The sequence below is a fragment of the Ochotona princeps genome, chromosome 4, assembly GCF_030435755.1.
Source record: "Ochotona princeps isolate mOchPri1 chromosome 4, mOchPri1.hap1, whole genome shotgun sequence".
Taxonomy (NCBI): domain Eukaryota; kingdom Metazoa; phylum Chordata; class Mammalia; order Lagomorpha; family Ochotonidae; genus Ochotona; species Ochotona princeps.
In genome coordinates this window covers 94,450,839-94,739,196 of record NC_080835.1, presented here as the reverse complement: position 1 = coordinate 94,739,196, position 288,358 = coordinate 94,450,839, and the positions used below count along the sequence as shown (strand labels likewise).

The following is a 288,358-nucleotide window of genomic DNA, read 5'->3' as shown; positions in this document are numbered from 1 at the left end:
TCCCTATAATGTACTTGCACTGGTAGTGTTTCATTATTGGTTTTGGTGCCTTGAAACAACTCCATGTGTTGAAAGCTTGGCACCCCTGAACTGTGCTATGGGAGGTGGTAGAACCTTTAGGAGATGGGACCTAGCAGGAGCTCTTTAGGTAACTGGGGTTGTGCCTTTAATCTGGTTCCCATGCAAAAATAAAATAAAAGAACCAAACACATTTCATTGGCAAGAATAATAGCTAATTCTAATAGGTAATACCTAACAATAGGTAGTTCTTGTGTGATCCCCGGATTTGTATTGAAGACCGAGTTTGGGCTCACCCACGCTGTCTGCTCCCTGGCTCCCTATAGGATCCTTCTGCACCTGCTCCACCATTGCTACCTGCTACCCAACCTGAGGCCAAACCAGTGAGGCCACAGGATTTTGGACATAAACCTACAAAGCCATGAGCCAAATACACTTCTCTCTTTTGAAAGTTGCAGCAATATATGTCACTGTAGTAGCACGCTGACCAATATATGTGTAGTTATTTCATTCCTGGGAAAACATGTGCCATGATGTGACATGCACTTTAGCTTATTTGCTGCAGTGTTGCTAGACTCTGGAACAGCACCTGGCACAGAGAAAACATTCAAGAAATATTTGTTGAATGACAGAAATGGAAAGTAGTTATGAAAATGTGTCGATTGATTGATGATTGGGGAACTGATTAAGTAGAGCAGAGACTCAACAACTGAGAAGTACAGGATCTCCTTTCTGAAGAGCAGACAGTACTCTGCATCCTCGACATTGGTCCAGATTCATGGAAGGAAAAAGACAAAGTGCAGGAAGAGGCAGGCTGTCAGCAGAGACACTCTCAGGGCTCTAGGAGGAGTGAGATGGTGTCGGGGGCACTGACTCATCGTGGGAAATCACCAGGAACACTTCCATGTTCCCTGTAGACAGCAGCCCCGGATGAAGCTTTGAGACACTTTTGGATCCTCTCTTTGATGAGAGAGCTTGTTTGGCAGAAAGGCTTGTTCAGCCTCCCAGGTGCAGTGGGTAGTTAGTCTTCAGGATACATGGAAGCGTGTCCTGCTGGATTAGTCACCTGCAAATTCACCTTTCCTCTAAACTCAGGAAACAAGTGGAGGCAAGAAAAAGAGAGGAAGGCGGGGGAAAGGATTTGATGAATATCACCGACACCAAATGTCCTCACTGAAGTCATCTTCCCCCAACCCCCAAGTCTTAATCCCCCTATTCGGTGTAGTCCAAGACACATTCAGACCTTCTTAGTCCCAAATGTTCTTTTATTTTTCCTTCATTCTCATTTTCTATATCCAAGTAGCTACCTAGTCCTGTCCACTTTCCTCTGTAAATGCTTCTCCAATCTGACATGTCTTTTCCGGTTCTGCCCCTCCGTTTAACAAGTTCTTATCAGCTGTCACCTATGTTTTTGCAAGAGCTTCCTGTTTGATCTGCCTCCACTGTCTCATTTGCTCTGGAGCATTCACACTGCCACCAATAAATCACAAAAGATGATGACGTTATTATTCCCCTATTTGAAATATTCAGTGGTTGTCTATTGAATAAAGTCTCAAAGTCTTGATCTAGCAATCAGTCATATCAAACCATGACTCACTCTTCCTTTGCCCATTCGTAAAGTGTATCTATTTTTTCCCTACTGCTGAACTTTCTCCATATTAAGATTCCCCCAGACAAAAATCTTATCTTTCAAAAACTAACTCAGACTTCACTTTTCTTTAGAAACATTCTGTTTTAATGAGTAAAAAACTTTGAGAATTCACTGGTTGAAGAGTAGCAAGTAGAATTTAAGTACATCTTAGAGGCAAAGGTAGATTTGAAAAGTAAAAGCCAACCTCAGTTACTGTATGGTCATGGTTGATTGTTAAAAGGCAGATCTAGGGATACAAAGAAAGTCCAAAGGATAAGCCAATTTCATTCTCAGCTGGCAGATCTAACAGACAGGCTCTAACTTTTGTTGGCGGCCAACAAGACGGGAGTGCTAGAGCTTAAACTCAGGCAGATCCACTACCTTGACTAATCTTTCCAACAACCCTATGAAGTAGGGAATATCGTCTTTTATTAGATGAACAAATTCAGGTTCAGAGTTCCTGTGGGTTCAATGCCACTTAACTGCTGATCCATAGATTCCCCCAATGACCACAGAACCCACAACCAAGAGCAAATCTCAGAGCCAGAATGCCAGATCAGTCCAGGCCAAGGTCAAAAACCAGTTGAAGAAAAATGAGACAACATAGTACAGGGGTTCTCCTCTGTGACAACAGGGCTTACTTCCAGCAGAGCCTGCTCAGACACAATTCCTGGGATGAGACTGTCTTCAGAACACCCTTTGGAACTTGACTTGGTTGCTGATTCCTGCCTATGCCCGCTCACCTTTGACCCACATTACAATCCTGCTTTCCTCTGACCTTCCTAGTTCCCGGATTTTGACCCAAATATGCTTACATACAAGGCATAGTATAAGAAGCATCACAAATCAAAAGCTTACAACCATTTTTTGAACTTATGATTCAGCAGTTTGAGCAGCAAGAGGGAGAGCTTGTTTCTATTCCTTGTGGTGTTGGCTGGGGCAGCTTTACCAATACCAGAGAACAGGAACTAGTTGCATGAGCATGTGGCACCCTAGCAGGGGAAGCTGTGATGGTAAGAGCTGGCTCACTCTCAAGTGGGGTTACTGCACTTGTTGCTTTGGTGGCTGGCTCCTAGGAGAGGAAAACCAGAAGCGTCAAGACTCCTCAAATCTTAGTCCTAGAAGTCACACATCAGCACTACCACAGTGTGTTGGTCTGAGCAAGTCCCAGTGCCAGTCTAACAGGCAGCGAAAGGAAAGAGGCTCCACCTGCTGATGGAATGTCACAGTCATACTTGAAAGGGCATGTAGGATGTCATCATTGCAAGCAATCTATAAAAATCTATGATGATTTTTATATCCATCTGGTTTATTCCCTGAAGTCAAATCCCGTTTTGCATTTATTTTGTATTCCTTATAGCACCTAACACAATAGCCAAGGCATAGAAAACATACAGGTGATAGTGTGAAAATCCGTATTTGGTATTTATCACTGTTTGCTGCCATGGAGCTCCTAAAATCCTTGGCATCTTGAAGAAATGGCATCTTTCATGTGCTAATGAATTGAGTGAGGGCTGGCCAGTGGTAGGGAGCTGTGGGATGTGGGGAAGGCAGGGTTAGAGGCTCGGGGATTTCTGACCCATCCCACAATCTCCAGGGAGAGTAGAGACATGAAAGGTTAAGTCAGTCACTAAACATCAGTGATTTTATCAGTCGTGCCTACGTGATGGAACATCCATAAAACTCAGCTTTTGGACAGGCCTTAGGTAGCTTCTGGACAGTTAAACCTATGGAGATTCCTGGAAAATGGAGCACACCAACAAGGCATGGAGCCCCGCCCCTTCTCCTACACCTCTACCTGTGTGTCTCTCCATCAGTATCCTAATTAGATTCGTTTGAGTAAGCAGTAAATGTGTTTCCCTGAGTTCCATGAATTACTGGAGCAAATGAATCACAGCTGAGGAATGAGTCTTGGGTTCCAGTCAGCTGATCAGAAGCAGGAGTGAAACAACTAAGGGCTTGTGACGGGCCTCTAGATGAGGAGAGGCAGGGCAATCTTGGAGGTATTAATTTGTGGGCTCTGATCCTGTCCCCAGGAAGGCTGTGTCAGAAGTAAATTGGATTCCAGGACACCCGGCTGGTGTCTGCTACAGAGCTGAGTGCTTACTTTCCGGGAAGGAGTCATCCCCACACCAGGGACTCACAGACATCGTCCGAACTATGGGTGTATAGTGGGAGAAACCAAGTATGTTTTTTTCCTCTGTAAGTCAAGACACTGAAACCAATGGATCCAAAACCTACTAATCCACAGAGGAAACAGGTGCTTGCACCTACTCCACTTACACTTCTCTTACTCCTTTTCCTTTTTGTACTCGATGGTCAGGGCACAGGATTTGGAATCAGGCATGCCTAGGCTTGCAGCCTGTGCTGCCAGCATAGAAACTTGGCAAACTTTAGCCAGAAACTTCATTTTTCTATAAATGTTTCTACATTGCAAACTGTTTCTTCACTGTTGTGTGAAAACCACAATTTATATCTCAGGGTTGGGAAGATTAAAGCAAATAATGTATATAAAAAGATTAGTACGATGCCAGGAATATGGTAAGTGTTCCAAATATGATAATTACGTAATCTGCCTGCTCTGTTTCTCCCACCCTCTGACAGTCTGCGCCTGCCCAAGTGCCACGCTGTCTTCGAGACCATCCAAGGAAGGGAGCCTTTTCTGGTCATCCAGCCAGAAATGGACTTTGCATTCCTTGAACAAGGATTTTCCTTGGGTTTTTGTCTCTTGCATTCTGAAAACTCCAGGTCATGAAGTGACAGAGCTGGTAGGAAATTAAGTGATGATTTAATTCCCTACTGCTCATTTACAGATGTGGAGAAACAGTCAACAGGTGAGTGGAGCATTGAGACCAAGCACTCATAGCTGGAGTTGGACCCTCTCCTTGCAATGATACAACAGGTGGTGCCTGGCCCAGCCTACTGCGTGTGTGATAAGCTTGAATTCCAGGGTGCAGAAAGGATGATGGAGGTGAATAAAGTAGAAAGCCTATGGTGTTGCTCTCAGAAGAATAAACTTCCATCAGAGTGCACTAATTGACAGAGAGTGGACAAGCTGGAGCTCACAGGGTGAACGCGGCCAGCATACGTGTTTTGCTTGGTTCCCAAAGTGTTTTCAAGAAACAGTTGAAGAAGCTGCCATCATTTTTTTTTCAATCACACCAACTTCTCTCAAAGAAAACTGTCTGACCACACTGGGCTCCCGTTTGAGCCGCATCCTGAACTCCTGGTGCCATGCAGCTGCTGGTCTCCTGAATAACACTGTGGGCTCCAGGCTGCTTAGTGTGAGGAAAGCTCAATCCCATTTCTGCCTTTGCATGAGCCTAGCCAACATAGGCTAGTGCATCTGCTACTCCTGCCTTGTGTGAAGGCACTGGAAAGCTACACAAACTTGTTCTGGATGGCAACTGCTTGCCTGTCAGTCTTATCTCTATGCAAATTGGAACGTATAAGGGGCAGTTACAAAGTTTTAGAAAATGTGGCTCATTAAGCTAATCCTTCATCCCCAAGCACCAGCATCCCATATGGGCATTGGTTCATATTCTGGTTGTTCCACTTCCCATCCAGCTCACTGCTTGTGGCCTGGGAAAAGTAACAGAGGATGGCCCAAAGCCTTGGGACCACATGGGAGACCTGAAGAAGCTCTGGCTCCTGGCTTTGGATTGGCTCAACTTCGGCCACTGGTAAGTGAATCAATGGGTGGGATATCTTCGTCTCTTCTCTCTCTAAACTTGCCTTTAAAATAAAAATGGATATATTTTTTTTTTTAAAAAAAGAAGAAATGCTTGCTTAGCATTTTATGCCTGCCAAATCAGGTCCCTGTGCATGGTCACATTTATTGTTCAATAATTTAGTGTAGATATCACTGCATTTTCTCACTTCAGTTTAGGTTTTTCAACCATGTGTGACAACTGAATTCGTACAGGGTGGAATTTGCCAAAAGTTAGCCAGCCACTAATTGAGCTGGGTGTGGAAGGCATTTGCCATTTCGTTTTCCTTTCTCCTGGATACCAGAACTTTCCTTTAGGGAATCAGCCCCTTTTACCTCAGTCTGTGTAACTTAGGTAAGGCTGATCTCATAGAAATGAGACTCATTCTGTCAAATGGGTGTTCTAATTGTACCAACCTTAGAAACGGATGTAGGCATGGGCAACTGACCCAAGCTGGGCCAATTAGAGTTTCCCAGTACCTCTCCTGGGAGTTGTGTTGAGGCACTCACTTCTCGGGTTGAGTTGGCCTAGGCTAAGCCTGGAGTTCTTGGGTAAGCCTAGTGTCCCCTACAGGTTTTCATGGGCAAAGTCCAGGACCGCTCCAGCTCTACAAAAAGACCATTGCATCCTTGGCTTCCAGAACACTCCTGACAAGCTTTAAAAGGGGCCAAAACCCTGTTTTCTCCTAGAAAGACTTTCCAGCCTCTTTCCCTTCCAACACACACTGACCCACCATGTGCCTGGAGGCCACCAACACTTACCTCATCGTATCTATTACTCTGTTTGCATCAATATCCCAGACAGGACAGGGAGCCCAAGTCACTCCTCCTTGCTCCTGCATGTAGTCCCCTACTGTTCTGTAGGAGAGGAGGGAAGTGCTTTCCCAGATGACCCATCTCCACACTCCCTGCCCCATTTCCTGTGTCTTTATTCCCCATTGAACTTGCATTCAGAACATACACAGCTTTATCCCTGTGTTTGCCCCAGTAGAATATAAACCCTTTGAGGGAAGAAATCCTTCTGTTGAACTCACTGCCACTTCTCCTGGGTGTTGGAACCATGTCTGGGAAAGGGGAATGGCTCTGAGATTCCTGCGTGAATGAATGAATGAATGAATGATTCCTACACATCTTCTCTTGACAGGGTAAGCCCTGAAGGCAACAAACCACATAGAACAAAAAAAGAAGGGAGGAAAATATTCCTGTTACATTTTTAAAAATCTGGAGCCTAAAATATACCTTCAACTTTTCAGTGACATGAAACAACTCATACTTCCGTTTCCATTTATTCTTCCCCGGACACTAGACTGATTTTGATTTCTGCTACAGTGTGAATGTTTGTGTCCCCTTTCCCAAATCTGTATATTAAACTTGTAGTCATCAATGTGATGGTCTCAGGAGGCAGGGACTTTGGGAGACAGATTGGTCCATTTTCTGTTACTATAGCAAAACCCCTGACACTGGCCAATGTGTAAAGAAAAGAGTTTTGTTTTACTCACCTCTCTAGAGGATCAGGGCATGACTGTGGCATTGCGCATGCCTCTTGTGAGGAAGATAGCCTCAGGCCTGCGAGTGAGAAAGATCACATGACAAGACAGTAAGCCAGAGTGTGTGGAGGAGCCACGCTTGCTCTCTTTATGTAGGCCTCTCACAAGAACATTCTCAGTACCCTGTGAGGGCTGCCTTAATCTCTTCTAAGAACAGTGCCTTCAGTTAGACCCAGTGACTTCCCACTAAGCCCGCTACTAAAGGCCTCACCTCCCCCGGAGACCAAGCTTCCAAGTATTAACCCTTGGAGAGCACTCTGCAACCCTACCCTATCCTTGAATAGGATTAGCACCCTTACATAAATGGCCCCCCCAGAGCTTCTTTGCACCTTGTACAATGTGAGATTCAATAAGAAAATGCCATCTATGAACCAGAAACTGAATGAGCTTAGAATTCCTAGCCTTCAGTAATGTGAGAAATAGATTTCTGTTGCTTATGAGCCACGATGTTTATTATAGCAGCCTGAATGGAATACAAGAGTTGTTGAAGTTGGATTAAAAAGAAACCCAACTACTCAACAGCAGAGCAATGTGATCTGAATGGAGGGAAAGGGGCTTGAATAGATGTTTCTTCAAAGAAGATATATAATTGACCAACAAGCATATGAAAAGATTTTCAACATCGTTAGTTATTAGAAAAAATGTGAATCAGGACCATATTATGCCTGACAGGAAACTTATTAGCAAAAACCGCAACAGACACAGCTATAAACATAACTTGTGCACTTGCACACTGCTGGTAGGAATGTAAGATGCTCAGTCACTGTAGAAAATTTCATGGTGAGTCCTCAAAAACTCAAGCATTGCCTTACCAGAGGGGCCAGCAATTTCTCCTCTGGCTATATATCCCCATAAATTAAAACAGAAACTCAAAGAGATATTTGAGCATCCATGTTGGCACAGATGCAACCCAAGTATCTTTTGACAAATGAACGGATAAATGAAAGGTGTTATATACAAGCAGTGGAATATTACACAGCCTTTAAAAAGAAGTCTGACACATGCTACCACAGGAAGGACATGTGACGACACTGTGTTCAATGAAATAAGTCAGACACAGAAGGAGAAATACTGTGTGACTCCTCTGGTGAGGTTCCAAGTCTGATCCACAGCACCAGAGTAGAGTGGCAGCGGTCAGAGCAATTAGTCTCTATGGACACAGTTTCAGTTGAGCAAAGTGATGGTGATTGTTGCGCAATAATGTGGATGTGCTGAGGGCCAGAGAATTGGGAACTTTTAAAAGGTTAAAATAATAAATTTTATGGTATGGATATTAGGTATGTATATTATAGATATTTTGCTATCATAATAAAAGAAAGAACAAACTGCAACTAACATGTTGAACTTTAAACACAAATCTGTAGGTTCCAGATACCTTTTTAACCCTATCCCTAGTGCCTGCTTTCACCACTGATGCTCATTTAAACATCCTACATGTCCATTATGTATATTAAAAGTCATGTGAAAAGTGAATAAATATATCAACAAATTAATGCACTAAAATTTATTTTTGATTAGAATGAGGGCTTCACATCTCCTGAAAAAACAAAACATTGATTGGTGCTCCTCAATCATCAGGAAAATATATAAGTTCAACCCAATCACTGGTTTTGAGGGGCCTAGAGATCTGTCTCCTCCCATTCAGTTCCCAGTCACAGGCTGTCTGCACTCAGCACGGGGGAGCTGGCTTGTCTTGTACATGCTATCCTGAGTGTACCCTTTCAGTAGAAATACCTGGAAGGCAGCCATTCTGTTGGAATCTCCAGAGTGGCTGGTTCAGAGATTCCCTGTGCCTAGCCGTGCTAAAGACAAGTCCTGGGGAAATGCCATCGCTTTCTGCCTTTGGCATGGCTTTAACCTTCTTCACCTTCATTGCTACCACCCTGATTCAAGCCATAGCCACGAGGCATCTGATTTGTAGTCACCTGCCAACTGGCCTCCTTTCTTCCTTGACCATCCTCCATACCCTCCCCCACCATCTCCCACCCCAGCCAGACTAATTTTCTGGACAATCAGACTGATGCCCTTGTTCTCTGGCTCAAAGCGTTCAATGACTCCCCATTGTGAAGGACAAAGACAAAACCTCTGAATTTGGCCCACTTGGCCCTCGGATGGTCTGGTTCCTGCCTAAACACCCAAGCCTCAGCTGAAAGCTCCTCCCGTGTGTGTTCTGAACTCCAGCCAGGGGCTGTGGGTCCTGGGTTTCTGGAGTGCGTGAGTTTGCGCAACACAGGTTGAGTGCATGGTGCTACCCTTCCCACCCCACCACCTCTGCCTGTTTAATTTGTATTACTTCTTTAGCTCTCAATGCTATTAAATTAAACTAAATTTGGCCTGAAGATGCCACTGTACTTTGAGTCCTCAAGTACTACAATGCAACTTATTTTGATACCTAAACTAAAGCCTTAACTTAGTCCCTAAACTAACTAAAGGTCCAATTCAGGGATATATCTTGTAATAAACAGCTGAACCTCAACCAATCATCTCATCAGATCATGATCAAACGACATTAGCACCCAACTTGGACATTTCTCTGTTTTCCATCTATAGATGCTGCCTGCATTGTTGTGAAGCTCTGAACCTCTGCTGGTCCTGAGGGCTGCCCTGTCAATGAATCACTCTGGAATTCTGTTAAATTTCATTTATCCGAAGTTTTAATTTCAGCAGTGCAATTGTCATTTCCTCAGTGAAGTCCTCCTGGAATTTTCTCTCCACCCCACCCAGGCCTGGTCAGTTCCCTCCAAAAGAAGGCCTCCCCTCAGTTGGTAAGTACCTGGCCCATCACGTGACTCTTGGGTTGGGCACAATTTCCTGCACTGGGAAGACTGCAAGCTCCAAGAGAGGCTATTTTTACTTTTGCCGACATTAAATCACCAATGCCAAGCCAAACACTTGGCACTCACAGGAGCTGGAACTGGCAGGAGGCTAGGCTGGCCCAGACTATAGCACCCACTGGTACATGCAGAGGCTGGGACTGGAGGTAGATCATGCCAAGCAGGACCACAGCACCCACTGGCTCCCATGAGATCTGGGGCTGGGAGCAGGCCTGCTGGGATAACTTGGGGAACTCCCTTGTTAAGACACAGCTCCTGCTGGGGAGCACAAGAACCAGGGCTGGGAGCAGACCAAGCCAAGCCTAGTCAAGCTGCTGCACCAGTCAGCATGCGTGCGAGTTGGGCTTGGGGGCAGGCCAGGCTGGGCCAAGTCACAGCATCTTCTGGCACATGTGAGAACCAGAATGGGGTATAGGCCATACCAGGCTAGGTTTTAACATCTGTCAGTGAAAGCTGGTAGTGCAGATGGGCAGGGCAGAGCCAGGCTGTAGCATTCTCTGGCAAATGCTGAAACTCAGAGTAGACCATCCCAGGCTGAGTCAAAGCACTCTCTAGCATATGCAAGATTCGATGGGGGTAATCTGGGGACTCTCCTGCTAGGCTGCAGCTCCCACTGGTGAACACAAGAGTTAGGGCTGGGTCAGACCAAGCTGACATGGCTGCAACATCTATCAGCATGCTTGTGGGCTAGATCTGGAGATAGGCCAAACTGTGCTAGATGGCAGAAGCCGCCAGTGCTCAAAAAAGGCAGATTGGGTGAGGGATGGACTAGGCTATGCTGCGGCACGCAGTTTACATGACAGCTGGGTCTGGGGTGAGCCAGACTGAGTTAGGCTGTATCACTCGATGGTGAGAGCCAGAAGGGTGTGAGCCAATCAGGCTAGGCTATAGTAACCACTGATGAATGTGAGGACTGGGGACATGACGTGTCAGCCTGGGTTGTAGCACGAGCTATTGCGTGTGAGATCCAGGGCTGGGAATAGGCCTTGTAGGGGCACTTGGGGACCTCCTCTGCTAGGCTGCAGCTCACAATGGTGAGTAAAAGGTCTGGGACTGGGGACAGGCCAGGCTAGTCCAGGCTGACTGCGAAGGCACCAACGGTGTGCAAGAAGGCCAGGTCTGTGGTGAGCTGGGCTGGGCCAGGCTGTAGCACTCCTGGTTCACATGAGAAATGAGACTGGAGGAAGAACTGACCAGGCAGTTGCATCCGCCTGTATGTGCATCAGCTGGTGCAAGTGACAGACTGAACCTGATCCTGTACTGCCTGGTGCACACAAGAGTCAAGTCTGAGGTCACCCCAGGCAACGTTTCTTGGGAGATTCTACTAATGAACTCAAACCCTAATCACAGGGAAAATCACAAGACATATGGTCCAACTTGGACAGCATGCAGTGGGACTGGACTTCCTCAGTTGCGAATGCCCTTCCACTGGATACCAGAATCACATAGGGGACATGAAAGGCAGCTCAACTAGGTCAGCACAGGACATCGAGCATCTTGTCAGAGGCTAGAAGACAGAACAGTAGGTTGAGTTACTGTCCTGGCCAAGCTGTGCAGCAAGTGTCTGGGTCTGTGGACACATTCAGGTGGACTTTGTCAACCAACAGACCTTGGAAAGATTTTTTCAGCCTCGGAGTAATGAAAGCAGCAACTTGTCAGAACTACCAACATCACTCAGTTAACACCCTCAAACACTCTTCCCCACACCAGGGTCTCTAAGATGTTATCAAAGGACCATTTCCCATTCCTGGCGACTGACAGAGTTTGATAGCAAGGAGTGGCTCCCTTTCTTCCTCCTCTGCAGGCAAAGAAGAAAAATAGAACTGAAACATTTATTCCACCTACCTTCCTCAACCCTCCCCATCATAATCAGAGGCTACATGGGCATACATCCCTCTCAACTATGTAAATAATATTAAAATTAAATGTAAAAAATAGGACATCAAGCAGGAGCCCTATTCAGAACACAAGAGAACCACAATTTCATAAGGCCATATATTAGAATAGAGGCAAAAAGCGCAGGCAGAGAAAGCGTGGTTGACTTCAACTTGGGGAAGAGATTTGTGGTCCCTTTGGAACCAGGCAATGAAAGATGGAGAAGACATCATGGATAGCAAAGAGTGACAATGACATGGATCACTTTCAAGAAAGATGGTGACGGGTGACTAGCTGATGGGCAGGAAGCCCTCTGTGAGAGGCTCTTTGAGTGTTAAATAATGTCCCTTGACAGCAGATAAATCTAACATGTTCAAGTGCATAGCAACCATGCTTTTCTAGCCAGAGATACCCCTGTTTAAGAGCTGAATGTATCAACCATTTTCCCTTTACTACCCCAGAAGATTTTAATTTGCTAGTTTAATTATCAGTTTATGGAAGAAATTATGGTCAGTTCATGGTCGCTCTGTCCATGGCAAAGCAAACTATGAATGAAGGGTCAGTTTTGAACTTTGCACTAATGACTTGCTGTATGTTGAGTCACTTAATCCTTACCACATCTGACGAACTCTGCCATCCATTCCCATTTTATAGAGGGGAGATTGGAGGCGTGGAAGGGCTAAGCCCAAAGTCACACAGTGATAGGTTGTAAACTCAGGCAGGCCTGTTTCCTGGTCCATAGTGCTGGTCAATACGCTGTGTGCTCATCTGTATAGGATATGTAGAGTCAGTCAATATGGGCTCCAATCAGAGCTTCTTCATGTTCAGCTGTGTGATTGGAGCCCACTGAACTTCTTCAGGGCTGTCTTGCTAGTAGCAAGACACGAAAAGTGGACCGGACAAAGCCTGTTTTTTGGCCACCTCTGGCTGCACTACAGATTTCATTTCCTTTGTGCTCAGCTCCATCCCTCTTGGCTTGACCAATTCTAGTAGGGATGCACTGAGGTAGGCACAGCTGGATGAATCTGGAAAGGCCAAGTCCTTGCATACTTGTGCCCTAATTCAGTTGTACAACCACCAGCACTGTCTAGTTCCAGAACAATTTCATCTCTTTCTTTCTTTCTTTCTTTTTCTTTCTTTCTTTCTTTCTTTCTTTCTTTCTTTCTTTCTTTCTTTCTTTCTTTCTTTCTTTCTTTCTTTCTTTCTTTCTTTTCTTCCTTCCTTTATTTCTTTCCTTCCATTTTTTTCTTAAGATTTATTTATTTTTAGTAGAAAGTCAATTTTGCAGAGAGGAGAGACAGAGAGTAAGATCTTCCATCCACTGGTTTACTCCCCAGGCAGCCGTAATGGCTGGGGCTGAGCTGATCTGAAGTCAAGAGCCAGAAGATTCTTCTGGGTCTCTCACTACAGTGCAGGGTCCCAAGGCTTTGGTCCATCCTCCACTGCTTTCCCAGGCCACAACAGGGAGCTGGAAGGGAAGTGGAGTAGCTGGGATATGAACTGGTATCCATGTGGAATCCTGGCACATGCAAGGCAAGGACTTCAGTCACTAGGTTACCATGCCGGGCCCAGGCATTTTCTTTTTAAAAAAATGTGTGTTTATTTTCTTGGAAGGCAGAGCATCATAGACAGAAGGTGGGGGAGAAAAAGAGGGAGAAACGTTGAATCTATTGGTTCACTCCCAAATGGGCACAACAGCTGGATCAGGCCAAAGTCAGAAACTCCATTTGGATTTCCTGCCCGGGTGGCAGGAACCCAAGTTCTGGGACTTTCCTGTACACCTTTGCAGGAAGCTGGGTTAGAACCTAGCACTCTGATGTGGGATGCTGGTATCACACATGGTGACTGAACCTACTGGGTCACAATACAGAGCCTGAGTATTTTCTTGAACTTAGTAATTTCTTGAACAAAGTAGTTAAAAGCATTTGACTTTGTGACCAAGTCCTGAGGGTGGATCAACTCTGTCATGCAGGATAATAAGACAACTATTTATCAAGAATAAAATTTTTAAATCTTTCTAGATTCCAATGTTCTCTTTTGCTCAATGAATATAACAATAAAATTAATGATCTACTTAATTGAGATAACACTCATCAACCCCTAGGACAATGTTTTAAAGCTCTGCCTGGACCAACAACAGCTCCCTTTATTGCTGTCTTGCTTTGTCTACATGTTTGAATCACTGGTCCAGCAATCATTGCATCAATCACTTGTTCTGATGCAGCAGACGCGGACACAGAGCCTGCCATACACCTGCCTCTGTTTTAAGGACAAGGAATACAGCACCAGACAAGAAAGAAAAGTATCCTTAGGTAATTGAACATTCTACTGGTGCAAGAACCATGATAAGTACGTAAAGTAAGAAATAAATATAATTTTAGGTACTGGGAATGCCTTGATAGAAATAGGGCAATGTGGTAGTGAGGAGGCTACAGGATACCAGGTCACTGTGGGCCTCTTGCAAGAGCAACATGGGATGGGACAGGGGGAAGCAGGCATGCAGAGTAACAGGGAGGAGATTCCACACTGCAGTAAACTCATGCTGTGAACTGCTGGCACCGGAACAGCTTGAAAGGAGGAAGGGGCGGGAGGCGGAGAGCAGAGTGATAAGAGATTAGGGAAAAGGGACTGCGGGAGCCAAAAGGCTGCTCAGGCACAGTGTTAGGGACAGTGACAAGGAAATAAACTGACAGCATGGTCCCTGGAGAAGGAAGGCTGTGAAACTGGGCCAACTCCTGAGTGTGATACTTGGCAGAGCTGTTGGTACTAAATGTTCTCCATCATTGGCAGGGGTGGGAGGAAGCCTGGTCCGAGAGCTTCAGTGCCTCCCTGAACACCACTGTCGCGGGCTTGTGGGAAGTCCTGTCTGCAGGGGACCGTGCAGTAGGTGTAGATGGCACGAAGGTGTGAAGAGAACAGCTCCCCTGCTTGGCAGGGCCCAGGGGAGCTTCCAGCTGTCTGGCAGGGCCCGGCGGATTTCTCTCTGACCACCTTTGATGCAGTCTCACCACCCTTTTGCATGGACACTCAAGCACCCTGCTAAGAATCCTGTAATCTATTGAGGCATTGTTTGCCCCTGTGAGATGGCTTTGGCAAGTAATATGAGCTTGAGAGTTAATGTTACTGATAATGTCTTGGTGAGTGGGCCTTTAACTGCGCACAGGAGTACAATTAAACCCATGGCATTTCTGGACACCTTGTTGTGTGCCTACCCATTGTCCTGAAATCTGGCCCAGACATACAGCATGCCTTCTGGGAAATGGCTTAATAAGAATTTTACAAACTAACAGAATTGATGGGAGTATGAGTGGAAACTGCTATGGCAAAAAATATAGTTACTGTGACCTTAAAGGTTAGCCTGTCCTTGCAACTTTTAGAGCATAGAAAATGCAGCTGTTTTAGCCGTTTTTATAATTTTTTAACCAGAGGAAATATAGGGCAATTCTACTAACATCACAGAGATATACTTTTGATTATTGTTTAATTGTTTATGGGGTTGTAGGGTTTGCAGTTGTAGGGGGATTTAATGTTTGAAACTTTTTGCCTTAGATCCTTATGTTCTTTTCTTTTGATGTATCTTTCCCATTATGTGATAGATAAGTTGTGAAAATAAAATGTAGTAGGTAGGAATGTTTTACTGATTAGTAGGTAACCATCTGTGCCTCGGCCTTGGAGTTCTGGCTGTCACCTAATGGCTACTTCTGAAGAATGAATAATGGTTTGCTTTAAAGAAACTGATTATAGTAACTTACAGAATTATCTTTAAGAGCACCTGGTTGACCATGAAGTAAAAATTAATTGAACATCTGTGTATGCTGTCTTAGTTCTAAAGTTAAAGATAAAAAATCAAACGTTTGTGCAGAGGCTAGTGATGTGTCTAAGTAAATAAAAAGGACAGCTTCTTTTGGAGAATAAAGCATATAGCAAGAGGCCATCAAGGGTCAGTGTCTGTGTCTTTCTTTATCGCCGACTCCACGCACCCTTCCCGAGCTCCGAACTCTCGGCTGGAGCTGGGCTCCGGCACCTGTCCTCTTTTGCCTTTCTTTATTTCTGAGATTGATCACCTGATCGCACAGCAGCTGCTGGCGTTGGAACCCTGGGATGGATGTGCTTGTTGCCACAGGTGCTTATGTTTCAAGTAGGAGGGAGCAGGGAGCGTGGGCTAACTTCTCAGGAAATTGGCTGCGGCTGATGGGCTTGACATCTGTGAGAATGCCCAAACCCAGTGACCGAGGCGTCATCGCATGCACCTGACTCACGGTCCACCACCTGCTCTTCGAGCTGCTTCCGGTTCCTCTGGGACAGCCTCAGTGGCTCTGGGAAGACTAAGCAGAGGCAGATTCCTATAGCTGTTCAGGACAAGAATTTTCTACTGAGCACTCGTGGACTTCTGCCTGGGCTCTGGCTCTAGTTACCAGCAAGTCTCTTTAACGCTCTGAGCTTTCATTTCCCGTTTTTGAGCTGGAGGTGATATTCCATCATAGGGGCAGAGAGAACAGTGCCTGTGACGGGCTGCATGCGGGCCCTGACTCCCAGTAGCTATGCCGAGCAGTGCTACTGGCCCTAATCTTAGCAACCACCCAGGGAGAATCCTGATGACTCCAACAAACGGTTTAGAGCCTAAGGGAGTCCCAAGGGGGAAAGTGGCCACAGAATGTTACTAGACAGATCAAGAGTTGCAAGAGAGAAAGGAAAATCAATATTTTCTTTTTGTAACCCATCATATCGGAGTCTACATTTATCATCGGATTTAATTTCCATGATAACATTCCAGAATAGTTATCATCACCCCCATTTCACACATAAGAAAACTGAGGCCGAGAAACCAAAATCAAACAGGATGATGACTCTGATGATCTTTCTTCTATAACCTAAATCTATAAAATCCCAACAAAACTCATCTTTTTAAAAAAAAGATTTATTTTTATTGGAAAGGCAGATATATATAGAGAGAAGGAGAGACATAAAGATCTTCCATCCATCAGTTGACTCCCCAAGCGGCCGCAACGGCTGGAGCTGAACTGATTAGAAACCAGGAGCCAGGAGCTTCGTCCAGGTCTCCCATGCAGGTGCTGGGTCCCAAAGTTTTGGGCCATCCTTGACTGCTTTCTTAAGCCATAAGCAGAGAGTTGGAAGGGAAGTGGATGTGAATCAGCGTCCATATGAGAGCCTAGTGGTACAAGGCACTAGGCTGCTACACTGGACCCCAAAACTCATCTTTTTATTACAAGAAATGATCAGTCTCCACGGTCCAAGTGGATCACCCCAGTGTCACAGCTGTTAATAGCTGTTGTCACAGAGCAACTAGTCCTCCAGGGGCGTGGACTGTGGGTGTCCTTTATGACAGAGTTCAGGGGAGGGGTGGGGGATTCCTTCTGCTGGGCTGGAGAGTCATCGGGGAAGAATGGGAGAAAGCGTAGGGCCTTTCACAGGAGAGTAGGCTGCCAGATCAGGATGCCTGGAACCATCTGGGGAAAGATAAAGGAAGGGTGTTTGCTGGGGCAAGGAATTTCAAAGCATGGAGGTGGAGATGCACGGAGCTTGTTCAGGAAGCTCACAGAGGACAAAGGCACGAAGCAGGGTGCAGCAGGAAGCAGGGTGCAGCAGACTGTAAAAGCAGGCGGACACAGAAAGGCAAGATGCCTTGCGTGGCAAGGGTGTGGGCATTGCACACAGAGGTTCAGTTCAAAATGCATCATTGTGACTGTACTGAGAAGTGAAGAGAATTTCAAGAGGTGATCAGGATGCAGGGGCAAAATGGTTCCAATATCTTCATATCCTAATACATAATGGCACCTGCATTGCAGGCATCCCATATGGGTGCCGCTTTGAGTCCAGCTGCTTCCCTTCCAATCCAGCTTTCTGCTTACGGACTGAGAAAGCAGCAGAGGATGGCTTAAGGCCTTGGGGCCCTGCATGCATGTGAGAGACCTGGAAGAAGTTTCTGACTCTTGGCTTTGGGGCAGCTCAGCTGTAGCTGCAAGTAATTGTTACTGTTTGGGTGTCGCGGCTAGCTGAGCCGGCGTAGTAGGCATGGCGAATGTCCGAGCGAAAAGCACCGACACACGGAGACCATGATGGTGTTACCAGTGCTGGGAGCCATCTCTCCTGAGCCGTCCTCCACAAGCCTCTTTATTACCATATTACCTCCTCTTTCCCCCAAGCCCATCAACAGGACAATAGGACACCAATGAGTCTGCAAAGGCTAGGTGCTACTGCCTTAGGCCCGATTCCTGAGTGCTCAGCTTAAGGAATGTAAATCAGCTCCACAGCCCACAACATATTCCCCCTTCTGTATTAAAGCAGACTTGAATGCGCCTGTCTTAGGTTGTGGACTCTCAGGTTATCAGCCTTACCCGTCATCGGGAACCTCCGTAGCATGACGGAGACCCTGTCCTAGGTTGGTCAGTTCCCGGTCCATCTTACCCGTCACTGGCTGCCATTCAACGCCTTGTCTGCTGCAGCTGCTCAACCATACTTGGGGAGGCTGGTAACCCTGTTCCAAGGCTGGGAGTGAATATCAGCTCAGTAGCAAAGAGCAAACAGCAGTTTTCGGGCTTGGGAAAACAAAGCACTTCACAGGTGAAACATACATAAAAGGCACAATGGGAGACAAGAGGCCATGATCTTAGGAGTAACTTAGCTCGTAACAATGAGCAGACAGCAGTTCCCAGGCTTGGGAAAACAATTAGCACTTGCACAGATGATAAAACAGAAATGCATACAATACAACAGAAAGGCATACGATGGGGTACAGGAGGCCTAGACCAAATCTAACAGCATTTGCTATTTCTTTTCCAACAAATCAACCCATAGTCCAGCATAGTCATGCCCACCCGCTCATGTTCATCAGTAAAGTCCTGTTGTTCCATAACTCTGGCAGTCTGTTCTGCAACCTTGTTCACTGTCACCACGGTAGCTGGTGGTGGCGGCTGTTGATGTACTGGCTATGATGGTCGCCGTTATGCCAAAGTCTCTTTTATTCTTATCAGGCCAACATAGGCCTCTCCGTCAGTCCCAACAGGCACAGGCGGGATTCAGGGCAGCTGCAGGATAACAGCAGAATCGCAATAGCCATTCCAGCATGCTGTCAGGGTGCACTGGAACTTGGTGTCATTCCTTTCAGAGGCATCTCCTGTGCTTAAGAGAGAAGCATAGGGATAACACAAGCAAACACAAGCTTCAAATTCAAAGAGCTAAGGTTCACTCACAAGAGCGAGTCCTCAGGTTCAGAGGAAAGAAGGAACTAATCCTCTGCCATAGTGGCGGGAGGAGAAACAAGAGAGAGAAACCCGTAAAGTTTCCTCTCAAAGATGTTTCTCCAAAAACAAAGAAAATTCCTGGTATCCAAGGTACCTGGCCCTGGGACAAAAGGCCAGAAAGGTGTCACTGGCCAACTTCCTTGGTCCCTTTCAAATGATAAAGAGGCCAGTCTGAAACCCTCCTCCTTGCCAATGCCTGGAGAAGTGGGCTGAGGCTTCAGGTGGGGAATAGAAATGCAAATGTCACCCTTGTCTGTTGGGGAAGTAAGTACCTGTTAAGATAAGCATTTGTCCTGGGAGAGACATGCTCTGGTGACTCCAAGACAAGGTGGGGAAAATATAAACCTAACAAAAGGAGTTTCAAATCAAAGCACGGATGGGTAATAGCAAGGCTCAATACTTCCTCCCCCATCCCACATAGCTCTCAGAGAACAAAGTCCAAAGCCACTGATAAACTTCGGCTTTGCCAACAGTCAGGGAACACGCTGCAGAACAGCGACAAAATACTGATATACTTATGTTAAATATAAAGGCCTAATATACTTGCTTGTCCTGTTGATCTTCCGACTCAAATGCCATCATCTTGTCCAGTATCCGAGCTCTCATAAGACTCTGCAGCAGAAGCTTGCTGGACAAGCCTCTCAGGAATCCACCTCGGACCATTTTCATTTTCTGGGAAAACACAAACTGATCCTCGCCCCCAAATGAGGACGGGATCTGGGCCTAGCCACTTACCAGTCAAGGGGTCCTTCCACATAACATAACCTTTCTGCTTCTGAGACGGATTCCAATGACGATCTGCAGCAGACCGTCCTTCAGCATCCAATGTTAGAAAATTTAAAATAAATAATACAAGATTCAAATGATCTCGGGGAGTGCTATATTCCCCCTTTTTGGTTTTAATAAGGTAATCCTTAATAGTACGGTTGGCACGTTCCACAATACCTTGTCCTTGAGGATTATAAGGAATACCTGTAATTAATTGTATATGGTGGGAGGCAGCAAAATCACGAAACTTGCTGCTAGTATAGCAAGGACCATTATCAGTTTTGATAACTTTAGGAGTTCCCAAGATGGAAAAACATGCATAGCAATGGGCTAGAGTATGTCTGACTTGTTCTCCTGTCTGAGGAGTAGCTAAAATAAATCCAGAACAAGTATCGATAGTGACATGCACATACTTTAGTGTCCCAAACTCTGGGATGTGTGTCACGTCCATTTGCCAGACATGATTGGGCAACAGTCCTCTGGGATTTACACCATAACGAGGAACAGGTAAAAATTGAGGGCACACTGAGCATTGCTTCACGATGGTTCTGGCTTGTTCCTTAGTCAGACTAAAGCGCAAACGAAGCCTGTTAGAATTCAAGTGAAATCTAGCATGTGCCTTTTGAGCTTCTTCAAGAGCTGAGGCTACCAATTTGGTGGCTGAATCTGCAGCCGCATTTCCTGATGTCAAGGGCCCAGGTAAACCTGTATGGGCTCGAATATGAGTCACAAAGAATTTATCTTTGCGGGCCCAAATACAGGCCTGAATTTTAGCAAATAGAGATGCTGCTGTAGAGTGGGAAGAAATCTGGCCCGCAGTCTCCAGCACAGGAAGGGAATGGGCAACATATCCACTATCAGAATACAAATTAAAGGGCTGCATGGAAAATGTTTGAAAGACGGCAAGAACGGCCACCAATTCTACAACCTGTGCAGAGACAAAAGATGTGGGGATGGTGGTAACCTGGCCATCTACTACAAAAGCTGCCTGACCGTTTGACGACCCATCAGTGAAAACAGTTAAAGCTTCTGGCAATGGTTGAAGAGAGGTTACAAGTGGAAAAACAACAGGATGCAAAATAAAAAACTGTACAATGGGGTCCTTGGGATAGTGGTTGTCAAAATTAACATTTAAAGTACTCAAAAGTATTGACCAGGTCTCTTCCATATTCTGCAACCACAAAAGCTGCTTCTGAGTGTATGGAACAATAATGGTATCTGGGACCTTCCCAAAATGTCTTAGGCTGCTTTTAGTGGCCTTTTGTATCAACTCTGCTATGGCCAAATAGTAAGGCACAATTGTCTTAGCAGGAGAGACATGCAAATGTTCCCACAAAATAGGTCCCTGCTGATAAAATACCCCTGTAGGTGTATATGAGGATGCTATAACAATAAATAAAAGTGGAGTACTGTAATCAATCCTGGTCAAATGGGATTGTTCAATTGCTATCTCAACTTTGCGTAGGGCGTGAGGTCCCTCCATAGTCATTACCCTAGGGGATGTTGGAGAGGAGTCACCTTTTAAGATGTCAAACAAAGGTTTCAAATCTGCATTAGTAAGTTTCAAACTGGGCCTCATCCAATTTATATCCCCTAACAATTTCTGAAAATCATTAAGAGTTCGCAGCTTTTCTGTGGCTATGGAAATTTTTTGGGGTTAAACACAATTCTGAAAAAGTTGAAATCCCAAATAATTAAATGGAGAAACAAGTTGTATTTTATCTGGGGCTATAGCTAATCCTGCCTTTTCTAACTCTTGCTGTAACTTACACAAACAGGATTGCAACACCTGAGTAGATAGAGCTGCCAGCAAAATATCATCCATATAATGAACGATCATAACAGAGGGAAAGCTGGCGCGCACCAGTTTTAAGGCGGCAGCCACATAAATCTGACACATAGTAGGACTATTAGCCATTCCTTGGGGTAAAAATTTCCATTGGTAACGTTCAAATGGTTCTTGCAAATTAACAGAAGGCACACTGAAAGCAAAATGAGGTGAATCTTCTGGATGAAGAGGAATGGAAAAAAAACAATCCTTTAAATCAATCACAACAATATTAAAATCTTTTGGAATGGCAGAAGGCAGCGGTAATCCTGGCTGCTGTGATCCCATTATCTCCATGGTAGCATTCACTGCTCTGAGATCCTGTAAAAGTCTCCACTTCCCTGATTTCTTTTTAATCACAAAAATAGGTGTATTCCAAGGTGAAGTGGAAGGGACAATATGTCCAGCAGCTAGCTGTTCTTGAACTATTTCCTTAACGGCGGCTATTTTTTCTGTAGAAAGGGGCCATTGGTCAATCCAAACGGGTTGAGAACTTTTCCATGTAATCTTCAGTGGAGTAACCTTAGCCACCATCACAATGGCCCCTAGGGAAAATGCCCTAGCCCTTTCTTTATCCTTCTTATGTTCCACGGAGATTGGTTGAGTAATTCCTTGCAGCTTTCTTCCTATACCTTTTCCAGGAATGTAGCCGTACCTCTCCATCTGCTGCATAGCTAATTCCTGACCAGATACTAATACTGCTCCCATTTGTTGCAAAACATCTCTCCCCCACAAATTAACTGGCAGACCTGGTACTACATAGGGGGTAACATGGCCACCATTTCCTTCCTTATCCCTCCAGGCTAGAGGCCTGGAGCTAGCTAGGGGGCTTTGGGTAATCCCCAAACCTTGTAAAGTGGTCATGGTGGGCGTAACAGGCCAACCTGGGGGCCAATATTTCTGTGAAATAAGAGTGGTGTCGGCACCAGTGTCTAGAAGCCCAGTAAATTTCTTTCCTTCTATACTCAACTCCAAAGTAGGGCGGCTTGCCATATCAGCGACCCAATAAACAGAGGCTTCACCACTGGAACCAAACCCTGCTTTCTTCTGTCCAAGCCTGCAAGCATTATCTGACTTCACTGTGGGGAGCAGCACTAACTGTGCTATTCGTGCCCCTTGGGGCAACACTGCAACCCCAGCATGAACACTGGCTAAAACTTTAATTTCCCCTGTATAGTCTGCATCAATCACTCCTGGGGTAATATGAACTCCTTTCAAGGCTGTGCTGCTACATCCCAGCAGAAGCCCTACAGTGTCAGGGGGTAGTGGTCCATAAATTCCTGTAGGAATAGCCTGTACCCCCATTTGGGGTGTCAATACTATGTAGGAGGTGGTATGGAGGTCCCATCCTCCACTGCCTGGGCTCCCTCGGGCAAGGTCATGAATGACCTTTGTCCCTGAGGAACAAACTGAATCGCTGCCCCGTACATTGGTGCTTGCGGGGCCCGGAGCTGGCCCCTGCTCCCGTTTCCCGGCACAGATGGCTGCCTGGAGATGACTGTCTTGGGCCTGCATTCATTTGCCCAATGTTTTCCACGTTGGCATCGAGGGCAAACTCCTGGGGACTGCCTGTTCATATTAGCAGCCTGTGCACAACCTTGGAGTGGGCAGTTCCGGCGGATATGCCCTAGCCGGCCACATTTAAAACATCCTTGTTTTGGGCGAGCTCCCGAGCCCACGGTTGTGCCACCACGCAATGCCTCTGCAATGGCTGCACCCATTATCTGTCCTTCCCCAATGTCTTTACAAAGTTTAAGATACGTGTTAAGGGGCTCATGCTTCCAAGGTCTAATTGCTTCCTGGCACCACTTGTTGGCATTTTCATATGCTAATTGCTTTACAAAAGGCATGGCTTGATCTGCATCACCAAATACCCTATCTGCAGTTACCAGTAGGCGATCTACAAATGCCTGGTAAGGCTCGTCCGGGCCTTGGACAATTTTAGAGAGATGTACATGTAGCGAGCCCTTAGGTGATAAAGACTTCCAGGCCCTCACTGCAGCAGCAGCGGTCTGTGCATAAACTCCTGGGTCATAATTAATCTGATCCTGTACATTAGCAAAATTCCCCTCTCCTGTCAACATATCATGATTTCTCTCAGGAAAGCCTGCCTGGGTATTCTGCCGTGCTGTGTCAAGGCAAAGCTCAAAGAACTCAGATTTCCACATTAGAAAATCGCCCCCATCCAGAGTAGCCTTACAGAGCTGTTTCCAATCGGCCGGAGTCAAATTGTTAGGTGCTAAGGCTTCAATCATGGAAACAGTAAAGGGGGCCGATGGACCATATGTGGCAACAGCGTCCCTCAGACTCTTTATGTCCTTAAAGGACAGTGCCAGGTGCTGTCTAATTCTTTGCCCCTGCTGATTCTCTGCCTCAACTACTGGGAAGGTAAAGCGCCTAGCAAGGGTAGCTGCCTCAGAATCTCCCTGCTCCTGTGCTTGCTTTACCGCACATTCCACAGCTGAAAGAGAAGTTGAAAGCGGGGGTCCAGCACAAGCCCCAACAGTGCATCCACTCTGCTCCTGCCTCAACTGAAGGGAGAGGCGCTGAAGTTGCTCCTGTAAACCTTTTACAACTGTGCTCAGACATGATGGCGCCAATGGCTCAGGCGGCGCAGAGAGCTCTGTGCCTGTCCAAGAGGGACTTTTGTTTGGCACACGCTCTACAGGTGGAGGATCCTCAGCAAACTCACTTCCATCCTTTTCCTTCTCATCCTCCTCAGAAGAGGACCACAAATCTCCTTCACGCACTTTCTCCAGACTTTGTCTTGTCTGGGGTTCCTTCTCCTTATTTACCCTGGTTTGTAGCTGTCTCCTACTTTTAACAGACAATTTCTTACGGCGGGCTTCCACCACTGCTTGACGGGATGACCAAGCAATATTTAGCAAGCGCCAGAGAAAAAAGATGACTACAATGAAAGCAAACCATGGGAATACGTCGCAGACAGTTTCAAGAAAACTCTGCGAGGCCTTAAGCTTAGTGTCGGTGCCTAGTGACTGGAGCAGATCTCGGATTCCCTTAATTACCTGCATTTTAGAGAGTTCTTGCCCCATGACAAATTTTACTTATGCCCCTGCAAAAATTATAAAACCTGCCTCTAGATTTCCGGGGTCCCTCAGATTGTCCCTCGTGCCCCAAGACGGGGAGAAGGTCTGGGGATGAAATTAATTATGCCCCTCTAGAGTTAAATCCTAAACTTGCCTCCGGATTTCCGGGGTCCCTCAGATTGTCCCTCGTGCCCCTGAACGGGGAGAAGGTCTGGGGATGAGATTAATTTGCCCCTCCAGAGTTCCAGGGGTCCCTCAGATTGTCCCTCGTGCCCTAGCACAGGGAGAGGGTCTGGGGATTAAATCAGTTATGCCCCTGCAGAATTCCCAAATTCCGAATTCTTAATTCAAAATTCCTTAATTTCTAATTCCTTACCTTCATAGTTCCAGGGGTCCCTCGGACGTCCTTTGCGCTGTGCCATGCCCCACGTTGGGCGCCATTTGTCGCGGCTAGCTGAGCCGGCGTAGTAGGCACGGCGAATGTCCGAGCGAAAAGCACCGACACACGGAGACCATGATGGTGTTACCAGTGCTGGGAGCCATCTCTCCTGAGCCGTCCTCCACAAGCCTCTTTATTACCATATTACCTCCTCTTTCCCCCAAGCCCATCAACAGGACAATAGGACACCAATGAGTCTGCAAAGGCTAGGTGCTACTGCCTTAGGCCCGATTCCTGAGTGCTCAGCTTAAGGAATGTAAATCAGCTCCACAGCCCACAACATTTGGGGAATGGAACAGCAGATGGAAGATCTCTCTTTGTCTCTCTTCTCTCTGTAGCTCTACCTTTCAAATAAAAAGTAAGTAAATCTTTAAAGAGATCAACAACCAACTCCTTTCATTTTATGTAAAAATGTATATATAACGAGGTGATTGGATCACCAAAAATGATTCATGTCAATCTCTCAGGACCATGAGAAGGCAGGCTCTGTGCTGTGTGTTTTACACACTGCCACACCCTTTTCCATCTCTCATTCCTTTCTTTCCATCTCCCACCATGGTGTGGCACAGTTTGAGGTCCTCATCTGAGTTTGAACTTCCAGCCTCCAAAACTCTGTGCCAAATAAACTGTTATAAATGACCAGCCTTGGGTACTCTGAGATAGCATCAGCAAATGGACTAAGACCACAAGCTGTGGGTCTCAGCCTCATCGTACTGAGGCATTCACCTGATGACTCTGTAGTGGGAGCAGCTGAGAGGAAACCTACTTAAACAGCAAGGTTCTCCTAGCTCACTGTGCAGGATGCTTGCCTCTGGGCTGTTCATTCCAAGCCTCAACATTCCTCAACGGGGATAGGCTTGTGGCACATTGGTTGAGACACTGCAGCATGGTAAGCTGCTGCTTGCTAGGCCAGCATTTCATAACAGAGTGCCTGTTCAAGTCCTGGTTACTCGGCTTCTTATATAGCTTCCTGCTAATGTGCCTGGAAAAACAGCACTTCATGGCCCATGTGCTTGGATCTCTGTCACCCATGTGGGAGACTTAGATGGAATTCCTAACTCCTGATTTTTAGCAGGGCCCAACTCAGCTGTTGTTGACATTTGGGAAATGAAACAGAGATTGAATTCTCTCTCCCTCTTTTGAAAAACTAGGTAAATACATCTTTTAACAAAAAGAGAGAACAACACTGCTTGGTATGCCTGCAGCCTATCTCAGAACATCTGGATTTGTGTCCTTGCTCTACTTCTGATTTCCTCTTTCTGCTAACATGCACCTGGGAGGCAGCAGGTGATGGCTCAAGCGTTGACTTCCTGCTGGTGGGAAGGCTCTGATGGCGTTCTGGGCTCCTGGCTTCTGCCTGGCCCTGCTGCATCTGAAAAGTGAACCATGGATAGGAGATCTGTCTGTGTGTCTCTGAGCTCTCTGCCTTCCAAATGAAATAATAAAAGTTATAGACAGAAGCTGTCTTCCGTGGCTCCTTGGTAATGAGCAGGCTACATGTCACCGACATGGTACTGTGCTGCTTTTGAGCGGGGATCCTGCTCATCTGCCCAGAGTCAGCTCCTGCATCTGCCCCTTGAGAGCCTTGGGCTCTGGTTCTACGCAACTACCTAAAGCTGTTAGGACATGTCACTCTCCTAGCTTCACAGGCTTCCAAATCTCATACCTTCCTTCCCACCTGTCGTCTGTGTTGTTACCATGTTCCACACCCACCCCTGGCAGAGCCCATTCCACAGCCCAGGCAAATGCTTATCCCTCTGTGAGGCCAACCTCACTGCCCTGGAAACTTAGACAATCTTTGTCTACCAGGGAGGCTGCTCCATTCTATGGTAAATGTATGTGACTCTGCCCACTTGACAAAGAATTCTATTTAGGAAAAAAATGCCCGCAGTGCTCCTCTCCAGTGTCTATGACATCACCTAGCACACAGTAGGTGGAAATTGCTGCATGAATGATTGAGTTAGTAGATGTACCTTTAGGCAAAGAATGTCTCGTCCTCTGAGGCATGGTGTAATAATTGGGCTCCAAGTTCCAAAAGAAGTTCTGCTATGAGCTGTTGGGAAAACAATAGACTAAGTCTGATTCTCTCCTGGCCTCCCATCTCCTGAACTAGTGCAGTAGTTCTGAAACGATGAAGGTTTAATAAATAGGAAATGAAAATACAATCTGCCCTCAAAGAGTGTGCAGTAGACTAAGCAATATCTCTGCCCTCAGGCTGTTCTGTGCCCCTATTTCTTCTCTACAAAATCCCAGAACTTCACCCACTTGTTGGTTTCTTTGTTTCTCCAGCAAAGCTGTCGTCCATGGGGTTCTGAGTTCATTTGCTAACTGCCAGTTTCCGGAGCGCTCAAACTGTAGGTGGTTGGGCAGAGCATCCTACACAACTGGACCATCTCCCTCAAAGCATTTGATGCCCAAGACCTTGAGGGTCCAGAAAGTTCTCCTGCCACTGCCTGGCAGAGTAGCCTGGCTCATTACACTTTCTTCTCACCCTAGAGTCCTGTTGTACTTGACTTGGAACCAGTTTGACATTAATTGCCCTCTAATTGTTTCAAGCGTGCTATTTTTGTCTCTGCAGTGCTTTCTCCCTGCAAAGGGACCTGACTTTTTAGTTCATGTTGCCACTGTGCCCCCAGGGTGCAGTAAATGCTTGCGATTGATCTTTCTAGGAGCTGTAATTATTTCCAAGGCTGCCCGGGACAAGGTTGTGCCCTGGAACTCTGTGGGTGCTTCTACCTCTGGGTCCCCTCGCCCTATCTCTCGGTCCCACCCCAGGACCATCCATTCCTCTTCTTTCTGTAAACACACCTCATTTCACCTAGCATAAACACCACTGAGAGCTTCTCTTGTGTTTCATAGTCCTCCTTTTATAAAAGGGCTCTTGTGGTGAGAAATGTCATTTTTATCCACAACTTCAGGCTCTATTTTTATGTTTCCTTGCAACTTATTCTAAACACATCAGGGACCTGCCGGCGTGAATGAAGACTTTGCTTTCGATTTCCATGTTTTGGGCTTTATTACGTCAAGATGCAGTCAAGGAATGGGATCTTGAGGGAAAGATGGTGTAGAGGGGAGGTCAAGGTGAAAAGGCTTCTTTCTGAAGGGGTGGGCAAAGGAAGAGGATTCAGGAGGGCTGCTGCGGCCCCAGGCTCCCTGCCCTTTGTCCTCGGACTTGGGGAGACAGGGGGATGGTGGTGATCAGTAATCCTAGGGCTGATTCAGCCCTGGGTTGCCTCGAGTGCAGATAGTGCGTCACCACCACCGAGAGCCTTGGCTTTGCTTCAGTTTGACTCAGGTTTAAATCAGCTGCAGCATTTCCCCCAGACACTTCCTCAAACTCTAGGAATCTTTTTTGGCCATATATAAAGAGGTGTGTCCATCCAGGTCTGCGCCTAGGAAGTAAGACGTCAGATAGGATTCCTGTAACGCCCCCAGAAGTACCTGGGTTCAACTCCTGTTGCAGGCCCTGGGAGGCAGCTGTGATAGCTGCTGGATCTGTGCCACCGCTGTGTGAGACCTGAATGGGGAGTTCCAGCCACCAGCTTCAGCAGGGCGCAGACCTGGTCCTCACAGACACTTAGACATCAAAGCAGCAAATGAGAGCTCTCAGTTTCTCCCTTTTGCTTTTGTTCTCACAAGTTAGTTTTTTTTTTTGTTTGTTTTTGTTTTTTTAAGTTCAAGGTGGACCCAGTATAGCAGCCTAGTGACTAAAGTCCTCGCCTTGCATGTGCTGGGATCCCATATGGGCACTGGTTTGTGTCCCGGATGCTCCGCTTCCCATCTGGTTCCCTGCTTGTCGCCTGGGAAGGCAGTACAGGATGACCCAAAGCCTTGGGATCCTGCACTCACACAGGAGACTTGGAAGAGGCTTCTGGCTCTTGGCTTTGGATCAGCTCAGCTCCGACTGTTGCGGCCACTTGGGGAGTGAACCAGCAGGTCAAAGATTCTCTGTCTCTCTTTCTCTCTATAATTCTGACTTTCAAATTAAAATAAATAAATCTTTTTTTAAAATTCAAGGAAAATTAGTATTATTTTTAAAAACTGCATGAAAGAAAAAAAAAAAAAGAACTTCATGAATTTAAGGTGAACATTACACACCTGTTTGTTTTCTCACGGACCTCTTGAAGCATCCCGTGAAGCTTAGGAACTGGGCACCCCTTGTTTCTAAGATCAACGTTGCTCCTTCCCAAAACTCAGCCAGCTTTTCTGAGGACCCTGGACAAAGTCATCCAATGAGTAAATGTCTTATGGTTTTCCCTAATGACCAGTCATCTGGGGGTTGAGGAAGGAGGACACATAGGACCCTATTCCTCACAGAGCTATCTTGGTGCAGTAGGAACTAACCTGGTGTTTTCTGCAGATGTGGTCTAACCCTACCTGGCAAAATACCCACGCCATAAAATATTTCCTCCTTTTTGCCATCCAACATAGTGACCTGGCTTGGTGACAAAAATACAGTTATACAGAGATTTTTTCATCTGATGATTCACTCCCCAGATGGCTGCAACATCCCTAGTTATGCCAGGTTGCAGCCAGGAGCCAGGAGCTTCTTCCAGGTCTCCCATGTCTGTCCAGAGGTCCAAATACTTGGGCCAGGCTTTGTTGCTCTCCTAGGCACCTCAGCAAGGAGCAGGATCTGAAGTGGAGCAGCCGGGATACCCACAGGGAATGCCAATACAGCAGGTGGCATCTTCACCATCTGCACCACAGTTCTTGCCCTTAAAGATTGAATAATCACAAAAGCCCTGTAAGAAACCGTTTGATTATGCAAGTTTGCAGATGAGGAACCCAAGCTCTCTGAGCAGTTGAACAGGCTGAGATACACAGTAAGCACCAGTAGATATTGAGGCTTCATGGGGGATCCTGGAATTTCCAACTTGGAGAGTATTCAGCATGGTGCCTGGCACATGGTACTTGTTCAATAAATGGGGGGTATTAGTTGTGGCTACAGGTGGTGATATTTAGTAAGGATGTTCTATTGCTGGGATGTCTTTTGCTTTGACAGCACCTGATGCTCTCTTCTTAATGAGCTCATCCTTCAGGGCTCAGTTTATACCCAGATTGAAATCCAAATGAATGTGCACACAGCTTCATCCGAGTGTTTTAGGTTACGGGGTCTCCATCAGACCATCAGGGCCCGGAGGCCCTCAACCACACGGGCACAGTTTGGCTGCCTTGGCACAGCAGGAAAACAGCAGCATCAAAGGTTTATTTTCTCCAGTTCCTTTTGAGATGCACAGCAGACACCACATACCCAGACAAGTTCCTAATTAGCAGGCCCGTCATTGTCTTTCAGATGAGCATGTGTTGTTCTCTGCCCAACTAATGAGCTGCACTAAACGTGCTGGGCTGAAGGTGGGGCGTGGACTTTCAGAAGAGCCTCTCTTCACCAACCAGGTTCAGGGATTCTGGCTCAGTGCTGTTGAAGAACATAGATGTTTTCTGCCTTTGTGATTCTGCCTTAATTGCTTGGCTGGGGGCTGTGTGAACTCCAGGCCTGACAGTCTACGTGACACCCCGCAGGACACCTGGCAGGTCACTCCTCAGGAAGGAGGTCCCTGATGTTAGATAAGATTCACTGCTCTATAGCTCCTTGTAGCTTCTGAAAGTTGCTTGCTTCAAACCTACCAATAGAAGCCTGCCGGCTTGTCTTTTTGAAAGTTAACAGTTAAAACTGACCAATCATGACTGTATAATTATAATTTTATGGAATTGTGGCTGGAGACCTAGGTTAACCTGAATAAACCGCCTTTATGCGTTAGCACTGACTTTAGACTCAATGATTTTCTGGGGATTTCAAAATCCGGCATAACATTGTGAGTCAGCTTTTCCTCAGTAACATTGAAATACTTGAGAGAAACTACTTCCAAAGAAGATTGGGCCCAAAGTTCACAGGTCAAAGCCAGGCAGGCCTATTGGGCTGTTTGTCTGATGAGGGTGGCAGGACAGGAGGCCGGGCACAGGGCAGCACTCTCATCCCTGGGTTCCTCCTTCTGAAGCCGTCATGACACAACCATGAGGATGTACCCTAGAAACTGAACCCAATCGCCTCACCCTCCCTGATGCCAGAGTGGGCTTGGGTGCTGCCTTGTGAGCACCATCAGTTGACAACTCTGGCATTCAGCATCTGCATGAGTTGGGGACGCCAATCCTACGCAGACTGCCGTACCGGATTACTACAGTACTGAGCAGAGTCTGGAGACGGCCACCCCGAAAGGTGCTACACGCGGACAGTCACCATTTGCAATGATTGCACGTGCTGACCAAGATGATTTGGCCTTCGGTGGGACGCTGTTTCCCTCTGTGGCTGTGAGAGTGCTCAAACACGGGCAAAACTGGTTCGTGTGCTCCTTCAGGTACGCACCTGGCACCCAGCAGCTCTCGTCCTCACGCCCACCTGCTCCCAAGGGGTCTTGCCGATGATCATCGATCATCGATCATCGAGGCTTAAATTCACATTGATCTGATGTTTACAATTCAGACTCGTTCCCCTCCCTTCCTCATGCAAAGTGAGTCCTTTCTCTTTTGCATTCTCCTCTTCTCCTTCCCTGTTCCTCTCCCCCACCTTCTGCTGGATCCCCTAAATTACAATCTTCCTCCGCGCCCTCTCAGGATGCGGCTTCTGCTCCTACACTGTTGTACCCAAATTTTGAGATCCCCAGAAATCATCAGGAGTCTGAAGTCGATGCAAACGCGTAAGCGTGGTTTATTCAGATTAGCCTGGGCTCCCAGCCGTCACCCCAGCCCAGTGGGACACTGTGGCTACGGCCGCCACAGCTGCAGCAACAGGGGCGAGGTTGGACAGCACAAGGTTTTTACACATTATAGGCCAATTCCACACAACTCCGCAGTCATGATTGGTCAGTTTAACTGTTAACTTTTAAAAAGAGCAAGTTGGCAGGCTCCTACTGGTGGCTTTGAAGCAAGCGACTTTCATATAGTTCAAACTGATGGGCTCTATGGTAGTGAGCAAGTCTTATCTGACACCAGGGACCTCCTTCCTGAGGAGTGGTCTGCCTACGTGACCTGCCAGGTGTCACGTGAACTGTCAGGTCTGGAGCTCACACAGCACCCCAGCCAAGCAAGTAAGGCAGAAACCACAAAAGCAGAAAACAGAGGTTCCTCAATACCAGCAACATCCATCTGATAAACCTGATGGGATGATCCTGGCCAGTTTGCTGCTGGAAAAACTGCCACTCCCCTCTCCTCCCACCCCTGCCCCAGGTCCTGTAGTGATCTTATTAGGAACTTTTGGGAAAGAACGTGCTGCTCTCCAATCACACTGGCGCTCACCTGCTTGCTCCACCTCCATGCGGAGTTGCCCGGAGCAACTGAGCTAAGGGAGGCTTAAGTGCTGGCTTGAGCAAGGGCAGATCCAGGGCATTTGGGTGGAAAAGCCTAAGAAGGTGAGGAATGCTGCAAGGAGCTGTGGGCAGATACGGTACTGCAGGCAGGGCCCCGGAACAGGCCTCCCTCGGGGTCAACTGAGGGACCGGGCAAGATGATCTGGCACTTCCTCTTGGGAAGCTGGCGTCCTGCCCTTGGCCTTGCTCTCCGGCAGTCTTGCTGACCACACAAGCAGCTGCAAGTGGTTCTGGGTTGCAGGTGGCTGTGAGCAGTCGTTTTTTTTTTTTTTTTTTAATTTTAATACATTTTATTATTATTGTTATTATTTTATAATACAGTTGCATATTCCCTTATCCCCTCCCCAGTTCCCTCCCCCCCCCAGTTCCTCTATATCATTACTAACGTATAGTTCTTCATACACAGTCATATGTCCATCATTGCGGGCATGGACAATGGCAGAGAGTCCAGCATCCTATTGTCAAGATACAGTGAACAGTTTCATTGTAAGTCCATCTTTGTCTGGAAGTAGAAATGCATACCACACTACATCCTCACATCTGATTGTTAGTCTCCATTTCGCAGCTACTGTACATCTCCTTCTGATTAAATCATTCAATGACTCGTAATCATGCAGTGGCATCATTTTCTTCAAGAAGGTTCTTGATTTTCATTTCTTCAGCTACACGTTAGTCATTTAATAGCATGTTACTTAACTTCTTGATGTTGTTAACTTCTTTTTTCTTCCAGATGTTGATTTTGTTTTGTGGCTCTTCATTTAAGGGGATGTATAGTAGCCATGTAATGGAGACTGTCATATCTAGTAACATGTGATTTAACTTCAGGCATTGTAAATTTCTATTTTTCTTTTTGTTGTTGATTTTGTATCATGACTTTTCATTTAAGGGGATGTATAGTAGCTGTGTAGTGGAGACTGTCATATCTAGTAACATGGCATTTAACTCCATGGCATTGTAAATTTCTACTTTGCTTTCTATTGTTGATTTTGAATCATGACTTTTCATTTAAGGAGATGTACAGGAGCAGTCGTTTTAAATTCACCACTGGATTGCTGGCAGGCGAGGAGCAGCTAGGAGCTGGCGAGGCAGTCAATTGCAAAAGGATGAAGAGTCCACATTTGTAACGCTCTGGGGGCATCTTCTGAGACTGTGAGAAATATCATGTTTGGGGAGTTCAGCATAGAAGAGAGCTCAGCATCTGAGCCACATCTCACTTTGCATTCATTCTCTCTCTAACACACACTACTTGACTACAGAAATTTAGCACAGGTGGATCATGGGTCATTACAGCCGAGTACCCATGAGACAGCCGAGGTCAGTAACACACACGATGTTACACTTTACAGACTTGAACACGCCCCGGGTGTCTCCACTCGCTATCCACCAGCCATGGTTCCCGCTCCAAGCCCTCCTGCCGCCTTTGCCTGTCACACCTGAGGTCTGCACACAGGGCTGCAGGGCCCCTCAGAGAGAGGACTGTCCCCCAACACTCCCCGTGTCAGGAGGCATTTATCCTGGAGTGGGAATGTTCCAGGACTGTGGTCTGGATGCTCTAGTCCTCCCATTCGGTGGAGATGTCATTGCCTATCACATTTCATTAAAATCTGGTCAAATCTCTCCTTTCCCTCTGTGGCAGAAAAGCCTGCATGCTGGCAATGTCCTGCCTCTCGGGCCCCTGGCGTCGTGCCCGTGCTGCGTGTTCAGCCCCCGCTGGCTCCCTTCGCTGCCGTCACCTCTCCTGAACAAATCCCACCCCCCCAAGGGATGCTTCCAGAGCTGCTCATCCCTTCCCTGCCTCATCTTTAATTGCTGCCACCTCCAGGCTCTGTGTGGAGCACCAGCGTCTGAAGGGGGATGGAAGGAAGCGAGGCTGCTGTGCGCAGCTCAGGAAACGACTGCAACCTGTCCCAGCTTTCCCAGTTCAACATCCCCTGAGCTGTTTCCGCAATGAGCGGGTTTCTGCCAAGTCATCAACCCTTGCCACATCTCTTCGACCCTGCCCCTTCACTCCCTCTCCTTTGCTTCCCTGGCAAATGACACAGCCCCCGCTAAAATGCCTCCACATTTTTAGACAGAAAATTTCATCCTACTTTCTCCCAGCCACGCTCTGAGGCCCAGGGGACCTGAAAACCAAGCCAGCAAGACCTGTGCTGATACTTAAATCTGATTTAAATGAGGCAAAATTGGAGACTCAATTCTGCTGGACAATTTTTGGTTTCTATATTCAAGAGACAGAGAGGCCGACAGAGGGAGAACGGTTGCCCGTAGATCATGGCCCCAGAAGCCAGCAAAGCTGGGCTGAGCCAAAGCTGAGAGCTGGCAACCCAACTGGGGTCGCCTCTGTGAGCAACAAGGACCATTCAATAACTTGGGTCCTCATTGCTGCCTCCCCAGGTCGGGGTTAGCCGAGAGCTGGAGGCTCGTGTTGAAGTACTCTGTTGAACTGTTCCCTTAATTCACCTAGCCCTAAAACTCTTTAGTCTTGCTGGTGCTTTGCAAATGCTCCTCTGCCTTCTAGGACTAGTGGCTGCCATACTGGATGAACAATGGAACCTGCAACTGGGCAGCCCTGTAGCTGAGCTGAGTTCTCCTGAGATGGCGTCCCTGGCCCCCGGGCCCTCCGGTTCCCTGCCTATACCTCTTTGGGGTTCATGCAATGCCTGTGTGCCTCAGGAACGGGTTGTGTTTCCCTTCCTGCCCACAGCAGGAGCCCACAGATCAGCAGTCAGTGCACCTGGCACACACTGGCAACACCAGCCAGCTCCAAGAGGCAGGAATGCACGTTTTCATTCCGTTTTAGTAGAATTCTCTCTCTCTTTTTAAATTCACTTAATGTGTTGAAGGGCAGAGAGAGGAGAGACAGCCCACACCCGTCAGCTGGCCTTCAACAGCTAGGGCTGAACCAGCTGAACCAGGTCTCCCATGTGGGTGGCAGGGACCTTGAGCCCCCCAGGGTGTGTCTCAGCTGGAGCTGGGACTCGAATCCAAGCTTCAGAAATTGGGTGTGGAGATGGCAGGCCGTTCCTTCATCACTGTGTCAAACACTGGCTCCAGAAAGGATTTTCTAGCTTCTAAGTGTTCAGTCTGCAAACGGGACCAGTGGAAAAGCAGCTCAAAGACTATTTTGCAAGCTGACAGAATTCATATTTGGCTGTGACGGAGGCCATTGCTTCTGGTAGCTGGCACAGCAAAAATGTGTGGCAGGAGGGAGAGGGGGTGGGGAGGGAAAGAGAGATGTTTAGGCAACCAGAGGCAAAATGGGACTGAGTGGTGAAAGACTCCCAATTCCTCCCTGGCACCATCTGTTCCCACGTTCCTTCGCTCTGCATTCAACTGAGCAGCCGGCGAGACCACCACCTCCGCCTCCCGCGGGGGACAACCTGCGTGTTTGTAGGTGGAGCTTGGCACTAACCCGTTTCCTGCTGCTCCCAGGGGAGCCCTGAGTTCGGTGGTGGCGCCATCTGCTGGCCTTCTCTCTGCATGCAGCCAGGGACTGGGCTCCTCGCTCCCCGGATAGGGCAGCAACACCTGGAGACTTTGGTTAGATGCAGATTTGCAGGTCCCACCCTAGACTTACTGAACTCAGGCCTCCTTGGAGTGGGTGCTGGCAGCCCTCCTTGGAGTGGGTGCTGGCAGCCTGTGCTTTCCCGAGTCTTTTGAGTGATCCCGATGCACACACATTATTAATTTATTAAGTGAACCATTATCAAAGGGCATCTTAAGGAAACTAAAGCTGAAAAGGAGAGTGAAGCAGGCTTGCTCCCTGCACTGCCACGCACACATGCAGATTAAGTGCAGAATTGTGTTTTTCTCGGTTGGCTTGCAGTTTGTTTCCACAGTAGAGACGGGGAAAGGGGAGACACTTGCCCCAAACCAAGACAGTCCTCTCCTCTCATAGGCAGTTGAATGATCCTGATGATGACACCACCATAACATCCTGCTAGTGGTCCCCCTCCATCCCTCTCGCTGGGGGTACAGGGCATAATCCTGCAGGCTGTGATGGGGGAGGGGAGCCAGGGAAGGGATAGACCGTGCATGGGTGGTGCCCAGGGGGGCTCGGCTCTATAGGATCTTGCGGGGAAGGGTTTGAACTGTCTGCTTAAGAGAATGACAGGGAAAGACAACGGGTTGGCACTTCAGCTGGAAAACACGAAGGAAAGCAGGGATAAGAACAGGATGAACCGGTGCAGTGGCTCTTTGGCTGCTCAGCTGCAGGGCAGCGTGCCCGCAGGTGCAGGGCCTTGTGTAGTCAGACCCCTATTCAGTGAGTGTGGAGATGAGGACTTCCTGTTTTTTTCTCTTTTATTTATTTTTATTGGGAGGTCAGACATAAGGAGAGGAGGAGAAACAGACAGAAGGTCTTTCATCCATTGATTCACTCCCCAAGCGGCCACACGGCTGCAGCTGCGCTGATCATGCGGAGGGGAGCTCTCTTTCCTCTCTGTCTCAAGCAAATACATTTAAAAAAATTAGAGAAGAGATAGATTAGACTGCTTTTTTGTAATAATAATAATGGTTGTAAACAGTGGACAGTGTTCCTGGTGATGTCTCTAGGATGACTAAGAAAGTTACTGCTACTTTGGAAAGTCCCAGTCCTCGTCCTGCTCCGTGCAGACCTAGCGCTGTGTCTGACCCGCTCCTCTGAGTTCGTGTAACTCCTGCCTATCGGATTCACAAGGAAACAGATGAACCTCAATGACAATGTGTCCATTTACAATCAAACTTATCATTGCTGTATGGCTGCCGATCAATTCAGTAGTCAGTACATCCTCTCTGCTTAGGAAAATCTATAGGAGACACCGCCTTCACTCGCTGGGTGGGAGGGAATCGGGGCAACCGGGGACAGATACTGGAGCAGGGTAAATGGTGATAGAACTGGAAGCACTTTCATTTTCTTCTTCTTTTTAAAATGCCATTTCTCTAAAAAGATTTATTTATTTTTATTGCAAAGGCAGATTCACAGACAGAAGGAGAGACAGAGAAAAAAAATCTTCCATCCCCTGGTGGCTGCAACTTCAGAGCCCATCTAAAGCCAGGAGCCAGGAGGTCTCCCACGCAGATGCAGGGTCCCAAAGCTTTGGGCCATCCTTGGCTGCTTTCCCTGACCCTAGGCAGGGAGCTGGATGGAAGTGGAGCTGACAGCATACAAACTGGCACCCATATGGGATCCCAGGCATGCAAGGTGAGGGTTTTAGCCACTAGGCTACCGTGCCGGGCCCAACTCTTTCATTTTCAGCACAAGAAGTGAGATGGACCAGAATGCTGGCTGGATGGCTCACCTGCAAGGCTTGAGCCTCTACTTGGGTCAAGGTCACAGACACCAGCACAGATGCCCGTGTGTCTCCTGCCTCCTTGCAGGATTACAGTCCGTCTGCAATGCAGATAGATGATCTGGTTTTAGCTTTGGTCTGAGTTCCTAGATCCTTTTGATAAGAGTTATCTTGCTCCATTCCCTGAAATTGTGTTTAAAACATGCAAAAACAGTTCAGTGTCAGCTCCCTGCACTGACTTTTTAACCTGCTTTGTCAGAGCCCCGCACCATGGCTCAGTGACTCAATTCTTGCTTTGCATGTTCCGGGATCCTATATGGGTGCAAGTTGGCATTCCAGGTGTTCCATTTCCCATCCAGCTGCCTGCCTCCTGAAGCTCTTGACTACTGGCTTTGGATCAGTGCAGCTCCAACTGCTGCTGCCATTTGGGGAGGAACCCAGCAGATGGAAGATCTTTCTGTTTCTTCTTCTCTCTGTGAATCTGACTTTCCAATAAAAATAAATAACTCTTAAAAGATAGAGGGTTCTTTTAAGCTGCTCTGTTAGGAAGTGGACTCTCGCTAACCACATCCCTCAGTGCACTCCCTCCCAGACACCTGCTCTCAACCTCTCATCTCCACCAGCCGTGTTCTCCTCCAGCCTTACTCTTACCTGACACAGAAACAGGGAGAACAGTGGCAGAAGCCTCACAGGATGAGACATTAAACCATTTGGTTACTTCTCTGCCTCTTCCAAGACTTTCTCGCTCATCTTTGTGCCCCCAGAAGACTTCCTAATGAACACAGTGGATTAATAAATAAACACGTGGGTGAATGGGAAGAGTTCTGATCCTCTGATCAATACATACGAAGCAGAAGATGGTTCCTACATCATCACTAACTTAATTTGATATCCTTGACTTATCATGTGATTGTCGGTTACAAAGTGTAATGTGCACACAAATAGAAACATCATAAATAGATACAGTGATTATTTGTCCATGAACAACAAAATAAAACAGACAATCTAAGGCTGCAGAATCATCCCTCCTCCTTTCCTGCCTCAAAAGAACATTATGAGGAAGGTGAACTTGTTGACCACCAGGGATTGTCAATTGATCAAGCCGGGGACATGTTGCTGTTTCTCCATCCTAGGCAATAGAATAACGCACAGATCCTTCTAGGCATTCGACCGTCTTTTGTTTCAGCATGTCAAACTTTTGATGTTTCAGAATACAAGAATGTGTATCTTACCCCACCAAACTCTTGGAAATGAAGAGATAATGTCTAAAGTACTTAAGGACTCCTAAAATCGGTGCTGATCGCGTTGTGCCGTTACTTGGGTTAGTGGCTGCCGGCAGCATGCATACTCTTCATACCAGAAAAGGCATTAAAAATATAGGAATTATACCTGAAAAACAGTTTTATGAGATGGTTGTTTTCTAGATCCAGTGATTCATACAGTGGTGGTACTCAGTCAGACTGTAGCTTCTCCAAGGAAAGCTAAGTCAACCCCAGCCTATAGGCAATCGCCTAGGCTGCCTTGTACGTAGGCAAGTATTACACTGCTGAGAGAAAAGTAGCCAATAGCTGGCAAGCACTCTGGACCTGGTTAATGTCCATTCTATGATAGCCATGTCAGTGTGTAGCATAGTTGCCAACTCTTTTTTTATAAGATCCGTGGGGGAGGTGACATTGGGCCACCCTGGCCCCTAGGCATGCTGCCCTGCCATGGTGGGGGGCTGCAGATTTCCCAGGAAAGGAAGTCTGGGGATGTGTTGGAGTGGGAGCTGCTGAGTGCGTGTCTGATTGGTGAGGAGTGACTCTGGGGGCTCCCACAGACAGGGATATATGCTTGTAGGTAGGCAAGGGAGCTGAGACTGGGTGGTTTAGAGGGAGGAGACCAAAGGGCATGTCTGGGTCAGACATTTGCCCATGTAGGAAAGCAGGGTGGACTGAGTAGCATCATCCGCTGCCCGTTGGGTGCTGGCATGCCTGTCTGGTCTAGGCTGCAGCACCCACCTGTGAGTGGGCCACATCAGGCTGGACTGCAGCGTCCATCAGAATTCAAGAAAACCAAACCTGGGGACAATTCTGTAGGATATCTTCTGGAGGACTGCAGCACCCTCCAGTTTGCGTGAAAGCTGGCAGTGACTCACCAACACTCACAGGAGCCAGGGCTGGGAGGAATCGGGCCTAGGTTGGGATACAGCATCTACTGGCACATGCAAGGGCCAGGACTGAGAGCAGACCTGCCAAACAAGGCCACAGCATTTACTGGCACTGAGAGCAGGCTTGGTAGGGAAACTTGGGGAATGTCCCTGTTGGACTACAACTCCCACGGGGAAGTGTGAAAGCCGGGGCTGGTGGTAGACTGGGCTGGGCAAAGTTGTAGCACCTGCTGGCATGTGCCAGAGCCAGGATGGGTGGGAGCTGTGCCTGGATAGGCTAGTCTGCAACACCTGCTGACAAGAGCTGAGGCTGGGGGCAGGCCATGCCAGGCTGGACCAAACCTTCCGCCCTCCAGCAAGCATGAGATGCAGCTAGCAAGCGCCAGGATTGGATGTGAGTCGTGTTGGGCAGGACCACAGTACTCCTGGCAAGTACAAAATCTAGGTCTGGGAGCAGGCCTGGTAGGGGAACTCTGGGCACTTCTGTATTAGGTGGCAGCTCCTGCTGGTGAGCACAAGAGCCAGGACTAGGGGCAGGTCAGACTGGGCAAGGGGGCAACCTCTGCCAGCATACATGTGGGCAGGGTCTGGGGATGAGTTGGGCTGTGCTAAGAAACCCATAGGTGTCCATGAGAGCTGGATAAGATGCAGGACGGGCCAGGCTAGTTTGCAGCACATGCTGGCATGCACAAAAATTGGACTGGAGGCAGGCCTGTTAGGGGTTAACGCGGGAGGCCTGGACTACACCAGAGCACCTGCTGGTGTGCTTTGTCCATTCGCATATGAAAAGAAAATCTCCTTTTGATGGCAACTCAATTAATCTATAGTAAGTTAAAACTGTAAAGTTTTCATTAAGGTTCTTACGTCTGATTATGTTGTGCCCCAAGTTTTCTGATGGATTGATCTAAATACGTTACTTCCGGACTAAAAGGTGACCAATGAAGTCGTTGCATTCTCTCCTCTTGGTATACCTGATTTCCCAATAAAAAGAAATAAATCTTAAAAAAAAAAAAAAAAAAAAAAAAAGGATTGTCCTCCATTCCCTGGTGCTAACACAGTCTGACAGCAAGGAGTAGCTCCCTCCTCTCATTCAGACACAGAAGAGGAAAAAGAAAAGAACCGAGACATTTGTTCCACCTGCCTTCCTCCACACCTCAACCCTTCGCACTCCAATCTCAGGTCCACATGGCATGCATCCCTCTCAACTATGTGAACAATATTAAAAATAAATTAAAAGTTAAAAGAAAGGAAAGCCAAGTCAAAACTTAAGATACCAAGCCACGGAAGACACAGATGAAGGGTAGGGGGTCCCAGGACCCCGGCTTTCTGGCCCAGGGGACAGGTCATCTCCAGGGCACTGCTGCAGGGGAGGCTGACTCCGGGGAGCACCAGGTTGGGTTTTGCAGGTGATGATCTGAGCTCCTCTTAATTAAGGCTCCCTTTGATCTCTGCCCTCCAGCCAGCCACACACACGCTGTTCTTGTCTCATACTAGGGATCTGGGATCCTAAGAACTAACAGCATCATCGGCTCTCCACATTTTCAAAGGACAGGCATAACAGGTGAAAATCCATTTTGAAGCCTGGGGCCCAAGTGAATAGCAGTAATAAAATGAGGACAGTTTATGATCACTAATCCTCTGCTCAAAATATTTTTTTTTTATATCTCTCTATATAATCTCCCTTTCTACCTCTCTCTGGCCTTCATTTCTTCTGTTCTTTCTTGACCAAAATACACCATTGAAATGGGTTTCTGTGTTAAGGACTTTTTTCAATAAAATGGTACTATCCATTTCTTTTCAAAGCAGGAGAATTGAGAATGTTGTATTGCCACCTCAATGGAAAAAAAAAAGTTGTTTTCTACAGTCATTTGAGTGTCGGGAAGGGAGAAGGGTGGATAGGAAACGATCGCCTCTCCTTGATGCTAGTCTAAACTTGCCTCTCTGCCTTGTAAACTTTTTCCTAATTTGGTGCCGCTTTGTAAGCAGCTATACTCACACTGTCTTGCTGCACGGCCGCTGCTGTCTCGCCAGGCAGTCTTCCTGCAGTCCTGGCCTTCGGGCCTCGTGGCCTCCTGAAGAACAGACGTGCGTTCTCACACCCGCTGGACCACTGGCTGGCGGTTGCAAGGTTCCTGATCATCCGTGTTTGTCATCTACAGCTTCTTGCCTGGGCGGCCTACCTCAGTGTCAGCCAGAAGACACAGCTGCCACGCAGTCGCGCTTGGCGTGCAGGTGCTTGGGACCAAGTAAAGATGTGCCCGAATGGCCTCGCTCTATTTCCTGACCTCCAGTGTGAATGTCACCATTTTCCCAGTCAACACTCTCTCTTTCATCTTCCCATGATTACGCTCAAATCCTACTTTTTTTCTTTTCTTTTTGTTTAAGAAAACACATTTAAGAGGTGGGAAAACTAGTATAACTAGTATAAAGCTAGTATAACTCCATAGTAAACTTCCAGGCAGCCATCATCCAAATTCAGTGATTATTGATGCAGGAATGAGCTGGTTCTTGGACGCTTTCATCTGTTCCCTGGTGATTTTGAGGAAAATCTGACAAAAAATAAAAAACCGGAACTCTGGGGGAAAAAAAGCCACAATACTAACTAAACTATGTCTTAAAAACTAAATAGTTCCTTAATATCAAGTAGGTGCTCACAGAATCACCACTGATCACACATATACATATACTCATTCATGTATATTGGTATATATGCACACGGATTCCTGTTTACACTGAAATTGATTTGTTTGAATCAGGACTGAAACAAGTTTCACCCATTGATTTTGGGCTGACATGTATTGCAAATCCCTTCAGTGCAAGTTTTCTGTACTCCTATTATTCTCCTGGCAACTCCTTTTGCCAAGGAGCCTGGTTGGATTGTACGTGTAACCTTTAGATGGGGTTGATTGCACGCCTGCGCCGTGGGTGAATACTCCCGTTTCTCATGCTTCCTCTAAGATAAACTGGCAGTTGCAGCCTGAGGCTAGACCAGACTCACACTTGATTTCCTGGTAAGGCTCTTTAGTGCTATGTACTTTCTCTTGCGTCACAGCTGGGGGCACGAGAGCCCACCCTCTTTGTCTTCGCCATATAAACCTTCAGCAACGGGCTCAGGATGCACCTGAGGGATCTGTGGTACAGCCGCGCTCCCGAGCTGTCCCTTGCTTACTGGATGGTCGTGGCAAACGCCGGTGATCACAGTGGTTTTGTGGTGTGTCAAAATGACTAGGCCAGGCTGTGTTTCGCAGAAATCCCACCTCCTGTGTGTAGGATGGGCCACAGGGGAGATTTTGGGAGATTCAGGCACTGGAGTGAAGTGATGTGCTGGCAGCTGTGCATGTGGCATTTACCTGCTGGCTCACCTCTGGGCCGGGGCACTGCCAGCTGCAACTGCCTCTTCAGCTGTGTGGGCTGGCAAGCGTGCTTAGCCCCATGACAAAAGACACCCATGTCACCAACATCAGAGCTGCCCTGGCCTTTGCGTGGATTCACTGGTGCTTGGTGTCCAGCTCACATCTGGCTTTTCTTTTTCTTTTTTTTTTTTTTTTTTTTTAAGATTTATTATTATTGGAAAGCCGGATATACAGAGAGGAGGAGAGACAGAGAGGAAGATCTTCCGTCCGATGTTTCACTCCCCAAGTGAGCCGCAATGGGCCGGTACGCGCCAATCCGATGCCGGGAACCAGGAACCTCTTCCGGGTCTCCCACGCGGGTACAGGGTCCCAATGCATTGGGCCGTCCTCGACTGCTTTCCCAGGCCACAAGCAGGGAGCTGGATGGGAAGTGGAGCTGCCGGGATTAGAACCGGCGCCCATATGGGATCCCGGGGCGTTCAAGGCGAGGACTTTAGCCGCTAGGCCACGCCGCCGGGCCCACATCTGGCTTTTCTAACTGCCTGCTCTGTGCACTCGCAGCTCTAGCTTCCAGTGGGGTCTGGTTTTCATTAGGGATTACAAAATGGTGACACTCTAGCCACCGCTTTCCTCTTGCCTTAATTAGCTGAAATTCTTGTGTTGCAGTCTAAACAGAGCAAGCAGAATGAGTGCTTTTTCTCTTTTCCAGACCAGTTATCACAATAATGAGTGGATTCCTCGCTCTCTCCCAAGGGTGCTCATTTAGGTAGAAGTGTTGGCTTTTTTTAAAATATCCTTATGGAGTCATATGTTTTAATGTATTTGTTTTTGCTAATAGCATTATTGCTACTCTCATGTTTACACTGTTTCCTCTCTGGCCAGTGGGAAGCTATTCAGCTAGTTTTCTGGATCTCTTTGACACAGTCCTTGAGGCCTGTGATAGCTGACTTGCTTTCCAGTACATCAGAAAGTTCCAGGCTCTGCTTCAATGTTTCCTGCCTCAGCCTTAGAAATCAGCATTTCTCCAAGGAAGCCTGGCTCCTTTTAGTTGGGAATGCTATTTAGAGCGCACAGCCTGGGTGTGGGAACGTTTCTGCCTTGAGGGTAAGCAGAGCCTTTTTCGGTAAATATAGCCAACAGAAATGCTCATTAAGCATTTTTTAGTATTAATTTTTAAAATTAATTTTAAATGGGCTGGCACAGTAGCTCAACTGGCTAATCCTATACCCTGGCTTACTGCTTCCCAGGGTGTGCATTAGCAGGAGGTGGGATTAGAAGCAGAGGGAGGATCCCAACTCAGGCAGTCTGATGTGGAATTCAGGCTCCCACGTAGCATCTTAACTACTGTGCCAAACTCACCTCCGCCTGTTTAAAGTAACTCAGCGTACACCTGTCAGCATGGTTACTACTGAGAATCAAGAAGATACCAAACCTTGACAAGGAAAGAAGTTGGAAGTCTTGCAGACTGCTGGTGCGTGTGAAACGGTATAATCAAGTGGAAATTACTTCGGCTGTTTCTCAAAAAGAAAAAGAAGAAGAAGAAGAACTACCATATGATCCAGCAATCCCACTTTTGGGTATTTATCCAAGAGTTGAAATCGGGATTATGAAGAGAGATATTAACACTCTCATGATCTTTGCTGCACCATGCACAACAGCCAAACTGTGGAAACCATGGGAATGTCCATCAACACATGAATGAATAGGAAAATAGGATATGCCTTGCTCTCCAGGCGGTGGAATACTCTTTAGCCTTTAAATAAGGCAACTCTGCCAAACACAGACAACATGAGTAAACCTGAAAACACTGTGCTAAGTTTGGTGTCGGTCACTGTTATCAGATCTCTAAAACTGTCAAATTCATAGGTCAGATCATGGCATGGTAGTCCCAAGGCTGTGGGGAGAGCAGGTGGGGGAGTGGCCAATCAGTATGTGCAGCAAACTTGTGAACGATGAATGTGCTCAGGAGATCTGCTGCACCTGTAGTCACAGCACTGTGCTACGCCGCCAAACTGCACGCAGAGCATAGAGCCCATGCTAAGTGCTCTTACCAAAATAATATGAGATAAAAAATGAAACAGTTAAATAAGTGCTTTCAGTTGCCAAACTGTCAATCTGATCCATGCATACATTTTTCTCCTTTTGTTTTTCATGGTTAACGATTTCCTTTTCTTTTTAATTTAATTTTTATAATTACATTAACCCTTACTGTGGTCCAAAATGTGAATTTGCAAAATTAGATTCTGTAGGGGTTAAAGTGTGTCCACAAATTCTTTAATACACTTTTAATTTTTTAAGACATATTATTTATTTATTTTTAAAAATGATTTATTTATTTCTATTGCAAAGGCAGATTTACAAACAGGAGAGACAGAAAGATCTTCCATCTGATGGTTCACTCCCCAAGTAGCTGCAAGAGCCAGAGAACCAGGAGATTCTTCAGGTTCTCCCATGCAGGTGCAGAGTCCCAAGGCTTTGCTATCCTCAGCTGCTTTTCTAGGCCACAATCAGGGTGCTGGATGGGAAGTGCAGCAGCCAGGATATGAACTGGCACCCATATGAGATCCTGGCATATGAGAGCCAAGGACTTTAGCCACTAGGCTACCATACCAGGCCCAGATCTATTTTATTTTTATTTGAAAAGTAGAGTTACAGAGAGAAAGAGTGACAGAGAGGTCTTTGATTGTCTGGTTCATTTCCCCAAATGGCTACAACGGAGCTGAGCTGATCTGAAGTGAGGATTCAGGAATTTTCTCAAGGTCTCCAGGAGCCCAAGGGCTTGGGCCATCCTCTACTGCTTTTCCAGGTCATAGCAGGGAGGTGGATCAGAAGCTGAGCAGGTGGGACATGAACTGACAGCCATATGTGATGCTGAGGCAGTAAGCTGATATTTACTCCACCATGCTATGGCACTGACCCATTCCGCTACCAGAAAAAGCTCAGTGGGTCCTTTCCTTAGCTTAGTATAGAAACAAAAAGCTGGGAATCCATTGCCGAAAGAGAAGCTTTATTTGCGAAGTGACCAGGTGGACTTTGAGAGGGAAGGGGAAAGCACCTTCCAGGAGACAGTCAGGAGGTGGGGTGCCCCTCAAGAGGAGAGAGGAAGAGACGCCAAAGGTTTTCAGAAGCGTCTTGGGATGTTAAGCAGCCGCTGACTCCTGCTTATCTGGATGGGAACCTGTGGGGAAAATGTTCCCATTGGTGATCTCTCAACTAGCTTGGAAATGGTTGGGCAAAACTTCTGCCATTTGCTTGAAGATGTGGCCAAGATTTTAGCAGGCTTGGATGGTCTCAGCTACAATACACGTTTTGGAAAAATAGAGCCTAGTTCCTCTCCCATAAAGTCTGAGCCAGACCTGGTATCTCACTGACAACAAATAAAACAAGACGGGACAACATGTGGGTTTTAAGAGCAGGCCGTGGAAGCTGCTGTGATTCCACGGCTCGAGAGGACTCCAGCTGCCACGCCGTGAGGATGCTCACGCAGCCCTTGGAGAGACAGGGCCACACAGGGAGAAGCAGAGGCTCCTGCCAGAGCCACGGTAAACCCTGCGCTTCACCAGCCCCACTCAAACCTGATGACCGAAACTCAGACCAGCATCTTAACCCAATCTCAAGGAGCAGCCCAACCAAGACCACGTAGCTCAGCCCAGTTCTGACCCTCAGAATATGTGTGAGATGATAGTACTGGTTTTTTTTTAAGATTTATTTATTTTTATTGGAAAGTCAGATTTACAGAGAGAAAGAAAGATCTTCCATCTACTAGTTCACTTCCCCAAGTGACTGCAACAGCCAGTTCTGAGCCAATCTGAAGCCAGGAGCCAGGAGCCAGGAGCCAGGAGCCTCTCCTGGGTCCCACACAGGTACAGGGTCCCAAGGCTTTGAGCCATCCTTGACTGCTTTCACAGGACCACAAGCAGGGAGCTGAATGGGAAGTAGAGCTGCTGGGACATGAACCAGTGCTCATATGGGCTCCTGGCAGATAGATGCAAGGCAAGGGCTTTAGCCACTAGGCTATGACACTAGACCCCAGTATTACTATTTTTTTAAGCCACAGTTTTGGGATAATCAACAATAGATAATGCAGAAAAATCTAGCTGATTGCTACCTCCTCCACTCCTCTAAAGTCAACCAATTTTTTCATTGCTAGTATTTCTATTGCTTTTTTATTTTAAATATCAGTAAATATGGGGCTATTTCATTATTTTCCCTTTCTCAGTAAAAGTGTACACATGTTTACTCTTCTAAACAGTGTCTTTTTAAATTAGCACTTTTCCCTGGAAATTTTCCAAAGTTAAATACAGAGGTAGCCTCTTTCTTTCTAACAGCTCCTCGCTATTCCTTTCCGCTGAACTCACGCAGGTTGTCTAACCAATCCCCTATGGCTGCCACACTGCAGTCTCTTTTCACAGTTTTGCCAGCATGTCTTTGGAATTAGTTCCCAAGCCCACTACTTTTTAAAATGTTTTCCTGTTACTTTAGCTAGCACAAACTTCTCTAATTTCCTCTCTGCTGCTGCAGAGTTTCGGCTGGAACGTTTAGCATTTATTTGCTTTCCTTGTGAGTTTCCTGTGCTGTGGTTAATTTCGTCCTATCGTCTTGATTAGATCAAGGACTATGTAAAAGCCTGGAAGGCATTTATGGTGGGGAGAGTTCACACAGGATCGGTACTGGTCTCTGAGAACTGGGACGTGGTGGATTCCTAAATTGAAAGTCGGTTGCTAGCTTTTGGGTTCCAGGATTTAATCAAATGACCCCCTTGCTGGCACTCGGGATTTTGACCTTATATCTGATTCACTCCCTTGATTCTACAGCCTTCACACTTCCCCTGAGCCACAACTCCAGCATTCCATGATCTCCAACCTGCAGACAAGCCACGAAGGATTTTTCAATGACCATAGCAGAACAAACTAAATAATAATTTCCCCTTCACGTTACCTGTGTTTCTGTTGCTTTTGTGTCTCTGTAGAACATGTGTGTCTCCGTTCTGTGCTCGGTGCCATCACAGACACGTAGAACAACCATTGTGCTGACCTGCTACAGTCAAGATCATGGATTGAGTGTACAGTTCACGGGGACTAGAGACTCCTAACTTAGGAAGAGAGGGCTCGGAAGCAGTAAGGATAAGAATGCATCAACCTGGGAAGTCGTTTTCAGTGGATGTTCCAAACCTGAAGTGACTCTTGTTGCAAAAAAGAGAAAAAAATCTAATTGTACCCCACCCCTCTTATGACAGTGAGGTAAGATAATGGGGATGTAAGCCAAGATAGAAGATAGAAACCAGAGCATTGGAGGGCTTGAGAGAATCCATTTCAGGTTAGCCAGTAGAGTAGGTAGCAGGTGCTCTCCCAAGGACAGGGACTGGCAGAAAGCCCTTGGACGTTTTGCTGCTACGAGGCCCTTATGGACGACACTGTAGCAGAAGGATCCTGACAAAAGAGATAGCAGCAGATCCTCATCAGACCTCTGGTCATTGATCAAATGCTACTTCCAAACTCTCATCACGATTATACTGTTTTTGACGCCACACTCCCTGAACCCCCATCTGCATGTGTCAGTGTATGTGGAACTTAATTCAGGCACTAGGGGCCAGCACTGTGGCATAGGAGGCTAAGCCTCCATCTGTGGCACTGGCATCCATATGGCACTAGTTTGGTTCCCAGCTGCTCCACATCCCATCTGGCTCCCTGCTTATGACCTGGGAAAGCAGCAGAGGATGGCTCATGTTTTTGGGCCTCTGCACTCCTGTGGGAGACCTGGAAAAGGCTTCTGGCTCCTGACTTCAGATCAGCTCAGCTCCAACCATGTGACCATTTGGGAAATGAACCACTTGATGGAATATTTCCCTTTCTCTGTCTCTCCTTTTCTCTGTAGCTACCTTTCAAATAAAAATAAACGAAAATAATATATCTTTAAAAATATTTACGCTGGCCCAGCGCTGTAGCCTAGCAGCTAAAGTCCTCATCTTGCGTCCACTGGGATCCCATAAGGGGTCAAGTCTGTATCCCTGTGGCCCCACTTCCCATCCAGCTCCCTGCTTGTTGTGGTTTGGGAAAGCAGTGCAGGATGGCCCAAAGCCTTGGGACCCTGCACCCATGTGGGAGATCTAGAAGAAGCTCCTGGCTCCTGGCTTCAGATCGGCTTAGCTCTGGCCTTTGTGGCCATTTGGGGAGTGAACCAGTGGATGGGAGTCTTTCTCTCTGTAAATCTACCTTTCCAATAAATAAATAAATAAATCTTAAAACAAAATTTAGGCACTAGATGAGATCCTTTCAAATTTTGCTTATGAATATCGTCAGCAACATATTTAATTTTCATGCGCAAGTCACTGAAGATGCAGATGCACGTAGACAGAATTTCCACATTTTAAAACGGACTCTTAGCGGAAATCCGGTTCGCCTCGGGTGCCACCTGCCGGAAGCACCACTCAGAGGGTGAAAGAGCTAACTGAACGTTGAAGGATGTGATGACAGATAATTGGAGCACAGAAACGACGGGAGCTGGCAGGAGAAATGGTGTGAGCTAAATTGAGAAGCTGGTAACGTGCCATGTTGATAATATTAGCTGTGGTGAGGAGGGAGGCCGCGTACCCTGTGTGAACAGAGGAGGAGTGCGGGGCAGGGAGGAGGAGTCGGCAGCAATGTGTAGGATGGTTACATGGAGGGGGGTTGGGCAAGCGAGCTGATTCAACAACTGTAAATAGAATCAGATTTTTCACACTTAAGGCATCCAACGATAACCAATCATTCCAGAGATGTTTCATCTTCATTTCTAATTAAACTTTAATGCCATGTCAGCCTCAGCGTCCGTCAGCATAAATGCTGACAGACACTAGGCCCTTCCGTCCTTGGTAATCCATCAGGAAAGTGCAAAAATGCCTAAAAGAGAGCTCACGACTGGCTAATTGGTCTTTAGCAAATTGCAATCTTGCATACGGACACTGCTCAAAGCGGGGCCTGCCTGTACTTGATCTCCGTGTGTTCGCACCAGAGCCTGTCCTAATGAGCTACCAGCTACTGTTTTATTTAAGCTGCCTTTGTGGTCCCAGACACTGGAGGAGACGCGTGGCTGCAGTGCATTGTTTTGGAACCAGCAAGCGATGGCAAAGTCAAGGAAGAAACATTTCCCCCTATTCTTTCGTATTTAGAACTTAAAGCTTGCAAAATTAAACAAAAAAAACACAGATTAATGGGAAAAAAGGTGCATGATATTTATTAATATTTATTGCATGGGAATTCGTGGGAAAGAAATGAAACTCAGATGAATGGCAGGATTCAGGGGCTTATAAATCACGTTTCCTTTCACAAGGGAAAGGCACATTAAGTTGTGAAGAAGTGACTATGGATCTATGGGAACCAGCGGGAGGCAAGGGTTGTTTCAGTAAGGTTTTCAGGCAGTCTCATCTCAGCCCACATTCTCTATTCTCTAATTGTTAGACTCACTCTCTTCCTGCTAAAGGGGGAAGGGGAGTTGATGGCTGTTTCTGGATGAAGAAGAGATAGGTAGAAAGCTCTTCCTTTCTACCTGGTACCTTGGCTCAGTGGCTCTATCCTTACCTTGCAAATATCGGTTCATGTCCCGGCAGCTCCACTTCCCATCCAGCTCCCTGCTTGTTGTGGCCTGGAAAAGCAGTTGAGGACGGCCCAAAGCCTTGGGACCCTGCACCCGCGTGGGAGACCTGGAAGAAGCTCCTGGCTCCTGGCTTCAGGCTGGCTCAGAACCAGCTGTTGCTGTCACTTGGGAAGTGAATCATCGGATGGAAGATCTTGCTCTCTGTCTCTGCTCCTCCCTGTATATATCTTACTCTCCACTAAAAATAAATAAGTCTTTTTTAAAAATCATGAAAGAGGGCCTGGTGCGTGGCCTAGCGGCTAAAGTCCTCGCCTTGAACGCCCCGGGATCCCATGGGCTCCAGTTCTAATCCCGGCAGCTCCACTTCCCATCCAGCTCCCTGTTTGTGGCCTGGGAAAGCAGTTGAGGACGGCCCAAAGCCTTGGGACCCTGCACCCACGTGGGAGATCCGGAGAAGGTTCCAGATTCCCGGCTTCGGATCGGCGCAGCACCAGCCATTGCGGCTCACTTGGGGAGTGTATCATTGGACGGAGGATCTTCCTCTCTGTCTCTCCTCCTCTCTGTATATCTGACTTTGTAATAAAATAAATAAATCTTTAAAAAAAAAAAACATGAAAGAAAGGAAGAAAGGAAAAAAAAGAGAAAACTCTTCCTTCAACTGGTAGTACTCAACTACACTTAGCTGAAAACGATTCTGACAGAGTGGCATATTCCTGTCCCTGTCACAGGCAGCCACGCACTGGACGAGCTTTTGAGCCAGGTTCTTCACCTGCACCCTCTCACTTGATTATCATTGCAATCATTTGGGTTGTATTAGTCCCAATTTACAGATGAGTAAACTGAGACCTACAGAAGTAAAAGGGCTTGCAAATGATTATAGAGTAATAATGAGAATGCACACATCCTGATTCTGAAGGTGAGTCCTTGCCTCCATCCCACATTGTGGGGAGTGGCTGACCCCACGTGTATGTTAGGTGGTCACAAGATGGCGGCTGGCCGAGGGCCAGGAGGCAGGACACAGCCGCCAGGATTTGTCTCGCCAGCAGGTGGACAGGATAGGCTAGTTCCCCTGCTGCGATTGATGGCCTATCAGATAGCCCCGTGGACCACGGGCAGAAGTGATTGGTGGGAAAATGATATAAAAGTAGCCGGTAAAGGCTGGACTTGGACAGACGAAGACGGGGGACAGGGCACGACTGGAACACATGGACAATAGGAGACTGGGGGGCGACGAGGAGACTGGAGGGCGACGAGGAGATTGGGGAATGAAGCAGAGAGTACGGGAAGAAATGTGGGAAGAAGGGTGGCAGAAGAAGCGGGTAGGAAAGTTTAGACAAACAGGGACAGGAGCAGTGGAGAAAGGTTTTTTAAACGCAGCTGTTTTTGCCAGTTTTTCCCTGGACCTCCAAGAGTATGACTCGGCGTTTTTAGTGTCGCTGCTGCTGAGCGGGGCGGTGACACCACATTATCATGCTACCCTTGAAAGGAAACTTATGGTAGATTCGGAGAAAGGACAGCAGATGTTTGAGAGCAGAGCAAATGGTAAATAAGTGATTGCTGCAGACTGTTAAGGAGAATTACGAGTCAGAGCTGCCATGGCTCAGCTCCTCCCTGCTCCTTAGTTCCTGAGAGAGGGGGCTTTTTCCTGCATGGAGTTATTAACTCTGCTAGGGAGAATTTTTGAATTCCCATCATCTAAACTGCCCATGCTGTGAAGCTTCTCTGCTAGGATTGCCTTCTTGCCCCTAAGTCGTGCGATGACAACTCCGTTCTCGTCTCTTGCATGAATCGTCTCTCAATGCCTCTCATCAGGTGTAACTCCTCAGCCTGTCTGTAACATTGGGAAAGCACCGGATGCTATTTGTCCTTAAAAACAAAACATAACAAAACAATAGAACAAAAAAAGTCAGGGCGAGTGTGTGGCCTAGCAGGGCCCCTGATGGAGCAGGTGTTTGAGGTAGCCGTTAGGACGCTGTCACACATGTTAGGATACAACTCACCTGTGTGTCAGAGTGCCTGGCCTGAGTCTCAGCTCCATTCCGCAGTCCAGGTTCTTGCTGATATGGACCATTGGAGCCAGGAGGTGACAGCTCAAGTAGCTGAGTCCCAGGTACCCATGTGGGAGAAGCAGATTGAGATCCAGGCTCCTGGCTTTTGCCTGTCTGTTATACAGGCCCTTCGGGAGCAAGTGAACCAGTAGATGGAAGATTGTTGTCTTTTTGACTTTCAAATAAATTGAATGAATAAATACTTTAAAATATATATGTTTCAGTTCCATATGGACTACCTGGGCTTAATATCTGGCTCTGGTTTCTGGTTCTAGCTTCATGCTAATGTAGACTCCGGAAGCAGGTGTCAGCTCCAGTGGGGGTTCCTGCCACTGATGTGGGGAGACCGACACTGAGATGCCTGGCTTGGGTCTCAGCTCAGAGTTTATCTTTCTCTCTATTTCTCTCTCTCTTCCTAAGAATGCAAGACCTCTGCCCCAAGACCCACCTCCAAGTACTAACACGTTGGGGATTAGATTTCAGAACACAAATTTTAAGAGGGACACAAACATTGAGTTTATGGCCATAAAATAAGATCATGTAAGGTACATATCACACAGTAAATATGAAATCATATGTATTTCATGAATTATACAGTCACAGAAAGAATGACTAGAAGCTAGATTTTCTCATACGGACATTTCCACAGAAATGCTATAATTGCATTTTTATTTGTGCTGATCTGCAAAATAATTAAGCATGATGTTAGATATGTCACTTAACTGTTCCTGAGCCTAATTTTACCTCATTTATTATGAATCTAATATCATGTATATTAAAATCCCTAGTTAAGACAAAGAAGTCTGAGTAGGCAGCCTCTAAGCAGACTCTCAGCAATCTCTACCTTTGGGCCATCCTTGACTGCATTCCCAGGCCACTGGGTGGGAAGTAGGGCTGCTGGGATTAGAACCAGTGCCCATATGGGATCCCAGTGCATTCAAGGCAAGTACTTTAACCACTACACTATCGTGCCACACCGCTAAAAGACACAGTTTACAGAGGGAGAAGGAGAGACAAAGAGATCTTCCGTCCACTGACTCACTACCCAAATGGCCCCAATGGCCAGAGCTGGGCAGATTGGAAGTTGGAAGCCAGGAATTTCCTTCCAGTCTCCCATGTGAGTTCAGGGACCTGAGGACTTGGGGTATCCTCTGCTACTCTTCTAATGCGTAAGCAGGAAGCTGCACCAAAAGAGGAGCGGTCAAGACGTGAACTGGTGACATACAGAATGCTGGCACTACAGGCTGCGGTTAGCTTACTATGCCAAGGCACCAACCCTAAGGCGGGGGCCTCTGTTTTAAAGGCTTTGTCTACATTATTTAACTCTTGCAACCTCTAGCCGCAGACATTATTATTTTTTATCATGTAAATGAGGAACTAAGGCTCAGAGAGAACATACTCTCAGCTGCTCACTGAGAGCCTCGGCTCAGAGACACAACTGTTTGAATCCATCAGCTGTGCTCATGAATGGTATGCCAGGCTAGCACTAGCATGCAGTGGGGCAAATCCAGCCGCCCCACTTCCCAGACGGGCCTGGCCTTCCTCCCCACCTCGCTCTCAGTGTCTCCCCTTCGCACAGTGGAATTTACTCTCACAGGGTGTGGCTTTGCTGCTTCTGTATTCAGTTTCATCATCTCACCTTTGTTACAGAACCCAGATTCCCTTGTTGCCACCCTTGCCACACGCCACTCACCCTCATTTTTAGAGTCCCTCCTACATGCTAGCACATTCACAAGCCCTTCTGCTCTCCTAACCCCATTTCGGGTCTACCTTTCTTGTACCACCTGGATTTTTACATCATATCTCAATACGCCTCGTCTGACCTCACAGCACACATTTGCAAAGCTAATGTCCTGTTCTTTGTCCTATTGTATGTACTCAGTAAGCAATGATTGAGCAAATGAGGCTTTGAGGAAGTACATGCTTGGGTAAATAGGTGATCGTGGAAATAAAGAAACTGGCTCTCCTATTTACTTAAACAATGGCATTTTTGAGTAAGGCAGTACGTCATCTTTCTCAAAGGCCATATCCCAGAAAAGCAACATTTTCATCTTAGTGGATCAATATTTTTCTAATAGGCATTTCACCCTTCATGTTTACTATTCATTCATTAAAACAGTAAAAAGTGTTTGCATCTGAACATTACGAAGGATAAAAAAGAAACTCAATGTGCGATTCCTGCCCTGCCAATCCATGTAAGATAAAGCAGGGAAGCTAGTTAAAAGAGTTTTAAGATAAGGTGTCCGAGGGCAGATCACCGTGGAAGCAAGGGTCAGGTGAGATTTTAGATCAAAGGTGTTGAGCAAAATATTGCAGTGAATGTGCAGACGAAGGGATTGAAATCCATTGCAGCTTGAAGGTTCCCAGTGGCCTTGGGTAACCGCCTGGGCTACATGCTCCTCTGAAGTCTTCTGGTTTTGACAGCAGCTTCCTCTGGCCTATGAGGAGGTCAAACACTAAAATGTCAAGAGAACTATTTTTGTATTCGCATCAAATTCATACCCATGTTCTGGATTTGCCTTGCCAGCTTGTGGAATTAAATCTGAGACACCACTCCAAAACCATCCACCCTCTGACAGTGGAGGTGCCATCAGGTCCCAGGTAGGAAGGCATGAAGGGGAAGGCACCCTTGCCCTCCAACCTGGGTTCTGGTACTTGGTCACTCAGTACACTTCTTCCACTTGTCTTCAAGTTTCAAATGACCAAGCTCGAGGTGAAAGAGACATTTTAAAAAAATGAGGTCACATATAACAGCATGGGTGACAAGTCACCCTCCCACCCCCACCAGGCCATTATGCTAAGTGGAGTAAATGGGTTACAGAAGGACAGAATGTTACAGGACTTCATTTAGTAGAGGCGTGCCCAAGTTATCAGACACAGAAAAAAGTAGATGGTGTCGACCAGGGTCTGGGAGACAGGAACTTCACAAGCTATTGTTTATTGAGAATAGAGTTTTAGTCTTGCAAGAGACGAATGTTGTTAAGATTGGCTACCACCAACATGAGTAACACAACTGCACTACGTGCCTAAAAAAAAAAAATGTCATTGTGGGGTCCAATGCAGTGCTTCAATTGGCTAATCCTACACCTACCTGCAAGTGATGGCATCCCATGTGGGCATCAGTTTGTGTGCTGGCTGCTCCACTTCCATCCAGCTCCTGGCTTGTGGCCTGGGAAAGCTGTGGAGGACAACCCATAAACTTGGGACCCTACACCTGCATGGGAGACTCAGAAGAAGCTCCTGGTTTCAGATTGGCTCAGCTCCAGTTGATGCAGCCATTTGGAGGGTATGTGGAGTTGGGTTTACAAATGGTTTGCTCCCAAGCTTTACTGTGCTGGAGGCTTGGTCCCCTCTGGTAGTGTTTAAAGGAGTAGCAGAGGGGCCAGTGCTGTGGCATAGCAAATTAAGTTGCCACCTGTGGCACCACGAACCAACCATACAGGTGCTAGTTCAAGTCCAGCTGTGACACTTTGGAGCTAACTCCCAGCTAACACAGCTGGAAAAGCAGCAAAGAATGGCCCATTGCTTGGATCTCTGCACCACATGGGAGACTGGGAGGAGGCAATCTGGCTCCTGGATTGGAATTACTTTGGTTCTAGTCAGTGCAGCCATTCGAGAAGTGAACCAGCAGGTGGAAGATCCCCTTCTCTCTAGGTAACTCTGCCTTTCAAATAAATAAGTCCTTTTTAAAAAAGAAATTATTTTCTGGTTAAGTCATTATAAAAATAAAACAAAACAAAACAAACAAAACACCTAACAAAAACTGACTACCAGTGCCATTTAAAAAATTATTTGTTTGTTTTTATTGGAAAGGCAGATTTATGGAGAGAGAGAGAAATCTTCTATCAGCTGGATAAGAAAGGGACCCAGTGTGGTAGCCTAGCAGCTAAAGACCTGGCTTGCACGTGTCAGGATCCCAAATGGGCTCTGGTTCTAATCCCAGCGGCCCCGCTTCCTATCAAGCTCCCTGCTTGTGGCTTGGGAAAGCAGTTGAGGACAGCCCAAACCCCTGGGACCCTGCACCTGCGTGGGAGACCTGGAGGAAGCTCACTTGGACAGTGAACCATCGGATGGAAGATCTTCCTCTCTGTATATCTGCCTTTCCAATGAAAATAAACAAGTCTTAAAAGAAAAAAGAGAAGAAATGAAATGAAATGAAAGAGAGCAGGGCCAGTGCAGACAGCCTAGTGGCTAAAGTCCTTGCCTTGCATGCACCGGGATCCCATATAAGCGCCGGTTCATGTCCCAACTGCTTTACTTCCCATCCAGCTCCCTGTTTGGCCTGGGAAAGCAGTAGAGGATGGCCCAAATCCTTGAAACCCTGTACCCACACAGGAGACCCAGAAGAAGCTCCTGGCTCCTGGCTTTGGATCAGCTCAGCTCCAGCCATTGCAGCCACTTGGAGAGTGAACTAGCACTGTCTATCTTTCTAATTAAAATAAATCTTGAAAAAAGAAAAAAAGGATATCAGCAGTGGTTTAACTCACCGTGCCACGTCAGTCCCTATTCTTCAGGTAATTTACTTATTTTCCTATTCTGCCAGTATTAAAGAACAACCAGGGCAAAATTTCACCCTCTGACAGAAGGCACTGAGCCACCTGACCCCAGGAAGGAAGCACAGGGTCCAATCTCCTCCAGGAGTTCTAATCCTAGGGCCACCTGCCTAGGACCCCAGGGAGCACACTGTGCCCTGTGCTTCCTGTTTGAATGTTATTCCCCATCATTTCGTTTGAACCTGATTCATCTTTGTTATCAGAACATTCAGAGGGGGAGGGACACTTGGCACGTGACTGTGATGTCCTTCTCTCCTGTTGGAGTGCTGGGGCTCTAGCCCTGCCTCCATTCCTGCCTCCAACTTCCTGCTGAAGCCCATCCTAGCAGGCAGCAGGTGCTGGCTCTGGTGTCTTCGGTCAGTGAACCAGCAAACAGAAGGTCTTTGTCTCTGCTGCTCTCCTGCTGTCCTCTACCTTCATACAAAATGAAAACATACAAAATGCAAAATAACTACAAAATGCTCAAGATCTCTTTGCTTACATTACAGAAAACAAAACGGACCCCAGCAGGCCTCAAGGGGCTTGCACAGGAACTTTGAGTCAGGCCTGGGTTACAGGTTCACCTCTTACTCCCAGTGTTATCACCCTTATCTTCAAGGAAAATCCTGGACTACTATGAACCTTAAGAAATACAGATAATGACAGATAACAATTTTGCCTATGGAGAGAGGGTCTTAATTTGATTATTATTTTTATTAAAAAAGACTTTAAGTGATTTTATTTGAGAGACAGACGAAACAGATAAAACAGAGAGAGATCTTGCTTCTGCTGGCTTATTCCCGAAATGTTTACAACAGGCAAAACTGGGCCAGGCTGAAGGGAGAAAACAGAACTGAATCTGAGTCTCCCGGGTGAATCTAAGAACCTGAGCTGCCGCCTGCTGCCTTCCAGGGGGCAGGGGAGCAGGAAGCTGAGGTGAAGGCAGAGGCAGGACCCCAACCAGGCGCTCCAGGGTGAGACCCACGCATCCCTGTTAACTGCTGTGCCAAATAGCCACCCCATACTTATATCCCAATGTGAATTATTTGAAAACATTATGGAAAAGATAGTATTTATCTTCATTTTTATTTATTTATTTGAGAGGTGTGGAGAGAGCAGGCAAGCGATCCCATCATAAGTTCACTTCCCAGAGGCGTGTGATGTCGGCACTGCAGGATTGAGTACTGGGAGCCAGGAACCCAACACAGGTAGTGCAAACCCAATGACTTTACCCATGGCCGTTGTCTCTCAAGGTCTGCGCTAGCTGGAAGCTGGAGTCAGGACTCGGAAGTGGGTTTCAAACCCTGGTACTCTGAGATGGACTTCTTAACCAATCAGGACCCTCCCAACTCTAAATACCCATTTCATTAACCTTATTGCAAAAACTTTGAAATCCAGGCACAGCTTTTGGAAAGCCCCCATACACTGGGTTAAAATGTTATTGTCCCTTCCCTCAGTCACACATCCAAAAGGTGGTTGCTAATTTCCAAATCCAACTCCTTTCCAGTCTGCAGAAGAAGCAGCGAGGAGTGGTCATCAGAACACATCAGCCAAGGCAGGAGTTCCCTACCACCAGTGCAAATAAGCCATGGGAAGCCAGGAGCCTCGTGGCGCTCTTACCTGGAGTACCAACGCCACCAGCCAGCTATTAGCTCCCCTGTTTTCTCCTGCCCGTAACTGTCACGAGGCACAATGACCCTGTGCAGGAAGAGGAATGTCTTTCCCTGCAAGTGCTCTCCAGTCTCTCTCCAGTGCCCCAGGCGTGGTCATTACAGGCAGAGAGAGCAAGAGTTGCCAGAATTCAGTGCTCAAGATGTTCCAGCTCTCATCTAATTGGCTTTTTTTAAGGCACAGAGCCATAAATGTAGCGAGGCAAGTGGGTGGTCCTTTCCCAGACCCATGATCAATAACAACTTGTCAAGGCTGGCCTGCCTCTCCTCTTGTTTAAAAATAGAGGAGGAGGACAGGTTTGGGGAGGGAGGACGGGCAAAGGATGTCTTTTATTTTTTCAACTTCTGCCAGCTGATTCTGAAACTTCGTCTTTGACTTTCTCTTTCTAACCAAGCAAAAAACTTAAAAGTGAAATGCAAAGACAGACAACCCAGGGACTGCAAAGCTTTTTCAATCTGAGAACTATGGAGAGGATGGGAAGGGGCATAACACCAGATTGCATGAGGAGAGGACGCATCTTTGCTTTCTTTCAGGCATATGTATGATCTCTTGTCACCAGTACATGCCAGGTTTTCACCCAAGGTTGTGCCCACCTGGCTCTGTCACAGTCAGAAGGTAGACCTTCATGCTCAGTACCTTGCCAAACTGTGCCTTAGCATCCCAGGCTGGGTTCCACTGGGAAACAGACCCTGACAGTGAAATTTGAAGGCAGAGTTTATTGGGATAGATTCTCAGAGGAACTGTCAGGAAGCGAGAGAAGCAAAATCGGCAGTAGGATCTACCACCTGGCTGCCTGGAGCTCCTGGCCTGGGCTGGCTCTCCAAGAGTCACCCTTTACTGGGGTAGAGGCTCACTCCCAGAGCTCCACATACAGCAGTCACTGAGTATGGGCTACCTCCAGCTGGGGAGCTGCAGCTGTGGACCAGACAGTGCCAGGCAGCCAAATCCATCCTAGAGAGGGAAACAGGTATGAACCAGAGAGCGGGAGTGAGGAGAGAGGGCATGAGCCGGGGGTCAGCAGTCCAGCACACCTCAGTCCTGAGGGGCGCGTGCACGGCCCATCACATCACTCAGTGGAGCTGGCTGCTGTTTTCTCCTCTCCAGCAGAGCACAGGTGGATGAAGGCAGGCACCTGCTATGGGTTCTTCTCATTTGTAACCACCCCCCAAGTGCCTACAACATGAAATCAGCATCCACCATACCATTTACCATGGCTGACTATTGACTATTGAATGATTATGTCTTTTTTATTCTATATACTTCCTTACGGAAAATCATTTCCTGTAACACATTTTCCCCCAGAAATATTTAAGCCATTTTCTCATAAGACCCAATTATCTCCAAAGATTGTATTAAAATCATCAATGTAAGAACTTTACATTGGAGCTAGCATTGTGGCATGGCTGCTTAGCCTGTGCCACCAACACCTCATATCAGAGACTGAAGTAAGTACCAACTTCTCTTTCTGATCCAGCTACTATGAATGTGCCTGGGAAGGCAGTAGCAGATGATTCAAGCACTTTGGGCCCTGTCCATGTGGAAGAACTGAACACATTTCTGGGTCTCTGGCTTAAGCTTAGCTCAGCTCTGGCTGCTGCAGCCATCTGAGGAGTGAACTAGAAGACAGAAGATCTCTTCCTCTTCTTCCTCCTCTTCCTCCTCCTCCTCCCTCGCCCTCTGTCTTTCCTTATCCTCCTCCGTCTTGTCTTCTCTCTGTTACTCTGCCTTTTAAATAAATAAATAAGCATTTTACAATTTACACTGATAGAATGCTTTTGCCCAATATGCAGCTTATATCCAGGTTTTCTGATTGTGCTAGTAATGTATTTTTTAGCTTTTTATTCTCTTTTTAAAATTTATTTTATTGAGAGGCAGAGAGAGAAAGAGAAAGAACACTCCCACATGCTGGTCATTCACCTAACGCCTGCAATGACCAGTACTGGGTTAGGGCCCAAGATGGCAGCCAGGAACTCAACCTGTGTGGGTGATAGGATGCCAACTACCTGAGCCATCACCACCTGCTGCTCCCAGGGTGTACACCTGTAGCCAGCTGGATTTTGGTTTGGAAGTGGAACTGGGAACCAATCTCGGGTACTCCAATTTGACATGTGAGTCTCAACTGTCATCCGAAGCACTAAGCCAAATGCTCGTTTCTTCTTTTTATTTATTTTTTTAATGCAAAATTTGGGGACTGTGTTATGGCATAACAGGTTAAGCCATGGCTGCAGTGCTGGCATCTCAATTGGGTACCAGTTAGAATCCCAGCTGCTTCATTCATGAGACATCTTCCTAATGTCCCTGAGAAAGCAGAGAATGGCCCAAGTGTTTGGGTCCCTGCACCCATGTGGGAGACCTAGAAGAAATTCCTGGCTTCAGACCAGAGCACCTCTCACTTTTGAGGCCTGTTGGGGAGTGAACCAATGCATAGAATATCTGTCTGTCTCTCTCTCTGTGACTCTGCCTTTCAAATTAATAAAAATAAAATGTTTTCAGGCCTGGCGTCGTGACCTAGCAGCTAAAGTCCTCGCCTTGAATGTGCCAGGATCCCATATGGGCAAAGGTTCTAATCCCAGCAGCTCCACTTCCCATACAGCTCCCTGCTTATGGCCTGGGAAAGCAGTTGAAGACGGCTCAGAGCATTGGGACCCTGCACCCGTGTGGGAGACCTGGAAAAAAGTTCCTGGTTCCTGGCGTCAGGTCGGCGCAGCACCGGCCTTTGTGGTCACTTGGGGAATGAACCATCAGATGGAAGATCTTCCTCTCTGTCTCTCCTCCTCTCCGTATATCTGCTTTTCCAATAAAAATAAATAAATCTTTATAAAAAATAAAATGTTTTGTAAAAATCCAAAATTTAATAATATAGAATTACACTTTGCATTTACTGATTATTTCTCTTAGTATCTTTTAATCTACAAAATTCCTCAATGTATTTTACTGGTATTTTTGGAGAAATAATACTAACATTTTTGTAGTGTCCCTTGGTTTTGATTGTGTTGATTTCTTCCTCTCAAAGAGTGCAAGTTTCATATGTTGGCAGAACAGTGCATTTGAAATGCTGTGCTCCTGCAGATCATGCCAAGATGAAAGTGATCTATTAATAATGGATTGTATTATCATTTGTTTAAAACAGCGTCGACCATATTTCCTAAAGTGTTTTTCTCTCTGTGTTAACGAGTGATTGGTGATGTGAATATTTGAGACTGTGAATGCCCTATTTGTTCCAAATCATTCCTTCAGTGAGTTGAGCATTGATTGGTGCCAACTGCCTCTGTAAGATTACTGTGTTGCTTATAAAATGCTTTTAGAGATAAAACTACCAGGTCCAGCACAATGGTTCAGTGGCTAAATCATTGCTTTGCATTTGCTAGGATCCCATATGGATCCACTTCACATCCAGCTTCCTGCTTGTGGCCTGGGAAAGCAATAGCAGGTGACCCAAAGCCATGGGACCCACACGGAATGCAGGGAAGAAGCTCCTGGCTCCTGGCTTTGGTTCAGCTCAGCTCTGGCTGCTGCAATCACTTGTGGGGAGTGGATCAGTGGACAGAAGATCCTTCTCTCTGTCTCCCTTCTCTATCAACCTGATCTGCCTTTCCAATAAATTGTATGAGTAAATCTTTAAAAAGAAAGAGGTCCCAGTGTAGTAGCTTAGTGGCTAAAGTTCTCGCTTTGCATGTGCCAGGGTCCAATATTGGTATCAGTTTGGGTCCCGGCTGCTCCACTTCCTATCCAGCTCCCTGCTTGTGGCCTGGGAAAACAGTCGAGGATGGTTCAAAGCCTTGGGACCCTGCACCTGTGTGGGAGACCTAAAAGAAGCTCCTGAACCCTGGCTTCAAATCAGCTCTGCTCCAACCATTGTGACTATTTGGGAAGTGAACCATTGGGTAGAAGATCTTCCTCTCTGTCTCTCTTCCTCTCTATACGTAATCTAACTTTGCAACAAAAATAATCAAGTCTTAAAAAAAAATTCAACCAGCTTCCAACTACTGTTCTGCTGAGTAAAATTCACCATCATCGCATCCCTTTAACTGAATAAGACTCCACAGCTAGATGCAAATAACTGTTAAGACCCAAGGAATTGCTACTTACAACACCAATTTGTATTTTAACACGAACAACTCAATTCAGAAAACAGTGTTTGACGATCCTTTTTGCTTTTTTTTTCTTTTATTTAAAGATTCATTTTTATTGGAAAGGTCGGTATACAGACAGGAGGAGAGACAGAAAGATCTGTGTGCTGGTTTACTCCCCAGTGGCTGCAACAGCGGGAGCTGAGCCAATCCAAAGCTAGGAGCCAAGAGCTTCTGTGTGTCCCACGCAGGTGCAGGGTCCCAAGGCGTTGGTCCATCTTTACTGCCTTCCCAGGCCACAAGCAGGGAGCTGGATGGGAAGTGGATCCATTTGGGAACCTGGCGCATGCAAGGCAAGAGTTTAGCCAGTAAGCAGTCACGCAGAGCTGCCCCCAACCCTCTTTGACTTTTTTTTTTTTAAATTATTTTAGGGAGGTGAGAAAACAGAATCCCCTAAAGTTCCAGGATGCATTTTGGGCTTCAGGTTGGGCCCAGCGGGCTTCACTTTCTGGAACCTCTCTTCCCAGCTCTGCGGTGATGAGCATGAAGCTGTCAGGATGACATGCAGGACGCGGGGGCCGGGCAGGTGTCATCTCGAAAGAAAAGAGGGAAAGTAGGCGAGGAGACAGGTGTTCTCACCTCAATTTTCTTCTCAGCTAAACCTTTTTTCCTGACTGCAGAAATAATTGTGATATAAATTTCAGACAACAAAGAAATGAATGCTGTAGAATGTTGAAAGTATCGCCGTAAGGCTGCTCACTGAGTTGTCATTTATTAATAGCATGCAGGTCTATTCAGCCTGTCTTTTTCTTATGCATTTCATAATGACCTCATCTCGTCTACCTATCATTTTTCTTTCTACTTCTCTACATACATGTATGCATAAGCATTAGTGTTTACACATTTTACAGAGTTTATACTACATGTGTTATATATTAACTACAGATGATTGAGCTAGAATTGACATGTAAGTACATATATAAAGGCAAGGACTTATTAAATATTTTTCTTTACTTGTATATTAGATTAATTTTTTTCTTTTAAATTAATTCTCAAAAATGTGTATCAGGTATTTGTAGATTGAAAATCCAAAGTGTCCTCCAAGACTTGTAAAACAGCCAGTCCTGCTGCACTGCGCTGCCCTCAGCTGCCGCTTTCCAAAGCCACTCACTTGACGTATTTTTAAAATGTCTCTCTCATTCTAGATAACTTGCTTCCACTGTTGTGAGGCATTTTTCAATTATTATATTTATGCACTTATTTGAGAGCAAGCTCCCATCTGCTATTTCACTCCCAGCCGAATGCTGGCCTCCCACGCCAGTAGCAGAAGCCGAGCCACTGCCTCCCAGGCCTCGTACATCAGGGGGGGGCTGGGATTGGGAGACAGCCAGGAATCAGAGCCAGGCTCTCTGATACACGACAGAGGCATCCCACATGCTGCTCTAAACACTAGACCAAATGCCTAGCCCACACCTTGGTGTCTCAATTTTCAGTCTTGGTTTCCTGCTGTGCAAAATCAGTAGTCCACTCTCTTTGCACACCTCGCAAAAGACACGTCCCTGATACACCTGTCTCTCTTCTCCTTGTTCTGTATTAGGTTTCATGGACATCTCATTTCTCGTACGAGCCTTGTTTCTCTTCAAGACTAGTCCTGCTTCCCCCTTTGTTCTCACTCCCAAGAATCCTCTCAATCAGCAGCATAAAATCTTTTTCATTTTAAAAATTATATTCATTTGAAAGTAAAGGAAAAGACAGAGAGAGAGAGAGAGAGAGGGATGTTCCGTCCACTAGTCCACTCCCCAGATAGCTACAATGGCCAGGGTGGGTCCAGGCCCAAACCAGGAACTTAAATCTTTCTCTGGATCTCTCTAACAGGTGACCCAAGTACTTGGGCCATCTTCCATAGCTCTTCCTAGGCCATTAGCAGGGAGCTGGAGCAGAGATGGAGCAGCAGGGACTCAAACCGGCACCCATATAGGATGCTGGTTTTACAGGCAATAGCTTAATGTGCTATGCCACACACAGGGTTTGGAGTCATTCTCATTATGCACATGCACATCAGGAACACCAGCTTTACTTTTTAAACTAAACTGTGTATGTAGAACATCTTTCTGTAGAAGTATAGAGATGATGTTTGTAATTTATTTCTATTCTTGTATCATAATTCATTTAATCAATTACCTACATTTGGACATTTAGATTTTTGCCAACCCTTTGTTATTAGATTAATGCCACACTGACTGGCCTAGACGAACATCCCTGGAGCACTGGTGAGTGTCTGGAAGTGGGAGTCACGGATGCACCTGAAGGTTTCTCTGCCTTCTGAAATGTGCCGGCAGTGGCAGATGGCCGAACTCCAGCAGGTGCCGCCTGCGCAGACCTGCTGCTCACATAGTTGATCCCACCTGTTCTCCTGGTCACCTGAGGGTGTGAAACAGCAGCCTTTCCCAAGGTGATGTTCCAAGCAGTCCCTGATGTGCGGCTGAAGATGAGCCAGGACCCGTTCTGTAGGAGGGCAGTCAGCTGTGTGCATGAGAGAAACCCCGCAGAGGAGAGGAGCCAGCAGCACTCTCCTTCCCTTTGACATTGGACGTGATGGGACAGTCACACGACAACACACATGTGTTCTGACCATCTTAGCAGGCACCCCTGAGCATCCTTCTTACACACTGAAAAACTAAGAGAGAGTCCTGTGGCTAGTGCGGCAGCTAACAAGCTAATCATCAGCTTGTAGTGCTGACATCCCATATGGATGCCAGTGCTAGTCCTAGCTGCTCCACTTTTTTTAATGCCTTTTTGCAAATTATTTTTAATTTTTGGTGATTTTTACATAGTTGATCAGGTTGGGAAGGATCGAGGGTTAAGAAAAAGTGGGTGTGGTCATTGTTTCCAAATTTTTTATTTCTTCCTATTTTGGGAGAAAATAAGAGGAGAAGCCATACGCAGCTTTCTGACTGTCCCAAACCAGGGTACCAATATGGTGCATGTTCCGAGGGTTCTGCCCAAGTGGTTTGGATAGTTCTGAAATGCTTTCAGTCTCACCGATCTAAGGATGAGGAAACCCTCCCAAGGTCCATTCGCTGACATAGTCAACCTTAGAGTCTTCATTTGTCCAGACTTTTGCTGTCACCATTTGGCTGGGATAATCACACGATTTGTTCTGTTCTCCTCCCTCTGCTATGGTACCTGATGTCTTCTGCAGGTCCCAATGGGCTGCCGTATTCTCCGTGTGTTAGGGCCTGTTGTCTACTGCTCCATCTTTTCCACTTAGGAGGACCTGTTCTTGCAGGTGGGTGCAAGGATCTAGGCCACATGACCCAGGCCCCACCAGACCCCTATCCTCAGGGGCTCACAGACCTGTCACCCACCACACCAGTGGGTCCAAGGACCTGTGCCAGGCAACCCAGCACCCTTAATACCTAGAGGGTCCCCTCTCCTGGGGCTTGTAGACCCTGCACCTACTGCCCCCAGACTGGCATGGCTTGTCTCACTTTGGCATCCATCAACACACTGCACAGAACGACTTGGTCCAGCCTGCCTCCACTTCTGGCTCCTACTAGGGGGTGCTGCAGCCTAGCCTGGTCCAGGCAGCCCCCTGTCTTGGCCCTAATGTGAACTGGCCAGTTAGAGCCCAACCCGATTCTTTCTGTATCCTGTCCTACTTCTCAGATGTGAATGTTATGAACTGGCCCAGCCTGGTCTGTCCTTAGACCTGATCCACATGTATGCCAGCAGGTACTGTAGCCCAGCCTGGTTTGGGCTGCTCCTTTCCTTGGTTCTTGCACTCACCTGCAGACTCTACATGCTGACAAAGGAGTTTCCCCAAGCTCCTCTATCAGGCCTCCTCCCAGTGGCAGATCTCATGCACACTGGTGGGTTCTTGGCCCAAGTTGACTTTGTCCATCTCTTCTGGCAGGAACAGTATCCTTGCCCGACCAGCCCACAGCCTTTCTGGCTCTTATTGTGGAATTACAGCCCAACCACTCCTGGTCCATGCCCAGACACAGCTCTCACATGGTTCAGCAGGAGCCAAGACCTAGCCCAGCCCATTCTATACCTACTCTGGCTGTCAGAGGACCAGTGGGTGCTGGAGTCTAGCCCAATCTGGCACTTCCCAGGCCCATCCATACCCATGCCGAAGGAGGTTAGAGCCATGTCCAGACCAACCTGTTGTCCGTATTCTGACTCTCACATTCACCAGTGGGAGCCCCAATCCAGCTAGGGCATCCCCTTAGCTCCCCAGCCAGGTATGTTCCCAGCCATATCTCTTTTATGTGCCAACAAAGATTGCAGTTCCATAGGGGTGAGTCCACATACCACCCCCCACACACCGATTCTGTTCCCAGATCTGATTCTATCACATGCTGGTTTATTGTCATGGGCTAACATCACCCATTCCTTGTTCTGACTCTGACTTGTGGGTACTGTGATCTAGCCCTGCTGGGTAAACCCCTAGGCCTAACTTTAGTGTGTGTCAGTGAGTGGTGTTCAGTGATGGTCAATGCTAACTACCCAGTTCAAGTCTTCCATGTGTGCTGGTACTTTGGTCTGACGCTTAAAGGTGCTCCCATTCCCCCCCTTCCAAACTGCTCGGTCTCAGCCCCCTCGCTTACCTGCACGTACAGTGGTTTTGTCTATGGAAGTCCCTCAGTAGCAATCCTTCACCTGGATAGAAACCCTCAGGTCCCTACTCGCCTCCCCCGTGCCATCCTCCAGACCCCCCAAGTCCCCAGAGCACGCTGCCAGGCAGCCTGAGAGCTTTGTGCAGCACCACTGGAGCCTGGGCCACCCGCCTGAGAGGTGGGAGAGTTCCCCCGTCAGGCCACACACAGGGGCCGCCCTCAACATGCTGCTCCACTTCTGCTCCGGTTCTCTGCTTGTGGCCTAGGAAAGCAGCAGAGGATGGCCCAAAGCCTTGGGACCCTGCACCAAGTGGAATACCCTAAAGGAAGGCCTGGCTCCTGGCTTCAGATCAGCTCAACTCTAGCAGTTGCAACTATTTGGGGAGTGAACCAGCAGATGCAAGATCTCTCTCTCTCTCTCTCTCTCTCTCTCTCTCTCTCTCTCTGAAATTCTCTTTCAAGTAAAAAACTCAACTTTTTTTTTTTTTAAGTGGAAGGGCCTGGCACTGTAGCGTAGTGAAACCATCTACAGCCCCAGCATCCCTAAGGGCACCAGTTTGAGTCCCTGCTACTCCACTTCCAATCCAGCTTCCTGCTACAGCCTGAGATAGTAGCAGAGGAGACCCAAGTTCTTGGACCCCTGCACCCACATGGGAGATCCAGAAGCTCCAGGCTCTGGCTTTGGAGTAGCGTAGCCATTGGGACTATTTGTGGGAGTGAACCAGAGGAACACTTCTCTATATACACTACTTTTCAAGAAAAATAAATGATAATTAAAAGAAAAGTTGTTTTAAATGACAGATAAAGAGTAGCGTTCCTCAAATTCCTGATACCATCGTGACCGTACACATCTCCAAGAGGTGACTAAGCACTCCTTGGTGCCTATCTCTCCTCCTCTCTTGCCCGGTAAATTTACATGGCATCAAGTTCATAAGCAGTCCCTTGTCCCTGTAGCTGTCTGGCTGATCTGTCATCAAATAAAAGAACTGTTTAGATTTATATAAAGCTCTATACAGATACATATATTTGATAGAATAGTTTATCAAATAGACAAACTTGTTTAGATTTGCACTCCAATGAGTCAGAGGACAAAAGAAGTGGTTAAAGCACTCGCCTTGCACGCGCCGGGATCCCATATGGTCACCAGTTCTAATCCTGGTGGCCCTGCTTCCCATTCAGTTCCCTGCTTGTGGCCTGGTAAGCCAGTTGAGGACAATTTGGGGCCTTGTGACCCTGCACCGGCATGGGAGACCTGGAAGAAACTCTTGGCTCCTGGCTTCGGATTGGCTCAGCTCTGGCAGTTGTGGTTACTTGGGCAATGAAATGTTGACCTAAGATATTCCTCTCTGTCTCTCCTCCTCTCTCTATCTGCCTTTCCAATAAAAATAAATAAATCTTTAAAAAAGAAGAAGAAGAAGAAAAAGAAGAAACAAGGACTCCTGGCAAGGGCATACAGTGTTTTCTGTTCTTTCTTTTGAGGACATTGTGTGCATTTTGCTCTCAGAGTTGATCCTATGCCAAGTAAGGTTAAATGCAGGGACCAGAGACAAGGGTTTCCTCTCACTGTTTTGTGTAATTCCCTTGAAGTCTATTTCACTCTTTTTTTAAAAAAATATTATTATTATTATTGGAAAGTCAGATATACAGAGAGGAGGAGAGACAGAGAGGAAGATCTTCCACCTGATAATTCACTCCCCAAGTGGCTGTAACGACTGGAGCTGAGCTGATCCAAAACCAGGAGCTTCTTTCAGGTCTCCCACATGGGTGCAGGGTCCCGAGGCCTTCGGCCATCCCAGACTGCTTTCCTAAGCCACAAACAGGGAGCTGACTGAGAAGCAGGGCTGCCGGGATTAGAACCAGTGCCTGAATGGGATCCTATGCATGCAAGGCGAGGACTTTAGCCACTAGACTAATGTGCCAGGCCCTTCACTCTTTTAAAGACAGCTATATTGCATCCCTTATGCAGTTTTTTGAAACTTTGAGGTCATGTGTGCTTACAAAATAATTAAAATACAAATCCTCCATAGCAACCATTGTCATATATTTAACCTTTTCAAGGATCAAGAACTTTATACACATAATGCCATGGGATGACCATAGTTCCAGAGGGTATTTATGTTAAATCTGGTTTTAAATTACATATATTGGTCAGGGTTCTAAAGAGAGACAGAACCAGCAGGATATGCAAATAGATATGGGAGGGCGGATTGATTAGGGAGGATTAGCTCACACTCACGGCAACTGAGCTAGGATAGGTAATTTGAAGGCTGGAGACTGGGTTGCCTTTAATGTGGCTCACTCCAAGTTCAAGGGTCTCAGAGCAAAGAAAGCTGAGGGTGTAACTCTTATCTCAAGATCAAAAGGCTGCTGGTGGGCTTCACACGATGACTCAATGCTCAAGTCTCACCTTGCAAGCACTGAGTCCATATAGGTGCCATTTCCATCCGGCTCCCTGCTTGTGGTTCTCATGTATGTCAATGGGCACAACGGCCTAACTCTGCCCACCCTAAGCCCAGGCTCTCACCCACCGGTGGGTGCCCTGGCCTGGTCAAGGCGACCCTGCAGAATTCCTATCAGGCTGGCTGCTAGACCCATCTAGGTCATGTTTTGGAGTGTGCCACAGCCTGGCCCACCCTGCCCCTATTACACCCCTTGTTTTGTGAAGATTTGATTTTTTTTTTAATTTATTTATATATTATTGGAAAGGCAGATTTACAGAGAGAAAGACAGAAAGCTCTTCCACCCACTGGTTCATTCCCTAAGTAGCCGCAACAGCCAGAGCTGAGCCTATCCGAAAGCAGAAGCGGGGAGTTTCCTCTGGGTCTCCCATGTGGATGCAGGGTCTCAAGGCTTTGGGCCGTCCTCTATTGCTTTCCCAGGCCATGAGCAGGGAGCTGGGTGGGAAGGGGAGCAGCCGGGACAAGAACTGGCTGCTATTTGACATGCCACTGCTTGCATGGTGAGGACTCAGCAACTGAGCCATTGTGCTGGGTCCTGAAGATTTTTTTTTTATTTGAAACACAGACTTTACAGAGAGAAAATGAGAGAGACAGCATCTTGAGATAGAACCCTCCACTGCTTTTCCAGGCTATAAGCAGGGATATGAATGGGAAATGGAGCAACCGGGAAAAGAACTAGCACCCATTTGGGATGCTGGCCCTGCAGGCAGAGGATCACAATACTATGCCACCACACTGCATACTCCCCACCTCCCCCCACAACCATCACCACCACACCCACATGTTGCTAACTGCATTTTATGACAAAGAACTGAAGCCAAGGGAAGTTAAAGACACCTAATGTCCCAAAGCTAGGAAGTCACAGATTTGACCCCAGCATCCTGAGCCCTGAGCCAAGACTGTTTATTACAATACCTACTTTCATTTCTTCAAGTTGCTTTCCAATCTGCAGCCAAAAAATGTGTGTTTGCAGCTATGTTAAAAGGTAACAAACATTTTGTACTCTGTTCCCCACATTTATCATATCAAGCATTTCTCTCCCCAGTCAGTATGATTGTCATTTGCATTTTAATAGCTTCATAATGTCTCACTGAGTTCTCACAGTATCATTTGCCAAGCCATTTCCTTCCCTCGGAGTGTTTATGTCTCTACTATTTTTGGTTAGCCCAGGTAATGCTGGGGACTCCGATTTGGTTTTGAAAAGATGTATGTTTTGCTAAGGAGTGCCGTAGTTTTCCAAAGTGTTTTACTAATCTAGAGAATGACCAGAAGCTAATTGATACATCACTGTAAACCTGCTAAAACCACCCTAATGGGGGCCATTTCAAACAGAAATATAATATAAATGATAATCATGCATTATGGTGATCACTTCAAAGAAACTCACTTCCAGGAATGAAGGCATCCTTGGAGCTGCACCTCTCTGTGCTTGCCTTCCCTGTGGTTCCAACAGCATCTCCTGAAATCGCAAGTAGCAAGTGCGTGAAGACGCCAGCAACACAGACACAAACTCAAAGATACAATCTGTGCTTCAGAGACTACCAGCTCTCCTCGAGCTAGCTCCCTCTCTTGCCTTCCCAGTTTCTATTTTGAAGAAAATGTATTTATTTGAAAGGCAAAGTAAGAGAGGGAGGAGAAAGAGCAAGACAGAGAGATCTTCCATCCACTGGTTCATTCTCCAAGTGGGTGCGGTGGCCAGGGCTGGACCAGGCTAAAGACATGGGTCTGGAACCCTAGCCAAGTTTGCCGCATGGGTGGCAGGAGCCCAAGCTCTCAGACCACATGTTTAACCAAGTACATTGGCAGGGAGCTGGATTGGAAGTGGAACAGCCAGGACATGAACAGGTGCTACGATATGGGATGCTGACATTACAGGTGGTGCTTTATCTCACTGTGCCACAAAGCCGGTCCCAGTGCCTTCCCAATGTCTATCTCTGTCTTTTTTTAACAGAAATTTTAGGGACTGGCTGACTCCTACCCCACCTCACTCCCACATCAGCCAACACAATTCAACAGCAACCCTTGCAAAGCTGACATCCTGTTGATCCCCGATGCCACCACACTGAGTCCAGCACTCCGGATCCCAGCCTAACACACATGTCAAAACAGGACTCGCTTCTTACTCTCCTCCACTCCACACACAGCTTCCAAACGGGCCTTCCTAGGGCACAGCCTCTTTTCTGTTACAGTCTGCATGAGTTTCCAGTAACCACACAAGCAAGCACCCAAACTGTGATACCTGGTGTGCTCCAAAATGTTTGTTCTCTTCTTCCCAGATCTGCTTCTCCCACTTCTCTCCTGCCAGTCCCTTGGCTGTCCCATTTTACCTTGGAGCATGGTCAGCCAGATCTCCACAGGAAGGGCTCTTTCATGCCGAAGCCCTGCACAGCCTCCCGCCCCTTAGTAAGAACCCCTGTTTGGCTGGAAACGTCCGGGAAGGGGAAGGTGTTGGACATCTTAGCAGCCAACATGGAGTGCTAGGACACTGAGCTCCCTTCACACAGTTGCTGCAGGGAGCTGTCTACACTGCAGGCCATGTCCCTCTCACTCCAGATACGGACACTGGGAAAAAGGAGGAGGGGAGAGCACGCCCCTCCCGTGCCCATCACTTGCGGTTCCTGTCAGTGTTGCACAGCCGCGGTTGTTCCTCTAACAGGTTGCTCCGGTTTCTTGGGGTCTCCCCTGGCCCCTGAACCAACCTCCTGGTGGCCTGGCAGTCGCACCTGCTCTAGTTGGCCAGTGTTTGGAGGCTGGAGGCTGGAGTCAACACTCAGTTCTCAGGTTCCAGACCAGCTGAGCAGCTGTGCCCGCCTCAGAAATCTGGAATCAGTTTGGGAGTTCCTCTTCTGGGCTTCAATGCCTAATGGCCTCAGCCCTGGGTGGCAGTTGCTTCCACTTCTGATCTGGATCTTTGCTCATGGCTTGGGAAAGCAACATAAAGTGGCCCAAGTACTTGGAAACCCTGCACCCACATGGAAGACTTGGGTGAAGCTCCTGGCTCCAGCCCAGCCCAACCCTAGACACTGTGGTTATTTGGAAATGAACCAGCAGATGGAAGATCTCTTTTTCTTTGTCTCTCCCTCAATCTCTCTCCAACTCTACCTTTCAAACAAACAAATAAATAGCTTCTTTAAAAATCAAGCAAAGGACCCAGCACGAAAGCGTAGTGGTTAAAGTCCTCGCCTTGAACACGCCAGGATCCCATATGGGCACTGGTTCTAACTCCAGCAGCCCCACTTCCCATCCAGCTCCCTGCCTGGGGCCTGGGAAAGCAGTCGAGGACGGTCCAATGCTTTGGGACCCTGCACCCACGTGGGAGATCTGGAAGAAATTCTTGGTTCCTGGCTTTGGATTGGCTCAGCTCCAGTCATTGCGGCTCACTTGGGGAGTGAATCATTGGACAGACAGATCTTCCTCTCTGTCTCTCCTCCTCTCTGTATATCCGCCTTTCCAATAAAAATAAAGAAATCTTTTTTAAAAAATCAAGCAGAAAACCAAGTCTGAAAATCTGTCATCTTGGCTCCTTAGAATTTTGCAGTTAGATAAAGTAGGTGGTTGGCTAGTTCCTCTTCCCCTCTTTCCACATCAGCACCTCCTTTGCCCTGTGAAAACACCAGCTTCAGGACCTACAGAAGGCTCAGTCCCAAAGCTCCACTGCACTCTACAGGCAACCCGAAGACCAGCAGATGCCTGGGCGGCCCCTGGGTGGCAGTGGTGCTGAGCTGATGCTTGGCTCTAGGTTCAGCGCCCTCTCCTCCTTAGCCACCCCTCGGAAGGCCACCTCGCTTATCAACAGAGGTAAAATACCAGCCGCAGCTGGTTTTAGGGCTGCTCTTACAGTCAGTCCCACCGCGAGCCTTCTGTGCGGCTGTAACTGCCATCATTAATAGCGCATTTGTTGTGCATCAGGAGCCTGACGTCGCAGAGCTTGGAGAGGTGAAAGCAGCCTCGTGTTTAGACTAAACGAAGTCAGGAGGGTGTTTAGGGAAATGACAGCAACATTAGGGACAAATGAAGCTTTTCTTTGTTGAGCTGCGTTCTACTGTCCCAGACTTTTGAAATGACAGACTTTTTTTTGTTGAGTATCACGCTTTGATTGCATAATCATAGAAAAATAATATTTAGTAAAGCAGCGAACAAAAATGACAGCCACCTTTTCAATGCTGCTGGCAGCAGCCTAGTGTAGGTGGGGGAGTGGCGCCTAGCACTGCATATGCCTTCAGCTCCTAGTTGGCTTCTTCCCACCTGTGGGCATCTTTGATACTAGGCTAGACAGGCCCACTTCATGGATTTGTGAAGGGGGACTGGTGGGAACAGTGAAGTGTGACCTGCACTGCAGTGCGCGGGTGGGGGAGGAAAACCCACACAGGGCCTCCTTTGCAGCCTGCCTGCCTGCCCAGGATTTTATTGCTTTGAGATCATTCCCTACCCTCTATCCCATATTGGCCTGCAGGGTTGGGAACACAGCTACTGAGGGCAGTATGCACTTAGAAAAAACGCAGAGCGAGCACAGGTGTGGGCGTCAGCACAAGGCGCTCTTGTTGATAGCAACGCTGCCCATGAGACAAGCTCTCCCAAGGCCGCTGTGGAGCTGGAGCCCAGCTCAACCAGCACGGTCCTGGCCGGCTGGCGTCCTGCTCTGCACTTACTAGCTGCAGCATCACGCGGGTTGGATTGTGAGTTTGGGTGTGCCAAAAGAAGGATGGAGTGTTGTGTTGAAACCTCTCTCTAGGTCTGTAGCAAGTCAGAATTCACCCCAATGCCTTCCTTTCTCTCACAGAGCCAGGTGAGAGCCTGAGCTTCCGGAACCGTAGTGCTGGGCAGGGGAGAAAGTTCTTAGCCCAGGCTCTACAATAGATGCAGCTACAAGACCCTCCAGGCTCTGTCACTCTTATCTCAGCAGGACTCTGTCTGGTCTCCACCTCGGGTTCTTGGGAGGAGCTTCGGGATCCTTTGGAGTTTTCTGAGCGATCAGGAGTGGCTTTGTTTTCCTGGAGCCTCTGGTACCACACCTGAGTTTGTGGGGAGGTGGTGCCTGGGGAGAGGGTCTGGTTACCTAGGCGCCCAGAGTGCAGGGGAGGCAGGACAGAGTTGAAGTGGCCAGGATGCCTACCCCAACAGAGCCCGGGACAGCCCTGGCCACTGAAGCTCCCAGCGTCCTGATGAGACGACACACTCCAGGGTGTGTCAGGAAGGGGGGCTGCCTGACCCTCAGGGAGGGGAACACGCCACCTCTGCGCATGCACCTCTCCCAGACCTCACCCTGTGGTCTCTTCTGGCCGCTCCTGATTGGTGTCCTTCAGTTAGTTGTTACTAACTATAGCACTTTCCCGAACTCCGATTACAAATTGCTGAGTATGAGGGAGGGGGTCATAGGGACTCCCTCTGATTTATAGCCACTTGGTTAGGGGATGGACGATCTGGGGACCCTGCTTTTGCTGGTGACAGCTAGGTGAGGGAATATTACAGAGATGGTGGCTGTAACTGTGGGGTCTGAACAAACTCAGGGTGATTAATGGCAGACTTGACATGAAGTGGGCAGGTACCAGCTGCCCGGGCCCCAGCAAGTCACTCCTCTGAGGTTTAGTTTGCTGTGAAATGAAGCTGTCTGGGATGCTATTACAGCCCTGGAAATGAGATGCAATCAGAAGGGCTGATTCACGGTTACTGCAATAACTACAACAACAATGGAAAGGGGAATTAGGTTTATTTTGCTGCAAAAATTCTTCGAAATCCATGTTGTGTTGGTATTTTTTTCATACTCTGCATTTTAAAAAAAGGTTTATTTATCTATTTATTTATTTGAAAGGCAACTTTACTGGGAAGAGAGACAGAAAGAGTGATCTTCCACCTACTGGTTCACTCCCGAAATAACTGTAACTGCTAAAGCCAGGAGACTGGGGTGCCAGCCAGATCTGCATGGGTGCAGGAGCCAGGGACTTGGGCCATCCTTGCTGCTTTTCTAGTCCCATCAACAATGAGCTGGATTCGCAATGGAGCGGCTGGGACTCTTACAGCTAGACAAGATGCCAGCTTTGCAGGTTGTAGGTGTGCCAAAATGCTGGCCCCTCTGTGATCTCTTTAAATAACTCTTTTTGGGGGAGTAGGTGGGGAGAGGAAAGTTTACAAAGAGGAGAGATGAGCAAAATCTTCCATCTGCTGGTTCAACTCCCCAAGTGGCCACAACAACCAGATCTGTGCTGATCTGCTCATCTGAAACCAGGAGCTCGTTCCAGGGCTCCCACATGGGTACAAGGTCCCAAGGCTTTGGGCCGCCCTTCATGATCTTTGCAGGGCACAGGCAGGGAGCTGGATGCAAAGTGGAGCAGCTGGGACACAAACTGGTACCCATTTGGTGCATGAAAGACAGCTTTATTATGTGTTTATCTGTTATTAAACACCTGTTTCGTACCTTTAGTAATTCTTGGCTTGCACATTGAAATTATCTGCAGGAAAGTTCTCTTTTTGCGTGAGACAACAGCAGAGGTCACCTGCATCTTCTCAGACGAAATGTCCTCCACAACAGTCGGCTGTTATTCTGCCCCTCTCTAAATTGTGCTTACAAAAACTCCACCTTAATGAATTTTCGGGGTGACACCCTCCCTTGAAGCACGCGCGTACACACACACACACAACACGCACACTGCCACCGCAGGAAGCTCTAACTTAAATCAGTCTGACTTTGTTCTTTGTCTGGTCTCCTGCAGAAATTCTATGTGAGGTAAGAATCCAGGTCGTTGCTGTTGTTGCTGTTTCCCTGTAACACCTGGGCCATCCACCACGGCCTTCCCAGGTGTGGTGGCTGGGAGCTAAATTAGAGGCAAAACCGCTGGAACTTGAACTGGCACTCCCACATGGGATGTTGGCATCACAAGCAAGGCCTTCCCCGCTTCACTAAGACACCCCACCTCCACCCCCGGAACGTTTCAAGGTCCCCCAGGACAATGCCTTTATATTACACAGGCTTCTTCTGACCCCTGCTGATCTGAGGCTAGATCAGCAGCCAGAGCTAGTCTTAGCCTTAGGGAACTTTTTTTTTTTTTTTTTACCTTTTTTAAAGGGGGTATGCTTTTTTCTTTAAGATTTGTTTGTTTGAAAAGCAGAATTATGGAGACAGACAGGAGAAAAAAGATGAGGAAGCACTCTTCATTGGTTGATTCACTACGCAAATGGCCACAACTGGGGCTGGGCCAGACTGAAGCCAGGAGCCAGGGCTTCATCCAGGTCTCCTAAGTGGGTATGGGGGTCCCAAGCACTTGGGCCATCTTCCACTGCTTTCCCAGGGGACTGCATCAGAAGTGGAGCAGCCGGGACTGGAACCAGTCCCCACATACAGAGCTGGCACTGCACACAGCGACTTCATTGGCTGCACTACAGAGCTGGTCCCTGAGCCCCAGTTTGCGTGACAGTAGACACAGGACACGCCAAGGTCGCCACTGTCAGAGGGCCATGGAAAAGATTCCCTAGCATTTTCCAAAGAGCTTCTTTTTTTTTTCCTTTTTAATTTCTAAATGCATTTAAAAAAAAAAAAACCCTGATGATTTTTTTTTTTTTCTGAATCTGGAGAGTAAGTGTGTAGTAACTGTGACTCATCCAGGCATGAGGCAGGGGTCCCCAGTGGCTGCTGTACTCAGAGAACTCAGACACTAAGATGCACTGACAGGAAAAACAGTGATTTTCATAAGAACCCTGAGGTTGGTTTGCAAACAGTTTCATTTTCCCGTGGTTGTTAATGAGTCTGCCTGACAACGCTGAGTAGTAGCAGTCTAAGTCATGGGCCAGCATAATGGCTCAGTTGGCTAATCCTCCCCCTGCAAGTGTTAGCATCCCATATGCCAGCCAGTTCATGGCCCAGCAGACCCACTTCCCATCCAGCTCTTGCTTGTGGCTTAGGAAAGCAGTAGAGGATGGCCCAAAGCCTTGGACCTCTGTACCCAGGAGGGAGACCCAAAAAAGTCTCCTGGCTCCTGGCTTCGGATCAGCTTAGCTCTGGCCATTGTGGCCATTTGGGGAGTGAAGCTCTTTCTCTTCATCTTTCTTCCCCTCAACAAATCTGCCTTTCCAATGAAAATAAGTAAATCTTAAACAAAAACAAACAAAAAACCCCATAAGTTTGGCTAGGCAGGCATAGAAATTTAGACTAAAGTTTCTTTCAAAAGTATGGGAATGCTTGTTAGAATAAATGTATTAATAGGGCCCGGCGCTGTGGCCTAGCGGCTAAAGTCCTCACCTTCATGCACCGGCATCCCATATGGGCACTGGTTCCAATCCCAGCAGCTCCACTTCCCGTCCCGCTCCCTGCTTGTGGCCTGGGAAAGCAGTCGAGGACGGCCCAAAGCTTGGGTTCCTGCACTCGCGTGGGAGACCAGGAGGAGGTTCCTGGCTCCTGGCTTCGGACTGGCTCAGCTCCAGCCGTGGCGGCTCACTTGGGGAGTGACTCATCGGACAGAAGATCTTCCTCTCTGTCTCTCCTCCTCTCTGTATATCTCTGCCTTTCCAATAAAAATAAACAAATCTTTATGAAAAAAAGAATAAATATACTAATAATGATAGCCAACATCTTATTTTCATTCTAATTGACACACAGGGAGAGAGAGAGATCTTCCATTCACTGGCTCACTTTCCAATGTCTGCAGCATCAGCAAGTGGGTCAGGTCAAACTGGGAGCTGGGAACTTATCAGCTCTGCCACGGGGGCAGCAGGGCCCCCAGCCTTCATCTCCTGCTTCCCAGGGTGTGTGTAGCCAGGAGCTGGGATCTGGACTGCAGCCCAGACTCGAAGCCAGGCACTGCGATGTGGGCAGTGGACTGTTGCATCCGACCCGTGTCTCTCCTCAGGCAGTGCAGCCCAGACAACCTTGCACAGTTTACTGAGGCAGTAGTGGACATATCAACCAGCTGGGGCCAGCTCTCTTTTCCTTTGGAGAGTGACGCCAAGGGATGGATTACTGGGGGTTTTTTAGAGTAAACAGATTAAACACGATGAGAAGCTATTTACAGAAGTTATCTCTGAAGCGCTGGTCATGCCCCTCCCCTTGCCCTTATCACTTCCTGGAATTTATGGTTACTGGCGGGGTGTTTTACAACCTGTGGGCCGGCCCATAAGCAGGAGGCATGCAAAGCATTCCATACAGAAGCACAAAGAGCAAATGAGTCTTGGGCCAGAGTAACTCCGTTTTGTGACTGGACGCTGCAGACAGCCCAGACAGCTGACCCCCCGATCGTGAGATGGGGGTTGTGAACCAAGTACCCTCCTCCTCATGTCAGACTCATCCCTTTTATGAAGCCCAAGTAGTCTAGGGGTGGTTTTCTGCTTTATTTCATTATGGAATGCCAGAGTTGAAATCTGTAGATCAGTGTGTGTATTGTTTGCCCCGGAAACTGGAGGAGGGCAGAGCTTGCTTGAGCCCCGGCTGCAAACTGAATGGTCCGAGGAATTCTGGCGGGACTCTGAGGCGGTGAAATCATTGCTCCACCAGTGAAGGGCCAGATTCCATGTCAAAAGGGGTTTAAAACCCCCTTGCATCTCTCTTCCTGGCTTCTCTTCCTCTGTATTCCTCTCCTTATGTCTGTCTGTCTGCTGCAAAGGGAAGCGAAGCCCATGACTACGGTTCCCTGAAATGAAGGTGATTTAAATTCTTTGTATACATTGGGCAGAGGCATTCTTTCCCCGGTGGTCGCAGACCTTACAGTGTGTCTGAGTTGTGTGCTGGGACCTCACACACGCCACGTGTGAGCCCTCTGCTTCCCCCGACCCACTGGCCCCCGCTCCTGCAGGAACCCCTGCGTTCCCAGGCCTGATGGGAGCCTGGTGGGGGCCACCTTCCTTGCTGTTGTCCCGATGAGGGACCTAGTCACTCTCTTCCTCACCCCCTACATCCAACCCATTGACAAGTAAAATTCACTTTATTTCTGACTTTCATATCTGACTTTCCAATAGTAATAAGTAAATCTTTAAAAAAATTTTTCTGCCTGCGGAAGGGGTACTATCACCAGAGTTGTGGCCAGAAACCATCAAAGACTAGGTCAAGACCCAATGCACGAAGGGTGTGGGAGAGTCCTGTATGTGGGAAGGGAGGAGGGGGTAAGGGGCAGGCCTACTGCTGTTGCCATGACAACTGCCTAAGCTCTGTCTCCACCAATCAGACATCTCACAATGATGAGAGGGGCTAGTTCAAGGGTTTACCCTGATGTCCTTGCAATTATGGTGATTATGTGAGCAACTCGCTAAGGAGTCACAATGAAATCCACCAGGATTTGGGGTCAGAGATAAATTCTCAAAAATGTCACCCAGGAATTCTGGTGGAAGAATGGTACTAGATCAAGGGGAGGCAGAGTCTTCAGGAAGCACCAGAAGACAAATGGACATGACCGATAGCAGGGAAGAAGAGAGGGCACAGCCCACGTGTCCGCCTGATCATTGCCCATGGGGACAATGTGCTTCCAAAAATCTGTCCTGAACATCTAATAGGCGTTTTGCCTCAAATGATTACACAATAAGTAATCTTTACCTTTCAAGTGTTGTTTGTGGGAGAAGGGAAACCTAGGAAGAGATTGAACGTCTAAGTGGAGGGGTCAGGGCCACCAAGGATATTTGGCACTATTTCCGCACACTCGGTATCTCCATTTTACATACGAAATAACTAAAGACAGAGAGTGAATTACTTGCTGAAACCACACAGCTGGAAAGTGGCAGGACTGAGAGTTAAAACACAGGTCAGCATTTCTTTCACTGTAAGGTCTGTTTTCAGGACTTGCAGTGCCCACTCTGCTGCGTTCTACGCTTGCAGATAGCTCCAGCACTCCCCCTCTCCTTGTCCCTTCTTGGGCTCCCAGGTGCGCCCACCACGCTGTCATCAGCTTCATTTTCTACACACAGGCAATTGCAAGCTTGCTACTTAGAAGGTCAGAGCTGCACGTCAAGGAAGGCTGTGTTTGGTTGTTCACAAAGGCTACACCGAGGAAAAGATACCCAAGATAAACACGGAATTATAAATAACCAAGAGGCTCAAAGCACAATCAGTTTTCTTCTGATGGGTGAACCCTCTGTTAGGAAAGAAAGCTGATGGCTGCCTGTCCTGGCCGTGGAGAGTCTGAGCTACTTTTCACAACCTACAGGGAAGGTTCTTGAAGCTTGTAGAAGTTTATGTCCACAAGAGATGAAATCAGAAATGAGAGAGAGAAGTAAAAGAGGGGGAGGAGGGAAGGGAACTTTTAGGGGCAGTCCCTCATGACTGGGACAAAACCACATACATAGGGTAATTTATGAAAGAATGTATCACTGTTCTTTTTTTTATTACATTTTTTAAAAATTTACTTGAATGGCAGAGTTCCAGAGAGAGGAGGAAGGACAGAAAAGGGAGAGTCTTCCATCTGCTGCTTCACTCCCAAAGTAGTTGCAGGGACCAGAGCTGAGCAAGGCTGAAGTCAAAGTCTTGGGGCTCGTTCTGGGACTCCCATGCAGGTGCAGGGTCCCAAGCACTCGAGCCATTCTCCCCTGTTTTCCCAGACGCATCAGCAGGGAGCTGGATCAGAAGTGGAGTAGCTGGGACTCAAACTAGCACCCATATGGGATGTCAGTGCTGCAGGCAGAGACTCAGCCTGCTACAAAACAATACCGGCCCCTATTGATCACCATTCTGGAGTTTGGGAAGCCCAAGAGTAAGGCGCTGGTGGCCGAGTTCCCTGTGAGAGCTCACACTTCCTAGTGATCGAATTTGTGAATGGAAGTGCTGTGAACCAAGGCCACACAAGGAAGGTAAGAATAACTGATTACAATAATATAGGGTGTCCTAATTAACTATGTAAAGATTGGTAAAGATAAAGGAAAAATAGTAAAAACAAAAACAATAATATAGGGTGGCGGGATCCCAGATTCCCTTCCCAATGTTGGAGATTTCTTTAAAAAAATACATATTTTTGAAGATCTTTATTTGTATTGGTAAGGCAGATTTACAGAAAGATCTTCCATCCATTGGTTCACGCCCCCAAGTGGCCGCAATAGCTAGAGCTAAGCTGATCCAAAGCCAGGAGCCAGGAACTTCTGGGTCTCCCACACACGTGCAGGGTGCCAAAGCTTTGGGCTTTCCTTGACTGCTTTCCCAGGCCACAAGCAGGGAGCTGGATGGGAAGTGGAGCAGTTGGGACATGAACCAGCATCCATATGGGATCCTGGTGCATGCAAGGTTAAGATTTAGCCACTGAGCCATTGTGCTAGGCCCTGGAGATTTCTTTTTAAGTTTATTGTTATTATTATTTTTTCATTATATTTGAAAGACAAGAAAGGAGATTATATATATGTATATATATGTGTATATATATATGTGTATATATATATATATATATATATATATAGAGAGAGAGAGAGAGAGAGAGAGAGAGAGAGAGAATACATTTACTGGTTCACTCCCCAAATACTCAACTCACTGTAACATTGGTAAGGCCGAAACGAGGAACCTTGAATTCCATCCCATGTCCTTCAGGGATCGCAGGGTCCCAAGTTCTTGGTTTGTCATCTGCTGCCTCCCAGCGCACACATTAGCAGGAACCTGGGTGACGGGTAAAGAGTCCCTCCCAGACTCCAGTGTAGGGTACAGGCATCCCCAGCCACTGTTCAACGTCCACCCCAGCCTGGGGGATTTCTGAATACCCTCTAGCTTACCAGCATCCAGCCATGTGCACATCTCAGGACTGAATGCCAGTCCACGGGTGGTACCACCTGCCCGGAGAGGAAGACAGCCTTCCGCTCACCACATCACATGTGACACTCCTGTAAGGCAACTCACACGCATACATTACTGAGCTGTGCTGGCTTTGCCACCCATGTTAGTTTCCCACAACTGCTAAACACAGTGGATGCTAAGGGTATCTCCCTGAACATGTGGGATGCTCCTGCGAGAGGCATTCTTACACAGTCACTATGCCACATGAACATCATACGGTCACGCTAGCCTAGGCAGTACAGATTGTCACATGGTACGGCCTCTTGGTACAACCAAGATACTCGGAAATGCCAGCGGTTACATCTCATTAATTAACAAGTAAGAGTACATGCTAAACTGGTCATAGAAGTGTAGTATAGGGCCCAGCATGGTAGCCTAGCGGCTAAAGTCCTTGCCTTGAATGCGTCGGGATCTCATTTGGGCTCCTGTTCTCATCCCGGTGGCCTCACTTCCCATCCAGCTCCCTGCTTGTGGCCTGGAAAAGCAGTAGAGGACAGCCTAAAGCCTTGGGACCCTGCACTCGTGTGGGCAACCAGGAGGAGGTTCCTGGCTCCTGGCTTCGGATCAGCACAGCACTGGTCATTGTGCTCACTTAGGGAGTGAATCATTGGATGGAAGATCTTCTTCTCTGTCTCTCCTCCGTATATCTGACTTTGCAATAAAAATAAAGAAATATTTTTTAAAGGAATGTAGTATGATAAATCCACGGGGATACTGCCAGAAACAGCATGTCAGAGTTCCTGGATTTGAGTCCTGGCTCTGCTTTTGATCCCCACTTCATAGGGATGTCCACTCTGGGAAGCATCACATGAGGGCTCAAGGTGCCAGCTGAAATCCAGGCCTGGCCTGGCCTGGCCCAATGCTAACTGTTCTGCAGTAAACCAGCAGATTAAAAATGTCTCTCCATCCATCTGTCCGTCGCTCCTCTCTTCACTGTTTGTTTCTCTGGGGACGGGGAGGGAGGCGTGAGTAGAATGAAAATGGACCTCGACGAGAGAAAAAGGGAGAGGTGATATTTAGCGGAGAGGTATAGCGAATGATAGGTAAGGAAAGACCCTCTTAGTGAGAGCGTGTACTCTTATTTTTCTACCACAAACGTGACTTGCGTGATTTGGGGGGCTTTTTATTTTTACGGTGTTTGTGTATTCATTTTCACTTAGCGGGACGGTAGAGCAGCAGAGACCGATGCGAGACATACACAGACGGAGAGCCAGATCGCCCATTTGTCCCCGGAGCCTGCGGCCCTGGGACCTCCATCTCGGTCTTCCAGAGGTGTTGGTGAGGCAATAGGCTCGCCCGTAGAGCTGGAATTGAGACTCAACCCCAATCACTCCAACATGGTATGCGGTCTCTCAAACTGCAGCTTAACTCGCTGTGCCACAGCGCTTATCACTGGTTTTATAAGAATGTAATTGTGTTGTGGAATGTGTTTATTTGTAGAATCCCACCAGTTTTGCTAACTGCCATATATTCCTGATCCATGCTGCTGCCCTTTGGTCATTTCAGGGAAGTACTTGCATCTCCCCAAATCAGCGTGGGATTGAACACTCTGGTGTTAGAAGAAGCGAAAGGAAAGCCTCGGGCTTTCACCAATGATCCGGAGAAGGATGAACTTAAAGGGTTAGAGTCAATTCCACTCACAGGATGCAGTGAGATAACGTACCCACAAGGGGGCAGTATCCAACCGACCGCCAGCTGGGCACCTGCGTGGAACTGAGTTGCCGTAGTACCTGATTGTCGCTGCCAGAGAGACCTTTGGAAACAGAGATTTCCAGCCATTTGTGTGTCTGTTTTGCTAACTTTTTGACCCCAAAGGATCACCAGATACCAAAAAGTCCGGAGTGAATGTCTGATTTCAGGAGTAGCTTGTTATATATAGGTGAGAACATTTACTTCTAACTGATGACGTCCCATTCCGTCACACACAAACCGGAAGAGCTAAAGCAAGACTATGTGGCAAGCATTGTGTTACAGCGGGTTAAGCCACTGTTCATGATGCCGGCATCCCATATTGGAGCACTGGTTCAGGTCCAGCTACGCTACTCCCAGCCCGGCTCCTGCTGATAAAGTCTCTTGGGAAAGCAGGTGTTTTGGTACTTGTCCCTGAGTGGGAGATCCAGATGGAGTCCCAGGCTGCTGCAGCTGACCCGGTCCAGCCTGGCCACTGGGGGCAGTTGAAGAATGAGACAGCAGATGGAAGATCTCTCTCCCTCTGTCGCTTTGCCTTTCAAATAAGTAAATAACTTTTGATACACATATTTATTATTTTTATTTGAAAGATTTAAAGAGAGAAGGAAACACAGGAATATCTTCCATTTGCTGGTTTGCTTTCCAAATGGCCGCGATGGCCGGAGCTCAGCTGATCTGAAGCCCGAAACCTCTGCTGGGTCTTCCATGCGGCTGAAGGGTCCCAAGGCTTTGGGCTGTCCTCTACTTCTTTCCCGCATCACAAGCAGGGAGCTGGATGGAAGTGGGTCAGCTGGGACATGAACTGCCACCCCTATGGGATTCTAGCACGTGCAAGGAGAGGACTTTAGCCACTAAGCTACCACACTGAGCTCAAGTTTCAATGAATTTTTGAAGTGTCTGTGTATTGATGAAACACAAGGATGAACACCCCATTGATCACAGCAGTGCACTGCCACTCACCCTGTCCCTGGTAATGCACACATGCCATGCTGCCCTCTCTGTGGCATCCGTAGTTCTCACTGAGTGTCAGTCACCTGACAGTAGGGCTGGAGGTGGGAGGACATTGTTCTCAAATCTCAGGCCTGCGGTTCCTCCCCGGAGTTTCTGATTCAATAGGACTGGGCCAGAGCCTGAGCTTTTGCACGGCCATGGCATGCCAGGAGCTACTGGTTAGAGGGCCCCACTTTGAGAAACACTGACACGGTAGAGAAAGACGGGTGTCTGCTCACACACTGTCATCACACACTGGATGCTCACAAACAAGCATGTCCCAGCTTGGGGCAGAAACTAACGTCCACTGGCCCAGTGTGATGGCCCCAGGGCTAAGCCCTCGCCTGGCACGATCCAGGATCTCAGATGGTTCTAGTCCCGGCAGCCCCACTTCCCACCCAGCTCTCTGCTTGTGGCCTGGGAAAGCAGTCGAGGATGGCCCAAAGCCTTGGGACCCTGCACCTGCATGGGAGACCTAGAAGGAGTTCCTGGCTCCTGGCTTCAGATCAGCTCAGCTGTGGCCCTTGTGGTCACTTGGGGAGTGAATCATCGGACAGAAGATCTTTCTCTCCTTTTCTCTGTAAATCTGCCTTTCCAATAAAAATGAATACATCTTTAAAAAAAGCCAACCTAATATCTACATAGATCACTCCGTGCTGAAAATTGCTTATGCCTCATCTCTTCCTATTTATTCCTTGGATTGCTGGAAGATGCGCTTGGATAGAGTTCTCTTCATTTGCAGGTAAGCTGGTGCACCATGTGCATGGGACAGCACAGTAAGAAGCAGTTTTCAAACAAGAGCCCCAAAGCAAGTAGTGTGGGAAAGCGTTGTCATCACTGTTAGTATCCGAGGTGGAGGGGAAGCTGCCCTCGCAGCCTGTGAACTGCATAGCTCTTGACAGAGAGGCACCAGAAGCCCGCTGGCATGAAGGCAGAGTGGGTTCTCGAAGCCCTAACCACCTCATAGACCAGCGCATGATACATTATTTAGAATAGAAAGTGGTTTCTATTTTTGCGATCGGAGAAGAGGTATTCATTTAAAAGGGCCTTGGGATGTTGGTATAAAAGCTTTTTTTACAGATCAGAATTCCCCAGGTGGGAGGTTTTTTAACATGATGAATTTAAAAGAAGTGGAAAAACACCTGTGATGAAATGCTTAAATGGCCGAAGAGCCGACGGCTACCCACACCCCGGCAGCTTCCAGGCCTCTGCATGGGCACGGCGGCAGTGACTTCCTTCAACATTCCCTTTCTGTCATCACTCCAGCAGTGTGCACTTAGGTTCTGAGGTTTCTGGTTTTGTGTGGGAGCAGGTGTGGGTAGAGGCGGTTTTTAGTTAAAGCAATGCATTGTCAGGAAATATACCTTTTGCCCAAGAGAACCTTGATGTCTGAGCCGGGATCTGCAGTTGTAATGTTTTAAAGAACAATTAAACAGATTTTCATGATCATTCAATGTGAAAAAGTCCTCATTTGAACATCACTAGGTTCCAGCAATTTAATTCAGGGAACAGGAACTCCCCTGAGCAAACAAGGCATGAACTCTAAGAAATTTATCATTGAAGCAGAGTGGTAAGATAGACCCATTAAAATTAGGGTCTCTAGGATCTAATGGGAAAGGAAGACCCCCAAACTGGGACCCCTCCCCTGCTTCCTCGCACCTCTCAGCTGTCTCTTTCCACATCTGTCCTGGCTTCGTCGCTGCAAGCAGTCATCTGAACTCTTCCAGCGTCCCAGTGGCCCGTTGGCTACGAATGTGACTTACCTAACCCTACTGCACCAGTTCCATCTTTCCAAATCAAAGGCAAACTCGTTGATCCAAGCTCCATGCCTTTCCACAGATGCTGGTCACCTGCAGGGCTGAAGCTGCCCTGGCTGTCCCAATCCTCTGCAGTCAAACTGCTGACGATCTCCCAACAAGCTCCCCTTTCTCCCCTGCATCTAAGCCATCAGCAGTGGCCAGCGCCAAGCACGCTCACTGCACAGACATCTCACTCGTGGCCCAGCTGGCTGTGCTGTGCAGGCAGTATTGGCTGGAGGATACTGCGGGCTTTGATAGGTGTGTGTCACAGCTCAGTTCCTTTAAAACATATTTATTTGGTGGTCAGTGGCCAGAGACCAGCTCCGGCTGACTTAAAAGCTTGCAAAGGATGTGTGGATCGGCGAGAAGACAAGAAGAGGAGACGTGGACCACAATGCATGATGCTCATAATGGACAACTCGGAAAAGTTGCCTTCTTTATTTATACACAAATCATCACAAGCTTTTGCACAACATCCAATTGTTTCATTTTTACTTCATCATAAAAGAATGATTACAAAAACAATCCTAAAAAAAATATTATTGTTATTTTACTTCAGAGAAAATATTTTCAGCAAGCTATTACTCATTCAAACCTGCAGTGACCTGGCTGAAGGCAGGAATTCCACGGCTGGCAGCACATGCTCTTATGTAGTGAATAGTGATTTACTTATATCCAAAATCAACTTTCACTAAACATAAACTAATATTACTTAAAATATCAAGAGTAGAGAATTAAAAGAAAAGCTCATAAATAAAAGGAATTTATAAAGCATATATCATAGATTCTTTATTAACTCTTATAATTAATCATGCATTAATTACCATCACCTTCACCTAGTGCTGATTCAGTTGTTTTTGTGTTCTTTTGTCAAAGGGCAGTGGAAGGGATCAGGGCAAGTCAGCCTTTCTACAAACAGAGGGCCTTTACAAGAAACTTCTTTTTATCTTTATAAACTGCTTTCTTTCCCTACATGTGAGTGCCAATGGTAGAAATTTCAAACCATTTTCTTGTGAAGACTCACAGTATTTGTTCCCCTTAGAAGATGCTCCATATACTTTCTGCTTTACATGGTGGGAAGCCAAAATGTGTCATTTCATGTAATGCAGTGGTTTGAGGCTGCGTGGTAATTAAACTCTTTGTACCTCTATGATTGCCACCTGTATCCAAGATAGTATCAAGCCATTTCGTAACGAAAACATTACTTATATTAGGGCAAATTCCAGAACAAAGGTGAGCACGTAACAGGATATTTGGGGACATTGTGGGCTCAGTTGTACTATTGTATACTTTTAGCTGCGTGTCATTGCCTTACGTTGCTAAGGACCCTTTTACCATAACATGATTGATCAGTTTGAGGTGTTACACCAGTTACAGAAACCATTTCACATTCGCAGAAAAACAACACCCTCAGGAGAATTCTGTGAAACATCAGAGAGGTGGTTGAGTGTCCATACAACGGGGTGAGGCAGCAATGCTATGACCAGAGTCATGCTACAACGCTGACTGTGGGAAGCCATGCAGCTGGGACAGATGGAGCGAGGGTGTGACTAGCTGGGCCCGCATGCGTTCTTTTTAGGAACCAACAGGGGAGACCAAACTCTAGCTGCTAATCAGCACCTTGACAAGGGGTATGTGCAACCCGGCAGGCAGCACTGGAGAACCTCTGCCTAGAACAAGCAGGGGCAGAGAGGGTGAGGGCCGGGCAGGCAGTCCACAGCAGGGACTCCAGGCCCCTGGGCCTCCAGGCTTCACAATTTTATATATCAGATCAAACTCATCTCACATTTAGCTCTTAGGATTCCAGGATTTTCTTCTTTTAGAAGTCCTGCCTTTACGTAACCATTGCTTAAATAGCTGAGGACAAACCCTCACACACAGGAATACAATGAGTGGAGTCGAGTTGCCGCTCCTCCTGCTGCCCACTCCTTCCGGTGCCTCAGCACGTGAACTCTCCCAATTAGGAATTCCCAAAATAAGCTGGGACGTCATCAAGACCTCAGCATCTTCACTTCTGCATAAAGCCTGGGTCTTCACCGAGCCTGGCACAACAGCCTCACTCCCTACCGCCCCCTTGAAACCCTAATTGTCCAACTCCGTACCTCCATTCTTCAGGCTTGTTTTGACTAATTCTGGCAGCTCCCATAGACCAGGCAAGCAGCAGATGGTCACCTGTTGCCCAGCAGGCACTTTCCTATTCTGTGTGTTTTGCCCTTCTGACCATGCCACAAGGCCGTTTTCAGACACTTGCGCTGTGCAGATGTGTGGCTCTACTTCAGGTCTCTGCCAGGGCACGGTCCCTGTTCCCACCCACCACTCCGGATCCTATGGGTGCTCAGAGCCAAGCAGCTCTGCTTCCTCCTTATTCCTCCTGTTCCTTGGGGACATTGTCTGTCTCAGAATTAGTGGTGGTTCAGCATTATACTCAGCTTCTTTCCTTTTTTTTAAAAGATTCATTTGCTTTTAAATTTTCATTCTTTTTTATCTTTTTATTAGAAAGGCAGACATACAGAGAGAAGCAGATACAGAGAGAAAGATCTTCCATCCAGTGGTTCACTCCCCAAGTGGCCGCAACAGCTGGAGCTGAGCTAATCAAAGCCAGGAGCTTCTTCCAGGTCTTCCATGTGGGTAGAGGGTCCCAAGGCTTTCCCAGGCTACAGCAGGGAACTGGAAGGGAAGTGGAGCAGCCAGGACATGCACCAGTACTCATATGGGATGCTGGTGCTTGCAAGGTAAGGATTTAAAAGCTGAGTTATTGCGACAGAGCCCATACTCCATGTCTTGAATGATCGGGGTTATTTTGTAGTATTTCTCTACTGAGATCCAAAGTCCTCAGAGCAGGAGACATGTGCTCTCCATGCTGCTTACTCAGTGCAAATCACACTGGGTGCCGAGCAATGACCTCTTAAGCTAAGGCTCATGACGCTACAGCCTTGTGGAATACTGTTCTTCCTGCCATCATCCTCTGCAATAGAAGTGCTGCCGGAAATGATCTAACACAAGAGAGCGAACACAGATGGATGCTTCACAGTCTGTTGAAGGGAAAGAGGCAAAGTTTGGAGATGTCGCTGGGTTGTGCACTACCTTTAATGAGGCCTAGAAACCATAAAGAATAAAAAGGCTGAACGGAGATCCGGGCAAGGCAAGGTAGCCTAAGCTCGGCCCTGTCCTCTCGGGAGATTCCTGTCATGAGTGGTTGTCTCCCACGTGTCTATAAGTATACATATTAATACCTACTGTACAGGTTGCTAAGGGGGTACAAGGAGGTACCAATCCACAACTTATCTGGAAAAAAGACAGATTCCTGCAAGGAAAGGTAAAACCTGCAGGATGCACCTGATGTTACCCATGGAGCTCATTGAGAATAGGTGTGAGAAAGCCCAAGAGGAGCCAATATTCTGCTGAATTCCATGTCCACAACGTGTTGCTGGGAAGGCAGAACGGGACTACACTTTGGAGGAAGAGCAGGACATTGGTAGAGAGTAAGCAATGGGAAGAAAATTCCAGACAAATGGCTTCCAGCAGTGGTGGAAACCCACAATCCTAGGGAAGAACAAATCCACACAGTGCTGCTTACATGAGATCTCCTGCTAGGCTGTTGGCCAACACGTTAAGACTGAATGTAGGCCCTAGCACGATGGCTCAGGGGCTAAAATCCTCACCCTGCACATTCCCGGAACCCAGATGGGTGCTGATCGTGTCCTGGCTGTTCCACTTTCCATCCGACTCCTTGTTTGTGGCCTGGAAAAGCAGTGCAGGACGGTCCAGAGCCTTGGGACCCTGTACCTGGGGAGAAGACCTGAAAGCAGCTCTTGGCTCCTGGCTCCAGGACAGCTCACCTCTGCCCCTTGCACCCATTTAGGGAATGAATCAGTGAATGGAAGATCTTTTTTTCCTTCTCTCTATAAATCTGCCTTTCCAGTAAAAATAAATAAATCTTAAAAAAAAAAAAAGATTGAGTATAACATGCATCTAGTTTAAAAAGTTTTTTTGGACAAGTTTATGCAAATATAAATTAGGAAATAATTATTCCTGGGTTTCAATTTTTGTAACAATGTATTTATCTTTTAATTCTATTTTCAGTTAACCTTCTGGAGTCCCCTTGCACATTGCCTTTCATAGCACTGTGCAAATCACAGCAAAGGAACAAGGCCAACAAAACCAATGTGTGAGCTACCGGTCCCCAGCCATGGGGAGGGCTCAAAGCACATGTGTCCAGCGTTCTAGACTGGGGAGGAGACAGGTTGAAGAAATTGTCGTAACACTCAAACCAAATACTTACTCTGACAAGTAAGACCAACTCCTATGGAAACACTGTAAGATAGTTTCCAAACCAGCAGAATCAGTGCTAAATCACATTATTCTGATTGTGTACACAAAGTAGTGTAGACTTTGAAGGTACTGTGGAATGGGGTGTGTTTGGCACAGCAGTTCAGGCGCTGCTTGGAGGCCTGCACCCACCTGCACCCCACCTGTACGCCACCTGCATCCGACCTATACCGTATCTGTACCTCACCTTAATGTTACTTGCATTCCCCTACACCCCTTTTGACCCCACCAGTACCCCACATTGGAGTGCCTGGATCGACCCCAACTCCGCTTCCTGTAAGTGTAAGCCATGTGAAGCAGCAGGAAGGAACTCAAGCAGTTGGCTCCGTAGGAAAGATTGTTTTGGATGGAGTTCATGGCTTCCAGCTGCCATCTGCCCTGGCTGTTGAAGATATTTGGAGAGAGAACTAGTGAAGGAAAGCTCAAGCATCTATTTGTCTCTCTATCTCTGCCTGTCAAATCAGTACGGATACCGACGTACAGCAGTGGCCGTGTTAGGCTGGATACCAAGGGACGCCCCTTGCAAATCCAAGTGGACTTCAGGCTGACCGTGCTGCGACGTCTTTTCAGCTTCTATCAGACCTGAGACTGTCATGCAAGAGTTTTGGAAGTGTTTGATTCCAACCTAAAACCTGTAAGAAGAAGAATTTCCAGCCCAAGTGAGAATCATCTGGCTTGGCAGCTGGGCACGTGGGAGAAGCTGGTGACGCCCCTGCCTTCTCGAGTTCCACTTCTGTTGGGGCCGTGGTGTGAGACAGTGGCCACTTCACAGGGCACTGAAGGCGGCAGGCATAATAACACGGACAGGGCCTTTACGACACACAGAGCTGACTCAGAATATTATTCTTGAGGCATGTTCGTTTTTTTTCTCCTTACGAAATCGACAGAAATCAGTCTGTAGCAAAGCAGATGTTTTATGCCAGCACCTAAAAATTTGTCTGCAGTCGTACATGTGTCTTATTTTAACAGCGCCTGAAATGTTACAGCGAGGTCTCATCCCGCTTTACTAAGCACTCCCTCCTACAGAGTTCTCCAAATATCCCTGTGTTGGGGAGGAATTCAACAGCCTGGCTGCATCCCCTTGGTGAGTCAGGCGTGCAGGATTCCTCCGCCCAGGCAGTGCGGTGTCTTCCCCCGATGAGCTGACTGTTGGCTGAAGTTGGCTCCGGAGAAGGAAACCATCAGCACTTCCACTGACTAGGGAATGAAGGGCAAGCTGTGGATGTCAACAGTGGGCTGCTGGTGCGTGGGTCTCGCACTGGGAGAACGGAAGCAAGGCGCACCGTGGCCCGCATGTAAGTAAGGATTGCACAGGTAGTTGTTGAATGAACCAGTGACGGAGTGAGTGAGTGAGAGAAGTTGTCTACAAAGCAGATGACAGACTGAATGTGTACCAGAGGTGTCGGATAAAACAAGCTGCCACCATGAGGGCAGGTGTGTGTCTGTCACCCTTCCAAGTAGCTTGTCTGTACTATCTCATTTTGTCAACATGGGCTTCTGGAATCTGAGCTATCTCAGCTGTACAGAGAGAGAAAGAAACGAATCAGCTTGTCTGGCTTAACTGATTTAGAGGTGAAGGGTAAGATTTGCATGGAAGCATTCTCACTCCAGAGCTCAAATTCTTCTTCTTTTTTTAGCTTTATTTTTTGAAATTTTTACTGGAAAGTCAGATATACAGAGAGGAGGAGAGACAGAGAAGAAGATCTTCTGTCTGTTGATTCACTCCCCAAGTGACCACAATGGGCAGAACTGAGCTGATCCCAAGCCAGGAGCCAGGAGCTTCTTCCAGGTCTCCCACGAAGGTGCAGGGTCCTAAGGCCTTGGGCCGTCCTTGACTGCTTTTCCAGGCCACAAGCAGGAAGCTGGATGGGAAGCAGGGCTGTTGGCAGGATTAGAACCAGTGGCCATATGGGATCCCAGCTCATGCAAGGCAAGGACCCCACCTGTTAGGCTACCACTCTGGACCCCAAAGCCCAAATTCGTTAATTCTGCTCTAAGCCAAATTCACAAAATACTTAGGACACACTTAGAAGAAGGGAAACATTGGAAGCTCTCATTCTTGCATTCAGGGTCCCTGCACTTAGGGTGGCTTGGGGTCTAGTGGGGCCAGCCAGTGACACAACAATGAAGAGACCCTTGCATGTCAGCCTGGGATTGCTCAGGGAGGCAGAGGTGGGATAGACCAGTTTCCCGGAGGAGGTATATTTGGCAAGATTTTGAAATGTGTGTGTGCATTAGAGTTGGAGAAGGGCACGGTACAGTGAGTGCAAGAATACTTGTAGTCAGGGCCGGTGCAATGGTTCAGTAAGCTAATCCTTGTCTGCAAACACTGTCCCATACGGGCAGGCCCCAGTTCGTGTCCCGAATGCTCCATTTCCCACTCGTCTCCACACTTCCAGCCTTCCAGAGCAGTGGAGGATGGCCCAAAGCCCGGGGACTCTGCATTTCTATCGCCTACAATCTCTCCTCTCTGAGTTCAAGTCCACTTCTGACCCAGCTTTCTGCTGATGCACCTGAGAAGGTAACAAACGATTGCTCAAGTGTCTGAGTTCTTTGCACCTACGTGGGAGAGCTGGGTGGCGTTCGGGCCTCCTGCATTGACCTAGTCCTAGCCTGGCTGTGGCCGTTTGGGCAGAGAGTCAACAGGTGGAATGTCTCTCTGTCTCTCTCAGTCTTTCCTTCTCTTAGTCACTGTGCCTTAAAAACATTTTTTTTAATGAGACTATTTAAGGTTCAGTGCTCTGAATTTTCAGTTTCTCTATGGCTCCTGTACACATGTGCACATTCAATAAATGTATGTGCTTTCTCCCCCTGCTAATTTGCCTACTGTCCGTTTATTTTAGTTGACTCAATCATCAAACCTCCTGAAGCAAAAATTGAACTTCCCTACAGACTCTACCCACTAGGTGCCAGTAGCACCCCTAGTTGTGAACCAACAATGTCTCTGGCTAAGAACCACCAGTTTGGAAACAATGCAAAAAAATTTTTAGTTTCCAAATACTAAAAGCCCTTGCGGACACGCTGCTTTTTTTGTGAAATAGTTATCTGAGGGCTAAGCACAGGCTGTGTGGCCTTTGGGGAGAATGTGGGGGAATTAAGGGGGGCAGGCAGAGCCAGGTAGGCCTAACTGGAGGGCATCGAGAGCTCCTCTGGCTCAGGTCAAGACTTGTTCCGGACAGACAGAACAGGAGCTGACCCAGCACATGTGGGCTGCTTGTACAGCGTTGTTCAAAAGGAGAGAGGGGCCAGGCACGATGGCTCAGTGCCTAAATCCTCTCCTTGCATGCACTGGGATCCCATGCAGGTGCTGGTTCGTGTCCCAGCTGCTCCACTTTCCATCCAGTTCCCTGCTTGTGGCTCAGCTCTGGCCATTGCGACAACTTGGGGAGTGAACAGTGGCCAGTGGATAGAAATACTTTCTGTCTCTCCTTCTCTCTGTAAATCTGCCTTTCCAATAAAAAAAAATCCTTTAAAAATATATACAGAAAAAATAGGAAGCACTCAGGCAGCTTCCAAGTAGAGGATGCTATGTTTCTCCACTGCCTAAACTTTTGCCCTTAGTTCATTGTTTTCCTTTTTCTAGACTGCTGTAGAAAGGAACAAATTTACCCTCATATCCCATTCTTTTTGGTGTTGTTTATTTAATATTTATTTTATTTTTATTTGAAAGGCAGACTTAACAGAGAAAGAAAGGGAAATAGAAAGAGATCTTTCATCTGTTGGTTCACTCTCAGATGGCCCCAATGGCTAGAGCTGAGCACATCTGAAGCCAGGAGCAAAGAGCCTCTTCTGGATCTCCCACGTGGGTGCCAGGTCCCAAGGCTTTGGGCTATTTCTACTGCTTTGTTAGGCCATAAGCATGGAGCTGGAGGAGCAGTGGAGCAGCAGGGACAGAAACTAGCACCCTTATGGGATCCTGGCATTTGCAACGTGAGGATTTAGCCGTTGAGCCATCATGTTGGGCCTCACATCCCCATTCTTGCCTAAGTTTTCTTTTCTTTCTCTTTTCTTTTAAGCTCCACTTTTATTATTATTATTATTATTATTATTATTACAAAGTCAGATATACAGAGAGGAGAGGAGAGACAGAGGGGAAGATCTTCCGTCCGATGATTCACTCCCCAAGTGAGCCGCAATGGCCGGTGCTGTGCTGATCTGAAGCCGGGAACCAGGAACCTCTTCCGGGTCTCCCACGCAGGTGCAGGGTCCGAAAGCCTTGGGCCGATCTCGACTGCTTTCCCAGGCCACAAGCAGGGAGCTGGATGGGAAGTGGAGCTGCCGGAAGTAGAACTGGCGCCCATATGGGATCCTGGTGTGTCCAAAGCGAGGACTTTAGCCGCTAGGCCACGCCGCCGGGCCCTTAAACTCCACTTTTTAAAAAATTATTATTATCATTTTATGATACAGTTCCATCGGCTCCTGGAATTTTTCTTGCCCCTCCCTAATTCACTCCCCCCACTCACTGAGTTCCCCTACATCATTACTATAGCATAGTTCTTCATACACAGTCATATGTCCATCATTGCAGGCACGGACAACGCCAGAGAGTCCAGCATCCTATTGTCAAGATACAGTTTCATTGGGAGTCCATCTTTGTCTGGAAGTAGAGGTGCATACTGCATTGTATCCTCACATCTAGATATGATAGTTTCCATTACACAGTTACTGTACATCCCCTTAAATGAAAAGCCACAAAACAAAATCAAAAACAGGAAGAAAAAAAAAAGAAATTAACAACACTATGAAGTTAAATAACATGCTACTGAATGATTAATATGTCACTGAAGAAATGAAAAAGAAAATCAAGAACCTTCTTAAAGAAAATGATGCTAATGTGTGACCTATGTGTAAGTGAAGAATTTAATCAGAAGAAAGTGTTTTGAAGAGATGAAACTAACAAAAAATATCAATATCCATGAACTATAGTTTCCACTGATCTTTGTGGGTGAAATGTGTCTTCTGTAGGCAACAAATAGATGGGTTTTGTTTTTTAATCCAGTCTACTAATCTATGATGTTTGAATGATGAGTTTAAGCCATTTGCATGTATGGGTGGTAATTTAGTCGTGTCATTTTAGGAATGGGTTGTTCATTGATTTAGTCTTTGTTGTCATTTTACTGGGATGTTCTTCATATTTGTCTTTGGTCTTGGTGGGTGCTATTCCTCTTCTCTGTCAAGAGAACATCTTGAAGTATCATTTGTAGGGCAGGTTTGGAAGAGGTATATTCTTTTAACTTTTCTTTACTGTGGAAGAATTTTATTTCATTTTCAAAGACAAAGGAAAGCTTTCCTGGGTACATTATTCTTGGCTGACAATTTTTTGCTTCTAGAATCTGGAATATGTCACTCCATTCTCTTCTGCCTGTAGAGTTTCCTATGAGAGGTCTCCTGTGAGCTTAATTGGCATTCCTTTATATGTCAGTTGATTTTTTTCACGTGCACATTTAAGGATCTTTTCCTTATGTTCTATTTAAGAGAGCTTGATGATCATGTGTCGTGGTGAAGATCGCGTTTGGTGAACCCTGTTGGGAGTTTTGTGCCCCTCCTGGATACTGTTTCCCAATTCTTTCTCTAGATTAGGGAAATTTCCCCTTATTATTTCATGAAATACATTTATAAACCCAGCTTCTCTTTCTGCCCCTTCTGGGACTCCCATAACTCTTAACTCTTATATTTGGCCTCTTAATAATGTCTTTCAATTCTTGAATACTTTTTTTGGCCTGATCCAGCTCTGCTTCCAACTTTTCGTTTGTTTCCCCCGATGACAGAAAATATCTTCTAATTTTGAGATTCTGTCTTCTGCCTCCTTCATTCTATTTTGGAGACTCTCCACTGTACTTTTAATTTGCTCTACTGTATTCTTCATTTCTGATATAATAACTTTCATTCGATTCATTTCCAGTGCGACATATTCTTTGAATTCCTTGAATGCCTGCTTTACATGCTTCTCGTTATTGATAAGAATTGATAAGAAGTTTTATAACAAGTGTTTTGAATTCTGTATCCCCTATTTTCTCAATGTCTTCCTCAGTGAACTCTGAGGTTGTCAGAGGGTTTTGCTCCTTGCAGGGGAATCTTCAGTCATATTCACTGTGCCTCTGTCTCTTCTTTTGCTCTTGGTTGTTGTACTGCTAGTTATCAGATTCTTCTCCTTGGGGAAGGTTTCTAAGCTGTGGTTGGTACATGGCTCTTTGTTTGCAGTCACTTGTGCCACTCCCTCCAGCAAGTTCTTGGTCTGGGTTCTTATGTTAGATTTCCAACATGGTCTCTGTAGCCCCAGCTCCTGGCTCACCAGTCTCCACCTCCGTGACACGGTGCTGAGGCTGCACTGTTGTCTGTACGACCTTTCTCCCACTTCCAGTTGGAACAGGACGCAGGATAAAGGAGACACCAGGTGTCCTATACAACTAGGTTGTTGTTGGTGGTGATCTTGCCGGAACCTGTTGGCCATCAGGTCTGAGGGCCACACAGACCTGCTTTGACCCGTGCAATGCCGTTGTCGGTGTTATTTTCCTGTGGGACCAGTGCAATGCAATGAGCTTAGTGTGTTCTCGCCACCTCAGCGTGTGTACATCTCACTGTTGTCCCAGCAGTCTTAAAGTTTTTCCACACTGTACAAAATGGCAACTGATATGCTACTACTAGAGTTCTTGATCTGCTGGCTGTCAGGTCTCTGGACTCCCTGGACCTATCTTGGGTGGAAACTGTAGGATGCCACATTGTTGTAGTTTGCTAAGTCAGAAATGAGTTTGCTTCCAGCTCAGTGAATGAGCAGTACTGTCCACAGCCCTTGCCTCCTTAAACAAAATGGCTCCCAATATGGCTCAAGGAGGTGGACTGGGTTTTGAAATCCACCCTGTTCTCGTACTACCTGTCTGGGATCGGCTGCTCTGTCTCTGTTGTTGGTCAAATCGAATGGACCAGCAGAATATGCACTTCTTTGTCTGGGTTCACCTCCTAAGCTCGTGGTGATTGTCCCTTCCCACCTGGTTGTCTGTGGAGTTCTGGCTGCTGGTGCAATTCAGATCAACTGTCACTGGCGTGTCAGTCACTGCAACACCACACCGTTGTGTGCACTGCTTTCCTGTATCTGTCAGTCTCCAGATACCCCTCTGCTGTTGTTCTGTCCTCTCCTGTTTCCTGGAATGTGCCCTCTCTGCCTCACACTGGCTAATGTTCGCCTGTTTAAATGTGTCCTTACATTATTCCACCATCTTGATTCTCTCATTGCCTAAGTTTTCTACATGAGTTCCCACTGCACAGCTCCTTTCTCAGCAGATGATTTCTTTGCGAACTAAGAAGGGTAGTTAGGGCCTCTTCCATTGCTTTGCCAGGTGCTTTAGCCGGAAGATGAATTGAAAACAGAACAGCGAGGACTTGAACCAGCACTCATATGGGATGTGGGTAGTAGCTTACACCACAATGCTGAGCTCCAAAGCTAAAATCCAAATGAACATCTCTTATCATAATTGTTCTTCCAAGGGCAGCCCTTGAGAAAACGCCAGATACATGCTGTGGAAGAGCTTATCACTAAGAGCAGACAACAGCTTACTCTGTCCCTTCACTATCTGCAGAAGATGGAAGACAGTGAAGAACGCAGGCTACGCATTTGCTAGTGCTGTTCTAATCCACCTGTTAATTCACATGTTTCATTGCTAGACATATTTAAGACTTGTATGCTTATAAGAAAAGAAATGGCAACAGCAGCCAAAAAAAAAAAGCGCCTCTGACTTTTTCTATTTTTCAGGAAAACTGATAAACTGCAGATATCTGTTTTGCACATGAAAAGTAAAGAGAACACCCAACCATTAAGAAAAAGAAGAATTCCAAGTTGAAGCTATCTCCACTGTGGAATTCTCCATGTCTCACAGGCCATGCTGCTTTCCTGCGTTCCTGAGTCGCCCAGTGGGACTGTGCCCAGTCATGCATTTCAGGAGTGCTTTCAGGAAATAGGTGAGTCATAGACAGGCAGGCATTATGAAAATGAACTCTCATTCCTCTCTGGGTAATGCAATTGTGATATTTCCTGTGGGATTTGTGCGATGTTCATTTGGGCCCAGCTTTATGAACATGTGGGTGTATCAAGACAGAGAACAGAGAAGCTTTGAGTTCAGATGAATTTTCTGGTAACGTTGTTTTGGGGAATTCACATCAAACCTAATGTTCAGAAAGACAAATTGGTCATAGGTTTCAGTGAGTATTGCATATTTTTGACAGAAGAAAACATGGAGAGCCTCCACTGGCCAGTGGAAGAGAAGGCTCCAGAATGCAATGCTAGGTCCAAGCATTAGTTGTAAGGCTATGGAGAAGCCCACCTGTGTGCCCTGGTACTGGGTCTCATGTGTGCCCAGCAGGTGATGCTCAGGAGCACCTGATGCCATGCCAGGCCCATGACCCTACGGAAGACTGTTAGCGGTTAAACTTGGAAAGGAGACACTGCTTAGGGCCTTCCATTTAGGGGACCCACAGACCAAGATTCTGTCTCCTAGCCCATCCAGCTTAGGGGGGCAAAGACAGTTTCTGGATGTACTGTGCCTTGCAGAAGTCACAGTTCTCTCTATAAGATTATATTTCCAGATGCTTAAAAACCATTTAGCCAGTGTAGGGAAGTGATTCTAAATCCAATTTTGAGAAATGAGGACATTGAGGAGGTTACAGGTCTGGTTCTCACTGCAGGAAAACTTGCTCAGGACTCTGTGCTGGAACCCAGTTTTGTAGACTCCAGATCTCAAACTTTTCAACCCCCTTTTGAAATGTCTTCTGGGGGCCTGGCGGCGTGGCCTAGCGGCTAAAGTCCTCGCCTTGAACACGCCAGGATCCCATATGGGCGCCGGTTCTAATCCCAGCAGCTCCACTTCCCATCCAGCTCCCTGCTTATGGCCTGGGAAAGCAGTCGAGGACGGCCAAAAGCTTTGGGACTCTGCACCCATGTGGGAGACCCGGAAGAGGTTCCCGGCTTCGGATCGGCATAGAACCGGCCATTGTGGATGGTGAATCATCGGATGGAAGATCTTCCCCTCTGTCTCTTCTCCTCTCTGTATATCCGACTTTGTAATGAAAATAAAAATAAGTCTTTTTTTTTTTTAAAAAAAAAACAAGAAGAAATGTGTTCTGGGTGACATTTTTCTAATCCTGACCACTGATGTCACTGTCACTTTCCTTCATTTGCTCTTTTTTTTTTAAGATTTATTTTAACTTTTTTTATTGGAAAGGCAGATATACAGAGAGGAGGAGAGACAGAGAGGAAGATTTTCCAGGAGCCAGGAAACTCCTCCAGGTCTCCCACATGGGTGCAGGGTCCCAAAGCTTTGGGCCGTCCTCAACTGCTTTCCCAGGCCACAAGCAGGGAGCTGGATGGGAAGTGGGGCTGCCAGGATATGAACCAGCACCCATATAGTGTGGAAGACGTGTGCAAGGCGAGAACTTCCGCCACTAGGCTACTGTGCCAGGCCCCCTTCCCTCACTCTTATTCCCACTCCAACTTTCAGGAATTTAACGTTTATGACTGAAATACAAAAAGCAACATAACAGTATTTCTTTCACAGGTAATGGTATAAAGGAAGCCTACCTTTATGTATTTATTTATTTGCTTGTTTGTTTACAGTGCAGAGAGATGGCTGAGTAAACAAGAGAGTGAGAGAGAGGGCTTCCATCCTTTGGTTCACTCCCCAAATGCCCACAACAGCCGGGCTGAGCCAGGCCAAGGACAAAGCCTGGAGTCGGGCACTCAATCCAGTTCTCCCAAACAAGAGACAGGGTCCCAGTGATTTGAGCCGTCATCAGTGCCACTAAGAGTCTGCATTAGCAGGGGTCTGGAGTTGGAAGAAGCCACAGCTGAGAACTGAACCCAGCTACTCAAAGGTGATATGATCACCTGCTAACGGATAGGCTAAATGTCCACTCCCTGAACTCCTTTTGAACATGTCTAATCCTTCAGACCTTGATGGACATATAGTAAGAAATACTAACAATAGTTAATAAAGCATGGTTGATTGAAATGCACTGTATAGGGCCCGGCACGATAGTGTAGTGGTTAAAGTCCTCGCCTTGCATGTGACGGGATCCCATATGGTCGCCAGTTCTAATCCCGGTGGCCTTGCTTCCAGCTCCCTGCTTGTGGTCTGGGAAAATCAGTCAAAGATGGCCCAAAACCTTGGGACCCTGCACCTATGCGGGAGACCCGGAAGAGCTCCTGGCTCCTGGCTTAGGATTGGCTCAGCTCCAGCCATTGTGGTCACTTGGGGAGTAAACTATCGGACGGAAGCTTTTGCTCTCTGTCTCTCCTTCTCTCTGTATATCCACCTTTCCAATAAAAATAAACAAATCTTAAAAAAAAAAAAAAAGAAAGAAAAGCACTGTATAGTTAGTCATATATAACTTTCTATGGTGATGTAAGAGGTGAGCTCCAATCCAGCCAGCTGTTGAGGACCACCAAAAGCCTTTGTACCCTGTACCCACATGGGAGGCCCGGAAGAGGCTCCGGGATCCTGGCTTTGCTTTGGTTCAGCTCTTGTTGTGGCCGCTTGGGGTGTGAATCATAGGACAGAAGATCTTCCTCTCTGTTGAAAGAGAAAAGTAAGGGTTAATGCTTTTTCTGCTTCTGTATCCTGCTTGGCGAGATCAGATTAAAGGTAGGGGAATGGCCATGCTGGGCTTGACAATGGGAAGAGGGCCTAAGTTTCTATCTCCTGATAAGTAAATTCCTTAGTCCGAGGAAATGAGGCTGGAGGGCCCTGAGCTGGTGCCAGACTAAGGTCATAAAATTTGTACCAAACCCAGCAAGTGTGCTGAGCTCGCAGTATAAAATGCCTGTACCCCTGGACATCGGGGCTTCTTCTCCTTGCAGAGTGGGAGCCCGTTCGCGAACGTCAATAAAATCCCTCTTGCTTTTGCAGCCTCTGACCTGGTTATTGGGAGCTTTCGGGCGGCGACTCCTGGGGCCCGTACCTGTTAAACCCCCGCGGTTTAACATTTGGGGGCTCGCCCGGGATCCGGGGGTCGTCTTTCGACGCTCTGACCAGACAGAGGGAGGTAAGTCCGGCCGGTTCATGTAGTGTGTGTGTTTGTTATATGTTGTGTTGATATTTGTAATTACTTGGTACACCGGTGAATTTGAATTTTGTATTTGAATTTTGTTTGTGCCTGGAGGACGCTCCAGGACTAGTTTGTGCCTGGAGGACGCTCTAGGACTTGTTTGGAACTGGGGAAGAGCGAGTTTATCTCATCCCTGGAGGTCGTGTGGAGGCAGGGTGCCCCTCCGACCATTTGTATTTGGAATTTGTATTTGGAATTTGTATTTGGAAGGAGAATTTGATCGCGCGATAGTCTTGTCTTTCGTTAGTTTGTTGTGTGTTTTTGTGTTGCTGCCCATTGTGTTTAGTGTTTTAAGTTTGATAATGGGACAAGCTTTAGTTACTCCCTTGAACCTCTCGATTGATCATTGGCCAGAAGTCCGGGGATAAGCCCGAAGTCTATCTGTGGAGGTAAGCAGGCGCCTTACGACACCCCTTAGTTTGATTCCTCACCCTTGGACTAAAAGTTAAGGATAGGGTTCACAATCTCTCCCTCCAGGTTAAAAGATCTTGGCAGACTTTCTGCTCTGCAGGATGGCCCACTTTCAATGTGGGCTGGCCAAAGGAAGGCTGTTATAATCCTGATATTATCCAAGCAGTTAAAAAAAGGTGTGTGAGAAGGACCGGTCCGAGTGAGAGCTGGTTTGTCTGGATTGCTTGGTGATTGCTTAGCAGTTTGTGTGATTATTGTTAAGAGTGCTTTGTAGATTATGTTGGTAGTGATGTGTGTATAAATATTCTTTTAATGATGAAATTGATTAAAGTCCACTTTTTCTAATAGCCCTGTCCTCGGCTTGAGTAAATTCTGTTTTTATTCTTAAACTGAATGTATGCGTGAGAAATCTCTCTTCTGAAAGAATATCTAGCAGAACCTGGCTGGACCAGACTCCTCCACCATTCCCTACTGGAGAGAGGTTTGACTTTGTTAACCCTTTCTAGCCGGAAAAATGTTTTCTTTCTTTCTCTCCGTTGAATTAAGGCTTGTTTGTTAAACTCAATTGAACCTTTCTTATTTACAAAGTAGTGTTATTTCTGAGATTGCCTTACAGGAAGATAACGAATTCTTAAAGGATGTGTGGTAAAATTGCTTATACTGTGTACATTTTCTGAGTATTTAACCTTTAAAGCAATAGAATTAAAATTGAGCTTTGATCTCTTGTCAAAAAAACCAGCGTTTTAACATCTTCTAAGCTATTTTTCATCTTATTAATGAGTAACCTGCTGACTAGGTTCAATAGATACTTAGGCAGCCTCCTAAGACAATAGCCAAACTGGAGTTCTTCCATTCCCTCGACTTCAACAAAACAGAAGATAAGAAGATGCTCCAGGGCTTGGAAAAGGGAGGGACATGCTTGGAGCCAGGGCTTTGAAAAGTTCGGACTTTGTCCTTGCCATTGGGATTCTCAAAAGGGAAAAGTTCTCAAATTAGCTAAAAGGAGGTAACTGCTTCTGGTTTCCAAGAGGGTTTGCATTTTAAAATGTTTTTATAGATTGGCTATATATGAAAGATGATTGAAGATTGCCTAAAACAATTGTGTTTAAAATTTAACCTGTTTTTATTTAGCAAATGTTTTGGTTTGAAGTTTTAAATGTTTCAGAATGTAGATCCAGAGAATTGGCAGATGAAGGATGGTTGCAAGCCTGAGAATGTGTTTTTGGTGAGAAGGTTATAAAAGGAGAATTATTAAAAAGAACATTGCTGTTAAAATATTTTGTCCTACAGGAGTATGGCTATCATAAGATGCAAAGGAAAAACCCATAACCCCCTTTCTCGGGATCCCCAGGCTTTAACAGGATTAATTGAGTCTATTTTGCCAACCCATCAGCCCACGTAGGATGATTGCCAGCAGCTCCCGTGGACACTACTCACTACAGAGGAGCGGCACCGAGTACTTTTGGAGGCCCGGAAGAACATTCCTGGAGCTGATGAGAACCCGACTCAACTTCCTAATGAAATAGACGCTGTGTTTCCTCTCAGTCGACCAGACTGGGACCACAACACACCTGCCGGTAGGGAGCGTCCCCGTCTTTACCGCCAGACTCTGTTAGCGGGTCTCAAGGGCGCCGGAAGGCGACCCACCAATTTGGCCAAGGTAAGGGCAGTAGTACAGGGGGCAGAGGAAACCCCTGCAGGATTTTTAAAAAGGTTAAGAAAGTTGCAAGAAGAGAGGGAGGACGAGAGAGAGAAACGGCGTGATAGAAAGGTTAAGAAAGTTGCAAGAGGAGAAGGAGGATGAGAGAGAGAAAAAAGGTGTAATCAGGAGTTAAGTTGAATCCTGGCCACCGTAGTGCATGGTAGACCAGAAACAGGGAGGCAGATCAGCAACCAGGGAGATGAAAGGTGCCCCAGTCGAGCCAAGATCAGTGTGCTTACTGCAAAGAAAAAGGACATTGGGTCCGAGAATGTCCCAAGAACTCACGGAACCCCAAGAAGATGACCTCCCCGCTGACCCTTGGAACTTTAACCGTGGGGAGGACAGCCAGTCACCTTCCTGTTAGATACGGAAGCACAGCACTCCGTGTTGACTAACACAAGAGGACCTCTCCGATCAACCCATGCCAGATGCTGAGGTAATGTGGTTCATCGATGGGGGTAGTTATGTGGTGGATGGAAAGCGATGGGCAAGGGCCGCAGTGGTGGACAATGAAAAGACTATTTGGTCAAGTGCCCTGGCACCGGGCACTTTGGCTCAGCAGGCAGAACTGATAGCCCTAACCCAGGCCCTGAAGCTCACAGAAGGGAAAAAGACTAATACACTGGTAGCCGCTATGCCTTTGCTACTGCGCATGTACATAGAGAAAAAATACTGGAGGAGAGGACTACTAACGTCGGGGAAAAAAAAAGAGATAAAGAACAAAGATGAGATTAAAGGACTCTTACAAGCATTGTTTTGCCCCAAGATCCAATAGCAGAGGGGAACCAATTGGCAGACGAGGCCGCTAAACAGGCAGCTGAAGAGACTCAGACTTTAGTCGTGGTAGAGACCATTGTTCACAAGGACTTGGAAGTGCAGAGATAAGGTCGCTCTGCCTCTTAAAAATTCAAAGAAAATAGTAAAGCATCTACATCAACTTATGCATTTGAGTCGCAGAAAAGAGCTTGCCTTACTAACTAAAGGAGAGTGCCCCTTCCACATTCCCCATCTGCCTGGTTTAGTCCAAGAGACTGTAGATCTTTGCAAACCGTGCACACAGGTAAATGCAGGGAGACTCAAGCTCCACCCCCCCCCCGGGGTGAGAACACGGGTCATCGTCCAGGAACGTGTTGAGAAGTAGACTTCACTGAAGTTCGTCCAGGTATGTACGGTTATAAGTATCTTCTCGTTTTTGTGGACACCTTCTCTGGGTGGACGGAAGCGTACCCCTCCAAGAAAGAAACGGCACAGGTGGTAGTAAAGAAGATCTTGGAAGAAATATTCCCTCGGTTTGGACTGCCACAGGTACTTGGGTCTGACAACGGGCCGGCTTTTGTCTCCCAGATAAGTCAGATGATGGCCAGGGTTTTGGGGATTGATTGGAAATTGCATTGTGTCTATAGACCCCAGAGTTCAGGACAGGTAGAAAGAATGAATAGAAGTTTAAAAGAGACCTTGACCAAATTAGCTTTGGAGACTGGCGCTAAGGACTGGGTGCAGCTCCTACCTAAGGTGCTTTTTAGGGCCAGAAACACGCCGGCCCATCATGGACTCACTCCCTTTGAAATGCTGTATGGGAGCCCGCCTCCCGCGGCTTCCTTGTGTAGCCTTGACCCGGTCCTGTATCCTAACCCTCCCGCTTTACAGACTCATCACCAGGCGCTCCGTGTGGTGCAAGATCATATCTGGAAGCCCCTTGCGGAGGTCTATCGAGACAAAGAAGTGCCGTCTTGCCCACATCCCTTCAAGGAAGGTGACCTCGTGTATGTGAGGAGACATCAGTCAAAGACCATCCTTCTCACCACTCCCACCGCCTTGAAAGTGGACAGCATTTCCGCCTGGATTCATGCGTCGCATGTAAAGAGGGCACCGCCCCGGGATCCAACTGACTCCCCCTCCGCTGCAGAACCACTGCTTGGAGCCTGGAAAGTGCAACGTTCCCCGAGTCCACTTAAGCTAAGACTTTTAAAAGTTTAAATTTTGTTTTAATATGATGCCTGTTATTATTGTACAAACATTTTTTTATCCTGTGATACTTTGTGATTTTAAATGATAGGGCTCAGGCAGGGCTTGATAATCCCCAGACGGCACACATTCTTCTTCAGAAATACCAACCTTGTGGGTGTGCAGTAGGAGTAGGATAGTTCCGGATGGGTTATCACCAACATATAAACAAGACTGCGGGAGTGAGATAGCCTACCTTCCCATTCACAGGAATGGTGTGGAGAACGGCCAGTGGATTTGTGTTCCAAAACCTAGGCCGAGTTCCCTGGGGCCCAGTGAGGAATGCCCTCGAGAATGCAACCAAACTGCTTATAGCTCTGTACATTCTGCATGCTACTCTAGTTGCAGCATTTGTAAACTAGGGCCCAGACAGCTGCTTTATGTGGCCATTACTGGAGAATGGAAAGGGTCTTTCGGAAGTGAGTTATCACCTTTTGTGCAAATTTTATGGCTGTCTCCACACCCTTATGGACGGCATGGAATGGTCTTTTACCATACCTGTTACCCCTTCTAGGCCCCCTCACCGGACTATTAATAGTGATATCGGTCAGCCCCTGTATTTTTAATCGGCTACAGCAGTTTGTTCGGGACCGACTTTCAGTCACCCAAGCTTTAGTATTAACTCAACATTATCAAGCTTTAAAGCAACAGGAAAAGCCATACCCAATGCCTTAGTAAATTTTAAGATTAAAATTCACAAGAAGAAAATGGGGGAATGAAAGAGAAAAGTAAGGGTTAATGCTTTTTCTGCTTCTGTATCCTGCTTGGCGAGATCAGATTAAAGGTAGGGGAATGGCCATGCTGGGCTTGACAATGGGAAGAGGGCCTAAGTTTCTATCTCCTGATAAGTAAATTCCTTAGTCCGAGGAAATGAGGCTGGAGGGCCCTGAGCTGGTGCCAGACTAAGGTCATAAAATTTGTACCAAACCCAGCAAGTGTGCTGAGCTCGCAGTATAAAATGCCTGTACCCCTGGACATCGGGGCTTCTTCTCCTTGCAGAGTGGGAGCCCGTTCGCGAACGTCAATAAAATCCCTCTTGCTTTTGCAGCCTCTGACCTGGTTATTGGGAGCTTTCGGGCGGCGACTCCTGGGGCCCGTACCTGTTAAACCCCCGCGGTTTAACACTGTCTCTCCTCCTCTCTGTATATCTGACTTTCCAATTAAGAAAAAAAAAATCTTTAAAAAAAAATTAGAAAAAAAAAGAACCAGGGAAACAAAACTGGTGTAGTTTTTAAATGCAATAAAGAGGTTCGATTTGAAAAGATTTTATTTTATTTTAAAAACTGAAAGACAGGCAGGTGTTTGGCATGGAGGGGAAGTCACTCTTGGTACAATCACACTGGAGTGCTTGGGGTATGTCCTGCTTTGTCTGCTCCTGACCTAGATTCCTGCTCCTGTGCACCTGGAGGAGCAGCAGCTCCCAGCTGCAGCGCTCCCTGACACCTACAGGCTGGCCCAGCTTGAGCTCCTGGCTCCTGGCCTGGCAAATCCCCAGCCCTGCGTGTCGCAGCTATTTGGAGAATGAAGCAGAAGTTGGAAGATTTTCTCTCTCTTAACTCTCTGCACCAAATAAAATGAGATTAAGCTTTTTTTTTTAATCGAAGAATGTAGTGAAATAAAACAAAGACCGGCTTGCCAGTCCCAAGGAGATGATACATCCAGGAACCTTGTCCCTGCTGTAGACCACTCAGCGGCCTCTTCCGCCCATCTCAATAATTAAATACTCTTCCTCCTAGGAGGTTGTCACAGTAACAGTTTGAGTCACGTGGCTGTCACTTTACAATCCGTTTATGGAACTGCTTGTAGCTCTCACTGCCAGGCATAGTGACAGCTCATTTAGAACCAATCAAACATTTATTAATAGAGAGAGAGAGCCAAGAGGCAGAATTCTCCCGATTGAAACTCGGGCTCTGCAGCAAAGACTAGCACAGTGGGAGATGGGTCTCAGGTGGGGGTTGGGAGGCACTCTGAATAGGGCTGCGGACTGCAGGATGCCAGCCTGGCCGCAGGGTCCCAGTCTGGCTGCAGGGTCCCAGGCTGCCCACAGGGTCCCAGCCTGGCTGCAGGGTCCCAGCCTGGCCACAGTGTCGGTCCCAGCCTGGCCGCAGGGTCCCACCTGGCTGCAGGATGCCAGCCTCGTGCTGCTGCTGCCTTCCAGCTTTGTGGTCCTGACGAACAGGCAAGCCCAGCTGAGTTCCGATTTCCCACAAAAGGTTGTTAAGAAGCTTCAAGAGAATGAAGGTGCAAGTGCTGAGCCCCAGGAAGGGCGTGGTCACTGTCGGCACCATCGCAGAGTGTTGTGAAAGTGTGTCATCCTTAGCTCAGGCTGCTACGGCGAGACACCAGGGAGTGAGCGGCTTAACCAACCTTTCCTCATGATTTCTCACGGTGCTGCAGGCTGGCAAGTGCAAGAGCAAGCAACTGGCAGCTTCAGCGTCTGCTGAGGTCACCCTGCTGAACTTGCAGATGATTATCTTGTCTCTGTTTCTGCCCAGGGAAGAAAGAAGAAAGAAAGAACCAAATCCCTTTGTGAGGCTCCACCCTTGTGACCTAATTACAGTTCCCCTAAGACCATCACACTGGCAGTTATCATCTCTGCATGAGAATTGGGCAGGGACGCAGCCAGTTCATAAAAGGTGGAACAAACCAAAGAATTTACTGCTGAAGAAATGGGATTCTTTGCTGTTTTAACGGAGATTTGTATTTATTTGAAGGGCTGAGTGACAGAGAGAGGGAAGGAGGAACACACACACATAGATCTTCCAACTGCTCATTCACTCCCCCACAGGACTACCATAGCCAGGGCTGGGTCAGGTTGAAGCCAGGAGCCTGGAACTCCATTCGGGTCTCCCACATGGGTGGCAAGGGCCCAGGCAGTTGAGTCATCCCCTACTGCTTTGGTCCTGGCCCTAGAAGTGACTTTCAAGGATAAAGTGTGCGAGAGGTCAGACAGAGTAAGGATAGCCGGAAGTTAAGGTGTATTTGGTTACCTTTAAGATGTTAATTGTGCTCCTCCGGTAAAACTATCTTTTAAAATGTAAAAGAACAGGGCTTCCTAGAATTACCATCTCAATCCCCGTCCCCTAGCAAGCAGTGGGGCCCACCCTGGTCACTGTCAAAGGAATGGCACCAGCTCAGTGTATCTTCAGGGTGGGGGAGGAAGCTACTGGTCTCACCTTTTGTTTGGGGGGCAAAGTAGTAAAAATTATTTCTGCGCTTGGGGGTGATTCGTGTAATCCCCTCCCCAAGATGGTACATAAAAGATGTCACCATTTCCACCATCCCCCCTAGTTTTTCTTCCTTCCTCCTCTCTTGGAGCTCCCTCCTGTCACCAAGGCTGGAGTTCTCTCTTTCCTAAATAAATCATACCTTTCAAACTGAACTGTGTCTGGGTGAAAATTCTTCTTTCCTGCAAGAGAAAAATTGAGGTTGCTGCTGTATTTTGGGTCAACAACCCTACAACAAAAGGATAGGAGTGGAATGCGTAGAAGACAGGTAAGGCAGGACTGTAGTGAGGGGGAACTCTGCTGCACAGTTTGTTTTTATGGCCACTCGGGGAGTGTCTTACTGTATTTTTGTTGCGCTTTCATCTGCTGTGTGATCTCATTTTTATGGCATGGAGTCCTACTAGAAGCCAAGCAATAAGCCTGTATGGTGTCCGGTATACGGTAAGCGCTTGCAACATCGCTGCTGAATAAATGCATGAATTAATAAAAAACAAATTACTAAGTGGGCTTAATGATCCCCTGGGAGTTCTCTGAGGGTCTGGAGAAGGCCCAAAGCGAGGCTCATGCATGAGTTCTTCCCCCCCTCGGTCCCAGTTTCCTTACAACTAAATGTGTTGAATATTCTTTTGGCAAAGGCATTTGGAAAAAAAAAAAAAAAAAAGACTTCCGCAGCAATGTGCAGATGGGTCTGACATGGCTGACAGCCCCCAGGAGGGCAAGGGCTCAGAGACTGATGGGTAGACTTCCGCTATCCAGGGGCGTCTCAGCCAAAAAGATGAAACTGACCACTGTCTCAGTCTAGCATCTGGCCCCTGTGAACTTCAGCGGCTGGTGTGGCCCAGGGCGGGCAACGCAGAGCCAGGCAGCTCTGAGCCAAACAGGACCCTCCCTGCAAGGTGCCTTCCTCTGCTGCTTTCTTATTTCCTCTCTCCAGCAACTTCCGCTTTTTCTCCCTGTCTTTATTCCTTTATTTCTCCTCTTTGCCTTGTGCTCAGGAGCTGTTGTTTCCTATCAGTGTAGCTAGGAACTAAAGAATGTGCTGCTTTGGGGACTAAATAAAACTGCTTCGTCACCCTGGCTGGGTCCCTGCAGAGGCATGCTGCAGGTCCATATTCAAGGTCTGATGTTGACTCATACATTTTAGTGACATGGTGGGGAAAGCCATTAGTCTTTACAGGAATTTCCACTGGAAAATCTAACCTCAGTAGTCTCAGCTACTCCACCCTCACCCGGGCTGACTCCAAATCTTCCCTCCAAGGCCTTGGTCGCGGACGTAGCCTTGCAGAGCACAGGAGCTGCACACACCGCAGCATCCATCTGGGATGATTTCACAAAGCTTGGTGCCAAGTCTGCCTTCGTGAACTGACCTTTCTTTATTTATTTTTGTATGATGCTTACATAGTTAAGAGAGGTGCATGCCCATGAGGACCAATGACTGGGGGAGGGGTTGAGGCATGGTGGAAGATGGGTGGGACAAATGTTTCCAATTTTCCTTTTCTTCCCTTTTCTACTGTATCTGGTGTGGTGGGGGTGGTGGGGAGGAAAAGGAGGAAGCCCCTTCCAGCTGCCAAACTCCATCAGTACATGGAGATGGGGGATAGCCACTGATGTCATCTTAGAAACCCTAATGTGGAGAAGAACATCCCAAGGGTGTTGCCTGAGCAGTTATTTTTTTATATATAAATTTATTTTCTTTTTCATAATGTTTACATAGTTGAGAAGGATGCATGCCATGTGGACCACTGATCTGGGTGGGGAGGATTGAGGATTAGGTGAAAGTGGATGAAACCACTGTTTCTGATTTTTTTTTTTCTTCCTGTATCTGGGGAAGGGGGATAATGGAACGGGAAAGGGTTTCTCCAGCAGCGAAACTGCATCAGTACTGGCCATGGCGTGGCCACTCAATGTCATTCCAGAGTCCCTGATGTGAAACTTATTCCAAGGGTACCGCTTAAGTGGTTTTGCTAGTTTTGAGATGTTGATTTTGTTGGTCCAAGGTTGAGGAAATCCTTCCAAGGCCCATTGGCTGGCATAGTCCACCTTAGGATCTCTAATCGCCCAGATACTTGCTGTCAAAGCTTGGCTAGGAGAGTTGTCCAGTGTGTTCTGCCCTCCTTTCTCTGCCATGGTACTAGATGTTGTCTGCAGGCTTCTATGAGCTGCCATATCCTCCATGTGCATCTAGCCATGCTATCAACTGCACAGGCTTCGGCAACTGAGGCAGGCCAATCTTGACACATTTATCCCAAGGTCAGACCACAAATTCTATGATACTCCCTGTGGTTGGAGTTTTGGCTTCAGTGGTCTATTTTGGGAGTCCCCCAATAAACCTTACCGGGGATGATGTCAGACCTGACTGTCACATGCGCCAGTCAGTACAGGGTCTAGTTCAATCAGTCACCCACATCAGCCTACGCACACAGTGGTAATTGTAGTCACCTGGTCAGTTCCTTCTCCGGCCCCATAACTTGTGCAAACCTACAGGTGCTGCAGCCTAGCCCAACCCAGCCTGCCACAGACTGGTCCTATGCCCATCAGCAGGAACTACAGCTTAGTTGGGGCAACCCCCAGTAACCCCAACCAGGCCTGCCCCAGTCCTGCTGGTTCCTGCACATGCCAGTATGAGGACTCATCATTTCACTGCCTGGTAGTTGCTGTTGACTGACCATCACACAATTGCCAGATGGGAATGTAGTGTTAAAGCTTCTCTCTCACACATTGCTCAAAGCCTCCAGTGGTGTTCCATGTTTCAGAAGAGAAAGTCCAAATGCTCTAGCTGCCACGCAGCACCCTAGAAAATCTGGCCTCCATTAACTTTTCTCAACCTTCTTCTTCCATATCATCCATGCTCTTTTCTACTGTCAACAGTCTTTGCACTGCCCCTCATCTTCTTTTCCCTCGCTTGCACGACCTCTCTCCTTCACTGTTGCTTTAAACTCTAGGCGCTTCTGTGCAGTTACCCCAACCAGAACTGCTGTGACGTGCTCTGCTCTCTTCTGCACCTGATTAGCCCTTCCTGCCCCTTGTGACAGAGCAGTTCCCATACACCGAGCATTGCCCTTGGTGCAGGGCTGCTTGAGGGATCACACACATGTTCTCCTGGCCCCTCACAACAGTCCTCTTCTACAGATGAAGTAATTGAGATCCTGTGCCAGGTCACCAAGTTGGCAACAGAGGGAGCTGGGAACGTAGCAGGTGTATTGGCCTCCAGCTGTCCTTCCATGATATGCAGCCTTTTAGAAGGAGAGAAGACCTTGGGCCCGGCGGCGTGGCCTAGCGGCTAAAGTCCTCGCCTTGAACGCCCCGGGATCCCATATGGGCGCTGGTTCTAATCCCGGCAGCTCCACTTCCCATCCAGCTCCTTGCTTGTGGCCTGGGAAAGCAGTCGAGGAGGGCCCAATGCTTTGGGACCCTGCACCCGCGGGGGAGACCCGGAAGAGGTTCCTGGTTCCCGGCATCGGATCTGCGCGCACCGGCCGTTGCGGCTCACTTGGGGAGTAAAACATGGGATGGAAGATCTTTCTCTCTGTCTCTCCTCCTCTCTGTATATCCGGCTTTCCAATAATAATAAAATCTTTAAAAAAAAAAAAAAAGAAGAAGAAGAAGGAGAGAAGACCTGTATGCTCTTGGCATTCACATCTGTTCACCTAAACAAGGAAGTACTGGGAGCAGGCGAAGGCGGGATGCCGACAGTCCCGCTCAGGAGGTGGGCGAGGCGAGGTCTGAGATGAGAACAATGGCTGCAGTCATGGACCACAGCATCTACGCATCCATCTGCGAGACGGTAAAACATTTTAAATACACATGGGAGAGACCTTCAAAAATGTTGTGGAAAATTCATATTATGGAAAAATTATGCATGGATTCCAATTTTTTTTCACAAAAAATAAATTTAACTTTCTGGGAGATGCAGGACCATATCTTTATTCTTTTTTAATTGTTTCCATTTCTGAAGGAAGCAGAGATGGCGAGAACCCATCTGCTGGCTCACTCTGCAAGTGCCTGCAATGGCTGGAGCTGGGCCAGGCTGAAACCAGGAGCCTGAGACTCTATCTAGATCTTGCATGTGGGTGGCAGAGACCTTGAGGGTGGCCAGAACCTAGGTCCCTGAGACATCATGCTGCCTCTGAGGGTGCCTGTAAGCAGGCACTGGGGTCAGGAACCCAGTGAGAACTCAAACCCAGGCACTCTAAGATGGCATCAAAGTGTCTCCAGGAGGGTCTTAACAACTACACAAACACCTACCCCTAAAATTCTCTTTTAACAGATTTTACTTAGGGCCGGGGGCGGTAGCCTAGTGACTGAAGTCCTCGCCTTGCACACACTGGGATCCCATATGGGTTCCGGTAGTAATCCCGCCAGCCCTGCTTCCCTTCCAGCTCCCTGCTTGTGGCCTGGGAAAGCAGTCGAGGACGGCCCAAAGCCTTGGAATCCTGCACCAGCGTGGGAGACTCAGAGGAAGCTCCTGGTTCCTATCTTCAGATCGGCTCAGCTTTGACCATTGTGGCCATGAAAGATCTTCCTCTCTGTCTCTTCCCCTCTCTGTATATCTGACTTTACAATAAAAACAAATCTTTAAAAAAAAAATTTTTTTTGCTTACTGATTTTTCACTCTTATTTGAAAGACAGAGAGGCAGAGAGACAATGTGAGACCTTCCACTGCTTTTGAAATGGTTTCAACAGTAAGGACTGGGCCAGCCCAAAGCCAGTTCTGGATAGAGTAAGCCATCATGCAGTCACATGCTACAATGCTGACAGAGGGTCTCAGTCTGCTGGAGCTGCCACACAAAATATCCAGGACTCTAATTTAGAAAGAACAGAAATGCATTCCAGAGTCCTGGAGGTGAGAAGCATATGGTCCAAGTGCCAGTGCTTAACCAGTGGGAGCCTTCTGAGCGCACGGCATCCGCACATAGCACAAGGCAGAAGCATTTTCATCTCCAAGGTGAAACACCAGAGGCAGCTGGCTCCATAAAGACACAAGGTCTATTTAACTCACGGTTTTGGCAGTTCGAGGGCTTGTGACTGGCACCAGCTTAGTCTCTGGCTGTAATAGATCACAGTGGAAAGTGACGGCAGGCACATGTATGGAATAAGCAAACTATAACATCTTGATCCAGGAGCCGGGAAATGGGTCCAACTCAGGCTTTTGGAACAACTAACTTGTGAGAACTACCGAAGGGGTTACACGAGAACTGCCTTGTGGGGTCACGCTGCTGATGAATGACAGGTCTTCCATTAGGCTCCACCATTTCTCAGTAGGAGTATGGCTCCAATTACAATGAGCCTTTGAAGTGGGAGACATAGCTAGATTCAAACCACAGCAAGACAGCCAGCCACAGGCTGTTAGAAACATCTTTTATGGAGGGCCTTAATTCAATTCACAGGAAAGGACCACATGGCCTAACCCCCTTTCAAGGGCCCCACCTCCTTACCCTATCACACTGGCAACACCTGAATGTTGGAGGCCACACCTGCCAAGCTACGTGGGGTCAGGAAGAGCCGGCAAGTGTCACTTGCACACACTGTAGGTGAAAACCTGGATCCGTGGGGCTGCCACCATGCTCCAGCTCCTCAAGTGCTGTCTCTCCCGTGTCAGCTGTCAGCATTTGATTCTGGCTGCTCTCCAGGTGGGGCCTTCCAATCCCAGGTCAGCAGAGGTCTGTGAACTGCAGTGAGAGATTTCACATCTGACATTTGCCAGTTCCCATGGAGCTGAGAGTGGGAAACATCTCCGGCCTCATGCATTTTCCCTGTCACAATCAGTCTAGCAGAAGAGATCACCTCCAGGTAAAGTCATTCAGAGCAAAGGCTTTGTCATTTTTGTGCCATTCAGTTGAGGTGGGTACAGGGCCGTGATTGCTTGCTCATCAGCCCTGCACTTCCCAGGGGGCTAAGACTTGGGGTCAAGGACAGAGTCACTTGTCCCTGAGTGCCCTTGCACTTCCCTATCCAGGGCAATCAGGGTAATCCCTGTGATGGCAGAAAAAAATCTTGGTTGGGGCTCACCTCCCAAGAATGCTGAGCTAGCAATTCTCATTCTGGTTCGGGTGCTGACTTGGTTGCATGGTCTTGGCGCTGTTGATTTAATGTCACCTGTGTCCATTTCCTCGTCTTCAGGAGGCGAACAGCAAGTTTGCGGCCCCTCTTGTTTTTCAAGGGCTATGTGAGATCTTGCATGTTGTAAACTGTAAGTGACTGCCTACTCATAGACGGTATTTTCAGATAACACTAAGCAAGCAAGCAAGCAAGCAAACAAGCAAGCAGCTGATAAGCTTAAGGATACACCATGCCTGAGGATGGGAGCCGGTTTCATCACTTGGAAGGAGAAGTCATTTTCCCGGCTGACGGTTGTTCGGATACATCTCGGAGCACCCAGGAAACACGTCCTACTTAGAGTGGTCTGCTTTTCTTCATTCTCGGAGTGAAGAAAAGCAGAGTGAGAGGAAGCTGTTAGTAAACAACACCTACTCATTTATTCATTCCGTCAAAGAACATCTATTAATCACGGAGGCACACCAGGCATCATACGTAGCTAAGTACAAAGGACACGGAGGTTAATATCAACCAATGTGGATAAATATTTAGAGAAAAGTCTGGAACGGTATCCCCCAAAACATCTCTCCTTCCGCCTGCCTGCCTCCTGCCCTCACCTCCTTCCTTCCTGCTGTAAAATTAATTTCACAGAGTTGTAGCCCCTGGATTGAGGGAGCATCCATGGTCAATTCTGGAATAGTTCTTTGCACACTAGAACAAAACGCACACAGCAACACGACCCTGACCTGCACAAACAGCACGGCTTTCTGTTGGACCCGTTTAACTCCGAAGGTGCTTTCCCAAGATGATGGAAGAGCTTCCTCCATGTCTTTCTCTGTCTGAATCGGGTCACATGTTCATCCTAAATCAGCAGTAATGGTAACAGTGGCTTAGACCAGCAGTTCTCAGAGTATGCTGTCGAGATACCTGGGAGACCCCAAGACTCTCTGTGGGTATCTATGAAAAATTATTCCATAATAAACTTAGATTTCCCCCCTCTTTTATTGTTATTCTTTCACAAGTGGACAGAAAGCATGAAAAGTTAATAAACATAATGCTACAATTTCTTGAGTTTTATGGCAACAAATTGGGATATCAATTATCTTAAGAAGAAACTTGTTAGAATTTTCCTCCATTTTCTAACAACCTGTCTGGGAGAGCAGATTTCTTCTTTCATTTAACAACTTACTGAAACAGATTGACTGTGGAAGTAGGTGTGAAGGTCTGGCTGTCTATAAAGCACTTGCTTAAAAAGATTTGCAATAATACAAAAACAACAACAAAAATAAACACCCCTTTTCTCATCAAATACTTTCTGTTTTGAAAAAACACATTTTTTTAACATAAAGTATTATGCTACCTATAACGGATTACTATTGCTATTTTTAAAGAATTAACAGAGACTTTGTAAAATTTTGTTTTAACATCTAGAGTAGCAAATACCCGTACATATAACACATGCAAAATAAAGCTCCTTGGGGTACTCAGTGATTTTTAAAAATAAAAAGAAGGGACTGGCACTATGGAATAGTAAATTAAGCCTCCACCTGCAGTACTAGCATTCCCATACGGACACAGGTTCAAGTCCCGGCTGATCCACTTCCCATCCAGCTCCCTGTTAATGTGCCTGAGACAGAAGCAGAAGATGGTCCAAGCGCTTGAGCACCTGCATCCACTTGGGAGACCCAGAAGAAGCTCCTGGTCTCAGACCTGTCCAGCTCTGGCTGTTGTGGTTATTTGGAGAGTGAACCAGGATATGGAAGATTCTCTCTCTCTCTCCCCTCTCTCTCTTTTCTCCCTCTCTCTCTCTTTTTCTTTTCCTGTAACTCTGTGTTTCTAATTTTAAAAAATGAACACATCTTTTTAAAAAAGATGTATTTATTTTTATTGGAAAGTCAGATATACACAGAGGAGGAGAGACAGAGAGGAAGACCCTCTGTCCAATGATTCACTCCCCAAGTGACCGCAACAGCTGGTGCTGTGCCGATCCGAAGCCAGGAGCCAGGAACCTCCTCCAGGTCTCCCACATGGATTCAGGGTTCCAAGGCCTTGGGACATCCTCAACTGCTCTCCCAGGCCACAAGCAGGGAGGTGGATGGGAAGTGGAGCTGCCGGGACCAGAACGGGCACCCATATGGGGCCCCAGTGCATTCAGGGCGAGGACCCAGACGCTAGGCCATGGTGCCGGGCACAAAAAAATCAACAAATCTTAAAAAAAAAAAAAAAAAAAAAAAAACCACCAACGTATAAAGGACTCCATATCTTACATGATGCCGACATCTGATACAGGTGCTGGTTTGTGTTCTGACTGCTCGCTCCACTTCTGATCCAGCTCCCTGCTAATGGCTTGGGTAAGCAAAGGAAGATTGGCCATTCACGTGGAAGACCCAGATAAAGGAGTCCTGATATTAAATAATGAAAAATATCGTTAGGCCCAAGTGAGATGATGCAGATGCCTATGCTTTGCCATAAAAGGAAAAGTTCATATAATGCAGAAAGAAATCAAAGCAGGAAAGTAGCAGTAATCAGCAAGCACAGAATACCTGCCTGCTTTTTTCCCTTTGCTTTTCTTCCTGCATTATCTTCTTTCTTTCTTTCTTTCTTCCTTTCTTTCTCTCTTTCTTTCTTTCTTTCTTTCTTTCTTTGAGAGGCCAAGAGAGACACAGAGACATATAGGGGGAGGTGTCAGCCATTGGTTCTTTCTCCAAGTGCACAAAACAGCAGCCAGGACTGGGCCAGCCTAACACCAGAACTCAGTCTTGGTCTCTTACAGAGATGATCCAAAATATTTGATCCGTTATCTGCTGTGTCCAAGTGTGCATGAGCGGGAAACTGGAATAGGGAGCCAGAGCTGGAACTCCACACTGCTTTCACGAGCAGGTAGAAAAAAATCAGTAATATAGTTTTTACCTTAAAATAATCAATAGGGAAACTGGATCCCTAGTTAGAGGAACACAGGACAGGCCAACTTCATATGTGGCTTTCTTTTCCTGAAAGCATGCAAATCAAGGCAAGAGAGTAGAGCGTTTGGGTTTGCTACCAGCTAGCAATGCATAGAAACACGGGTATGATTGAAAGTGAGCTAATCACAGCGTATAGGCTTTTAAGACACTATATTGCCATCTGGGAACCTCCAAGAAAAAAGCGCTCATTACCTTTAAAGAAGACAGAGCCGTAGTTTGGCAAGAAGTGGGAAAGTCCAGCCAGACCAAGACTACCTGCTGAAGCTGTCCTCTGCCAGGGCTAATGGGACCACAAAGCAGAGCCATGGAGAGGGGCGGGTGAGCTGGTGACAAAGGCTCCTGGTGACAGCTCATCTGGCATCCACAATGATGTCCTAAGCTGAGGCTGTGCCCTGGTTCACCCCTTTCCACCAGTGTGAGTGGAGTGACAGGAACTGTTTCAAAGGGAACACAAGTGAATTGTAGGGTCTTGCATCAGGCTGGCAGGTGCAGGATACTTCGACCGCCCCAGGAAGATATGACTCATTAACACCACAAAAATTAGAGAAAACTTCCAGGCTGCATTGTTGCATACAGACTGTACATCTAATGGGATTTATTGGGTTACTTACAAGGAAGGTTTGGATTAAATAAAAGTCTCCAAATGCTCTCCTTGGAATAGGTTGCCAGTACATGAGAAAATCTGAATGAGGACTTCATTGTTAGCCCTGCTTAACCTCCTCCTTCTTCTTGGTTTCCTTCCTTCTTTTATCTATTAATTTTTAAAATGTATTTATTTTCATTAGGAAGGTAGATTTATAAATAGAAGAAGACAGAGAGGGAAACATCTTCTGTGTGCTGGTTCACTCCCCAAATGGCCACAATGGCCAATGCTGAGCCGATTTGAAGCCATGAGCTTCTTCAAGATCTCCCACTTGGGTGCAGGGTGCCAGGGACTTGTCCTTATTCTGCTACTTTCTCAGGGCACACACAGGGAGCTGGATGAGAGGTGGAGCAGCCAGGACAAGAACCTGTACCTAGGGTTTAAAGGTTAAGGATTAGCCTATTGAGCCCTGGCACTGGCCCCTTCTCCTTCTCTGACATCACAGTAGCCCTGAGGGTGAACTCTGCTTTCTAAACCATTGTCTTCTTCACTTTTTTTTTTATCTAGTCACCCTCACTTCCAGTCTTTCTCCACTTCCTCCTTCATTCCCACCGTCTATCTTCACCTTTCTCTGTTCATTACTTTCTCTGTCTCTTATCTCCCTATTATGTTTTCACCCTTTCCTCACAGCAATGAAGTAAAAATTTGTCACAGGAGACTGCAACTCTGCGAAAAAATAACCCCACCCCCTCAAGAAACAATGTAAGTAAGCTCGAAATATCTAAGTGCTTTCTATCCTACTGTTTATGGAGGCATAATGTTCTGCAGTTGCTATCATCAAGTCAATTTTTGCTAAAGGCAGACATTAGAGATGTACATGCATTCTCCCGGCTTTTAATGGTCCACTGCTCACTTAACCCGGAGTCAGTGCTGCAATAAACAGACCCTGGCATTGCAATAGAATACCAGTGAATTCCATCCAGGATGATGCCCATCACCCACTTTCCAAGAACCAGTGCCACTGAGCGGGCACTCTCTCAGGGGTCCTTTATCCTCTGTACCCAGGACTGACCTGCCTAGTTCAGACTCCTTACACATGAACTAAGATCTTGTTCTCTACTTCTTCATCCAACAAGGGGGTAAGAAATAAACCTTCTCATTTCCGGCTTGGGCTGCTTAGTGTATTTCACATAAAGGTCACTTAGGGGACCTGCAACCTGCTGCCTGCAGAATCACTCAGCTCAGCTTTGGATTCTCTTTAGAGCCAAACCTTCTCTGGAGGCCAGCTTCTGGGACCAGGAGATTTAATCACAGACCAACAAAATCCACTCCCAAAAAACCAAGAGGCATTTCCTCTGGAATGCAGAGTCAATCTAAGGTAGGGTATGACAGATGCTTCCTGCAAACTGGGGATTGTCTCATTTAATCTTCATATTAAACCCCTGTGTGCAAGTAATAAAACCCTCATTTTATAAAGGGGTAGACTAAGACTTATCTGACCAATCTGCACTCTTGAAACTTCCACTTAATCTGCTTCCTCAAATCTCACAGTTGAAATCCATGACTTCAGTGGATACTTCATCAAAGATTGCCAGTATGGGCACCAAACACCCTGACCAGACTGCCAAGGAGATCATAAGGAATTTGAGTGCCTTTGTAGGTCTAGAACTCTGAGGTCAGTCATTTCCTATCAGATCTCCCGGCTCGGGATCGAAGCAACCCAGAACCCTCCTCAAATGGTCCGGTGACATTGGAACAACAGCCAGGAGCCCTGGGTGGTCCTCAGAGATAAAAGAATTGTAAATTTCCTTCCGGATTCAGGAGAGGAGCGTTCTTTGGTCCTTACATAATTCTAGCTTTGGCTCCCCAAAATTAACTCAGATAGATAGAGACTAATATAGAAAGCTTTGAACAGACAGGAAGAAGTCATGGCCTAGAATTGCTCGATCTGTACCTTGCTGGTCAGGCTCCCAATTTGATATTTCCTAGACGAAACTAGGTAGGATGCAGAGTTTAGTTATTCCTCACTTGCTAAGTTATTGGAGATTTCTCTGCTGAACCGCCTAAGACTGTTCTACTCTTCAATTGTTAATATATGGCTTGTTAGTGATATCAGTCTGCTTTGATTATCCTAAAATGCACGAAGTTCTGTAAAATCTTGCTTGAATTCTGTAAATTGCTAAGTTTAAATACAATCAAAAAGAAACTATGCAAAAAGGAGAACAACAAACAAATCAATGACTTGGCTGTTCCCCAAGAGATGTTGTCAGTCTGTCCTGTCTTCTCTGAGAACACCCAAATAAGCATTCTGTAGAATTCTCATCCTGGTCTATCCTTGTGCTGTATTTCCTCAAGAGCTGGAAATACAGTATCTGGATATGACTCCCATCCTTAGCTCAAGGCACTTTGTCCACAGATGTTTGTAGGCCTAGTAGATGTTCTATGAAACTTACCGCCATAAGAAGTCTCATAGAGAACAAATACGGAAACTTGGTAGCAACAACATGTAGATTCTTAGCAATATTAAAAAATCATGTTTCTTCATTTTTCCATCTTTCATCTTTCTTCATTTCTCAGTCAGTTCAGATAACTCTAACAAAATGTCATAGATTGAATGGTTTACAGACTATAAAAAATATTTCTAGGGCCTGGTGTGATGGCTCAATGACTAAGTTCTCACTTTGCATGTGTGGGGATCCCATAGGGTGCCAGTTCATGTTCCAATGGCTCCACTTCCCATCCAGCTCCCTGCTTGTGGCCTGGGAAAGCAGTAGAGGATGGCCCAAAGTCTCAGAACCCTGTACCCACATGGGAGACCTGGAGGAGGCTCTTGTCTCCTGGATCTGGATCAGCTCAGCTTTGGACTTTCCAATTAAAAATTTAAAAATAAATTTAAAAAAATGTATTTTTATTGGAAAGGCAGATCTACAAAGAGAAGAAGGGACAGAGAGAAAGACTGTCCATCTGCTGATTCATGCCCTCAAGTGGCTGCAACAGCCAGAGCTGAGCCTATCCAAAGACAGGAGCCAGGAGCTTCCTCCGGGTCTTCCACATGGGTGCAGGGTCCCAAGGCTTAGGGCCATCCTCTACTGCTTACCCAGTCCATAAGCACGAAGCTGGAAAGGAAGTGCAATAGCTGGGATTAGAACTGGTGCCTATATCAGATTCCAGTGGATGCAAAGCCAGGACTTAGCCATTAGGCTACCATGCCAGGCCCAAAATAAATAAATCCTTAAAAAAATTTTTCTCACAGTCATAAATGGAAGTTCATGGTTAGGGTCTCAGCATGGTAGGGGTTTGTTGAGGGTCCATTTTTGGGTCATAGACTGCTGTGCTTGCTCATTAGCGCTTAACTGGTGGGAAGAGGGTTGATGAGCTCTAGGGTGTTTTCTACAATAGTATCATTTCATCCATGTAGGCTCTGCCTTCATAACCTAGTTACTTCCTAACATCATGACTTTCAGGCAGAGGTTAGCATTTCAAAGAAGGTTTTAGGGAGCAACACAACCATTCCATTGCACCCCTCTTTGACAGAACTTGGAATTCTTTCATAATTGTATCTCAACTTGTTTATCCATCACATACAACACATTTATTTTTATTTTTAAAAATTTTTATTGGAAAGTCAGACTTACAGAGGGAAGATACAAAGAAGGATCTTAGATGCGCTATTCACTCCCCAAATGGCTACAACAGCCAGAGCTGAGCCAATCTGGAACCAGGAGCCAAAAGCTTCCTCTGGGTCTCCCACATGGGTGCAGGTGCCCAAGGCTTTGGGCCATCCTCAACTGTTTTCCCAGCCCACTAGCAGGGAGCTGGATGGGAAGTGGAGCAGCCAGGACACAAACCAACACCCATTTGGGATGCCAGTGTGTGCAAGGTGAGGACTTGAACCACTAGGATACTGCCACTAGGCCTGACACATTCTTAAAAATTCTGATCGAGTGTACTGCTCTTGGAGACTATGTGTTCTTTTGTTTGTTGTTCATGTTTGTTTATTGGAGACTGCACATTAAGACAAAAAGAATTATATGACAAATCATGGCAAAGAACTTTGGAACAAGTACAGCCAGCCCTTCGTATCTACAGGGAATTGGGTATTTGTGGGGAATTCATTCTAGAACCCCTGTGGATTCCAAAATCTGTGTAGATGCTCAAGTCCCTTGTATAAAATGGTATAGCACTTGCATATAATGTTATCAGAAAAACTCTATGGGTTCTTTCCTCAGGTTAATATAGAAATAAAAGGCTGGGAACTGGTTGCAGAGAAAGAAGTTAATTTGCGAAGTGAACAGGTAAGCAAGAAAGAAGAAGGAAGGGGAAAGCGCTTCCTGAGAGAACCAGGAGGCGAGGGCCGCTCAAAAGGAGAGAGGGAGAGACACCAAAGGTTTGAGGAAGGGTCTTGAGATGTTAAGCCTTCCCTGACCCCTCCTTGTTGGGCAGGAACCTATAGGTAAAAAGTTCCCCTTTGGTGGTCTCTTAACCAGTTAGGTTAATGCTGGTGCTGCCCACTTGAAGGTGCAGGCAAAATTTCCGCAGGCTTGGACTGTGTCGTAAATACATTTTTCTATATACTTTAAATCTTCTCTAGATTACTTATATTGCTTAATTATATTATAATTGTTATGTCAATAGTTCTTTTGCTATATTGTTTAGGGAATAATGAACCCCCCAAAAAAGTCTGGACTTGTTTGCTATGGACACAATTTTTTAAATGTTTTTTTTTTCAAATATTTATTTATTTTTATTTGAAAGATAGATTTGCAGAGATAAGGAGAGGCAGACGGAGAGGTATTCCATCTACTGGGTCACTCCCCAAATGGCTGCAAAGCTGAGCTGATTTCAAGCCAGGAGCCAGGTACTTCTTTCAGGTCTTCCACTTGGGTGCAAGGGCACAAGGACTTGAACCATTCTCTGCTGGTTTTCCAGTCCATCATCCGGGAGCTGGATTGGAAGTAGAGCAGCCAGGACTTGAACCAATGCTCATATGGAATGCCAGTGCATGCAGGCAAAGGATTAGTCTGTGAGCCACTGTGCCGGCCCCTATAGACACAATAAAAAATATATATATATATATTTTCCGGGCCAGGTGTTGTGGCCAACAGATAAAGCCCTTGCTTTGAACTCGCCGGGATCCCGTATTGACGCCAATTGTAATCCCGGTGGCCTCACTTCCCATCTAGCTCCCTGCTTGTGGCCTGGGAAAACAGTTGAGGATGGCCCAAAGCCTTGGGACCCTGCACCCATGTGGGAGACCCAGAAAAGCTCCTGGCTCCTTGCTTTGGATTGGCACAGTTCCGGCCATTGCGGTTGATTGGGGAGTGAATCATCAGAGGAAAGATCTTCCTCTGTGTCTCTCCTCCTCTCTCTATATATATGACTTTGCAATAAAAAAAATAAATCTTAAAATATTTTTTTCTATCTAGGGTTGGTTAAATACACAGTTGCCTAACCTACAAATCCGACACTTGACTATGTGCTCAATAAATAAACAAGCATAATTCTCTTGGCATATCATTTGATCTAACATCATACAAAACTTAGGACTCTCAATTTTCTGTGTTCATTCTTGCATTCACACATATTGAATACATGAATAAATGACTATTACAAAGTTACACAGCACAGACTGAGAATACAAAGATGAAGCACATAGACAAATTTAGCTTCAGAAATCCATGGCTACAACTAGAAACGAGGAATGTTCCACTAAACCACATAAAGAATGTCCAGCAACCATTTCTAGCTGAACAGATTGGGGAAGACTGCACAGAAAAAGGACTTTGCATAAGGCCATAAGGATCAGTAATACTTAGAAAGTTGGCAAAGAAGAAGACAGAAGGGCTTTCCAGATGGAGTAAGGAATTTGAGCTAAAGTAGAAGAGTGGAAAAGCCTGGGGCAAGTATTTGGAACAGAGTAAAGTTCAATTTTCTAGGGCATGGAGTGGTGGAAGAAGCAAGTTAGCAGTGAGAAATATTGATGACTGCTGGGCGATGAAGCAATCCAAAGGAGGTCCAGGCTTGGGGGTCAGGAGGGCAGGGATCAAACCCCTGAAACAAGTCACAGAACGTGCTGGGGGTGTCTCTGTTCCAACCAGTGTAAGTCTTCCTGACCTTTGTCCCCTTGGCACTGGCTACCATGCCCTTTCTAACAGTGGTCACTTCCTAACAGACACTTTTTCCTCCTAGCATCTTTTTCCTTCAGGAAATGTCAATCATAATTATCGATGCCTGTTGCATTTATGTAGCCTGAGGCAAGCATGAGTTGCATGAATTAATGCATTAAGAGGAGCACCCATGGAACCCTATGAAAGACAGCCACGTGGATTCTTTCTCCCACTCCCAAGTGCTTCCCCACCATTCAGTTTCATTACAAGGGAGGAGCCCAGAGCAATTTGAGCAGCACAGAGCAGTCAAGGTATCCAGCAACTGGACCTCCTCTGTTGTTGCTGTGACCAACACTCCAGATACAGGAAGAGAAGAATCAAGAGAGGAATCCACCAGTATCACCATTGAGATCATTATTACTGAGGACCTGTTACTGCTTGGCAGAGTTGATCACTACATGAAAGAAACACATTCTGTGAGCCTGTTTCCCCACCTCTCCAAGCCCATTTCTCATCTGTAACGTGTTGTGTGGGGGCACTTGTATGTGAACTTGTGCCCCAAAGACATTGTGAGGTTCTACAAGATAATAGATTCAGAAGCCTTAGTGCAACTATAAGGAGAGCTCAGTAAATAGTAATTACTATGAATATAAAAAATGCATTCGTTTAAAAATCAGAAAGAGAGAGGGAGATGGTGGGGCTGGAGAGGGGAGAGAGAAGTCTTCCACCTGCTGGTTCATTGCTCAAGAGACCAAAACAGCCAGATCTGGATAAGACCGGAACCAGGAGTCAGGAATTTCAAATTTTAATGTACATATACATGTACATATTATATGTGTGTTCACAAATATCTAATGCATACACATACATGCAATATATAGTCACTTTTCAGAATATTCTGATGAGATAATTGGGGCAATTCCCCACAGAAACTAATTCTGTAGGATAGTTGGGGCATTTGTCCGAGGTCACGCATAAATTGACGCTTCTGTTAGAACCTGAGGCTCCCTTCCCCAGTCTCAGGTTCCTTCCGGCAATATGATACTCAAGTGCTCTTCAAGATTAGTTATGCAGAATTCTACACAAGAATTAGGATAGGAGCTGGGAGACATCTACGGCCAGAGAGGGTGGAGGAACAAAGCAGCCAGCCCTCCTGGTGCCTGTTTTCTGATTCTGTCCAGTTCTACATCTCCTCCATAGAGGCCACCTCCTAAGCTATCAGTCAAATCTGTCTCTTTCCTTGTGGATTTTCTTTATCTCTGTTGCAAGACTCCTTTAAATGTAAGAACTCTTAATTTCGTTCATTCTTTAAAGTAGTTGCTCTGAGAGGTGCCTAAAACCAACATGCAAGTCTTTTTAGTTTGTGTGTTCCCTAACCCCAGCAGCATCTGGTACCTCTTTGGGCTCCCATGACATGTCCTCAGGATACCCTAAAGGGCTGCTGTAAGGCAGGTGGTTAAATCTACTGATTAAATCACACAGGCACTGACTGGAGAATTCAACTGGGCAACAAGGATGGAGCTTAGAGCAGCAGGCAGGCAAGATGGAAACGGATCAGACCAGACTGGATACAGGAGAGCAGCCAGTGAAGACAAGGGATTTGTGTATATCTGCAAAACAGTGAGTGCAAGGTGCAGGCACTCAGAGCTAGCCACGCTGTGCTGTGCTCACCACTGCTCCTGTTGGCTTGCTTTCTTTTTCCTTCATAGTCTAAGGTGTGGGTCCGAAAGAGAATAAATAAGAAGGCATGATTTGAATTTTTCAGAGCACCGAGGCAAATAAACTCAGAAATTGTAACAGCAAGTAGACTGGAAATCTCTGATGTGGTGTTTGGGTAGTGATTATGCGGTTCCTGCAGGTGAGAGTGACTCAGGCTGGATCGCACACGGCAGGTGCTTCTTTGCACAGTCCAGTGAGGGAAGCAGGTGCTCACCTTTGGATGCTCCTGCCTTTGGATGCTCACCTTTGGATGCTCCTGCCTTTGGATGCTCACCTTTGGATGCTCCTGCCTTTGGATGCTCACCTTTGGATGCTCCTGCCTGGCGCAGCACTGTGACTGCTAAAGCCAGTCAGGAGAACTCAAAATTCCACATCCAGGAGCTAATGAGGTTCAAGCTGAAGAAAATAATATCAGAGAGGCAAGGAAATTGCACCAGAACTATTGAACTTCAACGGTTTCACTTTTTAAAATAAGAAATAAGGGTGGAAGAGCGTGATGAAGGAAGGCTTTGGAGCTCTTCCCGATTCTGTACCCTGGGCCCCAGAATATCAGGGAAAACTCCTTTTGTGTTTTTTTGCCTTAGTGCCCAGGAGGAATGGCGGCTCAAGAGCCCAGACAAGGTAAGCCTGCCTTCTCTCCAGGGTGAGAAAAGTCAGAGGCTCAAATTAAAGTGTTATCTTGTTGGCAAAAGAAGCGTGAAACACTCACTTCTGTGCCCTTTTCCAGCAAACCCAGTGAGCTCATGTATTTTCATTCTGAGGTGTTAAATATTGCCAGAGAAAAAGGCATTCTATGGGCATCTAGGTCAAGTGCTAGGATTTCTTTTAACCCTTTAGAATTCTAGCCAAATTCTGATGAGACTAAATTGAAGTTTTATGACCTTCATAGGTATTTTCTCCCCCTAGGATCTGAATGTAATCACTCACACTGATAAAAACAAGCAAGTCCACCCAAGCATAGACAGCCTGTGTTACTCTTTGTGTCCCCACGGAAGAGGCCTGCTGTGAAATGCCCATGAAGTGACCACAATGTTGTCTGTTGTTTTTTTTTTTTTAAGATTTTAAAATTTTATTGCAAAGGCAGATCCACAGAGAGAAAGAGAGACAGTGAGAAAGATCTTCTATCTGCTAGTTCACACCCCAAATGGCTGCAATGGCTGGATTTAAGCTGATCCAAAGTCAGGAGCCAGGAGCCTCCTCTGGGTCTGCCATTCAGGTACAGGGTTTCAAGGCCTCAGGCCACATTTCTTTGCTTTCCCAGGCCACAAGCAAGGAGTAGGATGGAAAATGGATCCACCAAGGCATGAACTGGTGTCCAATTGGAATCCTGGCACTTGAAGAAAGATTAGCCAATTGAGCCATCGTGCCAGGCCTCTGTTGCCTGTTAAATCCTTCAATCTCCATTGTACGGTTAAATTCAGGCTGAATCTCAGGCCCAGTTAGGTTAAATAGCGCTGCACTGTCACTCCCCCTGGAAAATTGTTTTCAGGTTTTAGATCTAGCACGAAAGTCCTCCTTTTAAACTACCTTATGGAGCAGATCTCTGCAGACTCTCAGAAGCCCTAACCCCCAAACTAAAAGACAACATTCAACAAATCCCAAAAGAGAGGCCAAATGGAGAGTTTGCATGACCCACACTTGATCATGCAAAGATAAATGGAATGAACTCTGTTTTTTCCCTACCTCAGCATCAACGGTCACGAAGTAGTCAGATGAACGGCCACTTGGTCAGCAATTACTTACTAGATATCGTGTAAAGTACTGCAGTGAGTTGGATAAGGAAACCCTGCAAGCTGACTCCCACACAATTACATGCAGGAGTCAGTAGCTGTCAAACATCACAACAACAAGCAGAAGACATAATGAAAGAAAAATACTAAGAATTAAATGATAAACATTTAAATGCCAAGATGACTAAAACATTAAAATATTGGTGCCTGGAGTGATAATCTAGTGGCTAAAGTCCTTACCTTGCAATGGCTGGGATCCCATATGGGTGCTAGTTTGTGTCCCGGCTGCTCCACTTCCCATCCAGCTCTCTGCTTGTGGACTGGGAAAGCAACTGAGGACAGTGCAAAGCCTTGGGACCCTGCTCCCGCGTGGGAGACCTGGAAGGAGCTCCTGGCTCCTGGCTTCAGTTCAGCTCAGCTCGGTTGCGGCCACTTGGGTAGTGAATCATTGGACGGAAGATTCTCTCTGTCTCTCCTCTCTGTAAATCTGATTTCCTAATAAAAATCAATTAATCAATAAAACATTAAAATACCAAAACTCACTGATTAGAAACCTTAGCTAAATGGAAAGCTTATCCTGCTCTTTGGTAGACACAGTGTTACTAAGAAGCTGAGTCTCTGTAAAAAGTTGAGAAAGGAATTTAAAACCAGGTAAAACTGAGGGTCACTAAAAAGCATCAGCCTGGGAGGCGATGAGATCATGGGACCCTAGCTATGGAAGACCCTGAAACACTGGTTCATTAATGAACTAGCTTGATGCCAGGGGGCACTGAGGAACTGGAGTAAGTGTGTACACCTGAGGAACCCAAGGAAAAACACCTGCTTCGGCTCCGGCGCAGTGGCCTAGCAGCTGAAGTCCTCGCCTTGAACGCACCGGGATTCCATATGGGCGTTGGTTCTGATCCCGGCAGCCTCCCTCCCCCCACTTCCCATCCAGCTCCTTGCTTATGGCCTGAGAAAGCAGTCGAGGATGGCCCAATGCTTTGGGATCCTGCACCATGTGGGAGACCTGGAGGCGGTTCCTGGCTCCTGGCTTCGGATTGGCACAGCACCAGCTGTTGCGCTCACTTGGGGAGTGAATCATCGGACGGAAGATCTTTCTATCTCTCCTCCTCTCTGTATATCTGACTTTGTAATAAAAATAAGTAAATTTAAAAAAAAAATAGCATGTGGAAATATCCTGAAAATGTTAAGAAATAATAATTAGGAGATTGCCTGATACGAAATACATACTATAGCTACGTTAAGACAACTACTCATGCAAATGTCTGTGCAATGAACAGATCGCAGCACAAGGGAAAACATTTTAAGAATAAACACAAGTACATTTGGTAAACTGGTGACTGATCAAGCTGAGCTATGCAGTCGGTGGAGAAAAAAAAATTACTTAATAGTTAAGGAGCAGGCGCTTAGCCTAGCAGTTAAGATACTAAGATCTTGTTTCAGAGTGCCTGATTTCCATGGCGGCCCTGGGTCCTGTCTCCAGCTTCCTGCCGACAGAGACCCTGAGAGGTAGTGGAGATGGCTCAGCAGTGGGGTTTCTGCCACCCACAGTACAGACCTAGACTTGAAGCTTCAGCCTCAGTCACACTGCCCACTGTGGACCCCTGGGGAGGGAATCAGCAGGTGGGGTTCTCTATACCCTTTGTTCTCCATGCCTCTCAAAAAAAAAAAAAAAAAAAATAGACAGCTTAGGAACCATATAGTAATCAGCTGGGAGAAAAAAAAAAAGTTAAAATGGTACTTCATGCCTATCACCACAATGAAAGCCAAATGAGTCAAGACTGAACATGTAAAACTTGGAACCAAAGATTCACATAAAAGAATCTGGGGGACCTGTTTTGTAACCCAGCTGGAAGTGTTTTCGGTAACTATGATACAAAACTAATAGATATAGAAGAAAACACTGAAAAATTCAACCATATCAAATAAACAGTCACATAGTGAAAACCATCATAAGCAAACATTTTTGTATACAAAGGAGAAATTAGAGGAAAATGATTTTTCCATCTTATATTAGGGACTAACAAGCAAATTTTTTAAAAAGCCCTGTCATAAGACACAAATAGAAAGTTTCCCCCAAAACAAATTATTATCAAATACATGGGAAAAATGCTTCATTTTTATTATGAATTTAAGAAAGGCACGTAAAAACTATGAAACACCATCCCTTTTCTCAAAGTTAAACTATATCACACGATACTCCATTTTCACCCTCCAAGGGCCCTCATCTGCACTGACAGGAGTGAAAATTAACTGATGTCATCTTTATGGGCTTTAGTTTCTCATAAACTTTCAAAATTACAAATGTGTATATCCCACGATCAGCCAATTTCACTTCTAGGAATATACCTCACGTGGACGCTCAAAATGATGTTTGCACAGAATTACTCAGTGCATTGGTGCTTCCTGTATCAAGTGATTGGGAACAATTTAAATATCTTTTAATCAGAGGATATTTCAGTTATGTTGAATTTGCCCAGTGGGATAGCATATGGTAATTAAGCAACAAGTAGGAAGCTTTATGTACTAAAATTGAATCATCTCCTGGATATTTCATGTAATGAAAAATGCAAGTTGTTGGATGGTGTATAGAACACTGCCATTTACAGAAAACAAACTAACAAGATGTAACACAGACACATTTGCAGGCATAAATGGAGGGAGAAGAATGTTGGTGACTAGGATAGTGGTGAAGGTAAAATATTACTATATGCCCTTGAAACTTTTTGAATTTAAACAAGTAAATGTATTAGCTATGTTTTTTAAAAGTCGGCACATACAATTATAAAAGAATTTGCAGGACACAAAGAGTGACAAAACAAGGAAAAATTGAGTGTTGTGTGCCTGAAATGTGTAAACAGATTTCTGTGTGGTTGTTGATTGGCAGATAAGTGTGGCTGTGGTACCATGACACGATGGAGAGACCTTGGAAAATGGAATTACCAAAACATAACCTCCCTAAATGTTACAAACATGACTATCTTAGAAACCAGGATGGTCACTAATTTAAGATGTCCTTGGTTCATGAAGCTAAGAGGCAGGCAGTAAAGTGGGAACACTGATTTCAAGAGCAGTGGAGAAAGCAGAGTTGGTATAATCGGTAGGGAAAGGCACAGCACAGCAAGTTTGCTGAAGTCAGAGTTAAGTTTGGTTAATTCCTCTACATTTTCTTCAAGAAGGTTCTTAATTTTCATTTCTTCAGCTATACGTTAGTCATTTAGTAGCATGTTATTTAACTTCATGGTGTTGTTAATTTCTTTTTTCTCCCTGATGTTGACTTTGTTTTGTGACTTTCCACTTAAGGGGATGTATAGTAGCTGTGTAACGGAGACTGTCATATCTAGTAACATGTCATCTAACTTCATGGCTTTGTAAATTTCTATTTTTCTTTCTATTTTTGATTTTGTATTATGACTTTTCATTTAAGGGGATGTACAGTAGCTGTGAAATGGAGACTAACATCCAGATGTGAGGATACAGTGTAGTATGCATTTCTACTTCCAGACAAAGATGGACTTAGAATGAAACTGTTCACTGTATCTTGACAATAGGATGCTGGACTCTCTGCCATTGTCCGTGCCCGCAATGATGGACATATGACTGTGTATGAAGAACTATATTTTAGTAATGATATAGAGGAACTAGGTGGGGGGGGGCATTGGAGAGGGGATAAGGGAAATGCCAGGAGCCTATGGAACTGTATCACAAAATGACAATAATAATAATAAAATGCAAAAAAATACATCATCAGAGCTATAAAAAATGATAATTCCTCTACAGAACAATAATAGAGTGTAGATCATCCTTCCTGATGGGCAGAGATCATTTGCATTTCCACGAGGTAGGTATCCAAAAGTTAACATGCAACTCACAATGTTTGAACTCTCAGCAAGCAGGTGAAAAAAGAAAAACATCACTATATTCTCTTATGGTAGTAATTGGTTTCATTCTTTGTTGGGCCAAGGCTGTGTTCCAAAATCATGAGGAATTTCAGGATGAGGAGAGCAGGGCATTAAACAGATTTGGGGGGGTCTCCTAAACTTGGGGTTCTAGGCAGCCACACAGATAGCGTGCCTGAGAAGCCAATGTCATCAGCAAAGCTCGGTGCTGTTTGGGAGCATTTATAAACAGTGCCCCAGCTTGAACCAAGAAGACTTGCGCTCACCCTACTGCTCTATTTCCAAGTTGTGACTACTTTTTCATTGCAGGGTCACAAGAACCACTTATTGTGTGGTTTGGACCAAGCTGCTCGACTTCTGTAAGGCTCTGGGATGGCAGGGTAGAGGAGGACTAGAAACAACTTCAAACTTCAGGATTGCAGCGGGGACTAAACATACATGCCTTCCAAGGGTTCATGCACTGTGCAGTCCTGTACAGACCCGCACAAGCCGTAAGCACTGGAATGTAGCCCCAGCATTCCCTCCTGGTACTGCTTGTGGCTACCTTAGTGAGAGCCAGAAGTTTCCTGAGAAAAACGACCTTGAATTGCGTCGTAAGAAGAGGACGAGTGATGTGGCTGTTGGGAGGTGGGAGGTTGTCCTAGACCTAAGCCACAGTCTGGACAATGACTCCTAGAGAGGGAAGGGGAGACCATCCCAGGAGACCACAAAACTGCCTGCCTCACAGGCAGACAGGACATGAGAGATGACAAGTCAGGGGGACAGCAGCTGTAGGAGCCTCGGAACTCGCCTACCTCATGCAACATCAGGGCAGCCTTGTCACATTGCCCTCAGATACCTGTAGCAGAAGAAGAAAAGAAATGACCTCTCCAGATAGGCCACAACAATAGGGACACTTCTTTAAATTCACGAAGAGTTCATATGCTTATCCTATCACACACTCATGATTGTTTGAAGGCTGAAATTAGTAATGTGCTGCGATGGGCAATTATCCTAGCAATTCAAACGTTGCATGGGATGCCCGTGTCTCCTGTTAGAGTGCCTAGGTTCAAGACCTGGCTCTACTTCATTTTCCTGCTTCAGTGGACTCAGGGAGGCAGCAAGGTATGGCTTGAGCGGGTGGATCCATGCCACACACCAGGGGCACCTGCTTTCGGTCTGGCCCAGGCCTGGCTGGTTGTGGTGATTTGCGGAGTGAATCTGGCAATGGAAGATTTCTGTCTCTACCTTTGGGAAAAAATCAAAAGTTAAGTCTTTTCCCTTTCAAAATACTCTTTAGTGAAATTGAATTCAATCAAGACATTCTCTGTTCTTTGCCTTCTATGGTCCTACGTGCTCGGGGAGCCCCCACCCCATGTGGAAAGTAGCTCCTTCCTGAAGCATGATGGTTCCTGGAATTTCAAGGTCAAAGATTGCACAGAACAGCCTACACTTGACTGAGGTCCTCTGGGCAGCCCGCTCCTGCAGGACTCCTTAGACGTGTGCCAGAAGAGGATGTGTTATGTGTAGGAATCCCCCTCATGGCCCCAGCACACCCAGCCACCTCGGCAGCTTTCTCTTGGCATGCCTACCCACCATGAGCCTTCAGCCTGACCCCTTCTAGATGCTCAAGGGACTAATTGGTTGAGGGAGATTTATGACTATTTGAAGTTTCCCAAAATTCCTTCATCCTCTTTTTTTGCCTCTCTGCTCCGTGATTGGGTGCAGAGGTGGAGCAGTGGAAGAGGGCAGGAGAGGGAGGCCCAGGACAGGCCCTTTTCTGAGAGCGGGGGGTCTGGGGAGCTGGGGAGCAGGCTCCTTAATCTTCAGCTTGAAAACCACCCAGGCCTAGGGCCTCCCAGTGTTGATGATAGCTCCTGCTTTGTGCACGGAGCCCCTTGAACCATGCACATAGTTGTACTCTTCAGAGCTCCCTAACCCCTCCTCCCACACGCACACACTGAAGCAGAATTATCATTTGTTTATAATTAGGACCAGGCTGCTGACTGCAGAAAGTAGTCTGTAAAAGAGCAGATTGCAGCCCTTCCGTTGCTAACTGACCCAGCTTCTTGTTGCCGCCCTTGGCTGGACAAGGCCTGCATGTGTTCCTCAGAGCCTTGGTGACAACTTGATGGAGCAAAATTCAAGTCTGTCTTCATGTTTAAAAGAGCAATTAGGGACTGGCGTCTCATGGTCTGGAAGGCTAGACCGTTGTCTGTGACACCAGCATCCCAAATCAGGGTACCAGTTCCAGTCCCGGCTGCTTCACGTCGAATTCAGCTCCTTCCCTGTGGGTGTAGGGACCCTAGCACTTGGACCACCTTCTACTGTTTTCCAGGCACATCAGCAAGGTGCCAGATCTGAAGTATAGCAGTTGGGACTCAAGCCAATGCCTATATGGGGTGACAGCTTTACCCAAGGTGCTATCATGCCAGACCCTCAACAACAAATTTAAAAAGTGGATCTTATATGATTGTTCTTCCGAAAGTTCATGGAAAATGGAATTAAAAGATGTTTTAATTTGGTGCAAAAATACTGAAATCCATGTATAGTTTTTCACATAGTATTCTTTTACTATGAGCTTTTGGGATATAGCTTATATGCATGGATTTCACTATTTTGCACCAAAACAAACTTTTTTCATTTCACTTTTTCCCATGGATGTTTTGGAGTATACTTTTACTCTCTAAAAAAGTAGGCAGTGTGGGCCCTGCGCAATAGTGTAGTGGTTAAAGTCTTTGCCTTAAACACGCCAGGATCCCATATGGGCACCGGTTCTAATCCCTGCAGCCCCGCTTTCCCATCCAGCTCCCTGCTTGCGACCTGGGAAAGCAGTCGAGGAAGAGTCCAACGCCTTGGGACCCTGCACCAGCATGGGAGACCTGGAAGAGCTCCTGGCTTTGGATTGGCTCAGCTCCAGCCGTTGCGCTCACTTGGGGAGTGAATCATCAGATGGAAAATCTTCCTCTCTGTCTCTCCTCCTCTTTGTATATCCTCCTTCCCAATAAAAATAAATAAATCTTAAAAAAAAAAGTAGGCAGTGTGAGGGAGGCACTTCATGGCAGCAAGAGCAGCGCGTTGGCCTGCTTTAGTTTTCCATCTCTGCTCTGTCCCACAACTAGGATCTCACCCTCATCTTCCGCAGAAGGCTCCCCACAGGGCACTCGCTTCCCCCTCTGGCAACTTCTGCCAGCCTGTTGCAGAGATCGGTCTTCCTCATGCCAAGAAAAGAAAAAGGGCAACCAGGTTCTTAACAACAGGGTTAGTGAACCCTGCATTCAGGAATAAGGACCGATCCTGACTGTAGAAGAATTGCTTGATCTCAGAGACCAATGGCTGAGAACCGGAGTAGGGGAGGGAAATTTAAAAACAGAGATGTGCAGGCCTGGGGCAATGGCTCAGAGGCTAAAATATCTGCCCTGCATCTATTGGGATCCCACATGGGGGCTGGTTCACGCCTTGCTGCTCTACCTCCCTTTCAGCTCTTTGTTTGTGGCCTGGAAAGCAGTAGAGGACATTCAAAAGTCTTGGGACCATGTGCTCATGTGGGGGACCCAGCTGGCTTCAGATCAGCTCAGCTCTGGCCATTGTGGCCATTTGGGCAGTAAACCAGCAGATTCAAGATTTTTCTCCCTGCCCTGTCTCTCCTTCTCTCCATAAATCTGTCTTTCTAATAAAAATAAGTAAATCTTAAAAAAAAACATAAATGTGCAGCCACCCTACCCCCCAGCCCCTACCTCCCACTATAGCATGATGGAGAGGGGGATGAGACAGGACTATCCTTGTGACTCTATTGCAGGGCCAGGTGTGGGGGCCTAGCTGCAGGTTCCCAGGCAGCCACTTTGACCTGGATGGGTGTCTGGGCCCTTTTGCGTTGCCTGCTGGTCTACCTCAGACCCCCTATAGCCTTCCCATTTGTCCTGATGATGTGTGGAAGTTGTGGCTTCCCCTTAGTCACACTGTGTGTTCGTTAGACTTCTCTGCCTTTCAGGCAGTCTTATCCTGGTGATCAGCTCTGTTTCATGAAAGTTGAGCCTTCCAATCATTTGCCCCCAGTGTAGGTAATGAACAGTCCACATTTAAGGCAGAATCCTGGCTCATATCCCCACTGGGTCTACTGCAGGCTTAAACGCCACATCAATGAATTCACTGTGATCCCTCCAACCAACTCTTTCTCCTGCTTGCTTTTCTTTTTTGTTTCTTAAAGACTTATTTATTTATTTTTTTTTTTTAATTTTTTTTTAAGATTTATTTTTATTACAAAGTTAGATATACAGAGAGGAGGAGAGACAGAGAGGAAGATCTTCCGTCTGATGTTTCACTCCCCAAGTGAGCCGCAACGGCCGGTGAGCGCCGATCTGAAGCTGGGAGCCAGGAACCTCTTCCGGGTCTCCCACGCGGGTGCAGGGTCCCAAAGCCTTGGGCCGTCCTCGACTGCTTTCCCAGGCCACAAGCAGGGAGCTGGATGGGAAGTGGAGCAGCCGGGATTAGAACCAGCACCCATATGGGATCCCGGGGCGTTCAAGGCGAGGACTTTAGCCGCTAGGCCACGCCGCCGGGCCCAAGACTTATTTATTTTTATTGGAAAGGCAGGGCTACAGAGAGGAGGAAAGACAGAGAGAAAGATCTTCTATCCGATGGTTTACTCCCCAAGCAGCCACAATGGCTGGAGCTGTGTCAGTCCGAAGCCAGGAGCCAGGAGCTTCTTTCAGGTCTCCCACGTGGGTGCAAGGCCCCAAAGCTTTGGGCTATCCTCTACTGCTTTCCCAAGTCACAGGCAGGGAGCTAGATGGGAAGTAGGGCCACTGGTATTAGAACTGGTGCCCATATGGGATCCCGGAACCCAGCAAGTTCAAGACAAGGACTTTAACCACTACGCTATCACGCCGGGCTCTCTCTCTCTCTCTCTCTCTCTCTTTTTAGATACATTTTTATTTATTTGGAAGGTAAAGTTACAGGTGGCTTGGGAGTGGGGGCTGAGACAAAGAGAGAGCTTCCATCCACTAGGTCACTTCCCAAATGGCCACAGTGGCTAAGGTTGGGCCAGCCCAAAGGCAGTAGTCAGGCATTTCCTGAGTCCCCTAACTGAATGCTGAGGTCCAAGTCCTTGGGCCATGCTCTACTGCTTTCCGAGGCACATTAAGAGGGAGCTGGATGGAAAGTGGAGCAACCAGGACACAAACTGGCACCCATATTAGATGATATTGTCATAGGCAGTGGCTTAACCAGTTATACCCCAATACCAGTCCTTCCATCTTCTCAATTCTATACTTTGTTCTGGTTTAGGAACCATAACTGTTCTTGCTACCTTGGCTAAAATCAGTGCTATTGGGCCCAGTGTGGCAGTCTAGTGGCTAAAACCCTGCCTTGCATGTGCCAGGGTCCCATATGGGCACTGGTTCTAATTCTGGCAGCCCCGCTTCCCATCCAGCTCCCTGCTTGTGGCCTGGGAAAGCAGTTGAGAACGGCCCAAAGCCTTGGGACCCTATACCTGTGTGGGAGACCCGGAAGAGGCTCCTGGCTTCTGGCTTTTGATCAGCTCAGCTCCAGCTGTTGCGGCTACTTGGGGAGTGAATCATTGGATGGAAGATCTTCCTCTCTGTCTGTCCTCCTCTCTGTATATCTGACTTTCCAGTAATAATAGATAATTAAAAAAAAATCAGTATTATCACCAACTTGTCTCCATCCTTCCCTACAGCCCATCCTCCTGTCTAATCCAATCCCTACCACTCAGGTGTTTAGCCTCTTACCTCTTTGTTCTGGGCACACAGCCTCTGTCCCCATTCAGCTTCTGCTACTACCCAACTGAAACATTAAGGGATAAAGTTGTTCATTTGTTTGTTTGTTTTCTGATTTCTTCCAAGCTCTATTCTTACTTCCCACCTCCCACCCTTGTGATCCCACCTCCCTTTCTTTAGTATTCCTGGAAATTTTCAGCAGTGACCTTTGCCAGCGAATAAAGACCACACATTATAGTGTACAGCGATCTGCCCTATGTCTACCTTATTGGGTTTACACCCAGCTACAGTGCAGTACTCAGGTCGGTTCCCAGCTGTGACTCCTGACTGCAGCTTCCTGCTAGTGCAGGCCTGAGAAGTCCCGGTGACGGCTCAGGTCCTTGGGTTCTTGCCACTCTTGTGGGAGGCCTCTGTCAAGTTCCTGACTCCTGGGCTCAACCCAGTACTGTCCCAGTGATTTGGGAATGGAACAGTAGGTGAGATCTCTTTGTCTGCTCTGCTTCTCTGTGTCTTTCAAATACACTAAAAGAAGGAAAGAAAGAGAAAGAAAGAGAGAAAGAGAGAAAGAAAGAAAGAGAGAAAGAACGAAATTTCTAGAGTGTGCCCGTTTCCAGTCTCTACGTTCTGTGTTTGCCACACCCTACATCTGGATTTTCGCTCCTTCCTTTCTCACAATTCAATATTTTCTGTTTTTTAGGAACCCAACTCCAAAATGATTTCCTAAATGAAGTCTTCTATGAGCAGCTATTGAGGAATAGGCAATTAATACCATTAGTAGTGACAGTAGCAATCAGGACTGCACAAAATCTTTGATAAATCAAATTTAGTTTTCAGGGAGTGGCGCGGTAGCCTAGTGGTTAAAGTCCTCACTTGCGTGCGCTGGGATCCCAACTGGGTGCCAGTTCATATTCCGACTGCTGCAGTACCCTTCCAGCTCCTGGTGGCCTGGGAAAGCAGTCAAGGACGATCCAAAGCCTTGGGATCCTGTACCTATGTGGGAGACCAGGAAGAAGCTCCTGGCTCCTGGCTTCGGATTGGCTCAGCTCCAGCTGTTGCATCCACTTGGGAAGTGAACCACCGGGTGGAAGATCTTCCTCTCTGTCTCTCCTTCTCTCTGTGACTCTGACTATCCAACAAAAGTAAATTCTTTTTAAAAATTATTTTTCGGAAGAACTCTGGGAAGCAACTGTTTTCCAATCTCATTTTACAAGTGAAGAAGAAGGCAGAGCCACAGCGACCTGGCCAGATGTGGCAGCAGGAACCCTCGTCACCCGAGCCTACACAGCTTCTCCCTGACTTCACCTTACTCCATGTCTGACTGTGAGGGAGAGGGAAGAAGAGGGCAGAGCAGGAGCGTGAGAGATGAGGCAAATAAAAGGAAGACGAGAAAAATACATGTGTAAGCAGTAAATGGAATATTTTGAGGCCTCAAAAGCCCTTAATAGTCTCATACCACATCACATTTAATATATTAAAATATACCCTGTACTGCAAACGATAGTACAATAATTTGTCATTCTGTTTGTGAGGTTTAAACTACAATGATTTTTTTTTTTTTTTGGCAACCATTGTGCCTAATCAGAAATTCTTGCAATCAGGAAAAACCCTTCTGAAAATCATTTTCAAGTGTGCAAAAATCTTACAATAATCATGGTAACAATGAATGAAAATAACATAATACATATTTATAGATGTGCTCATCAATAAGAGTACATATTCATTTCAATTTCATATGTTTCTTTTTATATTGTGAACATAACAGTATTTTTTTTAGGTCTTCTGTCTTTCTAGGTCTCTAACCCAAGCTTGGGCTGCAAAGGTTTGAATAGGTCAACACCATACAACTGATGACTTGAGAGTGCTCAAGGTTACCATGGTAACTCCATCAGTCTCCCCTCCATCCCTAAGACCTTTTCAGATCTGCACAAGGGATGCAGGCATTTGCTACCATGAAGGAGTGAATTCCATCTACCAGGGCCCCTTCTGGAAACTCCCTCCCAACTTGCAAGCTGCAGAGCCACGGGGAGACACCATGGCAGGGGCTGTGCAGCCACAGGGGCAGCTGAGTTCCCAGTCTCACATACTTCTGAGCCCAGTGGGGAGAGGCACAGTGTGTTTAGCAGTGAACACTATTGTCCTGGGCCAACCTGAGCATGCTCTGAGCCCAGGCTGCAGTCAAAAATGACACTAAGCAGTCCTCATTTGCTTTGGGGTTGCTATGACAGCCAGGAATTTGTAAACCAAGTCCGACCTGGAGAAGAATTTTGTCCTTGGCCCCAGAATTTTGCGGTTCCAAATGGTTCTGCTTATGGTTCCTGCTGTCCCCTCTTGACACCTGCCAGATGGAAGGAGCTCTAAACCTGGGATTTGGAAATGTCCCAAAGGAAAGATTGTGTCCAAGCTGGCTGAATACATTAGATGGAATTTAGGTAAGATAGAAGGAATTTTCTTGGCAAGAAAAGTTGGAAAATATTGCAATAGGTCTCCAAAGAACCTCATCATCTTTACAAAAATCTTTCATATTTGTTTAGTGTTCTCTGGTTTGCTAAGCACATGCACATAAATTACCCAGTTGGATCTTCACATCTGCCTAGTGACATGGTCAAAGTAGGTGCTTTAAGACAAGGAAAATGAAGTTCTCTCTAAGCACAATTTATCCAGCAGCTAATGGACAGCAGCACTGAGCTTTGAACTAGCACTTTCTGACTTGATGTTTAGCTTTTAGCTCTACTGTGATGATCTCCCAAAACACGAAACAGATCACAACTGGACGGTTCAGAAACAGATTTGTTTTTAAGAAAGTAATGCTGTGGATGGATGGTTTCTTTTTTATGGAGGCAGAGTATCCACAAAGAAATTTATCAATTTATCTATTTTATGTATAAAATTCAGTGGCATGAAGTATATTCCATTGTTGTACAGGCATCAACATCATTCATCTCCAAAACCTTTTCATCTTCCTAAAGTAAACAATTCTCTCCAAACCGCTTCCTCCCAGTCTCTGGAAGCCACCATTCTACTTCACGTCTCTGTACTTTTTGACTGCTCTTTGTCCTTTTAGCAGCAGAAGCACACAGAATTTTTTTCTTTTGTGACTGCCTCATTTTTGTGACTGCTTCTGACTGCTCTTCTGAATAATGCCACTGTGAACATGGATAGGCAGATATGTCTGTGAGACTCTATTTTCAATTATTTTGGGAATATGCTCAGAAGTGGAATTCTTGAAACATTTGGCAATCCTATTTTTAATTTTTTGAGAAACTGCTGCAGTGACTATCCTATTTGACATTTCTACCAAGTGTGTGTCCAAGGGTCTCAATTTCACTAGCACCTGTTATTTGTTTTTTCCTGCTTCCTTTCTATCTTCTTCCTTATTCCCTCTCTCCCTTTTTCCTTCCTTCCTTCCTTCCTTCCTTCCTTCCTTCCTTCCTTCCTTCCTTCCTTCCTCCCTCAGCCATCCTAATTGATATATAGGTGGATGATTTTAAACACAAAGTTGTCCAGTTTGGGTAACCAGGGAATGGTCCTAATGCAGCCAGGTTAGATTCTTCTTGACAAGTCAGTACTTAGCTCCAGTCACCACCAGGAAAAGCCCTTGGGCATCTGCATAAATCCATGACTTGTTCTTAGGGTAATGTGCTCAAAGCAGAGATCCTACTCATAGGATTGCTCCAATATGAGCAAAGATTCCCTGGGCAGATGCCTGTTAGATAACAGCACCTCTGCCATACTAAAGAGTATGTATACCCACTTGGCTAGGGCATGAATCTATGTGGGTGTAGATAAAGTGCTTGTTTTCCCCAAGCAGTTCTAGGATCCTACTGGTCCCTTCAAGTTTGTGAGTGCCTTTCTTTACACTGTATCTACCCCCACCCACTTCAGAGGGACATGTCAGATTAGATCTTTAAAGGGCTTCAATAGAAAGTACCCTGTGAGTACAAGAAGTAATTATATCTGCTCACTTTCAGAGGTACAATTACAGCACCTGGCAAGACTAAAGCTAGGTGCCCCACAGCGTGGGCATCCAGAAAGCCTGCAAACTCAGAGCTGCTGAGACGGGAACCAGGAATCTAGTCTAAAATTCCCAGCCTTTGAGGTTCAAGACCTGCCTGACTCAAATGACTCTTCCACTACAAGACAGTTCCTAACCACTACATAGAAGAAATAGTTTCCTCGTTCAAGGTTGATAATGCATCACCTGTGGCATTCTTAGGCCAACTGACTGTTTTGCATCTCAGGTTTCTGGTGATTTAGGAGGATATTTTATATCCTGCTTTGAAACTGGATGCCCTTTAAAGGCAAAACCCAGTTCTGGTTTGCACAAAGCATAAAGCAAATGTTTATAGCTCCATAGCAGCTTTCTCCTAGGCATGATTCATTGGATAGGACCATGTTACATGGCTCTTTGGAGGGGTAAAGGATGCTGGGAAGTTGAACTATTTATTTGTTAAGGTAGAGGTGTGCCAGAAAAGGTGCCAGAATGGGGCTAGACAAAACAGTGTGTGGTCTCTACTGGACTTCTCTTTGTGCTGGGCTCATTGTCTGAGAAGTGTCAGAAGAGGCCCTGCCTGAACCCTGGGCTCAGGTCTTGTTTTGAACTGTGGGTGGGTGGTCTACGTGTGTGTTTCACTCTATCATGGGTCCCCATTGAATTCTTTTGGAGTAATGAAATCTTCAGCTGAAAAATATGAGACACACAGAGAACAGGCAACTCTGACTAGGCCCTGCCAATCCCTAAAGTTCATACTCCTAATCAGGCTTAGCTCACATTCATAAATAGCTTGAGAATTCACAGGGCATTTGCTTCCCTAAACCCCCATGGAAAAGGAACGAAGATTCCTAAGGATTGATAATTTGCTCAAATTGACTCACACAGTCCAGTGCCTGAAAGGCTCCATGTTGGTCTCCAGCAGCCACATCTCATGTTCTGCCTGCACTCTCAACTCTCTCTTGATTACTGGCTTCAGTCCCTGGTATTTCACCATACCTCTTGGACACCAGGTGTGTCAAAAGGTGTCAAACAGTCCCAGAGGCTGCAAGACAGAGGCCTAAGTGTGTCGCTTGTTTCCGTGTGCGTAATGGATAGAACCGTAGAAGCTTCCTTCTCCTTTCCCAACTCTTTAGCTTGGCCACCACTACTGACATTGGTCTTATCACTGCTCCTAGCTTCTCACTCACAGAATACGTGAGTTCCCCATGGCAGGACACCAGCGGCATCTGTGGAAACATACTACCTTGTTCCCACTGAGCCCCATTTAGTAAGAACCCCAGATCTTCTCCAGTCCCTCTCACACTTGCTTCTGTCGACAGACACCATGAACTATTCTACTTTCATTCTTGACCTATTGGGCAGAGGCAGAAGTACTCTGTGTGATAAGTGCCCACACTGCAGAAAGAAAACAGGGCTGGTCACTAGGCAACCTCATTTGAAGCTTGACTCTGCCTCTAACTGAAGGGTGACCCTGAGATGGGTCTGGCTGAGTCTCAGTCTATGAAATGAGGAAGTCAGAGGACCTCTACTGGCTCATCCAGCTTGATAGTGCACATAGTAGCTGTACTGGGTGAAACAAATGCCAACTTTGAGGCAAAAATGAGTGCTTTCAGTCCTGCATGTTAGAAAGGTCTCATGCCGATCAGGGACAGTGAGTTGCCCATTCCCATCAGGGAACATGGGAACTAAATGTTTCTCTGCTGGTTTGACTGTTCCTGCTCTGTCCAGATGCTTGCAGGTGAGTCAATGGAAATGTGGCATTGGATTCTCAGAAAAACCACCTGCACCTCCATGTGGCTGCAGGATGAAGCAGGCAGGGCTCTGCTCACCCACCTGCTGCCCTTTGTTTTAGAGGAGCCATTGCTCAGGCTTGCAATTGGTCGGCATGAGACAGGGGCGAGACAGTGGTCAGACCAGTGCTCTTGACCTTCCCTGCCACCAGCTAGTGGATGGTCATTGATAATGGTTCTGTTCCTCTCTCAACCTGGGTTTTTGCCAGTAAAATAAGGAAATTAAATCAGATGCCTCTGGCACTATCACCAATCCAATTCTCTGAGATTTAGTGCTTAATCTTATTCTTATTTGGCTGCCTTAGAATAGCTTGTCTTGAGGGTAATTCTGAGTGTCACAAAGACAAACCTCATTCTGCTTTTGATTTTGACTCATATGTGGGAAATGCTACGAGAAAGGGTGAGAACAGAAGAATACTTTATCTCCTCCTTTCCTGGGGAATTTCTTAGAAAACCAGACTTCCATTGGACCCCTGTGGGAAGGAGGTGCTGTCTTCACCTTTGGTGGGAGGTGAAAAGACCCTTCCACCACCACCTGCCCGGATCATTGATAACATAGGCTTGAATCGGCTTTCACTGAATCAGAGAAGACAGCCAACCTTCCTTGCTCACTAATGAACCTCACGCTAGGAGCTTACTTTAATGTAGTCCCAGGAAAGCTCTTCAGTTACAACAGAGGATCTTGAAAACGAAACCACGCCCGGCCAAGAGAGGGTAAGAATCTTGCCCAGGTGCGGCGTAGTCAGGAGAATAGCTGGAATTCAGAAGCACCATGTCCCTCTGAGATTGTTACTTTAGAGGGATTTAAAGTTGGAGGTGGGAGCAGGTTGGAAATCCAAGACCAGATGGATCTTGTGGCTGCTACAGAACCTTTACATCACCTTGACTTCCCAGCCTCCAGAGGCCACGTTAAAGCCCCACCAGCTGGAAGGACAGACAGGCCTGTGGCTCCCGGGTGCTGCAGCACCTTGAAGCCCCTGCCTGTCCAGCTGGCTGCCTAGGTTGGAGCTGGGCACCATCCCTGCATGATGTGTGGATAACACAGGGGTCGGCTGCTCTGACCTCTTCCCCTCCTTCTGGTCTTCCAGGGAAAGAAGGGCAGCTCCCTCTGCCTTGGTGAGGAGAGCGCCTTATTTCTCTGCCTCTGTCAGCGCAGGGTCCTCACACGCAGCCGTTCAGCCAAGACCTTGAAAGCCATCTGGGGCTTCTTACTGTCCAGCCATCAAAAGAAAAAGATCACCACGGCCTACAGGACAGGAAAAGAACATATAAAGATAACCTTGTTTTAATAGAAAGAGGAAATGAGACGGAAATGTGCTCTTTGGACGGTAAGGAATGACATCCTATGAATTTGACATGAGTTTTAGTTGAGGTAAGTATTTCCTGGGTCTCCCATGTGTTGAACACTGTAGTAGGTACCTTCATAGGCTCATTTCTTCCTTGCAACAGTGTTAGACCCAGAGGAAAGGAGGCTCAGTGAAGTGAAGGGGCTGTTCAAGGCCGCTAAGAGCCCCTGCTTCCTGCCTCCTTGCCCAGAACTGCTTCCATCCTCCCGACAGCTGTCTTCTAGTCTGCCCTGTGAGCTCGTGTCTGTGTGGAAGCACCAGGAGGAAGGCTGACACTGGGCTGCAAAGAGACTGAAAACCCGACCCGTGGTTCCCAGGCATCCTGAGGAACAAGACAACAGCACAGGCTACCTCTTCCCACCGGGCGCCTTCCCTGCCCGATACAGATTCCTTTTCTTTTCTTTTTCCTTCACTTCCCTTCTTTCCTCTTCCCTTTTCTTCCCTCCTCTTCCCTCCCTGTTCCTCCTCTTCCCTCTCCTCCCCCTCCTCTCCTTTCCTTCCATCCTTCCTTTTTTCTATTTTCCTCCCTCCTTCTCTCTTATTCCTTTCTCCCTCTCCCTCTTTTAAAGATTCATTTATTTTCATTGGAAAGGCAGATCTACCAAGAGAAGGAGAGACAGTCCAGGTCTCCTATGCAAATACAGGATCCGAAGGACTTGGATCGTCCTCCACTGCTCTCCCAGGTCACAAGCAGGAAGCTGGATCTGAAGTGGAGCTGCCAGGATACAAACCCATGCCCATATGGGATGCCAGTGCTTGGAAGTGAAGGATTAGCTAGTAGAACTGTTGCACCAGCCCCCAGATTCAGGGTTTCTCCCAGGGCATCCACACCAGAATCCTGCTTTGGCCCCCAGTAGAGATTTTCTCATCTCCATGTGTGATTGCTTTTTGCTGCCCTCCCCGCCACTTTTAGCTAACCATTCACTTCCAGAGACCAGAGACAACTTGACCTTTGTTCATGATGAATGTTCCATTGTTTGGGTCATAGTGAGAGATTAACAAAGATTTGCTGAATTGTGGATTGAAAGAGAATAGAGAGATATGGATGGACAGGTGGATTGTCAGAGTTTATCACTCGCTCCAAGTTACCAGGTCTAAAACTGAACTTTTCTTTCACATTCCTAACAAGTTAACCCAGTTGATTTCCTAGCAGCAGCATCAAAAGGCCGTGAGGTACGAAGGCTTCGAATATGGCTTTATACCTTATGTCAATCACTTGCAAACCATGAGATGATGTGCAGTGTGTTTAATCTCTCTGATCCTTAGACTCCACATTTTAATATAGCATTGCAGGCTTGTTTATGATGCTGTACTATCTGCAATATATTGGGTGGTGAGTGCCTGATGGCTGTTAATCTTAGCATAAATAATATCCTATTGGATCACCTGTCTGTATCTTTTGCCTTTCACTCCCACCCCCAACGATAGATACCAAACATCCTTGCTGTCTGCCCATTCTAAGCAGGTGATCCTTTTTTTTTTTTTTACAGATTTTTATGTATTTTTATTTGCAAGGCAGATGTACAGAGAGGAGGAGAGACAGAGAGGAAGAACCTCCATCTTCTGATTCACTCCCCAAGTGGCTGCAATGGAGCCAGGAGCCAGGAACCTCCTTCCGGGTCTCCCACGAGGGTGCAGGGTCCCAAGGTCTTGGGCTGTCCTCAACTGCTTTCCCAGGCCACAAGCAGGGAGCTGGATGGGAAGTGGAGCTGCTGGGATTAGAACCGGTGCCCAGATGGGATCCCAGCGCATTCAAGGTGAAGACCTTGACCACTACGCTATCTCGCTGGGCCCTGAAGCAGGTGATCCTAACCAGTGTCTCTGCTTCTGGTTTCTCTTCACTTGCTTCTTATGCTGCCCAAAAGTGGCTCCAGAATTCCTGTAGTGAAGTTGAAGGAGGTAAAAAGTGGTGAGCCTGAGGGAAGTGTTTGGCAGCTGCACATGTCCATCGCTTTACCACACCCTAGGATAAAGTCAGTTGTCCCCATTTCAGGAAAGGGAGAGGAGCTGACAGGTAAGAAAGGGAGGCCAAAACTCTGCAACTCTAGCCAGTCCTTAAGGCCGGGCTGCCAGGCTACACCTCCTAAAATATGGTTCTCATCAAGGGACTTTTTTTTTTCCGAGATGAAGAGGAAGAGAGAGAGGGAAGACAGAGAGGGAGCTCCTTTACTTGGAAAAGCAGCAGGACAAGCTCCCAGTCAGATATTTTTGCTGTTTTGCTCCAAGCCAATTTTCCCCTTCTACGTTTTACTCCAACACCAAATTCTCATCATCTCATTCAATGCCACCTGAATGCACCCAAACCTCACGTATTTGTCCAGAAATGCTATCCAGGCTCCGACATTCTAGTCTTCCTTGGTCTGGGATCCAGCGTTCTTTGCCTTCTGCTGCCCCAGCCCATGTAATGCCTGCCTTTCTTGGGATTCCCAGTGATTTTTATTGTCTGGATAATTGACACTGACAAGGAACTACATAGCTTTCTCATTCCGTTGTTAACACATTTCACATGTTGATATTTCTTCTTCTACCACACTGAGAAGACCCTTCAGGGCAAGCACTGCTGTGTAACTCTGGCTCTCTGGCTTCCAGCCCTGTGGGGTAGAGCCCAGTGTGGATGAGCTGTGGGTTGCTGAGCCACAAACCGCCCCCAGGAGGTCTTCCCATTCTGCTTTTCAGGCCCACAAAAGATGCTTCAGAATTAGCTAGAGTCAACTTAGCCCCCCAACACCCTCCCCAGAGTGAAACAAGCACCTACTGGCTGCCAGAGTCTACCTGGGAAAACTGGCTGGTGATGGCTCAGTCCCAGCTCAGGCCAGTCAGTTCCTGTGCTGGTGACCAGTGACCTAGTGCTGAAGGCATCTTGTTACGGTCATCTTGAGCAATGTGGCTTTAAACACACATTTGCCTACCTCCACACGTATCTGTTTTCATATGCACACCAGCCCACAAGCAACAAACAGCAATGATGTTACCAGGCTCTTGAGAAAGGCCACCACGGGTGGTAGAGAAGCAACAAGATTTGGAAAGTTTGTGTGAAAACCGCCTCTTCTGGAGAGACATAAAAGGGGGAATGTGGATGAAGGGAATTCAAGATTTTTTGTGCTATTTTTGTAGCTTTTATGTAGGCCTACAATTATCCTGAAGATTTTAAAATATTGCGAAACAGAAATGACAACAAAAACATCACCTTGTTTATATAGTTCCTCTCTCTTCTGTCTTTAATTAAGGAGTAGTTTTTTCGGCACATTCTTTTTCCTATTTTAATAACTTCTTTTTTTTCACTTTTTATAAAAGTAGAAATGATTTTTATTATTTTCCATGATACTTTTTTGTAGGTAAAGGAATTTCCTCCTTGCCCTCCCCTTTCTCCTTCCTCATTTTGCCCTCCTCCTGTTTACCCTTATTTTCTTACACTAGTATAGTCCTTCAGTAACAGTCATAAGTTTAACATCCTGCTATTTAAGTACATCATGGTGTGGTAGGTATAGGGAACGATAGAATACCTAGTAATATATTGTCAAAGTATACTGAATTTTCTCACTGGGAGTCTTCCACTTACTAGGTAGTAGAGATGCTGGCTGTGACGTGTCTTCACTTCTTGGTATGCTAGTCTTCATTATACAGTTCATCTATGAGAATATATGTATATACTTATTTACCTACTTTATTTTACATTTTGCATGAATGTTACCTGATATCAAAGAGATATCTGCTCCTTGTTCTTTTTGGATTGGTTTTTTCACTGAGCATAATGATTTCTAGCTGGGACCGTTTTGTTGCAAGTGCTAGAATTTAACCATTTTTAATGGTTGTGTAGTACTTGATGGAGTAGATGTACCACGGTTTCTTTATCCATTCCTCTTCCAGTGGCATCTAGGTTGCGTCCATGTCTTTGTTATTGTGGACTGTGCTGCTGTACATATAGGGCTGCATCTTGCTTTCTTGCATAAAGATGAAACTTCTTGGGACATACTCCCAGGAGTAGGGTAGCTTGGTCATACACCTATCAATTTTCAGTTCTCTGAGCACTCTCCATAATGACTGTCATAGTGGCTAGACTAGCCTACACTCCCAGCACATCCTTATTGTTGTGTATACTTATTTGAGGGGATTGGTTCCAAGTCCTCCTCAGATACCAAAATCTGTGGATGCTCATACTTCTTATATAAACACTTTGTATTTGCTTAAAACCTACACACTCTCCGAGACACTTTAAATCATTTCTAAATTACTTAAAGTCCTTAATACAAAGCTACACATCAATTCATTCACATGGGTTCAGTAACTACAATGAACCACTTGACTAACACACTCCAAATTTAAGTTTTATTTTTTGGAACCTTTAAAAAGGATTTATTTATTTTTTATTGGAAAGATAGATTTACAGAGGGAACAGAGACAGAAAGAAAATCTTCCATTTCTGATTCAGTCTCTTATTGAAAGCAATGAGCAGAGCTGATCTGATTGCAACCCAGGAGCCAGGAGCCTCCTCTAGGTCTCCCACGTGGGTGCAGAGTGCCAAGGCTATGGGTCATCCTCACTGCTTTCCCCAGCCATAAGCAGACAGCTAGATGGGAAGTGCAGCCCTCAGGACATGAACCAGTGCCCATATGAGATGCCAGTGTGTGCAGGCAGAAGATTAATCAATTGAGCCATCCCACCAACCCCTCTGTATTTTTTTAAGATGTGTAATTATTTTTTGGAAGGTACAGTGACAGAGTGAGAGATAGAATTAGACACAGAGGAGATTGATTGAGATCCTCCATCAATTGGCTCACTCACCAAATGGCCACAACATCAGGGGCTGAGCTAAGCTGAAGCCAGGAGTCGGGCTCTCTACCCAGGCCTCCCACATGGGTGGCAGGGCCATGTACCTAGGCTATCTTTCATTGTCTTCCCAGCATGTTAGTAGGGAGCCGCATCTGGAACAATGGACTTGGATTTGGCACATCATTATTGGATGCTGCTGTTGCAAATAACAACTTAACCCACTGTGCCACAACACCAGCTCCTCCAGAATTCTGGTTAAATAATATTTCCCAGTGGGTATAATGCTTGGCCTACAGTTAACACAGTGAACATATCCATATTCCATCTCTGAGTCCCTGAGTTTGAGCCCTGGTTCTGTTCCCAATTCCAACTTTCTGCTCGTACATTCTGGGGCTAGCGGGAGTACCAGCTGATGGCTTTTAGAGTTTGCTTTCCTGTAATTCGTACTGGAGGGAGGCCCAGATGGAGTCCCAATCCCTGTTTTCAGTCCCACCCAGGGCCTGGTCACTGTGGGCATTTCGGCAGTAAAGCAGCTAATTGAACATCTTGGCCTCTCTCTCACACTTTTTTCTCTCTGACTTTATCTCTTAAATATGCACACACACAGAGACATATACAATATATGCATTTCTAAGTACAATTGATTAAATTCATCATCGCAGAACCCATGAATATGGAAGGCTGACCTCATGCCCCATATTAGACAAGGAATATAAGGTGGAAAATAAAATTATTCAGAAAGAAATCTTTCAAGTACTTGCTCACATAAAATATTATCTATAATATTCTAATATAATTATACGTGGAATAATATTTTTAAACCTTAAATCACAAATAACACCAGCACGGGTATAGATATGCCTTAGTACTTTGTGATCTCAGGCAAGATTTTGAACCCGAAGTTGCAATTTTCTTCATCTTGATAATGAAACAAAAAAAAAAATGCCTCTGCCTTAGCTTTGTCATGAGCATTAAATAAAATGATAAATATCATGTAGTTAATGTGGTTCCTGGCCCATGGTGGTGTCCTTGATATACTAGCTCCAAAGCTTTTAAAAATGTCAATTACTAAGTTCTTTTCCCGTTGTGTCCTTGACACCTTACAGAGCATCTGCACAGGCGGGATGCATGCTAAGTAGTTAGGGAAGGAGGGGAGGGGGTGCGGCAACAGCAACTCCGCAGCGGTACTGGAGCTCCAAGGACAGTCTCTGCTGTGGCCAGCCTTTAAGTCACCCCCCCTCCCCCAGGCGTCAGCGTTCTCCCGCCGAAGATGGGGCTGGTTTTCTCCCTGGCTGGAAAGGAATGACCCAACTGAGAGCGCTGGAAAATCAGGGCAGAGTTGAGAGGACATTCGACCAGCCTTGGCGGGGCTGATCCCTTCTTCAGGGAGCCCCGGTTCTCAGAGCTCTCGCCCCAGCCGAAAGGTACCGGCTGCTGAGAGGTCGAAGGTGAGCGGCCGTGCGCAGCCGCCTCAGTGCGGCCCAAGGAGAGGCCCTAGGGGGACATGTGAGACTGCGACGGGGGAGTGTTCAGAGAGGCCCCGACGGTGCGGGACCAGCTCCAGGAAGCAGCGACCTGAGCTGGGTGGTCACCGCCCTTTCTTCCCCTATCTCTCCACCGCCCCGAAGGGCAGCACGGGTCTAACCCAGCCGGGCTGGAGTCCCCGTGCGCCTCAGCCAAGGGGTCGTGGCGCGCCGGGAAGCGCTCGCCTGGCCGAGAGGGGACTCCCCGCCCTCCGCCTCTTTTTCTTCCCCAAGGGAACTGATGCGTGTTGACCGAGGTCACCCGCACCGAGGTTTATTCAGACGCTTCTTAGGAAACCCCAAGCTTCTGAGGTGGCGCCTTGCCTGGTCTGCCCGCATCCGGTAGCAAAAAGAAGCCAATACAGACAGCTGGTGAGGAACGGCCGCGAGGTATCCCGACGGCCGTCAGGGCCAAAGGACTGCTCCGAGCCCGTGGTGTGGTATCTCCACTGCCCGCTTCCCCCGACAAAGTCCGAGGGCGCGGGCACGGGAGAGGAGCACGAAGCCAAGAGACCGTAGAAGGACAGGAAAGCAGCGCGCGACGTGCTAGAAGAAAAAGGCAGGGAGAGAAACTGAGGCAGAAAGCTTGAGAGAGAAAGAGGTGCCGAGTGAAGGACCAAGCCAGGACCGCGGGGAGCGGCAACCGGGCCTCACCCCGAAAAGTAGCCGATTCTCGCCTACTCCGAGTCAGCCCCACGCCGCGCGGGCGTCTCTCGTAGCCAAGCCGTCCCCAGGCCGCCCCAGCTCCCTGCCCGGGCCTCGCTCCCGGCCCCGAACGGCCTCGCCTGGCCGCCTGCGGGCGGACCCGGCCCCCGCGCCAGCCCCCAACGCTGCAGGGAGGAGGGAGCGCGAGCGAGCGAGGGAGGGGCTGCGGGAGGAGGCAACCATGTGGCTCCAGCTCAGCGTTTTCCCCCCTCTCTCTTTCTTCACTCCTTTTTCTTTCCAAACAGGGAAAAGTGTTCCACGAAGCGGTAGCGCCTTTCTGCCTCGGCTGTGCCTCCCTGACCCTGCTGCGGGCTTCCATCCCGGCGTGAGCTGTTCGGGAGAGCGCTGGAAGTCCCTCTGCGCCCCGGAGCGCAGGGCGCGGGGATCTGGGCGCGGGGCCGCCTCCCGCGGCCGCACATGGCTGCTGCCGCCCCGCGCGCACCCCAAGGCACCGCGCCCTGCTCGCCTAAGGTGCGTCTGCTGCACCCCGTCGCCAGCGAGCCAGGCAGTAGCTGAGCGGGGACGTGCCCGCTTCCAGGGACCGGGATGTCCCTCCTCCTCCTCTTGCTAGGTGAGTGCCTCGGGAAGGGCGGGAGTTTGGATGACCCAGGGGCTAGCAGAGCGCTGCGTCCCGGGAGGACGCCGGTTCCGACCCGTGATCCCTGGGCTCCCCGTGGGGTAAGCCCTTTGCTCGGCCTCCGCCTCCCCGCCGCGAATAAGCGCTTCTGGCCGCCGAGGACCGCCCAGAAGGCCCTTGAAAATGCCTCTCACATCTGGGCCCTGGAGCAGGACTGGGGTGGGGTGGGGGTGGGGTGAAGATGTCCCGATAGAGTTTGACCCGCAGAACGGTGTGATGTGAAGGGCCTGGGGGGGGGGGGTGGATTTAGTTTCTGGAGTATCTAGAGGAACTGAAAAAATCAGATAAGTGAAGATTTTCCAGGAATTTTTGTGCCAGGTTCCTCCTGGCTGGGGGAGTGGGAGGGGGAAGGGACACGCGTTTTGTTTCAAACAGGCGCGCCTCGGAGGGCTCCGATTGGAAACAGATGTGTTACTGAAGAATCGGAGGAAAGGAGTGGGGAAGGAGGCAGGGGAGGAGAGAGGAGAGGGGAGACGGGGAAAGCTGCAGAGCTCCTCCAAGGCTGGGAGGCGCCCTGGCTGCAAGTGGCCCCGGAGAAGGAAGGAAGGAGGAGAGAGAAAGGGCTGGGAAGGCGAGAGAAGAAGAGGAGAAAGAGAACAAGAGAATAGGAATAGGAATCAGAAAAGCTAGACAGAGGACTGAGCAAAGGGAGTGTGAAGGGACAGGAAAATGGGGAACTGAAGAAAGTGCGGCTCTTCTGTGAAAACAGGGCTGGGGCTCAGAGAAGGGTGCCCTCAGAATGTCTCCTGGGAGTGTCATCCAGGGCCAGAGGCCAGAAGGCGGATGCCCTGGCCTGGAGCAGGCAAGTCTACCCAATGCTGACCGTCTGGGATGTATGGCGTGCAGGGGCTCACTGGAGGTGATCTCTGGGCATCTGGGGGCTGTGGGGCAGGTAGAAGAAGCTGAGGACAAGCCTGATATGCAGTGGCTGGGCCTGGAAGCGGGGGCGCCAAGGTCAGCCTGGTTCAGAAGGTCCAAGAGTCGGTGAGCAGGGGTGGAGACCGAGAACTGCCTGGGCCTCCAGGCCGCTGGAGAGCAACTGCAGGCTCAGGACTGGCCAGCCGGTGGCCCTGGACAACTCCCTCACTGTCCAGAGATCCTGCAACAGGAAAACTAGGAGGTCCCTAAATCTCTTCTAGCTCTGACAGCTTGCACCCCCGGGAGTTTGAGCTAGGCTGATGTCTAGGAGCACCAGGGACCAGTGAAGGGAGGACACCTGGCAACAGGTGGCTTACGTTGTCTGCCTCATTTCTTTCTGAAACTTTACAGATCAGCCAGAACATGAGCACACGTGTCTGGGCCACCCCCAAGCTGCTGGTCACCCAAATCAGAGGAGCCAAAGGCAGACTGATCTAAGCTGCTTACAGTAGGACAAGTAGGGAGGTGCTATTTGCTAAGCCCTTTCAGATACCAGCCAGTTACTGCAGTGCTGTTGCTGTGCACGTCTGGCAAAGCTGGGTGGCACCATCATCTCTCTCACCGGCGTCTTACACCAAGTGTGACACTCAGGTGTTCTGTGCAATCAAATGTCCAGGCTGCCTTGTCAAAAAGTAGCATTCCTTCAAATCCCTGTTATGCCTTTAATCATGTGTGGCGTCTGTTAAGTCATTTATTCTTCACACCAACGCTGTTGGCTACCAGTTGTCATTATTCTCATTTTATAGTTGAGAAAATCATGATGTAAAGAGGTCAGTGCCTCGTGTTGGCAGTTAGCAGAAGTGGGATTGATACAGCGGGGTCCCTGTTTAGAGTGGGAAGAGAAGAGCAACTTTGGTCCCCATGGTCAGGTAAAGTCATGTGGTATGGCAGGCTGTAAGCCAGGTAATGATCACATTCTTAGTTAAGAAGAAAGGAGACACTGAGCATGACAAGGTTTGCGAAGTGTCAGCGATTTGCCACTCATCCTTACCGAGTGCCTACTGTGTGCAAGCGTGCGTCTGCTGTTTAACAAGCCCGTCAGGTGGCTACTCCGCTACAGCATCGCAGCTCCCACTTGTGGTTTACTTCTTGGATCTGGCTTTGTGCAGCTGTTACCCGCCAGGGTGGGCAGTGTCAAGCAGCAGGTTAGGCTGTCAGTTTGCACGCCTGTGTCCCCTATCGGACAGATAGTTCGAGTCCCAGCTCCTCTACTTTTTATTCAGCTTCCTGTTAATGGGTCTGTTGTTCTGTTTCTGAAAGTGGCACAAGCATTGGGGTCCCTGCTCCCCATGTGGGAGACCCGCATGTTGGCATTGCTTTAAGCCTGGTTCAGTACCAGCTAATAGGGACGTTTGTGGAGTGAGTTAGGGAATGAAAGATGCTCCCCCTCCCTTCTCTCACTGTTTCTTCCTCTCTTTGTCACTCTGCCTTTCGAATAAATAAATAAATCTACCTTTTTAAAAAAATTGTTACACACTAAATGTGGAGCAGAAAAGAGGACTGCTGATGGAATTTTACAGCACTAGGCTTTCATCCTTCATGCCCCCTCTTAAGCTGTCACCACATCTTGGGCCTTTGTCAGGCATCCTCAGGCTCATGACATTCTGGCTTTGAGTGGATTTATTTGTTCAAATAAGAGACTGGCAGTGAGGGAGGGCACTGGGTAAACTGACACCCCTGCATGGACCTGAAGAAGCGCATAGGGAAGGCGGTGCTGTGGGATGGTTTAGCCTTTGCAAAGTGGTTTGGGGAGAAGACCTGCAGAGTTAACCACTCTTACCAGTGTGGAGCTTCTGATCAGGGCAAGCACGGGATTTGACATCCTGTTCTTTGCTCTACAGGTTGAGAAGTTGGTGGGACTGAGGCAGTGCAGAGCCTAAAACAAGATGAGCCCATTGACTGCTTGCTTGCTTGGCCTGGCTCTGTGATGTGAACAAACAGGAATGCTCTGAGAGTTCAGTGGAAGGCAGAACGTGGGCATCTCTGTCAACCTGCCTGCTGTCCAGGCCCTTAGTAATTCCATCTCCCTTCCTCCTCCGGTCTTCTGTGGTAGCTGCCACAATGTGTCTCCTGCCCGGTCCCTCTTCACCCTTCACACTGCCTCCAGAGTGACCTTTTGAGGCAGCTGGTACAAGGTAAAAAGCTTGGATGCAGGAGCCTGGCAGGCTCTCTGTGTTTTTCCGAGTCGTTTGTCTTCAAAAAGGAGTTGGGGTGGAGGATCTTGAATTCAGTTTCTGTAATTCTGCGTTTGTTTTTCTGTCTTCCAAAAACCTTCACTAGGCTCCCTAGCTTTTATGATTGGGAACCAGCCCTTCATTCTCAGAGTAAGGGTTTTATAGCCGTAATAATTCAAAACTCGCCCCACTCCTGGATAACTCTCCAGGAAGTATGAATTATTTTCTGTGCCCTAATTCTTTCTGATTCTATGTTTTTGCCCCCTTTTTTTTGCCCACCACCAAAAATGCCATCATACTCCCCATCCTCTAGGTGTCACCCCAAATACCACTTAATTTACAAACGTGTTCACCATTTCACGTGGATCCCCTCTTTCTTTGCTTCCTTGAAATTCCAGTAGCCTTCCTGTAATGCAGTGATGGTTCACAGGGTTATCTAATGCTCCCATTAGTGTGCGAGCTCCTAAGAACCTATGCACTTTTTCTTAAAAGAGAATTAAATTTTTGAAGCATGTAAGGTTAAGAGATGTGTAAGATTTGGAGAATTCCTGCTGCTTGACTGTGAGACAGCACAATGGTGAGGATCCCAGTTTTCAGTTCCACTTGCTCCTCTGCTGCCTTGTCCATTGACTCAAACAGCACCAGGGCTTTGTAAAAATACATGGAACATTACAGGGACATGGACCTGATAATGCAATGGGACTTCACGAAGTCTATGGGACATTTATGTTATTCCAAGTCCCCTTTCCTTGAACATTTTGAAACTGTCTTATAAATGTGTTACATAAACTTACTGTGTTGTATTGAATGTGTTTGGTCTGGATTAACAATAGATTTCATCACAGAAACTTTTGCCAGTGTGAGGAAAGAGCTTGATTTTCCATAAAATGAGTTTGAGAAAACTTGAATGTATAGTCCATTGGTCTGTAGCATAATAACAGGTCTCAGTAGAGTTCCATATCCTTACTTCATTTTCCTACATTGATGGTGATGGTCATAATAATGCTATGTTCCCAGTGGGCTCATTCCTGTCTCATTCTGTTTTTGTCTTGTGCTCAGCCAGACAGTGTACACATGAGTGTCTTTCATGAACATATCCAATGGTAATGAACTAGACAGACTTTTTAAAGGTTGAGTTGAAGATGATCGGAACTGGGGAAAAGCTAAGAAACTAAATTAATGATTCTAATAATTTTGAATCATTAACACCTCTGAAAATCTGGTAAAAAATATGAACCCATTTCTTAGAAGAAGAAATACGCACACACACGCACACACACACAATTTTGCCAATAATTTCTGGGTGCTCACTGGCTTCCGGATCTGCTTCCTTGGAACTCAAGTTAATCCTTAATCTAAACTTAATTTTGTTTTATGATGAAGAATAAACCAAATTTCAGAGATATTTGTCTGGGGTGATAGAATATGTTCAGGAGAATGGCTCTCTCCTCCCTTCAGCTCATGGAATAAGCATCAAGATCCCAATTGCTCTTCCAATGCTTCAACTAAATGAGCTCAACAGTGAATAATTGGCATAGGTTTTTATGTTGAGAAATTGCCTGAAAATAGGGCAGATGTCGTAACAGTTTAATTTAGCCATCATAACTGGAAATTCTGGAATCTTCTGCGGTGTCATGTATAGTGTCTGCTATGTTTAAGATAAGGAATCAGTACTCCAAAGCCCTAAAGGTTGAGTGTGCTTGTGTAAAAAGCAGGACTACACATGAATAATTCCGGGTCCTTCATCATTTTGCTGGGTTATCCCAGGCACATGAAAACACTCTGAGCTTCAGTTTCTGCCTTTGTCAAATGAGGGTATTAGACTAAGCCTGTCTCTAAGTTTCCTTATATCACTAACATTTTTCTAAGTTTCTGAATTCGGTCAAGATGTAGTTGAGATCAAGAACATACGGGTATCACCTTATTTAACCTGATTTTGTTCAAGCATTATCCACTTGTAGCATTTGGTAACATATATAATTATAAACCCAGAAGCAGCAGCTAACTAAAGTGAGAGAGGCAACGATCTCTGGTCGAAATGCATGGTGGACTCGTTAGCACTCCATTCAGGGTCAGGGTGATGACCAGATCCCCTGGCCAGAAAGTTTAGCAGTGGAAATGCTCACAAAAGGACCTCAGTCCACCTCGGCCATGGAACATCCAGGAATGATTTTGGTGTAGAGCATCTATTGTCTAGAAATATATGTAAGCATCAAGCACTTCCTCATTTTTTTTTAACTTAAAAAAATTTTTTAAGATTAAGGCATAATTTGCCTACTCATTTAATAAACCATACGCATTAAAAGTGTATAGCACAATAGATTCCTTGTGTGGATTTAGATTTGTGGTTGGGATTTGAAATATGAATCGTGTATATGTAGCTCACTTAGCATTTCTCAAGAAGAGGTTATTTGGCTAGGATTATTATGACAGTGTCATTTCTCATGTTGGCGCAGTTGTGAGCAGTTTATGGAATGTACTCACCCACCTTATTATCCTCAAGTTGTTCTTTGACAGTAAATGATAGTATTGCTCCACTGAACAGATGAATAAACAGAGGTGCAGAGAAATAACGTGTGCTTCTCAACTCCCATCAGTCAACATCTGAGCCTGGACATCCACCCAGGACTTTGGATTCCAGAGACCACGTTGTCTCTCCTTAGCAGTTATTCTGCAATCAAGGCCCTGTGCTGCTGAGAAGAGGGTATCTGGGGGAGACGGCGCTTTGGTTTCAGAGTGCCAAATAATAAATCCCGAAGTAGAAAATGCTATTGGAACGCTCACCAAGCCCCATTCCCCGCACCACCCAAATGGCTGACAGTGTATTTGCATTAATGATCATTGCTCAAAAGCCGGAGTTACTATATTCTCCAGACGTGGATTATTCATTCTCCCTAATTATCTGGAAGACTCTGCCGGTACTCAGTTACCATTGTAGGGACTTGCCCTGCTTTTGGGGTTGAGTGCGTGAGCTTCCCTCTTATTAGGACATAGTCCCCAGGCTGTGGATGTTGAAGAGTCTCTAGACTGAGGATAGCTTCACATTGAGTGTTGCTTTTTCTAGTTAAACTCCTGATTCTAGTAGTTCTCATTTGTTTCCTAGAGAAAGAGTGCAGACTCTCCCCTATCCCAACCCACACATTCTGGTTATCTGAGCTTCCTGGAGTCTAGTGAGAGAGAGAGAGAGAGAGAGAGAGAGAGAGAAAGCTTGTTTTCTTTGGCACCGTGCAGAGCAAAACGGCAGAGAGCTGAAGTCCAACCTTTATTTCATTGGCGGCAATCTGTTGGATCCCTGTCTGTATAGCCTCAGCCCAAGTCTGGCGGTGATAAGGCTGAGTGCTGGCTTTGTTCAGGAAGAAGGCAGGAGAACGCTCTTTCCTTTGGCCCACGTGGAGAAGAAAAAATGGACAGCTTCAGAATTGTTCCTCTGTCAGCGTGGAATATTGGAGGCTTTTCTGCAGAGGGGTAGTGCTTGGAGTCTGGGGGTTTGAAGGCGTGAAAGCAACAGTTGGGAAGAGAGGGGAGGAAGAAGAGGAGGAGGAAGAGAGGATAGAGATGATAAAAGAGGACAGGGGATGGCTGAACTGGCTTCCTGGTCCTTGCAGAGCAGCGGCTGTGAGCTCGTTCCTTGCTGATGGGGGCAGTTGCTCACTGACCTCCTGTTGGAGATCTGTGGTGCTCACATCTGAGCTGTCACACTTCCAGCTTCACTCACACACTCGCGCTCCTGCAGCGGTGGCAGTAAGGAGAGCTCTGAGGCACCAGCAATACAAAAGTCACAGGATCTAAGAATTCAGCCTGGTGGGGAAGTGTATTTGTAAACAAGTAGTGAGTGATGTACACCAGGGCGACCACGGAGGAAAGTACCCAGGTTTCTCAGAATTCCAAGAAGGAAGTACTTAATGACCTGCTATCCGTGGAGACAGCGTCTTGAACACGTCTGCAAAGACTGCCTAATACTCCTCTGTCCTGCTCAGCACCTGTGCACCAGTGAAGTTGGTGGGGTCTTGGACAACTCCACCCGCATCAGAAAGGATGGATCAATCAGTGTGCGTCCATGGCCTTCCGCCAGCTGTTTCATGGAGGGATTGTGTCTCCTGTGTCCTTGCCTGTTGAAAGTTACAGCTTTATTCTTCATCACAACCTGCCAGCTGCAGAGCTATCTCTCTTTCTGCATCCCTTGGGGGATGTTAAAAAGAAGAAGAAGTAAATCTATAAATTGGATGTTTTAATTTGCACTGGCCAAGGTCTGTTCACCCAGGGCCTGTAGGGTACTCAGAGCACAGAGCAAATGGGTTTAAACCACAGAGGCCTTCTCAGTCTCAAAAGAAAGCCATGCATGGAACAGCGACTCAGCCCCTGACATATTCTTACTTCTATTTCTTGGTCTGGAGCTGGAAAAAAAAAAATAAAATCCCTGAGAGGGAAATTGCTGTGTGACTTCATTGTTTAAATTTAGGCCTAGGTTGGTAGGGATCATTCAGACTTGGAGCAATACGCCTTCTAGCCCAACCTCTGTCACTTCTCATTACTTCCAATGACAGTTCCAATTATTTCCAATCATTCTTCAAGGGAAGAGTGGGGGAAGGCACAGAAGGCTTCCACGTGGACTAGCCATGGAGCAACTGCTGTACGAGCTGGCCCCTGGGGTCCCCAGAGTCGGGCTGGCTGCCTAGCTCAGCAGCTTCATAATTGCATGACCTTGAGCAAGGGACTTCACCTCTCTAACCTTACTTTTCTCTATAGTTGTGACATTTGTAGCAGTGTCACAGGGGTTTTGTGTGTGTGTGTGTGTGTGAAAATTAAAGGAGAGAACCCAGTGAATGCACAGCTGTTATGATCATGATTGGTATTGCTGGCTGAGGGTCAATCAGTCTAAGAATATTTGGAGGGTCCACTTGCTGTCTTGCTGACGTTTGATCATCAGAGCCAGCCTCAGGGCTCTGGTTGTTGTTGCTTCTCTACCCTACAGGGAAGTTTCTAGTGTCCTTCAGGGAGTATTGCTTTGCTGCAGGACATCCAGAAACTCATAGACCCCATCTGTGTCCCATCTGCTGCCCACTACTCTGAGAGAGTAACTTTTGTGTTGTTTTGCCCTGGGCAAGTGGTGTCCTTCCTAGGCTGTTCAGCACACAGGCTGGCAGGTGCTGCAGCATTTGCATAGCCAGTAATCTTTCTTTTTCCCCAGGCTGTGGGCTCCCTGCACCCTGCTCATTAGTGCTTGTGCCAACTTGGATTGCCCCAGCTGGGTCAAATAACTGGTTAGTTCATTTTTACTTTCAACATCAAGTAATGCCTTATTGAGCAACTGCTATGTAACTGGCATTGTACGAGGGACTTTCATGCAAGTAATTTCTTTTCTCCTTACAAACAACCTGCGGGCCTGGTATAGTCCCTAGCTACAGGTCGGAAAAATGAGGCTGAATTAGTAATACAGTCTCTCCTATGCTGTACAGCCTGAAGACAGCCAAATGACAGGTGTGAAATGAGTTTACCTTCTGCCTCAGCACTGATTTGGAACACAGCTTGGACTTGGTCTTTGAGGACTTGGCCTCACTTCGCTGTCCATCTATTGCGCAGTCATTTGTCCTAACTGAAGGTAAACTCTAATGTGCCCAAGTCATATTCAAGATGTGCTGAATTACAGTTACTTTTTGAATTTGAGAAAGAAGGTGAGAAGAATAATGTTTATTTTCCCACTGACTTGAACAGTAAGTGTGACTTTTCTTCCAATGAAAAGAGGGCTAAACTGATGCCTCAGATCCCTGAGGACCCAGGAGTTCCGCTAGGAAGTGCCCCTCTAGCTAGGCAGGCAGAGGCCTCGTCCCCATTTGCTTTCTTTTTTTTTTTTTTTCCCATTTGCTTTCCTCTGGGGGAGTTCCATTCCCCCCAGTGCTAGCCAATAGGAAAGTGCGCCAGGCTCTCACCCTGCTGAGGTCCCTCCATCAGAAAGAGAGCTGGGAAAGGAGGCCACCTCTCTGTAGCCACTTTTTTGCTCCATTGCCTCTCGCCTGCTGTTCCAGGAGCCCTGCCACTTCCAAAGCCCGAAGCAAGCCAGGTGACAGTCCTCCACATGCTGCCGTCCTCGCCTTTCTCTTACTCCCAGATCCTGCACTTAATGAGAGATAGAGGGGGAAGAGATGATGGGAACTTTGGAGCCCTCAGCTCTCACCATCATTTCTTCTGCTGTCCTCCCCCACCTCTCCCAATGCACACCTGTCTTAGCATTTTCTGTTGCTAGAATGAAACAGTTGAAGCCAGCAAACTTCTAAAGAGTAGGTAGGGGTTTATTTGGCACCTGGTTTCGGAAGTTGAGTAGTCCAATATCAGGGTTCCAGCATCCGGTGGGGGCATCTGTGTTGGATCAGCAGGTGACTGGGACATGCCATAGGGAGGCACAGCAGGCATGGCAGCTCAGGTCTCATTCTCTTCTCAGGAAGCCATGATTGAATGTCCTCCTGACCTCATGTAATGCCAGTAATCTCACAAAGGCCCCTCCAAACCCCACTAACATGGGATGTTGGGGATGAAGTTCTCAACATGTCAATTCTGGGGATAAACGTTCAAAATATAACACCATTCCTGAATTATTTGGCCTCCACTAGCCCTAAGCCAACGGGAATGCTGACCACTGACCCTTGCTTAAAAGAACCTTGCATTTCCCTGGGCCCAGTTGCCTCTTCCTCTCCCCGACCACCCTCCCATACTCTCCTCTCCCCAGATGGAGAAATCTGCTGTCCTGTTGGTAAGCTCAGAATACCTTGTTCACACCTTTGGAATAGCATAGGTCACACTGTGGTGGGTGGTTTGTGGCCCTGTCTTTTCTGTGTTGTCAGGAAGCAGGTGACAGTATTATCAGTAGTACCAAGTCCAGTGGCTAGCATGTGTTGGAAAGTGAATGAATAAAGGAACAAATAATCACATTTACAGGTGCACAATTAATGAATGTAAAAGTTGTTGAAAGTTTAAAATGTTACTTCTCCCTCGAGAATCTTTAGTGGGTACTTATTTTTTTCCTTTTTAGTATATGTACTGCCGAAACAAGCACTAATTTTCTTTCTTTTTAAGATTTATTTATTGATCCCATTATGATAGCCTAGGGGGCTAAATCTTCACCTTGCATGCACCAGGATTCCATATGGGTGCCGGTTCATGTTCCGGCCGCTCTGCTCTTCATCTAGCTCCCTGCTTGTGGCCGGAGAAAACAATCAAGGACGATCCAAAGCCTTGGGATCCTGCACCCTGTGGGAGACCAGGAAGAAGCTCCTGGTTCCTGGCTTCAGATTGGCACAGCTCTGGCCATTGTGGTCACTTAGGAAGTGAACCCTAAGTAGATGGAAGATCTTTTTCTCTGTCTCTTCTCTCTGCAAAATCTACCTTTCCAAAAACAAACAAACAAACAACAACAACAAACAACAAATCTTTTTAAAAAATTGAAAAAGTTAAGATTTATTTGTTTATTTGACAGGCAGAGTTATGGGTGGGGAGCGGACTTGTATCCGCTGGTTCACTCTCCAAGTGGCAACAATAGCCGGAACTGAGCTGGTCTGATGCTAGGCGCTTCCTCTGGATCTCCAGAGGCAGGGCCCTAAGCAGTTGGGCCATTCACCACTGCTTTTTCTGGGCACAGTAGCAGGAAACCTAGACCAGAAGTAGAGCAGCTGGGACTCAAATGGGTACCTGTACAGAAAACCGATACCACAGGCATTGGCTTTATCTGTTACTCCACAGTGCTGGCCCCACTGGGGATTTTTTTGCTTTACTAAAGACCCAATAGAAATGATCATTTGGGGCATGGAAGAGAAGATGCTACAGGCAGAGGGCCTTTTCCAGTCTCAAGATCTCAGCTCTAGAGCCCAACACGATGGCTTGATTGGCTAAATCCTCACTTTGCAAGCATTGGGATCCCACATGGGCACTGGCTCATATCCTGGCTGTTCCATTTCCCTTCCAGCTCCCTGCTTGTAGCCTGGGAAAGCAGTCAAGGATGGCCCAAAGCCTTGGGACCTTGTGAGTGAACCAATGGATGGAAGTTCTTTCTCTCTGTCTCTTCTTTATAACTCTGTCGGTCCTATAAAAATTTTTTTTTTAAGATTTATTTGATTTTTATTGGAAAGTCAGATATACAGATGGGAGGAGAGACAAAGATCTTCCGTCCAATGATTCACTCCCCAAGTGAGTGCAACTGCCAGTGCTGCGCGGATCGGAAGCCAGGATCCAGGAACTTCTTCCGGGTTTCCCACACGGGTGCAGAGTCCGAAGGCTTTGGGCTATCTTTGACTGCTTTCCCAGGCCACAAGCAGGGAGCTGGATGGTAAGTGGGGCTGCCGGGATTAGAACCGGCGCCCATATGGGATCCCGGGGCTTTCAAGGTGAGGACTTGAGCTGCTAGGCCATGTCACCGGGCCCAAATAAAAATTTTGAGAGGGACCAAGGCCTTTGGTGCTGGAGGTTCAATAGCACTGTGCAGGAACAGACCCCAGAGGGAGGTGCCAGGCATGGCAAGATCCTCTGCTTTCCAGCTGTTCATGAGGGAGGTGGTGCCATTCAGTCCTTTCGTATTTTGGCGATTTCTCTTCTGTTTAGTAATTTTTAGGGCCTGTCGCTTCTTCTTCCAGCATTGTCCTGAACTTTAGCCTTGTTATGGACAAGGTCAACCCAGCAATGATGGCTTGCTCCTTCTCTGGCCTTTGGTAGGTCCTCTGGGATGAAGCAGCAGGGTCCAGCATGGGTCCAAAGCCTGCTCTGAACTCCCTTGCTGCTCCAGGGTGGCCTGAGATTTGTTCGGTGGGCAGTGACCGAGCACCCTGTTAGGCTCAGGGCTGAGGAGGGCTTCCTGAGGATGTGGACTGCAGGATTTTCAGTGCCAGCGGTCTTGGGGATACCCTTCCGTTGGTCCCCACTCAAAGTATGTACCTCACACTGTCGCCATTGGTTTCACCATGGAGCTTACTGGAAATGCAGATTCCCACCCCCATTGTGGCATCACTGAATCAGTCTGCACAGTAGCACGATCCCCTTGGAGAAAACAACAGAATAAAAACCTGAACGCCCCTCGAGCTGCCCTTACAACATGCTTGACAGGACGGGGCAAAGGAAGGTGCACACTTGGATGGTCTGATCTGGGACATTTTTTGCTGTGCCACGGAAGACTGAGGTTTACATGCTCGTAGTACCCTAGTCAACTCACTCGGGGAGTGAGAGGCCTGCAGGGTGCTGAGGTGATGGGGCAGTGAGTCGGCAGTGCATGAGCCTTTCCGTGCTGCCTGCAAATGATGCTGTTCTTGCTTCCCAGCCTGGGCCCTCTGCATGGGAGGCGCGAGTGTGGGAGCTGACAGCAGATGAGCTGGGATGTGTGCAAGAACAGCAGCAAGCTGTGCCCTTGGGGCCTAGGGCTCAGAGATGTGACATGCACGGACACTGAAGCCTACAGCTGGGCCTGTGTTAGGCAAATAGTAGACTTAATTCTTGACTGTTGTGAATTGATGGGATGAGGAGGTTGTTATTCAGAAGTGCCCGTTTTCCTGTTTGAGGCCTGATTTTTGATCTGAAGGAGCTAGCCTAGCTGTGCAAACTACTATGGCCTACCTACCCTGTGTGGTCCTTCCCATGGGGATCACACAACCTGGACACAAACCAAAGTGACCGAATCAAAGCTCCAGATGAAAAGATGCTTGGCTACACATTCAATACACTTCAACACCTTTTCCAGTCTTAGCTTACCTCAGAGTGAACCTGGGTCAAGGCAGTTAGTCAAGGTTTCAAGTGGGTTTTATTTGTTTTTGTTGGAAATGTAGATTTACAGAAAGAAGGAGAAGAAAAGAGAGGGCATTCATCCACTGGTTCACTCCCCAAGTGGCCGCAATGGCCAGAACTGAACTGATCCAAAGCCAAGAGCCAAGAGCTTCCTCCAGATCTCTCACATGGATGCAGGGGCTCAAGGACTTAGGCAATCCTCTGCTGCTTTTCCAAGTCATAGGCAGGAAGCTGGATCAGAAGTGAAGCAGTCGTGACGTAAACTGGTGCCCATATGGGATGGGGACACTGCAGGCAGAGGATTAGATTGCAAAGCCACAGCACTGACTCCCTTGTAGTATCTTCGGAAAACCTTCTGACCTGTCAGGTATTTAAAAAAAAAAAAAAAAAGTGCCAAGCAGGGTAGGAAATGATATTTGTCTTTGTAGGATTACAGAACAGCCTTGAAAGGAAAGAAGCACAACCCACATTTGTCAATTTTTCTGTCTCTTGCAAATCACATGCCCAGTAGGGAGCTGGAAATAAGGGCAGCCCAAGGGAGGAGTTGACAGGCAGGCCTGTAGATGAATGTGCTCAGGCACAGCAGATTTCTGCTGTGATATTAATCCCACCCTGACATGGAGACATCAAACTGTCGCTTTACTCATAAACAGGAGAGATATTTCTGACCTAGGTTGACTCTAAGAACAGTTTTTCCATGCATACTGCTTTCCCTGGGCTCTCAAAGGGCTTGTTTGGGTGGGTGGATCTTAGAAGAAATGACAAATCTCAATTATGGCGCAACTGCGGTGTGCTGTGTGCTGTGGGTGGTTGTCTGGGACCCATGACCCAGTTCTTCACAGTCTGATGGGGGGACCAGATGGACAGAAGGAGAAGCAAAAGGAATAAGGTCAAGTGGAGTGAAATTCAAGGACAAAAGATCCACACAATGAGTGAAATGAGAGATTTGGAAAAGAGTCGTCAGCAAAAGGAAAGGTTCATTTCCTGAGCTGTGGAGCAGGGACATGTGTAGCAGGAGGCACAGTCTGCATCCCTGGAGGCCACTGTGTGGGGAGGGAGTCGAGCGAAGAGGCACAGGGAGCCTGGGGCCTGGGAGAGACCAGGGAGACGTGTGGGGGCGGAGGCTGTTGAGAAATCGCCGTTCAGTCTCATTCTGGGAACCAGGCACATTTCTAGTTTATAGGCCAATTTTTACCACCAGCTAAGGTGGTGGTAAGTGATGGTGGGCATCTCACTTTCTGGTTCTCATTTTTCTCCCTTTATCTGAGAGGCAGGGAGACACTGAGAGAGCATGATGGAGAGAGTGAACTTGTGTCCACTGGTTCATTCCCCCAGGTGCTTTGAATGACTGCGGCTGAGTCGGTAGCCCTAGCCGACAGCCAGGATCTCGGTTTAGATCTCCCACAGGCGCTCAGCTCCTGGAGCCATCACCTGCTGTATCCGAGGATGTGCATTTACAGGAAACTGGAGTCATGAGCAGAGCTGGGACTTGGACCCTGGCACTCTACTGTGCAGTATGGGCGTCTTCCCAGGTGATGTGCCTCTTGGTTTAATTTTCAGGAGAGCCTGCAGAGCCTAAGCATCTTCACACATGGCAGATATAGGGCTCTGCAGTATTTCTTTCTGGGGCACCCAATCCCATCTTAGACCCCTCATGCTCTTGCCTTGAGCTGGGGAGGAGAGCACCCCTCTCTGCATGCTCACTGGTTTCCCTGCCGCTCCAGCTCTGGCTCGGACCCCCCTGGAAAGCTTCCTTCGCCACAAATGGAACCTCATTTTCTTCCTAGACCTTATAGTCCCCACTGTAAGGGGACTGTGCCCACTGCATTTCTGTCTCAGGTCATTGCACCTGTTTGTTCCTCACTCTGGAGTTTCCAGCTCTTTACAAAGTTGGTTCCTGTCTCTCAAACTTCACTGCAAACACCACTTTCCCTGAGACCTTGCCTGAACCTCCTTAGTGTAATAGCCACTTGTTCCGAGCCTGTATCACATAGCCCATTTCTCCCCGACATTTTCCACACTCTTTTTTAAAGATATATTTATTTTTATTGGAAAGGCAGATTTACAAAAAAAAAGATAGAAAGAAATATCTTCTATCCGCTATTTCACTCCCCAAATGACTACAATAGCCAGAGCCAAGCTGTTCCAAAGCCAATAGCTTCTTCTGGATCTCCCTCGAGGGTGCAAAATCCCAAGGACTTCAATCATCCTCTACTACTTTCCAAGGCCACAGGCAGGGAGCTGTAGGGGAAGTGGGGCAGCCGGAACATGAACCAGCACCCATATGGGATCCCAGCTCTTGAAGGGGAGGATTAGCCAGTTAAGCCATCGTGCTGGGCCCCCCACTCTTTTTAATCTCCCTTTCTGTCTTAATCCCCATGGTTGTTATAAGAAACTACTATAAATTCAGTGATTTACAAACAATAGAAATTTATTTCTTACTGTTCTGTAGACGGAGAAGTTCACAGTCAAGGTACTGGTAGATTCAGTGTCTGCCTTGTAGAGTCATCTTCTTGCTGTGACTTCATACGGAGGAAGGCAAGATAGCTTTCCGGGATCTCTTTAATCAGGCCACTAACTGCATTCACGAGGGCTTCACTGTCATGGTCTAATTGCAAAGTCCCTGCCCCACATGCCGTCCCGCAGCAGTTGGGGGTCAGGATTTCATCAGCTGCACTTCAGAGTAGAAGGGAAGCAACATTCAGGCTATTGCAATGTAGTCGTCTCCTGTCTCTGTGCCATCCTAGCTTTGTGTACCTCGTTCCCTCCTATGTCCTAGTGCTTGGAAAGTGCCTGCCACAGAACGGCCCAATCTGTTTATGATGGACATGGACGTAATGCTGTTTTCTGGGTAGCATACATAACAACAGAGGGGCTTTAGATACGAACCAAAGGCATTTTATGGCCCTTTATGTGTAAATCACTTCATAGACACTGTGTCACTTTAGCTTCCTGGCAACTCTACCAAGTTGGTCCTATCAGGATTCCAACTGACAGCCGAAGACACTCAGTGTCGCTGTCCTGCAGCGATGGACTTGGTGCACGGAGCCCATAATAACACGCTTGGACTACTGACTGATGATCAATAGCCAAAATTTATTAGGGGCAACAGACTTTATATGCTGAGGGTCATACGGGATTAGGGTAGAGATACTTAGTTCATCAACAGAACCATCAACTGTTTCTATGCCTTAGTTTGGAAGTCCTTTTGCCTTGTATATTACTTCCTACTCAACTGTTCTTATACAATGATATCTCATCAGGTATACAAAAGGTAGCCATACAGTTGTTCTCATGCAAAGGATATCCAACCAGTCACACACAAGACATCCATTCAGTTGTTTATCATACAAATATTGTCCCATCAACTGTAATCCTGTGCTCGCTGACTACGGTGGCTGACCTACGGTCACAATGTCCTCCTACAACTCAGTATTATAGGTTGAGAACTTGCTGAGGATCACACATCTAGTAAGCGGTAAAAGCTGGATTTGGACCCAGGCATTTTGATGTTGGAGCTGGTGCCATGAGTTAATTGCTACTTGTGTCAGCTAAGGTAGTGCTTCTCAGAGTTTTAGGACTTACCTGGGAATCTTGTTCAGATGCAAGTTTTGGTTTACTAAGTCTGTGATAGGGCCAAAGATCCTGGTTTTCCACGAAGTTCACAGCCGGTGCTGCTGGGTTCTGGAATACACAGCTTTCAAGGAGAAAAGGGAAGTGGGGATGGGAGAGAAACTGAGGCACCGAGAACCCGAAGGCTTCGGGTAATTTATGTAACTAATTAATGGCAAGGTTGGGGCTCCAGCTCCAGCTTGGCTCCCAGCCCAGAGCTCCTTGAACACACCAACAAGATCCAATGTTTCAAAGCATACATCCATCTTCAAAGACCATTTGTAGAAATGCAGAGACATGCATTGGAGAATGCAAGCAGGGCCTGTGAAGGCCTTTCTGGGACAGGGCAGGACAGGTTTCCCCAGAATTTCCAGCCTCCTCAAGCAAAATGCCCAACCTCTGGCTGTGTGAGCTGCCGTATTACTACTCCCTCGGCTTCCGGGGGGGGGGCGGGGGAACAACTTTGCTTGGGATCGCTGCGTTCCCTCCCTTGCTCTAGTTTTGCCATCATGCTATTTGTTGTAATGAATGTCTGCTTGCCTGTGCACCTCTACCCTGCATCACTCCTCTCTGTTTTTATTTCCTGGTACAGAAGCTTAGGTATAGATACTTGACATGCTTATACAACTGCCCCTCCCGCCACCCAGCAAACACCGCTTTCTGGAAGATGCTCATCCACCCTCCGTTTGAGCAGGCAACAGGAGCTCAGTACTTGGGGGGAGCACTTTCCACTCTAAGACAGCTCTTACCATGAGCAATGACCTTCTGCTCCAAGCTGGAGTCTCTCCTCCTGCAAACTGCCACCAACTGGCGCCTCAAAGATGAGTTACTGCCACAACTCCCTTAACATTCAAGGGCCCTTTGCTTTATAAGGTGAAGCTTAAAAACCTTTGAAACGGTCCGATGCCGGGTGTTTTCATGGACAGGTCACACACCAGATGGACAGAGCATTAACACCTGCTTTACAAATATGGAAACAGATTCAGAGGGGCGTTAGTTGTTTGCCCAACGACAGAGGGCCAAGAACCTTCAGAGACAGTGTGCCTCCTATGTCGTCACAGTCACACTTGCTCCTCGTGCCCCCAAAGGCCATTCAACGGTGACAGGAAGTCGTTTCATGTTGGTTTCCATTCTGCTCCTCTCTTTGACAAACTCAATAGTCCCATTTCCTTCATCCGTTTTAGTTGTCATAGTAGTAGTGCTCACCATCATCCTGTTAGTCACGGCCTAGGCCAGGCACCCACTCTGTAGACCAAGTTCATCTCTACTACAGCCCCAAAATAACTGCATTTTATAGATGAGCAAATTGCTAAAACTCAGAGCAGCGATTTGTCCAGGGGCACTGAATTAGTAAATGACAGAGAGCTGGGACTGAGCCTATGTCTCTGCAACTGTGAAAATGAGAAGCATGCTGGGCTGAAGGCATGGAATGAAGTAGTGGGAATCCAAGTGAGAAATGAGTACAGGCTTGGATGTCCTCCCACTTGGGTCATCTTTATGCTGTTGGCATCGCCTAGGGACCAGGCTAGCATTAAAGAGGCTCTGCAGGGAGCTGATTCTGTGCAAGAGAATGGGGGCTGAGTGACCCAGTGCTTGCTATGTGGAGGTCCTTTTTGAAAACAAAAAACAAAAACCAACTAGAAAGCTTTATGGAAATGTGATGGATATACAATAAACTGTACATATTTGTAGTATTTCATTATTGAAGTTTTGGTGTATGTCATAATTATGAAATCATCATCCTGATAAATATGAAGTCTGCAACAAGCTCATGAAAAGTTTCCTTAGATTTCAATTCTTTTTTCCTGCATATAAGAAACTTGTCTTTTAAATCCATTTCTGGAACCCAGCACAATGGCTCGATTGATTAATCCTCTGTCTTGCAAGTGCCAGAATCCCATATGGGCAACGGTTCATGGCCCAGTTGCTCCACTTGCCATCCAGATCCTTGCTTGTGGCCTGGGAAGACAGGGGGATTCATGTGGAAGACCTGGAAGAAGCTCCTGGCTCCTGGCTTTAGATTGGGTTAGCTCTGACTGTTGTGGCTCCTTGTTGTGACTGAACCAGCAGATAGGGATCTTTCTGTCTGTCCTTCTCTTTGCAAATCTTCCTTTTCAATAAAAATAAATTTAAATCTTAACAAAAAAGAAAGACCAATATCTTAACTGTGGATACCCACACGCCTCATGGGAGTGCCTGGCCCCACTCCTGGCTGCTCTCCTGGTCCAGCTTTCTGTTAGAATACTCTGGGAGGCAGTACTTGATGGATCAGGTGCTTGTGTTTCTTCTACCTAGATTCAGTTCCGGGCTCCTAGCTTTGGCCTGATCCAACCCTGGTTTTGTGGATGTTTGAAGAATGAACTAATAGAAGGAAGACACCTCTCTTTTTCTTTGTCTCTGCCTTTAAAATACAATGAAAATAAATATAATTTTTTAAAATTAATTTACGGTCAAGTTCTTATGCCCAAAAAATTAAGTTAAAGGTCATCCCAGGGTGGAAGTCCTCTAGCTCAGACTCCAAACCCTGAATCAGGATTCCTGATTCAGCAAGAGAGAACTGATCCAATGGAGCCTCCCAGGAGGTTCTCAAGAGATAAAGGGTCTAGGGTCAGCATTCGTTTCCCATCTGTTGTTTCCCTTTGCCCCATGGGATCCCCACCCCACACCCCAAAAACACACTTGGAGAAAAAAATACTCTAAGGCATTGAGTATTTCAAGAGAAGGACTTTGGTTGCCAAGACAAAGGCTTGGTCTGGGACAGTCTCAATGGCCTCAACACTGTGCCCTCAGACCTCCCTTAGTCTCCTGCATCTGTTTGCCCTAGTCCTGCAAACGTACTGTTAGCTCGACACTTGGTTTCTACCCTTTGAAATAGAATTCTTTACACACATATGTTATTCCTTTTTCTTCTCTCTCTCTTTTTTTAAAAAGATTTATTTATTTTATTACAAAGTCAAATATACAGAGAGGAGGAGAGACAGAGAGGAAGATCTTCCGTCCAATGATTCACTCCCCAAGTGAGCCGCAACGGCCGGTGCGCGCTGATCCGAAGCCGGGAACCTTGAACCTCTTCTGGGTCTCCCACGCTGGTGCAGGGGCCCAATGCATTGGGCCGTCCTCGACTGCTTTCCCAGGCCACAAACAGGGAGCTGGATGGGAAGTGGAGCTGCTGGGATTAGAACCAGCGCCCATATGGGATCCTGGTGCGTTTAAGGTGAGGTCTTCAGCCGCTAGGCCACGCTGCCGGGCCCTCTTCTCTCTCTTTTTAAAAGGTGTATTTATTCATTTGAAAGACAGAGTTAGAGAGAAGAGACAGACAGATCTTCTATCTGCTGATTTACTCCCTAGATAGTTCAAAGGTAGAACCTGGGCCAAGTAGAAGCCAGGAACCAGGAGCTTCAGCAGAGTCTCCTACATGGGTAACGGGGGTCGAAGACTTGGGCTATTTAGCATGGAGCTGGATTGGAAGTGGAGCAGCTGGGACAGTAAATGTGCTCCTAGGGGATGCGAGCATCACAGGTGGCAGCTTCATTCTCTGCTCCACAACACAGGCTCGTTCTTTTTCTATACTGTAATCTCTTCGCAGGTGTGATTCTGACCTGATTCTTTTTATCCTTGGCAGCACCTAATTCCCAGATGCTTGCGGAATAAATGAGTGGATGACCCACGTTGTGGTAAACTTCAGGGTAGGACTCAGTGGAGCCTCGCTTTACCCTGGTGACTCTCCTACCATGTGGCACACATGAAGTTTCAGGCCCTGAGACCCAAATTACGATTGTCACATGTGTGATACAAATAGAAGCAGGGAGAGACGCACATTGTCTTCTTCACACACACTGTTCTCAGCGAAGGTGCAGCGTGGCTGTCACTGGGGAGGCTGTCACTGGAGGAAGATACAGCTCCTGTTTTCAGCAGTTTCAACAGCTGCTGGGAAGCCAGGAGATAATAGGCCTTAGAAGCAGGAGGCAAGAGCTCTGAGCCAGGGGAGTAGGGAGTCTCAACATCCAGGGTCCGCATTGACTTTGGGTCAATGCCGGAAGGAAGTCTTCAGAGCAGTGTTCTCTGCAAGTCACCTGCCTACTGTTCCCCTTCAGGAATCACCTACTCCTTGCCGACAGAGGTGGAAGGTCCAGCTTGTTAGGAGCTCCATTTGCAGCAGAATCAATCTGCAGATGAGGCCATTGTATTTGAACTGCAGATATATTAGATGATTTTTTTTTCCTCATTAAGATTTCAGGGTCCCGAAAAATTTCAAAAAAATTTGGGGATTAAAATCAGAAGCCCACTTTGATAATATTGCTGGCTACAGACCTTAAAAATAAATAAATAAAAGCTGTAGTCTTGGTGTTAAAGTTATCTGTAAAAAGGAATTACATTTCAACAACAATAAAAAAGAGTGAACAACCCATACATGAACTGCTGTATTTACAACATCTGGCATTTCCTGAATATTAGTACATGTCAAACAAGTAAATATTTTACTAATACTAACTCGTTTTATGTACCTATGTAATTTATCCTTCATGTTTTTCTTACTTGCCTGTAAACCTATAGAAATTTGATCTGAGTGTTAAGAAATCATTAGATGAGGGCCCGGCACGGTAGTCTAGTGGCTAAAGCCCTCACTTTGCACCCGCCAGTATTTCATATGGGTGAAATTTGATCTGAGTGTTAAGAAATCATTAGATGAGGGCCCGGCACGGTAGCCTAATGGCTGAAGCCCTCACTTTGCACCTGCCAGTATTTCATAAGGGTGCCAGTTCGTTTCCCAGCAGCTCCACTTCCCATCCAGCTCTCTGCTTGTGACCTGGGAAAGCAGTCAAGGATGGCCCTAAGCCTTGGCCCTGCACCTGCGTGGGAGACCCGGAGGAAGCTCCTGGCTTCGGATCAGCTCAGTTCCAGCTGTTACAGTCACTTGGAGAGTGAATCAGTGGAAGGAAGATCTTCCTCTCTGCCTCTCTTCCTCTCTGTATATCTGCCTTTTCAATAAGAATAAGTAAAATCTTTCACAAAAAAAAAAAAAATTAGATGAGATTTCTTGAGATAGCTCAGAGTTGTAGCAGTCAAAACATCTAGGAACCTTAAATCTTCCACCTGAAGAGAGGCCAGGAAGTGATCCTTCAGGATCAGCTCTTGTAAGCAGAATCCAGATGACAAACATCTTCCTCCGAAGGTGTCTTTGATGTATGAGCCCCGTGGAGTTCTGCTCCCAGTCAATACTGAAACTGAGACAGATACAACGTAAATTCTAATCCTGACAAAGCTCAGATGCTCCCAGCCACATTCCTGCAGCATGGAAGACCCAGCAAAAGCCATACTTCTGCAATATATAACCCTCCCTCCCACTTCACCCTTCTCCCGACTCTACTTGCAAAACCGGAACATCCCAGTATTTTGTTTCCCAGTGAACACAAAGCAGATGGCTAAACCCAAGTGGAAGGCTGAATAACAAGGAATAAATAAACCCCAAACAACTGTTACAAAGATCCCCAATGCTTTCCTATTTTCTAGATTAAAGAAAATTCATGGGGTCTTAAACACTACAAGACTACAAAGGGTTGTGAAGTGGCTGCCTTCGGATGGACACGCCAGTCAGCAAGGTCAGGCACCACACAGTCTCCCCAGAGACCAAGCACATCTTGCCGGGGAGGAAGGAGGCAGTGTGTGGGATGCGCTGCTATTTGTTTTTCCAGTGCTTAACAAAACAACTCTAGGAGACCCAATGTCACGGCTAGACACATTCATATTCCGGGAGACAGCGCTTTAGCGTACTGATGGAAAAATGCCAGATTCAGAACAAACTAGGGGTGAGTCCAGATGATCTCTGTCTGTGTCAACGGGGGCTGTGTGTCAACAGCCTTGTTTTTCTGAAATAGGAAAGAAGGAAACAATTGGAATTTCCTATTCCATGTAGGACATAGCAAAGATCTTGAAACTATTTCCTATTCCTGACGAGCTAGCTACGGAGGAAAATATGATAGAACCTGCACCAGGAAGAGCATTTAAAGGCGCTCGTGCTGAAGGATAACATCCTGACCTGTGCCTCAAGGTGGAAAGCAGACATTTAATCTCTGTGAAGTCTCGGGGCTTACCTGCCGCATTTTAGCAGTGCGGTGGGAGACGGGCGCTTGTGGATACGGCCATGGTTTGTCAGTGCTGTGATCCCAGGGAGTCATTCACTCCTGAGCCTCAGTTTCCTTCTCCCGTTCTACAGAGGATGAGGATGAGGCTCCAGGAGGTTAGCACCCTTGGCGAAGGCACAAAGTAGCACAGCGCTCATTGCCACGCTTGCTCTGTTTTCCTTCACCACAATGAGCAACTCTCGGCATGAGCTCATACACATTAAAATGCCTTGGAATGTGCAGTCACTCCCCTGGTGGTTATTGTGTATAGACTCCCATCTGGCACAAGCAATAGGAGCGTCAGTCCACATCTCCATGCATCTGTGGATGCCTCTGTAGGCAGCCAGGCTTTACCAGCAGGAGCACAATGCTTAAGAAATGACAGGATAGGATCAAGGGTTTTCCTACAAAACCCAGCATCTGGCTGTAGGCAGGCAGTCCCATATCGTGGACAATGGCACATGCTTCAATGCCAGCACTGCAGCTGGTACTGACTTGTACCCAGCAGAGGGATCCTGCGGTCCACTGTGGGATCCCACCTTGTATCCTGTTCCAGAAATGAGTTCTTTCAAAAAGGTGGAAACAAACTGTACCTGCTCTTGGGGATAATGATGGTGAGCAAGTCTGGGAAAAGAGGCTGAGAGAGTGGGAAGGGGGAGCCTGGAGCTCCTGGTCTGTGCCCAAGTGCCAAGCTCTGCGTCCCATGCGTAGGAGGAGGGGCGGTGCACTTGATGGAGAGGCCAGTAACAGCATGGACCTGATGCAGTGGACTTCCAGGATCGCTTCTGCCAGGCAGACCATGCGTGGCTTTGTAAAAGTCTGCCTTGGGAATTTCAAAAACATTCATAGCCTTGGTCCAATCTTATTCATTCAATCTTAATCCAATTGTTAGGAACTTATGGGAAGGGCATACTCAAATATACAGTATAAAAGTATCTCCACACAAATGTTTACTTCCCCAAAAAATAAAAATACTGCCACAAATGAAATATACTAAAATAGGACAGTGGTTGAGTAACTTATGACTCATGAATCCATACAATTGAACAGAATGATGTTAGTGGAACAGATGACAGAATTTTTATGACTTGAGGAAATGATACAATGCTGACTTATAAAATGAGTAAAGGCATATGCAGACACTTAAAAATGTTTGTGGAAGGGGCTGGCGCCATGGCTCAGCAGACTAATCTTCCACCTTGAAGCACTGGCATACCATATGGGTGTTGGTTTGTGTCTTGGCTATTCTGCTTTCAGTCTAGCTCCCTGCTTGTGGCCTGGGACGACAGTGGATGATTGCCCAAAACCTTGGGACCCTGCCCCCACTTGAAAGATCTGGAAGAGATTCCCTTGCTCTTGGCTTTGGATTGGCTCAGGTCTGACCATTGTGTACATTTGGGGAGTAAACTAGTGGGTGGAAGATCTTTGTTTTTCCCTCTCTCTGCTGTCCAAATACAAACAAATAAATCTTTTTTAAAAAAAAAGTTTGTGGAGGGCCCGGTGTGAAAGCCTAGTGGCAAAATTCTCACTTTGCACCTGCCAGGATCTCATATGGGTGCCAGTTCATATCCTGGTTGCTGCCACTTCCCGTCTAGCTCCCTGCTTGTGGCCTGGGAAAGCAGTTGAGGACCATCTAAAGCCTGTGACCCTGCACCTGTGTGGGAAACCCGAAAGAAGCTCCTGGCTCCTGGCTTCTTCAGACTGGGTCAGTTCCAGCTGTTGGGCCACTTGGGGAATGAACCAGTGAAGGGAAGATCTTTCTGTTTCTCTTTCTTTCTGTAAATCTGACTTTGCAATAAAGCAAATAAAATGTTTGTGGAAAATAGAATTAAAACATGAAATTATGGTGCAGAATATTTTTGAAATGCATGCATAGTTTCTATAATATGTATTTGCCTGAGCCAGCATCGTGACAAAGTGAGTTCAGCTGCAGTCTGTGTAGCTGGCGTCCCATACTGGTAGTGCTGGTTCAAGTCCTGGCTATTCCACTTCAGATCCAGTTCCTTGCTTATGCAGGTGGGAAGACAGTAGAAGACAGCCCAAGTACGTGGGTCCCTTCGATCCATGTGAAAGCTCCAGTTCAAGTTCTAGACTCCTGCAAGTGGTGAGCGTTTGGTGAGTGAACCAGCAGATGGAAGATCTTTTTTTGTCTCTGCCCCTCCCTCTCTTTACCACAGTGCCTTTGAAATAAATCAGTCAATCCTTTAAAGACATGCATTTCCCAAGGACTTTATAAAAGACCCTTTGTGTAAATGCGTAGGGAAAAGATGTTAAGGTTTGTACCCAAGTGCTATGAGAGGTTATAAGAGACTGTTGTTTTCTTCTTTATTTTTGTTCTTATTCTCCAAGCTTTGTATAATAAGCAGGTAGAACATTTATTTTTAAAATGTTACTCTAAGGAGCGCTAAGTGTCTGCCACTCATCCTTTCCTTTTGCCATAATTAGTACAACAGCCTCACACCTGTCCTCCCTCCGCTCAGCCCGCCCCTTTCTCAATCCTGCGTGCTGTCCCAAGGTTATCTTCTCCCTGCTCCAAACCATGAGACTGGTCCCCTGGCTTCATGCAGACCATGGCCACTTGTCTCTAAGCTAGAAGGTGGGATTACTCTTTGCTATGACACTGATCTTCCCTCTACTTAGAATCCCCTTTCTCTCCTTGTCTGTCTGGAAAGCGCTTACTCAGCCTTTAAGTTTACACTCAGAGATCCAGCCCTCCTGGAAGCCTTACGCATCAGTCCCAAGCAGAGCTGCTTGTAAAATTCTCTGCTCCTCAAAGACCTGGCTCCTAGCTCTGCTCTATCAAATGGCACGATGTGCTGTGACAAATGTACTTGAATGTCTCCCCTGCCGTGGGACCACATGCATGTGAGAGTCTGAGACTCACTCAGCTTGGTCTGCCTAGAGTCATTGCCCAGTGACAGAGAGAAACTGCTGACTGCGCTGAAACTGAGAAGGAGACAGGGAGTATAAGTGCCCAGTGGATGGTCTTTGTTAGGTGCTGTGCGCTCATCCTCAAGCCCCAGAGCAGCAAGAACAAGCAGGCTTAGTGTGCAACACAATGGGCTTAAACTAGCGAAAGAACTTTCCCAGGTTGCTGTCACTGGCATGGATGAATAAATGACTGAGGCAGAAGTGTGTCTTAGAAGTGAAGTCAAAGCCTCCCTGTCCAAGGGAGGCTGGACTCTCTCCTTGAAGGCCAGAAGACAGACATGATGACTTTAGCCAAACCCAGACTCCCTTGCCCAGACAAACAGGGTGGAAGCTTGGCTTTGTCCCGGAGCCCACTGTGATTGCTGTAGGCCTTGGGCAGGTTTCCATATAAGTGTACTTCCAAACCCAGGGATGCAATTTCAACTTAAAGCCCTGCAGACAAAGAAGGCTGTTGAGAGGAGGCCCAACTGCCCACGAATCCCAGCAGGGCTCTTGGCTGCACCACACTCATTAGCATCCCAAGTCCATATAAATACAGGTGAGGCCTGTGGACTCCCCAGGGAGTCCTGGAGGCCGTCCTGGCCGAAGCAAAACTGCCCCTTCTCTGCACCTCCTCCTAAACCTTCGAAGCCCAGCTGCCTCCCGGGATCCTTGGTGCTGCTCCCAGCAGGGGCTGGGCAGTTCATGTTCAAAGTGCAGAAAAACACTTGGTCCTTTGGGAGACCAGATCTCTGCTCTGTGCCACCCTTGCTCACAGTGACCCTTTAAATCTTGGAGCTTCTGAAGGCTGGAGGTTTCCCCAGCATCTTCTGCTATGTGCCAGCCCTAGATGGATGCCTGGGTGCAACATTGCTCTGGTGCGGAACCCATGCAAGATGCTGCATAACCCAGGGAAGGCAGAGGCAGGAACGGGGAAGGAATAGAGGTGAGTTTAAACTTTCTGTCCATCAAGGACTCCAAATCTTATGGAGGATGCAAAATAAAGAAGGAAGAAAGTGTAGACCCAAGATCCAGCATTGAGCTCAAACATATGTAAATGAGAGCATCACTAATTAATGGCGCATGACTGTTGGAAAGCCCACACATATGTCAGGACAAGAAAAAAGTACTGCTCAATACAATCCCCAAGGGCTTCTTGGAGAAAGTGCCCTTTCACAAGAAAAGGATAGAATGGGAGACTATGGGCTATTGGGCAGGGATGCTAAGCAGCTGACCTTGCCTGCTCCCAGGAGCCATGGCAGGGTAGTTGAGTAGGAAAGAGATCGCATCCCCAAAAGTCCCTGAGACTCCAGTCCTGCCATTCCCAACTGAGTGGCCCAAAGGGTGTGGCTGTTGCTTTTCTGGGAGAAAAGGCGGGGCTTAAAAAAAAAGCCATGGCAGAAGGGTAGCTGGATCTCCAGATGGCTGGGGAGAGCCAGCGGCCTGGTTGGCTTTGGTACTCTCTGGTGGCAGCTGGAATGCCTTGGCCCAGCTTCAGGGTATGACGTCGCTCGGGCCTCCCTCTGCTGCTTGCTCCAGAGGAAAGTTTATGCACCACCTGTCAACTAAGGGACAACAGAAGATGTCTGTCTGACTTGGTGGTGACAAGACCCCGAGAATGTCACTGAATTCCCGAGTGTCTTTCCTTGGCTGCCAAACATAGAGGCAAATGAGGCCTTGTCAGAGAATCTGAAAGATGACCGATTGCAGTGGCAGTCACTTCGTGAGAACTCACTGTGTGTCGTTTAACTACGTGCCCCTGTACCTAGTGCTGGTCTTGGTGTGTTAGCATCCTTCTGTCAGCGTCAGGCTTGCAGTCGGAGCTGAAGTGAATGACCTCTGTGGAGCCACCCGCTCTGCATTAGCTGTCATGACAACCACCCTCACGCTCATCCGCGCCAGCCACGCGCACGTCTCGCTTCTGAGCTGATGGAGCTCCCGCAGTCCCCAGCTGCTGAAAGTCGTGAAGACTCCAGAGCGAGAAAGCCGCTCATGCACAGGCTGAGCAATGCCTTGCTGCCCTGGACTCCCTGCTTGGGGGAAAGGATACTGGCCTTTGAGTCCAAACACAGGCAGCTCTCTCAACTTGTTTAAACAAGGCCTGGGAGACAGGCAGGCAGGCGGCCTGTGGTCGGCGAGGAAGAAGTGAGGGCTGTTTGGGATTCCAGGCTGTTGAAGCTGTCAGGCTGATACACAAGCTCTGTCAGGCTCACAGCTCTTGGCATTCTGGCTGCTTCCCCCGATGACCATTTATAGGCAATCCCCTTAAACAGGGGTTAGCCCGAGGGTGAATGAAAGACACGAAGTTGGAGTAGAAGCACCTGGCCATGGGGAGGTAGGTGGTAGCATCTAGAAATGTCCCTCCATCCCAAAGTTAAGTTTTCCAGAACTTGGGCTCAACTGCGCCCCCTTTGGGCCTGGGAGATAAGAACAAGCCAGTTGTATAAAGAGGGTTGAGAGGCAGAATGCTTGGAGGGATGATGGGCAGGAATCAGGAATTTGTAATGAAGTTAAGATGTAAAACAAATCCATATGGCTTTGTGGCAGGAAATTCAGCCCTCCTTCCTGTTGAATTTTTATCTTCTCCTGAAACATCACTGAAAGCCATTTTAAATATACTAGAAATAATAGACCTTTATGAGAACTTGGGGAAGGGAAATGTGGCTTCACATTGTTGTCAGTTTGATATGGTCACTTCTCCGTGACACGTTCTGCCCCTTTGCATCATTTTGATTTCTAATGTATCTGCTTAGGAAGAGAGCAGGCACTGGCTTCCATGGGTCCTAGATAGTCCCTGTGCCCTCTAGGTCACTAGGGTAGAGGAAAATTAAGGAGAGGGTTTGGGAAAGATCCTTGGGTACAAAGAGCCGTTTTGGGAAGGAAGCACTTTGTCCAAAGTACAGTTGGGTGGATTTCTAGCAAGTCCAGAAACTATCAGTAATGATGCTAAAATAAAGCAAGCTTGCTGGTTGCTGAGGCCAGAGGGGAATCAATACTTTAAGATGATCACCATGGATGCATTGATCTTTTTTTATTATTATTGGACACACTGTTTTGTTTAATGTTCATGACCCTGAAAGATTAGTTTCATTCTTATTTGCGGATGGAGAAACTAAACTCCAAGAGGTGGAGTGAAACAGATTTAGCATACCATAGAGCTGGGATTCAAGGTTTCTTTTTTTTTTTCTACTACAGGCAGGCTGTTTTTAGCAGCCTGTTTATACCAAGGTTAGATTTTTATTTGGAGTCCTTCCTCCCGGGGATGCCGTGTCCTCAGGAGGCCAGCTGGCAGAGCGAAAGGTGCTGAGGTGCAGGCGAGGAGCCTTCAGCAGGCTGCCCAAAGCCAGAGGGAGCCATCTCTAGTCTGAACAAGTGTCTGTTTTTCTCACAACAGCCTGTCTTATGTGCTCTGTGAAATGATATTATCAATATCAGTGTTACAGTTTTTCTAGAACTTTGTGGGGAGTGTGAGCCTTCTGGTGGGACATACTTTCGTTCTTGGCCAAATGAAAATGCACTCCATTGTGTTGCGACATGTTTTTGTTAGTTTCAGTTTCAAGGATTCGAAGGTCAGTTTCATTAACTTTTATCACCACATTCTGAAAACCTTTTAGTCAAAGCTACATCTCACCTTCACTTATTTCTCGAAATGTACTGAGTGCTTCCCTGTATGCCTGAGAGTGAGTTCAACACTGGCAACAGGGAAATGGCTAAACTTGTCTCTCCCTGAGGTAGATGTCTGGACAAGTACAACGTAATGTGTGCCAAAGCATCATGATATTTCAAGTGTTATGCAGATAACTATCTTCATTTGACTAGTTTTTATTTATTAAAAAAAAAAAACAGGGGTGAGATGTGGCACAGTGGTTAAGACATTATTGGGGTGGCTGTATCCCATATTGGGGTGCCTGTTTCAAGTTGTGGTCCTGTGCCTCCAATCCAGTTTTCAGCTAATTTGCACCCTGGGAGGCAGCAGGTCATAGCTGGTGTTCTTGGGTCCCTGTTGTCCAAGTGGGAGATTCAGGGCTCGCATTTGGAGCCCTGAGCTCCTGTTTTGGCTTGGCCCAACTCTGGCTGTTCTGTGGATATTTGGGGAGTGAACTAATGGAATGGATTTCTCTCTCCCTCTCAGTGCTTCCAATAAAATGAAAATAAATGTTAAAAGTTTAAATATGAGTGATTTCCTACTAGTTGTAAGTTCTTTAGGCATGAGGAAACCTATTGAGGAAAATATTGAGAAAATCTATTGAGGAAAATATTAAGAAAATTACATGATACCGAGGGGATAAATGCATAGTATAGATAAAAGCAACATTTGGTAGGCATAGTACTGTTGGTCTGCTTAGAAACAGCTGAATGGAGCAAGCACCACATACGTGGTAGAAAAGAATATGCTGTGGTTAGTACCATCATCGTTGTTGTTGCTGTTCAAAATAAACATTTGTTCAATTGGTTTGGGTTTTTCCAGGCAAAATATAAAATGGGACAATATTGGCATTTCTCCATCTGATAGGAATCTGTACAGAATGTGATCTGAGCGACACCAGTGAACGCTGGTCTGGAGATAGCAACAGTGAGCTCAGCTAGCTTACTGGACTCCAGCTACTATCCTCAGAACCCACATGCTGCTCATTCGTCTGGTGCTTTTGACCTTAGTGCAGAATTGTTATGGACTCTATCAACAATCAGGTTTCTGAGACCCAATCCTAGAAACATCTAAACGTAAGATCTCCTGAATCTACTCTCTATACTCAGATGCCAGGCCTGGGTACTCGGTGGTTCCCACCCAGATGGTGAAGGGCTCTTGGTAAAAGGCAGAACCTGATTCTGTGGGCTTGCGGGGGCCTCCAGTCCTGTGTTTCTGACAAGCTCGAGGTCCTGTAGGTGCTGCTGCTGGTGCTGCTGGTGCTGTGCTGCTTGTCTTGGCCCAGACCTTGAGCAGTGAGCTGTAGACTTGAACTTCATGTTATCTTGGCACTATCTTCTTCGCTTTTGCTTCTGCAACCTCCAGCCTAGGCCATGCCTCCTCCTGCAGAGTACAAATTAAGCTCAGCATCCCGAGTTGTCTCTATAGCCTCTTTCCAGCCCTTCCTATATACACCTGCTAGAGTAATCTTCCTAAAATGTGACTTCTCCTATATCAGCCCCTGCAGAAACACTCAGTCATTGCTCAATAACCAGCAAACTGGACACAAATGTCTCCAACTAAAGGTTGGAATCATCTGGCAGTTAACCTTGGCTTTTGCAGTGAGAACTCTTGATTTCCATTGGTTTATTACTTCTTTGGCTTAGGAATTTTGTGGGAACTCTTCCTTCGCTGATGCCCTATCTGTTTCCAACAGTGGTCCTTATCTACCCTTCTTTTGCACCTGTATCCACTCCCTCCTTCAAGGTTCAGGTCCCCAGTTGCCCTAATACTGCCATAACTCTTGATTTAAATGTAGTTATCTTTGTACACTGCTTCCTATGACACAGTAAGTCCCATCATACCTTTCACAGTGCCCTGCTCCCAGCAAATCCTCAATTCATTCATCCCATGTGCCTGAAAGCTCTATTCCCCGGTTCCTTTTAATGGACTTCTATTCTATTTGCATTATTTATGCTCCTGTTTTGGATGTGTTTTTAACATCCTAATACATCTCAAGTCTTTTTTGGAAATTGGTGAGCTGCAAATCATAAATAATTAGCTGAAAGAAGAGACATGCAGGAGGCATTCGCCAAATGAATAAATGGATACCTTCTGCAAGTTAGCTGTGTGCTGCTCTAGCTTCGTCCTGCCTTGGTCTCTTTGTGCTTCTCTTTCCCTAAAAGGGCCTGCTACAGCTCTCTGGACCCCTACTCACCTCTAAGGTGAGCTCCAGCACCCCAGGGGAACTTCCCCGTGCAAAGAGCTGTTCAGTGGCATTCAGCTTAATATCTTCCACTAAATTATAGCTCTGTCATATCAGGGCCATGTTCCCTGCATCCCTGTGTCTTCCCTTTGCCAGCACAGTGGGTCTCAATGCTGGCTGCACATCTGTGAAGCTTTGCAGATATTCAAGATCCCAAACCCCTTCGTCTTATTCTAGTCCTGCTCAATCAAGTGGTGTTGGAATTTGAACATGCACAGTACATTCTAAACACCTGGAGAGCTTGTTAAGACAGATTGCTGGAACCCACTGCCTGGAAGTCTGGAGCCAAGAATTTGCATGTGTAACAAGTTTATGTTAATGCCGATTTGAAAGTTATTCTTGATGGACTTTTCTGGGGGTGAGGCCTCGTACATTTTAAATAGTTGTATTTAAAGAAAAAAAAAATAAACTTAGGAGCAGGCAGAGCATGATTGGTTTAGCATGTGGAAAAAGCTTAATAAATGTTTAACAGGTCAGGTTATTTACCCCATCCATCTTGGTTTCAAGGCCCTAAACATAGAATAACTAATTTGTGGTTAAAGACTTGCTCCTGCAGGTGTGACAGGGCAGGACCCAGGGCTGGGCTCCCGTGAGCACCCAACACACCTCTGAGTTACCGCCTTTCTGACCTTTCGAGTGCTATGGGCAGACAGAAGCCATGGAAACTAACGCTGCCTGTTTCAGTCAAGAAACAGGAAGGCACAGCCCCTTGTTGACGTCTCTAAAGGGTTTGTACCTGGATATTAACTGCACAGGCAGCTTCAGTTAGAGAACTGAAGCAGGATCAAGCCACTCTACATATCTCAGAAAAATCCTTACATGAAAGAATCGTGTTTAACCCCAACCATCCCAAATAATCCTGCTCAGTCAAGTTCTCATAACCAAGGTTCTCAAATTGTGCATCCACTGTGCTCTGACATCTTCCTGAAATCAACAGTTTAATGGTTCATGGGGCCCAGCCTTTAGGAGGTCATTACAACAGGGCAGTGACAGTGGGTGTTTGCATAGAGGTGAATACCTTGATTGAGATGCACCCCATCTTGGTGTCCGAGTTTGATTGACAGCTTTGGCTCCTGCCTCTAGCTTCCTGCCAGCGCAGACCCCTTGGAGATTGGTACAGGTAGTTGGTATCCTGCCAACCACGAAGGAAGCTGGATTGAGTTTTTTGGTTTTAGCTTCAGCCTGGCCCAACCATGGCCAATGTTGGCATTTAGGGAAGTGAATCAGCAGATGGCAGCTTGTTCTGTCTGCCCCTTGAATAAATTACTTATGAAAAAAGAAAGGAAAAAAAAAAGCACAGTGAAAACACTTAGGAAAGCATGTTTGTCAGGAATCCCCTTTCCCAGATGCCAGGATGTATTTGCCTTCTCAGGAAAAAAATTAATTAATTAATGAGAGTGTAAGTATATTATTGAAGTAAATTCTTATTGGAATCTGTTTTCAGTTAATATCTTGTTGCAAAAACAAAATCATCACCATCACCATAATCATCAGACAAAAGGCTTCAGTAGCAAATTTGTCATTTGAAAAAAAAAAAAAAGGTCAGGATTCTTCATGTTTTCCCGTTTGGGCTAGAAATTGTCAGGAACTTTTTGAATCAACTCAGAGTACTCTATAACATGATAAAAAACACCTATTCCTCCTCGTGGACTTGGAATGTCTTCCGGAAGCCACTTCTCTCGTGTGCCCAGTGGCATGGCAGAGCACGTCCCCCACGTCCAAACACGTGCTTCACTGCCCCGTAGTTGTCACTTGCCCATCCCCTATTTGTTAAGCATGTGATAATTACCAGAGAGTGAGACAGGATAGAAAAGCTAGTATAAATTAAAACTGACACAGCTGCCCAGTGTTTAGTGCTTCTTGGCACACTCACCAGCAACAGTTTCTCATGCTCTCACACAAATGTTCCACACTCGAATGCTTCTCGCACCTGCCTGGGGTGGTCCCTGCAGCTGGGGTCCACAGAGACTTCATGAGGTCCTGTTTAATCTTTCTATCCATCATGTGTAGGCTTTCCCCGTGGAGGGACCAGGCAGTTTCCCCTTCTGTGGGCTCCCACATGGGCTAGCTTGGGAGTCTCATCCGAGCCCACTCTGGAGGGAACACAGGCTGAGTTTATCTTCTCAGTCACAGTGATGGCTTAGTATTCCCAGGAGACAGAGCATTTTTGCTGGGCTTTCAGAATACAGTTTTAATCATCTTTACATTTTTTTTAAACTCACACACATTCAAACTTCAACACATTCATTTCTTTAATGCTCTGACGAATGTTTGGTCTTTCCCTACATTTTCCAAATATTTGGAACCAAGCCTGAATTGCAACTACTTCATGGACTTCTAAGGGAACAGCTGTCTTACAGTTGAAGCTGCAATGTCAACCACAGCTCCTCGAGGGAGCTTAATGAATGAGATGTGACAGCAATGGGCATGGATAATATTAATTGATTATTTTCTCTGTGCCACACCCTGTGCAGCCCATTATGGAATTATGTTATCGATGCTACTCACCAGCACATCAGGCACTGTATATTACTAACATGACACTTTGCAGTTGAAAACAATGTGGGGCTCTGTGAGATGAACTTGCTCAAGTTCAACAGCCAGGAAGTGATAAAACCCAGACCTACCTAGTCCCAAAGTCCCTGTCTTTAGCCCAACACAAAACAAGGACAAAAGCTGAACTGTCTCTGACTTGGGAATGTATTAAATATTCAGGTTGCCTACTGGCTTCATGAAATGTTGCAAAATACATTGTACAACTATGACACATATGAGAAAAGTTGAGTAGGACCTATTTATTTATTTAGAAAGCAGAGCAAAAGCGAGAGAGGGAAAGACAGAGATCTTTCATTCACTGATTCATTGGCCACAACAAGCAGATATGAGCAAGACTGAATTCAGGAGCCAGGAGCTCCATCATGGTCTCTCCCGTGTGGGTTCAGAGGCCCAAATACGTGGGCCATCTTTTTCTGCCTTCCCAGGCACATTAGCAGAAGGTTAAATCAGAAGTAGAGCAGCCAGGACTTGAACCAGAACTCTGATATAAGGTACCAGCATCACAAGTGGTAGCTTAAACTGCTGTCCCACAGTGCTGGTTCCTGAGCAGGGCCGTTTTCAAGAGAGAAGCAGAGAGGGCCCGGCGGCGTGGCCTAGCGGCTAAAGTCCTCGCCTTGAAAGCCCCGGGATCCCATATGGGCGCCGGTTCTAATCCCGGCAGCTCCACTTCCCATCCAGCTCCCTGCTTGTGGCCTGGGAAAGCAGTCGAGGATGGCCCAATGCATTGGGACCCTGCACCCGTGTGGGAGACCCGGAAGAGGTTCCAGGTTCCAGGCATCGGATCGGCGCGCATGGGCCCGTTGCGGCTCACTTGGGGAGTGAATCATCGGACGGAAGATCTTCCTCTCTGTCTCTCCTCCTCTGTGTATATCTGGCTGTAATAAAATGAATAAATCTTTAAAAAAATAAAAAAAAGAGAAGCAGAGGTGAGTGTCAGACAAGTGAACAAGCCCACCTAGGGCTTGCAAGCCACCGGGCTGAGGCAGCCCTCTCCCTGGAGTACCTGGGTCTGATTTCTGGCGGTGGAGACTGACATGAAAATCTACCGTAGTGCTTGAGTTCTGCACCACTGTCCTTGCTCTGAGATCATCCTCTCCAGGAAAGAGGCATTTTATCAAGATTGCAGCATTATATTATCTAGGTGTGCTCAGAGTTAGCTAGCCAACTCATTAAAAGGGATTGCTTCTTGATGGATGGGACGGCAAGCTATAAATGGAAGGGCACTTAGAGGCTGAGAAGCAGTACGTGACTTGCCTAGAATCCCATGGTGGACCAGTGGCCAATATTAAAGTCCAATCTAACCCTGCAGTCCAAACCTATCTCTTACACCATGTCCTATAACAAAACTCTGACAAATGCTGGCTGGGTGTCAGAGTTTCAACAAAGCACCATAGAGCACTTTGCAGGTGGACTGAGTGATGTGTTAAATCCAAATCTGAGAGATTTATGCAGAAGGCACCAAATAGGAATGATCAGGATACATTTGTTTAATAAAAAAAGAAAATGTCTGCTGGAAGGGTAGTGATAGAGTACTGAGTCCCTTCCTAGGTCACTTAGAAAAAGAAAGTGTGAGCCCGCCATGGTAGCCTAGTGGCTAGAGTTCTTGCCTTGGATGCGCCGGAATTCCATATAGGTGCTGGTTTAAATCGGGGCAGCTCCACTTCCCATCCAGCTCCCTGCCTGTGGCCTGGGAGGGCAGTTGAGGACGGCCCAAAGCCTAGGGACCCTGCACCTGCGTGGCAGACCCAGAAGATGCTCCTGGTTTCTGGCTTCAGTTTGGGTCAACTCTGGCCATTGCAGCCATTTAGGGAGTGAACCAGTGGAAGAAAGATCTTTCTCTCTGTCTCTCCTTCTCTCCGTAAATCTGACTTTGCAATAAAAATAAATAAATTTTTCAAAAAGAAGAAGAAGCAGCAGGTGGCTTCAGACTCCATTCCTAGCCCTGGAGGGTCACAGAACAATCTCCACTCCGTTATTTGTATAGCTAAACACTTGTGCAAGTGATGCAACCTCTGGGCCTTCATTTCTTCTTCACTTGTGATGTGATTTGGAAGATATTCTTGCTCTGATATCCCAGGATTCTTGGGGCACTTTTGTTCTTTGAAGTGAGGCCTGATGTCCCAAGATGACTCATAGCACCCTGCCCTGCTGGAGCTACCCCAGCCGGCTCTTCAGGCTCCTCCGACTGTTAGTTCAGAAAGCAAGGCCAGCTGATCAGTTGGCCCCAGGTATATGACCTCTATGCATTGATTTTCCAGGCTCCCAGGAATAGCTGCATCCCCCAGTTTCTTCTCCTATCAGCTGTTAAGCACATTCAATAGAAATGTTAAGCAAGATAATTTTTCAGCAAAGTAAGAAACAGGGCCTTAGGAAGAAAAAGTGCAAATGCTGATGTCCGTGAGATGTTTATGCACTGCTGCTGGGGATATTCCAAGAGGTAAGAGTCCCTGGGAGCCACTTGGAGGATGACTGCCATATCCATGGATAAAAAGCCCTTCTGGTATTTGAAAAAGCCTGTGAACCATCAGAACCTGGAGCTGGAGTTAAATCTTGGCTCCCACTTGTAAGCTGTGCAAAAACTGGATCTGCCTGCCTCTGCTTCTGTATCAGTAGGATGATACTTTTCCCGTAAATATTAAATAAGAGAATAGGATTTGCTGTAAACTGAGGAGTGGTCGTCAGGCAAACACTCTTTCTTTCCTCGAACCTTCTGTGGTCCCTGACAAGCTGCTACTCCCACCTTCAGCACTTGTCCAGCCTTTACATACTTTCCTTGTATGATGATAGTAAAAGACAAAAACGTTCGAATATCAACCTTACAAGGAACTTTTAAAAATCACTTAGTCTAGTAGACACCAATTTTCCTTTTGTTTTCCTACAAATGAGCCAGCCCATAATTGTGAAATATTTTTGTCTAGCAAACTAATTACAGAAACCACATGTTTTATTTGCCATTCTATACATTAATTAAAGGCATATACAACAGTCCATCAGAGGCAAAGTGATCATTTCAGTGAAAAGTAAAATGATTATTATGATAGGGGTCCTGGAGTAGAGAGTTTTATCCAAGGTCATCCAGCATAACTAATGACAGAGCAGGAATCAAGCCTGGACATTCTGGTTCCAAACCAATGATGGATCCCTGATTCTGAGTGGTCACTCTATTTTGACATGATATATCATGCAACATTGTGTGACATCTGAAATAAGATAACATCCCTTCCCGCACAACATTGTAAAACTCCATGATAAAAACCAAAGCCTTGCTTATAGGGCAGTCACAAACTGTGAGTTTGGGCCCACATTGCTGTGTAGCTGTGTGTCGAGCTTCTCACCTGGCCACAAGCCTGTGAAGTTCTACAGTTGTTTTGTCAGAGCTTTAGGACAGGGGCCGATTTTGTGTCTGCCTATTCATTGGCCTGTATTCCCATCACAAAGGGAAACCAGCTTCTCAACAACTAAGCAAAAGCCAAATCAGGAGTGGGCATTTAGTGCAGCCGTTGTCCCATATTTGAGGGTCTGGGTTCAATACCAGCTCCTGACTTCAGCTTCCTGCCAGAGTGCACCGTAGGACACTTCTCTTATGGATCAGGTAACTGGGTTCCTGCCCCCAACTTGGGAGGCCTGGTTGGCACTCCCCAACTCCCACCTTTGACCCGGCCCAACCCTGGCCTGGCCACTGTCATCATGGGGATTTGGGGGAATGAACACTAGATGGGCATGCTCTCTTTTTTCCGCTCCTTAAGTAAGTACAAATTGGAAAATAAGTCAGGGTAGGGTGCAAGGCAGTTTCCTTGTTTTTTGCTGCTTCTGTGTGTGTGCCAACAATGGGGGGTGGGGATGGGGAATCCCATTCAGCTCTAGTTTTTAGTAAGATTCCCTTTGTGAATGTTCCAGCCTGCCTCAGCTTTATTTAGGGCCATAAGGAAAGAACACTTTGTATTTTCTATGCATGGGCCAAACGACCAAGCAGAAGAGGTAAATCCCTGGGGACAGTCAAGACACAAGTTGTCAAAGAAGAAAAGGACCATTAAAGAACCAGATCAGATCAAAGTTTTCAGCGAGCCCTTCTACCCTGCAGAGGAAATATGTGAAACTTATTTAGCTCAAACCCTGGAGGCTGTGCTGGGCCTGGGGAGAGGAGAGGAGCTCGGTGTTCCAGATGACTGGCAAGCTTGAATGTCAGTGCTTGCTGCACATGCCCGCCCTGAAACCTTGGGAGCCCCATCAGCAGTGGTCCAGAGAGATGCTCTAATGTCAATTTGCATTTAATGTCACTGCTCCATACTGCTGCAGCCAGATGTATTTCATGGCAAGAGGATCTGTTTTCTAGAGAAAAACCTTCAGAAAAGAAGAACAGATGTTCTCAGTGAACTTTCTGGGAGAGTCATCAGTGGTTCGGTCGGATGCTTTTCCCAGCCTGCTTCCCTGCCAGGCACCTCTCACACAACCTCAGCGCTTGGGGTCCCTTACGAGGCACCAGGGAGCCTGTGGCTAGGGGCATATATGAGGGTATTTCAAAAAGGCTTGTTGGACATGGAATTAAAAGAGAAATTTATTTTGGTACAAAATGATTTTGAGGGAGCAGGTTTTTAGTGTGTTGGTTAAGACTGTAGGTAAGAAGCCCATGTCCCACACTAGAGGTTATGAATCAAATTTCTGGCTCTGGCTCATGACGTCGGCTTCCTGCTAATGCAGGCCCTGGGAGGCAGCGGTGATGGCTCAGATGATTGGGTTCCTGTCTCCCGTGTTGGAGAACAGGGTTGAGTTCCTACCTCCTAGTTCAACCCCTAGTCTAGCGCTGACCACGGCAGGCAATTTGAGCAGTGAATCAGTGAGTGGTGGCTTGTTCTGCCTCTCTCCAATAAATAAATATTTAAAAGTGAAGAATTTGAAATTTATGCACATGAGACGTTTTTGACAAGTTCCTGAAAATGTGTGTTATGAAGAAACTGAAGAATTTAAAAAAAAATTTGCATCAAAATTATCATTTCATTCCATTTTCAGGAACCTTTTGGAAGAATTTATATATACATTGTACAACATAAACAGATACACAGGGAAATACTGGGGCAAAGGGACACAGGGACAAGATAGCTGGCAGGTGTGTTTCTAAGTTGAGCGGCAAGGCCAATCAAAAGTGGCTTTCCTTGGCGAGGGGGTGTCGCTTTGTGAGACTATTCTAACCCACTCAATCTGTGGTACTGGGGCGTAAAGACATTTGTTTTCTTGGAAGTGAGAAACCTCAGAGCAAAGCTGGGTTGGTTTCTTCTGAGGATTCTTCTCTTTGGCTTGCGAGCTGTTTTCCCATCTTTCTGTGCCTGGTCTCTCCTCTTAGGACACCAGTTGCACGGGGTTTGGTGCAGGCTAATTTTATTGGAAAGGCAGCTTTACAGAGAGAAGGAGTGACAAAGACCTTCCATCCTCTGGTTCACTTCCCAATTGGCTGCAATGGCTAGAACTGAGCTAATCTGAAGCCAGGATCAAGAGGTTTCTCTGTATCTCTCAAGTGGGTACAGGATCCCAAGGCCACGGGCCATCCTCTACTGCTTTCCCTGGCTGTAGACACAGAAGTGGATCATAAATGGAGCAGCTAGGACAGGAACCAAAAAGGCATTCTCTTAAATAGAATTATGTTCTGAGGATCTGGGTTTAGGACATCAACATGAATTTTAGGAAGACACAGTGCAATCCGTAATGAGGGTCTTTGGATTTAGAGAAAGAAACAGTTCCCACAAATGTAAAAATTTATACAAATAGCTCATGTCAACAGTGCTGCTGTGCTGCCTGCCCTACCTGTGGTAACACGGGTGAGATCTCAGGGAATGGAGACATTGCCAACAGCCAAGACAGGGTTGAAAAGAAGGCCCGACCCAAGAGGTGGGAGCTGAGTGAGCGGGGAAGTCAAGTGACTAGAGAGAAGGAGCAGCGGGGAGTAGGGTGCAGGATTGAATATGAATATTCAATGTGCACTTGTGGCTGCATGGATGCTGACCAGGTCAACCTTGTGCAGCTGGAACCTGCAGTCACTGGATGGGCCAGGGAAATACCTTGGGAAGAGAGCAGAGACCAAAGTGTGCAGGGTGGGACTGGAGATAGCCCCAACACTGACACTGGCCAAACAATAAAAACCCACATGGATAGCCTTTTACAGTTTTGAAAATGTTTCAGACATGTTTCATTTTTGTGACTGCTGATATTCAATGAAATCACCAAGGGGCTCATTTTAACCATTCAGCATTGGTTACTGTAGGAAAGTGAGGTGGAGGGAGCTTAAATGGCTGGATTGGCAGATTCCAGCACTACAGTTGGAGCTGTGCTGTAAGTGAATTAGTCTGACAGGCTTGTGACGGATGCTCTGGGGAGAGAAGAGGCAGGAGGCAGAGAGCCATTCAAAATTAGGAGTAAAGTGGTAAAAGCTGGCAGTAGGAGAATGATACTAGGACTAAAAAAAAAAAAATTTTAACAGAGTTGTTGGCTCTAATTAATAAACATGCTAAAACTGAAGATACTATGAACTAATCAAAATGTCCCTGGGAAGGGTTGCACATATAGCACCCATCTGACTTTGGAATTAAGTTTTCAGTTTTCTGCTCTGAGTTGGGTAAGCAGAAACAGGGAGACAGTAGGTATAGATAGCTGTGTTCTCATGTCTGTTACAGGCATATAGTGCTTGAGCTATTACTATGCATCCATACACCCGTCTTCCTCACCATAGTAGGGACTCTCAGCTGGATGGTGACAGATTTTATTCATCTTTGCATATCTAATACCTAGTGAAATGCTTCTGTGGTAAACACCTTTTGAATGAATGAATGAGAGGGAACAGAGACCAAGGACCTTGAAGAGGGTGCCCATTGATTTTACAGGAACCCCAAGGCAACCTTAGGAGCAATCAGGTAGATCTGACCTAAAGCAAAGCTCTATAGCACCAGGAAGCACAGAGTGACCTTGACCTCCAGCTTGATTGCCTTGTTCTCACAGGGACTTTAGCACTCGGAGCTGCTGGGGCAAATGGCAAAGATGATCTGACATAGGCTTTTCTTAGATAAGGTTTCTAGGCAGAAATCAATATTTCCTTTGTTGTGGCTCTGCCCCATTAGCGCTGCGGAGGTGCCTTCCTATAGGTGCCCTAAGGGTACCCTGACCTTCCTGCTGCCACCCGTGTGGCACAGTCTCTGCTGGGTACAGGCATGGTGGTGGGATGGCATGGAAAGTCCTGAAATCAGGCTGTCTTGGTTCTCCTATTAACACTTCTCTCTACAAGGTCATGTGGCTTGTCTTGGTCCACCATTCTTTTATTCCAAAACTTTGCCCAGCGGCTCCTAAATCACTCGCTGCTGTAAGTAAGCACTGTGGGAGCTACAGAGACAGTAACAACAGTCCCTGCCTTCCAGGGATGTATCCTAGAGGAAGAAAATTGTCTTCCTGGCTGGTGCTGAATTTGTGCTGTGCCCTTTCTACCACTGAGCTAATGCCATTCTCATGCATGAAATAAAAGGGCAAGGATTTTGAGAAACTAAACACCATGTTCTGACATAGCCCAGTGAGCTCTTCAGAGCCATGTGGTAACATCCCTTTATGCCCATTCCTTCTGGTGATGGTTTAGAGACCTGCTGCATAAAAATGTAGGGCCTGGGCCTGGCGCATGGTGTAATGGTTAAGGTCCTCGTCTTGAATGTGCCGGGATTCCATATGAGCACCGGTTCTAATCCTGGCAGCTCCACTTCCCATCCAGCTCTATGCTTGTGGCCTGGAAAAGCAGTTGAGGACGGCCCAAAGCCTTGGGACCCTGCACCCACATGGGAGACCCGGAAAGAAGTTCCTGGCTCCTGGCTTCAAATCAGTGCAGCTCTGGCCATTTTCGTCACTTGGGGAGTGAGTCATTGGACGGAAGATCTTCCTCTCTGTCTCTCCTCCTCTCTGTACATCTGCCTTTCCAATAAAATAAATAAATCTTTAAAAAAAAATGCAGGACCCCTAATATCTCCCTCATCACTACCTTCCCTTGTTTGAGCCCATGATTTGACAATACAGGAGACAGGATATAATTCTTCCCTTGAAAAGAGTATTCTGTTAAGCTCTAGTCGTAATTGGGTGGGCTTCACCACTAAGATGCTCTTCTAGCAAGGGGCTGAGTTTTCAAAAAGAAGCCAAGACATTAGGCACACTCTGGCTGTACGTCGGCCAAGAAGACATCTTGCTAATGTATGTATTTTAATAATGAACAGAATCCGGGCCGTGCACCAACTGTCTTCCCTCCTGTGAATGTCGGGATGATGTGGAAGCGGCCTCGAGGGAGGACGGACATGTCGGGGATGTGGCCTTCAGCCTTGGAGTTTTTTACTACAAGATCTTTCCATGTCTTAGAAAGTCTGCAGTCTGAGGCTTCTGATCCCCACTGCCCAAGAACACAGTCCTGGGCATCCAGTGCTCTTCGCTCCTGCTCGGCCAACCCAATTATCTGTTGCTACATGAGAGAGAAGAAAGGTAGAACATGAATGCATTGGGGGGCCCGGCGCAATAGCGTAGTGGTTAAAGTCCTCGCCTTGCATGCACCAGGATCCCATATGGGTGCCAGTTCTACTCCCGGCAGCTCCACTTCCCATCCAGCTCCTTGCTTGTGGCCTGGGAAAGCAGTCGAGGACGGGTCAAAGCCTCGGGACCCTGTACCCGTGTAGGAGATCCGGGAGAGGTTCCTGGCTCCTGGCTTCAGATCAGCACAGCACCGGCCGTTGTGGTCACTTGGGGTGTGAATCATCAGACAAAAGATATATATATATATATCTGTATATCCGCCTTTCCAATAAAAGTAAATAAATCTTTTTTTTTTTTTTTAAGAATGCATTGGATCCCATATGGGCACTGGTTCTTGTCCTGGCTGCTCCACTTCCCTTCCAAGTCCCTGCTTGTGGCCTGGGAAAGCAGTAAAGGATGGCCCAGTGCCTTGGGACCCAGTATCCGCGTGGGAGACCCAGAAGAAGTTCCTGATTCCTGGCTTCAGATTGGCTCAGTTCCAGCTGTTGTGGCCACTTGGGGAGTGAACCAGTGGATGGAAGATCTTTCTCTCTGTCTCTCCTTTTCTCTGTAAATCTGACTTTACAATAAAAATAAATAAATATCTCTTTTAAATAAGGTAGAACAGGAACCACCCTAATGTTACGAATGCATATATTTCCAATGTTCTTTATTTAGGGAGTCAAGTTTCTCTTCATTCTTTTGCTATTAGCATGTCCTTCATGCTAAGCCTGAAGCTGCCTGAGTTGCAGACTGGTGCTTTTTCTTGCTTTTTTTTTTTCCAAGATTTATTTCTTTTTATTGGAAAGGCAGATATACAGAGAGGAGGAGAGACAGAGAGGAAGATTTTCCATCCTATGGTTCACTCCCCAAGCGTCCGCAACGGCTGGAGCTGAGCCAATCCAAAGCCAGGAGCCTCTCTCAGGTCTCCCACGCGGGTGCAGGGTCCCAAGGCTTTGGGCCGTCCTCGACTGCTTCCCCAGGCCACAAGCAGGGAGCTGGATGGGAAGTGGAGCTGCCGGGAGTAGAACTGGCGCCCATATGGGATCCCGGGCGCGCAAAGGCGAGGACTTTAACCACTATGCTATTGCACTGGGCCCACTTTTTCTCTTTCTAATCTGCAATGGCATGGCGTAGTTGCTACATAAGCCTTGAGGTGCGACAGCCCTGGGTAAAGCTTTGGATGCTACTGTACAGCTCTGAAACTGTAAACACAAAGCTACATTATAGAGCACTTAGCCCATGCCATACACTATTCTCTATATCCTACAAATGTCACCTGGTTCAATTCTTAACACAAGTTCATGAGGTTTGTACTGTTGTTATCTCCTCTTCATAAACGGGGGTCTGAGATGACACTTGGCTCTGAGTAAGCTGCAGAGCCAAGATTTGGATTGGCGTTGACTTCACGTTGAGTCCGTGTCTTTATCCACTGCACATACTGCCTTCTGTGAGTTGCGTCGTCTCCGTTTGCATCTTCAATACCCATGTCCTGAGCACCAGCTTCATGCTCAGCACTGCCGAAGAAGCCGAAGATACAGTGAGGGAGACACTCCAGGCACTGGTACCCTGTTGGAGTTAGGTATCACAGGACAGTGTACAGGGCTGAAATATGCAGCTGGGGCAATTGGAATTCACAGCAGGGCACTCAAGCCACACAAGGACAGCTCATTCATGGCTCCATTTACGGGAGGGAACACAGGCCGACCCAGGGGAGCAGAGGACAGAATGTGGAGGGGAGGCTGGCAGCTACTGATCAATGGCCATAAGGTTCCAGTCAGGCAAAGAGAATAGGAGAGACCCGCTGGAAAGCTCTGTACCTATTGTCAGTGGTAACGTAGTGCACACTTCAAATGTTCGTTAAGAAAGTAGATCTCATTAAGTGTTCTTTCCACAATGCAATACAATATGATACTAAGGGAATGCTTGTCTGCATTCTGTAGGCACAGAGAAGTGAAGTAACATGCTAGAGATCACACAGCTGCTGTGAAGTCATCGGATTTAATTTTAATCCCAGGCAGTCTTAACTCCAGTGCCCTTACTTTTAATCACCACCAGAGACTGCCTTCCATCAAATAAAAGATAATAGTGGAACTTATAGCTCTTTCCAAGGATATCTGGCTTTTAACAGGAAAAAAAGATTCTAATGCCATTATGAATATCTCTCTAATAGAGTTGCAAACATCGTTACGAGAACTAAGAGGGAATGATGCAGGGAGGTTGACGGCAAAGCTTCTCCTATGAGCAGTCATGATGCCTACAGCCCCGCCCTGTCCTCTGACCCTGACGGCCACAACCACCTGTGCCTGGCCCGGACAAGTTTGCTGCTATCGTAGATCTTTAGCTCCAGGGAGGACTGCAGGTGTGAGCTGAGGAGCAGGGGGAGATATGCAAAGTGACAGATGAGGCGATGTGCTAGGTGCTGATTTCCCAGCACGGTCAGCAAGCTCATGGAGCCACAGATGCAGTGTCATTCTGCATTATGTGGTGAGCAGCACAGCGCTCTCAGCACATGTAAACCCATAGCTGAACTGAAGCCACCACTGAGCCCGTGCTGGTGCACTCAACGGTGTGCAAGTGATCCGAGGATCCTCTCACTTCAGGCTCCAGGGACCCAGACTCCATCAGTTGGGTTAACAGAGTTGATAACACTGACTGAGCAGTAGTTTTCAACCAGGGAATCACAGTTGGTTGGCAGAAATCAGAGCACAAACTTAGCCCATAGATTGCACTCCAGAACAGTACAGGCCACTATAAAAGGAAAAAATATGGCGCAAGCCCACATGCAATTTAAGATTTTCTAGCAACTATGGGTAGGAAGATCAAAGAGAAACAGGTAAAGTGAATTTTCAATGCTGTACTTAATACTATATGAAACATTAGGGTGGGTGTTGTGACACTGAAGGTTAAGCTGCTGCTTGAGGGGTCCACACCCCATGTTGGAGTGCTATGGACTAAATCCCATCTCTGCTTCCTATCTAGCTTCCTGTTAATTCTCATCTTGGGAGGAAGAAGATGATGACTTAAGTACTTGGGTCCCTGCCACCAACATGGGAGCCATGGATGGCATTTCTGACCTTGGCCTGGCCCAGCCCCAGCTGCTGTGCGCATCTGAGGAGTGACCCAGCAGACAGAAAGCTCCTATACACCTCACTACCATCACCATGCTGCTTTTTAAAATAATAATAATAATAATAAAAAATTCAAAAATATTTATTACCAACTTATAATCAATACAAAAATTGCCAGCGCAATAGCTTACATTCTTTTTGCACTCCAGGATGTATTTCATTTTAATAGCCCATCTCAATTCTATGTAGCCATGTCTCAAATGCTTGACTGCCACATGTGGTTGAGTTGCTAATGAAGTCCTGGACCTTGTAGATCTAGGGAGCTGGGACAGTAGGGATGGCTTGGCACCGCCATACAACCCGAGATGCAGTAGAAGGAAGCCAGCTGGGATCTGAGACCCAGCCAGCCAACGGATCTGCAAGGAAAAGGGCACCCTGGATGCCAGAAACCCCTCCACCTGTCACTTCATAGGATTTCTTTCCTATCATGATCATAATCTTATTTCACTAGAACCACGCATCCACATATACTTATTGGCAGTGCAGTGTGCCTGACACTGTACTGAATACCAGATCTAGTAGTCACTTAGCATATACTCATGTAGTGTGGTTAACAGAGTTCTCACGGCACAGACCAGAGAGGGAGCTGTAATAGTTATCCATTGCTGTGTAACAAATGACCATGGACGTTGCAATTTAAAACAACACAGATTTACTATGGCCTCATTTCAGTGGGTCAGGAGATCAGACAGGATCCTTTGCTAAGAGTCCCCAAAGGTTACAATGACAGTATAAGCCTGGGCATGACTTTCATCTGGAGGCTCAGTGGGAAGCAATGTGTCTTTTGATAGTATGGATGTTCCTTGGCTTACAGTGGGGTAAAACCCAGTAAAGCCATGGCAAGATGAAAGTCAGCAGTCCAAGAATGCCCCTAACCTGCCGAACACCACAGTGTGGCCCAGAGCACGCCGTGGAGGACCAGGTGCTTCCCCAAGTGATCCTGGTGTTGGATGGGACCTGCAGCTGCTGCCACTTCCGCGCAGTGAAAAAAACACTGGACAGAGTTGTGCTAGCCTGGGAAAAGACGCAATCCAAAGCTGGAAGGATGGTTTCCACTGAAGGCTTGTTGCTTTTGTACCTTCCTAGAGTTGAAACATTACTCTGAGTCATGGTAAGTTAGGGGCCATCTGTATTCAGCTTGTTTTGGTGGTAAGATTGTTGTAGCTTAGGCCCCGGTGTTCTCTCAGAGACCCTGAAGAGGCTCAAGACTCCTGGCTTCAAACTGCCAAGTTCCAGCCATTGAGAGACTAAGCCAGTGGACGGGAGATCTGTCTGTTATTGGCTCCTTCTTTCTCTGTAATGTTGCCTTTCAAATAAATAAATGAATGAATAAATCTTTAAACACACAAATGTATGCTATAATGTCAATTTAGTAAACTTGCCTGCCACCAAAAACTAAAGTCCATCTTTTCTTGCTGTCTATCTAGGCAAGCTAGGAGACCTCCCAGAACTGAGGAAATCCAGGGCCAGGCTTGGAGGCTGAGGCCTGGGCCTTGGGGATTTCTGGTCATCTCTGCCATGTGGTGTGTGTGTGTGTGTAAGAAAATGCCCTTTCATTAAATGAAAAAGCAAAACTTAACTGCTCTTTCTGCTGGGATCCTGGTGGTCCAGGACTCTCAGAGAGGATCTGACCCTGGAGACCCAAGGGACAGGAGAAATGCAACAGCAGCAGCCTGTCCTGGGTGTCTGGGTCACTGCTCTCGGAAACTTCCAGCACATGTGGTTTCAATCACCATGCCTGGCGCCTTCCGCCTGCACAAACCCGGCAGTTAGGGCGGGGTGGTGGTGGTGGTGGGGGTATCCAACCAACTGCTTTGTTTGCAGGGAGCAGGGCCCAGCTGGGGTGACTGCCTTTGGGAGAAATTTTCAGTTTGGCCCTCCACTTTGTAGAAAATTCCGGAAATCACAGGGCGGCCCCCCGGCGACAGACTGCAGGCAGCAGGCTCCAGGGAGCTGTGGCTGCAAGGGGCCGCTCCTGATCTCGGGGGACAGCCTAACCCTGAGACCTCTTGGCCAAGGTTGTCCAAAGCAAATACTGAGCACATGGTCCAAGTCGGCCTCTGGTGAAACTGTTTATCCTTAGGAGATGGCCATCTGCCCCATGGGACCCTGCTGGCCGCTCCACCAGCCTTCTCTGCCTTTCGCTCCCTGATCTCCCCCTTGCTCTTTCTGAATGGTCTTGGTTCTTCTGAATTTGATACCACTTTGTGAATTGAAAAAGGATCTGCAAGGAGAATTCAGCATTGCGCTGTGGAAAGATTAGTTGGTTTGCTGGAAGACAAATACTGAATGCAAAAGTTCTATGGAACTCGAGCTACAGGACACACAGCGTTTACTTTCCCAGTTTGGAAAGAAGAGCAATGTGCAGTCGGCCTATGTTGGCTGCCTGCCACATCTAAAACCAAATGCTGCTGGGCGGCCCATAAGTAAGGCTCCATTTATGGTAACCTACTAGTTCAAGCCCTTCTTTGAGGCTGTATTTCAAAAGTAATAATACTATTAAATGTTACTCTGAAAACGCAGAGGTTATCGCCTTACTTCTAACAACCTGAGCTGCACCCCCTGAAATACCTATGACCCCTGCCCCCATCCAGGTTCCTGCTGCCTCTTGTTCCTTCTTGTGACATGAACTGTTGTTGGTTGCTAGCTCTGACTTCACACACAGAGTGTATAGGCTTCGTGAATCAGGGTTGACATTCTTACCGAAATCATTAACTGTCGAGAACTTCAGCACCAACACTCTAAAGATGGTTGACAACCTTCTCATGCATATGGCTGTTCCCCAGGTGAGGGAGGCAGAAGGAAAATTTCACAGGATCGACAAGAGTTAATTGGTTGGTGCTGCTCTTGGATTTATTGCAGCTGGTCTCTGAAACCAAGCCCTTCTCCACAGTGCATTAGTCACACGGCTCACAGAGTGCACATGGAAGATGAACTAGAACATCCAACAGGCATGCTTCAAAACCCCATTGGCTTGCCTTTTCCTGTGCACCAAGGATAAACTTTAGCCTATTCTTAAAGAAAAAAAAAATATGTGGCACGTGTCAAAGAGGGTAAGGACGTTTTTGTACCAAGAAAGGAATGAAATCTTGATTCTCAGCTGGGGTCCTGGAACAATGTATTGATCAGCAGGAGAAAAGGATAGAGTGTAAGTTTTACACAACATGTGATTGTTCACGAGGAAACAAAATGGTAAACGCTCAGTGTTTCTGTGCTAGGTTGGACGGAGTGGGTGTTGTGGAAAAAGGGGATAGGCTAGAAGTCATAAACGGAGAGAAATGTCGCAGAGGCCGCTTGTTTCGATTCCTCTCTGTTCCTCTGCCTTGAGCTTTGCTCACGGTACACAGAGGGCACCTCTCATGTGAGGGTCTGGTGAGCTGCCAAGACTCCTTCCTACAGCGGCCGCGTAGGATTCGTTCAGCTTGAGCACGCAGTATAGAAATGCATCCTGTTTGGGAGCAGCATGTCCCAGACTAGACCAGTGGATATTCCACAGAGGTTTTGTAGCAGGAGAGTGACAGAGCAACTCTGACTGCAGTCAGGAAAAGTGGAAAATAGTAGCCAACAAGCGGGGGAGAGGGATGGGCTGTTGGGAAGTTGCTATGGAATACGGCGATTCTTCACTAAATTGACCTAACTGTAACATTTTGCTGGGAAGCAGACCACGGCGATACGCCATTGAAGGTGGTCAGACCAAGTGCTGGGGATTTTTCACTGAAATCACTCTTCGAGACCCTTGCTAAACCTGGAGCTAGTGGGCCAAAATACAGCCCAAGTTCAGGCCGAGTGAAAAGGAAGACTCAAAGGCACTGACTTGAATTAGGCTAAGAAAAGTGTCTCATACATTGGTTACACTGTGCAATTTTTTCCTGACCTGGCCCTTTTTTTTTTAAAGATTTAATTATTTTTATTTGAAAAACAGAGTTACAGACAGAGAAGGAGAGACAGAAAAAGGAATCTTCCATCTGCTGCTATATCACTTCCCAAGTGGCCACAATGGCCAGAGCTGAGCTGATCCGAAGCCAGGAGCCTTCCTTGGGATCCCAAGGCTTTGGGCCATCCTCTGCTGCCTTCCCAGTCCACAAGCTGGAAGGGAAGTATAGCATCCAGGACATGCACTTTGGCCCATTTGGGGTGCTGGTGTTTGCATGCTGAGGATTAGATCTAGTCATTAGATCCTTGTCGACTCTACACTGAAGTCATTGGAAACTTCTCATCTCCCCCCCAGCACGTATTTGAGATCATCCCAATAATTCTAGGATTCTGTAATGGGCAGTCATGACCTCAGAGCAATAGGAAACGCGAGGGAAACTGTTATTTAGGAAGCAGCTGTCTATGTGGACCCTCTGAACAGCTCTCCCTGTTGACAATTCCCCAAACTAATCACACCTTTGCTGAGTCCCGTAATAGGGCTGCTGCCACTCATCTGCCACGTGCCCTGAGCCTCAGCTGGGAGGAAGCAGAACTCACGTTTTTCTGCAAATTGCCTTTTTTTTTTAAAGTGCTATTTGTATGAGCAAAGGAGCAAAGGTTTGGTTCTGCCACCTTAGAGATTTCTTACACATATGACTCCTCCCCCCGGCTTCCTTCTGTAGTTCCAATCACAGCCAAGATAGAAATCTTTGCTACCATGTGTTATGTACTCTAAGGCATGTATTATTGTGTCTGATTTTTACAAAGCCATACGGGGAAAGTCCTACAATTCGCCCAACTGGGTTTCAAAAAATTAAGGATCTTCTTAAGGCCAGTATAGTGAAGAGGCAGAAGCAGAACTCCCATCCAACCCAAACCAGCTCAGGCAACCACTTTGCACAGTTGTCAAACCTAGTATTTTAAAAGTCTGAAGGTCAGTGTGGAATGCTCTCATTTGTGTTATTGTTCATTGGTTGGTTTGTTTCTAATCTGAAATACATACAATTAAACTAAGAGGAGTTAAAAATTCCCTTCAAGACTCAAACTTCTTTCTATTTTTCCTAGTCTTTGTGGCTACTCAGAAATGCCTCTTCTTCTTTTTCATTGATTTTTATTGGAAAGGCAGATTTACAGAGAGGAGATACAGAGAGAGAAAGGTTCTACTGGTTCAGTCCCCTAAATGGCCATAATGACCAGAGCTGAGCCTATCCAAAAACAGCAGCCAAGAGCTTCTTCCAGGTCTCCCATGTGGGTACAGCGTCTGAAGGCTTTGGGCCGTCCTCCACTGCTTTCCCAGGGCACAAGCAGGGAGCGGGATGGGAAGTGGAGCAGCTGGGACACAAACTGATGCCCATAAAGGATGTCAGTGCTTCCAAGAGGAGGATTAGCCAGTTGAGCCATCATACTGGCCTGTCCAAAATGCTTCTTATCAGAACTAAAAGAGCAAGTGAAATTCCTATACCCTTTATGTTTGAGGCAGGAAAACAAACATCTAAAACTGAGTGGTCCAATTATTTTGAGGTTGGGCCTGGCGCAATAGCATAGAGGTTAAAGCCCTCTCCTTGAACGTGCTGGGATCACATACGGGTGCTGATTCTAATCCCAGCAGCTCCACTTCCCATCCAGCTCACTGCCTGTGGCCCAGGAAAATCAGTCAAAGATGGCCCAAAGTTTTGGGACCCTGCACCCGAGTGGGAGATCCAGAAGAAGCTCCTGTCTCCTGGCTTCGAATTGGCTCAACTCCAACCATCGCGGCCACTTGGAGAGTGAATCATCTGGTGGAAGATCTTCCTCTCCGTCTCTGCTCCTCTCTGTATATCTGCCGTTCCAGTAAAAATAAATAAATCTTTAAACAAAAACAACAACAAACAAATTACTTTGAGGGAAGAAAAGCAGTCATGCAAATTCTATGTTGAAATGACATATTCTGAAACCCACTTGGAGAAGAGAAACAAAGATCAAACAATACTACTTTTTTTCTAAGGATTTATTTATTTGAAAGGCAGAGTTACAAGAGAGGTGGAGACTGAGGGAGAGCTACGCACTGACTCAGCCTCTAGATGGCCACAGTGAGCAGGGATGGCAGGCTGAAGACAAGTTCCAGGAGCTTCATCTCCCTCATACGTCACCAGGGCCCAGGCACTTGGCCATCTTTCACTGCTTTCCCAGATGCTTTAGCAGGGAACTCACATGGATTCCAGCACTTCAGGTGGCAGCTTCACTCACTATGCCACCGCACCAGCAACCCCCAACCACATTTTATCGTTTATCAATCTTGTGAAAAATCCAGTCTCTGCTGGTAAAGTCCTTGCAGACTCTTTCCTCGCGGTGCTGTAGCTCACTTGTGTCAGCACACATACTGGCCTTCACCGCCCCCTAGACTCCCTTAGTTCTGTTCTTACATTACTTTTGATATTTTTATGGCCTTTTTCTTCTCATAAACTAAGTCTACGTTGAAGTTCATTTTTCTCTGCGTAACCCATGAACTCACAAATCATACCCAAGCCAGTGGTCTTGCCACCGACAAAATAGGTTCTGAATCTAGATGCAAAGGTAACTCCTGGTGCAGTTCTTGCACATTTCAGCTGTCGCCTTGCCACGGGGAAGAAAATGCAGGGCCACTTGTTTCCTCTGAAGTAGCTGGCTGGGCATGAGCTTCCTGGTCCAGACAGTTGCTGTGTCGGTCACAATGGTGTCCTTGAAGGACTCCCTGCTGTTGTTGTGTGGCTATCAGCCTGTACTGTTACGGTGCCTTAAAGCAAGCCTCAATGGAGCTTGTGATTTGTGAATTCACTTCTAACTCCTGAACCACTTTTTCTCCCAAGCAACTGCAACCGCTCAACCCTCACTCCTGGTTGCTGTACAGACCCCTGCACTGGGCGGGGCACGAGGATGCAGTTGAGACGGCTCCTGCCGAAGGAGGCAGGCTTCCTGGATGAGGACATCATGCAGGGGATGTGAACTCTATAAAAGCAAAGGAGAATGAGGTTTTCAGCTTTGACTTGGTCTGACCACACGGCCAGCATTATTTTTCCTCGTAATTTAACATTGCTTGGAAGATCTCTTCCTTTTTAATTTTGTCTCTCCCCAGCGTCTCTCAGAAACCCTGGTGGCTGTGAGAGGGGATGATGGGAACTGATTTTTCTCCACAAAAGGGCCGTTCTGGGGCCTGCTTGGGCACTTGCAGCCCCTGGGGACTCCCCTGTACAGGTGCAGAGTTTCAGGTTTTGGAGAGATGAATGCATGAAGTGTTCTCCAGGCCCAACCATGATTTTCTTTACATCCCTGTTCCGTCAATATTTTCACTCTTTTCCACTGTCAACATTCCTGTGACGGGAGGATCCTGCTCAGTCTTGCTTTAACATGTTCTTTTCTGAGGGTGGGAGGAGTTTGCTGTGTGGCTTGGTGGTTGTGAGTGCTAAACAGAGCCAGAGGTGAAATTCAATCCCTGGCTCTGTAAGCTGTACTTATTGCTCTAGTATTTCAGGCCTGGAGCTTCCAAAGAGGAAAAAATGTGTATTTTGGTGAAAAGGAAGGAGTAGGTGGATTAAATGTGAATGTAACAGTTTCTAGAAAAAAAAAATAGTGTCCAGGATGGCAGAAAGCCTTAGTTTTGGTCCCAACTTGACCATTCACTTCTCCGCTGTGACTTGACACGCAGCTGCCCAATTTAGAAAGTGAAATTTTCACACGAGAAGTTGTACAACAATGTTTGGCAAGCACCAACTCCAAAATGGATTGATCTTCCATTCAAATACAGGTTATGCCAATCACTAGCAGTATTTTCTTAAAAACTCACTTGATTTCTTCTCTAGGCCTCAGCCTCCTCATCCATTAAATAGAGATAAAAGCCCATATTGCACAGGGTTGCTGTGAGGGTCAATAAGGTGGTGTTCGTAGAGGATTCTTAGTAAGGACTCAAAGCTAGCTATTAGAACAGTGATTCAGTAAAGTTCTTTCAACTACATTTTACTATATAAGGATTTACTTACTTACCTACTTGCTTACTTGAAAGAGTTATGGAGAGAGAGAAGTAGAGAGAGAGGTCTTCCATTCACTGGCTCACTTCACAGATAGTTGCAAGAGGCCAGGCCGAAACTAGGACTCCGAAGCTTCTTCTGGGTCTCCCACATAGGTGCAAGGATCTAAGCTCTTGGGCCATCTTCCACTGCTTTCCTAGGCAATTAACAAGGAACTGGATTGGAAGTGGAGCAGCTGAGACTCAAACTGGTGGCCATAGGGAATACAGGCATTGCAGAGAGTGGCTTAACACTTTGTGCCACAATGCCCATCCCACTCCACATGTATTTTAAGATTCTATTTGAAAATTAATTGTTTGGGGACCTGGTGCGATGGCCTAGTGGTTAAAGTCCTCATCTTGAATGCACTGGGATCCCCTATGGGCACTGGTTCTAATCCCGGCAGCTCCACTTCCCATGCAGCTCCCTGCTTGTGGCCTGGGAAAACAGTCGAGGACGGCCCAAAGCCTTGGGACCCTACACCCGTGTGGGAGACCCGGAAGAAGCTCCTGGCTCCTGGCTTTGGAACAGCTCAGCTCTGGCCGTTGTGGCTCACTTGGGGAGTGAATCATCGGATGGAAGATCTTCCTCTCTGTCTCTCCTCCTCTCTGTATATCTGACTTTCCAATAAAGATAAACAAATCTTTAAAAAAAGAGAAAAATTGTTTGATATCATGTTGATGACTGAATTTTTATTTTTACTTTTTAACAATTTTAAAAAATAAGTTTCTTTTTTAAGAAGAGATTTATTAAATTTTATTGGAAAGGCAGATTTAGAGAGAGGACAGACAGAGAGAAAGATCTTCTGTCTGCTGGCTCCCCAGGTGGCTACAATGATTGGAACTGAGCTAGTCTGAAGTCTGGAGCCAGGAGCTTCTTCTGGGTCTCCCACGCAAGTACAGGGTCCCAAGGCTTTGGGCCGTCCTCAACTGCTTTCCCAGGCCACAGGCAGGGAGCTGGAAGGGAAGTGGAGCTGCCAGGCCATGAACTGGCGCCCATAAGGGATCCTACAAATGCAAAGTGAGGCCTTTAGCCGCTTGGCTATCACGCCGGTCCCCAAAGTTTATTTTCAAAGCCAATGTTGAGGTACAGTGAGTTAAGCCTCCACCTACAGTGCTGGCATCCCATGCACAGCAACAGTTCAAGTGCTAACTGCTCCCCTTCTGATCTAGACCTCTGCTAATATGCCTACGAAGGCAGCAGATGACAGCTCAAGTATGTGGGTCCCTGGCAACTATATAGGAGATCAGGAGGGAGCTCCAGTCTCCTGGTTTCAGCCTCACCCCGCCCTTATCCATCCGGGCTATTTGAGGAGTGAGCCAGATGGAAGACCTCTCTCTGTGTATCCTTCCCTTCTCTCTGTATCTTTGCCTTTAAAATGATAAATAAATCTTTAGGGGAACAAAACATGTCTCCTTTCAGGGTGGGTGTCTGCCTAGTGATTAGGAGGTCTGTATTGTGACAGCAGAGAGCTGGGGTTTGCCGTGGTGCAGCTCTAGCATCCTGCCGTCAGGTCATGCACCTGTTAGGAAGCATCGCTGTAGCTTCAGCGATCGCTGCCTGCTATTGCCTGGGAGCCCTGCATTAGATTCCTGGCTGGCAGCCTGGGTACTGCCCTCCCACTTTGTTCAGGGCATTTGAGAGAGTGAACCAGAGGGTGAGAGAATTCATGAACGGATTAAGTTTGTTTAACTTGCTTTTTTGCATCTGCTACACTGATACTGCTTTTTTTCTTTACGTATCTAGAGAATTGCAATGATTGTGGGGTTTTATGTTGAATCAAGCATAAAGCCCCCATGGTCTGATGCCTTATTCTTTCCTTCTGCTCCTTGGTTTGATCTGTTAAAGGATGATTGCATCTGTATTCATGAATGACATGGTCTGTAATTTTCTTTGTCTGCTTTGGGGGATCAGAGTAATGCTGTAAAAATGTGTTGGGCAGGGCGCCCTCCTCTATATTCTGAAAAGAGTTTGTGAGAAGTTTTCTATTTCGTTCCTTGGGAATGGTGAGCTTTAGCCTATAAATATGAGAGAGCCTGCCCCTCTGATTTGTCTTATACAGTAAGTCTCTCTTACCAACAAGGAAATCATTATCTCTAGCGCTGAAACAGCTAAAGATACAGTTCAGAAAGACGTGAATGAGGTAAGCAAAAGATGTTTGTTTGTTTTTTAAGTTGTATTTCTTTTTACTGGGAAGGCAGATTTACAGAGAGAAGTAGAGACAGAAAGAAAGATCTGTCTGCTGGTTCACTCTCCAAGTGGCCGCAACAGCTGGAGCTGAGCCAATCTGGAGCCAGAGCCAGGAGCCTCTTCTGGGTCTCCCATGCAGGTGCAGGGTCCCAAAGCTTTGAACCATCCTCCACTGCCCTCCCAGGCCACAAGCAGGAAACTAGCTAGGAAGTGGAGCAGCCAGGACAAAAACCGGTACCTTATTGGGATCCCGGTGCTTGCAAGCTGAGGATTTAGCCATTGAACCATTTTACCAGCCATCTATACATACGTACATACATACATACATATTTTGAACACAGGGCTTGGTTTTCAATTGCCATTCAATAAAATGAAAGAAAATACATTGACTATGCAATTATTCTCTAACTCAATGTGATAGTGTCTCACTGCAAATACCCTGTTGAAAAGGATCAGAGAAGGAAAATAGCAAGGGATTGGTGCTGTGACATAGTGAGAGATGCTACCACTTGAAGTGTGAGCAGCCCAGATGAGAACCAATTGAGTCCTGATTGCTCCACTTCTGATCTAGCTCCCTGCTAATGTGCTGGGAAGGCAACAGATGTCCCAAGACCTTGAAAAGAAATCTTTTTTGAAAAGGGAATATCTGGGGCCCAGCGGCGTGGCCTAGTGGCTAAAGTCCTCGCCTTGAAAGCCCCGGGATCCCATTTGGGCACCGGTTCTACTCCCGGCAGCTCCACTTCCCATCCAGCTCCCTGCTTGTGGCCTGGGAAAGCAGTCGAGGACGGCCCAATGCATTGGGACCCTGCACCCGCGTGGGAGACCCGGAAGAGGTTCCTGGTCCCGGCATCGGATTGGCGCGCACCGGCCCATTGCGGCTCACTTGGGGAGTGAATCATCGGATGGAAGATCTTCCTCTCTGTCTCTCCTCCTCTCTGTATATCCAGCTTTCAAATAATAATAAAATCTTTAAAAAAAAAAAAAAAAAGGGAATATCTGGGCCTGGCGTGATGGCGTAGTGGTTAAGGTCCTCACCTTGCACACCCCGGGATCCCATATGGGCACTGGTTCTAATCCCGGCAGTTCCACTTCCCATCCAGCTCCCTGCTTGTGGCCTGGGAAAGCAGGAGAGGACGGCCCAAAGCTTTGGGACCCTGCACCCACATGGGAGACCCGGAAGAGGCTCCTGGCTTTGGATTGGCTCAGCTCCAGCTGTTGTGGCCGCTTGGGGAGTGAAACATCGGACGGAAGATCTTCCTCTCTGTCTCTCCTCTCTGTATATCTGCCTTTTCAATAAAAATAAATAAATAAATCTTAACCAAAAAAAAAAAAAAGGGAATATCCGTGGACCTGGTGCGGTAGCTAAGTGGGTGAAGTCCTTGCCTTGCATATGGGATCCTGTATGGGCACTGGCTCATATCCAGGCTGTTCCACTTCCTTTCCAGCTCCCTGTTTGTGGCCTGGGAAAGCAGCAGTGGATGGCCCAGACCTTGGGACCCTTACCCGTGTGTGAGACCCAAAAGAAGCTCCTGGCTCCAGAGTTCAGATTGGCTCAGCTGGCTTCATTCTGTAAAATCTGACTTTCCAATGAAAATAAGTAAATCTTGAGCAGAGTGAGAATATCCGTATCCCCAGCACCTCAAATAATGCCTGACCCATCACTACAGATGTTTGATGCATTTTGATTAAGTGAATGAATGCTGCACATGGAATGATATGATGACTAAATAGGTCTTACAGAAGGCTAATAGATCAGTGGAGAGGCAAAATGACTGTTGGGATTCGGCCCTTACACTGTCTACTGCCAGGCAGGTCCGTATACTGAACGAAACGTATACAAATCCCTTCCTTTTCAGTTCACCTCCCTGCTTCACTGCAGCCCACCAAGAGCTGGGAGATTTAGGAGGTTCTACAGAAACACAGGGGTAAACACAGAGCTCTACCTGCTTCCAGAACAATCTCAAAGAACTGCAAACCAACCAGCTAGGGAGACTGTACACAGAGGCAGGGATTTCGTATTCAGCCAGACAACAACCCCCTGAAAAATTAGAGCTGTTCTAAAAGGGGCAGTTGTAGCCACATTTATCTAGACGCTTCCTACTTTTAAGTCGGCTTGGTGAACGCTGCCAGCTCTCTGCTCCTTTTCTTTGCCTTGCAATCCAGCCTTGACTGAGCAATTCATTCCCACTGTTCCCACTCACGGCCTCATCCCAACCTCTCAGCCTCTGCAAGGTCCATCCACCCCTCCTCCCGCCCTGCCTGCTGAAATGCCATGACCCTCAGGCCCAAGATCTTGTCTCCTTCACTGAATCATTGGTTGCCGTCTCCCCCTACTCCTGTGGCTACAGAGGAAGTGCAATTTGGTGCCATCTTGCAGGACTGACTAATTCTTGTGTCCGTGAGACTGTGTTGGATGCATCATGACAGCAGGAGTCAGCACTTGTGTGTTTATCTTTTTTTTTTTTTTAAGCCTGATACATATAGCCAGGAGTAAATTTTTTAAAGATTTATTTATTTTGTATTGGAAATTCAGATATTGCGTGTTCATCTTGACTCTGCGATCTTCTACAGAATCGCGGTACCGTTCCGGAACACAGCAGGTGGTCAAGGGGCTGCTTCCCCGTCGGTCCGTGCCTGACAGACAGCAGGCCAGGATAACTGGCTGTGTGTTCCCTGTTCATCCTCACAGAGCTCATGACCACTTTCTCATGCACAAGAGCCTTCAGATCTCAGCTGGAATTCTGCCCAGTTCATGCCCTCACAGAGACCGCAGCTGGAGACCAGTGACAGATGCCCAGAAAAGCTGATTCCAGGACTCACAAACCATAGTGGCTTTTAAAGCCTGCAAAATTTTTTTTTTTTTAAAGGGAGTTTTAAACAAATATTTTTCTTAGGAAGGCCTGACTCTGGTAGATTTCCTAGTTGCAAACACAGCAAAAGACATGAGGGTGGAGCAAAGAGGGCTGCTGGGAAGGACAGGGCTGCATTTATGGGGGGTGGGTGGCTTCGTCCTGAGGATTTCTGTACTGCTTTAATGGGATCTGAAACCCCTGATTCATTTCCCCCACTCTGAAACTAGATAGCTTAAATACAACATTCCTGGCGGACAGAAAGAGCAAAGGAAGGAAGAAGGGAGGGAGTAACAGAAAGAAAAGAAAGAAAAAGCGCAATGGTGTTTAAACTGCCCCTCTACGCTTCTTTTTATTTTGTTTTAATGATTTATTCAACTTATTTGAAAGGCAGAGTTATGAAGAGAGGGCGAGATCTTGTATCTGTTGGCTTACTCTACAATGGCCAGGGCCAGGAACCTAAGACTCCACCTGGGTGCCTCACGTAGGTGTCAGGGACCTAAGCATCTTCCCAGGCGCATTAGCAGGAAGCTGAATCAAAAATGAAGTGGCTGGGACTTGAACCAGCACTCCAGCATGGATTGGTGGGGTCCCAAGTGATGGATTAAATTGCTATACCACAATATCCCTCCTCCTGCTTTTTCCTTCTTAGGTTTCTCAGGTCAAAATTGGCAACATGGTGGAAAACTTCATTCCAGACGAGACTTGAGTTCCCCTTTCTCTGCTGTCTTCCTCCCAGGAAACAAGAGGGGAAACAGCAGCCTTTCCTCCTTTTCTATCACGTTGAGTAGGGGCTGTTGCAACAGAAATTATTTCCGGGGCCCAGAGTAATAGCCTAGTGGTTAAATGCCTCGCCTTGCAAGGTGGGGATCCCATATGGGTGCTGGTTCGAGTCCTGGCTGCTCCACTTCCCATCCAGCTCCCTGCTTGTGGCCTGGGAAAGCAGTCGAGGACAGTCCAAAGCTTTGGGAAACTTCACCCACCTGAGAGACCCGAAACAAACTCCTGGCTCCAGAGTTTAGATTGGCTCAGTTCCGGCTCTTGTGGCCACTTGGAGAGTAAGCCAATAAATGGAAAATCTTTCTCTCTGTCTCTCCTTTTCTCTGTAAATCCACATTTACAATAAATAAATAAATCTTTGTTTTTTATTTATTTTTATTGGAAAGGCAGATATACAGAGAGGAGGAGAGACAGAGGAAGATCTTCCGACTGATGATTCACTCCCCAAGTGACCGCAACGGCCAGAACTGTGCCCATCCGAAGCCAGGAGCCAGGAACTTCCTCCAAGTCTCCCATGCGGGTACAGGGTCCCAAAGCTTTGGGCCGTCCTCAACTGCTTCCCCAGGCCACAAGCGGGGAGCTGGATGGGAAGTAGAGCTGCTGAGATTAGAACCAGCGCCCATATGGGATTCCAGCACATTCAAGGCGAGGACTTTAGTCGCTAGGCCACTGAGCCGGGCCCAATAAATCTTTATTTTGAAATATTGTTTCCTCACAGTGGAGCCACCCTATACCCAAATGAGCATCTTAAGTCCAAAAACAAGCTATTCCATTTCCATAAGGAATGGTCTACCTGCCCTACGGTTAGAGAGCAGTGTCACAATCAAGACTCAGGCCAAAATGCTCATGTCAGATAGGAGTGGGAGGTTAAAATGACATAGTATAGCCACACATTCAGTTCTCAGAAGTGAGCTGAGAAATCTGCAGTCTAGCAGACAACATCTGTCCCCCAACCAAACACTTGCTGGTATTTGATGTAATGAGATGGGCGGCACACGTGTGTTTTTCACTCTTTTCCTCTCCAAAAGCAACGAAGATGAAAATTAAGGAATAAAACCAAGGTTATCCTCGAGCATAAGGCACTGGAGGAGGAACTAAATGTCAAAGGAAGATGTTGACACGTGTCTGGCCGAGAACGGCGGATGAGGGACAGGTGGCTGACACCCCAGGGCGGGTGGGAGGCCCCACCAGTTCATCCAAGGCCTCAAGCGCTAGAAACTACAGAGGTATGGGCTGTGGCAAGGGGCCCAAAGCTGGGGGATCAGGTGACAAATCTATTTTCAAAAAGCTCTCCAGGGTTTTTTGACTTCTCGGCCATCTCAGGAGAAGGGACATTTTGAGGGAAGTCAGGCACGGGGAAGAGCCGTTCTGAAGCTGGGAGGGACTCCCACGGCCGCCCGACTTACCCAGCTCAGAGAAGACAACATTTCCCACCTCCTGCTGACACACAGGTGCCTGAAGAGTTGTTCTCTGAGAAGCTGCGACAGCTCCAAAAAAAGTGCCTACACACATGGGTGTTTGGAAGTTCACAATGGAGAAAGCTACAGCGAACCCCACAGCCCTGTTCACCAGCGGCATCTCCAGACAGCTTATGACAATGGAAAACAGACCAGAGATACAGAGACTAAGCAAGGAACACTATGATTCATATCTCCAGGGACATAGGGAAGACACTGTAGCTATTAAAACAAGAGAGGAACAGCAATGATAACAGCAGTATGTTGTTGAACATCTGCTATAGAGCAGGTATGTTTTAAAACCAATTTAATTCTCATCACACGCTGTAATCCTTCTTTAATGCCCATGAACTGGGTACAATTATTTCCCCCATCTTATAGATGAGAAGAGAAAGATAGTAAGAATAATGACTTTTCCAAAGGCTATCTAACTAAAAGGAGCATATTTGGTATATAACAACTATCTTACAATGTCTTCCAAGAGCTCACTGGAGAAACACCTCTGGGTAACTCGGTGAATAACATGAGGGAAAAAGATGGAAAAATTAGAGATCAACACAGGTGGTCCAACATCTGGAGATAAAATACCAAGAAGAGAAAATGACAAGAAATATGTTTTAAATGGTACTGCATTTTCTGACACTTAAACGAGTCTACAGATAAAATAACTTATCACACTAAATGAAGAGGGATGGAACCCTACACCAAAACCCAGAATTATTAAGTTTTGTCTCTCCAGAGCCAAAGATAAGATCCTAAACTCTCCCAGAGAACAAAAGGTGATTTATAAAAGACTGCAATGAGAAAAGTGACGTGAGACGTCTCCATAGTAATTGGAAGCTAGAAGTCAATGCAGCAACAGCTTGTAAAATTTGAGTGAAAACTAGATCAACCTAATATTCTATGTCCAGTCAAATAATAAATCAGGCGTGTACCCTAAGACCCACATGAGACAAGTGTTTAGCTGCAGGAGGGGAAGTGAGGTTAACAGGGCAGGAGGAACTTAACCTTTTACTGTGTATCATTTTGCTGTGTTTGAATGTTTGTCATATGCTGACATTATGCAAACTGTTTTGGGGCCATCCTCCTCCACTGTTTTCCCAGGCCACAAACAGGGAGCTGGATAGAAAGTGGAGTAGCCGGAACTAGAACCAGTGCCCACATTGGATGTTAGCACTGCAGGCAGAGGATTAACTTGACCAGCCGCCATACCAGCACAAAGATTTTTAAAGCTTTCTAAGGAGTGCTAACAATGAACTATCCTTGAAAGTGCCTATATTTTATATAGATGACTTCTTGTTCCTCACTATCCACAGGAACATGGCACATGCTTCATGCTACAGGCATGAAGTGCACCTCATCTGTGGGAAGGGAGGTCAGCCCGAACAGATTTGCGCCCTGATGAAAAACGCGAAGATTACTTGTTAAGACAACCCCCAGGCAAGACCCAATCTCATAGTTAGGTCATCTGAGCAAATGCATGAGTGCGTGAATGAAGAAGTCAGTGTGAGGCAGCTGTCTGAGTCATCTGGGTGCGGCTGGGTGACAGGAAGAGAGTCAAGTTCCGAGCAGTTACTTGGGATTACAAATCCTCCCTTGCTGAGACTTGGCACTTTTTGCGGAGATATGGATTGGTGCAGGGAGCCGAGCTGCAAAGCTGGGTCTGTCCTCGCCACCTTAATGTGAGAAGCTCATTTCTCTGCATAGCATCAGTAAGTAATGTGCACATCAAGTCCAGGATTCTAATCGCCATTATCTATTCCTGAGAGAAAAGAGGCTCCGAGACATCGCTGGCCAGGCATGAGCTAACTCCGATTATGGCTCGCACACTAGACGCAAGAAGCTTGTTAAACCCGTTGTACTTTTGAAACACTCATCTGGCTCCGCACTTGTCCTAAAGTCACGTGATCAATGGCCAATTTTAATGAATATGTTACCAAGAGTATTTTCTAAACATTTCTCCCAAATGGTCTTTACTTAACAGCACAAACCTCTTGGAAAGGTTATTCATTCTTTCATATTAGGTACAAATGCCATGCAGACAATTAATGACTGTCTTTCACAGTCTACTTGCTATAATCTTTGAAGATAATTCCCCAACCCCATGAGACAGGGATGCCACGGCCTTTGTAAATGCCTCCATGACATATTCCAGTAAAATGTATCACCACAGTAACATGAACATGTCACTTGCAGGGCTTAAAGTCTGCCTCTTCATGTTGGAATTTTTATCCTACTGATCACTGGTTCTGAGATCTTAGCAAACTACTTGCCCTGTCTGAGTTTTAGATTTTGCTCTGTAAAATTGAGGCAAGATTCTGCTTCATGGGGTTTCTGATTTGCATAACATAGGTGATACATGTATATATATTACATGTCTATCCCTTAGTATATGGTAACTGACATATGGAAAACATTCATATGATAGGTACTAATATTGTGGGCAATTTTTTAATAAATTTAGAGTGTTACCTGATTAACTAACACCAAACTGCCTTTCCCACTTCTGCATTTTAAAGATTCACAGTATGCTTGGAAAATCATTGTAAAGTCTGAAAACTGCTAGATAGCATAAAGAAATAGAATCTTATTACATTTATATAAAATAGGACAACGTTATAGCTCATATCATTAAGAGATGCTGTGATTACCAAAAAAACAATGGAGATGTTAAAGCATTTTAATTATTGCAAGTGGAGAGGCAGAGGAAGTGCATGCATACTTTCTCTCTCTGTTTTTTTTTTTAAGTTATTCATTTTGGGCCCAGTGCCATAGCCTAGTGGCTAAAGTCCTCTCCTTGCACCCACCAGGATCCCATATGGGCAACAGTTCAATCTCTACAGCATCAAATGTCAACTATATGTGCTGGGAAGCAATATAAAAAACTGTTAAGGAGGGCTCTTGGAGCTCATTGAATTACGTGCACTTCTAATTGTGTGAGCAACTCATTTTTCCTTATTTCATTCTCTGTAGAATGAGGATAATTATAGTTCTTAGCTCACAGGGTAATTCTGAAGATGAAAAATAGAAATGAATGAGTCAAGTAGCCACCCTTTGCATGTAATAAGTGTTCAACAATTGCTACCTATTATAAAACATGTTTTGTGGTGATGTAGCAGCTAAGCAAGTTAATCCTCTACCTGCAGCACCAGTATCACATACGGGTGCCAGTTAAAATCCTGGCTGCTCCATTTTTTTTAAGATTTACTTATTTTCATCGGAAAGGCAGATTTGCAAAGTGAAGCACAAACAGAGAAAAAGATCCTGCATCTGCTGGTACACTCCCCATGTGGCCAGGAGCCTCTTTCAGCTCTGCCACATGGGCACAGGATTCCAAAGCTTTTGACTGTTCTTTACTGCTTTCCCAGGCCACAAGGAGGGAGCTGGAAGGGAGGTAGAGCAGCTGGGATACAAAGCGGGGCCCATGTGGGATATTGGCAGATGCAAGGCAAGGACTTTAGCCACTAGGTTATTGCATCAGGCCCCAGGCTACTCCATTTCTTTCTTTCTTTCTTTCTTTCTTTCTTTCTTTCTTTCTTTCTTTCTTTCTTTCTTTCTTTCTTTCTTTCTTTCTAAGATTTATTTGTTTTTATTGGAAAGGCAGATATACAGAGAGGAGGAGAGACAGAGAGGAGGAGAGACAGAGAGCAAGATCTTCCATTTGATAAATCACTCCCCAAGAGGCCGCCACGCTCAGAGCTGCACTGATCCAAAGTCAGGAGTCAGGAGCCTCTTCTGGGTCTCCCACGTGGGCACAGGGTCCCAAGGCTTTGGATCATCCTCGATTGTTTTCCCAGGCCACAAGAAGGGAGCTGGATGGAAGCAGGGCTACTGGGATTAGAACCAGTGCCCATATGGGATCCTGGCACATGCAAGGCAAGGACCTTTACCACTAAACTACTGTGCTGGGCCTGGCTCTATTTCTGATCCAGTTCCCTGCTTATGGCCAGGAAAAGCAGTAAAATATGGCTCAGTTACTTAGGACCCTGCACCCTCATGGGATATCTGGAAGAAGTCCCTGGCTCCTGGCTTCAGAACAGCTCAGCTCTGGCTGTTGCGGCCATCTGGGGTGTGAACCAATGGATGGAACACCTCTCCCTCTGTTTTTCTTTCTCTCTGCAAACTACCTTTCAAATATAAATAAGCAGAACTTAAATAGAGAGAAGGAGAGAACAAGCTTTTATAAGGAGGCTTCCAAGAAATTTTGAGAAATTTCAAAAAATGTTTCCCTCAGAGAGATTTGATAACATACAGGAAAACAAATTTGTACCATGCGCTGTTTTCGTCTCCTAGGAGGTGGTTTTTCTGAGCAAAAAGTGAAGCTTTCTCTGATCTCTCTCTTCTTTTTTTCTTCCCTCCTGGCTCTTCTGTCCCTTTCCAGGGAGGCAGTAACTGCGGGGCGGCCATGGAGGCCAGCCCAGTCACCGTCTCTGTGCTTTTGGCTTTCATAGAGAGGGGAGGACACACTGGAAGGCTGAGCTGAGGTTTTAATTTCTCAGTGGATTTTAAATCATCCACGTACTCTCATTTCTTCACGGCCAAGGATTACTAAGAATGGACTGTTACTCTCAGTAGTACGTCCGTGCCTATTTTGAACTTTCCCCGCATGTTCAGATCTGTCTACTGAGGGTAGTAAAAGCTTTAGCATTTGGAATGTGATGGAAGCTATAACTAGACGACATGTCTATGAAGCAGGTTGGCGTGGGCTGTAGTTCTCTGCGAGTCAAGGAATAATGGCATGCGTGCATCCTGGCCTGATCTGCACTGGTACCGGATGTGTATGTGTGCGTGTCCCTACGTACATAAATGTGAATACATGTATGGAACATGTATGAACATAGAGCTGCAGGCAGAATTCTAAGGATTTTACTGCTGGATTTCTGAATGGTGGGGTGATTTCTGTGGACTGGATGTGTAGCTTGGTGGGAAAATTGGGATAAACACGACGTTGAGAGTTAACCCCCTCCAGCCCGTGGCCCGGTCAGCCACACGCTGAGTATGTGGTGTCGCCGATCTTCCGCCTTCTCACTGTCAGACCGAGCACTCCTCCCATCCCTCCACCTGATGCTGACGTTGGCTGGGTGAGCGCTTTGCTCACCAGACATGCTGCCACTCACAGGATTTGGAAGTCACTGTCCACCATTTATAATTGTCACAGGCACACTTCCTTTGCATGGAGCCACCCTGATGGCCATAGTAACCTTTGTCCTCTAGTTCCCTTTTCTGACCCACACAGTGTTGGCTATACAATGCCTTCAGCTGGGCTTGTCGAGTGTCTGCTTCATTCCTCTGTTAGACTGTCATCTCTAAAAACAAGGACATTTATCTCTGCAGCATCGAGTAAGGCAACAGAAGAATCTCTTATTTTTTTTAGATTTATCTATTTTTATCCAAAAGGCACGTTTGTAGAGAGAAGGACAGAGAGGGAAAGAAAGAGCTCCCACTGTCTGATTCACCCCCCATATGGCTACAACAGCTGGAGCTGAGCTAATCTTCCAGGTATCCCACACATGCAAGGTCCCAAGGACTTGGTCATCCTACACTTTTTCAGGCCATAAGCAGGAAACTGGATGGGAAGTGGAGCAGCCGGGACATGAAAAGGTGCCCATATGAGATGCTGGTGCTTGAAGGTGGAGGATTAGCCAATTGAGCCATGGTGCCAGCTCCAATCATTTAGATCTTTGAAGTAAGTGCTCCCTTCTGGTTACTTCTGTCTGATGCCAGTCATTTTATCAGTACTGGCATTTTGTTCTTATTTTAGTATTTTGTTAGTACTGGCACCCAGAAGCAGAAGGGAAAAGATAATAGTTTAAGGAAAGCTTGTAGAATCATGTTCCCTGAATAGCTTAGGACACACAATAATAAAAGGATAGCTACTAAAATCTCATCGAGATCTTGGAACAGTTGTGCTGTGATTTCGTATTCTCAGTGATAAGAGAATATGAACACTTTAATCCACTTCATGGACTACTTTAAGATTTATATTTTAATTGATTTGAAAGACAGAGTTACAGAGATAAGCAAGGAGACCGAGAGAGAGACTCTTCCATTTGCTGTTTTACACCCCACATGGCTGCAGAGGAGGGGCTATACCAAACTGAAGCCAGGAAACCAGAGCTGCTCCTGGGTCTCCCATGTGCACACAGAAGTCCAGCACTTAGATCATCTGTTGCTTCTTTTCTGGATCATTAGCAGGGAGCTGGGTCACAAGCAGACCAACTGGGACTCACAGCAGTGCCCAGGAGGTACACTAGCGTCTCAGGCATTGGCTTGACCTGCTACACCACAATGCCAGCCCCCAGACCAGTTTCACACAGGGAACTGATGTGAAGCCAACACCTCGGTAAGCCTCTTCAACGTTTTGCAGGTGCATGCCAGCTAAACCCCTGGATTACAGATAGGCAGAGTATTCTAGAACTTTATAATTCAGGCTAAATTGGCCTAGAACGAAGACTAAGCTTCAAGATTGAGAGGGGCTGGAGAGCTCTTTAGAAGATTCTTTAGCTCCTCTGAACCACCAGGGACAGATTCTTATTCCTCCCTGTTTGCTTGTTCTTATTAACTCCCTAGAGACAATATTGTTCAGCATCTGAGTAAATGATTTACTTCCTAACAAATTCGGCAAATAAAATGTGTTTTGGCTTCAGACAAAGAAAGTAAACCTCTGTTTCAGTTGAAAGAAGTGAAAAACAGTGACCTAGTACTACTAAAAGTTACTGAAATAATGTATGTTTCCATTTCCTGGATAAAGTTTCTCTCAAAATATCTGACTATATTTTCTAAGATACTCGTTTTGGCCACAGATCCTTGAAAATTAACTGCCTGTAGTTGGAAGTGTATTACAGGACCACACATGGGAACAAAATACTCATTAAATTGGAATTCAAAATAGTACATAATTTTTGTCAATTAAAATCCTTGTTTCTGGCCCAACGCAGTGGCCTAGTGGCTAAAGTCTTCACTGCACACCGGGATCCAATGTGGGCACTGGTTCTAATCCTAGTGGCTCCGCTTCCCATCCAGCTCCCTGCTTGTGGCCTGGGAAGGCAGTTGAAGCCTTGGCACCCTGAACCCACTTGGGTGACCCCGGAGGAGGCTCCTGGCTCCTGATCAGCTCAGCTCCGACCATTGGGGCCACTTGGGGAGTGAATCATGGATGGAAGATCTTCTCTGTCTCTCCTCCTCTCTTTATATCTGACTTTCCAATAAAAATAAATAAATCTTTTAAAAAAAAATCCTTGTTTCTTGTAATAAAAAAAGTTGAAAGATGGCTAATTTTGCCTAGGTAGATTCTGCCCCCTGGTGGAAGAAACATCCACAGATGGGAAATGATACAGTTCCCATGGGCATGTTCCTTTCAATTCTTGCAAAGAGCCATTAAGAATCTTCAAATGGCAGATTGACAAAGCAACAAAACAAAGACTGTCTGTCTCTGAGAGAGTTCATTGATGGTGTCAAAATACATATAACAGCCAATGGTATACATTTTCGCCTTATACTTTGTATCACATTCTGCTGCTGACAGTGGCTTAAATATACTAGGAACGTCAAGTATTCCTTAGAACATTATAGTTAGAGCTTTCAGTATTGAGTTTAACATCCACAGCTAAGGATCCCTTTCAAAGCCCTTGAAATATTCTACTCTTATGACATAGAAAACTTGCTAAATGATACAACTCATTCTCCTGTCAACAGGTTAAGGCCAAATCACGTAAGTCTTTTGTGACAGAATCTCAAAATAGAATTGAGAAAGGGTTCTGAAGGCCTCTCAACCTATCATTTTATGGTTGAATTTATGACACCATCTGTACCCTATGGTCCGAAGCTCAGTTTTTATTTGCTTGGTAGCATTTGAACGAAGGAGGGCAGCTATGAACTGTCCCTTAATCTTCCACCTTCCTAACTGTTGCGTGTATAATTGGGCCTCAGGCCTCATGAGAAACTATTCCTCATGCTATGTTCTCCAGGCTGTAGCACTGCATCATATAACCCTTCAAATGCTTTTTTGTCAAAATCCCTCCAGTGTGAGGCATCTAGAAATGAACACAGTGGTATTGTCTTCATGTATAGAACATCACGGCCCCGGGCCACATCATACTAGTGGCCAATAGAATTTTTTTTTAAGATTTATTTTTATTGGAAAGGTAGATATACACAGAGGAGGAGAGACAGAGAGGAAGATCTTCTCCGTCCGATGGTTCACCCCCCAACTGACCACAACAACTGGAGCTGAGCCGATCCAAAGCCAGGAGCCAGGAGCTTCTGCTAGGTCTCCCATGTGAGTACAGGGTCCCAAAGCTTTGGGCCGTCCTCGACTGCTTTCCCAGGCCACAGGCAGGGAACTGGATGGAAATGGGGCCTCTGGGATTAAAACCAGCGCCAGTATGGGATACTTGTGCATTCAAGGTAAGAACTTTAACCACTACGCTATCATGGCGGGCCCCAATAGAACTTTTTAATAGATTTTTTTAAGTTATTTATTTGAAAAGAAGAGTTACAGGAGAGAGGGAGACAAACACAGAAGAGTTCTTCCATCCTCTGGTTCACTCCCCAAATCGCCACTACAGTGAGTTTGGCTGGGCTGAAGCCAGCTCTTTTAGGTTTCCCACATGGCTGCAAGGGCTCTTGTGTTTAGGCCATGCCCCACAGCTTTTCCCAGGTACATCATGAGGGAGCTGGATCAGAAGTGGAGCAACTGGCACTCAAACTAGTGCCCACATGGGTTGCTGGTGCCACAGGAAGTGGCTTTATCCACCAGAGCCCAGTGCTGGTCCCTATGTAACTTTCTTAATGATGCTGTGGTTTTCAGTAGATACATGCTCAAACATGTGAAAGTAAAGCGTCATACCTTCTGGAACTTACCTTTAGCTGGCACACAATACCATGAAGAGAGACATAGAAATCAAGTATGTGTGGACAAATAGTTGTCAAGTAGAATGATTTTCAAAATCTTCAAGATTCTGGTTTACCTTTTTGGTGTGCCTTGTAGTTTTCCTTGTCATTGAAGATGCGGTGCATACATTGTTGATATAACAATTGTCAGTGATGAGGGTGTACTGTATATCACTTGCCAGTGCTAGATCCTTTATATACGGTAGGTAAAAGTACAGTCCTTGGGCCCGGCGGCGTGGCCTAGCGACTAAAGTCCTCGCCTTGAACGCCCCGGGATTCCATATGGGCACCGGTTCTAAAACCGGAAGCTCCACTTCCCATCCAGCTCCCTGCTTGTGGCCTGGGAAAGCAGTTGAGGACGGCCCAAAGCTTTGGAACCCTGAACCCGTGTGGGAGACCTGGAAGAGGTTCCTGGTTCCCGGCATCGGATTGGCGCGCACCGGCCCGTTGCGGCTCACTTGGGGAGTGAATCATCGGATGGAAGATCTTCCTCTCTGTCTGTCCTCCTCTCTGTATATCCGGCTTTCCAATAATAATAAAAATCTTTAAAAAAAAAAAAAAAAAGTACAGTCCTTACAACAGCCTTTCATTCTCAGTTTGTGAGAAGGAAAAGGCTCAGAGTGATCCGGGAGTGAACTTGTCTTACAGAAACTACCTAAACCCAAGACTATATACAAACCGCCTGCTCTTTTACATGCTGTCTTAATTACATACTGTGTTCCACAAACAATCTAAAAGTTTATGCATATGCATACACACAAAAAAATACCTGCAGAGTTTAAATATATGGAAACATTATATCCATGTATTTATATACATAATATAAACACATATAAGCATGCATGTGGTATATGTTATATACATAATATAAACACATATAAGCATGCATGTGGTATATGTTATATACATAATATAAACACAAGATTTGATCAAAACTGAGTCACTTCTCTCCAAGCCTCAGTTTCTTGATCTATATTATGACAAAGATTGATTGGAAGTTTTCTAAAGTCTCTATTTTTATGACTGGCATTTAGTGATCGATTTTCCTGAGGCTTTCTCAACTATTCCATGAAAAGTGTTACATCCCCTTTCCTGTCAGTGAACAGTTGACTATATGAAGTCCCCTGAAAAGAGTGCACTCAGCGCGCGGAAGGTGCTGCTTCCACACCCAGTCACCTGGGAGGGTGCTCTTCCGGCCAGCCACGAGGCTGTATGTAAGGCACAGTTCCTACCCCTGGCACTAGACAGCCCTCTGTGGTTCCCTGACTCTGTGACTTGTGAACTATCTGTCTATACAGCTTGCAGAATAACTCACTTCTAAGGAAAGAAGCAAGCTGTTCCTGTCCTGAGAAATGTTGGGTGCCCATCTGATAGTGACCATGCTGGTGGACCCAGTATGGGGATCTAGGGGAAAATTATGCCTTGTTGGCATCTAATAAGCGTTTGCCAAACTGAAGAACTTTCTGTTAGGAAGGTAAGAGAGAAATAGATTTTTAAAAAGCAACATTCTTGTTTCTATTAAAAAGTTACCCCGGCCTATCTCTTTGGAGGTATTGCAGGTCCAAGAGAATCATTAATAAAATGCTGTTGTTACCTTTAGAGAGTCAAACCTTCAACTCATCTTACCTGAATATAGGCAGCAGGCATCTGACATAAAGTCCCAGGTAGGCAAAGGAAAGCGAATGGCACGCTAGGAGGAAGACCCTATCACGTCACTGTGCTACCTCATGTATTACCTCAGTTCTTTCTGTTCTGCAGCTGAGAAAATGAAGGTTCAAAGCGGGTCATTCTCCCAGGCTCCACAGGCTATCGGTTAAGCACCCGAGCTGCATGTAGAACCTCTGAGTTAGGAAGAGCTTGCAGCTTCCAGAAATGCATTTTGCGTGTGTACACAAAGGTCCTCCTTACCACGGCCAGCATCCAGCAACTCTTCCCACAAGCAAAAATATTGCCTTAAAATCCCAGGTACTTAGTTGGAGACTGTTTTGCGACTTACTACATTTTTGACTTCATATTTCACTTCTCTGTGCTAAGAATTTCCCCCTAAGTTGAAGGATGATCTCCAGGTTCTTAGTGAAGGTGTCTCAATGCCCAGACTCCTAGCCCAGCTTCAAGGTGGCTGGACTGCCCCTTCCCTCTTAGCCCTGGAGGGAAGATGCACATTTGTCAGCCCCATGATCACTGCCAAGTCTGAGAATGAAACGCAGAGCCCGGGCCCTGGCCATTCAGGATGTGGGATAGGAGTGTAGGGACACAAGGTATTAAAGGACCCTAGAGATTTGTGGGAACCCTGGTGAAATCCTGAGATCCTGAGGTTCAGGTGAGATTATAAATTCAAGTGCTTTGGTTGAAGCTCTGTGTCTCGCAAGGAGCATTTGTGTTCACCAAGGCCCACCTGCCACACTGCTCTGTTTAGTTCTGGGTGTGATATAAATAGAGCTTGGTGTGCTGCAAAGCACACCACCCACCACTAGGTTCCTGTCCTTTTAGGACATCAACCAAATCTGAGCCTTTGCTTCCCTCTAGCGGCTGAACTGAGCAACTTTCAAAGCAGAGTCAGTCTCTTTTTAAAAATTATTATTATTGGGCCCGGCGGCGTGGCCTAGTGTGGTGGCCTAGTGGCTAAAGTCCTCGCCTTGAAAGCCCCGGGATCCCATATGGGCGCCGGTTCTAATCCCGGCAGCTCCACTTCCCATCCAGCTCCCTGCTTGTGGTCAGGGAAAGCAGTTGAGGACGGCCCAATGCATTGGGACCCTGCACCTGCGTGGGAGACCCGGAAGAGGTTCCAGGTTCCTGGCTTCGGATCGGCGCAGCACCGGCCCGTTGCGGCTCATTGGGGAGTGAATCATCAGACAGAAGATCTTCCTCTCTGTCTCTCCTCCTCTGTGTATATGTGGCTGTAATAAAATGAATAAATCTTTAAAAAAATTATTATTATTTTGGATAGTAAACGCCTATTAAATGCCCTAAGTCCAAACGGAGACTCCAAGGTGGACTGTGTCAGCCAGTGGATTCTGGAGAGATTTTATCTTGCTTGGAATGGCGAGATTGGCAGCAATTCAGAACAGGTGAACTATCAAAACTGCTTGAGCAGTGCCCCAGGAGCACCACATCTGGGGACCCTGGGATGGTTGGGAGTGGGTGGGGCCTCTGCCTTTCTCTCTCCCCTTCCCCAGCTTTGTCTGGTGTGTAGGACCGTCCGAGCACTGCTGTGTTCAGCAGTGACAGAATCACATCGCCTCCTTACAAGCTTCATTTAGTACAAGGCAGACTGGCAGACTTCCCAGCTGCCCTACAAACGCTTTATGGGGATTGAGGGAGGATGGATTCTTTGCATTTTTTTAATTCTAAAAATGTAACTGAGGATGTCTCCTTTACATGATTTAACACTGGAATCTGTGTAGGGAAGATGCCAACTAACACATAACAATGCTTCCATGGAATAACAATGGAAATGTAGGGACCTGACATGATTTAGCACAACTGATGTAGCGGGAGTATCTTCAGGAGCTTGATTTATGAGACACTGGATAAGTAAGCAATGCCCAGGCTGCTGTAGTTTTCTCCAATATATCAACTGAGGGTTGTCATGGAGGAGCTCTGTGGGTTATCTGCAGGGCAAAGGGAGGCACTGTGGCCAAAAACAGAGGCCAGAGCTGTCCTTTGGGCATTGCTGCCTAGACTTCACAACATTTTAAATTCAGACTTGGTGTCTATCCTTTCGATTGCCCAACAAAGAAAACACAGCATGCTCCTGGTGCTCCTAGCACTGCCTATGCAGTCATCATCATCATCATCTTCTTCTCTTTTTTTAAGATTTATTTTATTTTTATTGCAAAGTCAGAGATACAGAGAGGAGGAGAGACAGAGAGGAAGATCTTCTGTCCGATGTTTCACTCCCCAAGTGAGCCGCAACGGCCAGAGCTGCACCGATCCGAAGCCGGGAGCCAGGAACCTCCTCCAGGGTCTCCCATGTGGGTGCAGGGTCCCAATGCATTGGGCCGTCCTCGACTGCTTTCCCAGGCCACAAGCAGGGAGCTGGATGGGAAGTGGAGCTGCCGGGATTAGAACTGGTGCCCGTATGGGATCTGAGCACCTCCAAGGCATGGACTTTGGCCACTAGGCCACCGCACCAGGACCAGTCATCATTTTCTGAATTCCAGTTGTGTTATATCGCTTCAACTTCATTACTTCTCATTTCTTTAAAATCATTTTTATAACTTATCCTGGAGATTTGCTCTCCAAAATGTAGCAGTTTTCCCAAAGGCATGTTTCAGTATCCTTTTTATGCGTACTTGTGTGTACAGCTCCTAAACCTCTCTTCATTAAGGAAGGCAAGGAATATCACGAAGCCCACGACCACCAACAAGGCCTTTCTTTCACCGCTTCACTGATCCGTGTAAGGTGTTCCTTCCTTCCCACATCTTCGTGCCAGCCAAGCTATTTGTTAGCAGTCCCACCCATAGCCCCCAACACCCCATGCAAGACTGTTCCTTCCTACGCCTTCCTCCCCTTAACCTTTCCTCATCTTCTATTTCTATCCAAGTGAATTCTACTTTCCAGAGTGTAAATTAAATACCACCTTCTTGATAATAAAATCAGTTACTTTTACTCAGAGTCGTGAAGTGTTAAATACTACGCCAGATGATTTACATATAGTATGCCTAATATTTACAAAATTCTTGAAAGATTTATGTTCCTCCTGAACCCTATAATTAATTGCCTGTAATTACCCTCCTCAAATTGCAGTCCTTGGATGATGAATAAATTCAAATTATGACACTTGTGTAGTTGTCTTTTCGTACTCTAAAATATATGCTACTGGTTGCAACAACTGTTGTTGGATTTTAAAAAGCCTAAGGGCTCAGTGTGATGGCCTAATGGCTAAATCCTTGCCTTGCAAGCACTAGGATCCCATATGAGCACCAGTTCGTGTCCTGGCTGCTCCACTTCCCATCTAGCTCCCTGCTTGTGACCTAGGAAAGCAGTCAAGGATGGTCCAAAGCCTAAGGACCCTGCACCCACATGGGAAACCTGGAAGCTCCTGGCTTTGAATCAGCTCAGCTCTGGCCATTGTGGACAGTTGGGGAGCCAGACAGCAGATGGAAGATCTTTGTCTCTCTCTCTCTCCTCTCTATAAATTTGCCTTTCAAAAAAAAAGAAATCTTGAGAAAAGAAAGCCTCTGGTGAAGTAAGAAGATTCATCTTGAGTTTTCTATAGCCTCCCAAGGCTCTGATGCTATACATTAAAGAATGTGAGTTATTGGGCCACCTGGTATGTGGTTTCCATGAGCAATGTTCTTTTGGAATCCTCTGCTGGGAGACTGAGAGATAAAAGGCACAATAGTTGACCCCAGTGATTTCATTATCTGTAAAAAATTGGGTGAGGTAAAAAAAAAAAAAACCAGTGTAAGCTGGCAGTAACTTAGGGGGTTCAAGACATGATGAATTCCATTAATGGGGGAGTCTGTGAGCGACAACAGGAATCTTCCAACACCTTGACCTTCTTCTTGCCCATGGGATATTCAACAATCGTTTGCTGTGATATTTCCTCTCCATCCATAGCCACCCAGTTTCCACATTGCTCATTAGAGGTTTATCTCTTCCAGTTTCCTTTAATGTTGGAACCCTGGGAACTCACACTGAGATCAAGAGAGTGGCAGAGGAGAAGGTCACTCTACCCTGTCACCATCAACTGGGGCTCCCAGAAAAAGACACCCTGGATATTGAATGGCTGCTCACCGATAACGAAGGGAATCAAAAAGTGGTGAGTGTCCGCTGGCTGACAGCCCCTTCCGCCTCGTCCTCCTGCGCTTGCCTTGTGTCCATCTTCCTGCCATTCCCACTGAAACTCAAAGACTTACACTTGCTTTTTCACTTGGCTTATATTTAAAACCCTGGATACAATACTCTAGAGCAAGAGATGTTTGGGTTGTAAGGGCCTGTACACTCTTCGAGCAAGCCATAAATATAAGAAAACCATCAACATTGGCTGTAAGAGGGAAATCTTCACTATTAATATATTTCACGTAAGGAGACTAAGATGCAGCAGCTTGATTTAGTGTGATAATCAGCCAGAATCCAAGACCCACGTTAGGAGGCCTTACTCTCCTTCCCTTTAAGACACTGCCACCTGCTTATGGTTCACCTTTGCACAGTCATGACTTGCAAGATACATGATTAGGGAAAAGACGTGGAGAGGACCAAAGGGAGGACAGAATGAAATGCTTCATGCACGCATAGCTGGCCAGGGCACTGACACTGGCTCTGGGGCTGGAAAGCAAAGGAGCAGGCCTTGGGTTTGGGGTCCTAGATTGAAGGGAACCACAGTGGTCAATAGTTTCATATGCTTTTAGCCATGTTATTTTTAACAATTATTTATTTTCTTATTGATGATGTTTACATAGTTGAGAAGGATGCATGCCAATGTGCCAATGTGGGTCACTGATCAGAGTGGGAAGGGTCAAGGAATGGGGCAAGTGGATGAGACAACTGTCTCCAATCTCCATTTTCCTTCTTGTATCTTGGAGAAGGAGGGGGAGAAAGGGAAGAAGGCCACTCCTGGAAATCCGGCAGCGCCAGTACCCAGGGATGGGGGACAGCCACTCGATGTCATTCCAAGGTCCCCAATGTGGAACATGTTCCAAGGGTACTGCTTAAATGGTTTTGATAGTTCTGAAATGCTCTTGGTTTTGTTGCTTCAAGGTTCAGGAAATCTTTCCAAGGTCCACTGGCTGACATAGACCACCCTAGTGCATCCACTCACCCAGATAAGCACTGTCAAAGTTTGGCCAGGAGAGCTGAACTTGCTCTGCCCTCCATGGTACTAGAAGGTCTCTGTAGGCCTCAGTAACCTGAAATGTCCTCGTGTGTATCTGGCATTCGCTGCACAGGCTTCAGCAACCAAGCAGGCCTGGTTCTGACACATGCACTCCACTGTGAGACCACAGAGCCTGTGATCTTGCCCATGGTTGGAGTTCTGAGTCCCATGGTCCAGTTGCGGGGTGGAAGTGTTCCCAAAGAAATCTCACCATGGGTGACCCCAGACCTGACTCCTCTGTGTGCCAGCCAATGCAGGGTCTGGCTCAGTCCATCACTCACACTGGTTGTAGTTACCTGGTTAGTTCTGTCCCCAACCCCATCTCATATCCAAACCAAAGGCTGCTGTGGCCCAGCCTAACACTGCCCTCCGCACACTCAGTCCTCATGCACACCAGCCAGAACTACAGCCTAGTCGGAGCAGCCTCTAATATCTGCCACCATGCCCGCCCCGCAACCTCAGCTCCTGCATAAGCTGGTGTGTGCAGCAGACTGGTCCAGTCCATCCTGCATTCCATTTGGCTCTCATCTGGTTCTCATGCTCACCAGTGGCAGCATGGGAATTTACAGTACTCTCCCTCCTGACAGCCCACAGGGAAGCCTGTGACCAGAGAATGACAAATAACCTCCAGTTACTGCCCTTTCTCCCCAGTCTGTCTAGAACCATAGTAGCTCTCCTTAATCCAGGTTTTGTAGTGTTACTACTCTCACTTCCTTTGTCCATGGACTTACTTTGTTGTTCTTGTTAAAATATATCTTTTGGGGGGTCTGGCGTGATAGCCTAGTAGCTAAATCCTTGCCTTGCATGTGTTGCGATCCCATATGAGCACTGGTTCATGTCCCGGCTGCTCTGCTTCCCATCCAGCTCCCTACTTGTGGTCTGGAAAAGCAGTCAAGGATGGCCCAAAGCCTTGAGACCCTCACCCACGTGGGAGACCCAGAAGAGGCTCCTGGCTCCTAGATTCAGATTGGTTCAACTCTGGTCATTGTGGCTACTTGGGAAGTGAACTGGTGGATGGAAAATCTTTCTCTCGATCTCTCCTTCTCTCTTTTTATTGACTTTCCACTAAAAATAAATATATACCTTTTTGGGGGACTGGTGCAGTGGCTCAACTGATTAATCCTCCATCTGCAACTGCTGGCATCCCACGGGGGGGCTGGTTCATGTCTTGGCTTCTCCACTTCCAATCCATATCCCTGCTGATGGCCTGGAAGGCAGTAGAGGGTGCCTCTGTACCCACACAGAGACCGGAAGATGTTCCTGGCTCCTGGCTTTGGATTGAATCAGTTCTGACTGTTGCAGCTGTTTGGGGAGTGAACCAGTGGATGGAAGATACTTCTTTCTCTGTCTCTACTTCTCCCTGTAAATCTGCCTTTCCAGTAAAAGATAAGTAAATCTTTAAAACAAATATGTGTTTTTGTTTAAAATGTTTTGAATTAAAAATCTATCTTTGGAAAGCCTTTCCTTTTTTTTGCTTTACTTCTTCCCCTGCTAAATATATCTGTGTGTGTGTATACATACCTGCTTTCCTCTTCTCTGTCTAGACTAATTTCAACAGAGGGTTTGTACTGAGAAATGCCAAGGTTTCAGAGAATGAATTCCGGGAGCTCTGTTGGAATTTAACTTGTTTGAACAGCTATTTATGTCACCTTTTATTTTGATCCTTCTTGTTCTTATAATGTATCGTCCTAAAATAATCTATTCTCTCCTAAGAGCAAGGTCACCTTAACCTGAATGTATTTATTCCAGCAACTTCTTGATCATTCTTAGATATGACATTTTCAGCTCTCAATAAGTGAGAATTAAGCTCAGGTTTCTGCAAAAATAAATAAATAACAAAAGTGAAATTTAAAAGTTTATGTGAAAATAAATAATAATAATAATCCAGGAATGGCTCTCATAAAAATTCCTTTGATCATGCTTGGTTCAGGATCCTGAGTGCTTTCTTTTCTTTTCTTTCTTTTTTTTTTTTTTTGTAAAGATTTATTTATTTTTATTGGAAAGTCAGATATACAGAGAGGAGGAGAGACAGAGAGGAAGATGTTCTGTCTAATGATTCACTCCCCAAGTGGCCGCAACAGCTGGAGCTGAGCTGTTCAAAGCCAGGAGCCAGGAGCTTCTTGCTAGTCTCCCATGTGGGTGCAGGACCCCAAGGCATTGGGCCGTCCTCGACCGCCTTCCCAGGCCATAAGCAGAGAGCTGGATGGGAAGTGGAGCTGCCGGGATTAGAACCAGCGCCCATGTAGAATCTGGACACATTCAAGACAAAGACTTTAGCCATAAAGCCATTGCGCCAGGCACCTTAGTGCTTTCTGACTGGACTTATCTTGGGCCTTCCTTTCTGCCCCTTGCTTTCTGAAATCCAGTTTGAGCAAGAATCCAGCTCTGCCTGGTTGGTGGCAATCCCACCTTTGGTATCAGATTACTCTGTCTGATCACCCTGGCCCGTCTCCAGCATGAACTCCTGTCAGAATCCCCTCCCCACTGACGTTTTTTCTTCGTTTTCCATCCACTGACCCAAGCTCTGCTTCTCTCCACTGCAAGACCCACTCACCAAAGTACCTTGAAGAAAATTTGCTGTACCATCTTTAACAAATATCATTAATTTTCTTAGTAGCTCCACATAATTTTCACCCAAGTCTTTGCATTTGAACTCAACTTAAAAAAAAAAAAAAAGCTGATTCATGTAGCCAAGTGACTACAACAATTTAAAAAAGAATTGTTGATTTTGAAGGCTCACTGACAGGACTTTCAGTGGTCACAATTCCCTATTTGTGTTTAGCTGATACTCTAATTATGCAGATTTAGGTAGCACTTACCAGATACTGCAAGACACAACAATGAAGAAAACAGCACATTCCCTCCCTTCTTGGAGCTCTCAGCGGAGACAGTCATTAGGAAAGAAGGAAGCATGCGGGTGAGAGCAGAAAGGAGGAGGAAAAGGGAAAGACTGAGGGGGGAAAAGTAGCTATGTTCCAGACAGAAATTGGTGTTTCAGATAGTGCCTCTTAATTTAATCTGTGAGACCAGGATTGTTAGGCCCATCTCACAGTCAAAACCTGAAACTTGTATGTGCTGGCACACACACAAGCACCAAGTAAGCAAACTGCCGCAAATCATCCATTTTGCATTTTTAAATAATGCATTTTGATATCAGGTATTAAGCACTAGCTATATCATCTTCATAAGTAACTTAAGGGTATAAATATATATGTATATATATATATTTAAGGGTGATATATACATTTAAATTTATTTAATTAATATATATCATTTAATTCCTTTAAAGATTATTTGAAAGGTGGAGTTGGAGAGATGAGGGAGAGATAAAGAAATCTTACATCTGCTGGTTCATTTCCCAGTGGCCACAGCAGCTGCAGCTGGGCTGGCCTAAAGCCAAGAACCAGGAGCTTATTTAGGGTCTCCCACACGGGTCTAGGGCCCCAGGGGTTTTGGCTATCCTTTGCTGATTTCCCAGACTCACTAACAGGGAGCTGGATTGGAAGGGGAGGAGCAAGCCAACACTTATGGGAGGCCAACACACAATCACCGGCTTCACCAGCTATACCACAGTGCCAGCCTCTGGCCATAACTATTTTTTTTTTTTAAGATTTATTTATTGGGGGCCCGGTGGCGTGGCCTAGTGGCTAAAGTCCTCACCTTGAACGCACTGGGATCCCATACGGGAGCCGGTTCTAATCCCGGCGGCTCCACTTCCCATCCAGCTCCCTGCTTGTGGCCTGGGAAAGCAGTCGAGGACGGCCCAATGCATTGGGACCCTGCACCCGCGTGGGAGACCCGGAAGAGGTTCCTGGTTTCCGGCTTCGGATCGGCGCAGCACTGGCCGTTGCGGCTCACTTGGGGAGTGAATCATCGGACAGAAGATCTTCCTCTCTGTCTCTCCTCCTCTCTGTATATCTGACTTTGTAATAAAATAAATAAATCTTTAAAAAAATAAATAAATAAAAAATTTAAAAAAAAAGATTTATTTATTGGGCCTGGTGCGGTGGCCTAGCAGCTAAAGTCCTCTCGTAGAATGTGCCCCAGGATCCCATATGGGTGCTGGTTCTAATCCCGACAGCCCCGCTTCCCATCCAGCTCCCTGCTTGTGGCCTGGGAAAGCAGTTGAGGACGGCCCAAAGCCTTGGGATCCTGCACCCGCATGGGAGACCCAAAAGAAGTTCCTGGCTCCTGGCTTCAGATTGGTGCAGTACCGGTCGTTGTGGGTCACTTGGGGAGTGAATCGTCTGACGGAAAATCTTCCTCTCTGTATATGTGACTTGGAAATATTTATTTATTTATTGAATTAATTTGAAAGGCAGAGTTAGCGATAGAGAGAAAAAAAGAGAGCTTTCATCAACTGGTTTACTTGCCAAGTGGCTGAAACAGCCAGAGCTGAGCTGGTTTGAAGCCAGGAGCCAAACAGGAAATTCTTCCAGGTTTCTCATGTGGGTAGAGGGACCCAAGCACTTGGGCCATCATCTGTTTTCCCAGGTGCATTAGCAGGAAGCTGCATTGGAAGTGGAGCAGCCAGGACTCAAACTGGTGCCCATTTGGGATGCCAGCGCTGCAGTCGGAGGTTTAGCCTGAAATATCACAGCACCGGCCCCTTTTTGCAGTGAGAGGAGTGATAGTATACAATTTTCCTTCTTCACAATTGCATACATAGAAGATTAATTTTTACTGCAGATCTTGGTAACCTCACCATTTGATTGTTTTTTTCTTTCATCACTGGGAATTTTCACCTAAAGGAATAACTTTTTAAGCTTCCTTTTGGCATATCTGAATTAGCTGCACCACTAGTCCTGTATTTTGGGGACATTATGAACTAAAATAAAAGTTACTTGGACACAAGCAATGTGATAACACTACCATCTATCCATTAGCCAAGATAGCTATGAAATGACAAACAGGAAGGTCGCATATCCTGTGTAGATGCACTAGACAAGGGGATGATTCATATCTTGGGTAGGATGGCATAAGATCTCATCATACTAATCAGAAAAATGCACAATTTCAAACTTGGGAATTATCTATTCTGGAATTTTTCATTTAATATTTTCAGAGATGACAGTGTGTAACTGAAATCAAGGAGATAAGAAAACTATTTTATGAAGGAATCACTGTGCAAGAGTAGCCGAAGGAAGGAAGGAAGAGGCCCAGAATTCTATCTATAAGAAGCACAGCTGATCTTGGGCTCGGCGGCATGGCCTAGTGGCTAAGGTCCTCGCCTTGATCCCCTGTGGCCGCTGGTTCTAATCCCGGCAGCTCCACTTCCTCTCTATCTCTCCTCCTCTTTGTAATAAAAATAAAATAAATCTTTAAAAAAAAGCAGCACAGCTGATCTAAGTCTTGATGGAAGCAACTGCCCTGAATAAATCTAAACAACGCAAATACCAATGCTGGGAGATCCTAAGTAGCTGATAGACTTACAGTGTCAGATATAAACTTTTAGAATTGTAGGATCACACCAACCAGCTATGGGGCTTAGCTTCTTTCCTGGTAATGCCATGAATTCTCAAAAGATTTAAAGATTGCAAGGAACAGGGACTGCCATTGTGGTATAACAAGTTAAACCACTGATTGCATCACCAACATTCCATATCAAAGTGCTGTTTTCAGTCCCAGCTGCCTCCTCTGATCCTGCTCCCTGTTGATGCACCTCAGAGACAGTGAGCGATGGCTTAAGTAACTGGGGTTCCTTCGTCTGGGAGACCTGCATGGAGTTCCTGGTTTCCGGCCTTGGTCTGGCAGCCCTGGTTGTTGCTGCCATCTGGGGAGCAAATTAGTGGATGCAAGATTCTCAATTTTGTCCATCTGTGTTTCAAATAAATAAATGGTTTTTTAAAGTGCAAGCAACATATTTTCACTTTGTGCCAACCAGTGATACTGCATAGTACATTGACAAAAAAGAGACTTAAGCAAAAACAAGATCAGTTGAGCAATTTAGGACCACACAAGGGCCCAGCGTGTTGGCCTAGTGGCTAATGTTCTCGCCTTGAACGCGCCGGGATACCATATGGGCACCGGTTCTAATCCTGGCAGCTCCACTTCCCATCCAGCTCCCTGCTTGTGGCCTGGGAAAGCAGTCAAGAATGGCCCAATGCCTTGGGATCCTGCACTCCCATGGGAGACCCGGATGAAGCTCCAGGCTCCTGGCTTCGGATCAGCTCAGCACTGGCCGTTGCGGTCACTTGGGGAGTGAATCATCAAATGGAAGATCTTCCTGTCTCTCTTCTTCTCTGTATATCTGACTTCGTAATAAAAAATAAAATAAATCTTTTTAAAAAAAAAAAAAAAAGACTACACAAAAAGGGCTTAACTAAGAGTCATGGTTAAGTTGGAATCCCAAGAGGATAACTATTTAGTGGGTAAAGTTGCCAGGACGTGCACTGGCAGGAAGTTGAGAACGAGAGTGAGGGTGATTGAAGAAAGGAAGTACTGTAATGACTGTGGTGCTTAAAGTAGGTTAAGCAATGACGCAGGCCCCAAGTTTAGCCTCGCGTTTCAGTCTGCGGAGAAATGTTTTCATTCCTTTTATCTAAAATGCTCAGAGTAGGCAGGGAATATTTGGAGAATGTTAGAGCTTCCAGAATATTTGAATTTCCATCTTGATAACACAGCAACTAAAACCTGGAGTTTTCTTCCTGATCAAGGAATGGAAACAACTTTTCCAAAATGTCCAAGGTAAGAGAGACCGCCTTCTCCAAGGCCCGTCAGGAACACACCACAGAAATCATTCTCCTCTATTTCCAGGTGGAGAGGTTAGGGCAGGGGTGTCCAGTTCCTGTGCCTAGCCTCTCCCACTGCACTCTCTCCTTCCCGTTGGCTTTGCGCTACACAAGTCCTGACCTGAACAGAGATCTGAATTCATCACTAAGAGCAGCTCCGTGATTGCTAAGCAGGCAGGCCATGGCACAGCACAGCAACTGCCAGATTAGGCTGACTCACCTTTTACATTCAAGTCCTAACAGATTGTTTTGGCTCCGCCAGGAATGTCATAAAACCAACAGTCTCATAACAGCTGAAACCCATGTGTAGGATTTTTTGGGCTTGTTTGCAAAAGGATTAAACTGATGTTCATTGTTATCCCATCATGCCCTAGTGAATGGCTTTATGTCAACACTACATTTCCTAGAATTATAATCAAAATAAGACAAAAAGGGCCTGGTGTGATAGCCTAGTGGCTAAAGTCCTCACCTTGACTGTGCCAGGTGGGCACAGGTTCTAATATGGGCGCTGGTTCTAATCCTGGTGGCCCAGCCTCCCATCCAGTTCCCTGCTTGTGACCCAGGAAGGCAGTTGAGGACGGCCCAAAGCCTTGGGTCCCTGCATCCGCATGGGACCCCTGAACTGGGCTCCTGGCTCCTGGCTTCGGATCGGCTCAGCTCCAGCCGTTGCCGCCATTTTGGGTGTGAATCAATGGACGGAAGTTCTTCCTCTATGTCTTTCCTCCTCTCTGTTTTTCCAATAAATATAAATAAAATATTGAAAACGAAAAAAGAAAGAGGCATGTAAGCGTCTGGGATTCAAAGCCTAACAAAAAACAGCTTAGCAGCAAGGCTATAACTGAGCCTCAGTGCCTGTCACAAGTGTGTGTGTGAAACTTTCAACTTAAATAGTTATAAGGTTATTCTGCTAATTTATAATCTGTGCTTCCTGAAGATGTCAAACTCTTTTTAAAAAAATATTATTTATTAACCTTTGCGAGGAGTGAGCAAGACCATGCCAGACAAGAGGTGTGTTAAGGAGTCTATCAACCAAGCTTGATGATAACAGGGCCCATTAGAGATACCAAATCACAAGTCCATATAACTGAAACCCCAAGAGGAACAAATGGTCATTACCATGAAGGCCATCCATTACACTGAAGACCTATGTCCCAGCTTCCCCAGTAATATAAGTTATCCTAAGAGACATGCACCAAACAACCTAGGCACACTTACAAAGCTGCAGACATTCACCTTCCCCGGCTTCTCTGCCCACATCCCACTACTGCGGCCTCACCTCTCCTGGAGCTCTTGAAAGTACAAACATTAGAAACACAAAGCATCTTAGCATTGCTATTTTTACTGTCCCACCAAAGCAGTGAACCGCGGATGAGGAATACAGACACACAGGGCATGCGCAGGGGACACCTGTCCTTGGGGTCTGTCCACAGGAAGCAGAGTAAGCAGGTACTGCGGAGGCCAAGTGTCAGAGTGCTAGGGTGATGGAAGCTCCTGACTAAGGCAGCGAGCCCCTCCCTGCCATGGGCCTTTCTGGGGGCTGCGAGGGGAGTGGTTACACAACAATGCAGTACCGCCCCCTGTCAGATTCCAGGTGATGATAGGTGAGCATGACAGGTGGGCAGGAGGTGATGGGAGGAATGACTTCCAAGCTGGTGACCCTGAACTAGCAGACTACCCCAAAACGTTAATAAAACATAATTTACTTATTTATTGGAAAGAATTAGAGAAGCAGAGAGAAAGAGATTTTTCCCTAAGCCGATTCATGCCCCCAGATGGCCACGATGGCCAGGGCTGGCCAAAGCAAGCCGGGAGCTTTGTCCAACTGTCCTATGTGGTTGGTCATCTCCAGGAAGCTAGATCAGAATAGCGGGGACACAAACTGGCACCGTGTGGGATGCCAGCATTGCAGGTAGTTTCTGCTGCTGTGCCACAATGCTGGCCCCTGAAGTTTCATTTTCACATTCTTATCTGTATGTTGCCTGTTTTTACTTCATTAAATATGGTGGGGGCTGGTAGTGTTGTGTCCAGATTTTGAGATCCCCAGAAATCACCAGGAGTCTGAAGTCGATCCAAGTGCACAAGGATGGTTTATTCAAGCTCGGCACATCCGAGCCTGGGTTCTTGGTTGAGAGCAGGCAGCTAGCCGACCGACCGGCCAGCCAGGACCAACACCCCTTACCAGAGTGTGGCCCCGAACAGCACATTCATAGAATTTTTATAGGGGCAGTCCACATAGCTTGAAAAGTGGCAATTCACAATAGCCTGCAAGGTGAGGGGAAATACCACACATTCCCTACCTATCTGGACAGCCCATGACTCCAGCAACTAAAGTAAGCACCCACTTAATTACTGTAAGATAACCAGACTTAGGTGGGCCTTGATTCATAAGAATTGAGACCCATTAGTGCTAAAGGTCACATAGGCCGTTTAGCCTGCAAGCTCACAGTTTCTTAGTAGCAATGTGCCATTAACAAATGGTTGGGATTTTGATACTGAGGTTCTTCAGTAGGAGGGCAGCACTGTAACATAGTGGGCTAAGCTTCTGCCAGGTTTGTGTTCCGACCGCTCTGCTTTCCATCCACCTCCGGACGTATGGCCTTGGAAAGCAGCGGAGGATGGCCTAAGTCCTTAGGTCCCTGCAGCCATGTGAGAGACCTCAAAGAAACTTCTGGCTTCGCATTGGTTCAGCTCCAACTGCTGTGGCCATTTGAGCAGTGACAGGCAGATGGAAGACCACTTTCTCTTTCTCTCCGTAGCTCTGCCTTTCAAATAAATACAAAATAAATCCTTTAAAAAAAGGGGGGAGGAGTGGTGAATTCCAGTGTGATAGTCTAGTAGCTAATGTCTTCACCTTGCATGCACAGGGATCCCATACAAGTACTGGTTCATATCCCGACTGCTCCAATTCCTTTCCAGCTCCCTGCTTGTGGCCTGGGAAAGCAGTAGAGGACAGCCCAAAACCTCGGGACCCTGCATCAGTGTGGGAGACCCAGAAGAGTCTCCAGGCTCCTAGCTTCTGATCAGCTCAGCTCTGTCTGTTTCAGCCACTTGGGGATTAAATCATCGGATGGAAGATCTTCCTCTCTGTCTCTCCTGTCTGTAAATCTGACTTTACAATAAAAATAAATAATTCTTTTTAAAAAAAGTATTGGAACAGCATTTGGGGGAAGAAAGAAAATACACAAAGATATACTTGAATGTGCTAAACACTGTGTTAGAGCTATGCCCCAAACACTGATGCTTTGAGGATGGAGTCACCATTCTAAATAGAAATCCAAGGAATTTTCTCTCCCTTTTTAAAAATTTTCTTTAGACACGCAAAGATTTTTTCGCCTGTTGGTTCACTCCCCAGTTGCCCACAACGGCTGAAGCTGAGCTTATCTGAAGCCAGGAACTTACTCTAGGTCTCCCATGCAGGTACAGGGTCCCAAGGCTTTGGATCATCCCCAACTACTTTCCCAGGCCATAAGCAGGGGCTGGATGCGAAGTGGAGCAGCGGGACACTAACCAGCACCCACATGGGAGCCCAGCTCTTGGAGGTAGAGGATTAGCCAGTTGAACTATTGCATCAGGCCCTGATTTTTCTCTTCTGAAAACCCTCTCCTGCCCTGACAGATTTCCATTTTTAATATCTTTAATAAACCTTGCTTTTTTTTACTGAATAAATAAATACAGATCCAAGAAATACTATGTACATAAGAAAGGGAGGCCCTTGTACCTGGAGCCTGTATAGGTGTTACTGAAGCCAAAATAAGAGACTGTTACATTTCAAATGCATGATGAAGACCAAAGGCGCATCAGAGACAATGTTCAGGGTTTGGGGCCTGGAGGATTCAGACATATGAGGGAGGATGAAGCGTAGACCAGACGACATTGCCCTTAGCTGCCACATCTCGGGAGCCAAGCGTTCATCTGCAGTGCACACAGTGCCATGGATGTCTTCAGCCAGCGGAGCTTTGCCATACAGATATATGGAATGATCAATATTCCTGAGCTACAGGCTGAACAATTTTGGAAACGTCAAGATTTTTTCAAGCCTGGAATTAGTCTAATAAATGTGATGGTGGTGACTTTGAGCGCTTGCTACCTGATTGCTATAGAGGGATGGGTTACAGGAGACTGGAGAACGAATATCTGAACAAAGGAATGCATTCTGTGTTGTATAGCACAATGGGAAAGGATAGTTCACAATGACCTGTATGTCATAGATGGCTGGAAGGAAACAGCCAGAAACTCCCCCAAATGGGTCTCCGAGGAGGAGTCTGAGGTGCCGACTGCCCTGGTTTTATCAGCACACATTGTGTGCTTGTAGCCCAGTGTCAAGCTGTGCACTGGAGGCACGTGCTACTATTGTGTGCAATCAAAAAATTTTTCTTGATTAAGGAAGTGGAAAATGTCAGCTATCTTATTTGAATAATTAAGTATCACACTGTATCCCACAGAAGTGTTTAGTAAGGAAATAATTAACTTTTAAGCAATCCTGTGAAATGGCTGTTCTTGTTCAACCATTGAAGACTTTAGGGTTTAGAAAGATTTGATTGGCGACTGCTGTAAGTTGAAGAGCTTCCATTCAAAAGCAGATCAGATAACTTCCCAGCCAGGTCACTGCGCCAGTGTGCAGTGAAAAATCCAGGTCATTACTGCAGCCACATGTTGGCAGTTAAAATCTAAGAAAATGAAGACTATGTCAGCCAGTGGATAATGGAGAGGTTTCATCCTGCTTGGAGTAGCAAGATCAGCAGCAATTCAAAACTGTTGAACGATCAAAACTACTTGAGCGGAGCCCTGGGAGCAGGCCCTACATTGAGGACCCTGGGATGGCTGGGGTGGCTGGGTGTGACTTTCCCGTTATCTCTCCCCTTCCCCCAGATGTAAGAAGAAAAAAAGAAAATGTGATAACAATGGTGTTAGCAACTTTCCTGTAGCTTCAGACCCTTTAAGCCCTAATCAACTATGTAAAGATTATCAACAAAACAAAAATAAAGAGAAAAAAAAATCCAGGTCACAACCCACTGATAGACTCTACGAATCCAGAAATTTTGTTTTAACACAGATTAGAAAATATCCGGGGCTCAGTACAGTAGCCTAGTGGCTAAATCCTCGCCTTTGACAACCTGGATCCCATATGGGCGTCAGTTTGTGTTCCCGCTGCTCGACTTTCCTCGAGCTCCCTGCTTGTGGCCTGGGAAAGCAGTAGAGGACAGCCCAAAGCCTTGGGACCTTGTATCCGCAAGGGAAACCTAAAGAAATTCCTGGCTCCTGGCTTTGCATTAATTCAGTTCCAGCTGTTGCAACCACTTGGAGAGTGAACCAGCAGATGGAAGACCTTTCTGTCTCTCCTTCTCTCTACAGATCTGCCTTTCCAATAAAAATAAATAAATCTTAAAAAAAAAAAAAATCAGTGTATTTTAAAGCCAGCACAGTGGTGTAGCGGGCTAATTCTCTGCCTGCAAGTGCCAGCACCCCATTTGAGTATGCTAGTTCACACTGTCTTTTCTGATTCAGCTGATTGTGGTCTGGGAAAGGCAGCGGGGAATGGGCCAAACCTTTGGGTCCCTGCACCCATGTGGGAGGTCAGGAACAAAAGCCTCTCTCTCCGCCCGCCCCCCCCTTTAAGATTTATTTATTTTTATCACGAAGTCAGATATACAGGGAAGAGGAGAAACAGAGAGGAAGATCTTCCATCTGATAATTCACTCCCAAAGTGACCGCAACAGCTGTAGCTGAGCCAGTCTGAAGCCAAGAGCCTGGAGCCTCTTTTGGGTCTCCCACACTGGTACAGGGCCCCAAGGCCTTGGGCCGTCCTTGACTGCTTTCCCAGGTCACAACCAGGGAGTTGGATGGGAGGCAGGGCTGCTGGGATCAGAACTGGAGCCCATATGGGATCCTGGCATGTTCAAGGCAAGGACTTTAGCTGCTAGGCTATCTTGCCTGGCCCTCTCCCTCTCTTTCGAAGATTTATTGATTTTTCATTTGACAGGAAGATTTTACAGAGAGAGGAGAGGCAGAGAGGCTCTTCTATGTGCTGGCTCACTCCTCAAATGACCACGATGGCCAGAGCTGAACTCCTGACTGTGGATGCAGGGTTCAAGGCCTTGAGCCATCCCCATGCTGTTTTCTCAAGCCATAAGCAGGAAGCTGGAAGGGAAGTGGAGTGGCCAGCACATGAACTAGCATTCATATGAGGTGCCAGTGCCACAGGTCAGATCATAAGCTCCCCAAGCCTCTGGGCAGACCTGTAGCCTCCTTCTTTGTCTCTCCGCTGTCTGTAAAGATCTGCTTTTAAATAAAAATAAGCAAATCTTAAAAAAAAAAAATCACTGTATTGCATTTTTGTGCATTGCATATGCTACATGCCAAAAGACAAGTATGCTAATGGGAGTCAGTTTAGGATGATTTGAGAGCCCCTGTTGTGTTGTACTCATCTCTTTGCATTTTTATCATCTCTCGGATTGTGCCATCCATGGAGTGTTTTTAATAAATTCTTATTGAATCAAATATTGAGTTGCAAGATAATCCAAGGCTAGATTGATAGAGCGATAGATTAGATGTGTGTCTATATATAATCAAGTAACCCTAAAGATCTCTTGGACTACCCATTATCTATGGAAATGTTACTCAGCAACCTAGTTGCCCAAAGTCTTTCACAATTTATCTTCAAGTATGAATATTGAAAAAGAAATGCTCTGAATGAGAACAGAGACCATGCTGAAATTGTCACATGGCGAAGAGCTAACAGTGATTTGGCGTTCAAAGCAATGAATAGTGTTTCTTAATATGGGGAAAGGAGAAAGGACAGTTTCATATCTGTGTGGGGAAATGCAATGAGTGAAAATCGGGAGCCCAGAGGAAGCAAAACTCTGATGAGCGAGCGGGAAATAAGGCAGTGTGATGGCACTGCATCAGGTGAAGCAGGTGAGGTGGACTCAAGGGGAGTTTGGGGAAGTGATGAACAGCTCATCTGGAGGCTCCCGGGCCGAGTTTGATCATCACCCACCCCGAGGTGATGGGATGCCATTAAAGGTTTCCCAGCTGCAAGAGCTAATGCATGTTAAGATTAGTAAGGTTGTTGACTTGGCAACACTGTGTAGGGCAGATGGGAGAGGCTGGAAATGTACAGAATGTAAGTAGCTGGAACTATGAAACTGGAGTTCAAAAGCCATGCTGGGGAGAGAGATGAGGACCGCACAGTGATCACTGTAGTGGTGGCAGTTGTGATGGCAGGGCAGTTGCAGTTGTATTACCAGTTGCAGTGTTTGAACAGTATTCTCTTACTCATTTCTCTCCCACTTGCCCCAGACTCTGCCAGTTCAGAGAGGTTTATTCCTGCTTGTGTTCTCATTGCTGAGCAGAGCACCTGACGTAGGAGCTCATAAATATTTGCTAAATTAAAAAAAAAATGCAGAGAAAGAAGAAAATATTTTTTTTTTCAAGAGGTAGCCAGCATGAAATGGGTGATGATACTGCAGAGCTTTAACAGAGAAATGACAGACCTTTATCGGATAGCTTGGAATCTTTTCAGGAAAACTGATGAGGTGCAAAGCATCACATGATCAAGAACAGGCCTAGGGGTTTCAGCAGAGGGAAACAATTCGGAGCAGCTGCAACTAGAAATGTGCTCCTGAGTCTTTCACAGATACGTGTGCCTTTTTAGTGTTCCAGTCTGCATCTTGAATGTCCTCTCCCAACCTCTGCTCCCTGCCTCTCTCTTCTCTTACTTGGTCTACTCATCTTTCAAAGACTAATTTTTGTTAATATTTATTTCTTTTATCAGAAAGGTAGATTTACAGAGAGGACAGACAGAAAGATCTTCTATTCACTGGTTTACTCCCCAAATGGCCACAATGGCTGGAGCTCAGCTGATCTGAAGCCAGGAGCTTTTCTGGGTCTTCCATTTGGTGCAGGATCCCAAGGACTTGGGCCATCATCCACTGCTTTTCTAGGCTATAATCAGAGAGCTGGATGGGAGGTGGAACATCTGGGACATGAACTGGCACCCATCTGGGATCACAGCACACATGCAAGGCAGAGATTAGCGTGTTGAGCCACTGCATGACCCCCTCAGAGACTAATTTTTTTAAAAGATTTATCAATTTGTACCGAAAGGCAGATTTACAGAGAGAAGGAGAGACAAAGATCTTCTGTCCACTAGTTTATTCCTCCAAGTGGCCACAACAGCCGGAGCTGAGCCAATCCAAAGCTAGGAGTCAGGAGCTTCTTCCAGGTCTCCCATGTGGGTGCAGGGTTCCAAGGCTTTGGGCCATCCTCTACTGCTTTCCCAGGCCAAAAATAGAAAGCTGGATGGGAAGTGAAATATCTGGGACACAAACTGGTCCCCTATGGGATCCTGGCATGTGCAAGGCAAGGATTCAGCCACTGAGCCCCCTTTCTGGCCCCCTTTCTGTCATCTTGACAAAAGAGGAATGCTGACAGCCACACTGCTTGCCCTTGCCTTTCGTGTCCCGCAGGTGATCACTTACTCCAGCCGTCATGTCTACAACAACCTGACTGAGGAACAGAAGGGTCGAGTAGCCTTTGCTTCCAATTTCCTGGCAGGAGATGCCTCTCTGCAGATTGAGCCTTTGAAGCCCAGTGATGAGGGCAGGTACACCTGTAAGGTGAAGAATTCAGGGCGCTATGTGTGGAGCCATGTCATCCTAAAAGTCTTAGGTAAGGAATGATGCCAAGGTAAATACCCGCATCTTTTTATAAGCTCTCTAGTCTGGACAGCTGAATGCATCATGGTGCTACAGAAGTTCAAGCTTACAAGTAAGCTTACAGTAAAAAGTCAATTAGCCCAGTTTCCTGGAAGAAGTGTTTTAGCCATAAAGATAAAAAAAAAGTATGATCATAATTTCTATGGTAGTCTCTTTAAACAACTGAGGTCCCCTCTAATGTTTGAATAGCATCCTTACCATTAGTTGTCGTATATGATTTAAATTCATTTCTGGGTTTTGGCAGCAAGAGTTACATGGTCCTACTTAATTGCTTCTAAATTAATGAATGTCTATCCCTGTTTCAGTATCAGTAAAATGACACTCAAGCTTCTCTAAATTTCTAATAAATAATATAGCCTCTTCTTTTAAAAGTAATGAGGGAATTTCTGAGGTTATTCCTGAAAATTACAGTACCACTGACAGCAGTGGAACATGTATGTGTGTGTGTGTGTGTGAGGGCTACTTCAAGAGAGCAATATAAATCATGGCTAGAAGAGTCTCCACTCTGAAGCTGACCTTACAGGATGACTAGAGAAACAACAGAGCATCGTTCTCAGTGGAATCTGGTGTTTGGGGGTCTTTGAATCATGACTTTTTTTTCTTACCAGTGAGACCTTCTAAGCCCAAGTGTGAGTTGGAAGGAGAGCTGACAGAAGGAAGTGACCTGACTTTACAGTGTGAGTCATCCTCTGGCACAAAACCCATTGTCTACTACTGGCAGCGAATCAAGGAAAAGGAGGGAGAAGATGAACATCTGCCTCCCAAATCCAGAATTGGTAAGGCATCTTCCTACCATGCCAGTGAACCAGCAGCATAGTACTCTACTCACGAACTCTAAATGATTGGGCCTGGATACACTGCTGAACCTCTTGAACTTCCATTTCTTCATCCATTAACTATGCAATTTCTTTCCTCAAATGGGATGTAAAATAACAAAGTACTGTATAAGTCCATTATCATTACCTTGTTTAGCATTTCTTTACTGTTCATAATCTTCAGAAGCTTTTGAGGATGAGTCACAGTTTACAAGAATGTTTTCCCTTCTTCCCATACTCCAAAAAGGGCTCTACCATTTCATTCTTATCAGGTTTCATGAGAATTTGATGTTGATGATGCAGTACAATGTGGTCACACGGGGGGATTTAATGTTACTCTTTCTGTTTGTGTAGACTACAACAACCCTGGGCGAGTTCTGCTGCAGAATCTCACCATGTCCTCTTCCGGACTCTATCAGTGCACGGCAGGCAATGAGGCTGGAAAGGAAAGCTGTGTGGTACGAGTCACGGTGCAGTGTAAGTATCCCGCAGGGCTGTTTCGTTTTTGTGTCATCGTTCCATGTAAGACATTTCAATCATGACTGAGATCATGACTGACGTCAAAGTCAGAATCTTTATTTCCAGAATGCTACAGATACCTTCAAAATAAACTCAACAGTGGACCTTTCAACAACTACTTCTGACTCAATGCCTAGAAAATGTGAAATTTACTATACCCAGGAGGGGAGCAAAACAAACACAAAACTACCCAGCTACTGAAATGCCGCTGGCTAGCCTAGGCAATAGATACATTTGTCCGTTCCCCAAAGACCTTGTGAGCGAACACGTGTGTATACATGTGTTATAATTCCGGAATTAGAATTAGATTTGCTTCAAATTATAGATGACAGACAGCAGGAAGTTGATTAAGAACATTAGCTTTGGAGTCAGGCAAGTGCCTGGATTTTAGTCTCATCTATTATTAACTATATACTATCCTGGGCTATTATATATATATATACTGTATAGTAAATGTATATAATATAACTATATACTCCTGTTACTTAACTGTTCCATATTTTGAATCTGTTCAACGGAAAAACAGTATCTGGTTCATAGAGTTATGAAAACAAAGTAAACTGTATATTTACACATCACTGCCTAGGAACAGTAGCTGACAACTAATGCGTATTCAATAACATTAGCTATTATTGTTTTCTGTTAATCAGCTCTGAAACAAAGCCCTTGTCCTCAAATCGCGCTGGCAGTGTAAGCATTTATTCAGTGTAATACACAGTATTCCGGGCTCATAATCTATAGTTTGAGTCTTCAAAAATGACAGCGTAGCCATTAGTATTGTGGCATGGCACATTAAACTATGCATTCTATGTGGTGGTGCGGGTTCAGGTCTTAGCTGTTACACTTCTGGTTTAGCTCTCTGTTAACTACAGTTCCCTGCTCCTAGGAAAACAGTGGAAGATAGACTCCCCAGTGCTTGTGTCCTGATCACCCATGTAGGAGACCAGATGGAGTTCTGGTTCCTGGCTTCAGACTGGCCCAGTCCTGCCTGTTGTGGTCTTTAGGGGAATAAACCACTTGATGGAAGATCTTTGTTTCTCTGTCTTTCAGATAAATAAAATAAATCTTAAAGACAAGACAAGACGGGATAAACCAAATTAAAACAGAAGTAACCATGGGCATTTAGTCTACTGGTTCAGATGCCTATGGACCACATCCAGGGCCTTTTTATTTTTAAAAATTTATTTATTCCTGGAAAGGCAGATAAACGGAAAGGAGAGACAAACAGCTTCCATCTGCCATCTGCTTGAATGGCCACAACAGTCAGAGCTGAGCTGATATAAAGACAGGAGCCAGGAGCCTCTTCTGGGTCTTCCATGTGGGTACAGGGTCCCAAGGTTTTGGGTAATCCTCTACGGCTTTCCCAGGCCACAAGCAGGGAGCTGGATGGGAAGTGGAGCAGCTGGGACACAATCTAGCACCCATATGTTATCCTGTCGCCTGCAGGTGGATGATAAGTCAATTGAGCCATAACACTGTTTCTGGTATCTATTTTTATACAACCAAATACTCCAAAACTTAGTGTCTTAAAAGTATCCTTATACCCCTTAACTTGTGTAAATGGATGAGAATTTGAGAATGGCTTAGCTGGGGGCGGGAGGTCCTGCTCACTGTTTTCTCAGGAGATATTGCCAATAAGACCAACTAGTGGTACAGTCACGGCGAGGCTTGCCTGGTGCAGCAAGTTCTGCCTCTAAGACAGTTCATTTACATGGCCGTGGCTGGAGGCCTCAGTTTACCACATGGACTGCCACAGAAGGCTTGTAAACATAGCAGCTGGCTTCCACAAAATGAGTGATCTGAGATCTTAGAAATTCAAGACTCGAAAAAGAGCTGCAACACTTTGTTATGATAAGGCCTCAGATTTGAATACCATCACTTTTACTATATTATATTCGTTTGAATTGGTTTACAAAGTCCAGACCACACTCTAAAGAAGAAAAATGAAGTAAATAATTCTGTGGACAGGGCCGGGCACAGTGGCCTAGCAGCTAAAGTCCTCGCCTTGAACACGCCGGGATCCCATATGGGCGCCGGTTCTAATCCCAGCAGTTCCACTTCCCATCCAGCTCCCTGCTTGTGGCCTGGGAAAGCAGTCGAGGACGGTCCAAGGCCTTGGGACCCTGCACCCATATGGGAGACCCGGAAGAGGCTCTGGGCTCCTGGCTTCAGATCAGCTCAGCACCGGCCGTTGTGGTCACTTGGGGAGTGAATCACTGGAAGGAAAATCTTACTCTCTGTCTCTCCGCATCTCTCTATATCTGACTTTGTAATAAAAATAAAATAAATAAATCTTTAAAAAAATAAAAATAATAAATAATTCTGTGGATATATTTATGAAGCCACATGAGTGGAAAATCTAATAAAGCATATAAACACATAATAAAGAACTTTCAAAACTGAGAAAACACTAAATCAAAATAAGCAGACTGCTGTTGAAGTGTAATTTCCAAACAAGTAAAATATTGACAATGACAAATTAAAGGTTTTATTCAATGCTTTATTCAGAAGCCCAGTAAAATGTAAAAACTGGTCCAAAGTGCATTAAGAAGTTAGGTAAATAGAAACAGTTTAACAAGGAAGCAAAAAAAAAAAAAAAAAAATTGGTAGTTTAGGCATCAATCTGTTTAATGTCCTATAAAGCTACATCACAGACCACCTTCCGGGGTTATTAGTTTAACTGGAATAATTACTTCCACCTCTACTGGACAGAGGTCTACCAGTTGCCTTTAGAGAGTTGAAACTTGCCTACTGGGCCAAGTGTGATGGCTTAACTCACTAATCCTCATCATGTAAGCACCAGGATCACATATGGGCACCAGTTCATGTCCCAGTTGCTCCACTGCCCATCCAGCTCCCTGCCGGTGGCCTGGGGAAATGATAAACTAGTCTCCTGTCTATAAATCAAATCTGCCTTTCCAATAAAATAAACAAATCTTAAAAAAATTGCCTACCAATGTACTTTTTGGTCTATTTAAAGTTTCAGAAAACTTCTCTTACAAATTTAATAGGCAATTCAAACCTGAGAGGGCCTCCCTAAGAGGCTGTCGAACTTGAACTGGACAAGTGGGATGCTGGACTCTGTATGGTGTGAACTTTTAATTAGGGAATCTCAACGGAACTTGAGCTGTGGTTATGCATCAAGGTGAAGGAATTCACCATGGGGGAAAGGTTTGGGGTGAAGGGGGTGGGGGGAATCCCAGTACCTATGAAATTGTGTCATGTAATACAATGTAATTAATGAATAAATGAATATATATATAAAAAAAACAAATTTAATAGGCAAAAAAAAGGAAAATAAATAATCAATAAACATTAATAGCGAGAATAAAGGGCCCTGTGTGATGGCCTAGTGGCTAAATCCTTGCGTTGCATCTGCCACGATCCCATATGGACACGGGTTCGTATCCTGGCTGCTCCACTTCTCATTCAGCCCCCTGCTTGTGGCCTGGAAAAGCCATTGAGGATGGCCCAAACCTTGGAACCCTGCACTCATGTGGGAGACCCAGAAGAAGTTCTTGGCTCCTGGCTTTATGTTGGCTCAGCCCTGGCTGTTGTGACCACTTGGAGAGTCAATCAACAGATGAAAGATGTGTCTCTCACCTCTCTGTATATCTTTTTGTTTGTTTGTTTTGTTTTGTTTTACTTTTTTTAAAAAGATTTATTTATGGGCCCGGCGGCGTGGCCTAGCGGCTAAAGTCCTCGCCTTGAAAGCCCCGGGATCCCATACGGGCACCGGTTCTAATCCTGGAAGCTCCACTTCCCATCCAGCTCCCTGCTTGTGGCCTGGGAAAGCAGTTGAGGACGGCCCAATGCATTGGGACCCTGCACCTGTGTGGGAAGACCTGGTTCCCAGCATCGGATCGGATCGGCGCGCACTGGCCCGTTGCGGCTCACTTGGGGAGTGAAACACCGGATGGGAGATCTTCCTCTCTGTCTCTCTCCTCCTCTGTGTATATCTGGCTGTAATAAAATGAATAAATCTAAAAAAAAAAAAAAGATGTATTTATTTTTATTACAAAGTCGGATATACAGAGAGAAGGAGAGGCAGAGAGGAAGATCTTCTGTCCGATGATTCACTCCCCAAGTGAGTGCAACGGCCGGTGCTGCACTGATCCGAAGCTGAGAACCAGGAACCTCTTCCGGGTCTCCCACGTGGATGCAGTGTCCCAATGCATTGGGCCGTCCTCGACTGCTTTCCCAAGCCACAAGCAGGGAGCTGGATGGGAAGTGGAGCTGCCACGATTAGAACTGGCGCCCATATGGGATCCTGGCGCGTTCAAGGTGAGGACCTTAGCCACTAGGCCACACCCCCGGGCCCATATCTTTTAATATAAATAAATAAACAAACCTAAAATTAAATAAATAAGGGGAGTAAAATAGCCCCAGCCCCCTTTTTTAAAAATTGGAAAGGCAGATTTATAGAATGAGACACAGAAAGATCTCCTACCCACTGATTCACTCTCCAAGTGGCCACAACAGCTAGAACTAAGCCAATCTAATCCAAAGCCTGGAGCCAGGAGCCAGGAGCCTCCTCTGGGTCTCCCAAGCGGGTGCAGAGTCCTAAGGCTTTGGGCCATCTTTGACTGCTTTCCCAGGCCATAAGCATGGAGCTGGAAGAGAAGTGGAACAGCTGGGATATGAACCTGCATGTGTATGGGATCCCAGCTTTTGCAAGGCAAAGATTTAGCCACTGGGTCATTGAGACATGCCCAAGCCGTACCATTTTTAAAAAGATTTACTCATTTAAATTATTTAGAAAGGCAGTGTTATAGAGAAAAGGAGCTAAAGAGAGAAATCTTCCATCTGTTGTTTCACTCCCAAATGGCCACAATAGTCAGAGTTGCGTCTATCTGAACCCAGGAGCCAGAGCTTCCTCCAGTTCTCCCACGTGAGTGCAGGGACCCTAGCACTTGAGTCATCCGCTACTGCTTTCTCAGGCCAAGTGCAGGGAGTTGGATCAGACGTACAGCAGCCAGGACTTGAACTGAAGACCATATGGGACACCAGAGCCGCGGTCATAATGAGCGTAATCTTCTGTGCCACCATGCCAGTCCCTACCATTTTTAAGATATCAGATTGGTTAAATAAATACCATGGTACTTAAGAGTAGAAAAGTTGCTGAGACATAGGTGTTTTTTTTTAATTATATTTCTGACCAATTTAGCTTTTTTATCTATAGATTTGGGGAGGATGAATATATTGAAGTAAAACATATACAGAGAAGAATGCATAAATCCTAAATGCATATTTCAAAGGATTTTTATAAGTAAATATATAGGAGCAGCAGGGTGGCATGGGATGCTAATCTCCCTGCAGCATCAGTATCCCATTTGGGTTCCAGTTTAATCCAGGATGGTTCATTTTCATCCTGCTCTCTGCTGACTGCCTACAACAGCGGTGGAGAATGGCCCAAGGCCTTGGGCCACTGCATCCATATGGGAAAACACAGAAGAAACTCCTGGTTCCCAGCTCTGGACTGGCCCGGCTCTGGGAGAGTGAAACAGTGGATGGAAGACCTTTCTCTGTCTCCGCTTCTCACTCAGTTATCTCTTTCAAGTAAAATAAATAAATCTTTTTTTAAAAAGCTCACATATCCATGTAAAGAGCATCATTAAGGACCTACCACTACCTATTGCCACTCTTACATTTATCCAGATTTTTCTTTTATGGATTACTTTTCCTGTTTTAAATTTTTTGAAGATTTATTTTATTTTTCTTTGAAAGGCAGTTACAGAAAGGAGAGACAGAAGATCAATCTTCCATCTGCTGATTCACTCCCCAAGTGGCTGCAACAGCAAGAGCTAAGCCAATCTGAAGGCAGGGGTCAGAAGCTTCCTCCAGGTCTCCCATATGGGTGCAGAGGACCAAACACTTAAGCCGTCCTCTGCTGCTTTCCCAGACACAAGAAAAGAGCTAGAATAGAAGTGGAATAGCTGGGCCTGGCGCCGTGACCTAGCAGCTAAAGCCCTTGCCTTGAACGCGTCAGGATCCCATATGGGCACTGGTTCTAATCCTGGCAGCTCCACTTCCCATCCAGCTCCCTGCTTGTGGCCTGGGAAAGCAGTTGAGGATGGCCCAAAGCCTTGGGACCCTGGTTCCCAGCTTCAGATTGGCGCAGCACGAGCTGTTGCACTCACTTGGGGAGTGAATCATCGGACAGAAGATCTTCCTCTCTGCCTCTCCTTCTCTCTGTATATCCACCTTTCCAATAAAAATAAATAAATCTTTAAAAAAAAGAAGTGGAATAGCCAAGACTCAAACTGGTGCCCATATGGAATGCTGGTGCTGAAGGCAGAGGCTTGGCCTACTATATTATAGTGTCAACCCAAGCCTGTTTAAAAAAAATAAGTAAGATTTCTTTATTTTTATTGAAAAGGCAGATTTTACAGAGAGAAGGAGAGACAAAGATCTTTCATCTGCTGGTTCATTCCTCAAGTGGCTATAATGGCCGTAGCTGAGGTGATCCAAAGCCAGAGCCAGGAGCTTCTGGGTCTCCCATGTGGGCATGGGGTCTCAAGGTTTTGGTCCATCCTCAGCTGCTTTCCCAGCCACAAGTAGGGAGCTGGAAGGAAACTGAAGCACCTGGGATACAAACCAGTGCCCCTATGGGATCCTGGCGCATGCAAGCGAGGACTTTAGCCACTAGGCTACTGCTCTGGGCCCCCATTTTAAAATTTTTAAAAAGAAAAGTCCAGCGCAGTAACATAGTGGCTGAAGTCCTCGCCTTGCATGTGCAGGGATCCCATATGGGCATTGAATCTTTTTTTTTTTTTAAAGATTTATTCATTTTATTACATCCAGATATACACAGAGGAGGAGAGACAGAGAGGAAGATCTTCCGTCCGATGATTCACTCCAAGTGAGCCGCAACGGGCCGATGCTCGCTGACCCGAAGCCGGGACCTGGAACCTCTTCCAGGTCTCCCACGCGGGTGCAGTGTCCCAATGCATTGGGCCGTCCTGTCCTGCTTTCCCAGGCCACAAGCAGGGAGCTGGATGGGAAGTGGAGCTGCCGGGATTAGAACCGGCGCCTATATGGGATCCCGGGGCTTTCAAGGCAAGGACTTCAGCCGCTAGGCCACGCCGCCAGGCCCAATGGGCACTGAATCTAATCCCAGCGGCCCCACTTCCCATCCAGCTCCCTACTTGCAGCCTGGGAAAGTAATGGAGGATGGCCCAAGGCCTGGGACCCTGCACCTACACGGGAGACTTGGATGAAGCTGCAGGCTCCTTTCTTTTGGATCAGCTCAGCACCAGCTGCTGTGCCACTTGGGGAGTGAATAAGTAGGCGGAAGATCTTCCTCTCTGTATATCTGCCTTTTAAAAAATTTTTTTTAAAAAGAAGTTGTTAATTGCTCTACCTGCATCCCATATCACACTGCCAGTTTGACTCCTTGCTGCTGTGCCTCTGACCCTGCTGACACACCTGGGAAAGCATGGAAGATGACGCCTGTCACTGAGACCTGGAAGCTATTCCAGGCTCCTGGCTTGGGCCTGGATTAGCCTGGTGACTTCAGGCACATTTGAGGAATGAGCCAAACAGAGAGAAGACTCAACTCAGTCTCTCCTGTTCTCTGTCATCCTGCCTTTCAAATAAATAAATATTTGTAGGAGAATCTTAAATAAAATCATTTCATTTCTGACTGGCCTCTTTCACTGTTCGTAATGTTTTTAAGATTTAGTACTGTTGCTTCTTAGATCTGTGTTTATTTTCCTTCTTCTATGAAATTTATTTATCAAAATTTATGATGAAGTCTACTTCAGATGAAGAAAATGCATTCTATTACCCAATAATTAGCATTCTCTAACTGAAAAGTACTCAGGTAATAAATATTTTTGAAGCTCAATTCCTTAATAAATAGTTTTATATCAAGTGGTGATTTAGTTCTTATAAAGGTAGTAGGACATGAGTAAACAGAGAAGTCTGTTGACTGTACTTTGAAAATACAAGTGAAATGTACCTAGTGTGTGCTCTGGTAGCATCCTAGCCCGTGTCCTTGCCTCTCCCCTTACCACACAATGCACTTTTCCTTAGTCATCAGGGCATGCTTTCTCCACTACAGTGGCTCCTGTGACTCCTGCACTACTCCCGCAGGGCGTGGTGTGAGCTGTTCCCATCTAGTTCCATGACCAGGACCTCAGTTCCCATCACTCTCCCTGCTCACTGTGCTTCAGACCTACTCACACGCATCACACTGACCATTCCTCCTGCCTGGGGTGCTCTGTTCCTTCATCATTCATGTTTCCAGTGTCACCTCCTCAGAGTTCTGATAACCCAAATTTGAGCAGTTAATTCTCCAATCCTCCTCTGAAATGTTACTCATCCTCTGCCTTCACAGAATTTATCCATGATCTGAAATTACCTGAATTATGTTATCTGTTTTTTCCTTTCTGGAATGTAAACTCACAAAAGCAGAAACCTTGCCAGTCTTCACCTGCCTTGGAATGTGCCTAGAGCAACGTGACAAAAGTATCTGGTGGATGAAACAAAGAACGGCTGCCTTATGATAAGCCAGTTACTAATCAGTGTAACTAATGTGCAAATCGCATTTACCTTGAGTTCTGAATTTTGAGGACCCATTGGCAAATCCCATACAGAGTCTAACATTATACTTCTCTTTATTTTATTGATGGGAGAAGGGTAATTTAGAGGAAGCAGGGCAAGAACTTCACAGAGCCAGAGGACCCCTCAAACACTGCCCCAGCAAGGCTGACAAATCTTTGAATATGCAGCATGTATGTCTACACTCCCCACCCTAGATTTATCTTTTTTTTTTTTTTAAAGATTTATTCATTTTATTACAGCCAGATATACACAGAGGAGGAGAGACAGAGAGGAAGATCTTCCGTCCGATGATTCACTCCCCAAGTGAGCCGCAACGGGCCGGTGCGCGCTGATCCAGTGCCGGGAACCTGGAACCTCTTCCAGGTCTCCCACGCGGGTGCAGTGTCCCAATGCATTGGGCCGTCCTCAACTGCTTTCCCAGGTCACAATCAGGGAGCTGGATGGGAAGTAGAGCTGCCGGGATTAGAACCGGCGCCCATATGGGATCCCGGGGCTTTCAAGGCGAGGACTTTAGCCGCTAGGCCATGCCGCCGGGCCCCCTAGATTTATCTTTTAAATCAACTCAGTCTCATTCAGTGAAGTCTGCACCAAACACTGATGAAGAGTGTGATTTAGTAACTGCCAACTGCAAAAATATCGAGACAGTCATCCAAATGAGTGTGACAGGGTTCTACTCAGGAAGCCAAAAAGTGATGGAGTCCTAGAAATACTAACCCTGTCCAGTGGTTTTTGTTCGCTTGTTTTTTGAGTGCCTGTATTTCCTGGCTTATTGTTGCTTTTTCTTGTGCTTTTGCTTCTGAGAAAACAGATGTACAAAGCATCGGCATGGTTGCAGGAGCAGTGACAGGCATAGTAGCTGGAGCTCTGCTCATTTTCCTCTTGATATGGCTGCTAATCCGAAGGAAAGATAAAAAGAGATATGAGGAAGAAGAGAGACCTAATGAGATTCGGTAAGTCACCCCAAGTCCCCACTTCTGCCAGGATTCTTTTCTGAGGCCAGCTCTGTCCCCAGTGTCCTCCTATGAATCTGCTATAGGATTACTCAGGGTGACGTTCTAGCCTAGGGATGCAAGGTGTGGTTTCCCTGCCTGCCTTCATCATGAAACTGTCCGCAACACAGTCTTAAATGTTGTGCTTCCCATTGTGTCTCGTTTACTTCTATTTGTAAGGGGCACACAGGAGACAGCCCATTAGATTTTTCTCATTGACAAGAGGGTGTGTATCTTCCCAGGATAACAGGGTGGCACTCTGCGTTAGCAAAACATGCACTTTGCCTGAGGTAAGTGTTAGAAATGATCAAGTGCCTACTGACTCACTTGGCTGCCTTCCAGTGGTATTATTAGAGGTTTACGGGTTGAGGAATTGATGAGGAAACCTCGGATGAAGCAACCGTAGTAGAAGCTATGCCAGGTCCTGCCAGTAATAAAGTTTATCTTTGTTGTATTTTCTCTTCAGAGAAGATGCTGAAGCCCCGAAAGCCCGCCTTGTGAAACCCAGCTCCTCATCCTCAGGCTCTCAGAGCTCACGCTCTGGCTCTTCCTCTACTCATTCCACAGCAAACAGTACCTCACACAGCCAACGGACACTGTCGACTGATGCAGCACCCCAGCCAGGGCTGGCCACCCGGGCGTACGGCCTAATGAGGCCAGAAGCAAAAGCTTCCGAACCAAAGAAAGTCCAGCACGCTACTCTGACCAAAGCAGAAACCGCATCCAGCATGACCCCCAGCCAGAGCAGAGCCTTCCAAACTGTGTGAATTAACGTGAACTTGACTCCCATGCTTGCCTAGAATCAGGTCTTAGGACTCTACTAGCCATTGGAGCTCAGCCACCAGCCACACCCCCCTTCAGATCAGATAAGGTGTCATTTAAGTTGCAGTGAGCATTGTGTGGAATAGACTGACGAATGCTTTCCTTGCGTGACACCAGATAAGCAAAGGGATGCAAGCTGATTATCTCCACAAAGGCATGCCACTATGCCTTTAGATTAGTGGGGGGAAAGCAGGTGTTCAGATCTATTTGACCAGGAACTATGATGAAAATGTTGGGTAAATATGAGGTAAATACACCAAAACTTCTTACCTGGATGTTGTACGCACCATTGTCAAGAAGATGAGGGGTATTGTTTGTAAATTTTCTATGCATTTCTGAAATCTACTGGATTACTGTAATTATACAGATACTGAAGCAGAACCCACAGCCTTATTCTATCACACCCATCTTCACCATATAACCACCCGTAAGAAACTCCAAAAAAACAAAACACATCTCTTCTATTTTGACTTGACTGCATTTGTCCTAGGTTTCCAGGGATTTAAACAGTGGAAGACGATGAAGATTTTCTCCCACTCTATCTATTGCTGATCTTCCTAGTTAACTAAAGCCTAAAGTACACTAAGAAGTGAGTCTAGAATGCGACAAGGGACATTGAAAAGCTTTCCATCCTAATGATGTCTTCGCGATTGCTGGCCAACACCAGAAATATATACTGGAGAAACTGGGGAATTTTCTCTCAAATTAGATGCCCCTCGAGGGCTTTTTCTGCTTAAGAGAAAGAAAATATTCGTTACATGCCATTTAAACCATGTCCCAAGAAGGAAATCTAGATAAAGAGAGAACTGGGAAGGCTGGGAAATTAACTGATATACTACTATAATCTCTTCCTTCTAAGAACATGTGAAACCAGAATTTGAAGAATGAGTATACTGCAGAACATTTTTTTTGCTTTAATTATCTTCTTTTCTGTACCTTTCTTTTTTTTTCCTGAATTTTGAATTTTGTACAGTTCCGTAGAGTGCAAAAGATTTGATCCATTTTCTTTGAATATGGTAAGGCTGATAATAAGGAAGTTTAGCATTGCACCACACATGCAGATTTCTCCATTTCTTTCATTTTAGAAGGATATGAAATGAAGACTTTTAATAATCCTAGGTCTTAAAACATCAGAAAGATCAGAAGTTGCTAACATTTCCTAAAGGCATTGCAAGTATATGCTAAAATCATTTCCTCTTGGGAGGCTAAGGAAATCTAGCTTGGCACTGCAAAGAAAGGGAATTAACAATTAGGAGACGGATGAGCCATGATGAAAGTAACTTGTGAGTCACAGGAGAAGGCGAGCAAATACCTACTGATATTTTGGTACTCAGTATCAAGCAAATAGGCAAAAGAAGAGTGTATTAGCAACAGTGGACATCCCCCATGAGCAACTACATGAGCCCCCACTGCTGCGTTTCCAACTCATTCCAACCAGCATGTCTGAGGAAGCAGCATAAGACAGCTCAAGTACTCGGGCGCTTGCTACCCCATAGCAGACCCGGCCAACGTTCTGGACTCCTGGTTTCAGCCTGGCTCTGCTCCACCATTGTGACCATTTGGGGAAGGAACAAACAGATCAAAGACCTGTTTCTTCTCTTTCTCTCTTCCTTTCAAATACATAAATTAAACATTTTTTTTAAAAAAATGAAGTCTAGGGGCTGGTACAGGAGCATCACAGGCTAATCCTCTGCCTGTGGCACCAGCAGTTCCACTTCCAATCCAGCTCCTTGCTTACAATCTGGGAAAGCAGTAAAAGGATGGCTCAGGTCCTTGGGCCCCTGCACCCACATGGAGACCTAGAGGAAGCTCCTGGTTCCTAGCTTCAGATCAGCTCAACTCCAACCACTGTGGCCATCTGAGGAGCGAACCAGCGAACAGAAGCACTCTCTCTCTCTCTCTCTCTCTCTCTCTCTCTCTGAACAGAAGCTCTCTCTCTCTCTCTCTCTCCTCTGTACAAATCTGCCTTTCAAATAAAAAAAAATCAATCTTTAAAAATATGAAATCTAGATTTGACGGAAAAGATTCACCAGGACAGCTAGATGCAAAGTTGATGCACAGAAGAAAGGTATCTGAGAAGTAAAAAGAAAGTAAAAGGTTTCAGTACAGTCTCTTGCCGTTTTAAGTTTTGACTAAGACACTACAGTAGGACTGCAAAATCGCCCATCAAGGAACTGGCACAAGTATCAACTGGTCACCCTTGGTGGAGCAGAGTATTTCTTCTTATTTAGAAAGGCTAGAGGAAAGAACTAGTAATGCTGAACATGGTGATCAAAGTATTATTTCTGAAAGGTAAAGCAGAGTAAGGCTGTTCTGAGATTCTGCCCCATTTTTCCGGCATCCCTTCCTATAAAGTTTAATGCTCACCATAGAGCCTCTCAAAGTCCCTAGGAATTTATCTTTGGGAGAATGTTTTATCCTCTAAGAAGGGTAAGAAAGGAGTCCTGAGGAAGAAACAGAGTGCCTGCTACCAGCTTAAGACTACTCACATATTTGGAATGCTTTCTACACTGCCTCATTGTAAGAGATAAAACCCCTTGATCTAACTACATTTTTATTCTCTGGCAGTGTGATATCCAGGCAACATATCTCTCCTGGTATGTAGCTCAGAATTTTCATTCCTAGAGTACTGGAGCAAGCAAGTATGCTGTGGAAACCGCAACTGTATTGTCACTAGTAATCTGTTCTTACTGTTTAGTACTTTTCAGCCTGAGGTTGCCTGCCTAGGTCTTTGAAAGCAGGAATTGCTTGTGCATGAAAGGAACGTTTAGGCTGAACATGTTAGTTATCAAAAGACTAAAGCACCAGTTAAATATAGAAATTATTTTCTAACTATCCTGACAGTGAACATCTACAACGACAACAACAACAAAAAACCAAAACAGATTACACTAAAAGCCCCGGAAATTCTGCAGAACTGAAGATTGTGAGATATAAGACCCTTCAGTCTCAGCAATGATACTGTACTTCTCACGTCAGATATCTGGGTTTTAGATAATACAGGCTCTGGGCCTTACAATAAACGTAGAGAACCATACTGGCTCCAAATCATATTCCATCAATTCTGCCAAGTCAAAGAAATCCAATTCTTTTATATGAAACAAACAAAACAGAAAAAGTAGATGGTATGATGTAGATGTTTAGAAAATAACCATTTCAGTCAAATACTTGCATCAATCTTAAATTTGTAAAATAAAGAGGTTAAAGACTTTGTTGTTATGCTGCATAAAAATGTCAAAACTGTTCCAAAAAGACATATGCAATTTTGCTTCCTTTCTGATGTTAAGCTGTTTATATTTCAACTTTTAAGTTGCCTTGTAATTGGGACTGTGTTTAAGCATCACAAAACCCAACTATTGATTATAGATGCATCTGTATCAGCAATTTAAGAAAGAATAAAGAAGGTGATACTGTAGGAGAGGCTGAAACTCATATAACTAACTCTGGAAATTTGTTTATCAGCTTGTTCCAACAAGGAGACTGAATATGATCAACTATTTGTTGATTTCATTCCAAACATACAAAGTACTTTTCTCTCAGAAGGTAAAATGCTAAGAAATGTGGAGGAAGGTAAAACTGATTGAGCAAGCATTTGTGTGTGTGTGTTGTGTGTGTGATAAAGTGCCAACAGAGACGCACACCGTAAAGGGATTCAAATACGCTGGAAAGGGAAGTCCACACTGAGAGACTCAGATAGAACTGAGAAACACCGTGGAAGTTCATGAGAACAGAAGAGCAGTAGTGACAGCAGTCATCACTCACTGAGCCATCGTCTGGTGCCAGACACTCTAAGCACAGTAATAGTTCGTCTCAATGTCTAACTCATTCTAACCCCACAGGGAGGGATTGGAGAAAACCAAGTCTCACAGTGGTTAAGTCAGTAGCACAACCAGGATGTAACCCAGCTTCTATGCAGCATGTTCCACCAGAACTGCCAGGTTCTGACTAGTCACCACTTTCATTCCTGTTATCCTCAAACCTTTACCCCAAACTCTGGCTTTTCTCTTCCTGCTTTCTCCCTTGCCTTAAAGCTTTTCACGTATACAGTGAACCCAAATTGTTATAGGCTGCCTTTGGCTTGCACATTAGTATTAAATTTCCAACAACTGTCTGTGACTTTTTTTTTTAAAGATTTATTTATTTTTGGGCCTGGCACAGTGGCCTAGCGGCTGAAGTCCTTGCCTCTTGCCTTGAACATGCCGAGATACCATATGGGTGCCGGTTCTAATCCTGGCGGCCCCGCTTCCCATCCAGCTCCCTGCTTTTAGCCTGGGAAAACAGACGAGGACAGCCCAAACACTTGGGACCCTGCACCCACGTAGCAGACCCAGAAGAGCTCCAGGCTCCTGGCTTTGGATCGGCTCGCCGTTGTGGACACTTGGGGAGCGAATCAACAGACGGAAGATCTTCCTCTCTGTCTCTCCTCCTCTCTGTATATCTGACTTTGCAATAAAAATAAATAAAAATATTTCCTAAAATATTTTTATTTATTTTTATTGAACAGGTAAAAGTGGAGCAGCCAGTACACAAATTGGTGCTCATAAGGGATACTTGCACTTGTAGGTAGAGGATTAGCCAATTGAGCCATCATGCTGGCCCTATCCCTATAGTGTGTGTGTGTGTGTGTGTGTGTTTAATTGGAAAGTCAGATTAACAGAGAAAAAGAGACAAAGATCTTCCATCTTCTGGTTTGCTCCCCAAGTGGCGGCAACAGCCAGATGAGTCAATCCAAAGCCAGGAGCCAGGAGTTTCCTCCAGGTCTCCCACATTAGTGTGAGATCCCAGGATTTTAACTGTCCTCTACTGCTTTCCCAGGCAAGCAGGGAGCTGGATGGGAAGCAGAGCAGCTGGAGCATGATCCAGCCACATATGGGATCCTGGTGGATACAAGGAAAGGATTTACCCACTGAGCCATCGTGCCAGGCCAGGTCCTAGCTATGACTTTTCATATGGTAAAGTTATAATGTTGGGCTTAGATTATAATGACTCATACAATTTTCGCTGAATGTTAACCGGAGTGTGGTGAGCACATCAACCACGCTGAAAATTCCCGAGCAGTGGCTGGTGCAGAGGGGTAGCAGGCTAATAATCCTCCACTGGGACCCTGGCATCCCACAGGGGTGTCAGCTGCAACACCGCTGCTCCACTTCCCATCCAGCTCCCTGCTTATGGCCTGGGAAAGCGCCGGGGGCGGTCCGAGGCCATGGCCCCTGTAAACACACAGGAGACCCAGAAGCTCACATATCCTGTCTTTGGAATTGCACAGCGTTGGCTGTGATGACCATTTGGGGAGTGAACTAGTGGTTAAAACCTCTTACATAACTATGCTTTCCCAATAAAAATATGTGAATATTAAAAAAACAAAAAAGAAATTGCAAATACACACAGTTGATTCTCCAAAGATTCTAAAAGGAAATAAATTTAGTAAAAATGTTTTAAAAGACTAAACACTAGTTCCGGCATAATGGCTTAACTGACAAATCCACCACTTGTGAAATGCCAGGATCCCATATGGTCGCCGGTTCTAATCCCGGATGCCCTGCTTCCCAACCAGCTCGCTGCCAGTGGCTTGGGACCCTGGGACCTTGGGATCCTGCATCTGCTGGAGAGACCTAGCGGAGCTCCTAGTTCCTGGTTTTGGATCAGCGCAGCTCCAGTCGCTGCAGCCATACGGGGAGTAAATAGGTGGATGGAAGATCTTTGTCTCTCCCACTCTACGTAAATGTGCCTTTTCAAAAAGTAGATGAATCTTTAAATAAATAAATACAGACATAAAAAACCTCATGCATTCCACACTTAGGACTTTGTTCTCCCTGTAGCTTTTTTTTTTTTTTTTAAGATTTACTTATTTGTATTGGAAAGTCAAATTTACAGAGGAAGAAAGACTTTCATCTGCTAGTTCACTACCCAAATGAGTAAAATCACAGCTAGGCCTATCCAAAGCCAAGGAGCCAGGAGCCTCCTCCAGGTCTCCCACGTGAACGCATGGTCCCAAGGCTTTGGGCCATCTTCTACTGCTTTCCCAGGCCACAAGCAGGGAGTTGGAAGGGAAGTGGAGCAGCCGAGACATGAACCGGCGCCACATGGGATCGTGGCACATGCATCGTGATCTAGCCACTAGGCTACCACACTGGGCCCTCATGTAGTTTTTTTTTAAGATTTTTTTCGTATCTATTTATTGGAAAATCAGATATACGGAGAAGAGTAGAGACAAAGAGGAAGATCTCTCTGCTGATCCACTCCCCAAGTGTCTGCAATGGTTGACAGGGTTAATCAGAAGCCAGGAGCTTCTTCTAGGTCTCAAATGCAGGTGCAGGGTCCCAAGGCTTTGGGCCTTCCTCAACTGCTTTCCCAGGCCACAAGCAGGGGGCTGGATGGGAAGTGGAGCTGCCCAGGACACGAACCGGAACCCATATGGGATCCCAGCGCATTCAAGGCAAGGACTTCAGCCAATAGGCAAATGCGCTGGACCCCTCATGTAGTTTTTATGTCCTGCATTTAGCAGCCTTCCAAATGGACAAATGTTAGAAGAAAAAAAAAAAAGAAATTCAATCAGTTTGCTACTTGAAAGCATCACCAATATATACATACAATAATAAAGAGTCAAGCTTATACAGCACATCTTCTCAGATTGCTGTGGCACAACAAGATATTTTAAAAGCTCAAGGCACAAGAGTTGTGGCTTAGGTCCTCGGATCCCAGCTCTGAGCTCTGCCCTGCTCCCTTGTAGACATTTGGGGAGTGAACCAGTGTTGACGTCTCCCTTTCTCTCCCTGTCAGCTAAACAGAGAACAGAACCTTTTAGCACGTTGTCCTGAATAATAAAACAAACACAGCGAGAACTTCATTATCAGTTACAGTCCACTCACTGGGCTTCCGTGTGTTCTCAAGCATGATCTGGTTAGACAGGTAGGACACGGTGGGGAGGACGCTGGGGTTCCTTGGATGCTGTTCTCCAGCAGCAATAATTTGTTAAGTGGCATTTGGAAAGCCAAAGTATTCAGAACAGCTTGAGACATTCTTCTGGTTTCAAATTTCTCTGAGGAAGTGCAATCAATAAAGTCTTGGGACAGTCAGCACATAAACTGCATCTTTTAATCATGTCATTGGGTTCAACAAAGGCTGTTTTTAACATCTGAGGTTTTTTTTTTAAGATTTGTTTATTTATTTATTCTTTTTTTTATTGCAAAGTCAGATATACAGAGAGGAGGAGAGACAGAGAGGAAGATCTTCCATCAGTCGATTCATTCCCCAAGTGGCTGAAACGGCCAGTGCTGTGCGATCTGAAGCCAGGAACTTTCCTCCAGGTCTTCTATGCAGACGCCGGGCCCCAAGGTTTTGGGCTGTCCTTGACTGCTTTCCCAGGCCACAAGCAGGGAGCTGGATGGGAAGTAGGGCTGCCAGGATTAGAACTGGTGACCATATGGGATCCTGGCACGTTCAAGGCAAGGACATTAACCACTACATATCGTGCTGGACCTGAATTTATGGTAATTTCAATCATTTATTTAGTACTACCCTGCTAGGCTATATCTCCTGCTGCTTAGCAGAAGGACAAGGGCTGGAGGTGGGCAGGCTGTACTGGGCTGCAGTGCCCATAAGCCAGGGCTGGAGGTGGGCAAGCTGAGCTGAGCCACAAGATCCAGGGTATGCATGAGTTCGACGGGATGTTGGATGGGCCAGGCTAGGCTGTGGAACATGCCAGCACGGGCAAAAACCAGGGAGCGAGGCTGGGGACGGGGGTTATTAGGGGGTTGCCCTGACTAGGCTGTGGCACCCACTGGTGTACAGGAGGACTGGGCCAGTGCTGGGCTGGGCTGGGTGGACCTGTTCAGCCAACAGACCTTGGAAAGACTTTTTCAACCCTGGTTGGCAATGAAGCCAACGATCTCAGAACAATCAAAACCACTCAAATGACACCCTCGGCAGGTTCTTCCCCACACAGAGGTCTCTGGAATGTTAGCAAATGACCTTAGCCCATCCAGCCAAGCACAGCCCCATCCACTTCCCCATTCCCTGAGAATAAAAGGAAAACAAAAAACCTGAAATATTTGTTTCCACCACCTTTCTCCATACCTTGATCCTCCCCACCCTAATCAGAGGTCCAAATGGGCATGCATCTCTCTCAACTATGTAAACATTAAAAACAAAAATTACATGAAAAAATTTGATTTAGAAGTTCATTCAATCAACAGTACTCTAACAATTACCTTAATAACCAGTAACGACACAAAAATAACCCTGTTTGTCCTTTCTTGCTCTGGCCTGTCCATTTTAAGGTCAGCTTCCCGTTCTTCCAGAACACTTCAAGTTGCTGACCCAACAGCTATACCAGAAAGGACTTACTTTGAATTCATATTTTACGGGCCTTCCCATCTACAGTGCAAACCGAGCACCCACTCCATGTCCCCTAGTCATATCTCCCTTGGCACAATAGCTTTGAACGAGATCAAATAAAGCTCCTAACTTCCTGGCTCTTGGATGCCTGAGAACATGAGAGACGCTGGATCCTGACAATACCTTTAAGAATCCTTGGGTTCGGAGCCTAGCGGCTAAAGTCCTCACCTTGAAAGCACCGGGATCCCATATGGGCGCTGGTTCTAATCCTGGCAGCTCCACTTCCCACCCAGCTCCCTGCCTGTGGCCTGGGAAAGCAGTAAGGACGGCCCAAAGCCTCGGGACCCTGCACCCGCGTGGGAGACCTGGAAGAAGCTCCAGACTCCCTAGTTTTGGTTCGGATCAGCTCAACTCTGGCTGCTGTGGCCACGTGGGGAATCAATCAGTGGACAGAAGACCTTTCTCTGTCTCTCCTTCTCTCTGTAAATCTGAGTTTTCAATAAAAATAAATAAATCTTGAAACAAAGACAGATCCTTGATACTGAGAAAACAACTGTAAAGGCAAATTCCAGCTGGACACAATTGAGGACTAAGGATAATCCAGCCAAGCACAAATCGTTACAATATCTTTTCCCTGTTGTCTTGTCTCTCTAACCACATTGTTAGAACTCCCGTGCCTGGAGTAGTAACTGACAGTGGAATCCTTGTCACTGCTGTTTTATGCACAGGACAAGACTCTAAGCACTTGATTTATATTTTTTTAAAGATTTATTTTTATTGGAAAGTCAGATATACAGAAAGGAGGAGAGGCAGCGAGGAAGATCTTCCATCCGATGATTCACTCCCCAAGTGACTGCAACAGTCAGAGTTGAGCTGATCCACAGCCAGGAGCCTGGAGCCTCTTCCAGGTCTCCCATGTGGGTGCACGGTCCATCTCACTATGCTGTCCTCAACTGTTTTCCTAGGCCACAAGCAGGGAGCTGGATGGGAAGCAGGACCACTGGGATTAGAACTGGCACCTATATGGGATCCCAGCGCATACAAGGCAAGGACTTTAGCTGCTGAGCTACTGCACTGGGCCCTCTTTGATTTGTATTTTTTATTTAGTTGAGTGCAAGAGAAAGGGAGTGTCAGTTCACTCCCTCCAACTAGAATACGCACTCTTCATTTTAATGACTTCAACATGTTGTCATGGTGTTTCACACAGCAGGAAGCAGATGTTTTCTGAAGACACCATAGCCAAACTGGGTGTGAATTCCAGGTTGCACAATCCCATGTTGGGTCAGCACATTACACTTCCTCATCTACAAAATGAGGACCCCACCAGCTGCTGCCCCTCAGGTTTGCAGTGAGAATGAAATACATGCCGAGCTTAAAACCACGGCTTGGCATGTGACAAGCACACAAAAATATTAGTCAATACCCTACTCTCCGTCCAAAGCACTAGGCAGCACACTCCGCTGCGGTCTCCTGTACCCAAAGTTCAACTGTAGATCGTGAATGAATGTGCTGCAAGAGATGCAGACAGACCTCTTATCTTGAGCTTTAAATGCATAAACTTTGAATCATTCCATTCATAAAGAACAAAGTCCAGATCTTAGTACCTATTTTGGGAGTGATTAGAAACAGGTTATTTGTTCTGCCTTAATCACTGCTATTGGGTGGAATGCTGCAAAACCAGTGGATGCTAACCCCAGGTCTATTACCCCATGATTCAGTAACTAAAAAGCAGGCCAGTGATATGGCGCAGCAGGTAAAGCAGGCAGCCACCTGTGAGCTGGCGGTCCCTATGTGCGCCTGTTCCTGTCCGTCTGCCCCACTTCAGATAAGGCAAACAGCTGGGAAAAGCAGAAGGCAGCCCAAGTGCTTGGGTCTCTGCTACCTTAATGGGAAACCTGCAAGAAGCTCTTGGCTCCCAGGCACTGCCGCCGTCTGGGGATTGAACCATGCTTATTTCAAAGTCAGTGACAGAAAATCTCTTGAAACTAAGATGCTGTATGCTTTTCAAAGGCTAACTGAAAAAATGCAAAATGCAGACTATTGTTCAGAAATGACTTCCTCAGATTCGCACTTGTGGTGTACAAAGAAAGACCACACACACCAAAGGAAACTGAAAGGAGTGGCCCACAGCACACATCTTCCTCCTTCTGGAGTGTTCCCTGAATTACACTGCAGTGCAACTAATAAAAAAAGACTGAAGATTTGGGACACAAAAAGTGCTAGGTTTTTCTCCAGCTCAGCCAGCTGTTTATCTCCACAAAAGTAACATGTACAAACTTTATTTTTTTGATAGGGGTGAATTATACACCTCCGAAAACCGTTTTAATGATGACATAACCAATGAGCAGTATGCACACGGGGGAGGAAAAATTAACTTGTTGGGAGAAGCTGAATCTTTCTCTCCCAGACCCCAAGCTCATCTTCCTCGCCAAAGGCAGATTAGAAAATAGCCTTCACACTCAAGTCGGCCGTGTCCTGGCTCTACTGGGCGCTGACAAGGACAAGGTGTCCTTACCGCCTCTGCCTGCCTCATTCCCGCTGTGTGGAAACGGAATTCTCGCCCTCCTGAAAATTCTACTAGGGTAGCCTTAAAAAGACCGCCTCCCCCACCCGCACCTACTAAACAGGCATCTACAAAACAGGAATACTAGCTGCCCTGACCGGTAAGAGAGGTCACCTGGCAAGCACCCAAGGAAAAAGACGGGCTCTTCAAAACACGGCCCCAAGTGCCTGCCACCCTGCACCACCAACAGGTCGAGGCACCATTGTTTCCCGTACTGGGCTTAGTCACGTTTACTTTTTTCCTAAAGGCGTCTCGGCTTTGCCTGCCACTTAATTTTTTATAAAAGGCAGGCAAGAAATCGTTTCTGGAGAGTAAAAACGCACAAAAAGAACAATCTATGTCGCTACCGAAACTAGGATTTTTCTAATGTCTGCCGATTTCAAGGGGCGGGGGGGGGAGGGAGACGATTACATCTTCAGTATTTCTTTCATAATAACAGAGCTGTTGGGCTAGGACACGTGGGGGAGGCAATGGATCAAAAAGTGAATGAGTTCCCGACAGAAGGAGGGGAAAACCGCCAGGATCCAAACTCAAACGGGTTGGCCACCTATTTGCTCGGGCATAGGGTCATTTTGGGGGGGGTCTTTGAGAGGTCGAGGCCCTCCAACCTCCGCTGCTGGGGCTGCCTGCCTACGCCCTATCCCGAGGTCTCAGCTCTGCTTCTGCGCCGAGCAGCGGCCTGGCGGCTCCCTCCAACGCCAACCTGGGGTGCCCCCCAAACACGTTAACTCCAGCAGAACCCCTATTCCTCGAAAACGTATGGTCGGCTGCAGCCCCTCGAGGTCAGCCCAGGCCCTAAGACACGCTGCTGCGAAACGAGCCTCCGTGAGAACGGAATGGGTTTAGAGGACAGATTGCACTCGCTGGGTGAGGATGAAGGAAAACCTGGATGGGGGAGGGGAGCAACAACCTTCGCGGCCATTTTGTCCTCGCTCCACTTCCGTCTTCTCCTCCCTTCGGGCCCTGCCTTTCTCCCGGTTCCGAGAGCGCCAGGAGGCCGGCTCACGCTGCTCTCATTGGTCACTTGCCAGTGCGCCCGCCCTTCTCCCGCGCGCTCCTTCCGGCCCCCACGCCCGCGCCGGCCTGAGGCGCGTGCGCAGCAGCGGCCCGCGCCCCTCCCCCGCCCGGGGTGACTGAGGACTCCCTCGCGCGGGGTCCGTCAGCCCCGCCCGCGCTTTCCCCGGGACCGCTCGGAGAGCGGGGGCGAGCCTGAAAGTTCCAGAACGCCGCGGTGGTGCGTCATCGCGGGGCGGGACGGGGCGGGACCCGGGGAGTGGAGCCGGGCTCGCCATTGGAGCGCGCGGCTCGTCTTGGACGCTATTGGTCGAGGCCCCATGATGGACGGCCGGCAGGGGCGGGCCCCTTCTGGAAGGTTCTGAGACAGGGTATAAGAGAGAGGGTGGCGGGCGGAAACCGGTCTCGTTGGGGTCGCTCGCAGCTGCTGGGCTTGCTGTGCTTTTCCGAGCGGACCCGGGCCTACGCGCACGGTAAGGCCTTTGTCCTTCGAGGCGTCGGGGTTGCTGGGAGGGGACGAGACGCGAGCCGAGCGGGGCTGTTGCAAGGCGCGGCCGCCGGGCGGCGGGGGAGGCTCCCGGGCGGGCGGTGGCGGGCGAGGCGGTGTCCTCCGAGGCGGGATGGCCGGGGCTGCGGCCGCAGCGGGGGAGGCGGCCTTGGCGGGTCAGGGGGCATCGCCGCCCTCGGGCGCGCCCGTGGCGTCGGCGCTCGGCCCTGGCTCCTGGAGGCGGTCCCCCCGAGGCTTCCGCGGAGCCGCCGGCCTTGGCGGGCGCCCAGCCCCGGGCTGCGGCTCGGGGGACGCGGGGCCTGCAGGCGGCGGGGCGCACCACGTGCTCGGGGCCATGGCGGACGGGCGCGCCCCGCTGCGTTGGCACGGCAACCCGGGCAGCCGCGACGGGCGCTTTCGCAGCCGGGCCCGAGGAGCTGCGTGCCGAGCGGCCGGCCTCACGCTCCCGTTTGTCTTACAGCAACCATGTCTAAGGGACCCGCTGTCGGCATCGATCTGGGCACCACCTACTCGTGCGTGGGCGTCTTCCAGCACGGCAAGGTGGAGATCATCGCCAACGATCAGGGCAACCGCACCACCCCGAGCTATGTCGCCTTCACTGACACCGAGCGACTCATCGGTGACGCTGCAAAAAACCAGGTGGCGATGAACCCCACCAACACGGTTTTTGGTGAGCTGATTTTTTTTTTTCAGTAGTTTCTTTAGGGCCCTAGATGTGGGGGGATATTTGGGGCTGTTTCCAGGAAGCAATTGGTCTGCTACATACATTTGAATATTGTGAGATTGCACTTAAGGGCTTAGTTTTTATCGGATTTGGAAAGTGTTAAGACATGCTTAATGCTTTTCTAGATGCCAAACGACTGATTGGACGTAGATTCGATGATGCTGTTGTCCAGTCTGACATGAAGCACTGGCCCTTCATGGTGGTGAATGATGCCGGCAGGCCCAAGGTGCAGGTGGAATACAAGGGGGAGACGAAGAGCTTCTACCCAGAGGAGGTGTCCTCCATGGTCCTGACCAAAATGAAGGAGATTGCGGAAGCCTACCTTGGCAAGGTGAGCTTAAGGCGGGAGTGAGTCATTAGCAATAATTTGTATTTCTTGATGATGTTTTTGAGAATTCCAAACTGATTGGGGGCTTAGCTGGTTGGATTTGTGATTCTGGGGAGAATAACTGAGTTTTGGACTGAGTTAACATTTCCTGGCATGAGCAATAACTTGGGAGTTGGTTGCTTTCCTTTCTAGACTGTTACCAACGCTGTGGTCACAGTGCCCGCCTACTTCAACGACTCTCAGCGGCAGGCCACCAAAGACGCCGGAACCATCGCCGGTCTCAATGTTCTTCGGATCATCAACGAGCCAACTGCTGCTGCTATTGCTTATGGCCTGGACAAGAAGGTAGGTAACACTTATCACAAGTTCAGGTGAGGAATAGCAAGGCCTGTTACACTAAGTTCACTGTCTTTAAATTGTAGGTTGGAGCTGAAAGGAATGTGCTGATTTTTGACCTGGGAGGTGGCACTTTCGATGTGTCTATCCTCACAATTGAAGATGGAATCTTTGAGGTCAAGTCCACAGCTGGAGACACCCATCTGGGTGGAGAAGACTTTGACAACCGCATGGTCAACCATTTCATCGCAGAGTTCAAGCGCAAGCATAAGAAGGACATCAGTGAGAACAAGAGAGCAGTCAGGCGCCTGCGCACTGCTTGTGAGCGGGCTAAGCGCACCCTGTCTTCCAGCACCCAGGCGAGCATTGAGATAGATTCTCTGTATGAGGGAATCGACTTCTACACCTCCATTACCCGGGCTCGATTTGAAGAGTTGAATGCGGACCTTTTCCGTGGCACCCTGGACCCTGTTGAGAAGGCCCTTCGAGATGCCAAGTTAGACAAGTCGCAGATCCATGACATAGTCCTGGTGGGCGGTTCCACCAGAATTCCCAAGATCCAGAAACTGCTCCAGGATTTCTTCAATGGGAAAGAGCTGAACAAGAGCATCAACCCTGATGAGGCTGTGGCCTATGGGGCAGGTAATCCTTTACCCCAGCTGGGGGCGCGGGGGGCACCAAGCTGGCCGCCTGATGAGGCTGTGGCCTATGGTGCAGGTAATCCTTTACCCCAGCTGGGGGCGCGGGGGGCACCAAGCTGGCCGCCTGATGAGGCTGTGGCCTATGGTGCAGGTAATCCTTTACCCCAGCTGGGGGCGCGGGGGGCACCAAGCTGGCCGCTATGATGAATGATTCCTAAACATTCGTAGTTTCCACCGAAAGCCTTGGCTGATGATGGCCTAACTTCCTTGGATGTCTGAGCGACAGATCAGTTTGTAAGAGGATGCATGTGTGTGTTGCACCAGATTTTAACCTTGACTGTTTTACCAGCTGTGCAGGCAGCCATCCTGTCTGGAGACAAGTCTGAGAACGTTCAGGATCTGTTGCTGTTGGACGTCACTCCCCTCTCCCTGGGCATCGAGACTGCTGGTGGAGTCATGACTGTGCTCATCAAACGCAACACCACCATTCCCACCAAGCAGACGCAGACCTTCACCACCTACTCAGACAACCAGCCTGGTGTGCTCATTCAGGTGTGTGGGGCACAGTGTACTCTCCAGGAGGTTGGGGGAAGGTCCGCTGTGATGATTGACTCCAAAACCATTCGTAGTTTCCACCAGAATAATCCTTGTTGGCAAGTTCCTTCCTTGGATGTCTGAGCGATCAGTCTTCCCAGTTGAGCTTAGATGCTTGGAAGTAGGACAAAAACCTCATTTTTGTGTATGTGTGTTCTTTTAAAGGTTTATGAAGGTGAACGTGCTATGACCAAGGATAACAATTTGCTTGGCAAGTTTGAACTCACAGGCATACCACCTGCACCCCGTGGCGTTCCTCAGATTGAAGTCACCTTCGATATTGATGCCAACGGCATCCTTAACGTCTCTGCTGTGGACAAGAGCACTGGCAAAGAGAACAAGATCACCATCACCAACGACAAGGGTAAGGCTTGGGCTTCAGTGCCATCTTTGACAGGTTATGGGCTGTGTCTTAAACAAGTACGGTATTTAAACCATTGCTTTATTTACAGGCCGTTTGAGCAAGGAAGATATTGAGCGGATGGTGCAGGAAGCTGAGAAGTACAAAGCTGAAGATGAGAAGCAGAGAGACAAGGTGTCTTCCAAGAATTCCCTTGAGTCTTATGCATTCAACATGAAAGCAACCGTTGAAGATGAAAAACTTCAGGGCAAGATCAATGATGAGGACAAACAGAAGATTCTTGATAAGTGCAACGAGATCATCAATTGGTTGGATAAGAATCAGGTCTGTCATTTACGAGGTGACTGGGGTGGGCTTAGGAAAAGATAGGGTCACAATGATGAATGGTCCAAACATTCGCGGTTTCCACCAGAACTAAACACTGTTGGCAATTACCTTCCTTGGATGTCTGAGTGACCAAGATCTCTGTCCTAGCTAAAGGCTTACTTGGGTTTTGTTACTAGGCTTCCCCACTTTTAGATGACACTAAAAGGCGTTTTTGTTTTTCAGACTGCAGAAAAGGAGGAATTTGAACATCAGCAGAAGGAGCTGGAGAAAGTCTGCAACCCCATCATCACCAAGCTGTATCAGAGTGCAGGGGGCATGCCAGGAGGGATGCCAGGCGGCTTCCCTGGTGGAGGAGCTCCTCCCTCTGGGGGTGCTTCCTCAGGGCCCACCATTGAGGAGGTGGATTAAGCCAACCCTGGTGTAGATGCAGCATTGTTCCACACTAAAAGATGGAAGGACCTAAATTTGTAGCAAATTCTGGCCGTTTTAAAGTTCGGCTGCTATAGTAAATTACTGGGCATTCTCAATACTTGAATATGGAACATGTACACAGGGAAAGGAAGTAACATTGCACTTTATATGCACTGTATCTAAGTGGAAAATGCAATGTCAAATAAAACTATTTAAAATTGGCACTGAATGGTTGTCTGGCTTTCTAAAATACCTGGGTAGGTGCAACCAGGTGCTGCATGGTACTGGGAACAGTGTCCTACAGTAGTTGTAGTACTGTAGGGGGATTTTTAAGATTTGTCTTGACAGGCTTTGGGTTTGGAGACAGATTCTAGAATAAGGGGTTAGATGGCTCCGATGGGTAATGTAAGGACTTCAGGTGGTTTAATGCTTGTGTTAATCTGCCACCTGGTGGATACAGCTGATACTTGGGATAAGTGTAAAACACATAAGGTGACCCTGTCTTGAGTATCCTAGCTCCTATTATCTAGGTAGGAGGTTTCTGGCAGCACTGCTCCAGTCAGGTGACCCTAACTTAAAAGGGCCTTGGGATTGTCATGACCAGTATGCAGATGCTTCACAAGTGCATAGGCAGTCCTGGAGTCTGGGATGGGGTAGTATGACTAGCTGTGGGTGGTGGTAGGAGACAGTTCTGTAGAGTAGCAGCACATTAATAAAAAGTGCAGTTAATGAAAAGGAACCATGTCTCAGCATTTGGGTGTTTTAATCACAGGCAAGTAGCTGCTGGGTGCAGATTTTCCAAGTTTATAGATCTCAATACAAAAAATTGCCTGTTAATGCTGTGATGGTCTAGTATTTGGCCACTAGGTGGCAGTAGCAAAACGACAGGACCTAGCACCCACAGTAACTCGTGCAAAAATCTAAGCCACTTGTAAGTGGCTAGTAGGGGTGGCACTGTGGGTTAAACAATTGGGGCATGTAAGTGAAACTGCAGAGCTGTGCAGCAGAAGTCACTGGACCTTTGGGAAGTTGGTGGAAGACATGAAATGTTGCATTTTTTTTGAGGGGGCAAGGTGCCAACAAACTATGTTGCACCGATTTCAAAACTCCACAAGTGAGCTATTCTCCCACAGTTGCAAGTGAAGCACTTGCTAAATTGGGATTAGCAATGTTTCTAAGACTAAAATGAGAATTGTGGAACTCAGGAACACCCCGTGTAGGGAGGCCCCAGATTCTTGCAGTCCACCATTTTCTCGTTTGCTGGGGCCTTGAAAATAAGTTTGTGAGGTTTTAGGGGTTAGGATTGTAGTGTTGCTTGATTCCAGTGTTCTGGGGTTATTGGTGAGAAGATATAAAGTAATGCTCCTTGTAGTCAAATTTAAGTGTTGGGAAACATGGAATACTGCTCTGCAAAGAGGACCTTGTAATTGCAATCTATCTGAAGCTGCTACTGCAGCAGGCCTCCAGCCGAAGGTCAAGTTCCTCTGTCATGTTCTCCCCCAACTTTCCAAACCATGCCGAACTCAATTTCCAGTGGTAACTCCTCGGGGAGCAGTTTGTCATCAAGTTTGTGATGAGACTTTTGGCTGTGAAATGTTAAGTCCAATCACATATGTCACAATCTGCCAAGTTCTGCGTTACATGGTGATTTGGTAGCAAGAAGAGTGACGGTACAAGGGCTGTTCTGCTTTTGTGAGCTGGCAGTAAAGCTGAAGCTGGTGATGGCAATTGACAGCCCATCGATTGGGACTAACAGTGCGTGGAAGGGACAGGGTTGGGGCGAAGTAGGGAAGAAAGGATATCGACAGCCACTCGCCAGGATCCCGGCAGCTTTTAATCTCTTACAGCCCTCTTAATGCAACATCCAGGTCAACTGCATTTACTTTGCCAGCTCTGCCCGCTGCCCTGACTGTGAAAGCAGTGGGAGGCCACCCCCAGAGTGGCTCGTAGTTCCCCAGCATTGATTCTTTGATGCTCTGGGGTGTGAATTATAATTATTTCATTAAGCCCCTTAATGGGTATCAACTATGAACCTTCCCCAGGCCAGGCCGGGGAGGCCAGGGCGAGGTCTACAGCACTAATCTCTGTTCATCTCATTGCCACCAATTGTCCTGCTCTAGCCCTTTATATTTTTCTCTCCTATTATCCCGTCTAAGGTTTTAGTGGGAAGCAGGTCGATCTACCCCTAGAGAGGAACTGGGAAGAGGAGTTGGCTGATTTGGGGAGACTGGAGGGGAGGGCACGGTTGAGCAGATAGCAATGCTGGCTGTTCACACTAGGGACTAGATGATCACCCAGTCAGATCTTCTTTGCCCACTCCAGCAGGTCTGTGTGGGGAGGCGCTCGGGCAGATCCGGTAGCAGGGTGAGGGCCCTTGCCGCTGTGTGGCTGCGAGTTCCCTGAGCTCTGGAAACTACTTCCTCAAGACATTTCGTCGTTCTTGCTAGGGTGCAGTGGATTAAATAAGGGGTGTGCCGCACTGCCTTGTTCCCTCAAGGAAGCTATACTTGGTACACTGGGAAAGAGCAAAGTACAGGGTGTTAAGACACTTCGTGGGGAGTACTCCTCGATCCAGCCTTACAGCTCAAGGAGGGTTTCCGGAAGAACAAAGAAGTGCCTAAGCTGAGCCTGAAGGAGGAGGAGGAGATGGCCACGAGACAGGGACTGGCACTGTGTGAGAGTCGGGTAAGCTGCCTTATCTGTTGCTGACATCACAGAATTCTGCTCCCTGTCCAGCTCCCGGCTGGTGCTCCTGGAAAAGCAGGACAGCAGCCTGGAGTGCTTGGGGCCCTGCCGCCCAAACAGGAAACCAGAGGGGGCTCTGGGATTGCTGGATTCCTGGCTTTGGCCTGGTCTGTTTCCAACCATTGCAGCCATTTGGGGAGTGAACCAGCAGATGGAAGGTCTCCCTCTCTGCTCTTCCCTCATTCACCTGCTCCCTCCCTCTCTGCAACTCTGCCTTTCAAAGAAGAAAAAATGTATCATTTGTTTGACAGGCAGAATGAAAAAGGGAGATCTCCGGCCAGGATGAAGCCAGGAGCCAGGAGCTTCTTCCAGGTCTCCCACGTGGTTGTGGGGCTCAAGTGCTTGGACCGTCCTCCACTGCTTTCCAAAGTGCATGAGCAAGTAACTGGATTGGAAATGGTGTTTAAACTGGTTCCCATATGAGATACTGGTACTGCAGATGGTGGCTTTACTCACTAGGCCACAGCTCCAGGCCTAATAATAACTTTTTTTTAAGATTTTTTTTTTTATTTTAAAGTTAGATATGCCATAAGAAGGAAAGACAGGAAGATCTTCCATCTGATAATTCACTCCCCAAGTGACTGCAAGGGCCGGTGCTGCGCTCATCTGAAGCCCAGGAGCCGGGAGCCTCCTCCAGGTCTCCCATGCAGGTGCAGGGTCCCAAGGCTTTGGATCATCCTTGACTGCTTTCCCAGGCCACAAGCAGGGAGCTGGATGGGAAGCGGGGCTGCCAGGATTAGAACCAGCACCCACATGGGATCCCGGCGCATTCAAGGCAAGGACTTTAGCCACCGCGCCAGGCCCCAATAACAATAAGTCTTCAAGAACAGCGTTTTCCAAAGACCTAACAGTGGAGAGAACACATGAGATTTTGGGACCTCCTGGAGTTGAGTAGGGCTCACCCTTGGTAGATGGGTGGGAAAGGTGCCTCCCCAGCTCTCATTCTAACAAAGCGAGAGCCTTGTGAAAACCTCCAGTCCCGAGTGTCACTCTGCGTCATTCGACCAGAAGCTTTCTTGCTTGTCCCATCCTTTTTTAAGGCCAAGAGTGATTTCTATTTCAGGTCCTTTCCTTTAGTTCATGAGCTGGCTTTGACACATTTACACTGTTTTTGACATGTCTCTGGTCCAAGTGCACTCAGTTTCTCTTTGAATGTGGGCTGGCCTCAGGAGCTGTGGGGAAAGGTGGCTCCCCCGTCCAGGTGATTGCCACCAGGCTGCTGGCACCTCTCCCTGGCTGTGCGCTGTAGCACTCTGCAGCTGTCCTGTAGCCGCTGTCATTCTCTCTCCCGCCTGCTCCCTTAGGCACATGTGCCGATCGGGAATATCTGCACGGAGACATGCCTTAGGAGGTTTGGCTCCCTTCCCTCCTCCGAGCAGATCCTAGCACAGGCACCAGACAGGAGTGCAGAAGCCTTGGAGATGGCCCCTGCCCAGGCACCGCGGAGTGCTCCTTCAGCACACACTCCAAGAGCGCCGTTCAGCTAAGCCCAGTTAGCTCTCAGCTTCACAGGAAAAATGCACATTGGCTTGAAGTGATTGTTTTGGGGTAGTTTGTTGCACAGTGAGAGTTGACTAGACTTTAATTAAGTGTGATTCCTAGGCCTTACAGGAAGTCTTCACACCCAGCAGAATGAGTCCCCTAATGATATTCTCCTTCTAGAATGTTTTGGTTCTTCTAGATCTTTGACTTTTGCATACAGAGCATGCCACCAAATTGGGAAGAATTGACACCTTAACAACATTGCATCCCCGTCCCCAAATATAGTGTAGCTCTCCACCTGCCTTCTTTGATTTTTGTCAACAATGTTTTATAGCCCAAAATGAAGAAACTTTTTTTAAGATTTTTAAGATTTATGTATTTTTGTTGGAAAGTCAGATATACAGAGAGGAGGAGAGACAGAGAGGAAGATCCGTTCAATGGCTCACTCCCCAAGTGAGCTGCAATGGGTGCAGGGTCCCAAGGCCTTGGACCGTCCTCGACTGCTTTCCCAGGCCACAAGCAGGGAGCTGGATGGGAAGCGGGGCCGCCAGGATTAGAACCGGTGCCCATATGGGATCCCGGCACGTTCAAGGTGAGGACTTTAGCTGCTAGGCCACAGCACCACCGGGCCCAACTCAACTGCTTTTCTAGGCCACAAGCAGGGAGCTGGATGGGAAGCGAGGTTCCTGGATCTAGAACCGGCACCCATATGGGATCCCGGTGCATGCAAGGCAAGGACTTTCGTTGCTAAGCTATCACACTGGGCCCAAAGAAACTTCTTAACTTTGTTCCTGTTTATATTGGTTTTATGCTATAGTAAAGGGGCTTGTCTTTACATTTCATACTACAGCAACTTCTACTATGTAGGTATATAATTGCACTTATATATTTACCAAATGTTTGATCATGCGAAATTCACTTATTAATCCTAATTGTTGCTTGCTGGGGTTTCTTAAGATTTTTTTTTCTGTGAGCACTAATGTAATTCTTAAGTAAATATGCTCTTTCTCATTCCTTCTAGACTGTCAGTGCGAAAGGCCTTCTACTTCCTTTTCTTAATGTGTTATCTAACACTTCAGTAAAATGGTGACCACGGTGACAAGACAGTTGATCTGCTTTCAACCTACAGTGTAATATGTCCTGATTAAGTATGAGCCTGGCACGATAGCTCAACTGGCTAATCCTCCCAAAGCAAGTGCCAGCATCCCGCATGGACACCAGTTCATGCTCCAGCTACTGTGTTTGCCATCCAGCTTCAGGCTTATGGCCTGGGAAACCAATGGGGGAGGACCAAAAGCCTTGGGCACTTGAACCCTCGTGGGAAACCTAGAAGAGGCTCCTGACTCCTGGCTTGAATGGAAGATATTTGTTTTCTTTTTAAAGAATTTTTTTAAATTGGAAAGCTGGATTTACAGAGAGAAGGAGACAGAGAGGAAGATCTTCTGTCTACTGATTTCACTCCCTAAGCGGCCGCAACAGCTGGAGCTGAGCTGATACAAATCCTGGAGCCTCCGCCATGTCTCCCACGCGGGTGCAGGGTCCCAAGGCTTTGGGCCATCCTTGACTACTTTCCTAGGCCACAAGCAGGGAGCTGGATGGGAAGCGGAACAGCCAGGACACAAAACGGTGCCCATATGGGATCCCGGTGCATGCATAGCAAGGACTCTAGCCACTAAGCTACTGCACTAGGTCCCAGATGGAAGATCTTTCTGTCTCTTCTTCTCTGCGTAACTCTGCTTTTCCAATATAAATAAATAAATAAATCCTTCAAAAGTCACAGTTGCTTTGTTTCCAACCTACCCCTTAGCACATCACCATTAAGTATGATGTGAACTTTGATTGGGATTTTGGATACACGCAATCTGACTCCAAGGTCCATCTGGTTGATCTTCACACCATAGTGACTCCACCAGGGAAGACTCCCAGGCAAGGGCCTGTTGGTGTTGTTCCAGGTCGGCTCCGGTCCCGAGATCTCACTGCCGTTCCAGAGGGTCTCCTTGGCCAGCTCTCCACAATGTGATGAGATCCAGGGGAAAAGGCAAGCACAGCAAAGGGACACAGGGGCGCCTCACCACACCCTTTTACTCTCCCCTTGCCACTTACTCGAGTGTGACTGAGAGTTCTCAATCAACCTGAACGGCTATCGTACGAGAGAAAATCCAGCTTTAGGGCCCAGCACGGTAGCCTAGCGGTTAAAATCCTCGCCTTACGTGAATCCCATATGGATCTTATATGGACACCGCTTCTAATCCCAGTGGCCCTGTTTCCCATCCAGCTCCCTGCTTGTGGTCTGGGAAAGCAGTCAAGGATGGTCCAAAGCCTTGGGACCCTGCACCCGCGTGGGAGACCCAGAAGAGGTTCTTGATTCTTAGCTTCAAATCAGGTCAGCTCTGACCAGCTCAACTCCAGCCGTGGCGGTCACTTGGGGGCGTGAACCAGTGGACGGAAGATCTTTGTTTCAGTCTCTCTCTGTAAGTCTGCCTCCCCAGTAAAAATAAACAGATCTTCAGATCAACTGGCCTTTCGAGTTCAGCCATATTAACATGGTCACTTACCAATCTGAGGCTGCTTTGTTTGTTTGTTTTAAAGCTTTGTGTATTTTTTATTGGAAAGTCAGATATATGGAGAGAAGGAAAGGCAGAGGGGAAGACCTTCCATCTGCTGATTCACTCTGTGTCTGCTGCACAGGCTTCAAGCATGGAGACCCAGCCAGTTCTGGCATATGCATTCCACGGTCAGATCCTATGATTCTCTCCATGGTCCAGTTGGGAGCGTTCCCAAAGAACTCTCACCAGAGGTGACCCCAGACCTGACTCTTCCAGCTCAGTCCATCCCCCACATGAACCTACACACACATTGATTGTAGTTTCTCGATCAGTCCTATCCCCAGCCCCCTCTCATACGCAAACCAATGGATGCTGCAGTTCAGCCCAGCCCTGTCCGCCACACACTCGGCCCTCATTCACACCAGCAGGAACGGCAGCCCCAGTTGGAGTGACTCCCAGTCACCCCTCACCAGGCCACTCCCATTCCCGGTTCCTATGCAAACCAGTGTGTGTAACAGACTGATCCAGTCCACCCTGCATCCCATTCAGTTTTCATGCACATCAATGGGTGTTGGAGCCTAGCTCAGCCAGATCAGCCTCTCTATCCAGCCTATATTCATGTTGGCAGGTGCCACTGTCTGTCCAGCCTCATCTGCTACCAGCCAAGTCCACCCCCAGTCCTGGTTCCCATGCTCACTGGTGGGAGCTTCAACCCATCAGTGGGATGCCTAAAATTTCTCTATTAGGCTCACTCTCAACCCCTGATCTTACATTTTCCAAGTGGTTCTGCAGCCTGGCCTGACCCAGCCTGGCCCACCCCCCTCCATCCTAACTTTCACTGGTGAGCATTACAGTCTAGCCCTGCCCAGTCCCATGTCCCTATCCCTGGCTTTCATGCAAGCTGGCAGGTGTGTCAGCCTAGCCTAGCCTATCCCGACATGGTCTGTACCTCATTCTAGCTCATACACATACCAGTGTGCTACGGTTTGACCTAGCCTTGCTGGTTCACACCCCGCCCCCCACACACACAGTGGGTCTTCCAGTGCCATCCCATACAGCTGCCAAGTGAAGCAGTCCTGCCTAAATTGACTGACACCCAGCCCTGACTTACGTGCAGGAGCTACAGTCCACCGGAGGAGTTGTCCAAGTTCCCCCACCAGGTCCACTCTCAGGTCCAGATCTCATGTGGACTAGGTTCCAGGGTCGGCCTTGGTGTGCTGGTGGGGTGTTGCAGCCCGGGGCTCCTCCACACCTAATTCTTGGTTACAGAATTATTACAGAATAGCCTTGTGGGTGTTACAGCCTGGATCAACCTGGTTGTTCCCTACCCCAGCACCCATTAGTGTTGGTGAGTTTCATAGTCATGCCTAGCTCAGCCCATCAGTACCCCTCCAGCCCTCAAGGCAAACCAGCTGGTATGGCAGTCCCACAGGCAGGAGCCCACAAATCCCCCCACAGAATCTGCTTCCAGAGCCAGCTCTCATGCTGGTTAGTGTCATGGCTCAGCCTGTTGTGGTCCACTGCCTTGCCCTGACAGTTACTGATGGGTACTGGGGTTGAGCCTGCCATGCAGGCCCTCCTAGTCATGGCTTTTGTGTGTGCTGGTAGAAGGTAGTTGAGATACCAACAAGCCCAGTTCAGATCTGCCACATGGGTGGATGTATTGGTTTGGCCCTGAAAGGTCCTCTGAGTTCCCTCTTCTAGACTACCTAGTCTTAGCCCCCTCATTTAGCTGTAAGTGCAATAATGCAGTTGGTGGACGTCCCACCAGAAGTCATTCACCTGTCACATCCCCCCTCTGCAGTCCTCCCTCCCACACACCTCAGACCTCCTTCCCTGGGCAATTCACAGCTCCCCCACACCCAGTTCCAACAAGGGTGCAGATCCATAAGCCCAGGCTGCCCTGGGACCCTTCCTGCCTGCCTGAGGCCCATGCAGGCTTGGGCATGGTTCCAGAGACTTCATCTGCCAGGGCGTGAGCATCTGTTTCCCACATATATTAAAAAAAAAAAAAAAGAATAGGCAACTATGCTGGCATACTGGTATGGTTAGCACAAATTTGGCATTAACCAGACCCAGAATTCCTAACACCTATTAGCTGCTTTTCTGCCAGCATTGTAATACTTGCCTAGGTACAATGCAACCTGGCCTGGGCAGTTGCCTACAGCTGGGGCAGGCTATTTATTTTAAAGAAAGGATGATTTGGGGGGGCAATACAAAGGCAGCTGCCTAACATGTGTAGCACCCTGATGACTCAGATGGATCCTGAGACAGCGCCTGGTGATACAAACAGCAACAGGCTGGCTCCACAGTGCTGCAGAAATGAGTCATGGAGGACTCCCTGTCCTAAGGAGCCCTCAGAGAGACATGAATAGAAGGCTCTGAGGAGTTGGACGAAACAGCATGAGGAGGCTGGGAGAGTTATTTCTGAACAGCTCAAACTGTGGGTCCAATTGCTGTGACTCTAGGTGTCAGAACTGGTGCCCATGAGGCAACTAAGTGGAAGGAACAGATTGCCCATGTGCCAGGGATTGTCACGCAAGTGTAAGGTGCAGAGAGAGCTCACCTTTGGCACAGAGACTTATGACTCGAATTGCTACTCTAAACCATTTTCTCTGTTGTTCTTAAATAGCAGTAGTGTCCAGAACAGTCTCAGACAATTGACTTCCATTATAATATTTTCCCACCACCTTACTGACGGTAGGAAAGACTCCCAAACTGCAGAGTGTTACTACGCTGAAATACTAATTTTATTTTATTTTAAATGATTTATTTATGTATTTGTGTTTTTTATAAGAATTATTTATTTTTATTGAAAAGGTGGATATACAGAGAGGAGGAGAGACAGAGAGGAAGATCTTCCGTCCGATGATTCACTCCCCGAAGCAGCCACAACGGCTGGTGCTGCGCCAATCCGAAGCCAGGAACCAGGAGCTTCTTCTGGTCTCCTGTGTGGGTGCAGGGTCCCAAGGCTTTGGGCCATCCTCAACTACTTCCCCAGGCAACAAGCAGGGAGCTAGATAGTAAGCAGGGCTGCTGGGATTAGAGCTGTCAGCCAGATGGGATCCTGGCACGTGCAAGGCGAGGACTTAAACCACTACGCTATCGCACCAAGCCAAACTTATTTATGTATTTGAAAGGAAGATTGCAGAGAGTGAATGAGAGACAGAAAGAGACCTTCCATCTGCTGATTCACTCCCTGGACGGCCACAATGGCCAGAGTTGGTCCAGGCCAAAGTCAGGAGCCAGGAACCTTGTCTGCTTCTCCCACATCGATGAAGGGACAAGGACACTTGGGTCAAGCTCCACTGCGTTCCCAGGTGCCTTTGCAGAGGATTGGACTGGAAGTGAAGTGGCTGGGACTCAAATGAATGCCCTTATGTGACACCAGTGTCGCAGGCAGTGGCTACCGCAATGCCAGTCCCATAATTAAAAAAATGCATTTTTATTGCATTTCCATAAACTTTCTTCTACCTACCTCAGATATTCTCTGTTTCCTGTTGTACTTATGCGCCACCTGTAGTTAAAAGTTCTCTAAGACCTGGCACAGTCTCCAACATATAGAGACTACTCAGTACACATGAAGGCACTTCAAAGAGTTCTCGGGAAAGAGAATCAAATAGTTTATTTTGGTGCAAAAAATTTTTTTTCACTTTTTTCACAATATGCATTTTCAATGAACTCTGAAAGTATTTCATAGGCATGGACTTCAAAATGTTTTGTGCCAAAATATGTATTTTCATAGATGCTGATTTCCTCGAAAGGCAGAGTTGTAGCGAGAGGGGCGACAGAGCTTTTCCATCCACTGATTCATTTCCCCAAATGACTCCTCAAATGGCCAGACCAAAGCAAAGACTCAGAAATTCACTCGGGTTTCTGATGCGGATGGCAGGGGCCCAGTGTCCAGGTCATCTTCCATTGCTTTCTTAGGTACATTACTGGGAGCTGGATTGGAGGTGGAACTGCTGGGACTCCAACTTGTATTTATATGGGATGCCAATATGCCAGGAGGAAGATGAATCCATTGTGTCACCACAGTGGCCCCACAAACTCATCTTTCTTTTTTATTGGAAAAGTCAGATATATAGAGAGGAGGAGAGACAGAGAGGAAGATCTTCCGTCCGATGATTCACTCCCCAAGCGGCTGCAACAGCTGAAGCTGAGCCAATCCGAAGCCAGGAGCCAGGAGCTTCTCCAGGTCTCCCATGTGAGTGCAGGGTCCCAAGGCTTTGGGCTGTCCTCGACTGCTTTCCCAGAGCACAAGCAGGGAGCTGGATAGGAAGTGGAACAGGCAGAACAAGAACTGGCACCCACTGCAGGCAGAGGATTAGCCAGCTGAGCCATGCCATTGGCCTCAGAATGACTGTGTCTTCCTTTGCCCAAGTTGAAGGCATGTGGGCAGATGCCGTTCTGTTTTTACAGATCAGGAAAGAGTCTCAGCAGGTGTCTCCCTGCTTGAGGACATCACAGTAGATTGGTTGGTGAGGCCAAGACTTGAACTGAGGTTTTCAGTTGTAAACATAACATTCAATGCACACAGCTGAACTCAGCAGGACTGTCTGACCTGGACACGGGGTGCCCCTTAGGCAGCTGTTTTGTGGCTTTGGTTCCCTATCAACACAAGAAGAAGCTCAGTGTGGCTGCAGCAGAGGATGCCTCTGGCTTCTGCTAAGCCGACTGAACCAGGCTGGAATGGAGATCAGGCCCTGAGAGTGTCCAAGCAGAGGTTTGAGCAACACGGCTTGGATTTGCTGCAGAGGAGCGTCAAGAACGGGGGTAGGAAAGGGAGCTATGTTACATTACTTCTGGTGGCCCCCAGCACAGGTGCCACGCCCAGACCATCGGTACCTGCCTGCTGTCTCAGGGAGGCAGTGGGGGGCTGCTCAAGCATCTCCCCACCTTTTTGTCTGCAGCCACGCTCTGTGGTTGTTGGGTAGCCACAGCTTAATTTGAACAATTGGGCTTTGGCTTCCCGAAGAAAACAGCCTGGGTGCCTTAGCCATCCATCAGTATTCTCTTCAGTCCCCCGACAGCTGCTCACTCCGGGCTGGCTCAACCTGCACTGACCTCATCTTCTCACACCGAGCAGAGGAGGATTTGGAAAAAATTAGTTATATTAGTGAGTCCCCGAAACACTCCGTTTACTTGTGATATGACAAATATTTCAGCCATTAGGATCTCTCTGTCTCTTATCATCTTAAATGCACTCACTTACATTCCAAATCACTATTTAATTTAAAAGCCTATTTGTTGAGATTGTGACAGGCCCAGGGAAAAAAGAGAAACAGACCACTCACTCAGCTCGGGCTGGAATAGAATCAGACTTGGAACTTTGATTGAATCTTTTCTCCCTGAGTTTTATGCTCAGTCAGGTCCAATCTAAACACTTAGGAAGCAAGAGACTTAAAGGGCACCCCACACTGTAGAGATTTATAAGTTCTGCTTTCAAGTAGCTCTGTGGCGTGGTGACCTTGGGCAAATGACTTTATTGCTGGCAGGCCTCCTGCTCCCTCACCCCAGAGACAGCGACTCATCCGGTGAGCATTTATTGCTAGCACTGTAATAGATTCGTGTTCCTGTGCTCAAAGCTCTTCTCAGTGTATCACTACCAATAAATATTTTTCCAGAACTTACTACATGCCAACTTAGCTAAAGCCTATACAGGTTGGCTTTCATTTAAAACCCTTGCCATAATCCTACATGTTAGGCTACGTTTTTCGCCCATTCTACAAAGGAGGATATTCGACTCTTAATGGTGTATTTATTTATTTATTTATTTATTTTATTTTTATTACAAAGTCAGATATACTGAGAGGAGGAGAGATAGAGAGGAAGTGGAGCTGCTGGGATTAGAACCAGCGGCCATATGGGATCAAGGCGAGGACCTTAGCCACTAGGCCACGCTGCCGAGCCCGGTGTATTTATTTTTATTTGAAGGGCAGACTTAACTGAGAGAGAGAGAGAGAGAGAGAGTGAAGGAGAGACACTCACGGAGAGATCCTTCATTCTCTGGTTCATTCTCCAAATATCCCCAGTGGCCAGAGCTGAGACAGTCTGCAGCCTGGAACCGAGTGTTTCTTCCGCGTCTCCCATGTGGGCGCAGGGACTCAAGCTCTCGCGTCCTCCTCCACGAGTTGATCAAGTCATAAGCAGAGAGCTGGATCGGAAATGGAGCAACCCATATGTGAATTAGAGCCCATAAAGGATGCCAAAGCCACTGGCAGGGGATTAGCTCGTTATGCCATTGTGCCAGCCCTTCAATGGATAATATTAAACACCGTAGCACTTTCTACCCACAGGTAGAATTTCCTCTCGTGGAACTGGCAAAGGGATGTTCGCAGAGCCGATCATGTCCTATAGGACTGTGTGCGGTGTGGTTGGGATACTGACGAGCTGCTGGACAGCAGCAGGGCACAAAGTAGCCCTCAGTGGCCAGAAGGGAAGACTAGTACATTTCCTCTTGTTTGTCATCATGCTAGCACACACCAGAAAGTTCGTTACTTAAATGATTGCATACTTGCCTTTTTATTTAAAAATGTCTTGTTCCCTGTGAGATGTTGGCAAACATTTTTGGGCCCTGGATTTTGGTATTTTTTAGTTGTGCTAAAGGGAAGCAAGAGAGGGCCAGTTATTATTTTTTTTAATATTTATTTTTATTACAAAGTCAGATATACAGAGAGGAGGAGAGACAGAGAGGAAGGTCTTCCGTCCACTGATTCACTCCCCAAGTGAACACAACGGCCAGAGCTGAGCTGATCTGAAACCAGGATCCAGGAGCTTTTTCTGGGTCTCCCACGCAGGTGCAGGGTCCCAAGGCTTCACGCTATCCTCGACTGCTTTCCCATGTCACAAGCAGGAAGCTGGATGTGAAGTAGAGAAGCCAGGACATGAACTGGCACCTATATGGGATCCTGATGCATACAAGGCAAAATGTCAGCCACTAGGCTACCGCATCGGGCCCCAGAAATATATTTCATCCACTGGTTCACTCAGCAAGTGGCTGCAACAGCTGGAGCTGAGCTGAGCTGAACCCAGGAATCAGGAGCTTCTTCAAGATCTCCCATGTGGGTGTGGGTCCCAAGGATTTGGATCATCACCCATTGCTTTACTAGATTACAAGCAGCGAGCTGGATGGAAAGTGAAGCAACTGGGATATGATCTGGCACTCAAGTGGGATTCTGGCGTGTGCGAGGCAAGAATGTACCCACTGAGACATTGCGCTGGGCCTGGGCTTTTATTATTTTTTGAATTAATTTATTAGCTAATTTTTGAAAATATTTTTTTGCTTTTTAATTCGAAAAACAAAGAGTGAGACAGAGGGAAAGAAAGATCTCCCATCTGCCAGCTCGCTTCTGAAATGCCCACAGCAGCTGGGGCTGGCACAGGTTCAAAGTCAGGAGCAAGACGCTCAATCTGAGCCTTCCCCGTGGTGGCAGAGACGCAGCAACAGGAGCCATCCCTGCCAAGTCCCAGGAAAAGCTTTCACAGGAAACCGGAATTGTAAGCAGAGCCAGGGCTCGAACTCGGGTACTCTGATAGGCAAAGCGGACTTCCCTAATGGCACCTTACCCAGTACACTGCAAATAAACAAATCCATCCTTTACACTGATTCTTCCTAACTAATTTGACATGCAATGATACAATGAAGTGAGGGCTGGGGTTACTGTTAACTTACACAGATGTGAAAACAGCATCTTACTAAGGTTAAGTCATGTGTCCAAGGTTACACAGCTATTATGTGGCTGGAGTCAAATTGTCCGGCTGTGGGATTCCGTGCTTTCTCTGTGGATCTATTTCCAAGGGTAAAACTGAAGAGTTTCTGTGTTTTGCTTGTACTGAAGAGCCAGTGCGTGCAGCCAACAGCTCTGATCTCAGACTGGTTGAGGAGGTGCTGGGGTGATGAGTTGCAGGGGTGGGGATCTGTGTGTGTGTGTGTGTGTGTGTGTGTGTGTGTGTGTGTGTGTGTGTGTGAAGCCCAGGATGGCACCTAGAAGCACCCCACATGCCGGGCATTTGGAATCTCAATGGAAGAGGACAAGGGTGAGAGACCTGCAACCTATTTAATTCTGTTAAAGAATCAGTGAGGTGCTTGATGAAGCCATTAACTGGGGTTCGTGTCTCCATTCTACTTATAAGACTCCAGGAGGGCAAATGCTGATGGAAATTTATTGATTTCTTTTTCTGCCTTTCCCGAATGGGTCAAAACCATGGTATAACACTGC

At 46.7% G+C, this 288,358-nt stretch overlaps 2 protein-coding genes and 1 non-coding gene across 5 annotated transcripts; all 3 read left to right on the top strand.

The window, feature by feature from the left end:
* Positions 1–152,646: 152,646 nt before the first annotated feature.
* CLMP (CXADR like membrane protein) lies at positions 152,647–257,396 on the top strand. The gene is made up of 7 exons (XM_058664022.1): positions 152,647–153,486; positions 228,848–229,005; positions 245,258–245,459; positions 246,115–246,282; positions 246,676–246,798; positions 256,217–256,358; positions 256,864–257,396. Exons 1-7 carry the CDS (start codon positions 153,462–153,464, stop codon positions 257,162–257,164), a joined length of 1,119 nt encoding a protein of 372 aa, XP_058520005.1. The 5' UTR covers positions 152,647–153,461; the 3' UTR covers positions 257,165–257,396.
* Positions 257,397–269,335: 11,939 nt separating this feature from the next.
* On the top strand, positions 269,336–273,587 carry HSPA8 (heat shock protein family A (Hsp70) member 8). Of its 3 annotated transcripts, none has more exons than XM_058664020.1 (9): positions 269,336–269,353; positions 270,102–270,311; positions 270,491–270,696; positions 270,886–271,038; positions 271,116–271,671; positions 272,020–272,222; positions 272,430–272,628; positions 272,717–272,949; positions 273,175–273,587. In XM_058664020.1, the coding sequence occupies exons 2-9, from the start codon at positions 270,107–270,109 to the stop codon at positions 273,358–273,360; spliced, it is 1,941 nt and encodes a 646-aa protein (XP_058520003.1). In that variant the 5' UTR covers positions 269,336–269,353; positions 270,102–270,106; the 3' UTR covers positions 273,361–273,587. The 3 variants fall into 3 exon arrangements, with proteins under 3 accessions (XP_058520003.1, XP_058520004.1, XP_004585034.1); XM_058664021.1 differs by lacking the exon at positions 269,336–269,353 and adding an exon at positions 269,474–269,491; XM_004584977.3 differs by lacking the exon at positions 269,336–269,353 and adding an exon at positions 269,585–269,606.
* Positions 271,866–271,953, top strand: LOC131480252 (small nucleolar RNA SNORD14). Its single transcript, XR_009245372.1, has one exon. It is a non-coding gene; the product is annotated as a small nucleolar RNA SNORD14 (small nucleolar RNA).
* Positions 273,588–288,358: the final 14,771 nt, after the last annotated feature.

Excerpts from the sequence above, each read along its gene's own strand:
- CLMP (XM_058664022.1), top strand. The coding sequence starts at position 153,462 with ATGTCCCTCCTCCTCCTCTTGCTAG. Across the intron at positions 245,460-246,114 it reads TGTCATCCTAAAAGTCTTAG|TGAGACCTTCTAAGCCCAAG; the intron begins GTAAGGAATGAT and ends TTTTCTTACCAG. Across the intron at positions 256,359-256,863 it reads GAGAGACCTAATGAGATTCG|AGAAGATGCTGAAGCCCCGA; the intron begins GTAAGTCACCCC and ends TTTTCTCTTCAG.
- HSPA8 (XM_058664020.1), top strand. The coding sequence starts at position 270,107 with ATGTCTAAGGGACCCGCTGTCGGCATCGATCTGGGCACCACCTACTCG. Across the intron at positions 271,672-272,019 it reads GGCTGTGGCCTATGGGGCAG|CTGTGCAGGCAGCCATCCTG; the intron begins GTAATCCTTTAC and ends CTGTTTTACCAG. Across the intron at positions 272,223-272,429 it reads AGCCTGGTGTGCTCATTCAG|GTTTATGAAGGTGAACGTGC; the intron begins GTGTGTGGGGCA and ends GTTCTTTTAAAG.